Source organism: Bubalus kerabau, chromosome 10, assembly GCF_029407905.1.
Source record: "Bubalus kerabau isolate K-KA32 ecotype Philippines breed swamp buffalo chromosome 10, PCC_UOA_SB_1v2, whole genome shotgun sequence".
NCBI classification, from domain to species: domain Eukaryota; kingdom Metazoa; phylum Chordata; class Mammalia; order Artiodactyla; family Bovidae; genus Bubalus; species Bubalus kerabau.
Genome location: NC_073633.1, coordinates 57,625,975 through 57,914,332, shown reverse-complemented (window position 1 = coordinate 57,914,332; position 288,358 = coordinate 57,625,975). Strand labels below are relative to the sequence as shown.

Sequence of the window (288,358 nt, the reverse complement as noted above, 5' to 3'; positions counted from 1 at the left end):
TTATTTATTTTTGACTGTACTAGGTCTTCATTGCTGTGTGCAGGCTTTCTCCTATTGCGGTGATCAGGGGCTACTCTCTAGCTGAATTGTGTGGGCTTTTCACTGCAGTGGCTTCTATTGCGGTGGAGCACAAGCTTTAGGGCACATGGGCTCAGTGGTTGCGGCTCCCAGGCTCTAGAGCACAGCCTCAGTAGTTGTGGCGCATGGGGCTTCATTGCTCTGTGCCATGTGGGCTCTCCCCAGATCAGGGATTGAACCTGCATCTCCTGCTTGGCAGGCAGATTCTTTACTACTGAGCCACCAGGGAGGTCCTTTTTATCCGTTTAATCCTTCCAACTATACTATGTGGTAAGGGGATACCTCTGTTCTCACTTTCACAGAAAAGAAAGCCAAAGCCCAAGGAAGTGCCAGAGGAGGGATTGACCCGAGCTAGGTCTGATCCCAGAGCCCCAAAGTCTCTCTGGCACAGGCGCACACACCCAGGTCACACACACACACATGAACAGATGCATCTGTTCCACTGGCCCCTGCTCTGGGGACACCCAGTGACTGACCCGCACACTGACATTTACTTTCCCTCATCGGTAGGAATGTTCTGAGCACCTGCTCTGCATCCTGTGAGCTCCTCCCTGGGCCTGGGGGCCCAGTGCAAGCAGGAGAGCTCAGGTCCCTGCCCCCTGGGTGTGCCTCTGAGCACTGGAAGTGTGGCTAAATCTGAGTAGAGATGTGCCGTGAGTGTAAAATACACACAGAATTCCCAAGACTTCATAAGAAACAAGGAATGTAAAATACCCTATACTTTATGTGGATCACATGTTGAGATTGTGTATTTTGGGGATATAGTAGATTAAAGAAAAAATGTTTTTAAAAATAGCATTTCCCATTTTTTCTTTTTTTAATATAGCTGTTGAAACATGTAAAATCAATTACATGGCTCATATGTGTGGCTTGTATTATATTTCTGAGGAGCAGCTCTGCTCTGGATAGAAAGAGCAGACTCTCAGCAAGTAAACAAATATAGAAGAGGGGCGACTTGGGGGAGAGGAAAGTGCTGGAGGAGAAATAACGCAAGTGGTGTGCTGAGAGGGGCCAGCAGGTAGACACAGGCGACCAGGACCTTGGGTCATGAGCAGCAAATAAGGAGAGGCAGAAAGCCCTTATAACCATGAGAATAAGGCGTTTTCCACACTGCAGAGGTACCAGGGCCTGTGTCCTGAAGAAAGGACTCGTCGTGCAAAGATCCAGGGGGCTGGACAGACTCCCACTGAGCCATGAGGCCTGGAGCTGCAAGGACCCTCAAGGTCACCACCTCCGCCTCTGGGTTTTAGAGGGTTGGTGTTTACCAAGGTCCTCATGTAGGGCTGGGTGACTCCCCGGTGCCTGCCCTAGTGGCAGTCACTCCACAGAAGGTCCTCTGTGTGCCTTTGATCCAGCTAGCAATCAGCTCTGGAGAGGAAATGGTGACAAAACCAAGTTCCTGCTCCCACAAGCTCATAAACAAGGCAGAGAGAGGGGTGGCTGGAGATAAAAAAAAAAGACAAAGAAACATCTATGTCAGGAGCGGTAGGTGAACAAATCAAGAGGAAGAGAGGGCGGTGGGAGCTGGGCGCTGTTTCATCAGTGACCTGAATGAAATCAGGGAGGGAGCTCTGAGGACACCAGGGGAGGAGAGTCCCAGGGACTTGGAATAGCATGTGCAAATGTCCTGAGGTAGGAACCTGCCTCTCAATTTCAAGGACGACATCAGGCCAGTGCACTGGGGAAGGGTAGGCAAGGGGAGAGTGACCAAGGTAAGGTCAGGGTGAGGACCTGGATGGACTCGGAGTCATGTGGGTGATGGCTTTCTGTATTATTACCAGTGTTCTAGTACTGGTAGAGTACCAGAGGGGAGAACAGGTTTCCTAGAAAGATGAAAATTGCCACTATTCACAGGGTCTTCCAAGATGAGGAGGTGCCTCATATTGGAGGTGGCCCCAAGGCATGATGCACAAGAAATGGGATAGCCCATGGCTGGGTAGGCACACACTGTCTTATGCTCAGCAACTTGTCTGTAAGAGAAACCATGAGGCGAGGCACTGGGAATGGGGTGGTGGGGTCTTGGGGTGGAAGTCTGGAGCTGTCAAAGGGGCCAGAGGCCCACATGATGACAGGCTCGTGATTTCCTACAGTCAGGGAGCCAAGGCCCTAGTGGCTTACTGAGGTTCTGCTTTCCCAGGCTCTCCCATCCGCTCTCTTGCCCTGGTTTACCAGGCCCCTCCTTTACTCAAGAGCCCACAGCGACTCCGTACTGCCTGCTGTTTTGCTCTTCAGCTGACCCTTTGCCACAGCGATCACTCATGCCCCTCAGGTCTCCCTGTCCAGTGATGATTTGCCAAAAAATGTTGGCTAAGACTGCTGGAGGAAATTACTTGTTTATTTTTTGCTAAGAGGGAAAGACCTGCTTTAATGAATAATTTTTCCCCAAGAAAATGATCCTCTGACCTTCTCTGAGCCACAAAGTCAATGCTGCCTTAGCTGTCCCAGCACGTGGAGACGCTTCCCTGTCCCACGGGGAGCGGCAGGCCCGAGAGACTGCGGTTCTGTGAGCGTGGCTGTGCTCACCGACCTGGTCTGGACTTAGTGGCCCTCCACGGGAGGCCTAATGGCTGTTAACATAGCAGGGTGTGTTCAAAGACCACCAGCCTCCCTCCCCATCTGCACCCACTAAGCCAACATTCACTGAGGACCTACTGTGTGCCTGCCTCTGTGCTGTGGCCAGACTGTTCAAAATTGGTTTCTGTGGGGACAGGCTTATTCCAAATATGTTTCTAGTAAAGAAGGGCCATCACCCCTCTTTTAAATGACTCCTGTACAAACAAAAACCATTCTTTAAGTTTGGCTCCATTGGGTCTTTGTAGCTGTGTGGACTTTTCTCTAGTTGCAGCAGTGGGGGCTACTCTTTGTTGTGGTGCGCAGACTTCTCATCGCAGTGGCTTCTCTTGCTGTGGAGCACGGGCTCTAGGCGTGTGTGCTTCGGTAGTTGCAGCGCGCAGGCTCTAGAGCACAGGTTCAGTAGTTGTGGCACATGGGCTTAGTTGCCCTGCAGCATGTGGAATTTTCCTAGAGCAGGGATCGAACCCATATCCGCTCTTTGGCAGGCAAATTCTTAACCAGGGAAGTCCCAGAAAACCATTCTTTTGAATCTTATAACCGCAGTCCACCAAGCTTGTAAAAAATCTCTCCATATTCTATCATATCTCACAGCGCCTGTTTTTTGGTCTCCAGGGGAGCTCCAGCATCCTGAGCCATCTGTTTGTCCTTCCTCAGGAAGATGGGCGTCATTCTATAGCAATTTGCTCAGAGGACTCAGAACGGTAAGTTACTTTCTTAGGATCACAGCCACACAACCTGGAGCCAGGATGGAAGCCTATGCCTGGATCTAGAGGGGTCTCGACTCCAGATGCACAGGAAAACACTAGGGGCAATTTTACAACTACCAACCCCCCCGCAGCTGCCCCAGATGGTCCGATTTCATGGGCAGGGCCTTGGCAGAGGCAGGGGAAGGTTAGAGCACCCCCAGGTGATTCTAAGAGGTACAGGAGCTAAGAATCACTGTGCCGGAGCCTGTGGTCCGGGGGGCAGAGGAACCATCCCAGTTCTGCCGCTAACTTGCTGTGTGATTTGAAGCAAATCCCATAACCTCTCTGTTCTTCAGTTTCTTCATTTGTCAAAAGGGAGCTCTCTTTCAGAGTCTGTCTCACACGTAATCTGTGAGTCATGGGATAATGGGACGATGCTAGAAGCCCTCAGGGAGGGCCACTGTGGGGAAGGGCTTGGGATCCTGGCCCTCCTGGCATCAGACTGGAGGGAGAACAGGCCCAGCAAATGGCAGGGCTGTCCCTCTCCTCCCCACCCTGCAGTCTGCGGGGTGGGCTGGGGTTTGGGAGTCACCCAGGGGAGGCCTGCCAGGTCCATACCTTCCTTGTGGCGCTCAGCCCCCACAGGGACTGTAGGACCCCACGGGACTGAGGCCTGTGCATCTCCAGGGCCAGGCCTGGAGCAAGGAGAGAGGCCATGTCTAGTCCTGCAAGTTCAGCAGCCCCGGGAAGGGCTGGCCTGGCCATGGGAATTCAGACAAGAACCCAGCCTGCCCGAGATAAGTGGGGAGAGTGGGGATCCTCTCCTAACATGATTCTCACAACTATCCTTTGTTCTTAGTTCCTGGGGGTAAAAAATGTGTTGCAGAAAAAACAGAGCTATGCTTGTTTCAGTTCAGTTCAGTTCAGTCACTCAGTCGTGTTCGACTCTTTGCAACCCCATGAATCGCAGCACGCCAGGCCTCCCTGTCCATCACCAACTCCCGGAGTTCACTCAAACTCACATCCATCGAGTTGGTGATGCCATCCAGCCATCTCATCCTCTGTCGTCCCCTTTTCTTCCTGCCCCCAATCCCTCCCAGCATCAGAGTCTTTTCCAATGAGTCAACTCTTCGCATGAGGTGGCCAAAGTACTGGAGTTTCAGCTTTAGCATCATTCCTTCCAAAGTAATCCCAGGGCTGATCTCCCTCAGAAAGGACTGGTTGGATCTCCTTGCACTCCAAGGGACTCTCAAGAGTCTTCTCCAACACCACACTTCAAAAGCATCAACTCTTCGACGCTCAGCTTTCTTCACAGTCCAACTCTCACATCCATACATGACCACTGGAAAACCATAGCCTTGACTAGACGGACCTTTGTTGGCAAAGTAATGTCTCTGCTTTTGAATATGCTATCTAGGTTGGTCATAACTTTCCTTCCAAGGAGTAAGCGTCAAAAAGATGCTGCAATCACCATCTGCGGTGATTTTGAAGCCCCCCAAAAATAAAGTCTGACACTGTTTCCACTGTTTCCCCATCTATATTCCCCATCTATTCCCCATCAGATGCCATAATCTTCGTTTTCTGAATGTTGAGCTTTAAGCCAACTTTTTCACTCTCCTGTTTCACTTTCCTCAAGAGGCTTTTTACTTCCTCTTCACTTTCTGCCATAAAGGTGGTGTCATCTGCATATCTGAGGTTATTGATGCTTGTTTACCAAGTTACAAAGGTGAGTTCACATTCTTGAGTGCTTTTTCAGTGTTTCTGAGATAGAGTTCACTTTTCTTCTGGGACACTTTGGGGTGCCCTGGGGCCTTAGTGGGGGACATTAGGGGCTGGGGAGCTGGTGGAGGCCGTTGCCCCTCCCCCCACCACAGCACACTTCCTACTAGAGTGGAGGGGCTCAGAGAGCTCTGGGCTAGGATGGGGGTGTGCAGCTGAGGCTCTGAGAGTAAAAGGGCAGGAGGGCTGGCCCAAGCCCCCAGGAGATGCCTCAAGCCCCTCTACCGCGAGGAGGGAAGCCCCACCATCCAGGGCCCATCTCCACAGTTCTCTTGAGTCCTGGAGGGGCGGGTGGCACTGACCCTTCTGACTGACGTCAGGGGGAGGCGGCTTCCCCGTGGAGTGACAGACACCTCTGTTGTGAGCTGAGTCCCCAGACATGGCTCCAGCTCCTCTCTCTGACTAGGAGGGCATTTTTCTCCTTGGTAGGAGAAAATCCTGATCCAGAGCAGTCCAGAGGATGCATGTTGACTGGCCACATTCTCACCAAAAATGTGGGCCCTGGGGCCAGAATTTCTTGATTCTGAAAAAGTGCCTTCTGCTGGCAGTGCCTCAGTAAGTGGATTGTAAAAATTCTTCTCTGAGTGCGCGTCTTCTTGTATGTGGGGCCTCCATGTTCAGAGTCTGTAACATGAACCCGTCGTGGCCAGGAAAGGAGCCGCGGTCACCGAGCCGTGTTGCGGGCACCGGGCCCTCCTGGTGGCAGGGGCTGTGGATCCGCTCTGTGACCTTCAGGTGCGAAAGTGAGCAGTTTCCTTTTGTTTTCTAGCCCCCGGGCTTGAAAGGAAACCCCTTCTGTTGGGTGTGGGGAGCTTTTCTGCTCCTCGGGTCCAAGAAAGTGGAGCTCTGGGACTCCGGTCGCCATGGCACGGCCGAGAGTCTGGCTCTTCAGACATTTTCGTCCCTGGCTCAGCCCCGGGGTCCTCAGGCCCCGTCCCTGTGAACAACCATGGCCACCCCGGCCCCACTGGACTCCTCCCCATTTGCTGAGACCACAACCTCTGTTCCCCCCTCATCCTGGCATGCCAAACACCCCTCTTCAACTCGAGTCCAATCTCATCCCTCTTCCCTCTGGGACCACACAGATTCCTCTCTCTACCTTCTCCCCATGGACCTAAAATACAACAGTTCTTAACTTGCAGAGCTGGGATGAGTAGATGAGAGAGCTCAGCCTTTCGTAAACACAAAAATGGCCTCTTCTTCCCAGAATGGAGACAGGGCAAGGGAAAAAAGACACTTTACTCTTCCTTTGAGAATTCAGAACAAAAGCTTTAGCAAATGACACTCCCATCCTCTGCCCACACCCCTGAAACAAAACCAAATCCCAAAGACCAGTTTGTTTTGTTTTACTAAATAGCTCACCTTGTTACATTAACCTCATTTTACAGATGAGGAAACCAAGGCTTAGAGGGGTTAGTTACTTCAGCTGCCGTTTGGCCTCACATCAGAGTTTGCAGAGATACTGGCCCCACCATTTACTACTCAGTGGGACCAGTGTCAGATGGTGGGCACTGCTCTGACCTGTGGCCACAGAGCTCCAAGCAGCCACCCACCTGCTGAGACACACGTCTGTCACAACCTTAGCCACAGTCAGTGAGCAGGTAGGACATGACCAAGAGACGATTCAGCCACTGAAGACGGAGGCTAAGTCATCTTCAGGAACGCATCACCGCTGAGGACTCTATAGCCTAGGAGTGCTTGATTGATTCTGATCACCTCTCTTGGCCCACGCACCATGCTCACCGTTGTATGTGTACTGTCTCACATCACCCCCCACAAGAATCCAACTATTACTTTCCTGCTCCAGATAAGAAAAAGTTTGCTAAGAGTGCTAAGTCACTTTCCCAAGTCCTGTAGTTAAAAAGAAGGTTGACAGTGTAGAATATGAGAGTGAAGCTCGTAACAACAACAAAAAAAACCCCCAACTATTTAATATATTACTTACTTATTTATGGCTGCTGGGACTTCACTGCTGCGGGGGGGCTTTCTCCAGTTGCGGCGAGCAGGGGCTACTCTGTAGTTGCAGGGCGTGAGTTTCTCATGGCAGTGGCTTCTCTTGTTGCGGAGCAAGGACTCCAGGTGCACGGGCTTCAGGAGTTGCAGCACTCGGGTTCAGGAGTTGTGGCGCATGGGCTTAGTTGTCCCAAGGGATGTGAGATCTTCCTGAATCAGGGATTGAACCCATGTCCACTGCATTGACAGGACGGTTCTTAACCCCTAGACCACCAGGGAAGTCCGTGAATTTCCCAATTTTAGTCCCGTGTTCTTCCCATAATATATCAGTCAAGATAACTGGGCAATTTCATTTTTCAGAGCGACAAAAGCAAGGAGGGCAATGCCAGTGTCTGCTGCTTTCATTTGTGGTGACACACCAGCCAACAGTAGACCACAGGGAAGGCAACCAGACATTCCCATCTGTCAGGGGCTCCACGATGGGAAAGCAGCCACCACAGCGGTCATTCCACAAAGGACCACCTGGTGGCACCATTGTACAACAGCTGCATACCCAACTGCTCAGCACACCAAACCCGGAAGACGCCACCCAGGGTAGTGGCCTGCTTTTCATTGAAAGTCACTGGAATGACCTGGAAGTCTAATGAGGCCGTGTCCATGGCCCGTCATAGCTCATGCTCCCCTGATGTCCAGAGCTGCTCTGCGAATAAGGAGCTCAGTCAGCTCCTGTCCCTTTACTAACCCATCTACTTAGCAAACATGTGCTTTGTACCTTGTAGCTATTTAAAATATCTTGACTATGTTAGATCTTTACTATAACCTGATCTGTTTCTGAAAAGGTTATGCTTCTTTGTCTGGAGGTCCAGGGAGCAACTTTAATAAAGTTCCCTTTTAGCCTGAGAAGATGGTAGGGAGAAGTATTGGATCTGGGTTGAAGGTGAAGGGGTCAGAGGTCATGCAAGGGCAGAGGCAGGGTTTGACCAGATTGAGGGCCAGGCAGGAAGCTTTGCACAGTCTACCCATGGCCTCTGTAAAGGGTCAGGGACTTGGAAAGCTTTGGCACTGGAGAGAGGAGCGGGGTGAAGTGGGTAGTAAACAACTTCTCACACTGTTAATGGACAGTGTCATCTCTATTGCTAAGCTGGTTCTTGGATTTTGGACATTCCTAGGGAGAGTGTGGGGGGGCAGGAGCCCAGGGAAGTCTCCAGGTGGGCTCCACCCTGGCTTCAAGAGTGTCTGTCACACACGCTGCAAATACAGGCAGTGTTAGGACCCTGACACTTGGGAGAAATAGGAAGTCAAACCAAGGCTCCAGGCATTTAAAAAAATTTACTTATTTATTTATCTTTAGCTGCACTGCATCTTCATTGCTGTGCATGGGCTTTCTCTAGTTGTGGCAAGCAGGGGCCACTCTCTAGTTGGGGTGCGCGGGCTTCTCATTGTAGTGGTTTCTCTTGTGGAGCACAGGCTGTAGGGCACACGAGCGTCAGTAGCTGTGGTGCCCGGGCTTAGTTGCTTTGAGGCACGTGGGATCTTCCTGGATCAGGGATCGAACCTGTGTCCCCTGCACTGTCAGGCAAACTCTTAACCACTTGATCCCCAGGGAAGCCCAGCTCCAGGCACTAAATGTGAAGCGATGAGTCTTTTCTGATGGAGAGAAATAATGGAGCAATCAGAACCCTTAGTGGTGATGTCCACATAGGAACACACAATCCCAGGGTTACCTTCAAACAGCAGGTGAAATAGAAGGAGATTCTACTAAACAACCTCCAAAAAAGTCAGAACTAGGGTAAGGGGTCGGGAGAGGAGTCAGAGGGGCACCAAGTGTAGGGCAGTGCAGGCGCCTGTAGCCCAAGGAGCAGAGCCAGAGGCAGGATGGAGACCAGCTTCCCAGTGAGGGGCCAGGCAGGGCCTTGGGGTGAGTGCTCAGTGCACCTCGGAATGCTGAGTGCTGAACTCTGACCTGTTGGGGAGGAACTGTCTTAGTGAAGGAGGGCCCAAGGCTCTCAAACAGAATTTTTTAGTTTTTATTTTCTCTGAAACCTTAACCCTTGGTACAATGAATAGTCAGCATTGGAGAATTTGCTGGATGGAATGTGGGGTTCTGGGCAGAGATTCTAAGCTGTGTTGAATAAAGTTGTAAAGCGATGTGACAAACTGAATTGCAGCTTGAGATGCCCTTTCTTTCTTTCTTCTTCTTTAAGCTAACATATTGTCTTATGCTGACAGGTGTCTAATTTTTTAAATTAATTTTTATTGGAGTATAACTGCTTTACAGTGTTGTGTTAGTTTCTGCTGTACACCAACGTGAATCAGCTGTACGTATACACATATGCCCTCTTTTTTGGATTTCCTTCCCATTTAGGTCACCACAGAGCACTGAGTAGAATTCCTTGTGCTATATCATAGATTCTCATTAGTTATCTGTTTTATACATAGCATATACATTGTATATGTCAATCCCAAACTCCCAGTTCATCCAACCTTTTCCCATTCGTTTATTCTCTATGTCTGTATCTCTGTTTCTGCCTTGCAAATAAGTTTATCTTGGGTTCCCAGGTGGCTCAGCAGTAAAGAATCCACCTGAAATGCAGGAGACGGGGGTTTCATCCCTGGGTTGGGAAGATCGCTTGGAGGAGGAAATGGCAACTTACTCCAGTATTTCTTCTGGAAAATTCCATGGACAGAGGAGCCTGGTGGGCTACAGTCATGGAGTTGCAGAGAGTCGGCAGGACTGAGCAACTGAGCACGCACACATACCATTTTTTTAGATTTCACATATAAGCAGCATTATACGGTATTCGTTTTTCTCTTTCTGACTGCACTTTGAATGACAGTCTTTTGCAAATGGCACAATTGTGTTCCTTTTTAAGACTAATATTCCATTGTCTACATGTACCACATCTTTATCCATTCCTCTGTCAATGGACATTTAAGTTGCTTCCATGTCCTGGCTATTGTAAATAGTGCTGTGGTGAACACTGGGGTATGTGTATCTTTCTGAATGATGGTTTTCTCCAGGTATATGCCCAGGTGTGGGATTGTTGGGCCATATGGTAGTTCTATTTTGAATTATTTAAGAAATCTTCGTTTTGTTCTCCATAGTGGTTGTATCAATTTGCGTCTTTTAAAAGATTATGGGTTTTTTTGTTTTGTTTTTTTTAATTAAAAAGCTGGGTCTTAGCTGTGGCACTTGGAATCTCTGATCTTCATTGTAGCTTTTGGGATCTTACTTACAGTATATGGGACATAGTTCCCTGCCCAGGGATGGAACCCAGGGCCCTGCATTGGGAGTGTGGAGTCTTACACATAAGACCACCAGGGAAATCTCCTCAATTTACATTTCTGTCCAATTATTTTTAAAACTACCACACAAAATCTATGAAGAATGAAAATGAGTATTTTAAATTGTCATAGAAAAATAATTGCTGTCACTTATTTAAATATAGTTACAAAGGAAGTTTATAACAGAATTTGCATTCAAGTATTTTTATTGTGTAACTCAGATAATTTTTCCTTCTGTGTACCCTCGCTTATGTGGAAGCATAAAATATCATAAACAATTGTTCTGTAAGAAAACATAAAAGTAAATTATCAACAAATAAGATTAAGAAACACAGCATAACCTCTATACACTGTAGAAATACTTATTTTTACTTAATTGGGATTTAAAGGACTTTGAATATTTTTATGTATCTTGTATATCATTGCTAACTCAAAGTACATTCAGGCTGTTAAATCTAAAATTCTAGTCTGTGTAGAGGTGACGCCATCTTCCAAGTATTAAGGGTTGAAATGTTCCTCTCCCCACCCCACCCCTGCAAAATTCATATGTTGAAATCTCAGTCCCCGGCACCCTGGAATGTACCTGTATTTGGAGATATGTTCTTTTTTTTCCCAACCTTTTTTTTTTTTTTTAATTGGGGTATAGTTGTTTTACAGTGTATATATATATGTGTGTGTGTGTTTGTGTGTGTGTTAGTTGCTCAGTCGTGTCTGATTCTTTGCAACCCCATGGACTGTACAGCCAGCCTGCCAGGCTCTTCTGTCCATGGGATTTTCCAGGCAAGGTTACTGGAATGGGTTGCCATTTCCTTCTCCAGGGGATCTTTCTGACCCAGGGATTGAACCCGAGTCTCCTGCATTGCAGTCGGATGCTTTACCATCTGAGCTACTTATACACACACACACACACATCCCACATTTTCTTTATCCATTCTGGGTTCTTTACCAGAGGTAATTAGGATAAAATGAGGTCATTAGCTCAGACCCCAATCTCTTATGACTGGTGTCCTTATAAGACGAGGAAGTCTGGACAAATACACAGAGGGAAGAGTCTGTGAAGTCTCAGGGAGAAGACAGCCATCTGCAAACCCAGGAAAGAGGCCTCAGGAGAAACCAGCCCTGTTGACACCTTGATCTTGGGCGTCTAGTCTCCAGAACAGTGAGAAGAGAACTTTCCGTTGTTTAAGCCCCCCAGTCTGCCGTCCTTTGTTGTGACAGCCCTAGCAAACGGATACACTGAGTTACACAGACTAACAGGGAAGAGCAGTAAGGTAGAGGAAGCTAAGACTGCTTCTTTCAGTGATAAATTCCTTTTCACAGAATAGTCTGTACATGTCTTCTTAAAGTAGCTATTTTCACCAAAGAGAAAACCATGCATTTTCGAATTTCAAACATGTTCATTTGTATCTACGTCACTGTATATGGTTTGACAGTGGCGTCATCCTTGTGAGCAAGTCCCCTGTCTTCTAAGGAGTTAGGGCTGTGCTGGGTCGAGGCTGTGGCTCCTGTTTGGGAAGATAACTGAACAGACTCCTCAGGTCCTGTGCCCTGTGGAGCTCTGAGGTAGGTGTCAGGAACTGGCACAGGGAGCCCTGGGACTTGGGCAGGGCCAGCCAGACGGCGATGTGACTTCCAGGCCCCGAGACCAGCTGCAGTAAACTTGGCGAGGCCCCTGAGCGGGGCAGGCAGGAGACCAAAGCTGGTCAGGAAGCACTGGCCATGTAGGAGTGCCTGGTGCCAGCCAAGGTCTCCCACTCGGAACTGGGCTGGGGGCCACACCTGGCCAGTCAGTGCTCTGTTTCGAAGGCAGTGGCTAACTACTGGCTGAGTGTTTTTAAAATAATTAGTTGACGGATTGAATAGTGCTTTTCAAAATTCAGTTTTGTGTGGATGGGCTGGGTTTTCCTAACACGCAAAGGAAATTTTCTGGGAGAGAAATCTCCAGAATGGGTAGCTCTCGGTGTATGAGGTTGACAGGCCAAGGAGAAAAATTAATTATTATAGAGCTTTGTTGCTTGGGAGTCGGCATCCTGCTGGCATCGCTGCAGACAGGTGCCTTAACTTTTTCTACAATAACACCATATTAATTTGAAATCCAAAGAACAAAAAGAAAAATTCTCCATCCCCTACTGGATTTTGCATTTACCAGGTTCAGCTTATCTCAGCACTTTCATTAAACAGTAATAAAAGGCGTCTTGTTGGGGTTGGGGACTAGCAGTGGCTTTGAAATAGTCACTATTTTTAATTAACCAACACTGAAATCTGGTTTTACTGTAATTTGGTATGATTTAATTAACTTCATGTCAGGCCTTAAACCTCCTTAAAACCAAAAAGTCCTTGGTCAATGGCTCAGGTTAGGTGTTTCACATAGCAGTGGGGCCTCTCAGAAGGCTGGTCTTGTTCTGCCCATCAGCACAGCAGTGGGAACCCCACTTTTGCTCAGCAGCTTATGGAGTAACCTGTTTTTCTGTTTTTATTTGCCGTTGCTGCCAGCTCAACGTGTCTGAAGGCTTGTCACCTTCTTTTTGTCCTGGGTCCCCACCACACGTCGTCCATCCACAGGCTTCCAGGCTTGGAACCACCCTTAACAAGGCTTCTCCTTTTCCCTCAGACTGTACCAAATCCTGCACTAGCTTCCTTTTTTAAAAAAAAATTTATTTGTTATTTATTGGCTACACTGGGTCTTCATTGCTGCACATGGGCTTTCTCTAGTAGTGGTGAGCAGGGGCTACTCTTCCTTGTGGGGCTTGGGCCTCTCAATGTGGTGGCTTCTTTCATTGTTGAGCACAGTTTCCAGAGCACAGGCTTACTAGTTGTGGTCCATGGGCTTAGTTGCCCTGGGGCATGTGAGATCTTCCCAGACCAGGGATCGAACCTGTGTCTCCTGCATTACAGGGCAGATTCTTAACCACTGGACCACCAGGGAAGCCAGCCATCTTCCTTCTCAAAGCCTGTCTGCCTCTGGTCGCCCCCATCCATGGTCCTTGGCTCCCTGCCCTTCTTCTTAGCCTGCTCGATCCATTCCCTTTTCAAATGACCCTCTCATTCTTCTGTGACAACCCTCCCACAGCCCCCCAGCTCTCACTGAGAATTGTCCTTGCTCTGCTGAGCTCCAGAAATTGATGAGGGGGCCTTGAGGTAAGAATGAGGGGACAGAGGGGACCTGGACAAGTCACTTTGTTCTCCCCACCTCTGCTCTGACCAGAGTGGCCCGGCCTTCTCCTTGAATTCATGCATGAAGCTTCTGGGTAATATTTGATGTGGCAACAAAAGGTGTCTGTTGATAAAAGTAAGTTAGAAACCACTGATCTGTGCAATAGGACCACGCCCTCCAGCTTCGCAGTTATGACCCAGAGCCAGGGAACAAAGCTGCTTCTCTGTTTTCCTTCGTTCCTCACTCTCTTCAACCATTCACCCCTTGGGGCTTCAGAACATCTTATCATTTCACACCTTTTTGCCTGGCCCCTCTTTTCTGTCTTTCTAATTCCCAGTTATTATTATTTTTATTATTAGATTTTTAAAATGTAGACAATTTTTAAAGCCTTTATTGTACTTGTTACAATATTGTTTCTATTTTATGTTTTTTTTTTTAAATTTTGTGGAAGCATGTAATATGAGATCTTAGCCCTCCCACCAGGGATTGAATCCACACCCCGTGCATTGTAAGGTGAAGTTTTAACCACTGGAGTCCAATTCCCAGTTACTGAAGGCCTACCTGCCCTGATGTGGCTGTGTGTGCCCTGACCATTGGGGCTGGAAGGCTCTCTCTCACTCTGCAGGCCCCTGCTCCTCTCACTGGCCACAGCTGGATGGACCAGGGGACCCTTCATGGCCTTCTGTGTCCTGGCGCAGAAACCACGCCCACTGGAGAATCTGAGCTGGAGAATGGAGACTGAGCCATTAGGTGACTGTGGCTGATGCCACACGGAGGGACCACATGGCGTCAGGAGCAACTTGTCAATCAAAATTGGGAGTGGGGGTGCAGGCTGTGGGCAAACGGAGAAAGGTAGTCAGCAGAGGCAGGAGAGAGAGGAGGATGGATGGATGGGAGTGACTAGAGAGAGAGACACCAATTCTTGTCCTCATTTGTGAGACCCTCGGGGAGGTCTTGTAGCAACCTGCCCCTTGCTGGAGTCCACTTGCAGGGGCCTCTGCTCCTGCCCACAGAGAAGCTAGCTCACATCCCCTGGACTGGACCTTGAGCGCCTCAGGGCAGAACTTCATCTCATTCAGCTTTTATCCCCTGAAGCCCACACCACAGGAGCATGTCAGAGTGGGCGTGGAGGAACCTAACCCACTTGCCTGTCTCAGAAACACAGTATGTTTGCGCTTTAATGCTGAGTGTATGCAACCCAAACCTGGGTAGGGAGTGATTCCGAACCATGGGTACTGACCACCCACCAGGAGGGCCATAATCGAAAAGATGACAGTAAGGAGCATTCTCAAGGATGTGGAGAACCCTCATATGCTGCTGGCAGGAGTGTAAGATGGCGCAGCTGCTGTGGGAAACAGTTTGGCAGTTCCTCAAAAGGTTAGACATAGAGTCATTCTGCTGCTGCTGCTGCTGCCGCTGCTAAGTCGCTTCAGTCATGTCCGACTCTGTGCGACCCCACAGATGGAAGCCCACCAGGCTCCCCTGTCCCTGGGATTCTCCAGGCAAGAACACTGGAGTGGGTTGCCATTTCCTTCTCCAATGCATGAAAGTGAAAAGTGAAAGTGAAGTCGTTCAGTCGTGTCCGACTCTTCGCGATCCCATGGATTGCAGCCTACCAGGCTCCTCCATCCATGGGATTTTCCAGGCAAGAGTACTGGAGTGGGGTGCCATTGCCTTGATCCAGCAATTCCACTCCTAGGTCCGTACCCAAGAAAAATAAAAACACACATCCACCCAAAAACTTGCACATAGATGCCCAAAGCACCAATGTTCATAATAGCCAAAAAGCAGGAAACCACCCAAATATCCCCATCAGCTGATGAATGAATAAACAAAATGTGGTTTGTCCATACAATGGTTTATTACTTGAGAATAAAGAGATGAAGTACTGAGATATACTGTAACATGGGTGGACCTTGAAAACCCTGAGCTAAGTGAATGCGCTTAGCTTCCATGTGTTTCCATGTGGTCATGGAAGACCACACATGAATCCATTTATACGAAATGTCAAGAATAGGAAAATCCATAGAGATCTATAGAAAATATATGAGTGGTCAACAGGACCTGGGCAGAAGGGAAAACAGCAAGTGACTGCTAATGGGAATAGACTTTTTTGGGAAGGTGATGAAAATGTTCTGAAATTAGATAGTGATGATGTTTACGTAATCTTGAGACTATACTAGAAACCCACTGAATTGTACACTTTAAAATGGTGAATTTTATAGGGTGTGAATTATATCTCAATTTTAAAAAATGGGCTCCCCTAATGATTGAATATCTAAACACCAAGCAGCAATGATGTCTGATATGGTAAAAAGAGAGACAACCAGATATTATGAGCTTCCTTTGAAAGAAAGAGATTCCATCACCTATGAAGGAGCTTTGCCAAAGGAAAAAAACAGGTGAACCTGAGTCCAGGCAAGCCCATACCTCCAACACAAATTTACAGAAAACAGAGAGGCAGGGAAACATGTAAAATGACATCATGGGGAAGTAGTCCAGACTTCAGGAAACTAAATTGGAAAAATGACTCAGTTACTTCAACAAACAAATTCCAAAAGAAAAAAGAAAAAGAGAACATGGGGGATAAGGGAACAGCCAATTGCTATATGTGAAAGTTACCTGATTCTGAGTCAAATGACCTGTTTTCAAAAATTAGGACGTTTGACATTTTGTAAATGTGAAGACTGACTAGATATTTGATAATATTGATGCAACACTGTTAATTATTTTCAGATCCCCCCCCCAGCTTTATTGATATATAATTAGCATATAACATTGTATAAGTTGTTACATTGGCATGTAACATTGCGTAAGTTTAAGGTGTGCAGTCTTGGTTTGATACACTTACATATTGCACTATGATTCAATTCAGTTCAGTTCAGATGCTCAGTCCTGTCCAACTCTTTGCGACCCCATGAATCGCAGCAGGCCAGGCCTCCCTGTCCATCACCAACTCCAGGAGTTCACTCAAACTAACGTCCATTGAGTCAGTGATGCCATCCAGCCATCTCATCCTCTGTCGTCCCCTTCTCCTCCTGCCCCCAAAACCTCCCAGCATCAGAGTCTTTTCCAATGAGTCAACTCTTCGCATGAGGTGGCCAAAGTACTGGAGTTTCAGCTTTAGCATCATTCCTTCCAAAGAAATCCCAGGGCTGATCTCCTTCCGAATGGACTGGTTGGATCTCCTTGCAGTCCAAGGGACTCTCAAGAGTCTTCTCCAACACCACAGTTCAAAAGCATCAATTCTTCAGCGCTCAGCCTTCTTCACAGTCCAACTCTCACATCCATACATGACCACAGGAAAAACCATAGCTTTGACTAGACAAACCTTTGTTGGCAAAGTAATGTCTCTGCTTTTGAATATGCTATCTAGGTTGGTCATAACTTTCCTTCCAAGGAGTAAGCATCTTTTAATTTCATGGCTGCAGTCACCATCTGCAGTGATTTTTGGAGCCCAGAAAAATAAAGTCTGACACTGTTTCCACTGTTTCCCCATCTATTTCCCATTAAGTGGTGGGACCAGATGCCATGATCTTCATTTTCTGAATGTTGAGCTTTAACCCAACTTTTTCACTCTCCACTTTAACTTTCATCAAGAGGCTTTTGAGTTCCTCTTCCCTTTCTGCCATAAGGGTAGTGTCATCTGCATATCTGGGGTTATTGATATTTCTCCCGGCAATCTTGATTCCAGCTTGTGTTTCTTCCAGCCCAGCATTTCTCATGATGTACTCTGCATATAAGTTAAATAAGCAGGGTGACAATATACAGCCTTGACGAACTCCTTTTCCTATTTGGAACCAGTCTGTTGGTCCATGTCCAGTTCTAACTGTTGCTTCCTGACCTGCATACAGATTTCTCAAGAGGCAGATCAGGTGGTCTGGTATCCCCATCTCTTTCAGAATTTTCCACAGTTTATTGTGATCCATACAGTCAAAGGCTTTGGCATAGTCAATAAAGCAGAAATAGATGTTTTTCTGGAACTCTCTTGATTTTTCTATGATCCAGCGGATGTTGGCAATTTGATCTCTGGTTCCTCTGCCTTTTCTAAGACCAGCTTGAACATCAGGAAGTTCATGGTTCACATATTGCTGAAGCCTGGCTTGGAGAATTTTGAGCATTACTTTACTAGCGTGTGAGATGAGTGCAATTGTGCGGTAGTTTGAGCATTCTCTGGCATTACCTTTCTTTGGGATTAGAATGAAAACTGACCTTTTCCAGTCCTGTGGCCACTGCTGAGTTTTCCAAATTTGCTGGCATCTTGAGTGCAGCACTTTCACAGCATCATCTTTCAGGATTTGGAATAGCTCAACTGGAATTCCATCACCTCCACTAGCTTTGTTCATAGTGATGTTTTCTAAGGCCCACTTGACTTCACATTCCAGGATGTCTGGCTCTAGGTCAGTGATCACACCATCGTGATTATCTGGGTCATGAAGATCTTTTTTGTACAGTTCTTCTGTGTATTCTTGCCATCTCTTCTTAATATCTTCTGCTTCTGTTAGGTCCATACCATTTCTGTCCTTTATCAAGCTCATCTTTGCATGAAATGTTCCTTTGGTATCTCTGATTTTCTTGAAGAGATTCCTAGTCTTTCCCATTCTGTTGTTTTCCTCTATTTCTTTGCACTGATCGCTGAAGAAGGCTTTCTTATCTCTTCTTGCTATTCTTTGGAACTCTGCATTCAGATGTTTATATCTTTCCTTTTCTCCTTTGCTTTTCACTTCTCTTCTTTTCACAACTATTTGTAAGGCCTCCCCAGACAGCCATTTTGCTTTTTTTGCATTTCTTTTCTATGGGAATGGTCTTGATCCCTGTCTCCTGTACAATGTCACAAACCTCATTCCATAGATCATCAGGCACTCTATCTATCAGATCTAGGCCCTTAAATCTATTTCTCACTTCCACTGTATAATCATAAGGGATTTGATTTAGGTCATACCTGAATGGTCTAGTGGTTTTCCCTACTTTCTTCAATTTAAGTCTGAATTTGGCAATAAGGAGTTCATGGTCTGAGCCACAGTCAGATCCTGGTCTTGTTTTTGCTGACTGTATAGAGCTTCTTCATCTTTGGCTGCAAAGAATATAATCAATCTGATTTTGGTGTTGACCATCTGGTGATGTCCATGTGTAGAGTCTTCTCTTGTGTTGTTGGAAGAGGGTGTTTGTTATGACCAGTGCATTTTCTTGGCAAAACTCTATTAGTCTTTGCCGTGCTTCATTCCGTATTCCAAGGCCAAATTTGCCTGTTACTCCAGGTGTTTCTTGACTTCCTACTTTTGCATTCCAGTCCCCTATAATGAAAAGGACATCTTTTTTGGGTGTTAGTTCTAAAAGGTCTTGTAGGTCTTCATAGAACCGTTCAGCTTCAGCTTCTTCAGCGTTACTGGTTGGGGCATAGACTTAGATTACTGTGATATTGAATGGTTTGCCTTGGAAACGAACAGAGATCATTCTGTCGTTTTTGAGATTGCATCCAAGTACTGCATTTTGGACTCTTTTGTTGACCATGATGGCCACTCCATTTCTTCTGAGGGATTCCTGCCCGCAGTAGTAGATATAATGGTCATCTGAGTTAAATTCACCCATTCCAGTCCATTTGAGTTCTCTGATTCCTAGAATGTCTACATTCACTCTTGCCATCTCTTGTTTGACCACTTCCAATTTGCCTTGATTCATGGACCTGACATTCCAGGTTCCTATGCAATATTGCTCTTTACAGCATCGAACCTTGCTTCTATCACCAGTCACATCCACAGCTGGGTATTGTTTTTCCTTTGGCTCCATCTGGAGTTATTTCTCCATTGATCTCCAGTAGCATATTGGGCACCTACTGACCTGGGGAGTTTCTCTTTCAGTATCCTATCATTTTGCCTTTTCGTACTGTTCATGGGGTTCTCAAGGAAAGAATAATGAAGTGGTTTGCCATTCCCTTCTCCAGTGGACCACATTCTGTCAAATCTCTCCACCATGACCTGCCCGTCTTGGGTTGCCCCACAGGCATGGCTTAGTTTCATTGAGTTAGACAAGGCTGTGGTCCTAGTGTGATTAGATTGACTAGTTTTCTGTGAGTATGGTTTCAGTGTGTTTTCCCTTAGCTATTAGTAATACCAAACATGGAAGTGTAGATACTTCTGAGATTTTCATTCCCTTTGCACATTAAACCAGAAGTGGGACTGCTGCATCTTATGGTGGTTCTATTTTTAATCTTTTGAGCAACCTCCATACTGTCATCCATAGTGGCTACACCAATCTACATTCTCACCAACAGTGCACAAGGTCTTTTTCCACACCTTCTCTAACACTTAAGCTCTTGTCTTTTTGATAAAAGCCAATCTGACCAGCATGAGATGATATCTTTTTGTGGTTTTGATTTGCATTTCTCTAAAAATTAGAAGTGTTGAGCATCTTTTCATGTACCTGTTGGTATTTGCATATCTTCTTTAGAAAACTGTCTACTTAAATCCTCTGCAATTTTAAAAATCATATTGTTCTTTGGATATTGAGTTGTATGAGTTGTATGTTCTTTGTATATTTCAGATATTAACCCATTATCTGATATATGATTTATAAACACTTTCTCCCATTCCATAGGCTGTCTTTAATTTTGTTGATAGTTTCTTTTGCTGATTATAACTTTTTAGTTTGATGGAATCCCATGTATTGATGTTGGTTTTTGTTGTTTGTACTTTTCATGTTATATACAAAAAATTGTTGCTAAGAGACATGTCAAGAAGCTTTCTCCCTTCATTTTCTTCTAGAAGTTTCACAGTTTCAGGTCTTACATTTAAGCCTGTAACCTATTTTAATTGAAGAAATTCTCATTTCCCCATTGAGTATTCTTGGCTGCCTTGTCAAATATTAGTTTACTGTATGTGTGTGAGTTTATTTCCAGGCTCCTGATTCTGTTCCATTGGTCTATGTGTCTATTTTTATGCCAGTATCATACTGCTCTGATTAATATAGCTTTGTAATATAGTTTGAAATCAGGAGGTTTGGTATCTCTAGCTTTGTTCTTCTTGGTCAGAATTGTTTTGGATATTCTGTTTTTTATAATTCTATGCAATTTTAAGATTTTTAAACATTTTTGTGAAAAAATGCCATTTGAATTTTGATATAGATTCTAGTGAATCTTTTCAGATTTGATAATAGTATTTTAGGTTTTGTGTGTGTGGTCAGTTCTTGTTTCTTTAAAGAATCCTTATCTTTTAGAATTACTGAGATATTTATAAAAAATGATATGATACTTGGGATTTATTACCAAATAATTAAGAGGGAGGGAAATAAGTGGAGGTATTGATAAAATAGGATTGGCCATAAGTAGACAATTATTGAAACTGAGTGATGAGTATATGAGTGCTCATTATATATTCCTACTTTTTGAAATTTTTTTCAAAAATTTTGAAATTTTTTGAAAATTTCCATATTTCCGTGTTAATTTATTATTTAGAAGAAAAGAAGAAATGTTGAAAGAGACAAGTTGTGATGAAGTAGCTGTTGAGGTGGGGTGCTGGGGCAGACATTTGTCAACCGCTGACTGCCAGGCTTGCCTTGTCTGGTCTCTGACTGCACCCAAGTGTCTGTCTCCACCCTCCCTCCCTCACTGCCCCCAAGGCCCTTTCCCAGAAGGGAACTCTCTCAGTGGCCATGCCCTTCTGGACCTGTGGACTCCCATGGACCAAGGTAGGATGAGCACATGTGACCATGTGAGGCTACCACTGTTATGGAACGATGAATGAGTTTACAGTGTGGCCCTCCCATAATCAGAGCACTCTCGAAAGCAAAGAGTTGAGACATGTGAGGAGAAAAGGGAGGAAACTTCTTGACCAGGAACCTCCTGCAGTTTAGGGAAGGCAGAAGTGCTTTTTAGGTCAAAGGTTGGGTAAAATTCTGGTCTAAGGAGTGAATTGAACTAGAGTGACAGATAAATCATGCAAACCATCTTTGAGTTCATTTCTTTATGAAAATTAAAAAGCCCTACAGGCAGACATGCTTCTTCTTTGCTTGAAGATGCACTTTAGAAATGACTGGAGGCTCAGTGGAAGATCAGTGGCAAGCTGGCTGTTTCAGGATAAAGAACACATTTCCCACAGAAGCAATGCTACATGTGGTGTTGGGTTTCTAAGCTCTCCATCAATCTTTAAAATTGTATATAATCTTTGAAAATTGTGAATCACTAGGGACTTTCTTGGAGGTCCAGTGGTTGAGGCTCGGTGCTTCCATTGCAGGGGGCACAGGTTCAATCCCTGGTCAAGGAACTGGGATCCTGCATGCCTCAAGGTGTGGTCCCCCCAAAAAATTGTGAATCACTTTATTGTACACCTGAAATGTATATACTATTATAAATCAATTATACCTCAATAAGAAAAAGACAAGAAATCTGAAAGACTAGACACTTATCTAGCTGAAAGACACCACTGACTCTTAGGTATGACCCTAGTGCTATACTGCAGATTTGACATTCACTGTGGCACTTACCACAATGACTTCATGTGGACATGTGTCTGGGTGTGTTAAGTTGCTTCAATTGTGTCTGACTCTTTGCCACGCTATGGACTGTAGCCCTCCAGGCCCCTCTGTTCATGGGATTTCCCAGGTAAGAATACTGGAGTGGGTTGCCATTTTCTCCTCCAGGGGATCTTCCTGACCCAGGGATCAAACCTGTGTCTCTTATATCTCTTGCATTGGGAGGCAGGTTCTTTGGCACTGGCACTACCTGGGAAGCCCCAATAGATCAACTATACCTCAATTTTAAAAAAGATAAGAAATCTGAAAGACTAGACATTTATCCTTAAAAAAAAATGGATTTATGTTACCTCTTTACCATACATAGAATCAGAGTTTACAAGGAAAAGCTATTCAATTATTTAACAAAAAAAAAGTTACAATTATTTTGTTTCATCTGAGTGTTATTTGTGAATCTTCAATGAAATCATCTTATCAACTGAAGGAAAATTAATTTTTTCCTTATTGAAGAAAATTGACTTCAAATAAAAAAGAAAGTTTATGCAGCCAGTTTAAATGCTGAGCATTTGCACCTGAAGTAACAAAGACAATTTTCAAGCTTTGGGAAGTTAGAGAACGCCTGTATTACCTGTCAGGCTAGCAGAGATGTGTGCCCGGAAGCCCTCGGGGACTGTCAGTGAGATTCAGAGGAGGGAGAGAGTCCTTCCAGTTAGGAAGCCAGGGTAGCAGTGAGATTTGAGCTGGACTTAGAGTGGTGGATACGTTTCAGGGGCGGAGCAATCCCTCTGACCTCCTTCCTCATATTGTTTTAAATTATTTATTTTTTTATTTATTTTTGGCTGTGCTGGGTCTTTGTTGCTGCGCAAGGGGCTTTCTCTAGTTGCAGAGAACAGGCTGTAGGGCGTGTGGGCTCAGTAGTTGTAGCACATGGGTTTAGTTGCCCTGTAGCACACGGAATCTTCCCAGACCAGGGATCAAACCAATGTCCCCAGCATTGCAAGGTGAATTCTTAACTACTGGACTACCAGGAAAGCCACCTTCCTCATCTTTGTTAAGGATAATTCTCAAGTGTGCTTTGGGGCAATTCTCATATTAGCCTGAATCAGGCCCAGGGATGAAGCCTGATTACGAGGAAGTGCCAGGACTAAAGCCAGATCCATCAGAGGGAGACAAAAATGTGCTCAGAATGTGCTGAATGACAGCCCTGCCTCCAGGCCTTCAGGGTGCCTCCAGCTGATCATCGTGGCCCCATGCTCCTCCTCCGTCAGATTCCAGTCTGCAGTTCCTGACCTGGTTTCTCACTTCCACTTCTGTCAAAACTGCAGGGTCAGATTGGCTCTTATCTTTGTTTTTGTTATGATGTTCCAAATACAGGCTTCCTCAAGTGATCTTTTCCACCAGGCCCATAACTTCTTCCTGAAACTAGCATCCAGAATACAAATATCAGATCCATCAAGCAGGTTCAAAAAATAGGTCTCGGATGGCTTCCTTATTTCGGGAAGCATTGGATTAATTATTTCCACTCAGGAAAATATTATGCTGGAGTCCATTCCTGCTTCTAGTCCCCAAGTGAACTCCAGTAAGAAACAAATGAAAAGCAGTTTTAGTGCGTGTAAATCAAAAGAGGAAAGGGCCTTGTTTTCCCTCACATGAAACTTTAATGAGGAGGATAGACTCTCTTGACTCCCTCCTTTCCACTCCCATAGCATAGATGAGTTCCTATTCATTTGTTCATCTCTCATTTGTTTCTCAGCCATCTGAGCCAACTGTCCATATCAGTTATCTATTGCAACAGTAATGCTGTGTAAATCTCCCAGTTTTAGAAGCTTCAAACAACAACTGTTTCTTATTGCTCATGTGTCTGTAGGTTAGATGGGGAATTCTGATGACTTAGGCCAGTCTTGTTTGAACTCAGCTGGGCTTACTCTAGGGGCAGCTGGTGGCTGAGCTGGGGGCTGGTGGATCCAGTGTGGCCTCAGATGGGATGAATCGGTTTTCCTCTGCAGACTAGCCTGGGCTTATTCTCTCTTCCTGTAGCAGTCTTGCTCCCATGGCTGAGGCAAGGGATCCTAAGAGAAGAGCAGAAGCATTCAAGATCACCAGAGTCCTTGACTTGAAATGGCACATCACACTTCTGCTCCATTCTGTTGGCCAAAGCAAGTCACAAGGTCAGCTCCAATTCCGGCGGGGAGAGCACACACTCCGCCTCTTAATGGGTGGAGTCGTGAAGTCAGTAGGCAGGGGGATTGCTACAGGGGGGTCATTAACTGTGCCCATGAATGCCAGCAATCTGTCAGAACTGCCAACATAATTTTTCTTTTAGTTGTGGACTTAGTCGAACTTCATACATTAATGAAACATTCAGATTCTACTTCCAAATTCCTAATTCCTAGGGAACTGGGAAAGCAGAGCATGCAGCCTTCTGTAACCCTTCTTCAAGTGACAAACATTTCCAGAGCACCCACCGTGCCAGCCCCTCACTCAGTAGGTCCTGGGGGATGCAGGGAAATCACCGCACTCTGTAGCCCAGGTGCTCAGCCCAGAACAGGGAGGGGAGGGGTCACTGAGCGCCTATGGGAATTCCTGGGGGAAGTGATATTTGGTCTCAAGTTAAAGTTTACAGAAAGAGAAGGAAGCGGGGTGTATCCCAGAGATCTTGAAGTAAAGATGGTCGTGTTTTCAGGAAAGAGAGCTGCTTGTAGGGAAGGGCAGGCATGGGTTCTGAAGGATACATGAAGTCACTGCAGGGCTTGAGCTGAACTCCTGTGCCCGGGTTTGCTTTTGGAAATATCTCTGGGGCAGCAGGGGGCTTCCTAGATGGCAGTAGTGGTAAAGAACACGCCTGCCAATGCAGGAGACGCAAGAGACGCGGGTTCGACCCCTACGTCGGGAAGATCCCCTGGAGGAGGAAATGGCAACCCATCCTAGCACTCTTGCCTGGAAAATTCCATGGGCAGAGGAGCCTGGAGGACTGCAGTCTGTGGGATTGCAAAGGAGTTGGGCGCAACTGAGCTGCTGAGCCCTCGGACAGCAGAAAGGTGGAGTGACAGCGGAAGACAGGGAGACTGGCTGGGAGGCTATTTCCATTCCATGACTGTCCTTCCAAGTTGACGTTTCTCTGAGGTCCACCTGCTGGCTGATGTGCAGAGCCTCTCCGCCACAGCTCAGAAGTACATAAGTCTGTGTGCGGTGGGGGCAGGGCTGGGAAGCTTTGCCCTTCTCTGCTCTTGGCTGACTTCGTAATAGGTTAGCCTTTAAACTTCTGGCTCATTCCAGACACTGTGCCTTGGGCCCTGGGAGAGAACTTACCCTCCCTGACCCTGCATAACATTTCCACTTTCTGGGAAATGCAGCTTATGCATGATCAGGTGAGAGAGGTGCACGCAAATCCTCTATGTCTCAAACCTCCCTTCTCTGCATTGATTCTACTCAAGCTCCATTTTGGGAGAACTGCGGGGGCAGTTTTCCTCTGCTGACACCTATTTCAGTTCCTGAGCTTTCAGAGCCCCTGCCTGTCTCTCGCCACAAGCGGGTTTTCACAGAACTCCTGGGGAGAATGGCGGGCAGAAGAGTGGCCCCAAGACGTCCATGTCCTGCCCTGATCCCTGATGTGTCGGGGGCAAGGAGGCCTGATGGTTACAGGTCTCATCTGGACCTGAGAGGTCCTCGAGCAGCAGGCTCTTGGGAGCCAGGGCTTCTGGGTCACACCTGGATCGTGGGAACATGCTGACATCAGTCAGCCAACAAATGCGACTCATCTGAAGTGACTATTGATGGCTGAAAGGCTGCCGGAGAGACAGGCGGTGGGACTGCAGCCCAGGGTATAAGGGGGAAGGGTCAAGAGGCTGATCTTTGGTACTGGGACCTGGGCAGGAAGGGGACCCCAGCAGGCGCCACGGCACTGAGGTGGTTACTGCTACCCACAGCTCCCCCACACCCACTCCCGTGACAGTCATTCACGGCAGGCTCCACGTGGCTTCCCTGCCTCAGGCAGAGATGCAAGCTCAGACAGGGAAGGGCGAACTTGGCTTGTGTGTGCTCCTCAGCGAGCACGTGGGAGCCAGTTCCTGCTGGTGCCCCTCCCTCCTTCAGTGAGCAGGAATCCTGTCACACAACGGCTTGTCTCTCCTCAGTAAAATCCCCCACAGCTAGCTGTTCACAGTCTGAAGAGAGAAACGTTCCATTCTCAAAGTAAAGAGAAACATCCCTTCTTCCAAAGAGCCGCTAAGAGCCAGCTGCTAACTAGGTGTCACTTGAAATCCCTAGACACCAGTTCCCATAGCAACCCCAGGGCACTATCACAGCCTGCCCTTGATACATGTGGCTTTAGCAAGGGGTTTTGAAAGAATCAAATATTTTAGACATGAGTTTTAAACCCAGTTTTTAGGTAGACATCAAGGGGTTCCTTACCTCAAGTAATTTGATGAGAAAGTCGCTGGTTGGTTCACTCCATGAAAACAGGCACTCTGGTGTGATGATCAGTGGCTGGGAGCAGTAGGGCAGTCGGTGTAAAGGCACTAAGACTCTATCCTGTGATGAAGGGAACCTCTGAGACTTAGCATCATGTTTGAAATCCTTGGACAGCCTTCTGTGCACAGTGCTGTTTGGAAATGATGCCCGGAATCAGAGGAGCCACAGGTGCGTGATGATGGCAGCACTGGGGTGAGCCCTCCACCAGCCTGTATGATTCAGCGAACCCACGTCTGCACTTAGCTGCTCGATTTGGCCACATCAGCGCCTTCTGATGAGGACAGCCCTCTCCTCTGCCCTCTCTTGGGCACTGCAGTGGGTGAGTTAAGATTCTCCCCAGGCCTTCTTCTCTGAGAACAGGTTGTCTTGACCCCTGGCATGGATTCTCCAGGCACACAGGCTTCTTAGAGAAACAGGCTGGGATTTCAAGATTGAGAAAGGGAAAGAACAGATAAGCCAGGACTTGCTTGTGGTGCCAGAAGATAGAGAAGTGCTGGGAACATGATGACATATCCAAAGATCACAGGAGCCAACTTGCAAGGACTCTGAACAGCCAGAACTGGGGAATCTGAGCAACAAAGTAAATAAGGATAACAGTGGATCATGACCCCTAGAGTCAAATGAGTGTATTTTGCTAAGTGAAAGAAGCCAGATTCCCCAAAACTACATATTGCATGAATCTACTTATATGACATCATGGAAAAGGCAAAATCATAGGGATGGAAAACACATCAGTATTTGCCAGAAATAGGGGTTGATCATGAAAGGACAGCATGAGGGGATTTTGGAGGGTGATGACACTGTTTCGTGGCTGTGATGGTAGGCATATGAGGCTATACGTTTGTGAAAACCCACAGAGCTGCAGGCTTCAAAGAGTGAACTTTACTGTGTGTAAATTAAAAAAATAAATAACTGGGATGATGTGTGTTTTCCTGAATTGGAGGTTCACTTAATTTCAGTTGCTCAGTCGTGTCCGACTCTTTGCGACCCCATGAATTTGCAGCACGCCAGGCCTCCCTGTCCATCACCAACTCCCGGAGTTCACTCAAACTCATGTCCATCGAGTCAATGATGCCATCCAGCCATCTCATCCTCTGTCGTCCCCTTTTCCTGCCCCCAAAACCTCCCAGCATCAGAGTCTTTTCCAATGAGTCAACTCTTCACATGAGGTGGCCAAAGTATTGGAGTTTCAGCTTTAGCATCAGTCCTTCCAATGAACACCCAGGACTGATCTTCTTTAGAATGGACTGGTTGGATTTCCTTGCAGTCCAAGGGCCTCTCAAGAGTCTTCTCCAATACCACACTTCAAAAGCATCCATTCTTCGGCGCTCAGCTTTCTTCACAGTCCAACTCTCACATCCATACATGACTACTGGAAAAAGCATAGCCTTGACTAGACGGACCTTTGTTGGCAAAGTAATGTCTCTGCTTTTGAATATGCTATCTAGGTTGGTCATAACCTTCCTTCCAAGGAGTAAGCATCTTTTAATTTCATGGCTGCAATCACCATCTGCAGTGATTTTAGAGCCCAAAAGTACAAAGTCTGACACTGTTTCTACTGTTTCCTCATCTATTTCCCATGAAGTGATGGGACCAGATGCCATGATCTTCGTTTTCTGAATGTTGAGCTTTAAGCCAACTTTTTCACTCTCCTCTTTCACTTTCACCAACAGGCTTTTTAGTTCCTCTTCACTTTCTGCCATAAGGGTGGTGTCATCTGCATATCTGAGGTTATTGATATTTCTCCCGGCAATCTTGATTCCAGCTTGTGCTTCTTCCAGCCCAGCCTTTCTCATGATGTACTCTGCATAGAAATTAAATAAGCAGGGTGACAATATACAGTCTTGACGTACTCCTTTTCCTGTTTGGAACCAGTCTGTTGGAATAGGAGGTAGGTTGCTACAAATGAACCTAATCATGATACAATGTATAATGTGACCACACTGAAGGGAGTAGGGAAGAAAAGAACCAACCTAAGTGTCTTGGGAAAACAGGGGTTTTGACTTACTACCATCAGATAGGTATCTAAAGGTAAAAAGAATGCACGCAAACACTGTATTTCTAGTATTTGTACCTTGTGCGCATGTGCTAAGTTGCTTCAGTCGTGTCTGACTCTTTGCGACTCTATGGACTGTAGCCTGCTAGGCTCCTCTGTCCATGGGACTCTCCAGGAAAGACTACTGGAGTGGGTTGGCTGGCACTCCTCCAGGGTATCTTCCTACGTTGGTAAGTGGGTTCTTTACCACTAGCGCCACCTGGGATATATTTTTCACAGGAGTATGTGTTAGTAATTCTGAAACTACCTTAGGTGTAGACGGTGTGTGCTAATTCATTAAGTTGTGTCCAACTCTTTTGTGACCCCATGGACTGTAGCCCACCAGGCTCCTTTGTCCAAGGGATTCTCCTGGCAAGAATACTGGAATGGGTTGCCATCTCCTCCTCAAGAAGATCTTCCTGACCCAGGGATCTAATTTGCGTCTCCTGAATTGGCAAGCAGATTCTTTACTACAAGGCCACCTGGGGAGCCTTGAACAGCTAAGTAAATACATGATAGATAATGAGAGCCAGGTTTCTCACTGACAGAGAAGGAAATTACAGGTAAGAAAAGGGGGAGGCTAGAATGAACCCTGTGGTATTGGATTGAAATCTGAGTTATCAGTATGAATGTATTATACATATATGTGTGTCATATATATAGCATACATCATACGTATACAGACAGGTAGGTAGATACAGGAATATGGATGGTGTGACTGTATGGGCTAATATATAACATGTTCCGGTCACTCAGAGGGCCTAGAAGCATGACACCGGTGAGAATGAGTTCACCTGATGCTCAGGTCTTCATTTCTAAAAGGAGCCAGGTGTTTTGTGGTGTGGTTGGTTCCTGGTCTTGGGCAGGGAAAATATAAGAAGAGCCTAGAGCATCTTGCGTTCGTGCTCAGTCACTCGGTTGTGTCCGACTCTTTTACGACCCATGGAGTAGTCCCCCCAGGCTCCCCTGTTCATGGGATTTCCAGGCAAGAATACTGCAGTGGGTTGTCATTTCCTTCTCCAGTGCATCTTCCCAATCCAGGGATCAAACCCACATCTCTTGCGTCTCCTGCATTGGTAGCTGGAGGCTTTACCACTGCGCCACCTGTGGAAGAAAGTAAGTAAATGCTCAAAAAAGGTCAGGGACACGTTAAAAGGGAGCAGAAGACAGCCTGAAGGAGCTCCCAATGACCAAGGCGGAAGCAATTAGAGTGACAAAATAATGACAACACTGGAGTATAAGCCATAGAATAAAATCAATATACATGAGTTCATACTCATAAGCAAATAAGCAAATGGATGAGAAATGACAACTCTTCTGTTGAGAGAGTTTCAATTCTTACAATCATTAATGATAAGAGAATAGCATAATACCAATAATTATTATTATTTAATGAGGTGCATATAAAATCATTAGACAAACACATTAGTAAAAGTTTAATGTAGGCATGATTCATAGAAATTAAAATTGGTGGGCAAAATTTGAAGGGAAACAACAGGTTATCTGCATAGCCTCAAAGTAGCTCCTTTAAGTTATTTATTAACTACAAAAAGAAAAATAGTAACTTTAGAGTGAAAAAGCCCAGCAGGCACCACCTTAACCAAATGGTCAGGGTTAATATCACTAGCAATAAGACATGGAAATATCATAACCCCCTGACATGATGTACTGAGGGCCCATTTCCTTTGTATTGTTGTTGGCAAAAATGGAGAACTATAGTCTAACCACGAGAAAACATCAGATAAACACCAAAGGGGGACAATATATACAATAACTGACTAATATTATTCAAAAGTCTCAAGATTATAAGACAGGGAAAGATTGAGGATCCATCCAAGACTGGAAGAGACCAAGGAGACAAATGCAGCGTGACATCCTGAAGGATCCTTAAGAGGAAGAAGGACAGTGGATAACTAGAGACAACTCATGAAAATGTAATAATGTCTGTAGACTATAGTGGTATTGTATCCATGTTAATTATCTGATTTTCATAGATGTACCATAGGTGAAGTGAGATGTTAACATTTGAGAGATTTGGGTGAGGAATTTTGGAAATTCTTCCCCCCACCCTCAGCCTTATTGTTACAATTGACTTATTGTGTATGTTTAATGATTGCAGCCATGAAATTAAAAGATGCTTACTCCTTGGAAGGAAAGTTATGACCAACCTAGATAGCATATTCAAAAGCAGAGACATTACTTTGCCAACAAAGGTCCATCTAGTCAAGGCTATGGTTTTTCCAGTGGTCATGTATGGATGTGTAGGTTGGACTGTGAAGAAAGCTGAGCGCCAAAGAATTGATGCTTTTGAACTGTGGTGTTGGAGAAGACTCTTGAGAGTCCCTTGTATTGCAAGGAGATCCAACCAGTCCATTCTAAAGAAGATCAGCCCTGGGATTTCTTTGGAAGGAATGATGCTAAAGCTGAAACTCCAATACTTTGGCCACCTCATGCGAATAGTTGACTCATTGGAAAAGACTCTGATGATGGGAGGGATTGGGGGCAGGAGGAGAAGGGGACGACAGAGGATGAGATGGCTGGATAGCATCACCGACTTGATGGACATGAGTTTGAGTGAACTCCAGGAGTTGGTGATGCACAGGGAGGCCTGGCGTGCTGCAATTCATGGGGTTGCAAAGAGTCGGACACAACTGAGCGACTGAACTGAACTGAACTGAAGGTATACCCTGTGATGATTTGATGCACTTATGTATCACAAAATGATTAACACAATAGGGTGGGTAATCCATTACCTCGCATAATTACACCTTTTTGTTTGGCTGGGACTTATCTACTCTCTTGCAACTTTCAAGTATATAATACAGTATTGATAACTATGGTCTTCCCTGATAGCTCAGTTGGTGAAGAATCTGCTTGCAATGCAGGAGACCCCAGTTCGATTCCTGGGTCAGGAAGATCTTCTGGAGAAGGGATAGGCTATCCTCTCCAGTATTCTTGGGCTTCCCTTGAGGCTCAGCTGGTAAAGATTCTTCCCGCAGTGTGGGAGATCTGGGTTTGATCCCTGAGTTGGGAAGATCCCCTGGAGAACGGAAAGGCTACCCACTCCAGTATTTTGGCCTGGAGAATTCCATGGACTGTATAGTCCATGGGGTCACAAAGAGTTGGGCATGACTGAGTGACTTGCAAAAAAAAAATTGATAATGATAGTCATTATGTTGTACATCTTAGACCCCCAGAACTGATTTTCTAACTGGAAATTTATAGCCTTCCACTGACATCTCCCCCTTCCCCCAATGCCCAGCCCCTAGCAGCCACCATACCACCTTCTGTTGCTATGACTTTGGTTTGTTAAGATTATAGATATAAGCGAGATTGTATAGTATTTCTCTTTCTCTGTCTGACATTTCACTTCGCATATTCCCCTCAAGGTCCACTCATGTTATGGCAAAGGGCAAGATTTCCTTTGTTCTCATGACTGAATGATATTCCATCATGTGTGTATATATATAAAAATATGTATATATACCCACAAACACATATACCATATCTTCTGTATCCTTTCATCCATCAACAGACCCTTAAGTTGTTCTCCGATTGTGAATAATACTGCGATGAATGTGGGAGTTTATTTCTTTGAGATCCTGATTTCATTTCCTTTAGATATATACCTAGAAATGGAATTGCTGGATCATATGGTAGTTCTACTTATAATTTTTTGAGGCTTCACTAATTTCCATTCCCACCAACAGTGCACAAATATTTCCTTTTCCCTAAATCCTCTCATCTCACATGCTAGTAAAGTAATGCTCAAAATTCTCCAAGCCAGGCTTCAGCAATATGTGAGCCGTGAACTTCCAGATGTCCAAGCTGGTTTTAGAAAAGGCAGAGGAACCAGAGATCAAATTGCCAACATCCGCTGGATCTTCGAAAAAGCAAGAGAGTTCCAGAAAAACATGTATTTCTGCTTTATTGACTATGCCAAAGCCTTTGACTGTGTGGATCACAATAAACTGTGGAAAATTCTGGTAGAGATGGGAATACCAGACCACCTGCCTGCCTCTTGAGAAACCTGTATGCAGGTCAAGAAGCAACAATTAGAACTGGACATGTCACAACAGACTGGTTCCAAATTGGGAAAGGAGTACATCAAGGCTATATATTGTCACCCTACTTATTTAACTTCTATGCAGAGTACATCATGAGAAACGCTAGGCTGGAGGAAGCACAAGCTGGAATCAAGATTGCCGGGAGGAATATCAATAACCTCAGATATGCAGATGACACCATCCTTATGGCAGAAAGTGAAGAGGAACTCAAAAGCCTCTTGATGAAAGTGAAAGTGGAGAGTGAAAACATTGGCTTAAAGCTCAACATTCAGAAAACTAAGATCATGGCATCTGGTCCCATCACTTCATGGGAAATAGATGAGGAAACAGTAGAAACAGTGTCAGACTTTGTATTTTTGGGCTCCAAAATCACTGCAGATGGTGACTGCAGCCATGAAATTAAAAGCTGCTTACTCCTTGGAAGGAAAGTCATGACCAACCTAGATAGCATATTCAAAAGCAGGGATATTACTTTGCCAACAAAGGTCCATCTAGTCAAGGCTATGGTTTTTCCTGTGGTCATGTATGGATGTGAGAGTTGGACTGTGAAGAAAGCTGAGCCCCAAAGAATTGATGCTTTTGAACTGTGGTGTGGAGAAGACTCTTGAGAGTCCCTTGGACTGCAAGGAGATCCAACCAGTCCATTCTAAAGGAGATCAGTCCTGGGTGTTCATTGGAAGGACTGATGCTAAAGCTGAAACTCCAATACTTTGGCCACCTCATGTGAAGAGTTAACTCATTGGAAAAGACCCTGATGCTGGGAGGTTTTGGGGGCAGGAGGAGAAGGGGACGACAGAGGATGAGATGGCTGGATGGCATCACCGACTTGATGGACATGAGTTTGAGTAAACTTTGGGAGTTGGTGATGGACTGGGAGGCCTGGCATGCTGCGATTCATGGGGTTGCAAAGAGTCCGACACGACTGAGTGACTGAACTGAAGTGAACTGAACTGAACTGAAATCCTCTCCAAATCTTTTCTTTTTGAGTATAACCATTCTAATAGGCATGAGACGATATCTCATAGTTTTTTTTTTTTTTTAAATGCTTATTTATTTATCTGGCTGCATTGGACCTCAGGTGCAGCACATGGGATATACACTGTGTCATGAGGGATCATGTGGACTCTAGTTGTGGTGTGTGGCTTAGTTGCCCTGTGGCGTGTGGGATCTAGTTCCCTAACCAGGGATCAAACCCACATCTCCTGAATTGTAAGGTGGATTCTCAACCAGGGACGTTCCTCATACTTTAAAAAAAAAATTTGTTTTTTATTGAAGTATAGTAGATTTACAACATTGTACCAATCTCTGCTGTACAATATAGTGACTGATTATACACATATAGACATTGTTGTTTTTTTTTTAATTTTATTTTATTTTTAAACTTTACATAACTGTATTAGTTTTGCCAATATTCTTTTCCATTATGTTTTATTACAGAATACTGAATGTAGTTCCCTCTGCTATACAGTGAAGTGAAGTGAAGTCGCTCAGTCGTGCCCAACTCTTTGCGACCCCATGCATAGTAGCCTGCACCAAGCTCCTCTGTCCATGGGATTTTCAAGGCAAGAGTACTGCCATTTCCTTCTCCAGGGAATCTTCCCAACCCAGGGATCGAACCCAGATCTCTCACATTGTAGACAGATGCTTTACCGTCTGAGCCACCAGGGAAGTAGAACCTTGTTTATCCATCCAATATACAGTAGTTTGCATCTTGATCCCCAACCTCCCACTCCATCCCTTCCCTACCCCCTCCCACTTGGCAGCTGCAAGTCTGTTCTCTGTGTCTGTGAGTCTGTTTCTGTTTTGTAGATAGGTTCATTTCTGCCATATGTTAGATTTCACACATAAGTGACATCATATGGTATTTGTTTTTCTGACATACTTCACCTTAGTATGATAATCTTTAGTTGCATCCATGTTGCTGGAAATGGTATTATTTCATTCTTTTTTATGGCTGACTAGTATTGTATTGTATATATGTGAGGGCTTTCCTGGTGGCTCAGATGGTAAAAAATCTGCCTGCATTGTCTTACTTCATTTAGTGTGATAATCTCTAGTATTTTTGTATTTTTGGGCTCCAATTGCTGCAAATGGCATTATTTCATTCTTCTTTACGATTGAGCAGTATTACATTGTATATATGTACCTCATCTTTTTTATCCATTAATCTGTCAGTTGACATTGAGATTGCTTCTGTGTTTTGACTATTGTGAATAGTGCTGCTATGAACACATGTGCATGCATGCTAAGTCGCTTCAGTCTTGTCCAACTCTTTGCGACCCTATGGACTATAGCCCGCCAGGCTCCTCTGTCCATGGTTTTCTCCAGGCAAGAACACTGGAGTGGGTTGCCATGCCCTCCTCTGGAGATATTCTTGACCCAAGGATCGACCTGCATCTCTTACATCTCCTGCATTAGAGGGGGGGTTCTTTGCCACTAGCGCCTCCTGGGAAGCCTGCTGTGAACACAGAGGTATCGTTTTGAGTTACAGTTTCATTGAAGTCTGTGATCAAGAGTGGGACTGCTGGACCACATGCTAATTCTGTTTTTAGTTTTCTGAGGAATGGCCACACTGTTTTCTGTATCTCACTGTAGATTTGAATTGGATCTTTCTGAATATTAGTAATGTTGAGTAACTTTTTCTGCATCTGTTGGCCATTTTTATGTCTTCTTTGGGAAAATGCCTGTTCAGGTCCCCTGCCCATTTTTAACTGAATTGTTGTTTTTTGTTATTGAGTTGTATGAGTTTTCAATATATTTTGGACATTAACCCCTTATCTAATATATGGCTTACGAACATTTTCTCTCATTCTATAAGTTGCCTTTTCACTGTATTGATAGTTTCTTTTACTAGTTGGAAGTTTTTAGTTTGATACAGCTCACTTATTGATTTTTGCCTTTGTTACTTGTGATTTTGTTGTCATATCCCAAAAAAATCATTGCTAAGACCCATCTTAAGGATATTTTCACCTATGTTTTGTTCTGGGACTCTCAGGTTTCAGGTCTTAATTTTAAGTATTTAATCCATTTTGACTTAATTTTTGTGAGTCATGCACGGTAGGAATTCAGAGAAGGCAATGGCACCCCACTCCAGTACTCTTGCCTGGAAAATCCCATGGATGGAGGGGCCTGGTAGGCTGCAGTCCATGAGGTCGCTAAGAGTTGGACATGACTGAGTGACTTCCCTTTCACTTTTCACTTTCATGCACTGGAGAAGGAAATGGCAACCCATTCCAGTGTTCTTGCCTGGAGAATCCCAGGGACGGGGGAGCCTGGTGGGCTTCTGTCTATGGGGTCGCACAGGGTCGGACACGACTGAAGTGACTTAGCAGCAGCAGGATAGGAATTCAATTTCATTTTTCTGCCTGTGATTATCTAGTTTTCCTAACACTATTTATTGAAGATACTATCCTTTCCCTATTGAGTATTCTTGGTTTTCTTGTCAAGTATTAGATGTTGTATATTTGAAAGTTTACTTCTGGCTCACAATTCTGTTGCATTGGTCTATGAGTTTGTTTTCATACCACTGTTTTGGTTAATACAGTTTTCTAGAATAGAGTTTTCTAGAATAGTATGAAATCAGGGAGTGTGGTGCCTCCAGCTCCTTTCAGAATGGCTATTCAGAGTCTTTTGTGTTTCCACACTGACTGTAGGATTGATTTTTGTATTTCTGTAAAAAATGCCATTGAAATTTTGATACAGATTACATTGAATCCATGTATGCCTTTGGGAAGTATGGACATTTTAACTTTAATTCTTCTGACCCATGAACCAGAGATATTTTTCCATTTATGTGTGTCTTCATTAATTTCTTTCTTCAAACTCTTATAGTTTTTAGGGAAAAGATCTTTCACCTTCTTGGTTAAAGTTATTCCTAAGCACGTTATTCTTTTTTGATGCTATTCTAAATGTTTTTTCTGTATTTTCCAGGTATTTCATCATTGGTGTATAGAAACAGAACTGATTTTTGTGTGTTGATTTTGTACACTGAAACTTTGCTGAGTTCGATGATTAGTTCAACTCTTTTTTGGGTAGATTCTTTAGGATTTTCTATATATAAGTTCATGTCATCTATAAGCAGAGACAGTTCTATGTCTTTCTTTCCAATATGAATGCTTTTTGTTTCTTTTTCTTGCCTAATTGCTCTCACTAGGACTTTTAGTAGTATGTTGAATAGGAGTGGTAAGAGTGGCCACCCTTGTCTTGTTCCTAATATTAGAGGAAAAGCTTTCAATCTTCTACCATTGAGTATGATGTTAGCTGTGGGCTTTACACATAGTTTAGCACATACCTGACCTTGTGTGCTAAGTCACTTCATTTGTGTCCAACTCTTTGTGACCCCATGGACTGTAGCCTGCCAGACTTCTCTGTCCATGGGATTCTCCAGGCAAGAATACTGGAGTGGGTGCCATTCCCTTCTCTAGGGGATCTTCTGACCCAGGAATTGAACCTGCATCTCTTACATCTCCTGTATTGGCAGGTGGGTTCTTTACCATTAGCGCCACCCTTAGCTCCCTATGAGTTCTCAGTAGCAACTATTATAGCTACAAGTTTCCATTCCATTTGGGGGTTTTGTCTTTCATTTATTTCTGTGTTTGTAGTAAAAGGGAATGTTTCAGTCTGTGCTTATTCAGCCATCTTGACCTGGAAGCTCTGAGTTACTTTTATCATGGAAAAGAAAATACATTGTAATATAGACATTATGTATAAGACAGTCTAGTGATATAGACATATGGTGTATTATAGAGATTAAACTCACAGCCTCTGGAGTTGGTCTGACCTACTTTGGGATCCTATTCCAGCCACTTGCTAGCTGTGCAATCTTGAATAAATTACCCTAAACTGTGCATTCCACTTTCCTCCTTGCACAAGGAGTATAACAATATTGTCTGGGTTATTGTTAAGACTGAATGAAATAATGAAAGTAAAGCCCTGGACAGGGCCTGACACAGAGAAGCTCCGCCCCCCGCACCTCCCAGGTCTTTACCTATTGGAACAGAGAGCAGAATCAGGCAGAGAAGACGGAACTGGCATTTTTATTATTGGTGGAGTTGCTGGGGAATAGGAATATTAGGTAATAGATATCCTTCCAGAAAATGATGCCTCATGCCATCATCAATCCCATCTCAACAAACTGTGTTACAATATCCAGGTCTATGTACAGATTGTATTATGTGTCTTAACACTGCTTTGTTGAGTCCCTTCCAATAGTTCAACTGAATAGCAAACAATTTTAAAATATGTTGTTAACTTTTGGAGGGTTCATAAGATGAGTTTTGGGTGTGGGTGCTTTGAATGGCAGGGACCAGGTATAAGACTGGAGGAAAGCATGAGTAGGTGGGTCTTGAACAAGATGCTAAATGTTATAAATGATTCTGTGATTCCTTTTTCTTAGTATAATTAGCCTGTAATATTTTATAAAATAAGGTTCAGATTTCCTACATTTCTCAGGTGCTTTCACAAGCTCACAAGGTCTTGTGAATATGCACCGATGCTCATATTGTACATTTCCATCAGCCAGATACAAATAATCAGAAAACTATTTTTTAATGTAAATATAATCTCTCTTCCTTTTTTCATATGTATGTACATACACACTCACACACAACACATAAAACCACAAACACAATGCTTTTGTGTTTTTTTCCTCTTGCAACCTGGACCCACGTTCTCTTTATTCTTTTTTTTTTTTTAATTGTAATGAAATCCACAAAACAAAATTTTTTTTTTTTTCACAAAACAAAATTTATGTACACTATTTTTAAGTATATAGTTCAGTGGCATCATGTACATTTACACTGTTGTACTATTGCCACCATCCATCTGCAGAAAATTTTCACCAAAACACAATGTTTGAAAACTGTCAATTTTATTAAGAAACTTTCCTTCAAATTGTAACAGCTAAAGAAAGAAATGTAGACTTTGGCAACATTGGCACTCAATGCTACTGTATTTCAGAAGCAATAAAGTATCCTTTTTTGAAAAATCTCTTCCCATTTTATCATTCCTTGCAAAGTCCATAGTAATGTTGCCTTATGAAAACAAAATTTAAAACAGAAAATAAATGCCTTGTCCCCTGATGATATATAACATTAACAAGGTAACTAATTTATAGCCCTCCAGGCTGGCTAAAACAACAGCCTTCCTGTTGTGTTCTATCTTTTGGATAGGCATGTAATTAAGATAGATGGTGTGTGATCCTAAGAGCTCCCTTACTGGAGAATGTTCTGGCCAAATTCAGTTTGTTACATTACACAGTTCTTTTTTATGTCCCTTAATGTCATACTTAGCAGTCTACAAAATATCAAGTGTAGGTCACTTCCTTCCTAAAATGTTTTCAACCTTTGTTACAACCATTAAGGAAGTTATAATTCTAAGGTGTCTGAATTTTAGTGCTGACTGGAGAGATCTTTTTCTGATATTAAGTGTGAGTATGAAAGCGATGAAATGATTTGTGAGAGTCATCTTTCACTTCTATATTTTCTAAGAATTTTGTAATTCCAGGAAAATATCCAGGACGTCTTGTTAGAGTGGTGTCCTAAATTTCATCCTTCTTCTTGGGGCTTAACAATGTTCTAAATTATTTTTCGTAGACGGCAATGGCACCCCACTCCAGCACTCTTGAGAAAATCCCATGGATGGAGGAGCCTGGAAGGCTGCAGTCCATGGGGTCGCTAAGAGCGGACATGACTGAGCGACTTCACTTTCACTTTTCACTTCATGCATTGGAGAAGGAAATGGCAAACCACTCCAGTGTTCTTGCCTGGAGAATCCCAGGGATGGGAGAGCCTGATGGGCTGCTGTCTATGGGGTCGCACAGAGTTGGACACGACTGAAGTGACTTAGCAATAGCAAACTATTTTTATTTACTTGGCCGCATCAGTTCTTACTTGTGGCACGCGGGATCTAGTTCCCTGACCAGGAATCGATCCCAGGCCCCCTCCATTGGGCGCTCAGAGTTTTAGCCACTGGACCACTAGGGAAGTCCCTAGATTATTTTACAGTGGGAGTGGAGCACTCAGGATAAAGAGAAGGGGAATGCACAAAGTCTCTGGCAAGAGTGGGTATCCCCCTCCTGGGTGGTCACCAGGCAAAGGGCTGACTGTGGAGGAATGGCAGCTTCACGCCCACCCAGAGGGTAGGGCAGCTGGCAAGTCTGGGAGGCAGGCTGGTGTGGAGGCTGCCTGGCTCCGTGGTGTGCCCTGAAGTCCCCAGGAGTGACCCTTACATTCATTTTTTTTCTTATTTCTCTTTGAATGGTTTCTGCACCCTGCTCCTAGTAAGTCTCCCCTCCTCCCCATCCTCCCCCCGCAAGCTAATCTAGAATATGTTTTCTAGTGTCCCAGAATAAATCCCATACATAAGCTCCATATTTCTGCACCTTTTGGTATAGGCCCAGAGACTCCCGGTCCAAATGCCTTTCAACCCCCTTACTCTGAGATTCTTTTCTTTTCTGCCTTCCAGCCTGTCACATACTATCCTGAAGACAGCAGGCAAACAGGAGCTTAAAAAGGAGTTGTTGTTCAGTCGCTAAGTCGTGTCCAACTCTTTACAACCCCATGGACTGCAGCACGCCAGACTTCCCTGTCCTTTACTATCCCCCAGAGTTTGCTCAAACTCATGTCCACTGAGTTGGTGATGCCATTCAACCATCTCATCCTCTGTCACCCCCTTCTCCTCCTGCCCTCGATCTTTCCCAGCATCCGGTCTTTTCCAATGAGTTGGCTCTTCGCATCAGGTGGCCAAAGTATTGGAGAGGGAGAGCTACAAAGAATAGAAGAGGGAGTGGGTATGTGGGGCTAGTATTTCAAATACATTGTCCCACTGATAGAAATAAAATATAATTCAGTTCTCTGCTTGGAAAACTGATGTGTAAAACAATGGCCCATCTTCAGCCTCAAGGGATAAACTTAGTTAAAAAAAAAAAAAAAGCAATGGAGAATTTGCTATTGAGAAACTTAAGATCCTGTGAAGAAAATATTATTAGAACAAGGATTACAATCCTGTCTGCACATTGGAATCACCTGGGAGATTTTTTTTTTAATGCCACAAATAGAGAGTCTTGACCTGCCCCTGGAGACTTCGATTATATTGGCCTGGAGTATGCTGCTGCTGCTAAATCACTTCAGCCGTGTCCGACTCTGTGCGACCCCATAGACAGCAGCCCTAGCTCCATGCAAAGTTCTTTAAAGTTTTTCCCAGGTATTCAGAGTAGGGCAGAAACTCTCAGGATACAAACAGGGCCACCACAGTGTCTGAACACATGATACTTTCAGGGCTCCACAAAAATGTTTAATTTCTTTTAAAGTTAGGGAAAAAAAGTAAACTTTAAGGTGGAAGAAAATGTGTTACTATATAATATCAAAATAATTTTCTTGACACCAATGCCTTCATAAAATAAAATTTTATACACATACTATTTATATATAAAATCATAGCTTTCTAGGTGGTGCAGTAGTAAAGAATCTGCCTGCCAATGCAGGAGACAAGGGTTCGATCCCTGGGTTGGGAAGATGCCTTGGAGAAAGAAATGGCAACCCACTCCAGTATTGTTGCAAGGAAAATTCCATGGACAGAGGAGCCTGGTAGGCTCCTGTCCTTAGGATCACAAAGAGTTGGACATGACTGAGCGACTGAGCACAGCATATATATAAAATTATATATAAACAACATATAATATATATATATATATATATGTATATATATATAAGTGCCCAAGGCCCATGAAAGTCAAAATGTAGCCATGTATTAAAAGGACCAGCATAAGGGTACATCTTTGACTCTCCCTAAATATAGCTGTTCAGTTGACATTAAGATAGCACACTGAAATACATCAGTGATGTCTGCACTTTGTGTTGGTAATAATGATGCCTGTATTTCCCTTTGTCATGCCTGCTCCCTACAGATGATTCAGGGGGTCTCCATCCTATTTCCACCAGCTACTTGTAAATTTTCCTGTGTTGCCAGTGACAGTCTGAAAGGCATTCTTAAGTGTCTTCTCTTCCATCCAAACATCCAGTACTTTTCTGATGTTTGATTCAAAGCTACTGACTGGGTCCCCAAGGTCAGAACTGACTGGAGGCCTCAGGAAAAATAAAGAAACTTTGGCCCTGAGCCAGAGGCCTGGGCAGACTCTGGCCCCCACTCATGTAGGGCTCTCAACCTGGGCTATGTCTGGCCTCTCATGCCCCAGCTCAGCTCCTGCCTGGCCCCTCCTATGGGCAGCTTCCTAAGGTTGCCCCCTTGCCCTGTTTCCAAACCCATATCCATATTTTAGAAAGTGATCCTCATCATGTTGGTGCAAACTCTGGAATTCTCATGGCAAGGGAAAAACCTATGGACGTCATCCGTCTTCGTGCCCTTGAATTCGATGGAAGGGGTTGGGGCACAGATGAGTGCTGAGCTCCACCGGCGCAGGGCGGGACTCAGAGGAGGCTGATACCTATGAGAGCCGTGTGTGAAACTGAAGCATAGAGAGAGAGAGACTCAGGGGAAACCACCCATCTCAGAACTCTCTGTAGCCACCCTGGATGCTGAGGTCTACTCCCCACCCAGGCTTCCCACAGGGAGCTGGAGAGGAGGAAGCCAACTCCAGTCTGAAATGAGTAGAGGGTGGGATGAATCATCCCCTTGGGGCCTTCTATTCTGCAATCTGTGATTCTGCAGCAGAGCTCAAGTCCTGACAGATCCAGGAGCATGTAATGAAGAATTTGATCTTAGGCAAGTTCTGTGGCTTTTCTGAACTCCTTCATTGGTAAAATGGGGATAAGAACATCTATCAGGTTGTTCTGACATTTAAATGTTAAATGTGAGATTGCTCAAGAATTCCAGGTTCCTGGTATAATCACAGTCACCTTGATCATAGGTCTGTGGGTACCAATCTGTGGCCCTCAACCTGCTCCTTGAGTTGACCAACTCATGAGCCCTAAGGTAACTCCTTACACTTAAGTTTTAGAAAAAGAAATCATATCTACTTCTGCAAGATAAACTAAACTCTACTTTTCATTATTTCAAAGCCTAGCCACCAAATGGTCCCAGCTGGTTAGTTTAGCTAAACACATCCAAGAAAAATGTGTTCTGGAAGAAGAAATTCCTTGTTACAAGGCATTGGCCATCGTAAATGAGCAAAAATGTGGCATTTAAAAATGTTTGATCTGGTGTTTTAGGTCTTGTCTGTTGGCAAGTTGGTTTGAGAATGTGGTCTTCAAGATGGCTTAGGTCATCTATGACCAAATAAATCGCCCCCCCTCCCCAAATGGTTAATTTGCTACAGAGAAAATGTGGCCCACAGAGTGAAACAAGAAATTAAAAAAACATTTTTTAAAAGAGTTTTTTTTTAAACCTTGAAGTTTGAGCTATTCTGAAGTTGTTTTAATATAGCCAGACACACTTTCAGGGTTGTTGTTCAGTCACTAAGTCATGTCTGACTTTTTGTGCTCCCATGGACTATAGCATGCCAGGCTTCTTGTTACCCTGAAAGTAATATCTAACAAATGCATCTTCATTGAATTAGTATCAGTTCGTAGCTTGGGGATGACTGAGGAGACAGGGACTGTAAACTTGTCCTGTTTCTTGATTAGTCTTCCCCTGCAGATCGACTGAGCTTTGTCATTCCTGCTTTTTTTAAAATTTCTACTTTATATTGGAGTATAGTTGATTTGCAATGTTGTGATAGTTTCAGGTGTACAGCAGAGTGATTCAGTTATACAAGTATACATGTATCTATTCTTTTTCAAATCCTTTTCCCATTTAAGTTATTACAGAGTACTGAGCAGAACTCCCTGTGCTTGTTGGTTATCTGTTTTAAATATAGCAGTGTGTACATTGATATTCCTACTCTTCTTCTTCTTCTTCCAGGCAGATAGGGCTTCTAGAAAGCCCTGCCCTGCTTGGGTCCAGCTGATCCACAAAGAGTACATAAAACACTTTGGTTATGTTGAATCCCTCTGTAGTTGCTATTTATGGTCTCTTGATTTTTTGGTTTTTGTTTTGAACATGCTGTGCAGTTTGTGGGATTTTAGTTCCTTGACCAGGGATTGAACTACCCAGGGCCCTTGGCAGTGAGAGTGTGGAGTCCTAACTACTGGACTGCCAGGAAATTCCCTTCACTTTTAAAAAATTGATTCTACATGTTGGAACACCTCTGGGAAAAATCTGTGATCCTCTTAGAGCAAATGGGGAAGGGCAGCATGGAGTCAAACTCAAGTCTTGCTTGATTTTTTTTTTTTCCTATTAAGAAACTTCACTCCTGTATGATAGGGACGTCCTACCTTTAAAGTGAATAAATAAATAATAAAGGAATGATTTCTTTATTTCCCAGTCTCCCACTGAGTAAGAATATGTTAATGGCACCCTTATTACCTTACTCCATACTGTACACAAACACATTTGTTTTTCCAAAGTCTACTTAGGACCTTTAAAATAGTAATTAGGCTGCATCTCTTCCCTGTAGGGTACATGAATATCACCTCCCTTTATGAACTTTGGGATCTAGGCCATAGGGAGATTAGGTTACTAGCCCAAGGCCAAAAGCTAGTTTTTATTAGAATTCATTCAGATGGGCTGGATCATTCCCTTGTCTGTTCACAAGACATGAGTTCAGAACTTGTTCTCAGTAACATTTCCTTTTTTAAAAAAAATGTATTTATTTATTTGTCTGCTCCAGGTCTTAGTTGCAGCGTGCAGGATCTTTTAGTTGTGGCATGTGAACTCTTACCAATAGCTGCAGCATGTGAGATCTAGTTCCCTGAGCAGGAATTGAACCCAGGCCCCCTGGATTGGGAGTGCAGAGTCTTGGCCACTGGACCACCAGGGAAGTCCTTCAGTGGTATTACTTGGTAGCCATGCATGTGTGCACTCACCAGCATGTGTTCACTCGTTCATTCAACATTTACTGAACAGCTCTCTGTGCTGGTGGCTAGGTCCCCACAATCTCACCTGCTCCCTGCAGTTAAGGAGCTCCCTGTGTGGGTGGGCTGAACTACAAACAAGTAGGCGCTGTGATAGGGGCTTCCCAGGTAATGCAGTGGTAAGAATCCACCTGCCAATGCAGGAGATGCAAAAGAGTGATAAAACACTTCTCAAGGCAAAAAGGAAGAACAGAGGAGGAAAGACTTGAGTTAAACCTTTAAGGATTTGAGCAAGAGGGAAGGATATTCTCAATGAAGGAGACTTAAGAGCAGAGTCAGAGTGTAGGGGTTGAGTGAGCAGGGCGTGGCCTCCACGTTGAGTTTTCTGGGTCAGAGCATGTGGGGCTTTCCACATCTTGCCCAGGGGTTAGTGTTTTCTATAGACAGAAAGAAGACCTGCCCAAGGACTCAAGAACTTCAAACAGAAATTGAATGGGTCTGGTGTATGAAGTCCCTTCCCCTAGCATGTGTATGCGTGAATACTTTGAGAAGTGAATAAAGACAGGTTCTTAACTTTATGTGGGAAGCACAAATAATCTAAAAATGAGACTGGGGACCCTGTCTCTCCTCTGCCCTGGCTCAGAGCCAGGCCTTGTGGGAAAGGGTGGTTGGGTCTCACTGGGTGTCAGAGAGCTGTTGTGGCGCCAGCCCCAGAGGGACTTGCTGGAAGTCTGATCTCTGGGGTTCTGGGAAAACCTGTTCAAGGGCAGGAGGTTTCTTGCTGGAGTCACTCCACTTGAGATGGGCAGGATGGATGGAGTGGGGAGATAGCTCTGGGAGAAGCAACGGCTGCTGTGTGCTGTCGGAGGCCAGTGCTGGAGGAATGCTGTGCGAGCCAGGTGCTGGACAGGCTGAAGCTGCCGGGGCATTTCCACCCAAACTCAGTGTCACTTTGTGCTGATGACTTCTCACTTCAAGTGAGCTTTGTGGCCCAGGGAGCCCTCTCAGGATGGGAGCTCGGGTGACTGGCGAGTATAGTCCTCAGGGGCAGTCCTGGCTTGAGACTTGAAAAAATAACTTCACCCCTCCTGCCCTTCAGATAGTTCATTCTGGGGGGCATTGAGAACACTTCTCAAGGGGCCCATTGCAAGTAGCACCTGTCTCATCAGCACGCCCTAACAGTGGCTTCCTCCTTCTCCTCTATTTCACTCTTCCTGCTACCTCATTTCTGCTGCCAGGGATCCCCAGTCCTATCTCAGGCTCTACTCTCAGGCCAACCCAAACCAAGGCAGCCCCTTCTAAAGGCTCAAACCAAGAGGCCTCTTGCCAGGTGCCCTTCCCCACCCCATCCTTCTTCCCAGCATAGCTTCTCCACTTCAACCAAACACAACACTTTGCTTTGTCTGTTTCTTCCTGCTTCCTATCTTCTGTGAATGCCCATCCACTCTCTCTGTCACCCACATTCACTGCATCCTCCCAGTGTGACCCCCAGGAAAATCCGTGATACTGCTTCCCTTCTATGGCTGTTCCTGTGTTCTGCTTCCTTCCTTGTATGTCATTGACACCCCCACAGCACTTCTCTTCTGCATTACGGTTCCCATGCACACAAAATCTGGTGGAGATAAGAGGCGATTTTTCTCTGTTCTTCCTCCTGAATATTCTCCTTTGGCAAGTTGCTGCAGTGGTCCAAAAAGTCTCTTTCTACAGGCTCAATAACAACATCCAAGGGAGCAATAAAACTAAAGGGAGGATGCCTTTCAAAATTTTAGAAGCTTAGCCTGGGGTGGGTGGGAGTTCATTTTCTGCTGAAGTTGAAGTGGCTTGAACTGCAGCTTGACAGTAGCAGCCTCAAAAGCAATTTCTCTAATAAACTGAGTTCTGCTCTGCATCTCTTTTTGCCCCCAACAGCTCCCCTTATTTTTGTTATCAGGAAAAACCTGCCTGAAGTCAGGGTCAGCTGCTGATTAAATCTTTTTAGACTATTAACTAATACGTACTGTCTACTTTGTACAGCTCCTTACACAGGGGTGTCTATGGGAGAAGTGGGTTAATATTCTCTTTCATTAACTACTTATCTTTCATTTGTGTGTTAGTTGCTCAGTCGTGTCCGACTCTCTGCAACCCCAAGAACTGTAGCCCGCCAGGCTCCTCTGTCCATTGGATTCTCCAGACAAGAATACTGGAGTGGGTTGCCATTCCCTTCTCCAGGGGATCTTCCTGACCCAGATCCATCAAAAGCTTCCCTGGTTCTTCCTGACAGCTCTCAGGGATCCTTCACCTTCCCCCTTGGTTGGTGCCTCCTGCTTCCTCAGCTCCAAGTAAGGGCATTTCACTTTCTTCTTCTGGCACCTGATCTGGCCCGTATTCCCCTTTGCCCTGTACTTCCAGCCCCTCCTCCTGCTGCCTGCGGGGGCATTTCTACCGAAAAATGCCATCATTACTTCACAGTCCATGGAAACTTCAGCATCGCTCATTAAAAACGCATAACTATTTAGGGTGCTCTAAGCCACCAGCCTGGAAACCTCAGCTTTGTGTTTGCCCTTTCCCCTCTCCCACTGCACACACTTGCTCCCCAAGTCCTCAGGGTCTTCTCTGGAAATTTTTTCTTTCTTATCCCTCCTTGCTGCAACTTTCCCCATCACTTGTCTGGTTCCTGGGCTGCAGGTGTCTGCCACCCCAAGTTCCCAGGGTCATCTAAGTACCCTCTGCTGGATGCAAGTTCCATGCCAAACATTTTGAGATGTTCAAGTACTGTGTGGGTAACTTGAGCCCCCTCACTTTGGTATTGGATGCCTTTTCCGCCATGTGGCCCCATCACCCTACCTAGTATGCATCTAGTGACCCCCCCGCAGGCAGACTCCATTTGGGAAAAGCTGGACCACACTTTGAACAGTGTTCACATACCCCATCCACATGAGTGTCTTCCTGGACTCACCTGCACCTGGATCCATGATTTCTAGGATAGCTCAACTCCCCACTTTCTCCAAAAAGACTCTTTTGACCATGGCTGCTTCCTTTGGATAAGTAGACTTCAAATCTCCCCACCACCCCATCAATATTACTTTAAATATTTATTTATTTATTGAGAAATAATTGACCTATGACACTTCATTAGTTTCTGGTGTACAACATAATGATTCGATATTTGTATATATTGCAAAATGGTCACCAAAATAAGGCTAGTTAACATCTAGTTACAAAAGATTTTTCCCCTTGTGATGAAAACTTTTAGGGTCTAAGCTCTAAGCAGCTTTCAGCTATGCTGTTTTTGTTCAGTTGCTCAGTCATGTCTGACTCTTTGTGACCCCATGGACTGCAGCAGGCCAGGCTTTCCTGTCCTTCACCATCTCCCAGAGCTTGTTGAAATTCATGTCCATTGAGTTGGTGATGCCATCTGGTCCTCTGTCATCCCCTTCTCTTCCTGCCTTCAGTCTTTTGCAGCATCAGGGTCTTTTCCAGTGAGTTTGCTCTTTGCATCAGGTGGCCAAAGTATTGGAGCTTCAGCATCAGTCCTTCCAATGAAGACTCAGGGTTGATTTCCTTTAGGATGGACTGATTTGATCTCCTTGCAGTCCAAGAGACTCTCAAGAGTCTTCTCCAACACCACAGTTCAAAAACATCAGTTCTTTGGCACTCAAATATGTAATCCAGTATTGTTAACTATAGTCATCATGCTCTACATTACATCCCATGACTTATTTTATGACTGAAAGTTTGTACTTTTTATTCCTTTCACCCCCCCTTCATCCTTTTCAACCACCTCTCAGTTCTGCCACCCAGTAACCACCAATCTGTTCTCTGTATATATGAGCTTGCTTTTTAGTTAGTTTTTTAGGTTCACATACAAGAGAAATCATACAGTGCTTCTTTTTCTCTGACTTAATTTCACTTAGCATAATGCCCTCAAAGTCCATTCATGTTGTTGCAAATGTCAGGATTTCCTTCTCTTTTTACAGTTGAATGATACTCCATTGTATGTTTTAATCACATTTTCTTTAGCCATTCATCCATCAAGGACATTCAGGTTCCTTCCACAGCTTGGCTACTGTAAATAATTCTGCAGTGACACTGGGGGTACATAGGAAAAGGAGTACGTCAAGGCTGTATATTGTCACCCTGCTTATTTAACTTATATGCAGAGTACATCATGAGAAACGCTGGGCTGGAAGAAACACAAGCTGGAATCAAGATTGCTGGAAGAAATATCAATAACCTCAGATATGCAGATGACACCACCCTTATGGCAGAAAGTGAAGAGGAACTCAAAAGCCTCTTGATGAAAGTGAAAGAGCAGAGTGAAAAAGTTGGCTTAAAGCTCAACATTCAGAAAACGAAGATCATGGCATCTGGTCCCATCACTTCATGGGAAATAGATGGGGAGACAGTGGAAACAGTGTCAGACTTTATTTTTCTGGGCTCCAAAATCACTACAGATGGTGACTGCAGCCATGAAATTAAAAGACGTGTACTCCTTGGAAGGAAAGTTATGACCAACCTAGATAGCATATTCAGAAGCAGAGACATTACTTTGTTAACAAAGGTCCGTCTAGTCAAGGCTATGGTTTTTCCTGTGGTCATGTATGGATGTGAGACTTGGACTGTGAAGAAGGCTGAGCACCGAAGAGTTGATGCTTTTGAAGTGTGGTGTTGGAGAAGACTCTTGAGAGTCCCTTGGACTGCAAGGAGATCCAACCAGTCCATTCGGAAGGAGATCAGCCCTGGGATTTCTTTGGAGGGAATGATGCTGAAGCTGAAACTCCAGTACTTTGGCCACCTCATGCGAAGAGTTGACTCCTTGGAAAAGACTGATGCTGGGAGGGATTGGGGGCAAGAGGAGAAGGGGACGACAGAGGATGAGATGGCTGGATGGCATCACTGACTCGATGGACGTGAGTCTGAGTGAACTCCTGGAGTTGGTGATGGACAGGGAGGCCTGGCGTGCTGCGATTCATGGGGTCGCGAAGAGTTGGACACGACTGAGCGACTGAACTGAACTGAAATCTTTTCAAGTTAGTATTTTCATTCTTTGAATAAATACCTAGAAGTGGAATTGTTGGATTTTATGGTAGTTCAATTTTTAATTTAGGGGGAATCTTCATACTGTTTTCCATAGTGGTGGCACCAACTTACATCCCCATAGCCTTACCTATACTTGTTATCTCTTATCCTTTTCACACCTATTCGGAACAGATGTGAGGTGATAACTCATTGTGGTTTTGATTTGCATTTCCCTGATGGTTGGTGATGTTGAATACCTTTTCACCTCCCTGTGGACCATCTGTACATCTTCTATGGAAAAATGTCTATTCAGATTCTCTGCCCATTTAAAAATCAGATTGTTTGTATTTTTGCTATAAAGTGTCTATTCATTCCATATGTCAACATACATTACTTATTAAGCACAGGTTTGGTATGCTATTCCATATCTGTTTTCTTAGGTAATCTTCACAACATGGTGGAGTGGGTATCCTCCTATTTCACAGATGAGAAAACGTTTTTTGCTCAAACTCCCACAGCTGGTTAGCGTCATTCTGCAGTTTCCCATGGAACGGGCCTCAACAACGCACCAGAAATCTGACTGCTAATCCCAGTTCTACTGCCGTCAGCTGTGTGGCCTCTCTAACAGGGACGGGCATTTATTCTTGGCGACCTCTCCATCAGTATTTCTAGACTTAATAGGTGCTCAGCAAATACTTGTAGATCTGGCTGTGGTAGGAGAAAAGTTATACATTAAAGTTTCTGACTAGGTCGGGAGGAAAAGGCTGCCTGGAAGGGTAGGGAGAAAAGGGGCCGTGGGCAAGGGACAGAAGGGGAATCGGGGGTGCGAAACAGGCAAGGCTCCCAGGAATTTGGTACGGCCGAGGCTCAAGGCGAAAAGTACGGGGAAGGCGGAGGGGAGGTGGGGGGACATTCCGATCCGGGGAAGGGTGAGGAGAAAGAGTTGTTGGAGAGGAGTGTGAGGCCCGACGTGGTGGGGTGGGGAAGAGGTGCTGGCGGAGGGGCGGGCGCGTCCCGGGCCGAGCCGAGGAGGGGCGGTGTCGGGGTTCGGGGAGACGTGTCCCGAGGGCCGGGGCGGCTCAAGGGGAACCTGGAGGGCCGGGAGGGCGCGCCTGGCGGCTGCAGAGTCCTAAACGGACCAGCCGGGAATGAGGCAAGGGGGCGCCGGCCCCTCCTCCCCGGGGGCGGGCAGGCGTGTGGGGCGGGGCCCGGGTTCGCCCGGCCTCTAGGCGGCGCCGCGGACTCTGCACTCGAGCTGGGCTGTGCTGGAGGCGGCGGGAGCGGGACCTGGTAGGCAGCGGTAAGTGAGCCGAGAGCGGGTGCGGGGATCAGGGGCCGAGGGGTCGCCATGGGCGGCGGGACCCGGAGGGGCTCGGGTCCGCCGTCAGAGCCCCCCCGCCGCTCACTTTGTGCAGCGTCTCCCTTGGGGCTGGAAGGTGCGCTCCAGGCTCCCGCGCGCGCGCCTGGCTGGGAGGCGTGCAGCACAGATGGTCCGGTTCCTGGGGGGGCCCGCGTTGGGGCCCCGGGCGAGGGAGAGGCTCCGGAACCGCCAGGCAGCGAAGGGCGCCTGGCAGCCTTAGCACCCCCTGCCTCGACCCTCGGTCTTGAGTGACAGCTGCGAGTGAGCTAGGATTCCTCCCGGACCCAAACGAGCACCTCTGTCCCTGTCCGACCCTGTTTTTCCTTTATTTCGGGGCGTGCTGGTCCCAACCATCCCTCGAAAAGAAAGGGCGGGTGGGCGTCTCCCTCTCCCTGGCGTTCCCGGTCCAGGCAGGTCGTCCTGAAAGCCCCCGCTTCGCGTACAGCACATATCCTAGCTTTCCAAGGGACTTTTCCAAGTTGCATCACTGTTTGGCCTCTTCACAGGTGCTTGGCTGTCATGCTGGAGTTAGTTACACAGGATTTTTAAAACTTTGTATATTTACTCGGTGCATACCCCTTCACCCCAAGGCTGCCGTACCTTTCCAACGCTGCTCGCAACGCGCTGTTCAAAACACGTTGGGAATTCTTTGGGGTATTGGTTCTCAAAGTTGACTGCACATCTGGAGAGTTTTGAAAAAGGGCTGTGCCTCTCTCCCACCTCTAGAGATCCTGAGCTGGGGCGCAGCCTGAACAATGGCGTTTAAAACGCCAGGTGATTCTAATGTGCTTTGGGGGCGTGCTTTTTGCACTACTACTGCTGCTGCTACTGCTGCTGCTAAGTCGCTTCAGTCGTGTCCGACTCTGTGCGACCGCATAGACTGCAGCCCACTAGGCTCCCCCCTCCCCCCCCCTCCCCGGGATTCTCTAGGCAAGAACACTGGAGTGGGTTGCCATTTCCTTCTCCAATGCATGAAAGTGAAAAGTCAAAGTGAAGTCGCTCAGTCGTGTCCGACTCTTAGCGACCCCATGGACTGCAGCCTACCAGGCTCCTCCGTCCATGGGATTTTCCAGGCAGGAGTACTGGAGTGGGGGCCATTGCCTTCTCCTTGCACTACTAGAGGAGGTCTTCTCAGCTGCTCTTGATTCCGTCTTCTGTAAACCACCCCTCTACCTGAAGAGCCTGTGGGTTGGTGCTTTCCGACTTTAAACTGCAGATGGTGCCTTTTTCTGGAGTTCCCTTTGCTTCTGCCCCTCTGTTAACAGAAAATACTGCTAGTCCACTTTCTGCCAAGGAGATGGGAGTGTAGGGATTAAAGTCATGAAGTCCTTGCAAGAGTCAGCAGGGTTGTCTTATTCAGGGAAACTAAGTGACAGTTTGACTTGTCCTGTTTGGAAAGGATTTCAGATTAAAAGGAAGAAACATAATTTAAGAATCTGTCAGCTTTTGGAGATCCTCTGGCACAGATAATGATTCTGCATAAATGTGGGGAAATCTTTTAAGAACACAAGATCCGTATTTTGTAGTTGACATGGTGTTAATATGTGTGTTAGGCTTCATTGTGTAGATTGGGTTTATTCCCAGTATGTGATTAAGCTCAGCAGATATAAGTAATAACTGTATATTTCTTGTTGATGGAATAATAACTGAGTTAGGGAATTGGTGCCTACAGTAGCATGATACATCTGAGGTGAGACCTTCACCACTTGTCGAATGATTGTAAAAATGATAGGGAAATAGGACTAAGGAAATATTGAATATATGTATACATTGACTGCATTTGAGCATCTGTTTTCTTAAAGTGTGTTTGTTATTGTGACAGTCTCCTGGGATCTTGGTTAATTTACTGTGGTACCTAAGTATGATGTTTGTATGAGATTCCCACCTGTCTGCTACCTGGCCACAAACCAGTGGATTTTATTTTTTTCTTAGGCACTGTCCCTCTATATTACATTTGTATTTGTAGTGGTGTGACATCCTTTTAAGATAATGCCCTCCAGAGTTGGGGGAAAGTTTGTGTTCATTTCTGGTTTCCTAACGTGAGTCAAAAGAGCATTCATTTTGAAAAATACAAACTGTAGCATTGTTTTTTCTCTTTTTCCCACCTTCTTCCACCACCATGCTCTGCTCCTATCTCTGCTCCTATCACTGTTCATTTGCAGCAAGTGGGGACACTGTGGCAGCCGGCTTAATTGTCTTGTCTTGAGAATAGAGGTTATGTGGAGTGCATAGTCTCACAGGGTGGCCCCTGACCCGAAACCTCAACCTTTGGGGGAAAAGGACCATATGGAAAGTGTTTTCCTACTGTTGGATTTTTTTTTTTTTTTTTGGACCAGGCCAACAAAATGAAGCCATGTTATTGACTGGTTTAACTTACTAATCTTGTCTCCATTTGGGGGGGGGTGGGGATGTTCATTTGAGGATACTGTTGCAGTCTTAGTGTCTGCAAAATTGCACCCGAACAGCCATAAACTGACTATAATGGTACATTCTGGAAAAAAAGAAAAAGTATATGTAAATATGGACCTAAACAGATTTATGTAAACATTTCTCCCTTTGGAGTAGCAGCTCTGATATTCTAGAGATTAGAAGAAAGTAAGTGAAGAAAGAGGTAGTGAGGGTCTTCTTTATTTAGAGAAAGGATATGTGTCATTTCGGAAGAGTGATCTTTGATTTGTGTTAGGAATAGACTGCCCTATTAGCTTCTTTTTTCTTTTCCCTTCAAGTAGGGACAGTTAATTTGCTTGTGCCATGGGGTAGGAGGTCGTTAAAGAATTTAATGGCCTCCTTAACTTCCTCAATGGCCCCCCCACCCACCACAACCCATATATCTAAGAGATGCCATTGACACTTTTAAAAAACTCAACTGATTTTGTGCTTTTTCTTTCTTTTCCTCCTCTGATCCTGGCACTAAAGGGCAGTGAACTGGCTGAGAGGTTGGCATCAGAGAAGAAAAACAAAGTTCAAGGGGAATTTAAAATTGGGTAATTTCCCCTGAATGTCCAAGTACTTACTTTATTCTGTCACATGACATTGCTGCTATCAAGAAACAAATTATGCCATGAAAATCCTGAAAGTGGAAAAAAAATAAAAAGGGGATTTGTTGGGACCAGCACCAGGATTTCTGGTTTTCACATGGGGGGAGTTTATTGGAGTTTTCAGTCAATCATCCCAGTCCAACTCCCCTTTCCCTTTCTTAGTCACTGTCTTCTGTTCCTAAACCAATATCCCTTGGGAAGAGAGAGCTTCATCTTAAATTTCATATCAAATTTTTGTTTTTGTTTCATTGCTTTATTCACTCTTTTAACAAATTTAGTTCTTACAAAGTCCCCACTCTTGGCATAGCTCTGTAGTGCTTGCTGGGTGGTAGGTAAACAGGGTACAGTACATGACTTATGGAGCTTGAAATCTGGTGGAGATGTAAACCAGGGTTGATAGTGAGCTGGGCACTCTTACCCTCACGATGAGTGTGAAGGCAGCTGGGTACCACCTGGCTGACACCCCCTGGGTAAATAGATACCTTCTCAATTCATTAGCACAGCAGGCACAAGAAAAGTTTTTCTTAGGTTTCAGTTATGTTAAGTCCCTATGTCAAGTTTAACCAATTTCAGATACTTTTCAGATGGACGAGAGGGAAGGGTTTGTACACAGGTCATGCCAAGGGGAAGTGAGAAAAGAGGAGGCATGAGTCTGGCGGATGAGATTTGCTTAAGGGGTACTTAGTTAAGCAGTGTGGGGACGTGATCTGGGTGGTGAAGCTGGCGGAGAGTGTTACTGGATCCATTTTTGGCGTGTTGGTAATGGGCAGCCCAAGCTTAGTGAGTAGAGGCCTTCTGTGCACAGAGCTGGGAGGACTGTACAGCAGCCATTGTAAGGCATTACAGAAAAACTGGAAGGAACTTTTTGGCCAGCCTAGTCTTTTGCAAGCAGGTGGTTTGCTGCTTGTCTATGGCTCTGGCCAGCGTGTAGATGTTGGTTCTTTATCATGCTCTTGTTCCTTTAGCTCCTATTTCCTGAGACGGACAGGAAGTGACTTCACAGTGTTCCCTTTGGGAAAGTGATTTCCAAACTGCTGACCCACAGGGGTAATAACCCCAGGGTTGAAGAGGAGTCACATTTGTTGACTGTTTGCCTTTCACATGTCAGGTAGCCAGCTGGCCCCTTGGGCTCTGTCTCTAAAACCCGTATGTTCCCAAGAGGGAGGTGGCAGCAACCTCATTTTACAGATGAGGTAACTGAGGCCCAAAAAGATCCCGGGGAGCTAAGATGCTCGGAAGACATGGTAGAGGTGAGGTTCGGGAACACCCAGTCTGCCTGAATTCAAAGCTGAGCCTTTCCACTGCTCCTTGTGCCTCTAAAGCAGAACTGACTGAGAAATTATATTTCCTGTGCTTTGTTTTTCTAACACCACAGTCCACTTAGATCTGGATTGATTTACTGTTTTCCTCTATGAGACGATGTGTAATATTAGACTGAAGATCACTGCGGTCTCGTCATCTCAAGGGAAATTTTATGAAATCCTATTTTTTCTGGCTTTTTAAATGGAGAGGATAGATTAGGCTGTTTAGAAATGCTCTGAATGGATCCCAAATCCTGGGTTAGAGGGACATCGTCTCCACATTTCTTCAAGTTCTGCAAACCTTTGAATTTCTGGAGATAATTGGTTGTTACGTAAGAGATTAAAAACGAAATTCAGTGTTGAACATCCTGGAGCAAAATGAAGCTGTGGACATTCAATTCCTGTTTATGTGGTACTCGCAACAAAAACAAAACTTTGCTGCATTGTAATTACCTCAAGCTTTTAAAATTATAGGTGAGAAAGTTTTAGAGGTGCATGGAGCTGTAATCAGGAAAGGTGAGTTGAAAACAGGGTTACTGTGTGAGTGTCCATTACTACAGTGGGCTTTAGCTTTATATTTCACCCTAGGAAGGATTGGTTCGGTGGAGAGGGTCGTCTTGGAGTTAGTGTTTGGGATTAGAGCACAGAGCATTGGTTGTGAAGGTGGAATATTCCAGCCAGCCTGCCTGTAGCCTCTTGTTTATAGGGCAGATTCTATCCCTTGCTGCCCAATCACAGGACTTTCTGCTTGCCTTTGGAGTACATAAAGGTTCAGGCTGTTACTTTGTAGTTTTCTTGAATCTATAAAGCTCCTTTATTATTAATATTTTTTCACTCTTGCTTATCTCTTTTTCCAGAGGACTGAGGCAAAATGATTCAGATTTTCTAGTTTTGGCTTCAGTCATTCTTTTGAGTTTTACCTCTGATCTCCCCTGGCTTTCTTGCCCCGAATTTTGCTGCCTGTCAAACAGGCACTCTGTTTTCCCTTGCAGATTGGAGTCCATTCAGGGAGGAGGACCCCTGAGACTAATACTCCTTCCACAGATACAGCGATGTTTGTATTGTTGGTCTCGTTTTTTTCCAGGTGAGGGACCTGGTGAGGTCTGGCGTTTGCAGATTCCAGTTCAAGAGTTTGAGCCGCTATATAATGGGTGCCCTGTTTTGATTTTATTTCAGAGGGAAAAGAAATGGTCCGGTTTTCAAAGTTATAAAGAGGTTCTAGGGTATCCTATGAACTAATCCATATCCTTGAGCTTTGTTTTAGCTGTATTACAGATAGCTTTTTGTAAAAAAAAAAAAAAAAAATGCTTCTCCACTATTTTTGCCTATGAGATTTTTATCCTCCTTATTAAAACAGTGACTTACTCAGAATTCCACAGCAGCAACTGAAAAGTTGATTAGCCTCTCTCCTTGCCCTAGTCAAATATCAAAAACCTGGAAAGTTTACTGAGAGTGGTGATTACAGTAAAAGGTTTCGGAGTGGGGGAGGAACTGATAGAGAAAGAATGGAAGGAAGGAGATAAGAGAGTAGTTTGCAAAGGTTGGAGAAGGAAATGACAACCCACTCCAGTTTTCTTGCCCGGAGAATCCCAAGGACGGGGGAGCATGGTGGGCTGCCGTCTATGGGGTTGCACAGAGTTGGACACAACTGAAGTGACTTAGCAGCAGCAGCAGTTTGCAAAGGGCTGGCTGGAGTTTACCAAATTTAAGATTTTTTTCTGACTTGTGAACTTTAGGATTGGGACTTGAGCACCTTTGTCCCATTTGTAGTCAGACCAGCTCAGCCCTAACTTGTCTGCATTGCCCTAAGCCACCCGTAAGCATTTTTTTTTTTTGGTGGGGGGGTGGTGGTGGAAGGAAGTGTAAGGTTAGAGGGAGAGAGGAAGTAGGGAAGAGGGGAGGATTGGAGCCACTAGTTACCTAGATCTTCAGGTCTGGTCTGCTCAGGGTACTACCACCTCTTGCTAAGGATCTGGTTAACTGCAGTGAGCCCAGTGTCCTGGATGTGAGGCAGCTGCTTCACATGTGAGACACGCTTCAGTCGTGTCTGACTCTGTGCGACCCCATAGACAGCAGCCTACCAGGCTCCCCCGTCCCTGGGATTGTCCAGGCAAGAACACTGGAGTGGGTTGCCATTTCCTCCTCTTTCCTGCAGGAGATCTTCCCGGCACAGGGATCAAATCTGAGTTTCTTCCTTCTGCATTGCAGGTGGATTCTTTACCACTGTGCCACCTGGGAAGCCTGGACTTCTCAGGAGGACTGCCCAAATCAATGATTTGCATAGTAATAGCAAATGCTTCTAGAGCCTCTACCTCCAGCCCTGTCTGAGAGTGCTCAACCTAACAACTCTGTGGGATGGATGCTATCATAAACCCACTTTACAGGTGAGGGAAGAGAGGCCATGAGAAACTGGGTCACTTGTCAGATTTGTGCACCTGCCAAGTGGTTGGATCAAGGGTTCAAACTCTCCTGGCCCTGAGCTGTGCTTCTCTGGTTACTGCATGGCCTCTTCATTCATCCCCTCAATTCGCCGCTCATTCATTTCTTCATAGACTGTTGACTGCTTGCAAATACCTTTATCTCAGCAATTAGAACATGGTCAGTGCCCTTTGCCAACATGTTGGAGGAAGCACCCTCCTGCCCCCCAAAAAACCCTGTAAACAAGCCTGCAAAGAGGAGGGATCTCTTGACTGACCTTGCATCCCTGTGTCTAGCAGGAAATAGACGCTTGATAAAGTTTTGTAGGAGGAAGAATGGATGTCACTCAGCCCATTGAAACGTGGTATCTTGTATTTCATGTCTCTCTACCAGTATCAGTGGTTTCTAAGCAGAAATACAGATGAGTGCTAAGAAGAGTGAGAATGTGGCGGGGGCGGGGGGGGGGGGTTGTTTCACCAAAATAATCGGGGAATTCTTGATAAAAGCATATTTTTAAAGTATTTCAGGCTCTCATGATCAGAGATATGCTGTTTGTGTTCATGCTTAAAGCATTTATTATTCAAAGGGCATGCCTACCCCCGTGTGGATTACTTTGTGAGTCAAGGAGGCCCTTCAACTTTCCAGGCATTGCTGAGACTGTTCTTGCAAGCAGAGTGTATTTTCTTTAGAGCTGAGAATCAAACCCTGGGAGCGTTCAAGTCCATGTCCATCTTCCTAGGGCAAAGCATAGTTTTAGTATTTTCAATATACAAGCCGATAGAAGATAGATCTGCCTCTGGTCTTCTCATTCTGTCTCCCTACTGTAGGGTAAGAGTGTAGGGGGTGTCTCATCTGCTTGACTTGGAAGTCACATTGTCCCTCACAAGGAGTGTGGTGTTCTGGGCAGGTTCCTTATCCATTTCAGGGCTATTACCTCATCTGTAAGATGGGCATATAACTCTTACCTTGTAGAGCCGTGAGGGCCACATCTCTCTGACATAGTGCAGTGGCTCTCAAATGCATTTGGCCGTATCTAGAGACATCCTGGTTGTCATGACCTGGGGTAGTGGTGGCTACTGGCATCTAGGAGGTAGAGGCCAGGGATGCTGCTAAATCCCTTACAATGCACGGGACGGCCCCCCAGTAAATACTTGTGTGTTAGTTGTCAGTCATGCCTGACTCTTTGCAACCCCATGGACTGTAGCCCATCAGGCTCCTCTGTCCATGGAATTCTCCAAGCAAGAATACCGGAGTTCTATTTCTTTCTCCAGTGGATCTTCCCAACCCAGGTCTTGAACCCTGGTCTCCTGCATTGCAGGTGGATTCTTTACTATCTAAGCCACCAGGGAAGCCCCATAAAGACTTAACCAGCCCCAAAAGTCAGTGGTGGGAGGCTGAGAGCCCTGGCAGGGTGGCATCTCTAAACCCCGGTGGTAGCTTTTAACATCTCTTATCAAAGAGAGCTGTTGACCAGAGGCAGAGTCCTGCTTTCTTAAGAGGAGTGGAGGGAATGGAATTCAACCTTTTATGGGTGCTTCTGGGTTACCCCATAGGTGCCCCCAAAATGTAGGAAGAGCTGCTTTTCTCTCCATTAAACTGCTCCTTAACTTCATTTGTAATTGCGTGCATCTATTTACATATAAATATACATATAGATTTACATATACATAACTTATATGCTTAAAAAAAAAAAAAATCCCTGGAAGTCTCAGAGTAGTTAAACCTGGCTCCTCAGGAAGACAACAGCGTGGTGCACGGAGTGGAAGCTGGGCGCCTGCACCCACTGTGTGGCCTGAGGTCAACTACAGACCCTTGGCGGCCTGATTTTCTCCCCAGGAAAGGACAGGCAGTTGCATTGCCCTCCTGTTTTACCACGTTGTTCCAAGGACTAAGAGAATAAATCAGAATACATGAAGATAACTCTGTCCAAGTGAAGTAGTTCTACAGACATGTGATTTTGAATGTGGTTTTTCCAGAGAACTTGGTGCATAAGTGGTCACTTAGGAAATGCCACTGAAAAGGGATTAAGGCTCAACAGCCAAAGGATTGTCTGTGTTGTGGGCAAAGTGGGAAACCAGGCCCAGAAAGCATTCCGGTGGCAGAGTGTATGATTCTGACTCTGAGTTTGGGTGTAAACTCCCTGCTGTGCTCCCTCTGGGTTCATCCTTTGGCTTTTCCCCTGTTTGCCTGCTGACCCTGGGGCAAGCTCCTGGACCTCCTTATGCTTTGGTTTCCTCACCTGTAGCGTCAGGCTAATGTAACACCACCTACCTGAAGACAGGTGTGGGGGAAGTGATGTAGATTTCAGAAGTGCTTAGTGTACTTGGGAATTTCAGCTCAAAAAATGAGTTATTAGTAAAATAATATTATTTATTACTTTGCTTGTATATTTGCACTCAGGTGAGGAAGTGATTGCTCCTGGGTTAGGAGCTGAAAGAGGATTTTTCTGTAATTCCAGTTATTTTCTATTTTGTCATGGTAAAACTCATACAGTGTATAATTGACCATTTTAGCCAGTTTAAAGCGTTCAGGTCAGTGACGTTAAGTACATTCACAGCATTGTGCAACCGCCACCACTAATTCCAGGGCTTTTTCATCACCCGAGAGGGAAACCCTGTACCCATTAAGCTGTCATTTCACGTTCCTATCTCCCCGCAGGCCCAGGCACCGCCAGTCTAGCTGGCTATCTTAAATAGAATCATACAACATGTGGCCTTTTTGCCCTGGCTTCTTTCGCTCAGCATCATGTTTTCTGGGTCCATCTATGCACTGTAGTGAGCCTCAACTCTTCATTCCTTTTTTTGGTGTCTTTGTAGAGTAACCCAAGCCTCAGTTTCATCAGACCTGTTCTACCACATCATGTCCTTATTTCAAGTTCTAGAATATTTTTCTTCATTAATTTGGGTCCTCTTTGGCCAGCCTTAATTTTCCTACTTTTTCTGTCCAGTGATTCTAATAACCCTTGAAATGAATTTTGGAATTAACACTGCCATGCTGGGTTCTCCATGCTGCTGGGGACTAGGTCTTATTATTTTTTATTTCTGCTGAAGAATTAGCAGCCAGGGCACAGGCCTGCCCTGAGTGGTGCTTCATTTCCCCAGGACAGCATGGCAGATTTAAAAAAACAAGTGTCTGGAAAACACCCACCAGGCCTTTTTCTTCCTCCCAGTAAAAAGCTTTCCACATGAGAAGTGGCCCTCAATTAAGTCGTTTAATAAAAACCTCCCTCTGTTTTAAAGCTTTCTGGGGAAGTGTTTACATTTAATGCCACTGCAGGCTTCTAAATGAGGAGCTGTGGAGTGAGGGATCCTTAACCTGTGACTTTAATAATATCCTTCGCTTTAGATTTCCAGGTGGCGGCCCTGGGCCAGATTTGTAGCGTGTCATTGACCCAGACAATCTGGATTCTCTCCTCCCCCACCCGTTCAGCCACCCAAGATGGAAGGTTTCAGAGAAGCCCGAAGCCCCATAGAGATGTAAAACTAGCTCCTGGAGAGAGACTAGAGTGAAAGGAGATGGCGTGTCAACGCCTGCCCCCCACCAACCCCCCACCTCGCCTGCACTTCTGAGCTTAGTAGCGGGAGAGCAGCTCAGGGCTCTGAGATGCCGGGCCCTTCGGGCAAGGCCTCCAGCCAGGCTTCGGAGCATTCTTGGGTTATGGCTGTGGCTCTTCACTACTAGGGGGCTCTTCGTTTTGCTTTGTTTCTGGAGTGGTAAGCAGGCCCTGCCTAGAGGAAGCAGCATGTTGGCAGCTTTGGGGGTGGTTTACGAGCTCCTTTTGTGGGAAACACTAGAATTTATCCCAGAGGAGTGTCCAGGGAAAAGCTGTGTCCTGAAATAAAGGACATCTCTAGGATGGCCTTCTGTCTCTGCTTCTTTCCTGGGGATCCTCATCAAGCTGGCTGAGGACAAGCTGGTAGGGAAGCCCAGAGTCCCTGGCATATGTTGGGATTTGCAGAGGCTGCAGGGCCTGGACTCTGGCCCTGGACTGCCCAGGTCCACTCCTGCCTCTGGGGTTCTATGCTGTATGAGTGAATCTGTATAGAGTGCTTGGAACAGGTCTGCATAGACAGGGATATGCGTGTTTGGTCTTATTACTCTGATGCTTCCCTTTTGTGACTCCCGCTTAGAATCGGGGAATGCTCCTTATTTTCAGAGCTAATTCACCTCCATGCCCAGCAGGCTTCTGCAATCCATGGGAGAGGGTGAGATCACAGAACCCTTCAAAAAAGCATGACGTGCAGATGGGGAAATCATGCTTGATGAACCTATTACGTTCTTTGAGGGAGAAAGTAAATGTGGGAAGAAGGGCAAACCAGTGGATGTAATTTATTTAGATTTCCCAAAGACTTTTGAAGACTTCATGCCAAAGGTTATTAACGTGAGTCTCCCACACCTCTGTGTGTGGCAGTAATGTGAGGAGGAGTGTGGTCAAAACCCATTTTCTCTGTCCTCCTTGATAAAAGGAGAGGCAAGATGGTGAAATCGCCACATTTGCAGGTGAGGTGGAATTCTTCTGTCTATTATCTTTTAAAGTCTTTATTGAATTTGTTGCAGTATTGCTTCTCTTGTTTTTTATGTTTTTGGCTGCGAGGCATGTGGGATCTTATCTCCCTGACCAGAGATCATCCCTGCACCCCTGGAATGGAAGGTGAAGTCTTAACCACTGGATTGCCAGGAAAATCCCTAGAATTCTTTTAAAAGTAAAATTGAAGGAAGACATTGGAGTTAAACTATAGGAATTAAACCTATAGTTAAACTATAGGAATATATATTTTTTTTATTAAAAACATTTTTTTAGATACTACATGGAGCTGTCAACCATAATTTTAAATAATTCTTTTGTGGTCAGTGGGGCATCTGGGCAGCCAGGGGTTGGGGCTAGGAATTGTGTGCGTTGATTCCTAGCACAGGTACCATTCATCTGCCTGAAATATCATAGGTGCTCAGTAAACATATGTTGAATGAATAAATGAAGATTAATAGAACAAAGGAGTTCATTAAAAATAATTCAAGTTCTTGACAAACAAGTTTCTAGTTTCTGTCTTTAAGAATACATTTGTAGAAGGAAGTAGATTTCACCATTAATAAGTATGAGAATCAGATCCTTAAATACATAGATACTGAATTTCATCCCTTCTGTGATTTAACCCAGGGCAGTGAGTGAATGAATGAATGAATGATGAAATGAACAGAAGCTTTGTCAGCATGGACTGCTCTCCTCCAGTAGAATTTAGGAAGCTTGGGGATTTGCTAGACTGAAAAGGTACTTGTAGGAATGATTACTTTGATATTTTTCATTATGTTCAGCTTCCTGTGGGGCCGCTGTGGTGCCTTATGTGTAGGAGTTCTCTGTACATGTATGAATGGTGAATGAATTAAAATTTTCTTAAAATAAGCACAAATATTTTATTATTGCTTGATTACTTGGTGCCAGGCAAACTTACCATTATATTTGCTCTTAAGATGTTTGTATTAGGTTACTATATGATGTTGCTGCATAACAAACAATCCCTGATCTCAGTGCCTTACAACCACAGGGATTTATTTTTCTACTTAGTTGATCATTTGGCTTGGAGTCTATTCCACATGTGCTTATTCTGGGGCCTAGGGCATGCTCACCTTATGGCAAATGGCAGTAGCCTAAGAGGGCAGGTAGAAATGCATGATGCCTCTTGAGGCTTTGGCTCATAACCATTAGTCAACAGAAATCACATGGCCAAGCCCAACATCAGTGCAGAGGGGAAGTATACTCAGGCCATTCTCATGGGAAGTACTGCAAAGTCACATGGTGCAGAAGGGGGACACATGACGCCATTATATAGGGGAGTGAAGTGCAGAAAACAGTGATTGAATCCATCACAATGCTCAAGAGCGAATGAGAGGGATGAGAAAAGCATGGGCCAAACTAACCTTCCGGAAGTTTGCTCAGAATCATACATGTTTTGCCCAGGTGCCAGTCTGAGCCTTAGTAATCATTGTAAGTGACCCTGGCACACACTGACTCTTGGCTGAACGTCATCTCACATTCACTGACTGTGATGCTGCTCCTGGGAGTTCAGCTTATCTCCGGGAGGAGTGGAAGTGGTTGGTTGGGTTTCCTTCTGGTTATTAGTCCTGACCTCACAGGCTGCCCACGGTGATGGCAGGAGTGACAGGGAGAACAGAAAGGGCTGGAGACAGGCGATCTGCCTGCCCTTGGGCTGGCCGCCCCTCAGCATAGATCTGTGGGGATCAGCCTTACTCCTGCCTCTAATAGTCTGTGACAGTCGTCACCTTCACATGCCCTGTCCCCATCTTATCCTAATAAGGACCCTGGGCCTTAGTTTCAGGAGCCCGCCTTTTACATTCAAAGAATGTGGAATGGGAGGTTGGGTGACATCTCTTCAGCCAGCCAGCTCATAAGTAGCAGATCTGAACTAGGTCATCCAGGTTCCAGTCTCGGGCTGTCCTTCCACACCCTGGTGACTGCCCCAGCCTAGCAGAGTCATGTCTGACTCTAAGGCATTGGGGAACGTATGGCCCAGAGTGACAGCGTCTACTCTTCTGAAGGACCAGGTGAGCCTGTGTCTCAGTGCTGTGCTGCAGATGAAGCAGAATGAAGTACTGGCCGTCTTCGGGTCACCTTTTTGCAATGTGTCCTTATTTGGGGAGAGAGCTGCTTAGACTCTCCAAGGAAGAAAGCACTCTGGCCATTAAGAGAAAATACCCTGAGAACACATGGGGACTAAACCCTGATGAAGCCAAGGCTGTGAGGGGATAGATGCTTTCGTATGTGCCCTGGGTGGGATTGTAAGTCCAGTGGGCTGCTTTTTAGAGAACAGGTGGGCAGTGGGAATACTTTCACTTGCAAGTAAACAAAACTCAGTTAAAAGTGGTTTAAAAAGTAAGTATCTTTATTATGTCATGTAAACAGAAGTCCAAAGTTAGCACAGTTTTGGGGTTCATTAATGAAAGGCTCAGCTAAGTTTCCTCTTTGGCAGCCTCAGTGTTTGACATTTGACCTCCAGCTTGGCTCCTTGTGTTCCCAACCACCATATCCTCGTACACAGGTGATGTGTGGTATCCAGAGGCAGGAAAAGAGGAAACCAGAGAAAACCTTTGCTGGGAGCCCCACCCCCAGAACTTCTCCTGTGCCCCATTGGCAAAACTGGGCCAGATGCCCACATCTCATCTGATGACTGGCATGGAGAGAGGGGGCTCCCATTGCTTGCTTAGACCAGTCTTAGGGCCCAGCTTTCTCAAAGCATGTAGGCACTGGGAGGAAAGGGGGCAGAAATGGAGCTTTGCTGGCCAGAAGGAAAGCGGCAGTTGCTGTGAGTAGGTAGCCCCTGGTGTTGGCCACAGCGTTTATTTTCTTTCTCTCTCTTTCCCTTCCTTCCTCCTTCCAGCCCTCTCTCCTTCCTTGCTTCCCTCTCTATTTCCCTCCCTCCTTCCCTTTCCTCTCTTTTTTTTCTAACATTATCTTTCAAAACTAAAACTTGTCTATACACATTCCTGTAGATAAACTACAGTTAGTAGTTTATCTTACGAATATACCTGTGGAAGTGTGCCGGCAAACATGCAAAGATATTCACTGCAGCGTTGTAATAGAGTAACAGTAGAAGTAGCCTAAATGCCTTTCAAAGGGACTGGTTAAATGCCATGTAAGCACATTATGGAATTGGGCAAATCTGTGAGTACTGATACAGAAAAATTCATAAAACAGACTTTTTTTTCTTAAAAAAAAAAAAAAAGATGCACATTAGTTTAAGATCCCATTTAAAAAAAAAAAGTCTCAATTCTTGGTTTGCAAATGTAAATCTCTGGAAAAAATTCTAAGAAACGTGCTTATTTCTGGGCTGTAGGATTGATGGCATGGTTGGAAAGGAAATTTTCTTTTTCATTTCATGCCCTCCTTGACTGTTTGTATTTTATAAAAAAGCAGTATGAGTTAATCTTCATAATAATAAAACGATAGTTGTTCTCTAAGTATTCACGGGGGCTTAAGGAGAGTAAAACAAGGGCCCTAAATATGGTTGTGAGGGGATGGAAGTGCCGTTCGTCTCTGTTCGGTGTTTAGGGAGGCTGTAGAAAGTAAAGAGTCCGGGAGTGAAATAAGGTCATTTTTTAATCTCCCTTGGCACCTGGCATAGTGTCTTACACATAGTAGAGTCAAATACATATTTGAGGGACGACTGTTTCGATCAAGACCCAAAGCAACTTAATGAAATGCCAAAACCTAACCAGGCAGCTCACATCAGCAAGAAAGTAGACCCTGCTGGAATTTTTATTTTGCAATTAAAATATGGCTGCCATTACCTGCTTTTCCCTTGAGCTCCCAGAATCTAATTCATTGCTAGGAATCAACCTGAGTGTGCAACTTTCTCCTCCTCATCTGCTGACGTGCCAAGTTCTGGATAATAAAGCTGAACAAGGTTTTTCAGCTAAAGGTAGAGCAAAGATAGGCATCACTGTCACTGTCCTGTGTTAGCTGTGTTTGTAGGTGTTGTTCAGTGGAGAGCTATCTGGGTGTCCTAGAGTCTATGAAGTACAGAACGAACAGTTATTTCTTAAGCAAAATAAAGTTTTTTGATACTCTGGACTAGTGAATTAGAAAACTGCTGTCTTAGTGGGAGGGAGGCTCAAGAAGGAAGGGATATATATATGTATACTTAAGGCTGATTCATGTTGTTGTACAGCAGAAACTAACGCAACATGTAAAGCAATTATCCTCCAATTAAAAATGTATTAAAAAATAGAAAATTGCTGTCTTACTTACGTCACTCTGATAATAGAGAAAAACCACAGATAGTGAGATAGGGATTTCGGATCTGACTGGCTAGTGTTGGTAGAAAGGTGTAAATGTGCTTACTGGTGAAGTGAAAGAATTAAGTAATCTTTTCAAGCGGTTCTCTTCCACTTAGAAAAGCAGAATACCGTGGGTATTGAAAAGCTTTTTATTGGGAGAGGTGGGGGGAGGGTAAGGCCGGTGCTACCCTTATGTTTTGCTGGATACTCTTCATAATTCCCTCGCTTGAGGGTTCTCTGTCTCTGTGATTGATTCTTGCATATCAAAGAATGAATGTTGTAACTGACATTTCCACTGAGTAGCTTTTAACTTTTATACCCTTGGGTTTTAGCATTTAGTCCGGTCATGGCCACCGGATGCCCACTCGGTTCAGACAGTGATGATATCATTGAGCTGTGTTAAGATCATTTCCTTTGGAACAAAATGAAAAACTTTCTGTGCTCACAATTGGAGGAAAGTGTAAGGTTTTAGTAGGTCTCCTCTGCTACAGGTTGAAAAGAGCCCATGTTTGAATATCATCCACTCAGCTGTTCAAGTGTGCTACGGGAAGGTTCCAGTTTTTGAAATGTGAAAGGCAAACATGCCTTTTCAGTGTGTGTTCTTTTAATGGGCCGTTGGAAATATTTGGAAGAAGAGTAACATTTTACACCTTTGTTGGGATTACCTTGGGATCAGAAGAACTTGGGATCATTGGCACATTCTGCTCTAGAGGGACTGAAATTATCTGTGAGAAGAGGGAGGGGTTTGGAAGGGTTGGGTGTTTGCACGCGCATGTGTGCACCTGCAAACCACATGTTTTCATATTTACTTGACATGATCTTAGTGCACAGCTTCCTCTGGATATTAGACAGTCTATCCTATATCTGCACAGTCTGTGATTAAGTTTCACAATTTTAGATGAATTCTGTCTCTTTATCTGAAGATTAAGAAGTGATGGTAGGAACACTTTTATAGCACTCGGTAGTGCCTGGCACTTTTATGCACTTAATATCTATTAACTCATTTACTCCTTTTAATAACATGATTATCATCCCATTTTCCAGTTGAGGAAAATGAGGCACAGAGAGAGTAACTTGCTCGAGGTGGTAGAGCTAGAAAGTGGTGGGCTTCAGTAAAGATCCATGTGCTCTCACTTGCCTTAGTTGAAAGCGAAAAAGAAGTTAATGGAAGCAAAAATTCATGATATATTGCTGCTGCTGCTGCTAAGTCGCTTCAGTCGTGTCTGACTCTGTGCGACCCCTTAGACAGCAGCCCACCAGGCTCCCCCGTCCCTGGGATTCTCCAGGCAAGAGTACTGGAGTGGGTTGCCATTTCCTTCTCCAATGCATGGAAGTGAAAAGTGAAAGTGAAGTCGCTCAGTCGTGTCTGACTCTTAGCAACTCCATGGTCGCTACCAGCCTCCTCCGCCCATGGGATTTTCCAGGCAAGAGTACTGGAGTGGGGTGCCATTTCCTTTTCTGCATGATATGTTGAGTCATTCCTAGTCTTGGTTGATCTTCTAAATTGGAGACTATTCTCCATTTATAGTGTTTCATTTCACTAAAACTGTCTTGTATAATCTGAGTCTCTTGCTTCATGACCAACATTTTAAATTACTTTTATACAGCAGGCCTATACTTTAAAAATTATTTTAGTTGTAAATCTGAAATATATTAAAGGGCAGTAAATTTAGCCAGTCAACATAGAAAATCCTTTAACAGAGAGTGACTTGTCTCCTCTCTTTCCTTAGGAAAGAAAGATGAGCTCTTTCAGTTCCCAGATGACTCCTCAATTTAAAATGAGTTATTCCACTGGAATAAAAGTCTTTCTCCTCCTGCAGAAAGCAGCTACTACTTTCAGAAGCTAAAGCCATTTTTCTCTCCAATAGTCTGTGATTAATCCTGATGTGTACCTCCTGCCAGTTCCTTTCCTTGGAGACCTCAGCAGCAACATAACTAGTGATTCCTCCTCCTCCTCCTCAGGAGCAATGCTTGTGGTTGGTGTCCTGCACAAACCATTTCTGAAAGCCTAGCTCACAGCCTGCCCTTCTGGCCTTGAGCAGTAGATACGAACAGGAACTGGGAGAGGTGGTGCAATGTCCGCTAGTGCATAGTAAGACCTAGGGGATGTTTGTCCAGCTTCTGTGGTTATGTATTGTGCTTTTGCCTTATGCTGGCGACTGTGTTAAACACTAAATGCATCGCCTTGTTCAATTCTCATCCCATTTACAGTTTAGAAACTGAAACTTGGAGAAGTTAAGAAATTTGCTCAAGGCCACACAGCTAGTGAGCTTCCTTGGTGGTCAGTGGTAAGGAATCTGCCTGCCAATGCAGAAGACCCGAGTTTGGTCCCTGGGTTGGAAAGATCCCCTGGAGAAGGAAATGGTAACCTACTCCGGTATTCTTGCTTGGGAAATCCCATGGACAGCCGATGGGGTTGCAGAAGAGTCAGACATGACTGAACAACTGAACAACACCCAGCTAGTAAGCAGGTAGAGCTATGGTATAAATCCAATTTATTCTTCTTTTTTTAAAGTAGGAAGCACAGATATAAAAAATGTTTACTATCTTCCAGAAGTTTTCTCTTGCTTCCTCCCAGTCATTGTTTTCCCATAAAGGTAACAGTATCCAGTTTCTATCACCATAGGTAAATTTGACTGTTCTTGAACTTCATAAAAATGGGATCATAGTCATATAGTATGTACTTTTTTAGTGCCTGGCTTTTTTCTTTCACCACTATATCTGGAATTCATCGATGGATGTGCATATAGCAATAATCTGTTCTTTCTCATTGTTAAATACATTGCTAAATTTTCATTGTGTATTTCATTGTCTTACTATTCCTTGATAATTGATATATCTGCTGTTGATGGACTTTTGAGTTGTTTGTAGTTCTTGGCTGTTATTGATAGTGTCACTCTCTTGTATGTGTAAGTAGGTTCTTCAGGTGTATATCTAAGAGTGGAGTTGCTGGGTCTTCATGTATATGGAGCTGCCGTTGATCCGCAGGTGGTTGTGCCAGCTGACACTCCCACTGGCAGTGAGTGAGTTTCGGTGGCTCCAGTGTCAACACTTGGTGGTGTGTGTCATCTTCATTTTGGTCATTCTGGGGAGTGTGTAGTGGGACTGTGTTGTATCAAACAGTTTTGACTCAGCAGATGCTTATTGTAAAACATTTGGAAAATACAGAAATGTATAAGATAAAAATTAAAAACTGTTTTCAGTTCTCCCGTTAAGATACACAATCACTAATTTGAGGTGTATTTCCTTTTTATTTTCCACTACATATATGTATGTGTGCTAAACACACAATTGGAGTTGTTTTGGTGCAAGCAAGGTTCTGTTAAAGGGGGTATTTTGGGTGCCTCTGTAATGAAATAGGAAAGCAGTGAATGGAAGGCCCAGGAATAGTCTTAGTGGTATTGTAAGCATGCGTCATGTTGCCATTTTTCTATTATATTTGGAGTAAGGAGGAAAGGGGAAAGGAAGCCAGCATTTATTGCGCACCTGCCATGCCCAGCCCCTGTGGTGCTGGGGAGTGCTGCACACCTCCAGAGTGGACTTGAGTCTCATGAGAGACGTGTAACCCACCTGGCAGCCATATAATGTACATGCGGCATGTTTGAAATTGTCTTATTTCACACCTAGTAACTGAGCCTGTGAAATACTGGACTTGTGTTGTAGTGTAAATGGAGGTTAATTAAACTGGCAAATTGTTTGCACAGTTTTCAAAGCTCACAAACATCTATTGTTTCAGCTCACTTGAACACTAGCACACAGAAAACAACACTCTGAATGGAGAATATTTACTTGGTGCATAGGGTCCTTGTTTATAACAGTTGTCCTTTTTCCTTCAAATGCATTAAATCTAGCAGTTTGTTGCTGTTCAACATGGAATCTAATCGGAATCCTAACTATAGTTCTGTATTTGAATAATTTGCATTATTGGCTGAAATGTTGGTTCGTTAGTTTTTTGAAAAGTAGGACCTATTTCTTTGAACTGTGCTTAATCTCTTAATGACCCAGGGTTGATTTTTATTGCCAATAAAAATTGTTTGGGTGACAAATAGAAAAAAAAAAAAGAGGTACACAGTCAGTCAGTAGAGATCTGTCTTTCTTGTAAAAGCAGAGGGTATGGTATCTTTCTGTTGTGGATTGCTGGCCTAAAGTTCTGAAGTTCAATTATATTAATGGATATTTAATCCAATGGTTTTAAAAAATAAAAACCAGAATTCATAAATGTTGTTCATTAAATACAACCTAAACATATTGAATTGGCCAGAACGTTTGTTCGGGTCTTCTGTAAGACATGGAAAAAAACGAATGGACTTTTGGGCCAAGCCAATAGATTACTTGTAGAACGTTTTGGGCAATCAGATATTTTACATTAGTTCATTTTCCTGAATTTCAAAGTTTTTTTTTTTCAAGTGCTAAGACTAAATGTTTAACTTTTTGCTTAAAGTTTCAATAGGGACACATTTCCCTGAACTACTAAAACCTAGACATGAAATACAGCTTACCATTTCATTCTTATTAATCTCAGTTGTCGCATGGTGGTATGTTCAGAGGCTCTTAGTGCGTAAGACTTGTTCCCACGCTGGATAGTGGTGGACATTGCTGGGCTTCTCATTCTGGTGACTGGTCTTTGTGATTCTTCTGCCGTCTTCTGTAACTGATGTGCTTGTTTGCTTCTGTAGCAGCTCACCCTTTTGTGTTATTGGTTCTACTTGACTTTGGGCAGGGATTTTAACTTTCAACTGTGTGTGGTTGTGTGTAAAAAGAGGAGGAAGGAGGAAGTTCATGTTGACTTGTGTTCTGTGTTGGGTGCTGGATTGCCTGTTGCCTTAAACGGAAACCATGGGCTTCCCAGCACCACTGTTTTGCATGTTCAAAGGACATTTCAGCTTCCATTTCTTTTTATTTTTTTTCTTATTATTATAATTACTTGTTTGTAATCAAAACTGAAGCACTACAGAAATGTATGACTTAAATGGAAAGCACCCTATTTTATCACCTCTAATTATAACTGCTCTTAAGGATTTGGTAAAATTTTTTTTAGATGTTAATGTAACTTTATACATACAAGTTATTTTTTAGAAGTGAGGCTATTCTGGTAATATCTCTCTCTATACATTGTTCTGATACATTTTAAAACAATGCATCTTTATTTATACTTTCCACAGCTGTGTATATAAATCATTAAAAAAAATAGTTTTCTGATATTCCATGATATGGATAATTTAGCCAAGCTCCTAATTTTTTTTAAGCATAGTTTTTTTTAATTGAACTGTGGTTGACTTACAATATTGTATGAGTTTCAGGTGTACAGCAAAGTGATTCTTTGATATGTATGCATTCTGTTTTAGATTCTTTGTCATTGTAGGTTATTGGTAGCCAAGCTCCTATGAATGGACATTGACGTTATTAGAAATACTTGGTACATATGAAGTTATATACTTAGAAGTATGTTTGTGTAACTGCTCTGTTCAGGGTTAATTGCTAGGAGTGGAATTGCTGGATGAGGTGGTGTGTACACCTGAAGCTTGGTATCATCTGCCACAAGTGTACCAGTGTGTACTTTTGTTTCCCCACCCTGACAAGGCCGTTCCTGCGTATCTCCTTGTGATTTCAAAGCAGTCACGAGTGTCAGGTTTTTTTTGAGTTTTAGCTTCTAGACAAAAGAGATAACTTTATTTCTTGGATGTAACAGGCAAGAAAGAGGAGAAATGGATGCCTTTCTGTCAGGAAGGGAGGCAGACAAGACCAAGAGAGAGAGGAGGAAGAATGGATGGAAGAAAGAGAGGGCAGCAGAGGAGATGCTGGTCTCTACCCCATCAGATCCCCTCTGGGTCCTCTGGTCTCTGCCTTGCCATGCCTAGCCTAGCCTGAGCATCTTCCTTTAACCTTTGTCCCCCTTCCAGACTTTTGGTTATCCACTTATCCTGAGACAGATAACCTCTGGCAATCTGGAGCCCTCCCTACTTCCTTGAGGACATTAATCCTGGGTCTTTTATTTTTAGCAACAGAAACTAACCCTGATAGATCTAAGCAGAGACCATTTATGTAAGACCATTTATGTAAGACTCACATGACTGGGGTGGTGGGGACCAGGTTGTGGAAATGGGCTGGGACCCAGGGAAGCCCAGGTAGGTAGGACCATAGCCTGCTCCCGCCAGCAGCCACAGTCAGGACAGAGGCGCACCCCCACGATGGTTGGGTCAGGGCAGAGATGAGAGTTTGGCTGTTTCATTCCTACCAATTGATGGTGGAACCTGCCTCATTTGGATTCGCCTACATGTGGTCGGGAAATCCCCAACACAGGAAGCGACTGCATTCGCATGCTGACTGAAGTGTGGCTCATTGCCAGCCTCTGTTCTTTATCCCTGGCTTGTGCCTTTTGCCTCCTTCCCAGGGTCTTTGAGGTGTCAGAGAAGGGGGCTGTAGATGTGGATGTGTAGAGCAGATCCATGCACATGTTGTGCGTACGTACTCATTTTAGACCCCTCCTCGAGTTCCCCAGGGTAGGTGGTAGTGTAGCACCAGGAAGCATGCGTCTCCGAGAGTGCTGAGTCTGACCACAGGGGTGGGGATTCAGCCGACCGTTATACCATGTTTGCTGGTGGGTAGGTGACTATAATTTAGATGGATGGATCTAACCTGGAATCTAAAACCTCTGGGGGATGGTTGGATGGTCATTAGGGACCCTGGACGAGTCACATGATTGTTGTAAATTGTCTCCTCATATTTGAAATGAAGGTTTGGATGAAATCACTGTTTTTGAACCAGACTACCCATCGGAGGAATTACCTCGATTGCTTGTGTGTGTGTGTACAGAATTTTAGGCCTCAACTCTAAACCATCTATCACGATTTCAAAAAGTGGGGAATCTTAGGGATTTGGTTTTAAAAAGCTCTCTAGTGAGTCTGATGGTGTTCTAGAATGCCTAAGAAACTTCCCTTTGAGCTGTAATGTTTCATGAAGTATGCTCAATTCAAAGGTGGATAGTTTTGGAAAGTTGATTTTATTACTTGTTCATAACACCTCCAACTTAATAAAGTTTTTAGTTTCCCTGAAGTATAATATCACTTGAGCCTTCAACCCTCAATACCTTTTCTTTTTTTTCCCCCTACTACCAACTGTTAAACTTAGTAGACCTCCAGATTGGCTTATCTTCAAATTCTCTTTCTGTGCGTTATGTGGCAAAGGCTGCTAATTTTACACCCAGCATTCTATCCTGCTTTTTCAGTAATCAAAAGCCTGACTTTTTGAGTACAGTAATGTGCCAAGCTAAAAGACTTTTTTCCCCAGACTCTCTTTCACCTGGCTATGGGCCAGCGACTTAAGCTTTAGTGAGTGAAAGGTGAAGTGATGTGTGGCTTATAAGACGGTTCCAGGGACTGACTTGTATAGACAGTGCGCCCCTTTGGCTTTTTCTCTGTCCTCCAACCTACTGCTTGGAACGTAGACACAGTGGCTGAAATCCAGCAGCCATCTGGGATCATGAGGTAACTGTAATGTTGGAAGCCCTGTTCTAGGTTTTTGGAGCACAAAGAAAGGAGGAGCCTGGATCCTTGATGACCTTAGAGCCATGGTACCAGCCCTGAACTACTGCTCTCCATACTTATTTCTTACTGTTTATGCCAAAGTCGTTAGCTGAACCTAACCTGATTCCTCTGCTGTGTGGTGGCTTCACAGTATGCCCTCTCCAGCATCTTGAAGGTGACTTGCACACAGTAGGTGCTGTGTGTTTGACAAGTTAAATGCCCAGTGGCATTGAAGTGGGGAGTTTAAAGCCTCCAGCTCCTTCACTCTCTGCCCTTCCTATCTTAGGTTAAATTACTCATGGGAGCCTTTTGTTTTTTCCATCCCATCCCTCAGGAAAGTATTTCCCAGTCCTCAATGTTTAGGGCTACAGGCCCAAGTATTTTGACAAGGCAGTGGGTCTTTGAGATTCCAACTGCATGCCTGCATTAGTTTAAATGAAAATCTAAGGGTTGGGCACTTTCCTGGATCTACTCAAGAGATTGGAGGTGGTAATTCCAATGATGTCAGAAAAGGCCACCATGGAATCCTGTGCTATCATTTGGAGGCAGTTCTTTCCACTGTGCCTGCCAGGAACTTGATGTCAGAAGAGTCTTCTGAAAGTGACTCTTAAGGAGCCTTGACTGCCAGCTGTGGACAAGGAGATCTGCCTTCTCAGTGGCAGCCTCAGAGGTGGTCTTGGCCAGACCAACCTGCCCCTGACTCATGCTGAGCTCTGTCGGCCAGGCTGACACACCCCTCTTTGGGGCCCAGTACAACGTGCTGGTTTCCTGGAAGCCTTTAGGCCAAGACTCTGCTGCTAAGAAAACGATATTATTTTTGCAGTATGGCCTAAAGGGAGTATGTTTAAAACTCTCCTTTCAAAGTGAGGCTCCTTTCAAAGAAATACGGGGTTAACAAAAACAACCAAGAAACAAAAAGCCAAACCCAAGAGGTGAATTAATACTTCACTGATGCCAAGGGGTTTATTTCAAACCAGATTTCACTGATGGTGGGGCTTTGGGGGCCCACCCTGTGGTGCGCCCACAGAGAGCAGGGGCAGAGGCGGACGGACACCCCGCTGTGGGAAAGTGAATTCCATGGCAAACCCTAGTGGCTCGAAAGTGTTTGCTTCTCCTGGAAATAATTATAGAAATACGCAATCCTTGAAAGGCAGCATCTGGCTGGATGGAGGCAAGCTGGCAAATACTCAGTCTAAATAGATGGGGGTGACGTTGTGCAGAAGCAACAGCCTGAGAAGATGGCCAGAGAGTGGTGGGGCCCCCTGTCCAGAAAGCCACAGTGCCCGGTCCTGGCCCCCAGGTTGACTATTCCCAGAGCTACAGGGCGGAGGGCACCTGCCTTTCTTGGAGGCAGATGCCTACACAGCCCAGGGCCCTGGTACCCGCCCCCGCCCCTTCTGAGGCCTCCATGGAGGCAAGTGGTCTCCCACAGCACTGGTGGAGCCCAGAGGCCAGATGCGTTTGCTGCCCAAGGAGTGCGCTGGACCCATCTCTGCGGTCAGCCTGGACTTCTCATCGGTTTCCATTGTGATGAGAGGTGTTGACTTCGACTGTCAGAAACACCTCTTCCCCTTGTGCTTTCTCAAGGCAGCCTGGGTGCTTGTTCTGTGCCTGGGATCCATGCCTGAGACCTCTGAATTCTGCTGTGCTTCCAGGAAAGGGGCTTACATCTGCACTCCCTTCTCTCTGCTGAGTTTGGAGGGCCCAGCTTTGGACCTCTTGGAACTCCAGGAAAAATCCTTTGTTTTCTTTCTCTTAATTTTTGAATCTACCAGAGCAGCATCTTTTTGGATTTATGAATGTCAGAGATTTTTTTTTTAATTGCACATTAGATATTTTCAAGTAAGAATGCAGTTCTAATCAATTTAATGAACCTGCCATGCGTTTTCTGAACCCAAGTTTCCATGAGAGTGATGGTAATGGCATTTTGAAAGAACTTATTGAAAAATATGAGCCCTTATAACAAGTTTTTGCAGAGGGTGCATTTTCACATAAAAATACTTTCAGCAGCAGTTTTGTTTTATACTCTGCAGCCTCTTGCTGTGGTTTTGCAGAGCCCTGAGGCAACAGTTTTAAAGACCTGGGCTTGACTTCTCTGGGCTTTTCAGCTTTTGGCCACCTTAGGAAGGCTTAGAGAAAGCCAGATTTTTCCCAAGTCAAGAGAGTGTGGAATAAATCTCTAGAGGAATTTAGGGTGGGGTGGGTGAGGGGTATCCTGCTTTTGCATAGTTATTTGCATTCCATGGATAACGTCTTGTTAATCACTTATAGTGGGGCCTCAAGAATCAAGTTCATTTGGAATTGAGGGAGTCTTCAGTCCTTGTAGCTGGAAGACCGTTTAAGTTCCACCTCCTCTGCTTGCTTGCTGTGGAGTTTTGCAGAAAAATCACTTAGCTTTTCTGAGCCTGTTTCCATATCTGTAAAATTTTACTGCTTGCCTTACTGGCTTTTATGTGAATCAGTAAAGTCACATTGTGTTGATGCTTTAAAGTATAAAATGGAGTGCAAGTATTAGTTACCAAAAGATGGCTGTTTCACTTCATCCATCCTATCGTTTCCATTGTCAATGGTGCCATCAACATCATTGCTCCCATGATCTCTGGGCTGGGCTACTTTCTCTCCTTCCTGGGCTGTGTGTATTGCTCCTGACTGTGTTGCTCCAGATTTGGGAGCTGTGACCTTTGCTTTTCCTGCTTTCAGGTAAGGTTTTCCTCTTCCACAGATTCCTCTTCTGACTCTAGGTTTTCTGTAGCATTCTTGTTTTTTGTAGCATCCATGTTTTCTGTAGCATTCTTGGCTTTGTAACTTGCATTCTTCAGCTCTTTCCTGTCTTTCAAGGGTGTGCCGTGGGCAGGGAGGAGAGGGAGCTGACTCTGGTCTCCTGGGCATGGGCTGGGGACCCCTGAGAAGGTGGTCTACTAATCTGACTTCTTCTGTACTTCTTCTGTGTTCCCTTCCCCCAGCCCAGACTTAGTGTCTTTTCCCAGGGTGCTTCAAAGACAGGAAAGGTCTTGGAGACTGTGGAGCTTTATCACCCCTGTAGGGGTGCAACTTATATGTAATGCAAGTGTTGTTTATTCATTCATTCACTTAATACAAGTATTTACCAAGAGCCCACTGTATGCCAAGCCCTGTGTTAATCCTAATGATATGGCAATATCCTTAGCAAAGTGCCCATTCATGGCAACTTGAATTCTAGTGACAGAGACCTAGCAGGGGAGATGCCAAGAAACACAAATAAACAAACTATAGCATATCAGCAGATGAGCAGAGCCAGAAGAACAGTACACCAAGATGAGGTGGACTATAAGGATGGCGGTAGGGGATGGTGGAAAATCCTACTTAATGGGAGTAATCTTTTCTGAGAGAGAGATTTTTTCCTATGAATTGATTACCAAGAAGTTGAGACCTGAAAGTCTGGAGCTTGGCTATGTGGGGGAAAGGTATTGGGAAAGAGGACAGGGACACCAATGGCCCTGAGGCAGAAGGCACAGGGGCAGGAGGGTGTTTGGCGTGTTCTGGGACCAGCAAGGTCAGTGCTGGAGGAGAATGAATGAAGAAAGTGTGTTCTGTCAGTTGGTGGTGGGGATGGGGGGCAGTGCTGGACTTTGCATGTCATCTTAAGGTTTGTTGTGATGGGAGCAGGAAGCCAATTGAGGCTTTGGAGAAGGGAGTAGGTGGGAAGTCCAGTTAGGAGCCCAGAACTCTGGAATTTGTTCTGCAGTTACAGCAAGGTGACCATGGTATGGTGACGTGGAAGAGTGGGGTCAGTGATGGGGCAGAGCCCTGAGGGTGGGAACAAAAGGTCTGCAGTGAGTACTTCGGGAAACCAGATGCCTACCAGGTACAGAGGGTGCTCCTCTCAAGTGTGTTTAAAGATGCCGATTAAGCATAGGAGAGCATGTTAATCAGACTCACATGAAAGTGCCGTGTAAATCTAAAAGTTATTAGTATGCATATTGAACTTGCAAGATCTCCTGGAGAAGGGAATGGCAACCCACTCCAGTATTCTTGCCTGGAGAATTCCATGGACAGAGAAGCCTGGCAGGCTACAGTCCATGTGGTCACAAAGAGTTGAACATGACTGAGCGACTAACACAATGAATACTTTCTGAAACAAGTCATTTTTTCTTACATGCGTTTATTTATCAAACTATTAAGTATTTTCCAAATAGTAGTAACCTAGTGCTTACTGTACCAGTGGATAGTAGAATTTGTGATTCTTGTCATTGCTGATTGGTCCACAGTATACTTGGAAGGTGGGCTGTCTTGAGACAGGAGGGAAGGGCACAACCTTGGAAAGAGTAACATAGCTGTTAAAGGTATGACATTAAACTGATTAGAACCAGTCAGGCCCAAGATGGCAGAAGATTTGACTTCCGGTGGACCTTGAGCCTCATTACACGCTTATTGTCTAAATGACACCCACAAGTGCCATGACAGTTCTGAGGCCAAAAAGTGGACGATGGCCCAAATCGTGGAAATCTCTGCCCCTTCTCCAAAATACTTGGAATAATCCTAGCATTCATTAGCCTATGGAATCACCCAGCCCATGAAAGATAACCACTCCATATTTTGGGGCTCATGGATAGGTGAGAAGTTTCAAAACATTCTGTTACAGCAGTGAGAACTAAGATTTCGTGTTTATACAAGGTCTTGACTCACTTGCTATAATTTACCTGATGTCTGGATCTATTTTTTTTCTTTGTTTTTAGAAACTATTAAAAGATTCCTCATCTCTTGTTTTCTGTATCACTTCTAGTCTTACCACACAAAAAATCTTCAACAGAATAATTGTGAAAAATAAGACTAGTGTGCATGAGATTTCTTATCAGAAAGCTCATTAGAATAATGTGTGGCCTTTTTGCTACTGAAAATAAAAGGTCCCTTTTGATAAAATGTAAATTTTTAAGTCCAAAAAAGGGGGTTCTGACTGTTCATTCCATATCTGAAAGTATTATTATTCTACTTAGTATCTTCAAAAGACAAGGAGCTGAGAGGGTGGGGTGGAAGTTAAGTGACCTGATTACATGTCTGAGTCCTGCTGAAGTCTTAGGGCGTGTGGGATGCTTGGAAAGAAAACTGACCAATCCCTGAAGTCATTTCTGAAAGCAACTGAGGACGGAATACACCCTATTAAACATTTATTTTGGTAACGGGGAAACCGTCCCCTGGGGCCTCAAGTGTCAGGGCTGATGAAAACATACATGAAAGGCTGAAATCATTTCCTTTGACGGAGACCTTTGTCCCAAGTGCCTCATTCAGAGGTGAGTCTCCTTTCTCTAACATGGAAGCCCAGTTGTTCTCTTTGGACTCACTGAGTCAAGATTATTCAGAAATGTGACTCTCAAACTTCAGAGCAAAGCTTGGGCAGCCTTCCTTGAACTAAATTTCTGGAGCCTTTGCTCTTATCCATCAGTCAGCTTGCGGTGTGCTCTTAACATTGCCCTTTGACCCTTTGTCACATGTGCATTCATTGAGGGTCATTGAGTACTAAACACTATATAGATTAAGGGGCAGGCCCTCCCTCCGGGAGCGCCCGCACTGTAATGGGGAGGTAGAGAAGGAAGTGGACAGTCTCAGTCAGTGTTCGTGCTGAGAAGGGCACTGTGGTGTGTGTGTGTGTGGTGGGGGGAGCACAAGACAGGAAACCTGGGTGGGGGCTCAGGGAAGATGAGGGTTGAGGAGAGTGGGGGTGGCCAGGCAGGCTTACAGAAGCCACGGAGTCCGGAGCCTTTGCAGACCATTGATCCATGGTCTGTGCCTATCAGGTGCCTGGCCTTCTATGTTGGGTGAAGAAGCTTGTATTATTATCCTGAACTCAAGGGAAGTAACTGAATACTTAAGCTGAAGTGCAAATGAATGGACAAATCTGAAAAGACCACACTGGTGTGTGGACAGGGGGTTGAGGAAGATAAGAGTGAAGGCTGCAGGACAGTTGAGGCCACTGCTGATACGTGGATGGGACACGCATATGGTCCCAATTAGGGGGCTGGCATGGGGAAGGGAAAGAGTGGCTGAGATACTGCGGGGCGGGGTTGAACAGAAGCAACCGCTAACTGGGGCAGTGCAGGAGGCGCAGAGAATCTACGATGCTTCCAGGTTGCTGCAAGGGGGTGGGGCCGGCTGATGCCCCGTTCCATGGGAAGCCAGGCGTTCATAGAGAGGATCGAATGGTCCCTGGAACATTCTTGCTGTTAGACAATTGGAAGGTACTACAGTAAGAATAGGTGTGGTTCTGTGTTTAATCCACTTGGGAAGTTGTTTTTCTTCTGAGAAAAACGTAGAGAAACAAGTCCAATAAAATGTTGTTTAGTTTGAGAAACCAAACATCCAGAAGGGAGTTAGGAACAGAAAATTCCCCGAGGACCATCTTTACTGTGTGTTGCCTGGCTTGGGCCTTGCCCTTTCCTAGCTTGACAGGTGGTGATGGCTCCCTCTGCTTTGAAAGACTCAAGGCACGAGTCATCAGCCTAGAACATGTTTTAGCCAAGACAGGCCAGGGTTCTGAGCAGTGTGTGCTCACCTGTTCAGGTGAGTGAAATTGCATCCTGGTTGGGGGATTCCCTATTAGAGGCATGCAGATTGTGTGCTGGGGAGTTAGCAGGGTCGGTAAGGTGGGCAAACATGGACTTGAGTGGGACAAACCTGGTGCCCTCAGAATCTCAGCTGTGTCATCTGTTAGCTTGTTCAGTTCAGTTGCTCAGTCGTGTCTGACTTTGCAAACCCATGAACTGCAGCACACCAGGCATCACCAACTTGCGGAGCTTACTCAAACTCATGTCTATTCAATTGGTGATGCCATCCAACCATCTCATCCTTTGTCGTCCCCTTCTCCTTCTGCCTTCAATCTTTTCCAGCATCAGGGTCTTTTCTAATGAGTCAGTTCTTTGCATCAGGTGGCCAAAGTATTAGACCTTTAGCCTCAGCTGACATCCGTCCTTCAGTGAATATTCAGGACTGATTTCCTTTAGGATTGACTGGTTTGATCTCCTTGTAGTCCAAGGGACTCTCAAGAGTCTTCTCCAACACCACAGTTCAAAAGCATCAATTCTTTGGTGCTCAGCTTTCTTTATGGTCCAACTCTCATATGCATACATGACTCCTGGAAAAACCATAGCTTTGACTAGATGGATCTTTGTTGGCAAAGTAATGTCTCTGCTTTTTAATATGCTGTCTAGGTTTATCATAGCTTTTCTTCCAAGGAGTAAGTGTCTTTTAATTTCATGGCTGCAGTCACCATCTGCAGTGATTTTGGAGCCCAAGAAAATAAAGTCTGTCACTGTTTCCATTGTTTCCCCACCTATTTACCATGAAGTGATGGGACCGGAGTTAGCTTGTTGTATGTCTGAATTACTGAAACTCATCATCCTTCAGTTTTCCCATTTTACTAGGTTGATAGGGAGATTAAATGTGAGCCTAGGCAGGGTGCCCCCAAAGAGCTCCTGACCCATGGTAGCCACTCGGTAAGCTGTAGATTCTTTTCCTTAGTTAAGGTGGGAGCTGCTTATGTCACCATTGGATGGGAATCTTGGCTTTCTGCTTGTGACCTAAATGGTGCTTGGATCCCTGAAGAGAGAGCTGTCTTCTTTCTTCTCTTCTACTCCCTGCAGCTGGTTCGGCCAATAGTTGAAGGAGGACTTTGGGAGCCTTCCCATCACTTTTTTTTTTTTTCCTATTTTGGCTGTGCAGGCTCTTGGTTGTGGTGCGCGGACTTCTCTAGTTGCATAGCATGGGCTCAGTGGTTGTGACGCAAGGGCTTAGTTGCTCCATGGTATGTGAAGTCTTAATTCCCCGATCAGGAATCAGACCTATGTCTCCTGCAGTGTGAGGTGGATTCTTTAACCACACAACCAGGGAAGTCCCCATTTTTTCTTTCTAGGCAGACATTTCTGTGTGTACATGGTACCAACATGTGTGTGTGTGTGTATGTGAATGTTGGGCAGGTCGGGGAGTGAATGTGAGGCTCAGTAATAATAACTGAAAGAGAGAAAGAAATAAATCCGATCTAAATCTATCTGTTGCTCTATTATTTGTTAAAAACTTATAAATAGCCTTGTTAACTACTAGAGAAACTAAATAGAACCTAGCAAAACTGCTTTCCCAAGTATTAAACCTTTGCTCCCCAATTTTATCCTGGTGTATGTGGGTGCTCTTCAATTCTTGCATGTAACATGATGCACTTGTGTGGCTTGCTTTTTCTCTTTTGCTACAAAGACAAAATACAGCCCTTTTCTTAGCAAAGCTTATTGTGTTTAAGCCTTCTCAGATTCAGAGGAGAAAATGAGATTTAATTAAAAATGACAGGATAACATATTGGTGAAAGTGAAGTTGCTCAGTCGTGTCCGACTCTTTGTGACTATATGGACTGTAGCCTATCAGGCTCCTCCATCCATGGGATTTTCCAGGCAAGAGTGCTGGAGTGGATTGCCATTTCCTTCTCCAGGGGATCTTCCCGACCCAGGAATCGAACCCGGGTCTCCCGCATTGCAGGCAGACGCTTTACCATCTGAGCCACCAGGGAAGCAACATATTGGTGGACCTTATATTTTAAGAGTCTGAAAATAACCTGTGGCAGCTTAGGGAACACAAAGACACATTAAAAAACCCAATTTTTGAAGTTCACTGAAATTTGTTAAATGTATACCATACTGCATGGTGCTGTTGGCAATGTTCTTCTCAATATCAAAATATTACAGAAGAGTGTCGTGAGTAGGGACTCCGTCTATAGACACAGAGACTTGTCTGATCAGAGCCAGTTTCTGAGTCTTCATGAGAATTTGAGTCCATCTTCTACCAGAATTGAGAGTCATCCTGAGCCATCTGGAGGCTCTCTTCATCCTCTCGAGGACTTGCTCACGGCTGGCTCAGCATTCATTCATGCATTCCTTGATTTCACCCACTGAACTCCCAGTGGGCAGCCCAGACCAGATCTGCTCATACTTCGCTTAAGGAGCTTTCAGTTTGGCAGTTGTGACATTTCTGCTGTCTCTTCTGCTCCCGCTGGATTTCTTCACTTTCCACTTCAGTATAGATACTTGCATTGGGCTTTGGCTCAGCTTCTATACACAGTTTCTTAGTATCTTGTAATGACTCCCTGAGAGCCCCCCGGTGCTTTTCTGCCTCTTCCTGAGTATTGAAAGGATAGATATTGTCAACCATGAGTTTCCAGTGCTTCTTGGAAAATTCCACCAAGGTTCATGTTTTCTGTATTTTCTGTCCATTGTCCAAAAGCATTTACAGCTTTTAATGTGGCATCCTGGGTTTCCTTTGGGGCAGGCTAGAGTTAGTTGATTTCCTTCCTCTGCTGGGTGGGCAACCAGCAAATGATGATTTGGAGTTTGTGTTGGGATGAGTCTGGTGTCAGGGCTGTGTCTGGGGTGACTCATTCACTTCCGGCCCAGGCTGGAGTCCCTCAGGCAGTGGGTAGCAGCCAGTGGGCCAGAGCACCTCCCCACCACCATCCCAACTGCAGGCAGGAGTGGCTGCACCCAGTCAGCAGGCTTATTCTCAAGTCCGTTCTGTACCTATGAAAACCCAGGATATGATCTGGAGAAAACCTTGTTCTCTGGTTTTCTGTTATCTTTTTCCCTCTTAAAGAGTGTGCCTAGCTGTTCTCACCTCTGTGCTTCCTGTCCCTGGGATGACTGTCTGATGTTTTCTCTGATATGTAAATAGATGATTGTTAGTAAATAGGAGAGGGAGCGGAGAAGGCAATGGCACCCCACTCCAGTACTCTTGCCTGGAAAATCCCATGGACAGAGGAGCCTGGTGGGCTGCAGTCCATGGGGTCGCTAAGAGTCGGACATGACTGAGCGACTTCACTTTCACTTTTCGCTTTCATGCATTGGAGAAGGAAATGGCAACCCACTCCAGTGTTCTTGCCTGGAGAATCCCAGGGACGGGGGAGCCTGGTGGGCTGCCGTCTATGGGGTCGCACAGAGTTGGACACAACTGAAGTGACTTAGCAGGAGAGGGAGTCCTTGACTCTCAGATTTGGAAGAGCCCTCCCTTGTTGATGGATTGATCCTGGAATCTTTTAAACCCATCTGTGAACTGGCAGCCCTGCCCTGTTTACATTCCTCCACTGAAATAGTGCTGTTTACCTTCAAGCATTGCTGTTAGAAAACTATTCCTCCCTTCCTTTGAATTGGAATCTGTGTCCCTGGCACATCTACTCATTGTTCCTTGTTCTAACCTTTGGAGTCACACACAGCAAGTTTAATCCCCTTTTCATATGACAGCCCTTCTGGTATTTACATTTGGTGACAGTTTATCCTGTTTGTAGCACCCCTTCTCCTATACCTGGTGCCTTCTCATGGGTTCTTCTCCTGAAGTTACCCTGGCTAAACATTTCTGACACTAGGCTCCTGCTGATCATCCCAAGCAGAGGGAGCTTCCAAACTCACCAGGGAGGGAGATATGATGGCACCACTTAGCCGGGCTCGTTTGGCTATGGTCACTGCTGGGTAGGTGGCACATTTGTCCTCAGGACTCGCTGCATGTTGCCCTGAGACTGTGTGCTTGGATGAAAAGACACATTTCTGCAGTAGTTAGGGGAAGTTGTCCTTAATTTCAGGGGTGTCTGTGGTATGGTTAGCTGCCCTGCCCTCCTGGATTTAGATATGTAATTTTCAGAGGTCATAGCCATCTTTTGACAGTCATCTCACAGTGAACGCGTTTTCAACTATGATCCCCAAGTCTTTTTTTTTTTTAAACAAGGTTTGCTTCTGTGCTTCACCCATCCTGCAGTCAAACAGTTGGTTTCTTAAGGGCCTTCAGTTCTCCTTGTTAAACTTGATTTGTTAGGCTTGACCCTTCGGTCCAGTCTGCTGACCTGCTCAGCTCCTTAAGTTTCCCACAGATGGTCTCTGCTTCCTGGGTGCCTGTGGTTTGGGACACAGGCTTTAAAGTGAGAGAGACATGGGTGTAAATCTCATGTCCACCACCAGCTGGTTGTGTGATATGAGGTGAGAGCAAAGTGAATCTTCTGAGGCAACTGGCAGAGCAGATGAGTGTTGTCTCAAGAAATTCAAGGACAAGAGGCAGCAGGTCAGGAAAGCAGAACTGGGGAAGCCAGGGAAAAAAATATCCTCTCATCCCTGCTATTCTCTGAAGGGTACCCCCTCACCCCTCCCCTCACTGCGTGGTGTGTAGGATCTTACTCCTCAACCAGGGATCGAACCCACTCCCCCTGCATTGGAAGGCAGAGTCTTAACCATGGGACCTCCAAGGAAGTCCCATCCCTGTTTTTCTCTGAATATTAATTTTTTTTTTTCTTTTTTGGGGCCTGACTTTCCCTGCCCATTTAGGTGGTAGGCAGAATAATGCCTCCCCTGCCCCCAAGATGTCTGCACCCTGATTCGGGAACCTGTGCATATGTCACCTTACATGGAGAAGGGAGTATGACTAAATTAAGGAAGCTCAGGAGAGGGTCCTTATAGGGGAAAGAGGAAGGAGAGTAGGAATCAGAGGAGAGGCTGTGAGGATGGGAACAAAGTCAGAAGATGCTGCGTTGCTGGCTTTAAAGATGAAGGAAGGGGCCGAGAGCTAAGACCTGCAGGCCGCTTCCAGCTGGAAAAGCCAAGGAAAGGGATTTTTCCATTGAAGCCTCCAGAAGGAATGCAGCCCTGTTGAGACCTTGAATTTAGCCTTGTGAGATTTAACCTCCATTACAGTGAAAATAAATGTGTGCTGAAGCCAGTAAGTTCCACGTGCCTCCTCGACTTCACGTCTTCCCAAGGCCACCCACTGTCTTGTAGTAACGAGCTGCCCTTCGCCTCTGGAGCCCTTCCCACCTCCCTCATCTGTTGTCTGCCTCAGGGCCCAGCACAGAGCCTTGGTGGGTTGGGGTCTTGGATATATCTTTGACACCAAAGCTGCCAAGAGAAACTTGATGGTGCCTTTCAGAAATCTAGCCGCGTGACAGTCGTTCTGTGACCTCGTAGCTTTGGCAGCCCTGCCAGAAAAGGAACAAGGCCAGTGTCCAGTGAACTCTGAGCAGCTTAGAGGCGACTTTCTTCGTGGCCTAAGTGTTCTTTCGCCATGCTTGGAATCTGCTCTAGAGCCCCTGTGTGGCTGATCTACTTTGGTTCAGAGGTTGAACTATTGCTATGTTTTTATACTTGTCAAATACCAGAGGTTGGATTAAAAAAGAAATCCACAGATATATGTTTTTGATACCTTCTACTGCATTAATGTGTGTGTGTATGTTAGTAGCTCAGTTGCGACCCCGTGAACTGTAGCCCTCCAGACTCCTCTGTCCATGGAATTCTCCAAGCAAAAACACTGAAGTGGGTAGCCATTCCCTTTTCCAGGGGATTTTCCCGACCCAGGGATCAAACCCAGGTCTCCCAAGTTGTGGGCAGAATCTTTACCATCTGAGCCACCAGGGAAGCACCTATGGTTTTATACTGCAGTTGAATAAGTGCTTCCGTATTCATGGTCTCAGTGAAGCCCCAGGGTGGCCCCGTGGATTGACCAGTTTCTTTTCAGTTTAAGCTTTTTGTATGTGTGTGAGAGAGGGTGGGAGTGATGACATCCAGACTCTTTACATGGGCTGGGAATCCACCATCCCTTTTAATGGTCAGAGTCTGGGGTGGCGACATGCCCATTCTCTGCATATGTGGGCAGAAGATGTTTCTAGTTCCTTTTCCCAAGGCTATTGGAACCACAGCTTACCACTCCTTTATAGTTGTGAAAAAGTCTCGTTTTCCCCTTAGAATTAATTTTGCCCCTTCTCCTCACTGAAGCCAGTGTCCTCACCTGACTTCCTCTGTCCCTGCTTCTTTGCATGAGCTCCTTGCGTGATCAGCTGGGTCTCCACGGGTGGTCTCCAACCAGGGAATCAGATGGTTTACTAAAGTTTATTTTGCAGTTGACTGAAACTAGAAGGCATCTTCCTGGGGATTCAGTGTCATAAATGGTGGCTAGATTCTAGGCCCCACCTGACATCTGTTGCCCCTGTTACATAGCTAAACTCTGGAGTGGTAAAGAGAAGGGGCTTTGGAGTTAGACAGGCCTAGATGGCTTGTGACTCTGTCACAGCTACCTGGGTGACTTTGGGCAGGTGACTTAACCTCTCTGAGCCTCAGTTACCTCACCGGCAAAAGAGTGATAAGAAATAACTACCCTGCAGAGTTGCTGAATAATGTCTGAAAAGGGTTTAACATAGTAGTTGGCACTTCGTTAATGCTCAGTGATTGCTTGGTATTGTTTGCTGTGCGAAGTCACTTCAGTCGTGACCGACTCTTTGTGACCCCATGAACTATAGCCCGCAAGGCTCCTCTGTCCATGGGATTCTCTAGGCAAGAATACTGGAGTGAGTTGCCATTTCCTTCTCCTCCTTTCCAGTTCAGGGATTGAACCTGCATCTCTTAACATCTCCTGCATTGGCAGGTGAGTTCTTTACCACTAGTACCACCTGGGAAGCCCTGGTATTATTTATTACTGTATTACTAATTATGTATCTGGTTTGTTTAGTAGCACCAGACTCTTCATCATTATTTATATCACCATTTCTATGGGTAAACTGACTCCCAGGTCAAACTCTGTACTAGTCACTTGGGATTTTTTTCTTTTTTTTCTTTATTTTTTAAGATTAATTGTATTGGAGTATAGTTGCTTGGAGAAAGAAATGGCAACCCACTCCAGTTATTCTTGCCTAGAGAATCCCATGGACAGAGGAACCTGGTGGGCTACCCTCCACAGTGTTGCACAGAGTCGGACACGACTGAAGTGATTTAGCATGCAAGCGTGGATACATAGTTGCTTTACAATGTTAATTTCTACTGTATGGCAAAATGAATTAGCTATACATACCACGGTGTATTAGGTTGAATTCCATGTGCTCTTCAGTAAGTTCTCTTTAGTTATCTACTTTATTGTTTGTTTTTAGTCACAAAGTTGTTTCTGACCCTTTTGTGATCCCATGGACTGTAACCGGCCAGGCTCCTCTATCCAGGCAAGAATACTGGAGTGGGTTGCCATTTCCTTCTCCAGCCCAGGGCATTGGCAGTTGGATTCTTTACCACTGAGCCACTGGGGAATCCCCATCTGTTTTATACATAGTATCAATAGTATGTATGTGTCAATCCCAATCTCCCAGTCATTTGGAATTAAAATATCCTCTTTTCCTTCTGAAGGTCTCAGATTGCTTGGGGGAGGGGTGGAGAGGGATCCATCCATCCATCCATTCATTCATTTAATTCATAAACAGTTGCACTATGTTAGGCCTGCTGTGGAGCCCTGGGGCAAAATGATGAGAAAGCCAATAGAGTTCCTGTTCTCATGGATCTTACAGTCTGATAAGGGAGACAGACATTAATTAAATATTTTTTAAAAATTGTAGAAATGTGGAGGTGGAGCTGCTGTGAAAGAACAGTGCCTGGGAGGGTCTCAGGGGCGTTTCCCGGGTGTCTGGCAGGTCTGTGGGTTGGGTTGATGTCCTTGGGCGGCACACACTCACTGTATTAGCTGTTAGCTTGGGACCTTGGCAGCATTGAAGGAAAGAAAAGAAAGTGAAGTCCCTCAGTCATGTCTGACTCTTTGCGACCCCATGGACTGTAGCCTACCAGGCTCCAGTGTCCGTGGGATTCTCCAGGCAAGAATACTGGAGTGGGTTGCCATTTCCTTCTCCAGGGGATCTTCCTGACCCGGGGATTGAACCTAGGTCTCCTGCATTGCAGGCAGACACTTTACCATCTGAGCCACCAGGGAAGTTCCTGGTTGGCAGCATTGGGTTCAGATCAAAGCAGGGGTGGTGGTAGCCTGGGTCCAACAGGCTACAGTGTAGGGTGTCTGCAACATCCGAGACTCTGTCAGGGTCAAGAGCATCTGTAACAGAGGAGCAGCTGGGGAGCAAAGGAGCCTTCCAGCTCTCGGGTCAGGGAGTTCATTCTTACTGGTGCTTATTAAGGGATGTTTGAAGTGGAACTTTAATTTGGTCTCTTCTTATATTCAACCCAAATAACACCCCAGTCCATGCTTCCTGTCACTGTGGCTTCCTGTGGCCAGACAAATTGAATTAATCTTTCTCCCTATAATAGGTCTCATCTCATTGCGTTTTTCACTACTTCTTTCTTGCTCCCAATCCCTTTTTCTCTTTTTTTTTTTAATTCCTCTTTTTCCTCTTGTTTGGTTTCTCCCATTCTGCTCTGTGACTAAATCTGCTCTTCTGTTTTTTATCCAATTAACATCCAATGACATTCTCTGAGGTGGAAGAGGAAGGGAGTAGAGCTCTGTCTTTATAAGAAGCATTGGTGCACATGTTTTTTTAATGTTCCCACTTAAACGCTGCTCAGATGCTACCTTCCCTGGGGAATGTGTTTCTTCTGTGTTTGCCCAGTTTGCTAGTTGTTTCTTCTCCCTTCCACAGCATGCGGTTTGCAAGTTTGTTAGTCAGTTAGTTCTCCTCTTTGGCTTGTGGGAAACTGTCCACAGCTCATACATTTTCACCACGTAGATCACATTCTCACCCCAGCTTGCACAGGACTCTGAGGTCATGAACCGGCTGGATGCCTCTTCAGGTAACTGTGATGTGATGCTCTGCGTTCACTGGGTCTTGGAGGATTGTTGGTCCTGTTCTTCCTGTCAGGGGGATGATCCAGAAGCAGTATTTTGAGACCTAACCAGGATGCTGTGCCCGGTGACCGAAGGACACTGGCCACCCAGCAGGCCAGAGATGGAGGGTGAGTCAAGTATCTCAAGTGTAGACTCTGGAGTGACCACAGTGACCACAGCCATGAGTCAGACCAGTGTTTTTTTTTTCTTTTAATTTACTTAAAAAAACTTTTTAGAGTAGTTTCAGATTTATGAGAAAATTGTAAAGATAGTACAGAGAGTTTTCACATGCTCTCCAGTTTCTTCTGTTAATGTCATACATTTGGTCTGTCACAATTAAGAAACAGATACTGATAAACTATTAGAGTTCATATTACTACTAGTTATACAGTAGTCATGTATGGGTGTTAGAGTTGGACCATAAAGAAGACTGAGTACTGAAGAATTGATGCTTTTGAACTGTGCTGTTGGAGAAGACTCTTGAGAGTCCCTTGGACTGCAAAGAGATCAAACCAGTTAATCCTAAAGGAAATCAGTCCTGAATATTCATTGGATGGACTGATGCTGAGGCTGAAGCTCCAGTACTTTGGCCATCTGATGCAAAGAGCCAACTCATTAGAAAAGACCCTGATGCTGGAAAAGATTGAAGGCGGGAGGAGAAGGAAATGACAGAGGATGAGACGGTTGGATGGCATCACCGACTCAGTGGCCATGAGTTTGACCAAACTCCGGGAGATAGGGAAGGACAGGGAAGTCTGGGGTGCTGTAGTCCATGGGGTCACAGATAGTCGGACATGACCGAGTAACTGAACAACAACAAGAGTTCATACTTTATTCAGATTTGCTTAGTTTTATCTGTTTTTATCTGTGTTCCAGGACCCCATCCAAGATGCCATACTACATTCAGTTGTCATGTCTTATTAGGCTGTGATAGTTTCTGAGACTGCTTGTTCTTGATGATTTTGACAGTTTTGAGGAGTACTTGTTGGGTATTTTATAGGATGTCTCTGTATTAGAATTTGTCTTTTTTTCCCATGATTACACTGTGGTTAAGGGTTTTCAGAGGAAAACCACAGAGGTACAGTGCCATTTTCATCATTGTATGATGAATCTTTTTTAAAAATTTATTTATTTATTTTTTTGGCTATTCTGGGTCCTTATTGCTGCATGCAGGCTTTTTCTAGTTGTAGTGAGCAGGGCTTCTTTGCAATGCATGGGTTCTAGGCTCACAGGCTTCCGTTGTTGCATCTTGCAGCAGGATGGTTCAATAATTGTGGCGCACAGACTTAGTAGACTTAGTTTCTCTGCAGCACGTGGGATCTTCCCAGACAAGGGATGGAACCTGGGCTGTCTGCATTGGGAGTGCAGAGAGCTAGCCACTGGACCACCAAGCAAGTCCCCTCTGCCTATCACTATTGATCTCAGTAAAACAGGGACCTGGCTGACCGGTCATGGTTATTTATCTCTTTCTCCTTGTAAAGTTATTCCTTTTTCTCCTTTCCATACTGTTCTCTGTGTAAATTACTATGTGCAGTCTATACATAGGGAGTGAGGAGCTATGCTCCCCTTCCTTTAGGACAGAGTATCTAAATCAATCATTTTGAATTCTGCATGGGAGATTTGTCTGTTCTTTCCCATTTATGTCCTGGAGAAGGGAATGTCCTGAAGAACCCACTCCAGTATTCTTGCCTGGAAAATCCCATGGACAGAGGAGCCTGGTGTGCTACAGCCCATGGGGTTGCAAAGAGTCAGATATGACTGAGCATGCATGCACGTCCCATTTATGTATTTATTCAGTCACTTGCTTATATCAGTATATGCTCAAAGATATTCATTTTCATATTTTGAATTAAAAAAAAAAAATTTGGCCCATGCTGCACATCTTGGGGATCTCAGTTCCCCAGCCAAGAACTGAGCCCAGGCTACAACAGTGAGAGCAGCAAGTCTAACACTAGACCACCAGTGAAAGTGTTAGTCATTCAGTCGTGTCTGACTCTTTGCGACCCCATGGAGTGTAGCACACCAGGCTTTTCTCTCCATGGAATTCTTCAGGCAAGCATACTGGAGTGGGTAGCCATTCCCTTCTCCAGGGGATCTTCCTGACCCAGGGATCAAACCCAAGTCTCTTGCGTTGCAGGCAGATTCTTTACTGTCTTAGCCATCAGGGAAGCCCAGACCACCAGGGAACTCTTTAACTTTTATACTTTGGATTTTAATCCAATATTGTTATTGAGTTGCTAAGTCGTGTCCGATTCTTTGTGACCCCATGGGCTCATCTGTCGTCCACTATCTCCCATTGCTCAAACTCATGTCCACTGAGTCTGTGATGCTATCTAACCATCTCATCCTCTGCTGCCCCCTTCTCCTTTTGCCTTCAGTGTCTCCCAGCATCAAGCTCTTTTGCAGTGAGTTGGCTCTTCACATTAGGTGGCCAAAGTATTGTGGGAGTTTCAGCATCAGTCCTTCCAATGAATACTTAGGATTGAGTTCCTTTAGGATTGACTGATTTGATCTCCTTGCAGTCCAGGGGACTCTCAAGAGTCATTTCCAGCACCATAATTCAAAAGCATCAATTCTTTGGCACTCGGCCTTCTTTTATAGTCCAACTCTCATATCCGTACGTGGCTACTGAAAAATCATAGCTTTGAATCCAAGACCACTTTGTTTATTTTGTTGCTCAGGGTGTTCTAGCTTTGGTCCCTAGGCACTCCAAAGTCTCTTTGACATACCTTCATCATTGTGGCTTTTTTTTTTTTTTTAACTTTAAAAGCCTTTTCTACTTTTTAACACCGCAAGATGCTCCAGGCTTAGCTTATATATTTCCTACCCCAGTCCTAGAACCAGCCATTTCTTTAAGGAGCTCTTGTTCCTTTAGGGGGAAAATTTACTGATATTAGAAACCAAGATTTGGGCCTTAGGTATGCTCACTGTAACAGAAACATTACTGCTCCTAAGCAATCTTGGCTTACAGAGCAGGGAAAAACGTGTGTATATTGTGTATAAACATATTTATAAATATGTAACCATCCATCTTTATTAAGCTAAACATGAGTTTATACTGTTATCTATGGTTCTAATCTCTTATCACAGGGATCATCCTAGTCTTCTCACCTGGCATGTCTGTAACTCTCCACTCCAACAGTGAGAAACGGGGCTCCAACATCTGCCATCCATTTACTTGTTCAATTCCTGTGTATATATTTAGTGGTTTCAGAATTGCTAACCCATCCCTCTGTGGGAAGCAACTTTATTGGCAACAGTAAAATAGTATGGTATTGTTCCTTTTGCTTTTGGACTTGGAGACTCCACTCGTTTCCAGAGTTTCTTTTTCCTTACATGCTTTAGTGAGGTGGTTTCATATATTTGTAATCCAGTTAGATTCTTTTAATCTTACGACTTTTTGAAAGAGAGAAATTGGAAGATAAAGACTGGCCTTCAGGGTCCTGAGTTAGAGAAGGCTTGTGAACGATTCATTTTCTTATATCTATCCACTGTTTGGTGGCTCCACGCCTCTGGATGATAAGGTTCTTACAATCTTTTCTCCCCTCTGCTTGCTTTGGTTCCTACCTGGTTGGTATGGACTGAATGTTTATGACCCTGCCAAAATAAAATGTTAAAGTCTTAATGTTTAATGGTATTTGGAGGTGGGGCTTCTGGGAGGTAATTAGGATTCGATGAGGTCATGAGGGTGGGGTCCTCATTATGGGATTAGTGGCTTTAAGAGAAGAAAGAGTGAGAGATCTCTCTCTTCATACACACACATGTGCTGAGATGAGGACGAAAGAGACATTCTCCATCTGCAAGAAGCCTGGAAGAGATCTCTCATCAGGAGCTGAATTGGCCAGCACTGTGATCTTGGAATTCCCAGCCTCCAAAACTGTGAGAAATTTCTGCTAAGCCCACTTACTCCATGGTGCTTTGTTACCATAGCCTGAGCAGACCAACACACCATTATATGTAGAAATAGGAGAGGCACCCCTGGGCTGTTGAGGGGCTCTTTCTTTTAAAATTTATTTATTTTTAATTGGAAGATAATTGGTTTATAATTGTGTTGATTTCTGCCCTACAGCAACATGAATCAGCCAAAGGTATACATATGTCCCCTCCCTCCTGAACCTCCCTCCCATCTCCCACCCCATCCTGCCCCTCTAGGCTGTCACAGAGCATTGGGTTTGAGCTCCCTGCATCGTACAGAGAATTCCCACTGGCTGTCTATTTTACATATAGTAATGTGTATGTTTCAGTGCTACTCTCCCAATTCGTCCCATCCTCTCCTTCCCCTATTCCACCAAGTTTGTGCTCTATGTCTGCATCTCTCTTTATTAAACCGAGTTCCGCTGATTCCCTTTCTACCTTTAAACAACAAAGTGAAAGTGAAGTCGCTCAGTCGTATCCGACTCTCTGCGACCCTGTGGACTGTAGCCTACCAGGCTCCAGCGTCCATGGGATTCTCCAGGCAAGAATACTGGAGTGGGTTGCCATTTCCTTCCCCAGGGGATCTTCCTGATCCAGGGATCGAACCCTGGTCTCCCTCATTGCAGGGAGACGCTTTAACCTCTCAGCCACCAGGGAAGCCCTTTAAACAACAAAGGGATCCCTCTTTCTCCCAGTGCATCTGGGATAGGAGTTGGGTCCAGGTAAGGTTCTTAGTGGTACTGCAGGGTAAAGCCTCTCCCTTGGAGTTGCCTGAGGATATCTGATGGGATACCTTTGACAAAAACCAGCAATAGAATCAAAGGAATGCTTGTCAGGGGAAGGATTATAATTACGATCTTTGGAGGAAAGCATAACCTTTTTTCCCAAGCAGAGTGAGGCCAAGTGAGAGGAGGACCTGGTTTTAAAAGCAGGAAGCGGATTCATGTCAATGTATGGCAAAAACCACTACAATATTGTAAAGTAATTAGCCTCCAATTAAAATACATTAATTAATTAAAAAAAATCAGGAAGCATGCTGATAAGTGTTGTGGTGTGCGCTCATAGGTGGTTCAGAGCTGGAATCCAGTCCAGCTGTTGAGTGCAGTTGGCTGTACTGCAGTGTGGGCTGCTCTGTTGACTGGTGGGATCAGTGGCAGGTCCTGTCTGATGAACCTGGAGGCACTTTGTCAGTCTTAACCTTGCAGTGTGGATGTGAATGACGGTCCAAATCTCCAAGTTAAAAGCCTCACCTTTCTTGAGGCAGGTTTTTCCCTCAGGATGCTGAATGTGTGTTTTTAGCTGCTTTAGACAAGTCATTGTCTTTGCCCTAGAACACTCTAATCACTTTATACAAATAGAGAAGTCATAGGAACAGTCACTAGCATAGGAAATAGAAAGAAGCCTGAAGCTTGGGAGAATGTGTCACCCTCGATTTTTTTTTTTTAAACCCCTTAACTTCCAGGGAGGGACTTCCTTTCATTGTCTCCCAGCTGTGTTTCTTCCTTTTCCTCTTTATTTTTTCTCTTTTCTTTGTAGTGCTTTTTTTTTTTTTTTGGTAAATCATGTCTAGGAGTTAAAAAAAAATTACTTTTATTGCCTGTTTCATTCCACAGTTTGGCACCTGTTTTGATATGAGTGTCTGCTTCCTGCCGCCCTCAGGACAGTTGAAGGGTGCGGGGTAAATTTATATAGGGCTTGACACCATGAATTCCACTGCTATGACCCAGAGAGTCTCCCATCGGAGAGATCTACCCAGAAAACAAATTACACTTTGGTATTTAATGCAGAATCTTTCTAAATTGAGCCCCTAGGAAAAAATGAAAACACTCAAGTACTTTCTCTTTTTGCTCTTTTGTCCTATGTGGTCATCATTTTAAGCACCCAAATTAAAGTGTATGTGTTAATGTTCTACATTAGGCTAATGTCTGGAGGTTCATTGTGGACATTACCATTCAGAGTAGCTTAATGTTTAATATACAAGCATCTAGAAGAGTTCTTAGTACATAGTCCGAGTATTTAAGAGTTAATTAGATCATCATTATTATTTTTTAATACATGTTTTTAATTTGTTTATTTGGCTGCACTGGGCCCTGGCTGTAGTATGCGGGATCTTTTTTCGTTGCAGCTTGTGAACTCTCAGGGTTTCCCCGGTGACTCAGACAGTAAAGAATCTGCCAGCAATGCTGGAGACCTGGGTGAACTCTCAGTTTCAGCATGTGGGATCTAGTTTCCTGACCAGGGATCGAACCTGCCCCCTCACCCCCACCCCCGCTTAGGGAACCGGAAGTCTTAGCCACTGGACCACCAGGGAAGTCCCATTATTATTATTATTACTACAAACTAAAGAACTGCTCCCATGTTGCATGTTGTGGGGCAGTAAGACAAAGATGAGGCTTGAGACTTAATACCAGTATTTGGTGTAGGTGGAGGAAATAAACTGGAATTGCTGCTGTGTGTTACTGGCTTGGGAGATGTGATGGTGGGCATGGGAATGATCCCTGAGCAGAGATTTGGGTTCTAAAAACTTGGAACTAGGGAGCTTTGAAAGTTTCTCATGTAATGAAAGTCAGGGTATGTTAGATGGTCTCTGAAAGCCTCTCTACCTTTAGAATGTGATTCTATGTAACTTCCCCCCTACTTGGAGTAGAAGAAGGAGGGGCTGGAGGTGAGCATTGGGAGGTTAAGGCAGCAGCCCCCAAAGTTTTTGGCATCAGGGGCCAGTTTCATGGAAGACAGTTTTTCCACTGGGGGTGGGGTAGGGATGGTTTGGGGATGATTCAAGTGTGTGACATTTACTGTGTACTTTATTTCTGTTATTACATTGTGATATACAATGAAATAAGCATACAACCCACCATAATGCAGAATCAGTGGAAGCCTGAGCTTGTTTTCCTATAACTGAATGGGATGGGAGACAGTGATACCCCAAGTATGTTGTGCTCCTGTGAGAATCTAATGCTGCCCCTGATCTGACAGGAGGTGGAGCTTAGGCGGTAATACAGATGATGGGTAGTGGCTGTAAACACAGATGAAGCTTCACTCTGCTGCTCGCCTCCTGCTATGCAGCCTGGTTTGTAATAGGTCATGGACTTCTATTGGTCTGTATCCCAGAGGTTGGGGACTGCTGGGTTAAGGGATTTTGTAGAGGAGAAGGAAAAGGAGGGACTTTTTCTTCTAGGTTGGTTTCTTTTCTCAATGTGTTTTCTGGCATTCTCAGAGTAAAAGGAGTTTCCATATGCTTCTGCAATTGGTGTTAATTAAATGCAGACCATACCTCTTCAGCCCTTCTTGGCACACCCTTATAGGTTCAGCTGCAACTCAGGATAATGGGTGACTGCCAGAGGGAGGGAAAAAAGTAATATTCCATAAAATTAGGTAAGGTCTGGCTTAGAATTCTTTGAACATAAAGGCCAGGTTATCCATTTTTATTTGCACTCTAGCCCCCTGCCCCCGCTGCAAACACATCCTTGGGGAGAGGAAATCAGCACAGCAGAGATTTTGTACAGGGGTGAAAGGGAGAGAGTTGAAGGTGAGCAAGGGAGGCATCTCCGTTTTATCTTTGTGTTTTAATTTTTGTGGTAATTAAGACTCCTTGAAGGGCTTCCCAGGTGGCAATAGTGGTAAGAACTCAGTGGTAAGAACTCGCCTGCCAACGCAGGAGATGCGGGTTCCATCCCTGGTTTGGGAAGATCCCCCGGAGTAGGAAATGGCAACCCACTCCAGTATTCTTGTCTAGACAATCCCGTGGACAGAGGAGACTGGTGGGCTGTAGTCCATGGGGTCACAAAGAGTCAGACACTACTGAAGTGACTTAGCATGCACACACGCACAACACTCCTTGAAGGAGTTGACCTTCCTCCATTATCTAGTTATCCCTCTCTGGTTGGGCTCTCTGGCCTTCCGCTCCAGTGACAAAGTTCCCAGCAAGGCCACCTTTGATCTCCATCCTGGTCTTCCTCTGTTTATCAGCAGTGTTTGGCTTATCTGAGCACTCCTTCCTTCTGGAAACATCAGCCTCTCTCAGCCTCCGGGCCACCATCCTCTCCTAGTCTCCTCCTGTCCCACTGGCTTCTGCTCCTTCTCTTCTTGACTTCTTGGTGTTGGAGTGCCAAGGCCTGGACCTTCCTGTGATCTAAAGGCAGGTGATGATTCAGTGGATCTGGGGTGGGATGTAGGATTTTGCATTTCTTTTTTAAAAACTTAACTAATTTTTGGCTGCATTGGGTCTTCACTGCTGGGCACAAACTTTCTCCCGACCAGCGGGAGCCCCTCTCTAGTTGTGGTATGCGGGTTTCTCATTGTGGTGGCTTCTCTTGCTGTAGAGCAAAGGCAACAAGAGAAGCCTGACTTGGAATAACACCTTGACTCTTTCTGGTGAGTTTTCACCCCACTTGGGTTAAGACCCAGAGTCTTCCTGAGGCCCACAGACCCTCATGGTTTTTGTCCTGCCCTCTGCTCTGCCCTCCCACCCTCCTCTGCATATCTCCACTTGTGTTATGCCCAGGTCAGCTTTCGTGTTGATCCTCTGATGCGCCCAGCACATCCCTTCCTCTGTGGCTCCAGCTTGCCCTCTACTTGGCCCTAGCCTGCCTTACAGAGATCTCTTCCTCTTTCAAATCAGATGTTCCTGTCTCAGAGAGACCTTGCTTGCCCACTGTATCTGATGACGGACCTTCACCACCACCACCTTGCTCTCTCTCCTCACCCCGCTCTATTTCTTCATGGCACGGGCCACTGTGAGTTACTTGCTATCTCTTCCCTCCCCCTCAGCCCCCTGAATGTAAGTCTAAGAGGGGACTTTGTCTCTTCTCGGAACTGTTCTAGGAGAGGGTCTAGCATGGCTCTTAATAGGAACTCATTAGAGATTAAATAAAACGTTAGTACCAGCATATCCTGGATGAGCTGGATGACCACTGGTCTCTACCTCTCATTCCAATGCCTCATTTATAATGGTTTAGGTTGCAGGTTATATTATAATATTTTAATTGTTGTAAACTCTTGGGAAAGAACTGAGGTGGACTGAGCACACAAGTGAGGCCGTTATACCGCGAGAAGAATCAGTGTTTTCGTGGCAGCCTGCACAAGGGAAGGTTTCTGCCCTGTAATGGTGACTGTTTCCTGTTCACAGCATGTATGGTGATTTAATTTCAGCAAAATTTACATTATCATGCATTTAAAATTCATGTTGTGAAGTTGGATTGTATTGGTTTTAAAAATCATATTTGTATTTAACGTGCAGATTTGTCTTGATTTTCTTGTGTCATAAGAACTAAAATTGTCTTATATTTGCATGCTAAGTGAGCACAAAGGGCCTTTCAGAATGTTTTTTCTTTAAAGACATATGTACATTATGCAAGCACATGAAAGACTAAGTAGGAATTAATCAGTATTACAAATGCAGCTGAGGACAGGGACACCCTGGAACAGGTCTTAACTTCCCAAAGTGCTTGTGAAAAGCTATTTTTGACAAAACAGGGATAGTATAGTCTCTGAGTGGGCCTTTAAATTTTAGCATGCTTTCAAGAGAGAAATTTTAAAATACTTATATTCATATGAATTCAAAAGAATATACATACTGACAAACCCTGAAAGGCTTGAATATATAACACTTTAGTTTGTTTATATAACTGAAACTTCAAGTTCTGATTACTGGTTCAATTTCTGGCTATTGAAAAACAGTATGAATTGTGAAATTTCTTACTGGAGACATCTGTATCAAGTATAGATTATTTAAATATAAGATAGAGATGATGGAGTTGATAGCTTTTACCCACCAGTGCCAGGGCCTGACTTAGGAAGGCGTGCAGGAGAAGCTCCCAGTTCTGGTTTCTCCCCAGACCTTTCTGCCATCCCCTGGCTCCTGGAACAAGAGCAGAAGGGATTCTGTACTTAGGAATGGGGCCCATGAGGGAGACAGATTCTTGCTCTAAGGAGAAGTGATGGTTGCCCCACATGTGTTTCATTTGTGTATATGTGTTCATTTATATCCTGATCACTTATGTCATAGTCCCTTTGGGCTGCTCTAATGAAACCCCAAGGCTGGTGGCTTATGAACAACAGAAGCTTGTTTCTCATTCTGGAGGCTGAAGGTGGCAGCATGTGGTGTTCTGGTGACGCCCTCTTCTTGATTCATAGCTGGTGCTCTCTTGCTGCGTCCTCATGTGGTGGAAGGGACTAGGGATCTTGGAGTGGTGTCTCTTTTATAAGGCCACTGGTCCTATTCACAAGGGCTCCATCCTCATAATCTAAATATCTTCCCAAGGCCCCACCTCCTAATGCCATCATGCGAGTAGAGGGGATGTATGTGTTAGTATTTCAACGTTTAAGACTGGATTTTGGGAGGACAGACATGCAGACCATATGCACTTCCAGGTAGAATCTGAGGCTCTCATATTTACAAATGAGCCCAGTGATGTGGAGCTGTGAAGTCACGGAGACTAGGTAGGGCAGCAGACAGCAGAATATGAAGTCAGGGACAGGGTGGAAGTGCTTCGGGAAAGGAGAGAGGGAGCCAAGGATCGTGGAAATGTTCAGAGTATCTGAAACTTCAGCTTCGGGAAAGGAGAGAGGGAGCCAAGGATCGTGGAAATGTTCAGAGTATCTGAAACTTCAGTCAGCTCTTCAGTTATCTGAGTAACTGGTAAGAACATGATTCTAGTGGTTGGGGTGACTTTGAGGTCTGGGAGAGTTCCCCTCCCCCTGCTGCCCACCCAGGACGATTCTGGGGCCGAAGATTGCACTGGGAAACAAAATCCCTGGTGTCATCAAACTTTGGGACCATAACTGTCTTGAAGAACAGACCTGAATTGATACATGTGGGACTCTGCTGAGTTTCTATTTTGTGTGTTTATATTTTGGTTTTGGTCATACGTCAGGATTTTGGTTCCCTGACCAGGGATCAAACCCTGGCAGATGAAAGCTCCAAGTCCTAACCACTGGACTGCTAGGGAATTCTCATAGGTTTCTATTTTAGAAGGCTAATTTTAATTTTATTTTTTAATATTTTGGGTGACTCCACAGTATCATCATCTTTTTGTTTTTAATAGTCACACTGTATGATACTCAGGCTTCTGTGGATGGTTCCAGATGTCTGTTATTCCCAGTACAGTCTTTCTGGGTCCCATGCAAACGACTGTGATTGATACATTTTTGAGACTGGGTGGTTTGTGAATTCATGCCCACAGGGATGTCTCTGGACCCTTCTCTTCCAGGGGGCTCTGAATTTTGTAATCATTTGGACAAGTTTGTTCATGATGCCAACTCCCTCAGTCTTTTTCCCTGATGAGGACAAAGATGGACAGATTTTCCTGGTTTGATTTTTTTTCGAGGACCAAGAAGAACTACTTTGCAGAGGGTGTCACATACCTTCCAGGGGAGGATGTTTAGCTTTGGAATTCACTTTGCAGAAATCCTCTTTGAAGAGGCTCCAGGAATGAGGCTCGTTACAACTGGCATTGTTGAAATTCCAGAGGGTTCCTTTACTCCCTTTAGGAGATGCTTGATAACCCCAGGACCTAATTTCTACTTTTGGAACACACGCATCTTGTGTACGTGGCATCTGGAGGTGGGAAGAAAAGCCACAGTGATGCTGACAATTAGAGTTTAGTGTTTTAAACAGTGATACACATTCCAGTTGGAGGTAGTGGACTTGCGAGACGGGAAGGCATGGAGATTTGTTATGGAAACCCTTGGCTTTTTTGTTTTAATTGTTGAAGTTTTAAAAAGGGATTCAGAGCTGTTTGCATCATACATGATTTATTAATTCTTCCATTCATTTATGGGTGCTGGGATATGGCAAAGAGGAAGGCCACCCTGAGGAGTCACACATCCACTGAGTTTGGATAGACAAAAGACCCCTCTGCAGTGGGACATGGTGACGTGTTCTGGTTCACAGACATCCAATGACCATGTCAGGATAACTACCAGATGCTGTGAAAGTGTTAGTTGCTCAGTCGTGTCCGACTCTTTGTGACCCTAGAAACTATAGCCTGGCAGGCTCCTCTGTCCATGGAATTTTCTGGGCAAAAATATTGGAGTTGCCATTTCCTTCTCCAGGGTCTCTTCCTGACCAAGGGAATCAAACCCCGGGTTTCCTGCATTGCAGGCAGATTCTTTGCCATCTGAGCCATCAGGGAAGTCTACCAGATACTGTGGGAAGCTGAAAAATGAAAATGTGGTTCCTGCTCAAGAAAAGTGAAGATCTTAGGGACAGAAGGTCTGGGTCTTACTCCTGACACTGCCCCCAAGCCAGGTATGAGACCATGGGGGCAATTACTGTCTCTCAGAGCTTATGCATCTCCCATGGGAGAAATTATCAATAGACTCCCTCACAAATGGGGCTGCAAGGATCTGACCAGATAAGATGATGTAAGAGAGAGCCTGGCGTGGTTGCAGCCTGGCAGTCCATGGGGTCACACAGAGTCAGGCACGACTGAGTGACTGAGCACACAAACGGACTGATGGACAGTAACTGCATGTATGTGGTTTTGAGGGGGGCTTTTGAAGTTAGATTTGGACATAAAAATTCAATGACAATGCTGTATCGATATGTTTTGTGCTCAGGCTCCATATGGAAACTGTAGCACATATGTCATGGATCTGTTATGTCTGGTTAAGAACTTGTCTGTGGACCTGGCAACATAAAGACATGCGTTTATTCAGTCAATAACTATTTATTAAATTTCCACTCTGGACATAGCACTGTGCTTTAGATTTCTCAACCCTCTGGTTTCTTAATTAGTTAATAAATTATTTCAGGATGCTGGTGGTTAATGCTGTTTGGTTAACCAGTGGGGTTTTTAGCCTCTGCCTCAGAGATATTTAAAAATGTTTTATGATCAAAGTCAGCTTTCTTGTGGCCATAAATGCCACACGGCACTTCTTTTTCACTTATTATTTCCTACTTCATTTAGCATACGATCTGTGATTTAATTTTCCCAAGTATGTTGTGAAGTCACCATTAATAATCTGACTTTACAGATAGGAAAACTCTCAGAGAAGTTAAACAACTTGTCCAGAGCTGGAATTTAATCTGAGAGCAGTGTTAGACCCATTTCTGGCCCCTGCACCTGGCTGTTCTCTCCATTATTGGTCTTCAGAATTGCAAACTTGGTGTCTTAGCTTTGCCTTGGTGGAAGAACTTTAAAATTTTTATTTATTTATTTTTGCTGCTCTGGGTCTTTATTGTTGTGCAGGCTTTTCGCTAGTTTTGTCAAGCGGGGGCTACTCTCTGGTTTCGGTGTTCGGACTTCTCATTGCTGTGGCTTCTCTTGAAGCTCTGCAGGCACACAGGCTTCAGTAGCTGCAGCACGTGGGCTCAGTATTTGTGGCTTGCAGATGCCAGAGAGTAGGCTCAGTAGTTGTGGTGCACTGGCTTAGTTGCCTCGTAGCATGTGGGGTCTTCCTGGATCAGGGATCGAAACCCATGTCTCCTGCATTGACAGGCAGATTCTTTACCACTGAGCCACCAGGGAAGCCCCAGAAGAACTTTTAGAAATAACTTCAGGGGTCAAGAGGGGAAGAAGGACGAATAACGTTTCTGAAACATTTTTTGGATGTGAATTCTGATTTCTTTTAGACCATGTGAAGTATAAAAGACCACTGAATTTTAAAGGTAAAGTGGGGAATATGAAAGAGGAGTGGGATCAAAACCAGAAGTGGAGCAGAGACTGATGTGGTGGGGGACCATACATGGGGTGGGGCAGTAGAGGGCTGCACCTCAGAGGTGAGGTGAGGATCCCAGGGAGGCCAGCTTGGTGTCCATGCTCTGCCCTGACTGTGATCCGGGTAGTGAGTCCCTGTGACCGCTGATCTTCAGACCCCTGGTTGATTCTCCAAAGTCTACAACCATAGTATAAAAGGAGCCTTCCTACAGGCTTTTCTTTTCTCTTTGCCACCCTCCCTTTTTGTGCAAGGTGACTTTCAGGGGAAGCTACAGCACTCAGTATTGTAATCTTCCCCCCCACCACCCCAGGTAGAAAAGTTTTGGTCATCATGCTCATTTAAGGACATTCAAATCATACTTAAGTCTGTAAGGTAGACAGCCACTCTGCCATCATTTTCAAGCCTCAGTCTATTTCTGAAATTGTTTTCTCAGGGAATTCTGAAGACTTGTGTGTAAGACATTTCCTTTGAAATCTTATAAGTTTGTTTAGTTTCCTTTGTTGTTGTTTTTTTCCCCCTACAGAATGGATGGATGGAGGGATTGATAGATAGGAAGAAAGAAATAGAAAATAAAGCTTACTTTAGGCAAGGCTGCCTCTTTCTGTCCTGTTTGGGAGTACATTGAAAGATTGGTATGCACTTTGCTTTGTTGTTGACTGTTCCACACTCTGATTTTCACTTTTATGTTGTTGAGGGTCTAATGTGGCTACTCCTGCACAAAATTCATTCTTCCCACCAGTCCCACAGGCAAGTCCTTTTGGAGTGAACATTTTGTCCACTCATAAGAGGTGTTAACTTGTATTGTCAGACCGGCAGTGGCTTCCCTCTGAATGAGGCAGTCACCAAAGCCCATTCAGGGGAAATTAATTTTTGGTTGGTGGCTCATTTCTTATTTTCTGGAATGAAGTTTATGACTGTACACGGGCTCATCAGCTCCCTGTGCCTACTTTAAACACTCTCTCAAATGACTTGCACGATCAGATAGAATTATTCATTCCAAGCAAATGTCCAAAGACAGAGTCCCTGTCCTGTGCCAGGTGCCCTACTGGGTGCTGGGGCCTGGCTGATGGGGACTGCTGTGCTCTGGATGGACGGCAAAGCACATGGGGAGGTTTCTCATCATCTGGCTGAATATCTTCAGTAGCCATGAGGGCCTCTGGGATGGGCTGGAGGTGGAATGGGCTGGAGGTGGCACTGGGAACTTGAGTTGGGGGGTGGGGGTGGGAGTTGTGGCCCGGCATTGTGACTAATCTCCAGGCTCAGCTGGTAACATGTGATGGCCCAGAGAGGAAATGTTTCTATCTGGCATATGTTCATAGTTCTGCCAAGTGCTAAGCTCTTTGTTCTTACACACACACTCATTGATCTTGCTAACTAAAGCAATTATCATCATTTAGCGGTCTTTCCCAAAAGCATTATTTCCACTCCAGAACACCTCTTTTATTTGCCAAGTGCCACAATGTTACATCCTGGCAGTTGGTCAGCATTTACTGCCAAATTATGTAAGTCTTTGGTTGGGTTTAGTCCCTGACTGAACAAGTGTGCTGTGGTAGAATGCATTAGGAGGGTGATACAGCCTAGTGGCTGAAGACAGAGATTAGCTGTCCTTAAATCCATTCATTAATTCAGTGTTTACACTGTGATTGGGAAGGAAATCCACATTTGCTTATGACACCCGTGCCCAGGTGAGAAATGTCATTCTGTGAAAATCCCGGATTGAGGTCTGTTGTCAAGGAAATGTAAATTGTGGACATTTCATGAAATTCACATATGCGGATTAATTTGCTAACAGGGAGCTAAGAATGTAATAAACCAAGGTAGCCTTACTCAAAGATTGAAATGTAATTAGTGTTGACTGTAGTGTAGCAGCTAATGAAAAGGACTACAAACCTTAGAAAAGAATTTTATTAATAAATATTAGGAGAAATATTTTCATAGAAAACTCAGCCTCAGTGTAAGAGGAGATTATGGGTAAAATGACTTCATTTAGTAAATATTTTTAAAAAGCATCACACTGAATAAATTTTTACAGAAGCTCTTCTGTTAAAAATAATATTTGTTATAAATTTTAATGAGTACGGACTCTACTAGAGATGCAGAATAAAACATGCCAGCACTGCTTGGAAATGAGAGATCAAGACACACCCCTTGGTCATTGTGGTCTTGGCCTGCGTGCGTTGTTTCATCTAAGCTACGTTTGCTGTTCTTGTTCTAGGATTAAGTGTTTTACAAACATTATTAATTTTGTCCAGCTGGATATGCTAGAAATCCCCTTTACAAAAATCCCACTCAGGGACTTCCCTGGTGGTCCAGTGATTAAGACTGTGTGTTGCCAGTGCAGAAGGCTTGGGTTTGATCCCTGGTCGGGGAACTAAGATCCCACATGCTATTTGGCATGGCTAAAAGAGTAAAAAAAAAAATCCCACTCAGAAGATAGTAAAGGAATAAAAATTAAACCTCCAAAGACAAAGAATGGCAGTGGAGACTTAGTGGAGGAGAGCTCTGAAAGCAAGTGGGGTGGTAATTATTAACAGCAGGGTGAGAGATGCTTCATCCTGAGGTACCTGCAGTGTATAAATGAGGTGATTTGCCTGTGGAGCTGCTGAGTGGCTCAAAAATGGAAGGCATAGGTTACAGTGGAAGGCAGGGTTCAGGGCCAACCCGATACGTAGGTGCTTTGAGAACTGGGGCAGTTAGATTTCCAGGGTCTCCGCTTTGTACCAGATATCTGGGCATCCCCTGCCCTTTCCCTCACCCCCTAGCAGCAGATCAGAGCTCTCTTCTCTGGGGAAACTGAACTGGAATGATGTTGGAAGCAGGCATGGCTGACTGAAAACAGAAGGATGTTGGAAGCAGTCATAGGTGACTGAAAACGGCTGCTGAATTCATGCTGGGACCTCCATGTTGGCCCCCTGCCCTGTCCCAAAGGCCAGCAGCCAGCCCTGTTGCAGCCCCAGCAGTGGACTGGAGGATTCTTGGGAAATCAGTTGGCTCCAGAGAAAAATGACCCCAGATACTGAAATGTGTGAATCCTTTAGTGGAAAGCTCAGCACTTTCCCTTCCACATAACTTGGAAGTTTGCCAGTTAATAATTCCTCTCCATATATACAGATACTCCAACCTGCTTTTACTATTATATTAATATTTCCTTCTTAAATAGGATCAGGCAGCCAAAGATCCAAGTCATATTAGGAAGGCTTTCAACATGAAAGACGGGGGCCCAAACAAACCAGAAAGGAGAAAACTTGCAGAAGATGGAGATGTTGCAGACAGCAGAGAAACTGCATTTTTTGAAAAAAATTATAATATAATATACTATAATAAAGAGCTTCTCAGAGTGAGAAGCTGTTTTCATGTTCAAAATGCGAACAGCACTTAAGAAAGAAAAACAGTTAGAGAAGAATAAAGAAATAATGGAAATTAAACATGAAATACTTGAATTTAAAAGAATTTGAGGATGTATTTCTAAAAAAATTAGAAAAAAAGATAGAGCATAGGAGTAGATGAGAAAAGAAATATGAAAAATTGAAATTCAGTCTAGAAGACTCAACATTACTGATAATGCAAACACAAAGAACAGAAGAAAAGGATTCTCTGAACATTATCACAGAAATAATGTAAGAACATTTCATAGCACTAAAGTGAATTTCCAGATTGAAGGAATACGTTAAGTGCTCATGTTTTGTAAAAGCACCAGTTTAGTAAAATCCTCATGGGGTAATGTCATTTTGAAATTTTGGAACACCAAGGACAAAGAAAAGGTCATAAAAACTTTCAGAAAAAATAAACAGGGCACGCACAGAGGAAAGGATATCATAATAGCATCAGAATTCTTAATAGCATCCTTAGAACCTAGAAGATAATGAAGTAATATTTAAAAATCTGACGGGAAAGTTATAACCAGGATTCTAAATCCAGCTAGACTATCATTCAAAAGTAAGCATAGAATAAAGTCGTTTTTCACAATACAAAGTCTCAAACAATTTTTTCCTTTTCTTTAAAAGTTATTGGAATTCTCTGGTGGCACATCAGGCACAGGTTTGATCTCTTGACAAGGAACTAAGATCCCACAAGCTGTGGGGTGTGGCCAAAAAAAAAAAAGTTATTGGACTTGTGCTTCATCAGGACAATTCAGTAACTAAGAAAGAGGCAGACAAAGAACTTGGGAAACAATGTAGCACAAAGGGAAGAGAGCAGCTGAAACCTAATGTTGGGGTGGAGGGTAGGTCATCACGGGAGAAGATCACCAAATAATCTGATACTTTTATCATCTGCAAATTAATACTGGAAAGCATCTAATGGATGTGATATAGCTGATGAAGAGATTTAAGGGTAGGTATATAGAAAACAAGATAAGCAAAAACAGCAGTTACTACCTCTAGAAAAATTAAAGTTATAGGAGAAAGGAAAAGTAACCAGAGTCTACCATTTGGCTGTTCAGTATATATTATTATATTATCACAATAATGTAAACACAATTGGCTCTTGATTTTATTGTTGGGAAGCTAACAGAATGAGAAATTCATGTGTTGTACGTGTGTGTGTCATCTACAATATGTAAAAATGATAGATTAAGAAATCGCAGCTAGGTATTTTAGTCAGCAACATGGAGGAGAAAGAGCTACAATTTGCAATTGGTTTCCTCTGAGGAATGTGATCAGGATTGGGGATAGGAAGCTGAAAAGTACAGGTTTTCATTATATCTTATTTTATGTTGGTTAAAAATTAAATTATTTAAAATGTTAGTAATATCACTCTGAAAATGCAAGTAGACATTATAAACTCATTGGAATCGGTGAGATGATGAACACTGCAGGTACGTGTATCGAAGCTGTTCCTATCTGTTAAATGAGAGGTGATATCTAACGTGATTTACATTTAAAATAACCATCAAGCAAACTGATGGTGCTAAGCTAGTGGTAAGAGACAAAATACCCAGGAAGGCCCGAGACAAATCAGAGAGACAAATGTGGACGGCTTCCCTGATGGCTCAGCAGGTAAAGAATCCACCTGTGATGCAGGAGACCCAGATTTGATCCTTGGGTTGAGAAGATCCTCTGGAAGAGGAAATGGCAACCCACTCCAGTATTCTCACCTGAAAAATCCCATGGACAGAGGAGCCTGGCAGGCTACAGTCCAAAAGGATTGCAAAAATTTGGACACGACTGAGTGGCTAAGCGTGAACGCATGTGGTATAATTGAACTAAATCATTGCTAAGGGTATATTAAATGGATATATATTGCATTGGCAGGTAGGTTCTTTACCACTAGTGCCACCTGGGAAGCCTGTACTTTGTAAATGCCATTGCTTAAAATAGAAACCACATCCAGCACCAATTAAACATTGACAAAAATTATCTATGTATTTGCCTACAAAAGAAATCTCAATACACTTAAAAAGAAAGAAAGAATAGTGACTTCACTTTGTTTTTTTGGCTGCTCCATGCAGTTTGCAGATCTTAGTTCCCCAGCTGGGGACTGAACCTGTGCCCTCAGCACTGCAGTCCTAACCAGTGGAAGTCACAGGGAACTATGGTGACTTCATTTTCTGACCATAATGCAGTGCAAATATAAGTTAACAACATAGATAAAGATCCCCCAAGCCAAAACAACACAGCAAACACACCAGATATGCAAAAACTTCCTCAAAAACAACTTTTTTGTCAAATAAATCAAAACCACGAATTGAAACTATCTAGAAAATAATAATAGAAACATTTCCATGGTGGAAACTACTGGCTGCCTTCCCAATGTCCATTCTCCTCTCTTTTTACCAACAGAACATTGACTTTGAGAGTGTCAATGACCAGCTTAAAAAAACAAAAAAAACCACCCTATTTCCCAATCCTTTCTTGTAGGTGGGAATGACCTACAAGTCATCCTCATCCCCATCCATGATTAAGTTCTCACCAATAAGGTGCAAGGGATTACTGGTGGGTGAGCCCTCCAAGAAAGCTCTTTAAAAAGGTTGACGCGTATGGCCTAATAAACTTGTGTGTGTGATGCTGGATCAGCTATCTTGTAATTATAAGTTGTCTAATACATGCTAAAAGTAGATGAGTAGAAAGATAAAAGAGGTATTCCTCAGAAATATCCTGGCATCTATTCCAGCTCTGAACTTCCTATCTCTGGGGGGAAAAATATCCTAATTCTTAAGTTGCTATTTGGCATCTGTTCATTAGGAACCAACACTATTCCTGACATAGTCACATATCAAAATTTGTGGACTATGATGAAAGAGTGAAAAACAAATGAAGCATACAAGTCAAGAAACTGGAAATACAACAGAATAAAGGAAAGCAGAAGGAAAGAATAATTATCAAACTAGACCTCAGTAAATTAGAAAATTAAGAAAAAAAGAAATGATTGATAAGTCTAAGCTAGTTCTCTAGGGGAACAACAATTTAAAAAAAATATGTAGACGTGTATTTTACCTGCAAAAGTAATAGGTGAAGAAAGCACAAATGAAACCAGAAAGTAAGAAATATAGAGGAGACGAAGTGATTTATACATTGCAAAATTCTCTGCAAATAAATTTGAAAATGTGGATCAAATAGATGATTTTCTTGGAGAATATGCTACTAGAGTGACGCCAGAATAGAAAGAAAACTTAAAAATGCTGCTAACAGTGAAAAAAATAAGATAGCAGTTTTCTGTGACCAGTTGTTTTTGCTCTTCCTGCCTCTCCATGGCTGTCGGAGTTTTCAGAGTGAGAGTAGTGAATTTCTGGTGAGAGAACCTCTGAGTGTGGGGCGGCTGGGGCGACCTGCCTAGTGATCTGTATGCAGTCTCTTGACGAGGGTGGTCACACACAAGAGGGGTGAAGACAGTGATTCTTGGCATTAGGACCCATCAGAAAATAAAGAGACCTGAATTTTCAGGTTTTAATAGCATTTTTCAGGTCCTTATGTTCCTTAAACTTTTTTGTTTAAAAAAAAATTTATTTTTAATCATTACCGTTTGATTCCTTAAAGTAAAAAATGTTTTAAACAGTGTATCCAAATAAATAATTATAAAGCTTTCAAAGCAGCATTGTGCATAAAGAAGCTTGAAAGGGTTTTGACAGGAAAATTAAGTTTTGAAAAAAGAGAAATAAGCATCAGAATACCTTAGCTCTTATTAATTATTTTCATGGAAAAGTATCTTGTTCTCAAATGCTGGTAAGCTTGAACACCCTACTGGTTAAAAATAAATAGACAAAGTGTGAGGAAATGAACTAAGGAAAAAAACAGGGCAACCGGCACAGCTAGAGAGAATAATTAAGCTGTGCTAAAGGCATCAGTCATCTCGCCAGTCATCCCTCCTAAGGCCAGGGTTCATGCTCGGTGTTGACAAACACCACGGTCACATGGGCCCCTGGCATCCAGAAGGGCCTGTTTGAAAGAGCATTTGGTATTATATTAAAAGTGTTTTCTTTTCCCTGAACTTTGCAAGTTTTCTCTCATAATCTTTATTTAAAGAGATGTAATTTTAACTTAATGTCCTCTTTTTACCCCATCTTTTTCCCTGGTAGTGGGACCAGTGAACCATGGAGCTGTATTTTGGTGAATATCAACATGTGCAACAGGAATATGGTGTCCATCTGAGACTCGCAAGTGATGAAACCAGAAAGTCCAGGAATTCCCAGCATGCTAAGGCAGGCTCCTACGGTGTCAGTATTCGGGTCCAGGGCATTGATGGCCACCCCTACATAGTCCTCAATAACACAGAGCAGTGTCTGGCAGGCACGTCTTTTTCTGAAAACGGGCCATCGTTTCCAGCTCCAATGATAAACAACCTGCCCCTCCATCCCAGCAAGGGGTCTGTGGTGGAAGAGAGCAGTGCAGAAGAACTGCAGCTCCCAGAAAACCCATATGCCCCACCTGGCCCAGTAAGAAACCTGAAACAGCCCTCTGTCTTTGAGGGCAAGAATGGGGCTCTAGAGCGCAAAGAGGAGCCAAGGAAAGCATCCCCCATGCTGAACTTTGAGAGGCATCCAGAGCTTCTACAGCCCTATGATCCTGAAAAGAATGAGTTGAGCTTGAAAAATCACCAGCCTCCTGAAACCAGTTGGCTGAAAGCTTTAAGAGAAGAAGGGACCAACAATAAGAAGGCCTGGACTTGCATGCCCAAACCTAGCCATTCCCAGCCTACCAGCCCTTCCTCCGAAGACCCGGCCAGGTCCAATGTGACGGCCATCCGTCTGTGCAGCTCCGTGGTCATCGACGACCCCAAAAAGCAGACCTCGGTGTGTGTGAACGTTCAGAGCTGCAGCAAGGAATGTCTGGCAGAGGAGGCTCTTGCCCCTAGCGGGAGGCCCCTGCCCACCCCCAGCCTGCAAGCCCACCCCGAAGCCAAGAAAACCAGACCGGATGTGCTTCCCTTCCGGCGCCAGGACTCAGCCGGGCCGGTGCTGGACGGAGCCCGGTCCCGGAGATCCTCCTCATCATCCACGACTCCCACTTCAGCCAACTCTTTGTACAGATTTTTACTCGATGATCAAGAATGTGCCATCCACGCCGACAATGTGAATCGTCACGAAAACAGAAGGTACATCCCCTTCTTGCCTGGAACTGGGCGGGATATTGACACGGGATCGATTCCTGGCGTGGATCAGTTGATTGAAAAATTTGACCAAAAACCTGGGATGCAGAGAAGAGGCAGGTCTGGGAAGAGAAACAGGATCAACCCAGAAGACAGGAAAAGGTCCCGAAGTGTGGACAGTGCCTTTCCTTTCGGTCTCCAGGGGAACTCGGAGTACCTAACGGAATTCAGCAGGAACCTGGGCAAGTCCAGCGAACACCTGCTGCGGCCGTCACAGGTGTGCCCGCCGCGTGCGCAGGAGCACCGGGGCAGGCAAGGCGGGGGGCGCGCCTTCGCCAGGCTGCTGGGAGCCCAGCCCAGGCCGCCCCTGCAGAACAAAGACGGGAAAGTTCCAGAAAACAAAGGTGCTCAGGAAAGTCCGACTGGGCGCACATCCTCCCTCCCAGCACAGACTAAGAAGGAGGAGGAAATCAAAACAGCCACGGCTACGCTGATGTTACAGAATCGGGCGCTGGCGACTTCCCCTGATTCAGGGACCAAGAGGATTTCCGTGAAGACGTTTACTTCCACCTCAAATACTCAGGTAATTCTGGTGGGAGTCATTTTGTTTCCCTTCTAAACGATCTCCATCTATTCCTGGCTGAAGGAATAGGTATCTTCCATCTTGAATCAGTAATTGTATCATCTTGAATTAGTATTATTTTTTAGAGTTTTCCCCTACAGATTATGACCTGCCAATCATTCATTTTTCTAAACTAATTAAGTAACCCTAGATTCCTGTCGTGTTCTTGTTTGTGCAGTAACTTATCAAACATAATTGAGAGACTCGATTTTTCTTTTTGTGTTTGTGTAAAATCTGAAAGTATGCAGAATTTGTTTTCAAAAAACAAAGAGAGGCTCCATGCTTAGATTTGTTTTGTTTAGATGTGTTAATTTTCCTCATGACATTGAGTGACTGGATTAATTTCTGTCCTGAGAAATTAGGTTAATCCTAATTCAGGTTTATCCTGAAGTGATGGAATTTCTTTGAGTGGTACATTTAGTGTTTTGGTAGTAACAATAAAAAGATAATGATAGTGATAAGATCGATTATAAAGTTGGTAAGTGCCAGGCACTATTTGTTATGTATTACAGGATCTCACCAACCCCATGAAGGAAGGTGTTATTAACTTTTATTTACAGGTGAAAAATTGAGGTGAGGAAAAGTTAAGTACGTTGCCCAGGGTTACAGGGCTACTAAGTGGTGGAACCAGTTGTAATGAGCATCCTTACCTGAGGAATTCTTTCTGGAAAGTAGGAATGTGTTTGGAAGCTTCTGCTGTGGGGTGTTGCCTTCTTCCTGGAAGCTTCATCCTGTGATCTAATAACAGACATTGTGTTCCAGGCCACACCGGATCTGTTAAAAGGCCAGCAGGAGCTCACTCAGCAAACCAACGAGGAGACGGCCAAGCAGATACTTTACAATTACCTCAAAGAAGGGTTAGTGATTTTCCTTCAAGGAGCACAGTATTGTCCTTTATGGTGGGCTTCTTACTTTCCTCTTCTGAGACCTTGTGTTTCGTGCTTCCTTCCTGCCCTGTGTGAGCCATTTCAGGGTTCGGGCTCCGTGGCTGGAGTTTTCATAACAGCATTTGAGACTTGGGTGGAGGAGGGTGAAGAAGGGGAAGGAAATGTAGGGAACGACATCATACTTTAAAAGTTCAAAATGACTATGACTCTCCACTAAGATTTTAGGAAGACTGTCTATTCAGTTTTGAATTGAATCAGTCATTGACTTGAGTTTGCCTCTGTATACACAAATGTAATCAATCGTCCCTTATTATAAGTTACAAATAAAAACACCTCCTTTCCCCAGAATTGACGTTGGCGGGGAGCCCCTGCTTCCATTATTTTTAAAGCATGTATGAGTCATTTAAAAGCTGTGCTTTCCACTTACTTATCTGGGAAGGTTGAGTTTGAATGATCTGGTTTTCAGTCCTTACTTAGATACCAAATAAGCTGGGATTCTAGGCCAGGAATTTGAAGTTTCTGTTTCAGTTCTCTCATCAGATATGATTAAAAAGAAGAAAAGCTTTATACTCTGACATGACTGAAAGTCACTTGGCAAAAATACTCATTGGTATCAGAACACTTCATAGTTTTGTATTGTGGCTTAGAATTTTCTGTCAGTAATGTAGAGCTGACAGAGTCATTCAAAATATAAGATAGGGGCTCTTTTGAAGGAAAAAAAAGTAAAGAGATTCTGCTAACTAAGAACTAGTTATTAGTGTCTTTCTGTGAAGGGTTTTACCATGAGAAAATTAAAGTAGAAGAACTTTTAACGTTTAAAATGGTTTCTCTACATTCTTTTGGTTTTTTTTGGCCCTTGATTTACTGAGAGACTGAGACAGACTTTAGTGGGAGACACTTATTTAAGGAAACTTATTAACTTAAGTGTCAGGTATGTGTGATAAAAGGTGCAGGGTGCCTAGCTGTTAATAGAACTTTATCTGACCATTACCTGTGAAAGTCTAGACAGAGGGCAGCCGTGTTGACAACCTTGGCTTGGGGGATTTATTTTTTTAAACAAAGGCTAAAACAAATTTAATATCATTGTGGGGCATTCATAGTGTCACACACATATAGGAGAGATTCCGTGTTGGAATAAATATTTGTCATTTAATTTAGGCAAGAAATAGATGACTAAATGTTTATTGGATGTCATCTTCAAGCTTATTTAGTATGTACCTGTGTCTCTTTCACATGTCTGGAAATGAAAACCTGTCTCCCAAATCAAGTGTTAAAATAGAACCAATTCTTTGGGAAAAAATGCCCTATCCATCCTGTTCTCCTCACGTGGGTTCTGTCTGAACCTTAATTTGTTCCTCTTGCAGTTTATCTTTTTTTTGGTTAAATTTTATTTTTCGTTTTTGTCTGTGCTGTGCTGGGTCTTCATTGCTGCGTGAGGGCTTTCTCTAGTTGGGGTGAGCCGGGCCTACTCACTGGTTGTGGTGCCTGGGCTTCTCTCGTTGCAGAGCATGGGCTTTAGGCATGTGAGCCTCAGTATTTGTGGCACATGGGCTTTGTTACCCTGTGGCATGTGGAAACTTCCTGGACCAGGGATTGAACCAGCATCCCCTGCATTGGCAGGCAGATTCTTAACCACTGGATCACCAAGCAAGTCCCAGTTTATCTTCTTAAAGGGCTTATTGTTTGTGTGTTGTGGCACATAAAATAGTCTGAGACTAACGGTTATGCCTTCATTTTTTAAAATTTTTTTCTGCTGTGTCTTTTCCAGAAGCACCGATAATGATGATGCTACTAAGAGGAAGGTCAACCTGGTGTTTGAGAAAATCCAGACTTTGAAATCTCGAGCAGCAGGGAGCACGCAAGGAAATAATCAAGTAAGGAGAAGCTTGGTGCTTTGTAGAGGGCATTTCACATGGAGCATGGCAGGCAGATTGCTTTCTTCAGTCTGTACTTTTGGTTGCAGCAGGAAGTGGGGAGTTTGCCGTGTAGTAGGCAGTACCAAAGATGGAACAGCATGCTTTCACTGTTGGTAATTTGCATCTGCCTGTTTTCTAGAAAGGTTTTAAGAAATTTTACTTTTAAAAAAATCTGTAAAATAAAACAGGACAAAGTGATAGGTGGTAAAATTTAGAAAGGGAAAAGAAGACTAGGAAAAATGAAGCATTAGATGGAGAACCCTAGCATTATAGTAGGCAGGTTTGAAAGGTAAGTATGAATAGGCTTGGACACACATTCTCAAACTTCAGAGAATAAAAAATTAGAGAATCAAACTGGAGAATATGAAAGAGAGACTGATGGGCTGACCCGTGTGGGCTGAAGGGAGAGGAAGGAGTGGAGTGGGGCCAAATTTTTTTTTTTTTTTTTTAAGAAAATCTGCCTGTTTATAATTTATTATATTGGGGACTTGGGACTGTTGAGTTGGGACTTGGGAAATTTTTTTGGTTAAGGGAGTCATCTCTTATTTAGTGAGCATCTGCTAAATGCTGGACATACTTTGTGCCACGAAGGGAAGCAGGATTTATGAGGGAGGACTAAAATCTTGTCTCTCAATTCTGTGCCACCTTGACTTGGGCCCATTTCTTGCTTGGGCATCTTCCCTTTTCCCTTGTTGAGGGGGTATTCTGCACTGGAAGGAAAGAGGAGATACCCAGAGGCAGGCAATAGGGAATATGTCTATAGCTTCTTTTTTAACTTTGGCAACATATGAATGAAGAATATTTTAAGGCATCAACTATCCTTTTTCCTCTGTTGTTCTGTATTCCCATGACTGCTGCTCTGGCATCAAATAAAAACATTTAAAAATTTAATTGATTAATTTATTACATATAACTGTTTATAGTTACAGATTTATATATTATATACTTATTTTTCATATATTCTGTTATATATTATGTATTGAATTTGTAAATATATAAGTTATATAAATGCACACAGGCACACAGTTCCCACTGGGGAACCGTTAAATTGTATGATTTGCTTGTAGGCAGGCTTTAGGAACTGAACAGTTTTTACAATTAGGTTAGAATTTTTTTGCTGAAACTTTTACATACAAATCATCACCACGACTGTTGCTTTTCATTTACCTGCATGTTCTCTTGGAGAATGCATCCTTTGGTCTTGATGTTCAGATTGTCATTGTGGTCCCAGATGAAGGGTATCCAGCCTTAACTGGGGAAGTCGGGGTAGCCCTTCTGGAGTCAATAACTCTAATGCTGTCTCAAAATATCATAGAATTCTCCCAGACAAGGGGGAAGGGCAGGGCATTCTAGGTAGAGGGAACAGCACAAAAAACATAAAATATAAAGAAATGTGCACTTGTCATGTTTAGGGGACTGGAGGTAGTTTAGTGTAGCTGGAGGAGGGAGCTAGGATGTGGGGACCAGGCACCAGATAGGAAGGACCTTGTAAATCATGTCAATTTCAGGCAGAAGGTGATAGGTTAACACTGATGGACTTTTAAATGGCCATGAGTGGTGGTGTGTTTGTAAAAATTCATTCCTTTGTAGCTTTTGGAGAGAGGTAAGATTAGAGGAAGGGAGACCAGTTAAGAAGCTGCTCCTTCTTAATCAAGCCAGAGATAATGAGGTGAACTTAGGCCCTTAGACTTCTGGCTCCAGTCAGAGTACTGTGACTGCTTAATTGTCCACATTTTTCTACTCTCTGTGTCTCTCACTTATGAATCTGATTATTTGCTGGCAAAGGTTTTGGAATTTTATATTTTGGTGTCAGTTAAGTGACTTCCTGCAAGAGAACCCTCTCCCTTAATAGGCTGAAACCATACTGGAAAGCAGAGAAGCAGGCAGTTTTTATTTGGAAAAGAACAACCTACAATTTTTCTCCTTGGGTTAGGTTTGTATTTCTGAGATGGATTGTTCTCATTTTGCCTAAGAAAATAGGAGGGCCTCTGTTTTTGTTGATTGTTGGTTTCCGGTCTGCTTCCCAGGAGCAGATGAGGAAGTACATCATTCTAGGTTCACGCATGGCTCACACCTGGATTTGGGTGCATGAGAGCCAAGACACTGCCTTTTCTGGTTTTCATTTCTGCTTTCCCCTTCCTTTTATTTGTAATTTTCTAACCACTTTGCTATAGGGTTTTAGCCAACTCCTTTTGAGAGTGTCATCCTGTTAAATCTATACAAGAAAAAAAAAATAAAGCACCTTGAACATTTAATATCTTTGCAATTGATTGTAGGCTTCTAATTCTTCATCTGAAGTCAAAGATCTCTTGGAACAGAAGAACAAGTTGACCACAGAAGTGGCTGAACTTCAGACACAGCTTCAACTGGAAGTCAAGGTACCTGTGATTTTTCTTTGTACTATTTTATTCTTTTCTATCTTGATTGATAGAGTATTTTAAGTACCTTGGGTTGTCCAAGTGAAATGAAAACAAGTTTTTTCCCAAGAGAAACTTTCTTCCCATAAACTGAGCAAATTCCTGTAAATTTAATTCCTGTTTTCTGAAGACTTTTTTTTTTTTTTGGTAAGTAACCAAAATCATGGCTGCAAATGGTGACTGCAGCCATGAAATTAAACGATGCTTGCTCCTTGGAAGAAAAGCTGTGACCAACCTAGACAGCCTATTAAAAAGCAGAGACATTACTTTACCAACAAAGGTCTGTCTAGGCAAAGCTATGGTTTTTCCAGTAGTCATGTATGGATGTGAGAGTTGGATTGTAAAGAAAGCTGAGCACCAAAGAATTGATATTTTTGAACTGTGGTGCTGGAGAAGACTCTTGAGAGTCCTGTGGACTGCAAGGAGATCCAACCAGTCCATCCTAAAGGAAATCAGTCCTGAATATTCATTGGAAGGGCTGATGCTGAAGCTGAAACTCCAATACTTTGGCCACCTGATGCGAAGAACTCATTGGAAAAGACCCTGATGCTGGGAGGGATTGAAGGTGGGAGGAGAAGGGGACGACGGAGGATGAGATGGTTGGATGGCATCACCGACTTGATGGACATGAGTTTGAGTAGGCTCCTGGAGTTGATGATGGACAGGGAAGCTGCAGTCTATGGGTTTGCAAAGAGTTGGACACGACTGAGTGACTGAACTGAACCAAAGCATGTAGAGAATGTTGGCTTTGACAGAGTAACAGAAATGCTGTTGGATTCAGATGGGCAAATTGGAAACTAAATGTATATAAAATGTCTGGACTAAGTAGTAGAAATAGCAGAATGTGATTAAGATGTGTTTGTTTTTCTTTTAGAAGTATTACAATTCATTAAGTGTTCAGTATTCTTTCTAGTTGTGAACTCTTATGCCTTAATTTGGAGAAGGCAATGGCACCCCACTCCAGTATTCTTGCCTGGAAAATCTCATGGACGGAGGAGCCTGGTAGGCTGCAGTCCATGGAGTCGCTAAGAGTCGGACACGACTGAGCGACTTCCCTTTCACTTTTCACTTTCATGCATTGGAGAAGGAAATGGTAACCCACTCCAGTGTTCTTGCCTGGAGAATCCCAGGGGCGGCGGAGCCTGGTGGGCTGCCGTCTATGGGGTTGCACAGAGTCAGACACGACTGAAGCAACTTAGCAGATGCCTGAATTGCACAGTTCCATCAGGTTGTTTAATAATCTAAGTGCAGAGACATGGAGTCCATCTGAGATTCAGGATTCAGTGGGGTGACATTAGTGTACAGTGGAGGTGCTTTAACTCACACACATTTGTTTTAGAATCAGCAGAACATCAAAGAAGAGAGAGACAGAATGAAAGCAGACTTAGAAGTGTTGCAAAGCCAGCATGACAGCAAGGTGGAGGAGAGCACTGTGCTGCAGCGGCGGCTGGAGGAAAGTGAGGGGGCGCTCCGGAGACACCTGGAGGAGTAAGTGTGGGCCCAGAGTCTGAGCCCTCCCCACCCAGGCTCCTGAGCCCATGGAGCCAGATTCTTTCTGTCTGTTTAATTCTCCGCAACCTTCCAGATCTTCATAGGGGCTGCTGAATCTGCCTTTTCTCCCTCTTACCCTTGCAAAATTGTAAAACCAGTGACGTGTAGACTGGTAAGCAGAATTTAAAAATTATTTGTGTACCTCAAAGGATGTTTTATAAAATTCTAGCCCTTAAAGTGGATCTCATGGCAGGTAAGTGAGCAGCTGGGGATCCTGAGTGCTGTATCTAGAGATACTTTAAGAGCCTGAGTCCAGTCTCTACAAAGCAATGTCATGTGGCCTCCACAGTCTTCTGCATTCAGAGTTTTATCCTGGACGATGCTGGCTTTTGTGACCAGTGTTTATACTTCTTTTGTGTCTTTAGAGAGAGAAAATCATGCCCAAACGGCCCTGCCATTTTGTTGTATTAAAATCTGTGACAGTGGATATTTTATTCATTTCAAGAGATTTAAATGAGAAAGATTAGCAATAGACCCACCACCGTTTTTTTCCCACTTGCTCTTGTTGCACAACTTCCCCATCCTATCTAAAGAGTCTGTGTAGATGAAAACCTGTCCACATGTAGAAATCCATGAACAAGAAACCAGAGAGCCCACATTTATGTGATTGTTGGGATTCTAGCAATGATTTAAGAACATACAAGTAAAATACTTGACCCAGTTGTATGAGGAGAATGTCTAAATGAATGTGTATGTCATATGAACAAATGTGGCATATACAAAGGAATACTTTGAATACCTCATTGTGAGTGTTTTATATCTGATTAAATCTGTGTGAAATACAGAATGAGCATGTATAACATGTGGGATGTCTGAATGTGTGAGCTGCATCTCAATAAATTGTATTCTAATCTGAAAAAAAAAATCTGTGACAAAAGGACTTGAAATGAAGGTCTGAAATGAATGGTGCCGTGAAGTCCACTGGCCGTGACAGAAGCCTTATGTGAGAGGTTAAGCAGGAGTGAAATCTAGAGGGAAATTCAAGAACAATAGGACATTGTATCATAAAAGCATTTCATTACCTTTGCCATTTTGATGGTGTGGTGTGTGCTTTTAAAATATTCTTAGAGGCTAATTTCAGAAAAGAGGTTGAAAAGAAAAAAACCCTGAAATTTAGAGTGTAGTAAAGACTTCACTGTGTTTGAGTGTCTCTGGGGAGGTACGGGTCAGCAGTGGACTGCTGCAGGGGCTCTGGGTGCAGTAGACCTGGGTATGGCATAAGCCCTCTTGGAGGAGGTTGCCATTAACCCCACCATAGAGCCCCCGGAACTTACACAGGACTGGGGAAACACAGTCTTGGAGGGCACAAACAGAACCTTGAGTGCACCAGGACGCAGGAGAAAGGAGCAGGGACCCCACAAGAGACTGACCCAGACTTGCCCGTGAGTGTTCAGGAGTCTCTGGCAGAGGCGTGGGTCGGCAGTGGCCTGCTGCAGGGTCAGGGGCACTGAGTGTAGCAGTGTGTGCATGGGGCCTTTTGAAGGAGGTTGCCTTTATCTTCATTACCTCCACCATAGTTTGGCTTCAGGTCAAATAGCAGGGAGGGAACACAGCCCTACCCATCAACAGAAAATTGGATTAAAGATTTTCTGAGCATGGCCCTGCCCATCAGAACAGGGCCCAGTTTCCCCCTCAGTCAGTCTCTCCCATCAGAAAGCTTCCATAAGCCTCTTATCCTTCTCCAACAGAGGGCAGACAGACTGGTTTTCCGTCACAGAAAGCTAACCAATCTGATCACATGGACCACTGCCTTGTCTAACTCAATGACACTATGAGCCATGCTGTGTAGGCTTGAAATGACAGAAGGGTCATGGTGGAGAGTTCTGACAAAACGTGCTCCACTGGAGAAGGGAATGGCAAATCACTTCAGTATTCTTGCCTTGAGAACCCCATGAACAGTATGAAAAGGCAAAAACATAGGACACTGAAAGATGAACTCCCCAGGTTGGTAGGTGCCCAATATGCTACTGGAGATCAGTGGAGAAATAACTCCAGAAAGAATGAAGAGATGGAACCAAAGCAACAACACCCAGTTGTGGATGTGACTGGAGATGGAAGTAAAGACTGATGCTGTAAAGAGCAATGTTGCATAGGAACCTGGAATGTTAGGTTCATGAATCAAGACAAATTGGAAGTGGTCAAACAGGAGATGGCAAGAGTGAACGGCAACATTTTAGAAATCATGGAACTAAAATGGACTGGAATGGGTGAATTTAACTCAGATGACCATTATATCTACTGCTATGGGCAAGAATCCCTTAGAAGAGATGGAGTAGCCATCATAGTCAACAAGAGTCCAAAATGCAGTACTTGGATGCAGTCTCAAAAATGACAGAATGATCTCTGTTCATTTCCATGGCAAACCATTCAATATCACAGTAATCTAAGTATATGCCCCATAGAAGAAGATGAAGAAGTTGTTGAACGGTCCTGTGAAGACCTACAAGACCTTCTAGAACTAACACCCCAAAAAGATGCCCTTTTCATTATAGGGGACTGGAATGCAAAAGTAGGAAGTCCAGAAATACCTGGAGTAACAGGCAAATTTGGCCTTGGAGTACAGAACGAAGCAGAGCAAAGGCTAGTAGAGTTTTGCCAAGAGAATGCACTGGTCATAGCAAACAACCTCTTCCAACAACACAGGAGAAGACTCTACACATGGACATCACGAGATGGTCAACACCGAAATCAGATTGATTATATTCCTTGTGACCAAAGATGGAGAAGCTCTATGCAGTCAGCAAAAACAAGATTGGAAGCTGACTGTGGCTCAGATCATGAATTCCTTATTGCCAAATTCAGACTTAAATTGAAGAAAGTAGGGAAAAACCACTAGACTATTCAGGTATGACCTAAATCAAATCCCTTATGATTATACAGTGGGAGTGACAAATAAATTCAAGGGATTAGACCTGATAGAGTGCCTGAAGAACTACGGACGGAGGTTCGTGACATTGTACAGGAGGCAGGGATCAAGACCATCCCCAAGAAAAATAAATGCAAAAAGGCAAAATGGCTATCTGAGGAGGCCTTACAAATAGCTATGAAGAGAAGTGAAAGGCAAAGGAGAAAAGGAAAGATATACCCATTTGAATGCAGAGTTCCAAAGAATAGCAAGGAGAGATAAGAAAGCCTTTCTCTGCAATCAATGCAAAGAAATGGAGGAAAACAGTAGAATGGGAAAGACTAGAGATCTCTTCAAGAAAATCAGAGATACCAAGGGAGCATTTCATGCAAAGATGGGCTCAATAAAGGACAGAAATGGTATGGACCTAACAGAAACATATTAAGAAGAGGTGGCAAGAATACACAGAAGAACTGTACAAAAAAGATCTTCACAATCCAGATAATCACGATGGTGTGATCACTCACCTAGAGCTACACATCCTGGAATGTGAAGTCAAGTGGGCCTTAGGAAACATCACTACGAACAAAGCTAGTGGAGGTGATGGAATTCGAGTTGAGCTATTTCAGATCCTAAAAGATGATGCTGTGAAAGCGCTGTACTCAGTATGCCAGCAAATTTGAAAAACTCAGCAGTGGCTACAGGACTGGAAAAGTTCAGTTTTTGTTCCAATTCCAAAGAAAGGCAATGCCAAAGAATGCTCAAACTACCTCACGATTGCACTCATTTTACACACTAGCAAATTAATGCTCAAAATTCTCCAAACCAGGCTTCAACAGTATGTGAACTGTGAACTTCCAGATGCTCAAGCTGGATTTAGAAAAGGCAGAGGAACCAGAGATCAAATTGTCAACATCTGCTGGATCATCAAAAAAGCGAGAGAGTTCCAAAAAAACACCTCCTTTGGCTTTATTGACTATGCCAAAGCATTTATGTGAATCACAACAAACTGAAAAATTCTTAAAGAGATGGGAATACCAGACCACCTGATCTGCCTTCTGAGATATCTGTATGCAGGTCAGGAAGCAACAGTTAGAACTGGACATGAAACAACAGACTGGTTCCAACTCAGGAAAGGAGTATGACAAGGCTGTATATTGTCACCCTGCTTATTTCAATTATATGCAGAGCACATCATGAGAAATGCTGGATTGGATGAAGCACAAGCTGAAATCAAGATTGCCAGGAGAAATATCAATAACTTTAGATATGCAGATGACACCACACTTAGGCCAGAAAAAAAGAACTAAAGAGCCTCTTGATGAAAGTTAAAGAGGAGAGTGAAAAAGTAGGCTTAAAACAACATTCAGAAAACTAAGATCATGTCATTCAGTCCCATCACTTCTTTGCAAATATATGGGGAAACAGTGGAAACAGTGAAAGACTTTCCTTTCTTTTGGGCTCCAAAATCACTGCAGACAGTGACTGCCAGCATGAAATTAAAAGATGCTTGCTTCTTGGAAGAAAAGCTATGACCAACCTGCTGCTGCATCACTTCAGTCGTGTCCGACTCTGTGTGAGTCGGACCAGGCTCTGTGTGAGCCCACCAGGCTCCCCCATCCCTGGGATTCTCCAGGCAAGAACACTGGAGTGGGTTGCCATTTCCTTCTTCATGACCAACCTAGACAGCATATTAAAAAGCAGAGACATTACTTTGTCAAATAAGGTCAGTCTTGTCAAAGCTATGGTTTTTCCAGTAGTCATATATGGATGTGAGAATTGGACTATAAAGAAAGCTGAGCACCAAAGAATTGATGCTTTTGAACTGTGGTGTTGGAGAAGACTCTTGAGAGTCCTTTGGACAGCAAGGAGATCTAACCAGTCCATCCTAAAGGAAATCAGTCCCGAATATTCATTGGAAGGACTAATGCTGAAACTGAATCTCCAGTCATTTGGCTACTTGATGTGAAAAACTGACTCATTTGAAAAGACTCTGATGCTGGGAAAGATTGGAGGTGAAAGGAGAAGGATATGGCAGAGGATGAGATGGTTGGATGGCGTCACTGGCTCAATGGATATGAGTTGGAGTAGGCTCCTGTAGTTGGTGATGGACAGGGAAACCTGACGTGCTGCAGTCCATGGGGTCGCAAAGAGTAGGGTACAACTGAGCAACTGAACTGAAAGACTTTACAAAATAAAAAAGGTAGAACAGCTGTGAGTTTAATTTGGAACAGAGGTCGGCAAACTTTTCTCTGTTAGATAATAAATGTTTTAGAGTTTATGGACTATACCGTATGAAATTGTTCATTTCTGCCATTGTATTGTGCAAATGACCATAAGCAATACATGAATGAGCATGGTTTTGTTCCAATAAAACTTTATTTACAAAAGCAGGCAGTGGGCCTGATTGGCCCACGGGCCATAATTTGCTGACTCTACTGGTCTGGAGTACTGAGGGTGGGGTTGGTACAGAGTCAGGTGCCTTTAGTGAAAACATTTATCATAAAAGTTGTGCCTAATTCCTTATCTTCTGTATTCAAATTCTAGTACCCTGTGGTCTCCTTTTGGGGAAGAAATATCGCTGTATAACCTTTCCCATTACAATGGCTTGAGTTCTCACTTGTCTTCTCCTTGGGCAATTAGACTGCAGGTATAGTTCTTACCAGTGCCTTTCTGGTTTGTGATATCTTGTTCAGCGCAGAACAGAGAATGGGAGGCTACCTGGGGACTTAGATGACTCTATTTGACCATCTGAAGGTCTGAAAGCAGACTGGATGAAAATAAGCAGAGACCAAGAGAATCTCTCTCATGGGTTTCCTTTTCTGCCAGGCTGTTCCAGGTGAAAATGGAACGGGAGCAGCACCAGACTGAAATCAGAGATCTCCAGGATCAGCTCTCGGAAATGCATGATGAGTTGGACAGTGCGAAACAATCTGAGGACAGGGAGAAGGGGGCTCTGATCGAGGTAAGCTGGGGCTGGAGGTGTGGGGTGGGTGGGGGAACGGGGAGCCGTTGTCTGTTGTGTGCTTGTTCTGCTGGTGAGTATGGTTCCCTTTTGTGAGAGCATCATGTGTTAACTCACATGGAGTCCCAGTCCAAATCCAACAGTTGTCAGCATGTTTCCGTGTTTACTCCATTTTTTCTTCTGTCCGGCCGTTCAACTTTGTTTGTTTTTTAAAAATTCATCTATCTATTCATCTTGATGAACTTTTTCAAGGGAATTTACAGATAATACCACATTGCACCCCTAAGCTGTTCAGCATGAATTTAAATCATTAGATAATTTTCTTATAACTACAATACTATTATCATATCCCCTTCATGGATCACAGCCTTGTCATGGTGAAGCGGCTTGCATAACTCAGTGAAGCTATGAGCCATGCCATGCAGGGCCACCTAAGATGGATGGGTCAAAGTAAACAGTTCTGACAAATTGTCCACTGGAAGAAGGAATGGCAACCCACTCCAGTATTCTTGCCTGGGAAATTCCGTGGACAGAGGAGCCTGGCGGGCTGCAGTCCATGGGGTCACAAAGAGTCGTATACGACTGAGTGACTAGCACATGGTTACACATAGTACACAGCAACTGTGATATGAGCTGCAGTTTTGGTGATGTGTTTTCAGGTGGAGGCTAATAATGAGACTCTCAGGAAAGGGAAACAGAGCACATTTTTTCTTAAAAATGTTCCTGGTGTTGCTGGCTTTCTGGTTATTTGCCTCTTTCATGTAATGGGAGCTATATCTTCTACCGCTGCCTTTCTGCAGGATAAGTTTGGACACAGTGAGCTTCTCTGTGCCAAAATGGGTTTCTCTCCATCTGGAAAATTGTCCTCAGTATTTTTATCAATTTCCTTTGACATGTCAGTGACATTTAAAAAATGATCTATGGTTTTTATATCAAATTAAATAGACCCCATCTCCTCATCACTTTCAGTTTATTCTTCATATCTTAATAAAAAGTGGCTAGGGGGAATCTGATAACAGATTATAGTTGTAGCCAACTTTTCCACTGGACTTGGCTTAGAATAGACTCTTAAACTCAGCGAACATTAAACACTTCTGCTTTTGAGTGCTTGGAAAAACTTGAAGGCCCTGTATTTTGTGAGGCTTGCATAATGCACAAGATTTTTCAGGAAATATCTTTTAATACTGTGCAGTCTGTTAAATGACATTGGGCCTCTATATGGAGTCAGTATGAAAAGAGGATAGAATCATTATTTAAAAAAAAAAAAGATTAAAGGAAAGAAAGAAGAAAGGAAGACATAGTAGAAAATGCCTATTCTCTTAGGATAAGACAGATATTAATAATTGACCAAGAATAGAATGACTTTGTTATTCTTAAGTAACCAACTGATGGTTTTTAATTTCTTTTTAAATTTAAGATACAAAAATAATTATAGCTCAACTGGTCAGTCATTTCTTTGACCCTGAGTATGTTGCCCTTTGTTTTGGTAAGTAAGTAAGTGAAGTCCTCAGTTGTGTCCAACTCTTAGCGACCCCATAGACTGTAGCCTACTAGGCTCCTCTGTCCATGGGATTTTCCAGGCAAGAGTACTGGAGTGGATTGCCATTTCCTTCTCCAGGGGATCTTCCCAACCCAGGGCTCGAACCCAGGTCTCCCACATTGTAGACAGACGCTGTACCGTCTGAGCCACCAGGGAAGCCCAATGGTGTTTTATCCCTGACATTTACCAAGATGCAAGTACTTAGGTATCAGTAAAATATTCTGGTTATGAAATCTTGTTGGTTTAGGGGTAGACTGCTGCTCAGAAATAACATCTCTAACATAAGTATAAGCTTATTTTGAAGTGATGTTACTGAATATTATACACAGTAAAGAAAATGATGATTCTGACCAGCTGTGTTACAATTTCTAGGCCATCTTTCTGTGGAAAAAATGATGTAATTCTTTGTCAGCTGTACGTTTTTTTGAGGGGAGGGCACACCATGTAACATGTGAGAGCTTAGTTTCCTGACTGGGGATCAAACCCGTGCTCCCTGCAGTGGAAGCAAGGAGTCCTAACCACTGGACTGTCATGGAATTCCCATTTCTTTTCTTTCTTTTATGTTTGATTTTTGGATTGTCAGCTGTAGTTTTGATATATGACCTTTACTTGTCTTTTCAGTGAGCAAGGGCTTCTGTGGAAACTTTTGTGCAAAGGGTCTAGATCAGTGTTTTTTCTCCTGTTGACATTGAATACCTATGGGTAGGTGGTCTGTGAAGATGTTCTGTGGACCTGTGAGTGGCTCTGGATGTTCTGGTCTGTGTCTTTCTGTGGCCCTCCTGTCAGGACCGTCTCTGGCCTGTTGCTGTGAACAGCCAGCTCCCAGAGCATGCTTCCTTTTCTTCTCAACTTTCCTTGTTGTCTTTTCAGGTTCTGGGCAAGTTTCTTTGCTTCCATTTAAACAGGTTGACCTCCTTCTAGGCACTTCCAACTGAATCCCATCTTTTCACTTGCATCTGAGAGACAGAGCACAGCCACACCGCTTGCTCCTCAGCCTCTCTGGAGCGTGTAGTTTTGTTGTCAGGCCTGCAGAGGCTGTACAGTGAAGGGAACCAGCATTGTTATCCAGTCTGGGTCTCATCTTGGCTCTATCACTTATATGCTAGGTGATCTTAGGCATGTTATTAATAGCATCTCAGAACTCCAGTTCTTTTTTTAATTAATGAGAACAATAGTATTCATCTCCTATGATTTTTAGAAGTGCTTAGCATAATTCTTATTATGTAGTTAGTACCAAATAGTCAGTCTTTTTAGCCTAACCCCCCTACTCCTCCCCATCCACCCCCAAATATACATCCGTACTAGGTCTTTATCTCTTGTGGCTTCATATGAAGCTAGCCTGGATGTGTATAGGTTTTGAAGGGGCTGATTCTGCGTACCCAGAGTTTTCCTTTGTTTTCTTTCATGGGAGTCTGCAGACTGGCATGTGCATCTCTGGTGGACGTTTGCATATATTTTGAGGTTTATATGTTTTACTCTTGCATCATTGGTGGCTCAGTGGTAAAGAATTCGCCTGCCAATGCAGGAGACATGGGTTTGATCCCTGGGTCTGGAAGATTCCCTGGAGAAGGAAATGGCAACCCACTCCAGTATTCTTGGCCTGGGAAATCCCACAGACAGAGGAGGCTGGCGGGCTACAGTCCTTGGGGTCACAAAGAATCAGACATGACTGAGTGACCAGAAAGCAGCAATATGTTTTCTCCCACTTCTTTGGCTTGATATAATTGACAGTAAAGCCTCAGAGGTGATGAAGTTTTTGAAACCTCTCTGTGCCTTTTGGTCTCTACCCTGGAAAGCTTCAAGTGCTACTCAGTGATACGGTGAGGTGTAATCTGATTGGATTTGTACAGCAGAGTCCATTTAAGCAGCGGCCCCCAGTTACAGATAACAGCGTGTTGGTGTAGAGTGGACCATAAAAACTTAGTTTCTTGACATGCATTGGTGGCAGTACACAAAAGGCAACATGAAACACAGATATATCCTGGAAAAGATAAGTGTGGGAAGAGGAACTGCGTTATCGTCAGAACAATTGAGAAATGTGTGAGAGTAAGGGCAGGAAACAGGAGTAGGCTCACAAGGGCTGCTGTGAAGAAGCTGGCAGGAGGCTCCAGGAAGACCTAGAGGGGTTGCCAGTAGCAACAGTGATATGTGTGTGTGGAGGTGTTTCTAATAGCCCTGAACTGGACAGGGGAAGCCACAGGCATCTCCTTAGATAAATAGCAGAATGGGGTATATTTTCATAAAATTTGCTTATGTGTTTTGTGTTTGGTGCTTTGGGAGAGCCAGAGTTGCTCTCATTACCTGGATGATTCTCTGTGAGTTTCTTCTGAGCTTATTAGTGCCTGCTAGCTAGGTTCTTGAGGAGCTAAGTTTTAGTCTGTGCGGTGCAGCTCCACCCTGGAATTGCAGAGGCTCCCCTGCTTTAATGGGGCTTCCCTGGGTGTTCAGCTGGTAAAGAATCTGCCTGAGATGCAGGAGACCCTGGTTCAATTCCAAGGTTGGGAAGATCGGCTGGAGAAGGGATTGGATACCCACCCCAGTATTCTGGCCTGGAGAATTCCTTGGGGTTGCAAAGAGTTGGACACGACTGAGCAACTTTCACTTTCCCCTGATTTAATGTATGTACATGCCCTAGAGCAGTGGTCCCCCACCTTTTTCACGACTGGTTTTGTGGAAGACAGTTTTTCCACAGACCAGGGCAAGGTTGGGGGGTTGATTCAAGTGCATTACGTTTATCGTGCACTTTATTTCTATTGTTGTTACTTTGTGATCTAATTTATAATAATTATACAACTCACCATAATGCAGTATCAATGGGAGCCCTGAGCTCATTTTCCTGCAACTAGATGGCCCATCTGGGAGTTTTGATATGAGTTTGCAAGCAATAGATTTATTACAGTCTCTGTGCAGTCAAATTTCTCTGCTAATAATGTGTATTTGCAGCTGCTCCCCAGTGCTTAGCATCACCGCTTCAGCTCCAACTCAAATCACCAGGCATTAGATTCTCATAGGGAGTGCACAACCTAGATCCCTCACATGCACAGTTTACAGTAGAGTTCATGTTCCTATGAGAATCTAATGCCATTGCTGATCTGACAGGAGGTGGAGCTGAGGTCATAGTGCCAGTGATGGGGAGCAGCTGTAAATACAAATGAAGCTTTTCCCATTGCTCACCTCCTCCTGCTGTGCAGCCTGCTTCCTAACAGGCCACAGACCAGCATCAGTCCGTGACCTGGGGGTTGGAGACCCCTGCCCTAGAGCAAAGGAGGGAAATTCCATGGTCAGTTATTCTTAAATTGATACAAATAGTGTCACCCTCTCATCAGTGACCCACGTCTTGAATGCAAAATAGTTTTCTCTGTTGAGACCTCAGTTGTCAGGTGACAGCCCTTCCTCCAGTTCTACAGGAGCTCCAAGAGGACAGGATGTGTATTTACTCATGAACTACCAGTGAAGGAATGGTTGAGTTTAGAGTTCTGACATCTCCAGACTCTTGCTGTACTGCCTGTGCTAATATATGCCCAGAACAGGCCTGCTCCCAGCAATCACTGATCCACCCATCAAAATATAAATCAGATGTGTTTTCTTTTCAAGAAATGGATAATCTTGTGAATGAAAGTGAAAGTCGCTCAATCGTGTCTGACTCTCTGCAACCCCACGGACTATACAGTCCATGGAAATTCTCTAGGCCAGAATACTGGAGTGAGTAGCCTTTCCCTTCTCCAGGGGATCTTCCTGACCCAGGAATTGAACCAGGGTCTCCTGCATTGTGGGTGGATTCTTTACCAGCTGAGCCACAAGGGAAGCCCAAGAATACTGAAGTGGGTAGCCCATCCCTTCTCCAGTGGCTCTTCCTCACCCAGGAACCAAACTGGGGTCTCCTGCATTGCAGGCGGATTCTTTACCAGCTGAGAGAGACAAGCAAATAGAATCTAGATACAAGGATTGCAAGGTAAAAGTATTAAGTACTGTGAGAAGCACAGCTAAAATGAGATTGGGTATTCAGGAAGGGGGTTCAAGGAAGACTTCTAGGAGTAGGTCATACAGTGTCTGAGTCTTGAGAGGTTTTCTGAAAGACAGAGACAGATGGGACCAAGAGGGGTGAAGGATCCCCCTGACAGAAGATACCTTGTGGATGATGGCATAGACTGCAGGTGAGAAATTGGAGGTGGGGGAGCTGTTGGGTAGCTCGTGCAAACCACCTGGGCCAGAGGTGAGGAGAGCCTAACCCTGGAGAGGGGAAGGAAAGGGTCTAAGATGTTACAGAACTATTTAGTCATGAGGGGCAAGGATGAGAGGGATCAAGGTCGTTGCCAAGCTCCCGAGCCTGTGAGCTCCTGAGCAGGTGCTGTTGTCCCTGAGAGTAATGAACAAAGGGAGAGGAGAGGAAGGGACTTGATGAATCCACTGAGAGACATAAGCCTCCATAGGTGCCTGAGGGACATCCACATGGCTGAGTCTTGCAGGCCTGAACTCAGATAAGAGTTGGAGGTAAAGGTTTGGGAGTTATTTATGTAGAATTAATAGCTGGAAAACAAAACAAAACTAGGTCAACTTGTCAAAAAAGAACAAAGAATGTGAAGTCACATTCTTAGGGATCATCTTAGCTTTTTAGGAAGAGGGAGGGAAAAGCCAGAAAAGATTGTCACAGAAAAAGTGGCCCAAGGGAAGAAAACAGGAGCATGTAGTATCTTTGAACTGCAGGGGAAAGAGAATTCTAAGGGTACGAGTACAGAGGATCAAAGCTTGTGTGTGTGCTCAGCTGCTCAGTCATGTCTGATTCTTTGTGGCCCCATGGACTGTGGCCCTCCAGGTTCCTCTGTCCATGGGATTTTCCTGGAAGAATACAGGAGTGGGTTGCCATTTCCTCCTCCAGGGCATCTTCCCAATCCAGGGATTGAACCTGCGTCTTCTGGACTGGCAGGTGGGTTCTTTACCACTGAGCCAGCTGGGAAGCCCCAAAGAGGATCAAAGGAGAGTAAAGAAAAGTAAAGACTGAGCAAAGGCCTTTGGATGTTGAGATGAAGAGGCCAACCTTGGAGGGAACAGGGGTAGTAGAGTAGGAGCAAAAGCCATTTGCAAGAGATTAAGGATGATCAAGAAGTACACACAGTGAGTAGAAATTATACTTTCAAAAGTTTGGTGGAAAGCTTGGTTTTTTATGTGTGTGTTTTGTTTGTTTTTGCCCTTGACTGAGAGGATTCTTGTCCCCTGAGGAAAAGGACATAGATTCAAGGAAACAGAAAGGAACAAAATGACGAGGAAAAAAAAAAGACGACTGATCAATAAAGACTTGGAGCAGGCTGGTGAGGAGGAAGCTGGCAGTCTGTGAAGTGGCTTGGGGCGGGGAGGAGGCCTGGCATGCAGAGGAGCTAGGTGGTCAAGCCCAAGTCCTGGCTGAGTGCACAGTAGGGACGTCTGTGGAGCAGGGGGAGCCTGAGCTTGAGGGTTGCGGAGCAGGTCTGATAAGGAACGGTGACCTGAGAGGGGTGCCCAGCTTAGGCAGGACACAAGTGTGTTGAGGTGATGCCACTGGTGGTGGAACTTGCTGCCCCAGTTTGGTGACTTTGCTCATGAGCAGTGAGGTTATGAGGCAGGGAAGGTGGAGAATGTGTGACTGTTATACCTGCTCAGAATGGAGCAGAGGCATCCTGAGGACTTGGGCTGTGGGCTCAGAATGGAACCGAGGCATCCTGAGGACTTGGGCTGTGGGTTCAGGGTTCCAGGGGTGAAGTAAGAGGCCAGCAAGTCTGCAAGTGCCCCCCACCTGCCCCCCGCCAATGAAGCAATAACTCGTGAAGGCCACTAGCAGGGACTGCAGATCATTGCACTGAAGTGAAGTGAGATGGAAAACACAGGCCTTGCACCTCAGAGCATCGAGAATGGAACCAGTTTCCCTTTTCTCCCTCAAATTAAATCTCAGGAAAGCTAAGATAGTGGAATCAAGGGATACGGTGGCTTGTGAGAAGGGGAAGAGAAAGAGAGGACAGGGGCTAAGCCAGTATGTAGCGTGCGGGGGAGAGAATAGGGAGGTCTGGTGAGGGTGTGACCGTGAGTGCGGGGGCTGAGGTGGAGGCGCCTGGCTGCTCAACAGAACGCTTGTATCCTCACCTCCCCACTCGTGTGTTCTCTCTGCAGGAGCTCCTGCAGGCAAAGCAGGACCTTCAGCATCTGCTCATTGCCAAAGAGGAGCAGGAAGACCTCTTGAGGAAGCGGGAGCGTGAACTCACTGCGCTGAAGGGAGCCCTGAAGGAAGAGGTTTCCAGCCACGACCGGGAGATGGACAAGCTGAAGGAGCAGTATGACGCTGAGCTGCTGGCCCTGCGGGAGAGCGTGGAGGAGGCCACTAAGGTGGGTCCTGGCCAGAGGGGCAAGCAGGGCACAGAGGAGGCCCAGGACCACCTCGCCCAAACCTGTGTCCGTTGTTGGCCTTTCTTTTCAGGACAGAGTGAAACTCAGTTTCATCCCATCATTGATCCAGAAGATGAAAAGTGAAAGTGTTAGTCACTCAGTTGTGTCTGACTCTCTGCAGCTCCATGGACTATAGCCCACCAGGCTCCTCTGTCCATGGGATTCTCCAGGCAAGAATACTGGAGTGGGTAGCCATTCCCTTCTCCAGGGGATCTTCCTGATCCAGGGTTTGAACCTGGATTCTCCTGCACTGCAGGCAGATTCTTTACCATCTGAGCCACCAGGGAAGTCCTGTTGATCCGGACCTTGTTCCCAAACAGTAAACTCAGCAGTTACACTGTTGACCACCCTTAAGTCCATAAATAAAAAATTTAAGGACACTGCTTAAAATCTCTGGCACGTTGTGAGATATAGAGGCCCAGAAGAACCCTTCCAGGATTCCTAGGGCATTGCTGCCCTTGCTGATGGGGCAGGATTGCAGACAGGACCTGTGTTTCTGGCATCCTTCCCCCCACCCCACTCTGTTCTTCCTGACTTGTGAAGCCTTTTGTTAGATGATTCAAGTTCTTTTCTCAGCGGAGTTACAAGAGGGTTAATGAGCTGAATTGCCCAAACCTTTGCAAGATAATTTTTCTCTTAATTGAATTCTTGGCTCCTACAAATGGATTCTAAATTATTTTGAGGTCTTTGGTGTGGGCCTTGAATTGGCTGATTATGAAAAGGGGGAAATGAAGGGGAAAAGGTTTTGAAATGTCATGCCATCTTTAGGGAAAGAGGGGAATTACACAGTGTAAATGTTTTATGTTCTCTGCCATATATAGGTTCAGGATGATGAAGAAAGAACTCTTGATATTGTTTATTCTGTGGTGATTACAGTAAGAGCTTAGGGCTGGTCAGTCCTTTCTGCCCTGCACTCCACAGTGATTCACTGATCTTCAGTTAGAGCACAGTAATTGCAGATGACAAGAAGTGAAAAATGGATTTGTTTGTGTAACAGTAAAATGCTTGGGAAAAATAGTCGGTTTGGGTTTATTATAACTGAGGTAGTTTAAGAAAAAAGCCTCTTGTTCATTTGCCTATCTTAACTTTTTGAGATTTGATTTCGTTTGAGGGAGAAAAATGAAACTGATTTAATTTTCAGTGCTTTGCAGGGACATATCTGTTTTTTCCATCTCATTTTCTTTCTGTGCAGCAGCCTGGTGTCCTTGCTCTTGGCCTGTATGTGGTGCTGCTTTTTGGGGAACATGCCAACAGGCTGCTGAGTAAAATAATTTTCCTTTGGACCCAGCACGTCTTTATTATCGTCAGACCTTACATCAAAGCTTGAGTTAACATGGCTTATTCATTGAAGGGTAGTTGAGGATGATATTTGGCAGGTTTGTGGTGTTTTGACTCTAAGGAAAATTAAACCTACAGCACACATAGGATGCAGGAAACTTTATTGGAAGCTTTTAGGTCCTTTGCTGTCACATGTTATAAGCAGGGAAGGGAATGATGGTAGGTGAGGAAGTATCTTTGTTGCATGGGAATGAGATAATCTGTAAAGATTTAGGCTCCTGGCTTTTAAGCACTGCTTCACATTAACAAAAAAGGATCACATAGACCAAATACAGGCCATCTGCAAGTTGACAGCGTGTGACTTTTGTCCTCTCGTCCGTGTCCCTCACACAGTGTCTGATGCATGATCACATCTCTGCAGTGTCTGATGAGTGAAAGTGGAGGATCAGTTCCTCTCATAACTGGATTTTCAGTCCCTAGTGTGTGGTTCCGGTTAAATTTTCTTCAGTCATGATGTGGGAGATCTTTTAGGAAACTGCTGTTTCTCTGTGAATTTCTCTGCCTTGCTTTTGCATTTCCCTGCGGTTTCTTAAAGAGGATCATGATTGTGTTTTTACACCCCATTAGCTTTTGCTCCTGAAGGTGTTTGCTGAACAAATGTGGCAGGATCATATTTAATGGAAAAAAAAATTAGCACTGTAATGGACAGATGCTGCCTTTTTGTTACACTATGTATATGTGGGTACTATATAATAGGATTTTAGTAGTGTTATATTAACTACTCGGAAGAGAGAGAACTAAATATAATTTTTTAATTTTGTAAAGTGTTTCTTAAATTTATATACCAGCCTTTAGACTTTGCCTGTCTTGGGAGGGACTCATCCACTACTGTGATTAAAAGCTGACATTTTGTTAAGGAACTGCATTAGTTTAGAAAGCTTATTTCCTTGGTAAGCCTTAGGAGGCAGCCCAACCTCCTGGCATCAGTTTTTAAATTTTTGCCACTGCCCCAGGGCCAAAAATTCCTAAAGTGCTATTTTATCATTGTCAGATAGCAAATGCTTCATCCTCGCCGGAGCTTGAGCACTAAAAGTTTTAAATTTCTAGAACATTTGGTGAAAACCATCACATTATATTAAGAATGTTTTACAGGTATTCCAAACAGATACTCTGTAAAAGTGGTTTTCGTAGACCCAGAGAGCCACAGCTTTTTAAGAACAGATTGATTGCTCAGCAGAAGAGAATTCATGAGCTCCCTGGTGCTGGGGGCTTTGCAGGGGGTCCGGGGGGATGTCCTTGTACAGCAGAGTGAACGTGGTTGGGGGCATTAGGTAAGCTGCTTCAGTTTCCTCCCCACAGAAGGAGGGGTTCTTCACGTTGCTAGAGGATTCTATCATGCAGTCTTTAAAAGGACTGTTGAGGACTTTTAAATGTTGTTTCATAATATACTTCTTTTTTTAATGTTGTGTTCTTTTATACTCTTTTACACTCTTTCCAGTTTTGGAAGGGAAATGTCCTCTCTCTCCTTGAGTTTGTGGCAGTGGCTGGGATCCACATGCAGAAATGGACAGTCAGTGTGTGACTGTCATCTGGGAGTGAAATGAAGACTCTCCACAGCTGTTAGCATCTTATTTTAATCCTTACCCTCTTCTTGTCCCCAGTTCTTGAGCAAAAGAAGTGTAGTTGGTGGTCAGTGTTTTCAGATTTCTCAGAGACTAAAAATTTCTCAGAGACTCAGGTCAAATTCCAGCTCCTCTACCAACTTCCCTGCTTGGTTTTTGGACCTTAAGAGTTTCTGGGGGCCTGGTATTGCCGGTTACAGAATTGAAAGAGTAAATGCCCCAAATGAAGTAGAAATGAAGTGCTATAGGACATGGCTTGTGTTGGTGGCAACCAGGAAAGATTTCATGGAGGGAGCTGTGAGAGGTGAGGGGTATTTGGACGTGTGAGCCTGGAGGCTGAGGACACCGGAGAACCAAGTACAGCATAAGGAACACCTTGTTAGGTGGGAACGTGAGATGTGTGTCTGGGCTGGAGCCTTGTGGAGCAAGAGAAGTTAAGGTGAAGTGGAGTTAAAGTGTTTGCCGTTTGTCATGTCCAACTCTCCATGATCCCGTGGACTGTAGCCCACCAGGCTCCTCCGACCATGGGATTTTCCAGGCAAGAATACTGGAGTGGGTTGTCACTCCAGGGGGTCTTACCAACCCAGGAATTGAACCTGGGTCTCTTGCACTGCAGGCAGATTTCTAACCATCTGAGCTGCAAGGGAATCCTTGAAGTTAAGTGGTTAGACACAAAAAGAGAGTTTTAAGAGTTAGAGACACTGATCCAAAGCATGAAATTGTGTTTGGCTCTCATTTCAAACAAACCAATTATAAAAAACTTTTTGGTTTAAAAAAGAAATCATTGGGGGCATTTAAACACTATCTCTGTATTTACTGATAGTAAGAAATAATATAAACAATTTTTAGGGGTGAAACAGTGTTACTGTTTTTCAAAGTCTTTATCTTTTAAAGAAACTAAAGTATTGGGTTGGCCACCAAGTTTGTTCTGGTTTATCTGTGACAGCTTACAGAAATCTCCAAACGAATTTTTTGGCCAACCTAATATTATTTATGGCTGAAATAGAAGGCTATCTGGAATTTGCTTTGTTTTTGTTTTATTTTTTTAATTTTAGTTGATATATAGTATTAGTTTGAAGTGTACAAGATAGTTATTCAATATTTTTATAGATTTATGCCATTTAAAATGACTATAAATACAGGCAATGGCACCCCACTCCAGTACTCTTGCCTGGAAAATCCCATGGACAGAGGAGCCTGGTAGGCTGCAGTCCATGGGGTCACTAAGATTCAGACACGACTGAGCGACTTCACTTTGACCTTTCACTTTCAGGAAATGGCAACCCACTCCAGTGTTCTTGCCTAGAGGATCCCAGGGATGGGGGAGCCTGGTGGGCTGCCATCTATGGGGTCGCAGAGTCGGACACGACTGAAGTGACTTAGCAGCAACAGCAGCATAAATACAGGATGTATTCCCTGTGCTGTATAATGTATCCTTATAGCTTACTTATTTTATACATAGTAGTCTGTACCTCTTAATATCCTCTTGCCTCTCCCCCTTATAACCACTAGCTTGTTCTCTGTATTTATAAGTCTGTTTCTGTGTTGTTTTATGGAATCTGCCTTAAAATAATTCACTGGGGGGAGAAAATGAGTAGGGGTATGGTTGAAGCAGGATTAGCTATGTGATGATAAGTGTTAAAATTTGGTGATGACTCAGTTAATTATACTATTCTCTCTACTTGGGTTCAGTCCCTGGGTTGGGAAGATCCCCTGGAGAAGGGAAAGGCTACCCACTCCAGTATTCTGGCCTGGAGAATTCCATGGACTGTATAGTCCATGAGGTTGCGAAGAGTCACACGACTGAGCCACTTTCGCTTTCACTTTTCTCTGCTTTGCTAATGTTTGAAATTTTTTATAAAAAATGTTGGATTCTTTTGTAGTAATTTTTTTTAAAAGAACAGCACAAAAAATTTAAAATAGAAAAGATGAGGTGGATTGAAATTGTGAGGACTGCTTGAATACCCTAATGCCATGACAGATGAGTAGGTTTTCTTTCTTTTTCTCTGTTTTGGCTGTGCTGGATTCTTCATGGCTGCCTAGGCTTTCTTTCATTGCAGAGAGAGGGGGCTACTCTTGATTGCTGTGTGCAGTCTTCTCACTGCCATGCCTTCTCTTGCTGCAGAGCACAGACTCTAGGGTGCGTGGGCTTAGTGGCTCTGCAGCATAAGAAATCTTCCCGGACCAGGGATCGAACCCATGTCCCCTGCGTTGGCAGGCAGATTCTTTATGACTGAGCCACCAGGGAAGTCCCAGATGAGTAGATTTTAAGTGGTAAGGTAGCACTTTGTTTTTTATTAGGGATCTAATGGGGGCATGGTTCTGTAGAGGTGTGACCAAGAAGTCAGAGAGATTAGCAGTTGGAAGAATGAGAAGTAAGGCATGAGGAGGAATGAGCCTCAGGTCAGGGCTGACAGGAGAGACCCCACAGGGGGCATGATGACGGGTGAGGGAGGAAAGCGAGACCAAGCCAGGTCCTGGGTGCTTGGAAGGAGGCCTTTCCAGGAATAGGAAGTTTCCAGTGGGGCTTTTGGGGGAAGCTGGGTAGTGAGAGGCAGGGCAGCCCTGTTGCTGGGCGGGATGATGAGGAATCTACGAGGGAGGGGGACACTGCTTGGGGGCTGTGACTGGACAGAGAAGATGGGCTTAGGAGTGGAGGAGAAAAAGGATGTAGATGCAGGGACTTGAAGATAAGCAGCCAAGTCTGGAAATAGAAAAGCAAGGGGAAAAGCATTGTATTTGGCTTAATTAATGATACATTTGAGAAATTTCTAAAAGCAGCTTGTTTTTGTATTATATACATTTTTGTTGTTGTTGAGGAAAAATGGTAAACTAAAAGTTGATGTACTCCTGCAGGTTAAAACTAAATGCTTCTGAATATTTTGAAAGAATTGCATAGTATTATAATCCCCCAAATCTTCCAGTTAAAAAAAAAAAAAATTAAAAAAAGAAGGGTAATACAGTTGTACCTAAATTCCTTCTGTAGGACCATCAGAATGAAATCAGGGAGTATGTGTATTATCAATTAAAATTACTTGTTTTTTAAAATCAGAGTATAGTTGCTTTAAAGGGTTGTATATTACATACTTATGTGTTGAGTCTGTGTGCTTTTACAGTGTTTTGCTCTTTATATTATAATTTCTTTCTAATGTTATGCCCACATTTTATATTCTTAACCCTTAGAGAAATTTTATTCAAATTCAGTAATGTTAAAACTTTTTTTCCCCCTCTCCAAAACTGCCCTTCGATTATGGCCTTATGTTTATGTTTCACTCAATGATTTGGAAATGTCACTCAAACTTATAAAAACGAATATGTGCTTCTTCCCCATAGCACGTCTAGATTTTTCCTTCCCTCTTGCCTACCAGTCTGTGAACAATTTCTTTTCAAAGCGTGAGGTCAATAGAGGGTCAGATGGTAAAACCAGTGCTAATCTCAGGATCAATGGAATTGCCTCCCTTAAGAGAAGGCTAATTCAGTGTAAAATCTCATTTCTGTCTTCTCCAAGGGGGAGCCAGGTTAGCAAGGGAAACTGTAGAAATCCGTATTTCCTCAGCTCTTTAACATCACATAATCAACTTACTCTGAAGGGCAGCTGTTGAGAGTAGGGGATGCAAAGATGCAGAGATTTTGGGGGATGCAGCAGGTTTGTAATCAGTGCGCAGGGAAAGGAAAATGTCTCTTTCCTAATGGGCCTAGAGTGAATCAGAACTCTCCATCAACAAAAGTAAAACGGGAAAGATTCAAGGTTAAAAAGTTCTCCACCTTTTCCTTTTTTTTCCCCTTTCTCTAGTTTCCCCCTCCCCCGAACTGGCTCTTAATAATTATATCACTCTTCTGCATTCTGTCCTGATTAAAAGTAGCTAAACAGGAGGCTTGGTGTGGCGTCCTGGGATGTTTGCTTTGAACCGTCCATCAAAGCCCCAGACATATCACCTCCCTGTGGCTCTGCACATGGGTCCTGGTAAGCCTCTTATGAGTCTAGGTGAACAATAAGGACATCCTGGCACTTCACTCCTGGTGTTTGGCCTGAGCTGCTACAGTCACTTGCTGTGGGTGCAGAAGACAGAGTCAGAGTCCCTGACATGCCCACTCATTTCCCGTCAGATATTTGCGTGTGTTTTACCACTGCCCGTCTCTGAGAACACAAGTCAGGCCAACCATGGTTTCTCGCTTCAAAGATCTTATAGAGTCTTGTGGGGATAAAATGTGCAAATAAGAGGACGATGAAGTTACAGATGCTGTGGTTGAGGCCCACGCCCGTAGGAGATCATGAAAGGCTTATTGCCTTCAGTGGCAGCCGTCAGGAGAGAACCAGCACATCGTTCTGCAACTTGACACCCTCCTAGTCTTTTCTGTACAAAATACTTAAGGATTAGACGTGAGGACGACACTTCCTTTCCCAGGACCTCTCTGAGAGTTTCTGGCAGTAGCCCATCTTGAACCTGCTGGCTATGTGCCCAACTCCTTTTATTTATTGTTAATTTAAAAAATTAAAAGAATTTTTTTTTTTTGCCTACACCTTGTAGCGTGTGGTATTTTAGGTCCCCGACCAGGGATCGAACCCACCCCCCCTGCATCCCTGCTTTGGATGTATTCCTGCAGCTCCTGGGGAAGAGGAAGTGGAAGGACTTTCAGGTCATCCCGTGCACTCAAATGACCCAGAAAATCACAGTGAATTCACATGCCGTATGAAAAGCAAGTGTGGAAACGTAATCAGGAGGAAAGTAAAAGTGAAGTTACTCAATTGTGTCCAACTCTTTGTGAGCCCATGGACTGTAGCCCACCAGGCTCCTCCGTCCATGGGATTTTCCAGGCAAGGGTACTAGAGTGGGTTGCCATTTCCTTAATCAGGAGGAGGAGAAGTAAAAAGCCTCATCCTGGCTTTGCTTGCCTGTTTCCCATTTGGATGAAGAGTGACCAGAGGTCAAGACATAAATAACTCAGAAGATTTGACGACCAGCAGTCAGCATCATGTCCTCACCATTGGGAATGGATTGTTGATACAGTTGTGGACTCTCTATCAATAAGTAGTTCATCCATAGTCATCGAGCATTTCATTTGTGCCAAGCACTGTGCTGGGTTGTGGGGATAAAATGGAAAAGAGTGGGAGTGATAGACACATGTATAAATATGTGTATTGTGATAAGTGCTTTGAAATGGAGGGACAGAGGGGAAGCTTCCTTGAGCAAAATGAGGATGGAATCTGAAGGGTGAATAGAAACTAACTAGGTTTCCCTGGTGCCTCAGACAGTCAAGAATCTGCCAGAAGTGCAGGAGGCTCAGGTTCGATACTTGGGTTGGGAAGATTCCATGGAGAAAGGAATGGTTACCTACTCCAGTATTCTGCCTGGAGAATTCCATGGACAGAGAAGCCTGGCGGGCTATAGTTCATGGTGTCCCCTAGAGTTGGACATGACTGAGCTACTAAGACTTTTACTTTTTTTTTTTTTTTTCCAAAAAAGCTCACAGGGTGTTCCAGGCAGAGGAAACAGCATGTGCAAAGGACTTGGTGGTGGGTGGGAGTATGGTCTATTCAAGGTATTGAAAGAAGGCCAGTGAGGCTGAGCTGTGAAGGACAACCAGAAGTTTGGATTGAGAGGAAGTGGAGAGTAGCGTAGGGACCAGCTTATGCAGCCTGTGTGCATCTGAAGGATTTTCTTCTTTGCCCTAAGAGCAGTGGAAATCATGGAGGACTCTTATTTATTTATTTAAATTTATTTATTTTTATTGAAGGATAATTACAGAATTTTGTTGTTTTCTGTCAAACCTCAGCATGAATCACATAGGTATACATATATCCTCTCCCTTTTGAACCTCCCTCCCATCTCCCTCCCCATCCCACCTCTCTAGGTTGATACAGAGCCCCTGTTTGAGTTTCCTGAGCCATACAGGAAATTCCCATTGGCTATCTATTTTATATATGGTAATATAAGTTTCCATGTTACTCTTTGCACGCATCTCACCCTCTCCTCCCCTCTCCCATGTCCATAAGTCTATTCTCTATGTCTGTTTCTCCATTGCTGCCCTGTAAATAAATTCTTCAAAAACATTTTTCTAGATTCCGTATATGTGCATTAGAATAAGATACCTATCTTTCTCTTTCTGACTCACTTCACTCTGTATGATAGGTTCTAGGTCGTGGAGGACTTTTAAATAGGTGTATGTGTATGTGTGATGTGAGCAGATTCTTCCAGTGGCAAGGAGTCAGCTCTGGTCTTTACAAGTAAGGTGTGTATTCATGCTGCCACTTTATATTGGAGGTACCAGTTCTCCAGGGTCTCTTCAGCAATCCATTTCTTTTTTTAAAAATATTTATTTATGTATTACTGTACACCCATGGCTGATTCATGTCAATGTATGGCAAAAACCACTACAATATTGTAAAGTAATTAGCCTCCAGTTAAAATAAGTTAATTATAAAATAAATAAAATAAAATTGCAAAAAAAATTTATTTATATATTTATCTGTGCTGGGTCTTAGTTGCAGCATGTGGGATCTAGTTCCCTGACCAGGGATCAAACATGGACCCCCTGCATTTAGAGCTTGGAGTCTTAGCAAGTGGACCACCGGGGAGATCCCTCCATTTCCATTTTTAATGTGGTTATCGCCAGCATCTCTCTCTGCTGAAGGGCGGGCAGAAGGGGAAGGGAATTGGGAAATGGGAAATGGAGAGTCCCATTTTGTTTGTGATATTTTGTTCTTTGCCAGCTGTTCATTTCCTGAATTTATAAACTTTGTGAGCAAGTAGATGACGGTGAATAGGGACCATGGATGATGGGAGAAGTTTGGTGTGGTATATTAGTGGTGAGGTTTGTAGAAGGAAAGTTTTGCTTTCTAACAAGGCTGTTATAATGTCATGGTGCTAGAAATACCTTTAGACATTTATGGAAGTGTTAATAGAATAACTTAGTAAGGTACTTGTCTATCTCCCCAAATGGAACAAATGTTCTGAGATCTCAGAATCATTCATGGACCCCATCCAGAGTCCAAAAGTGTGAGCAAGGCAGAAACAGTGGCCACTGTCTGAGGGCCAGTAGCCAGGTGCATTTCCAGTTGCAGATGTGGTCAAACCACGGAAAGATGATGGCACTCACTATGATATTACAAATAGTTGCATCTTTAACGTCTCAAAGGAAAACTGCCCTAATTTTGTCATCAGAAATCCTATAGTCTGTGTTACATTTTTTCTGATCTTCTCTTTCTGACCTTCTAAATTCTGCCTGATGCTTATTTTCTAAAGACTTGCCAAGATCATTAAGTAGATTTCCACTTGGTGGAAAAACTTGGCACTATTATGTGATCACTCTAAGCAGAAAATGGAGCATGTCATAAGCTCTAAACCCATTAGATAAGAAGCAGTGTGGACCCAAATATCTACAACGTCAAAGTAAATCAGGGTAGATAGGGCATTTCTGGTAGCCAGCCTCTGAGATCCTGTGCACCCGCCACCGTGGTGTATGCTTCCTGTGACTCTTGCTCCTTGGTAGGCCCATCCAGTGTTGAATAGGACTGCTCTGTGTGACCAGTAGGGAATGGTGGAGTCTGACTTCCAAGGCTAGATCGTAAAAGACACTCTGGCTTCCTCTTGAATCCCTTGCTCTGGGGAAAGCCAGCTGCCATGTTGTGAGGGCCCTCAAGCAGCCTGCGCAAAGTCTCATGTGATGAAGAACAAAGCCTCCTGTCAGTAGCCGTTTGAGTACACTGTCTTAGAAGTGGATCCTTAAGACCTGCTCAAGCCTTCAGATGACTACAGCCTTGGCCGGTATCTTGGGCCAATCTCATTAGAGACCCTGAGCCAGAACTACCAAACAAAGCACTTCTAGATGCGTTACTTTCAGAAGGTCTGTGAGATAATAAATGTTTTCTATTATTTTAGGTCAGTGAGTTTTGGGGTAATTTGTTATGCAGCAATAGCTAACTGATACAACATTTTGACAAAGCCATCTCTTTCATGCTGCGTTTCCTTATAGCCACTGACTCCAGAAGAGCTGTAGCATCCTGTCACATCCTGGTCTTGTCCTGGTTTTGCTGGACTGTACCAGTTAGGTGATGTGTCATTCTCCCCATTTTGAAGGAGGGACCATCCTGTCCTTTGTATCATCAGTGCTTTGCAGAGTGCTCAGTAACTGTCCTCTGTATGCTTGAATTAGAATGTGCACTAAGCTGGGCACAATAGTCATAGTTTAAGGAGAAGTCAGGATTCTAAACCTGGCTTTGCTTTTATTGACTTTATAAAAGGTTCCTAGTTCTTCCTGATCTTTATTTCCTCTGTTGTAAACAGATACTATTTTTATTATCAAAAACAAACCCAAAATGAAGCCATATGCATATATACTTGTGTACCTATGGACTATCTCAGGAGGGACTCAGAGTGATAGTGAGTGCATTTGGGGACAAGGAGGGGGATGCGATGAGAGGAAAACTTTAAAAAAAAGAGCGTATGAAGCCTTTTACACTGTCTCAGTCTGTCCAATGAACAGTGAAATGGAGGTGCTGATCTGTGCCTCGCCTAGGCAGGCTTAGAGGAAGCCCCGAGTTTAGTGACGTATGTTTACTTTTTGTCCTTGGGAGCCTCCCTCTGCTTTGGTCCTTACTTTCCATCTGCTGCCCAGGCCTGTGGGTTCTGTGTCCATGGCATCACTTCCATCCTCGGATCTCCTTTTCCATGGCTGCTGTCTGGGTTCAGGCCTCATTATCTTCAGCCTGCATGGTTTCCACAGCCCTCTCCCTGCTTCTTCTCCTGGTTTGGCCTCTTCAGACCACACCCACCCTGGTGCAGGTGGGTCACTCTCTGATCCGCCTCTGCCCCCAGCAAGTTCTGATGGCCTCCCTCTAGTCACAGCGACAGCCATGCATGAGTGTCTGCCACCTGCCTGTCCAACCCTGACCCTCACTGTCATCCATGATAAGCCTAGTGCCAGTACGCTGAAGAAGTCCCAGGCCCTGGTAGACATGTATACTCTGTCCCCCCATGCTTGCCACATCTGGGCTTTGGCTCTGCAGTCCCCTTCCATCCGGAGCCCAGTGTGGTCCCGTAGACTGAGTAGAAGCTTGCTGTCCAAAGGTGTGGGTCTTGTCTCTGCTGCTTGCTGGCAGTACTGTATTTCATTGCATCTTAGGAGTAATATTGCAAATATTTTTTAAAATTGAATTTCTGTGCATGAGTTGCTAACATACCAATTCTTCCTCCTCCCAATTCCCACGACCACCTTGTAAGTTCTTGGGGAGACAGTCTGTGTGGTGGTTGCCATCTAGGCGTGATCCTACCCACTCTCTCTGGGGAACCTTTGGCAATGTCTGGAGGCATTTTTGGTTGTCATAACTGGGGGGGATGCTACTGGCACCTTGCGGGTGGAGGCCAAGAATGCTGCTGAATACTCTGCACAGGACACTTCCCTGCCTTCGGTGTGTTTTTGTTGAGAGACTGGAATGCATGTATGCAAGTGTATGTATATATATTTGTGTGTATGTGTTCTTTTTATACAATGTGTGACCTTAAGCATAGTTGGTGAGCAGTAGACTGAATGACTGAATCCTGTTGGCAAAACTCACCTGTGATCCCACATATCTTCTCTGTTGGGAAAATAATCCTAACAGTGCCTGTCTTCCAGGGTCGCACATACTCTAGCTTCAGGCTGTATGTTCTCATATAGACTCAGTAGTTGCTGCTCACAGGCTCTAGAGCTCAGGCTCCATGTTGTGACACACGGGCTTATTTGCCCCACAGTATGTGGGATCTTCTGGATCAGGAATCGAACCTGTGTCCCCTGCATTGGCAGGCAGATTTATAACCACGGGACCACCAGGGAAGTCCCTGGAGAGGCTTTTATACAGTATGTCGAACAGAAATACAAAAAGGAGTGATTTCGTTCCATATAGTCAGGCCAGGAAAAGTTGCTAGGAGGGACTGAGGCTTGGATTGAGTCTTGGGAGCAGTGAGAGTAGTGAGGTGGTTTAGGGCGGGGAAGCACGTTCTGCTGGAAAGAACATCATAAGCTGGAGTGTGAAACCTTTGGGGTTGTTCTCTTGAGGCTTCAAGGGTAGCCGGTTCCCTTACTCATTTTTGTATTGTCCATATTCTTACCCTGGGAGCGTTAGTGACTCAGTCATGTCCAACTCTCTGTGACGCCATGGACTATAGCCCAACTATATAGCAGCAACTACTGAGTCCAAGCTCTAGAGCTCATGTTCTGCAACAAGAGAAGCCAGCTCAATGAGAAACCCATAGACCACAACTAGAGAGTAGCCCCCTCTCACAGCAGCTAGATAAAGTCCATGCACAGCAACGAAGAGCCTGTATACTGCAATAAAGACCCAGTGCAGTCAATAAATAAATAAAAATTAAAAAAAAAAAAAAACAAACCTCTCCAAACACAGTCCCACTGAAAGCATTAATGTCTTGGAACAGTAGAGACCATCTTGTCCATCTCTGAACCCCAGGGCTTTGCACCATGTGCAGGAGCTGAGTGAATAAACAACTACAGGCGAGGCAAACTCCATTGAGATTCTCCAGGCAAGAATACTGGAGTGGATTGCCATGCCCTTCTCCAGGGGATTTTCCCGACCCAGGAATTGAACTTGAATCTCCTGCATTGTAGGCAGATTCTTTACCATCTGAGCCACCAGGGAAGCCCATAGACTCACCCTATGCAGTTAATAGATTTGTTTGTGTGTTCATTCAACAAATTCATTCAACAAATATTTTTGAGTGCTTTCCATATTGGAGGTATTGAGTGGATACAAATGGGTTTAGCATGTGAAGTTGCAGATGGACTGCAGTGGAAACCATTAGAGTAGTAGGTGGCCTCTGCAGATGTGGTTTAGTGAGCTTGGAGCTACAGATTAAGTCATGTGTTTGTGCCGAGCACATGTTAGGATTCTGGAAATATGTGTAAGAACACTCAGTGGCAGACGTAACAGAAGGTCCTCGTGCCCCAGTGATCTCTGGGGAACAGAACTTGTGTGCGCCAGCACTGTTAGGCTGGTTTCATGAAAGATAGAGTAAAGGGCAAGGTGTTTGTTCATCACAGTGATTGTGGCAGTTTTCAGGGTCATGAATAAAGCAGTGTTGTTTTGTCAGTGCTAAGTAGGAGTTGAGTGGGAGAGGGGACAAGGGAGAGGACTGTTTTTTCCTAGGATGTTCCAAAGTCATGGATGGATCGTATCCTTGGGGAATTAGAGACGAAGGGGAGAAGATGGCCAAGTGTGCATATTTCTCCTTTTAACACTTCCCCTCTTTTTCTTTGTTAAGTTTCTGCACATGTGTCTCAAGTGTGTGGTCCAGAGAGAAGAAATACTGGCTGTGTCTGGATTAAGGGAAACTCTGAGTCTACTTATAGTTAGAAAAAATGGGCTGGATGTGCTTCAGAGACTGCTGGCACAGGACTGGGGGGGGATAAGTCTTGCAAATGAATGTCAGTAAATCAAGCATATAAGTGACCGAGCCCAGAAGAGGTGGCAGTAGAGAGGACATGAATGTATTTGGGCAGATGTGGCACAGGAGGTTGTGAAAGCCTTGTCTTTTCCACCCCTGCGTCGTCCAAGAGCCTCAAGATGTCTGTTCTGCACCAGGGAAAACGCTGGCTAGAAGACAGCAGAGGGGAGACTCAGATGCCTGCACATTTATTTGAGAAACACTGAGTTCTTCATGGCTTCAGAGCAAGAGCCAAAGCATTAATAAGCTCTGAAAAGTGGGCAGCGGGATTGCCCTGTAGAGTCCACATGGACAGTCTTTTGAGCCAGTTGGATTTATAAATATGACCCTGGAACTTGAGTCCAGCCTTTGCCAAGCCCCCAGGAGCAGTATAGTGTTTGAATCCCTGTGCTTTCTAATCTACAGGGTCCTCTCTACGTGGTCAGGCTTTTTTCTTCCAAGACTCTAAGCCTATGACCTTGTCTGAGAAGATTCCCACTGCTCCTTCTGTACTTGGTTTCTGAGACCTCAGGATGCCAGGAACTGATCCTGCCTGCTGGGCTTCTTTCTCCCATTCCTGTTGAGGACAGTTCCTTGCAGCCTCCTCTCACTGCCAGTTCCCATGTCTGTCTTAGTGACCCTCAAGGCAGCAGCAGACGCCTGTGCTGTGTACCGTGAACTTCCTGCTGCATGAACTGGGGAGAAAACGTGGCTGGCAGGCGGTGAACTCTTAGCTGATTCAGGCTCCATGGAGAACCGGGGTTAATCATTTACTGTGGTTCTCTGCAGCCACCGATGTTGACCTTGACAAAACTCTGGCAGAAATTAGAGCCTGGCCTGGCATTTAACTAACAGGATAATATGACAGAGAAATAACTTCTTGTTGAGAGGTTAATCCTGTCTCTGAGTTTACAGTTCACATTCACACACATCCGGTGCTGTTTGCTGGAGTGGAGAACTGTTTGCTTACCATATTCATGTTGTTCACCAGACAAAGATGTCACACGAGGTCAGGGGCCTGGCTGTACATGGAGCTGCTCATCATGGCGGTAGGACAACAGCCACATTGATGGCAAAGCCCTGTAGGATGAGGCAGTGGAACAGATCTGGGCTTGGCGGGTTTGGCAGGTGAAACAGGCTCTCCACCCCACCTCCCCAGCTTTTCTTTTAAATTCATAGCCCCTTTTCTTGAGCAGTTCTGAATCTTTTACCTCTCGTGCTGGGAGAAGGTTAAACTGATTCAACCTCCTAGAGAAAAGTCTACAGCACTGCAGCTTCTAGAAGGCATTTCAGTTTGGGGAGGCGGGGACCTCTTACTCTAATCTGTTCTCTCCCTTCCCTGGAATGAAACCAGCCTCAGGGAAATGGAGATAGCTAGGTGAAAAGCTCTAGTTAACTATTGGATAAGCCTGGGCTATTAACAAATATGTGGTAATCCAAAGGAGGATTCTTCCTTGCTAAGGAGTTACCTAAAAGCTGGTTAGGTGTGCTGTGGGGTTGCGCTGTTGCTCTCTGCATGGACATGCAGTCATTTCCCTGTCCAAGGGCTGCAGAGTGTGTGGACAGTTAGTTGCCCTCTTCCACCCCTGGCCCTGTTGTTGTCGTCCAGTTGTAAAGTCTTGTCTGACTCTTTGTGATTCCTGGACTGCAGCACACCAGGCCTCCCTGCTGCTGCTGCTGCTAAGTCACTTCAGTCGTGTCCGACTCTGTGCGACCCCAGAGATGGCAGCCCACCAGGCTCCCACATCCCTGGGATTCTCCAGGCAACCCCTCCCTATCTCCTAGAGTTTGCCCAAGTTCTTGTCCATTGAATCGGTGATGCCATTCAACCCTCTCATTCTGTGCAATGATTTCTTTAGAAATGGTTCTAGCATATATTTTCTAGGTTTCTGCTTTTTCTAGTGCATTGGCTGGCATTTTTATCTAGCCATCAAATAACAAGCTCTCTGAACAAATGTGTACTTTGGGGGAAGGCAGCTGGCCTGAGATGGAGTATGTCAAGGATGGGACCCAAAAGCCGAGCACTCCAGCAGAAGGGGAGAGGTAGAGAAGGAAGGGCAGGAGCTAGAAGGGAGAGGGCGGGGGCTGGAGACTGGTACCCAGCTCCAGAAGAGATCAGCCTGAGAAGCAGGCAAGAAAGACAGTTGTAGTTGGAAGTGTGATGGGCGTGGTGGGGTGCAGTGGAGGCAGAGAGAGAAGAGACAGGCAGGGGGAGGATGAGAGGGTGGGAGGTGGTAGGAAGTGGGGAAGCTGGAAGCATCAGGAGAGTCTGGAGTTTGAGTCACATATCTAGAGGGTGAAGGGAGGAAGGATGTGTTCCGAGAGGCATGAGAGGGGGGACAGCAGAGGATGGGGGATGAGCCGTGAGCTGTGTGTGATGCCAGGTGGGATTTCTGCTCCAAGGATGTTGGCTCTCAGTTATCCTAGGTGAGAGCCTAGGAGAAGAGGAGCCAGTATCGGTTTTATTGCAATATTATTGCAATATATTGAAATACATGATTATTAAATAAATGAATTTTTAAATAAAATAAGAAGTGTGACCCAGAAGGATGGTATGGGGAGGGAGGAGGATTCAGGATGGGGAACACATGTATACCTGTGGCAGATTCATTTTGATATATGGCTAAACCAATACAATATTGTAAAGTTTAAAAAAAAAAAAAAGAAGTGTGAGAAACTAGAAGAGGATCAATTAACTTTTTGTCACCTGAGATCTGTAATCTTTATGCCTCCTATTTCTAGGGACTGTCTGTCAATAGCACTGAGCATGGCTGTGAATAAATGCATTGAATTTAATGTTCAAAAGAGCTACAAATGTCATTTATTTGCCTATGGAAAGTAGGACTGTAGTCCAGTAAGTGGTAGCTCTCTCATCTGGTCTTGGGCAGGAGTTTGAAGAGACTCTTGGAAAGATATCAAAAGGAGAATTTAAATGACTCAGGTCCCACCCATGAAATGAAACTAATACTTGTTTTAAAAAATTGTTTATGCTAGCTGAAAATTTATACAGCCTTTTAAAGAGGAGACAGACATAGTCTAGGTTCCCAGTGATCCATCTGTGAGCTTGTGGTATTGCTCCTTGGGTCCAGGACCTTGTTCCTACCAGCTGGCTTGGGGCCATCTTCCTTTCTCTTAAAACCAACTTTCTTTAATGAGTCATTGGAGATTTCCTATTACTCCCTCCAAATCATTCCTCGATGAACAGTACTTGAATAGACTTGTATTTATATTGAGACATTATCATATCAATCAGTAGTATGTTAGTAGTTCTAGAATATTTTTGGGGTAGTTTCCTTAGGATTTTCTATATAGACAGCCATCTCATTTGTAAATAGGAATCGTTTTATTTTTTCCTTTTGGTCTGTATGCATTTTACTTCTTTTTCCTGCCTTACTATGCTAAGTAGAACTTCCAGTACTATATTGAATAAGACTGGTGAGAGTGGACATCTTTACCTTGTTCCTCATCTTAGGAGAAAAGCATTCCATCTTTACCATAAATACAATGTTAGTTGTGTAATTGTAGATGATCTTTATCAAGTTGGAGATGTTTCCCTGTAGTTATATTTTTCAGGGAGTTTTTTGTTTTCCTTTTTTAAAATTTGAATCATGAATAGGTGTTGAATTTTAGTAAATGCCTCTTTTCTGCATCCATTGATATGATCATGTGATTTTTCTTCTGATTTTCAAGTGTTGAACCAGTCATGCATCCCTGAAATTAACTCTACCTGGTCCTAGAGTATAATTTTTTTTTATATATTGTTGAATTCTATCTCCTAATATTTTGTCGAGGATTTTTGTGTCTGTATTCCAGAGGGCTAATTGTTCTTTTTTCCTTTTGGTACTGTCTGTGTCTTGTTTTGGTAACAGGGTAGTGTTGACTTCATCAAATGAATTGAAGTGTTGGTTATTCTTCTGTTTTCTGGGGAGAAGTTGTATAGAATTCATATTTATTCTTCTTTAAACACTTAGTATAATTCTTCAGTGAAACCACCTAGACCTGGAGATTTCATTTTCAGAGTTTTAAAATTGGAGTTCCACTTCCTTAATGTTATGGGACTCTTGAAATGATCTATTTCTTATTCGGTAAGTTGTGGTAGTTTGCACTTTTTGAGGAATTGGTCCATTTCATCTAAGTTGTCACATTTATGTGTGTAGGGTTGTTTGTGTATTCCTTCATTATCCTGTACATGCTTGCAGGGGCTGTAGCGATAGTCCCCTATTTTATTTTGAAGGTGAAAGTTGCTCAGTCGTGTCCGACTCTGTGACCCCATGGGCTATGCAGTCCATGGAATTCTCCAGGCCAGAATACTGGAGTGGGTAGCTGTTCCCTTCTCCAGGGGATCTTTTCAACCCAGCGATCGAACCCAGGTCTCCTGCATTGCAGGTGAATTCTTTACCCGCTGAGTCACCAGGGAAGCCTATGAATACTGGAGTGGGTGCCTATCCCTTCTCCAGTGGATCTTCGTGACCCAGGAATCGAACCAGGGTCTCCTGCATTGCAGGCAGATTCTTTACCAGCTGAGCCACCAGGGAAGCCCATTTTATTTTATTTTTGATATGGGTAATTAGTATTCTTATCTTTTTTCTTTGTCAGTTTTGCCAGAGGTTTGTCAGTTTTACTGATCTTTTAAAAGAATCAGCTTTTTGTTTCATCTCTTTTTTCCCCTATTTTTCTTGTTTTCAATTTCATTGATTCCTGTTTTTATCTTTATTATTTCCCTCCTTTTGCTTGTTTTGAGTTTATAATACTCTTCATTTTCCAGGTTTGATTTTTTTGTTGGGTTTGGTTTTTTTGGGGAATGACGTGTTTGGATATTTTCCTGTTATCTTTCTCTTATTGATTTCTAATTGGATTCCGCTGTGGTCAGAGTACACACTATATAATTTTAGTTCTTTTAAATTTATTGAGATTTGTTCTATGGCCCAGAATACATTTTGTCATGGTATATGTTCCCTGAGTTCTTGAAAAAAAAATCTGTTTTACTAGAAAAGTTTTTTAAAATGGTAAATACAGATCAATCTCATGGATAAAAATAAAAATTTTTTTCATGGGCAATAGAAAGATTGTTCCTAGTTGGGCAAGATATTTAACCATCCCCAGTCTTAGTTACATCATTTACAAAATGGTAATGAGAATGCATTCTTTTTAGTGGTTTACAAATTCAACTTTATTTGCATGCTAAAAGTAAGTAGTTAAAAAAAAGTAAGTATCAGATTATTTGGCAGTGAAGGTTTTTTTCCCCATTCAAATAGTAATTGTGGATTTCTTTCCCCTGTTTTATAGTTGTTTTAGTAAACAGGAATGCTGGAAAAGACTTGCTTTAAATTAATATGGACATTGCATAAGAGCATAAGGTAGGAGAAGATAAATATATGTTTTGGATCATAGTTTGATAGCACATGTTTTTCCTCTCACAATATATTTGGAGCATCTTTTTAGGTGAGCATGTCTGGACCATCCCCATATTCTTTGAGGGCAGCAGCACAGCCCACTGGACAATGATTTAACAGGGATTCGGCCACCTGCTATCTCTTCTGGTGCCCCAGCCTCACTGAACTCTCCTGAGAGTCTAGCATTTTCCTTCTAGAAAAATCAAAGAGCCTGCCAAAGGAACTCAGCAAACCAGGTCAGAGTCAGGAGAGCCAGGAATTCAAATTCATGAGCAGCTGAGTCAGGGGACTGGAATCAGGTGAGGGTGAGTCAGGACTAGGGCCCAGGCTGAGGTGGTAACCTTATTGAATCAGCTGCCTTCCTGATTCTCTGGGATGGGGTTGGGCTCAACTGTGCTGAAGCCTGAAACTTTGTCTCCTACAAGGGTTGGCCACCAGGCATGGCCAGGGAAGTTGGCCTAGGACAAGTTTCTCCACCTTGCCTGTACTAAGTCACCTGTCAGAAACATGTAAAGCAAACTTTAGAGTCCCATGGCTCTGTTTCTGTCTGTGGAAATGGGAATGGTATTGTTGCAAAGGGTCAGGAAGAAGGTAGGGAAAGGAGAGGAGAGGAAGGTGATTAACAAATAGTGATGAAGAGGGAGGCACAGGCTTGAATAGCAAGACAGACTTTGGGCTCTTCCAGAAGAAGTAATCTGTTCTGATCACCAAATCTGGTGGATCCTACCTCTCAAGTAAATCTGTCTGCTCCTCCTCTGCCCCACTTCTGAGTCTCTCTTTAAACAGGAGTCTCTGCTCATAGCCATGGTTTGATTGAACTGATGAGAACAGATTGTTACGAGTGACCAAGTGATACATATACCAAGTGATGGAACTAATATTGGAGACATTGAGAGATCCAGAGGAGGTCTAGGTCTTGGCAGAGTGGTGAGTGGGTGAGAGCTTCCATTTTATTCACATGGAGTCTGACTGTGTTGTGTTTGAGGGGTGTTTGGGACATCCAAGGAGAGGTCTCTGGTGCAAGAGAGAGGCTGGGCTGGAGCTACCAATTTTGGTTGACCCCAGTGGGTACTTCAGTAGTTAAATTATCCTAAGGAAAAGGCTGTTTGCATTCTGCCCTAATTTTTTTAATTTAAAATCTTTTATTATTTATAGTAGATCCTGTTGGTTAGCTATTTTAAATATATCAGTGTATACATGTTAATCCCAAACTCCCAATCTATCCTTCCCTCCCTGCTAACTAGAATAGAAGGTCATTCTCTAAATTCATTCTGTGAGTCTGTTTCTGTTTTGGGAATAAGTTCATTTGTATAATTAAAAGAAAAAATTCTGCATATAAGCAATATTATGACATTTGTCTTTCTGTCTGACTTACTTCACTTAGTATGATAATCTCCAGGTCCATCCACATACCTACAAATGACATTATTTCATTCTTTCTAATGGCTGAGTAATAGTCCATTGTACATATGTACCACATCTTCTTTATCCATTCATCTATCAGGAGGCATTTAGGTTGCTTCCATGTCCTGGCTACTATAAAGTGCTGCAGTGAACTCTGGGGTGTGTGTATCCTTTACTATATTCCCATTGAAAGGATATGTTCCCGAACTTCCAGTTGATGTCACAATAGTTGCAGGCCTGGCCCTGCCAGTCATGCTTGAGATACTGTGAAGATAAAGTACTTTTTTGATGTTCTTTTTCCCAACCCAGTTCAGCTGTGTTCCTGATGCAATGTAGGCTTTTAGTGGAAGGAAACTCTTCAGGGAACAAACAGGCCTGAAAGTCTTTCTACCAATACTATCACACGCACTAAACTCTAATTGCACATCAGGTAGAAAAGACCAAGATCAAATACTATTTTATGTGTGTATTTTGGGGAAAGGGGGTTGACTTTGCAAATTCATATTTATTATAAAGATCAAGACCGCTTCTCCTTGGGGAATGAATTTTCCCAGGATGGTAAATGGGTTCTAAAATATCACCTTTTCCTTTCTCTTCTTGAGTTTATAATCTTCTTAATTTATTTAACCTCCAGCCAACGTTACTTATTTTTAGGTATGCAGAGCCAAGAAAAAGTTATTAATGAGGCGAGTTGGTTTATGTTTGTTTTTCTGGTAAAAGTGATACTGGGAACATTTGAAATACTGGGATAGAAAACTTTTTTTTTTCCCTCACAATATTTTTTAGGAAATCTGAGGGTTTGGTGTTCTCTGATGTTGGTAATAATGTAAATGTCACTGCTGCTGCTACTGCCGCTACTGCTAAGTCACTTCAGTTGTGTCCGATTCTGTGTGACCCCATAGACGTCAGCCCACCAGGCTCTCCCGCCCCTGGGATTCTCCAGGCAAGAACACTGGAGTGGGTTGCCATTTCCTTCTCCAGTAAATGTCACTGGATGCTATCAAATCTATGTACTTAAGTTTTGGTTTTGTTCATGTTTTCTTTTTTAAAAAGTCTCAAGTTGAGGCCGTTACCTATATGGGACTGGATGATTAGAACCGTGTATAGTTGCTCGCTTTGTAGATAGTGCTGATTTTGAGAATCTTGCCTTTCCTGGCTACTTATATAATGTGCAGGTCTAGAATGAAAAGTCATGTCTTCTGCCCAGATGCAGTAGAGTTGGGTACAATGTGTTCAGATACTGCTGGGTATGCTAGATGGAGGAAAAAGAACTTTAAGATAGCCTTTCTTGAAAAATGACTTCAGTATTCTGTAACCTTTAGATATGGTTTCAGAGTATATGAAATGTACAAGTTTATTGTCAGATGTTTTCCTTTATTTAAGATAGACTCTCTGGGTTACATGGTAACTCTATATTTAATTGTTTGAAGAACTGACAAACTCATTTTTAAGGTGGTTGCATCCCTTTACATTCCCACCAGCGATGTGTGAGGGTCTCAGTTTCTTCCTATCCTCCCCAAAACGTGTTGTTATTTATCTTTTTGAGTATAACCATCCTGCTGGGTGTGAAATGGTATTTCATTGTGGTTTTGATTGATATTTCCCTGATGGCTGATGATATTCAGCATTTTTGCTTGTGCTTATTGGCCCTTTGTATATCTTCTTCGGAAAACTGTCTATTCAGATCCTTTGCCCATTTCTTAAAAGTTGGATTATCTTTTTATTATTGTTTTAACAATTCTTCATATAATCTAGATACCAGTCTCTTATCACATATATAATTTGCAAAATGTTTCTCCCATTCTGTGGTTTGCCTTTTCGCTTTCTTGATATTGTCCTTTGAAGCACAAATATTTTAAATTCTCATGATGTCCAGTTTATATAGTTTTTCTTTTGTTACTTATATCATACCTGAGAAACCATTGACCAAACCAGCATCATGATGACTTACTCTTCTTCTACTGCATCAGAATATAATCAAGCCTCTAGAGCAACTCCCAGCTCACAGCAGATATAAAGGGTAGATTCACATTTCAACTGAAAATACAATCAGCCAAAACCAGGATGTGGGTAATTCTCCAGGAAAGAAAATGGTGCATTTTCATAACTATTAAATGGTATGGGGAATTCCCTGGTGGTCTAGTCATTAGGACTCCATTTTTCCCCTGAAGGGTGTGCGGGTTCTATCCCAAATGGGGGAACTAAGATCCCACAAGCTGCACAGTGCAACCAATGAAATAAGTGATGTGACCCAAATTGGAGATTCATTCATTAATCAAATATGATTACCCATACAGGTATACACTGGGAATATTGCTTGTTGGGTCCAGATGACCCAATAAAAAAAATTGGCAATAAAAGAAGTCATACACAAATTTTTTAGTTTCCCCATATAAAAGTCATGTTTAAAAAAAGTTATGTTATGCTATAGTCTACTCAGTGTGCAATAGCATTTTGTTAAAAAAAGTACATACCTTGATTTAAAAATATTTTTCCTAAAATATGGTAAACATCAACTGATAATACAGTGGTCACAAATCAATTTGTAAAACATGCAGTATTTGTAAAAAGTGAAGCATGTGTGTACATGTGAATAGATCTGCACATAGTAAGATATGTATAATTAAATGCATAAAATATGTATCTATATAAGATATATGTATTAAAATATATTTTTAAATGTTAAAAAAAAAGAATTCAGTAGTTTTAATATTAAAGTTTTTATAGTTTTAGCTGTTACATTTAAGTCTGCACTCCATTTTGAGTTAAATCTTAAGTATGGTGTGAGGTAGTGGGCCAGTTTTGTTCTTTTTGCATTTAGATATCGGTTGTCCCAGTACCATTTACTTTTTTAAAAAGTTTATTTTATTGAAGTTTAGTTGATATAAAATGTTGTGTTGATTTCTGCTGTACAGCAAAGGGATTCAGTTATACATATATACATTGTTTTTCATATTCTTTTACATTATGATTTATTACACAGTATTGAATGGAGTTCCCTGGACTACACAGTAGGACCTTCTTTATCCATTCAAATGTGATAGTTTGCATTTTAGAGACTTTTCTTGCCCCATTGAATGTCTTTGCACAGTTCTCTCTCTGTTCAGCTGTGCTTTCCAAGACCCTTAACTGTCCAAGTACCCCTAGACTTCAAGTTTGGCAGTGAGGCCTGGACATTAGGGAATTAAGATGCTGACCCTAAAGAGACTGTTCTAACCAGAAGGGAATGAGATACTGCTATGTGCTAAGTTCAGGTCAGGGTTACTGCTCTCCCAGGTGGGTGAGAGATTGAGAGGAAGATGAGATAGGTTGCAGAAAACAAAAAGAGTGTCATCATCCCTGAATGTCCAGAGGTAGCATTAAACACGTTTTGACCCTGCTCTGCATGCAACTTTACTGAGGTCACTCAACCACCTGGGGAGATTGAGAGACTTGGACTTTCATTCAGTGGGCAACAGCAGTTACTCGAAATAGTAAGAAAAAGGAAATGAACTTAAGCAGTAGAGAGCAAGGGTTCCTCATAATGGCTCTGTCACTAAAAAGCTGTGTGACCTCAGGCACCCTGCTTCCACCGCACCTTCAGTTCTCTCCTTGTCAAAGCAGGGCTGGATTAACAGCCTCTTGGGTCCTTTCCTACATTTAAGTTCTGTGGAGCTGGTATAGTAGAAGATACTGTCAACATGGTCAGGCTTCGCTATTTAGAAACTCTGTTATAAAAAATACACCTGTAAGTGCCAGAAAGCTGAGAAACACTCAGATGCGCACATGCACACACCGGTGCAGGTCTGGCTCAGGGAGACAGCTGAGTGCAAGAGCTCCCAGTGGCCAAAGCTGCGACGATTTGAGCACTACAGTAGAGGCGTATTGAATTAAAACCCCAGATATAAAGTGAGTACCCATGGGTGCATACTGATGTAAACGAAGGGTTGAATAAATAAATAAAAGCGGAAAGATAGATAAGTCTCTCTTAAATAATAATTCCAAATAATTTATAAAGGCACTTTGCTTTCAAGGAGGTAGAGTTTAGCTCCCCACTTTTTAAGTGTGGGTTGTACATGGAGACTTCCTTCCACAGAGTACAGTTTGGAAAGAGGGTGGAAGAAGAATAAAACTTTATCTGGGGTCAGTGATGAAACCTGACACCACTGCCTCAGCCCGAGTATGAAGGTCAATGTCATTAGTGATTAATCACATGGATAGCCCAGACCCTTGATAATGATTATTGGGTGGCATCACCAACTCAACAGACATGATTATGAACAAACTCTGGGAGATGGTGAAGGACAGGGAAGCTTGGCATGCTGCAGTCCACGGGGTCACAAAGAATTGGACATGACTTAGCCACTGAACAACAACAAATGATGTCATGGGGATGGCACTTTACCTCTGTGGTCTTCTTCCCCAAAATCCACAACCCCAGTCTAATCCCGAGGAAAAATATCAGAAACCTCCTAATTGAGGAATATTCAACAAATACTTGACAAGTACTCTTCAAACTGTCAAGGTCTTCAGAACCAAGGAAAGTCTGAGGAACTGTCATTGCCAAGAGGAAGCTGGGGAGACAGGATGACTAAATACAGGTGGCATCCAAGCTGGAACTGAACAGAAAAGGGGCATTAAAGCTAAGGAAGACTAAATGAAGTATGAATTTTTGTTCATAGTAATGTATCAGTATTGGCTCATTAATTATGACAAATGTGCCAGACTCATGTAAGATGCAATAAGAGAGGAAACTGGGTGTGAAGTGTATGGGAACTTTGTATTAGCAACTTTCTTCTGTAATCTAAAACTGTTCTAAAATTTTATTTAAAAGAACCTCCCTAGTGAAATCTGCTGACACCCAAGTCAGTACATCTTCTGTAAAGTCAACTCTGATCAACCTTCTCCAACACCACCACCTTCTCCACTGCCCATCATTTGCAGCTCTGTTACACCACACTTCCCTACTAGCCTGGGAGCTCCTTGTTCATCTTTATGCACAGCCTCTGGCATGCAGGAGGGACTGGGCATGTTTGCTGACTGATAAAATGAAGCAATGAGTATAAGAGCAAGTATTTCATGGTCTCTTAAGTGCATGACCTTTGTTACTGTGGTCACAATACTCAAAGATGTCTACTTTGTAGCTCAGAGGCTGAATTGTAATTGGATGATGATGCCATGATGCAGGATGAGAAAGAAATACCTTTTCTTTCTACTTTGGAGAACAGTAAGGTTCACAGTGAAATCCTGTCAGTCTCAGAGTGCTCTGAATATGTGTTCATCCCAAGTGGGATTCATATAGTACTACTGAGATCAACTCCCTTACTCCCTAACCCTCCAGCTCTCTCCCAGGTCTTTCTAGTTAGAGACTTTATTTCTTCACTGAAGACTTTTACTCTTTGAAATCCTCAGTTATGATGACTACTCTGGAGGAGCTCAGTGTATTTATCATCTGGAGTCTTCGCTTTCTCAGACTGATGAATGCAGAACCCGGGAGACTGGGTAGTAAGACAGGTACCTTTTTTTAAAATTTTTGAAAGTTTCTTTTCATTTACAATTACTGCAGAATAAAGGCTATACTCCCCATGCTGCTGCTCCTGCTGCTAAGTCGCTTCAGTCGTGTCCGACTCTGTGCGACCCCATAGACGGCCGCCCACCAGGCTCCACCGTCCCTGGGATTCTCCAGGCAAGAACACTGGAGTGGGTCACCATTTCCTTCTGCAATGCATAAAAGTGAAAAAATAAAGTGAAGTCACTTAGTCGTATCCGACTCCTAGCGACCCCATGGACTGCAGCCTACCAGGCTCCTCCATCCATGGAATTTTCCATGCAAGAGTACTGGAGTGGGGTGCCATTGCCTTCTCCCCATATTGGACAATACATCCTTGAACCTATCTTACAGCCAGTAGTTTGTACCTCCCACTCCCCTCCCCCCTACTCCCCTCCTCTTTCTAACCATAGTCATTAGTTTTTTCATCTGTATCTATGAATCTGCTTTTTTTTTTTTTTCCTATATTCACTAGTTTGTCTTTAGAGAACAACAGAGTTGGACAGAGTCTACTTATTTCACTTAATATCAGGCCCTCCAAGTCTATCCATGTTGCTGCAAATGGCTAAGTTTCATTCTTTTTTATGGCAGGATAGCATTCCATTGTACCTCTTAATGCATAAGCTAGAGGAACCGACCCTCTCAGTGGTCCCAGAAAAGATGAGGTGGGCCCAACTTGATTTACTTCTTCAGAGACATCATATACGTTCTAAATTATATTCCACTCCTACATGATAGCACAGGGCAAAGATGAGATGCTACGAAGTTCTCATTTGAGGGGCAGATTTCTGGGAGCAGTAGGTTTGCAGCTTTTTTTTTATACTTTGACATTTTTCCCAGGATGAATCTGAGGCAGCTTACAAGAGTATATATAATAAAATAAAAATACATATAATTATAAAAAAATTATGGGACATATAAATTCAAATACAGTTAATCTTGGGTGTAGTGGGGACAAAAGACAGCCCAATTATGTAGTCCAAAGATCATGAAAGAGAATTAAAAATGTGGCCCTGAGATTTTTAGTGGTTAGAGTAAAAAAGAAACATGATTGGTGTTATAATACTTGCTGTCCATAAGGGAAAAAGCAATTTCCTCAGAGAAAGTAAAGCTTTCTTTTGACATACAGTTTTGAAAATTACATCCAAGTTTCTTTCCTAGCCTGGGGATTATAGAGACTTCCTGAACAGAGAGAGGAGGTAGATGCTGAGATCCAGACAGGCCCGCATTTATGCTCTCCTCAGGCTCACAGCAAAGAGGAACTAAAGAGCCTCTTAATGAAAGTGAAAGAGGAGAGGGAAAAGCTGGAATGTTAAAACTCAACATTCAAAAAACTAATATCGTGGCATCCAGTCCCATCACTTCATGGCAAATAGGTGGGGAAACAATGGAAACAGTGAGAGATTTTATTCTCTTGGGCTCCAAAACACTGCAGATGGTGACTGCAACCATGAAATTAAAAGATACTTGCTCCTTGGGAGAAAAGCTATGACCAACCCAGACAGCATATTAAAAAGCAGAAACATTACTTTGCCAACAAAGGTCCGTCTAGTCAAAGCTATAGTTTTTCCAGTAGTCATGTATGGATGTGAGAGTTGGACCATAAAGAAGGCTGAGTGCTGAAGAATTGATGCTTTTGAACTGTGGTGTTGGAGAAGACTCTTGAGTGTCCCTTGGACTGCAAGGAGATGCAACCAGTCCATCCTAAAGGAGATCAGTCCTGAATATTCATTGGAAGGACTGATGCTAAAGCTGAAGCTCCAATACTTTGGCCACCTGATGTGAAGAACTGACTCATTGGAAAAGATCCTGATGCTGGGAAAGCTTGAGGGCAGGAGAAGAAGGGCCCAATGGGATGAGATGATTGGATGGCATCACTGACTCGATGGACATGAGTTTGAACAAGCTTCGTGAGTTGGTGATGGACAGGAAGTCTGGTGTGCTGTAGTCCATGGGGTCCCCTAGTCGACTGAGTAACTGAACTGAACAGGCTCATGGTAGAAAGCAAACAGATCATTGCCCTGGAGTCTTGAATAGCCCCAGGTTTGGGTATTTCGTTTCCTTATTGAGAATTATGGGAGCACATCTGTCCTCTTGTATTGGTGGGAAAAGGGGCCTTGTCAAGCCGCCCTATATAGACACATGAGTATTCACGATTCTGACATCTGGTTAGATCTCAGGAATAAACAAGGTGAGGACAGCAAGAATATTGGTTGGGAACTAATGCTTTTAATAATGAGTGCATGGTTTTAAGTTTGCAGTGAATAAAATTTGCAGGTGATAAAGTTCAGTCACATTGATTCTCTTGTCCTTCTTTAGAAAATATTAAAAGTTCACATAACAGCTGAAGAAAGATATGGTCCCTGGAAGTCAGAAAAAAACTCATTCAGTATTATTCAAATCATGCTTTCTTCCTTTTGACAGGGTTACTAAGCAAGGAGATTGGGGTTACCGACCAATTTGGGAAGAATTTTCCAGTGATGGACAGCAAGACTCTTGGCCCAGTCCCATTAACTTATTTTCCATGAGAAAGACACTGGAAAGCATACTCATCCAGTTCTGTAGGTGACCCCCAGCAGGAAGAGAGAGCCCACTGCTAAATGATAGACCTGAAGTTCAAAATGGCCTCAACAGGGAGGAATACCAGTTTAAAAATCAACTTGATTAAACTGAAAAGAGATAAATGACATCTCTTGTTTCTTTTTCTTTTATATGTTTGGAATGCAGGATCCAAGGCTGAGTAGGAATTAGGGATGACCCTAAAGTCCACAGATATACTCATGTGTATTAAGTCAACATACTGTCAGACTTCATTTGAAAAAAAATTTTTTTAATTGAAGTATAGTTGAGTTACAATGTTGTGTTTCTGGAGTACAGTAAAGCAATTCAGTTATATGTATTCTGTTTCATATTCTTTTTTTCCATTATGATTTATTAGAAGATACTGAATATAATTCTCCGTTATCCAACCAGTCCATTCTGAAGGAGATCAGCCCTGGGATTTCTTTGGAAGGAATGATGCTAAGGCTGAAACTCCAGTACTTTGGCCACCTCATGCGAAGAGTTGACTCATTGGAAAAGACTCTGATGCTGGGAGGGATTGGGGGCAGGAGGAGAGGGGACGACAGAGGATGAGATGGCTGGATGGCATCACTGACTCGATGGACGTGAGTCTGAGTGAACTCCGGGAGTTGGTGATGGACAGAGAGGCCTGGCGTGCTGCGATTCGTGGGGTCGCAAAGAGTCGGACACGACTGAGCGACTGATCTGATCTGATACAATAGGACCTTGTTGTTTATATATTTTATATATAGTAGTTTGTATTTGCTAATCCAGAATTCCTAATTTATCCCTCTCACACACCCTTTTGGTAACTGTAAGTTTGTTTTCTGTCTGTGTGTCTGTTTCTGTTTTGTAAACCAGTTTGTGTTATGTTTTAGATTCTTCATATAAGTTATATCTTACAATATTTGTCTTCCTCGTTCTTACTTAAGTATGGTCATCTCTGGGTCCATCCATGTTGCTGCAAATGGCATTTTTTTTTTTTTTAATGGCTGAATAGTTATTCCGTTGTGTATATGTACCACATTGTCTTTATCCATCCATCCATCTGTCAGTGGATATTTAGGTTGCTTCCATTTCTTAGCTATTGTGAATAGCACTGCTGTGAACATTGGAGTAACATACTGTCACACTTTAGAATCCTCCAAACTACCATTTCATGGATTCAGAGAGATTTCAAATTCTTAAATTCTGTTCAACTGCTGTGGTTATAATAGGCACTTGATAACTTTCCCCACTCAGTGGTTTTTGGCAAACAGCAAGCATTTATTGAGCTCCAGTTGTATATAGGTCAAGGAACTGGAGGTGAGAAGGTAAATGAGACATGATCTCCATCCCACGAAACCCAGGCCTCTCTCCTAATTGTGTGCAGGTGGTGGACGAAGTCATATGCCCCTGTTGTACCCCACAGTACTCACAAGAGTAGTACAAACAGTAATGACCCAGAGAGAAATGCCAGAATACTAATTGGGGGTATCAGCCTGAAAATCACTTAGAAAATCAGGTTCACAAGGCAAGAGAACATGGGGGCCAAAGACTATCATTTTTATATGCCTGTGGTCTTGCCCTTTGAAAATGTTTCATTAGTAGGCTCATCTGGTGACTTGTTTTAAAGGTGTGGTCATTCTATGTTTTTTGATAACTGGATAGTGTGCAAGTGAGCTGGAGGGAATGGGAAGGACCTGTGTTCTGAATTGGAGGCCAGAAAGCTTTTCTGATGATGGAAACATGGAGAATTCTCTGTCTTCTCGCCTCATCTGTAGCTCTCTGCTGCAGCTCTGTTGAAATCCAGGGTGTGAAAGAGCCCACCTCTGCTACCACCCTGTCTCTTGGTCCTTTTTTCCCCTCGGCACCTGGTTTCAGCACTTAACACCCTTCCCTTGTAAGTGGCTTATAATAAACTGCTCCTATACGATCAGGCCATTAAAAATAGAAAATTCAAAAGCATTAGGAAGGATGGCTTTTATTTTGGGAAAGGACCCAATCCCATGAACTTTCTGTTCTTTCCGTCTGGGACTAAGTGGGCCTGGTTCTTCCTTTTAGACAGATTGCAAACTGGTGCACGGTACATTTTCCACCCCAGAACAACTGGAGTGTGTCTTTCTCTGTTCATTCCCGAGCCCCTTCAGCTTGTGAGAGTGCACAGTATTCAGCTGGTATCCCACCCAGCAGACTGTGGCCAAGGGTGTTCCTGGAATTGTGAGTGTCTGGGCGTGAGCCCAGGCCCTGGCGAGTTTGCCATCCCTCTAAATGTCTCCATGTGCTCCTTGTGCAGAACTCGCTGTAGAGCTGGAAGGGAGCTCCTCTGCTCTGGACTCAGTAGCTTTCTCTTTGCTCTTCCCTTAGGGATTTATTGCCCTTTTGACAGAAATTGTGAAGAGAATTTTTATCACCTTGAAACTCCTCCAAGACAGGATCTTGTTTTATTTTTCCTCACATTTTTGGGGGCTTTGAAGTCTAGAGGATCTGTTCATGTAACTTGGTGATACCCTGTGGGTCAATGAACCCTGGACTTTTCCTGTAGTTTTTTCAGGAAGTTTCTCCTTAGAGGTCACTGAAATAGCTCGCCTGTGTGACCCCCTGAAATCAGCTGTCAGCAATTGATTTGCACTGTATCAGTATTCTTCTTGTTTCCTTTTTTTTGGCCTCTTTGTGCGGTATGTGGATCTTAGTACCCCAACCAGGAATCGAATATTTGCCCCCTGCTTTGGGAGCTCAGAGTCTTAACCACCAGACCATCAGGGAAGTCTGTCTTCTTGCTTTCTCAGTCAGCTCATTAACCTCCAAGTCTTCCCTGTGTTGGCCTCATTACCAGCTTCCTTGTGGATGGTAAGATGCATTGACTGAAACTTCTGCCACTTCTCAGACCTCAAGGATGTTTTGACCTATCTTAATAGAAGCCCTCCCTCCCTTCCATGACAAGAATTCCTCCTGCCTGTTACCTGGTGGTTTCTTTAAAATCAAGCATCATAAAACCTGAATTTCTAATTTGATATCTATGGTGACTCTGAAAAGCAGCCTTATTTCGCTCTTTTGACCTGGGACCACCACCTAGGAGAGAGGAAAGGATGATAGTAAACATCAGCCCGAGGGGCTATTGGCTTGTCTATGAGAACAGAGGTATAGCCACTCTCCCATTTGGAGGTTTTGTTTATGAAATTGTTTATAAACAACTTTGGGGAGTTACTTATAAACACCAAGTAGGAGCGTTAAACGAATCCACATTGTCTTGGAAAGTATAACTTGATTTGGCTGAGGACTAGCATTATTTTTCTTGGTGTAGATTGACTTTCATAAAGCATTAGTGTCCCAGTTCATTGTAGCTTTGGTTGACGCCAAGTGAAGGGTGAAGATATGAAGAAGGCAGTTATGTTCATTTGGAGGCATGACTTTGGAAGCGTATAAAGTGACTAGTTGACAAGAAAAATGAAAGCATATTTCTAAAAAGCCAAGAATGCCTTAGCAATCCAGATAAATGCTGCTTGTAAAAACAAAACTGATAACCAGGAGTGACTGTGGAATGGAGCCTCGTGAACTCTGGGGAGTGAAGATAAGATAAATGAGTGAAAGACGAGGAGGGAAGTGTGTGTTTCCAGGGAAAATATTCGCAAGTTTTTTTGAAGGGCAGCTGGATGTGCTCATGAAGATGACAAATATGTCAAATAAAAACAAACCCAAACCACCGTGTTAACCTTCTGTGTAGGCTTTTCAAACCAAAATGTGACTCTTTCCAGTAGAATTGTTCTAATTATCAGTAGACTTGTCTACTGGCCAGGTAGAGATTCATGCTTTACTTGATATTGGGTTGAGTACAGCCTTCCACTGCCTAACAGGTCTCTCTTGTGAAGGAATTACCAAGACCTGTAAGAGAGAGGTGGGCTCCCTGGGCTGTGGAGCTGGGTAGACCCTGTTTGGACCCAGCCATGTGATTTGAGGCGGGTCTAAGCCTCAGTTTTCATGTCAGTAAAACGGGGATAATGAGGGGCCTCAGAGCTGAGGTGGGTGAGACACGATGGCTGGCACAGCTGTCACAGTGGAGGCGGCTGGGTGATGGTCTCAGGCCAGGGAGGAGAGAAGGGTGAGGGGCTGGGCTCCCGTCAGAACAGAGCTGCAGAAGAGCCGCACCTCCTACCCCTGTCCTACTGGGTTGGATGTCGGGAGGGTGGCAGTGGAAATAGAAGGTCAGGGAGTGAGATTCCTAGCTGCTGCAGGTCCCTGAGGGTGCCTGGCACATCTGGTGGCTTCAAACAAAGGGCACTAGTGACCAGTCAGGCCAACAGGAAAGGAAGTCTTGGGCAAGAGGCCTCTTTGTTTGCTCCTGTGTGCGTGCGCCTGGTTGGCCCCGGCGGCAGGAACTAGCTGTTTGTTTTGTGGAACAAAGAACAGGCCTGGTTAGATTGGGGGGATGGGGGCGGGTGGTACCTGACAGGATTCCTCTGGCTAAAACAAACTCTGGGAGAAGCGTCTGGGTCTGGGTCTGGCGTGTGTTTGCCTGTTGCAGATGGGGAGGGGAATAAAGACACACATACCCCTGCTTCAGCTTTGATCCAGCAAAGTCAAAGCCCCAGAAAAGGGTCCTGGGTGACCCCACGCTCTTCCTCTCAGCTGCTTATTCAGCCTCCCTAGGAGTGTCATTGGGGACACTCTGTGGCTAACTGAAGAGTGGGGTTAACGAGAGGCCTGTGGTTTCCAGTGATGGGGCAGTTCCGCAGGAGCGGAGGGTTAGGGTATAGGCTGGGTAGGGGGGCAGACCCCACAGGATCTGTATGTAGTGGCTTTAATGTCAAGACCACGATGCACTGAATGTGTGGGCTGGGCAGCTGCCCTCGCACATGGGGAAGGTGGCTCTGAGGATGACCGCCATGCAGAGAGCACAAGTGATACGCAAGGGGGTGCTCACTTCCCACTTGGCAGACCCTTCTGGGCCCCCAGTGCATTGCCTCTCCTGCTGGAGGGGAGAGTTGAAAAGATCTTTTCCCCTCCCTGAGGATCACAGATGGGGCAGTTGGTCTAGTTGTACAGCAGAATCTACCCGGAAGCAACCGGCCCTTCCGAGCTTCTGCACCTTGGCAGGTGCTGTGTTTTCTCTCTGCTCTGCCCTTCCCTTCCCTTCTCTTCTTGGCACCCAGCACTTGGCAGCTTTGCCCATCTCACCAGTTAAGGCTCCCTTGCCTCCTCTCTCAGACCACTTGGTTTATATATCCTTTGTGGAATATATTGTATTATGCTTTCTTTTTTTCATTTTCGCATAGGTTGCTCATACTTTGGGTTGATTGTTTTAGTGGTGTTTGTGTGTGTGTATTTGATTATTTACTTGTTAGAGCTAGTGAGCAAAACTGGACATTTGTTCCCTTGCCTTCAGAAAGTTTTTAGTCTAGTGGAAGAAGGTTTAAAGGAAAAAGTCATATGAGTAAATACAAATTACTTGCAAAGTTCATGTACAAAATACAAAGGTTCATGCAAGAGGGGGACTGGGATTTGACCTAGTCTTGGAAGGTCAGGGACTGTTTCCTTGAGGAGGTGGTGATTGGCGTGAGCAGGAGCTCATGAAGTGGAGAGTTGGAGGCAGAGTCTTCCAGGCAGATGTGCAAAGGCCCTGGGGTGTGCAGGAAGAAGGCATAGGAGGAAACATGAAAAGGCCAGTGGAAGGATGGGTTGAGTGAGGAGAAGCGTGGGATGTGATAGCGTTGGGAAGGTAGGTAGACCATGTTAGCCCTGTGGACAGGGGTCAGAGGTTTGTTGTCTTTGCCTCAAGAGCACAGGAAAAGTCATCAACATATTTCAGCAAGAGTGGACATGACCTGATTTGGGATTTAGACTCTTCCCTCCTGCCTTCGTGTGTGGGGACTGAATTGAAGAGGGTGGAAGAGGGGAAGAGATAGATGAGCGAGGAGGCTTCTTCTGTTGTCCAGGAAGGAATGCTGGCAGCTTGGACTGGTGTGGTGGCGGCGGAGGTGGAGAATGGAGGCTAGGTCTGAGATAAATTGGGAACTCTTGGGGTAAAGTTAAATGGCTTTTCCTGTTATAGGACTTCTCAGAACCTCTACTGCTTAGGCTGATTGTGGATTATGACTCTCTAAGACAAGACTTGGCTTTAAGAATTTCTCAGAATTATATGACCACAAAATTATTTCTTTTTAAAAGATCTTCCACAATTCTTTTGTTTTATAGAATGCTTTCTGGGAAATGCTGTGTCATATAATTCTTTTTTGCAGGATACTTTCCACAGAGGGTTCTGGATACTCTACAAAGGCCTGTAATTGGGATTGAACTTGACGGTATAAGAAGAGAACCGTTGGCCACAAAGTTTGAAGATTTGGACAAAATCACATTGAATACATAGATTGAAGTCAGTATAGAAAGGTTTTGGAGGCCAGACTAGGAGTTGGAATTCATTTTGTTGTTACATGTTGGGTGTCATCCTGCACTCTGAGCTAAGATGGGTTGTGATGAGGTGTCACCTTGGCCACATTGTTCTGGAGGAGCTGATGTGAATGATCAGGTGGTGAGATATGTATTAGAACTAGGTATCCTCTCTTTCTAGAATGGAATAGATGAGGTCTGGACTCGGGTGTCAGAGTAGGAATGGGAAACACATCTTTCCGGTCGAGAAGGAAACGTAGGCTGTTTTCCTTCACACCCTTTCCCCGTGGCAGGCAGCCGCTGTCAGCAGCAGAAAGCTGAGAGTCTCTTCTGTGTTTTCCTGAGGCCAGATAAGCGCAAGGAGTCCCCTGGAGTCCTTGGGTTCCCAAGCAGAGCCGAAGGAGCAGGTGTGCGTTTGGAATTGTGTTGTTATTGTCAGGGAGCAGGAGAGGCATTACTTAAGGGTTAACAGATAATGTCTGATGAGGTGGTTAAATTTAAGTCCGTCAGATTCTTGCCAGAGCTGAGACTGCACTGTGTGACTTTGAACAAGTCATTTAACCTCTCCAGACCCTGGTTTGCTCATCTGGAAAATGAGTGGCTAGAGCATGTGTCACGTTTCCCCTAAGCTGAGTAATTCCAGCTGTCTCAGGGGAATGAAAATTCATTCGTTAGGACAATCATTTATCAGGTTAAGTAAGAACTTTTGCCTTCAGAGAACTAGAATTTTGTGAAAATTTGGATTGAAAATGAGGCCTTAGTTTAGGGGAAAAAAAGAAAAGTGAGGAGTGTCCAATTCACACATTGCTTTGCAATTCAGGCATCTTTTCTGAGGCCGAGATGCAGCAAAGCGAGGCCGACTTCAGGCAGGACAGCCCACTTAGCAATGCAAAGGTAAACAGCACCTAATGAAGGAACCTGTTAATTGCGGACTCAATTTAGGAAAGGAGGGTGCTAAGAATTTATTTTTAGATAGGGTGTTTGGAAGTTGATAGAACTTTCTCATGGAGACATTGTTCTAAATTGAGGTTAGGTTCTCAGGCCAGATAACAAAAGTTGATCTGGCTCATGATACTGGAAATGGTGTGTGTTGATGATAAAATAATGTCAAATAAATGTGCTGTGGGCAGTGTGTGCATTGGGTGGCTATCGTTGGATAACCATTCAAATAGACTTGGACACTTAAAACGCATAGAGCCAATTAATTCAATAAAGTTGAATTGTGAGTGTCCCGTGTGCCAGGCACTGGCTGGGTGGGGAGGGCCAATGGAGAGGCAAGTTCTGACTGTGAGGAACTTGGTGGCTGGTGGTTGGTCTGCTGAGCTCTCAAGTCAGGTCGTCTGGGATTGTGCCTGGCCCTGCCGCTTACTGGCCCTGAGAATGGAGCAAGTTACTTAACCTCTTAGTGTCTCTGTTTCCTCACCTGTAATCAAAGAATTTAACAGTACCTGGGGCTTCCCTGGTGGTCCAGTGGTTAAGACTCTGCACTTCCAATGCAAGGGGTGTGGGCTCAATCCCTGGTTGGGGAGCTAAGATCCCACATGCCATGCAGTGAGGTCAAAAAAGTATAAAAACAAACAAATACAGCATTTCTCTTGGGAAGGGTAGGAGGGAGGCGGGAAACTTAAGACTAGCTAAGATGCCCATGGGGTGGGCATAGTGCCCAGCATACAGCGAGTGCTCAGTAGATGTTGTTCTGCCTGCCTGGCCAAGAGCCTTGTCCTGTGGGATGCAACGGCAGCTTCCCTGGGGCCAGTGGGAAATAGGGTCTAGTCCCCCAAGTGCAGCCCTGGAATGGGATGGGCTATGATGGAAGAGAAATGTGGGAGGAAAAAGACTTGTCTTTTTTTTTCCTCAGAGAAGTTAAGCTCCAACTTAGCAGCAAAGAGAATGGGCTTGAGGCAACAGGGTGAGCTCCTAGAGCTATCTGAGAAATGCGTGCGAGTCAGAGGGATGTTGGGGATACTCTGGCGGCAGGGGGGGGGAGAAGTGGAAAGGAGCTGGCAGCTGAAGAAAGGATGGGAACAGGAGGATCCCCGCCATGATCCCTATACTGTCTCCTTTGGTCCCTGCAGTAGCGTTCACAGGGCAGGTCCTGGGAAGGGTCTAATGGATATCTAACTCGAGGTGGCCAAAGCTTTCTTTTTTTCTTTTTTTGAGTTCAGGAACCAGGTTTCCTCTGTGGTCTCCATACAGACACATCCCTTTGAGGCTCTATTTTATTTACTAGGAGACTTTGTCTCGGGAGCTGGGGCACATAATAAATCAAGACGACAGTTGGCAAGACTCTTCCAGGAGTATTGTTTTGGTTCTGGGCCCCACATTTACAAAGAGTACTTGGTACTGCACCCCAGTAGGTGAAGAATAACCTTTGAAAATTTAGCCTAAAGAAGAAAAAACAAGCTAAGATGATGTAAGGAGGTAGGAGGGCTTTAAGTGTTTGAGAAGCTGAGATTTGGAGGAAGGACCATGCCCTTCTGGGTTGGTCCCAGTGACATTGCAGGAATGCAGATAGCAGCTCAGCATGATGGAGATGTTTCCATGGCTGGGAGCTGGAGAAGATGGAAAGGCTTGTTTTGTGATGTAGTGGGTTTCCAGCCCCAGGAAGCAGAGGCTGGATGTCTGCTTATCTATCAGCGATATGGTGGGGGTGGAGAGAGATTGGCGGGGGCGTGGTATACTGGAAATTAAGATTAGGGTTTGAACCAGAGAAACTTGGTGTCCCAAATAGCACTGACATCCTACCACTCAATAAATAAAACATAAATGAGCAAATAAATATCCAAGTCTATTTGAACTTACCTGGAAAAATACAAACTTTGGTAGGCCAGAGAGAGAAGGAAACTTTATCTGCCATATGGATGCCATAAGTTGTGTCTGACTCTTTTTGAGCCCATGGCATGCAGCACATCAGGCTTCCCTGTCCTTCACTGTCTTTCGGAGTTTGCTCACACTCATGTCCAATGAGTCAGGGATAGGCTAGATCTCTGCACATTATATCCAAGGGCGCCTCTCAAACGGTGGATCATCCAGGCTGGTGCAGTTATCTCAGGGGTCTGCTTGGGGTGCCAGGTCCCCCAAAGTCCCTTGCAGAGCAGTGCTTGTGGCCCAGGAAGTTGAAGCCAGTGCCTTGGCTGGGGGTGGGAGAGAGGCGTCTGGTCAGATGGGGTGTGGAGGACAATCTTGAGCCCAGGGTGGAAGGCCAGTCGAGGACTGGGCCCTGCATGGGGTGCAGTGTCATCGGCCCTTGCTGCCCAAGACTCGCTGAGGACAGGCAGGATAAAGGGCTTAGAGTAGGGGGAGGCTGGTAGCCCACTTCCTGAGTGGCTGCCCCTTGTGCCTGCATCCCGGTGGCGGCTCCCATGGATGCTCACGGGTGCTTGCAGCCACCCTGAGGGTGGACACAGCGTTAATCCCTGTTTGCACAGTGGGAAGCAGAGGCTCTAGTTCCACAGCTGGTTAGTGACTGAAGCAGGGTGACGATAATGATGAGGATCACTACGGTCACTGCTGTTTCTTTAGAGCCCTCTGTCTGCCTGGCCACGTGCTTCACTTTTCACAGTCACTCCCGGTAACTCCCCCAGTCCCACCCCCCACCCATGCTGCTGCTTGGTGAGTGATGTGATTGCTGTTTCCAAGGGAGGTGAAGCTCAGTAAAGAGTAACTGACTGGCTCGGAGTGTGAGGCTTGTAGGTGGCTGAGTCAAGATTTGAACCCAAGACTACCTGATGCTAGAAGCCATGCTGTTTCCTTGTTACAGCCCCACCGTCTCTTTGGGGTGCAGCAGTGGGAGGAGTGGATGGTGAATCACTAAGCGGCCTGCATGTGAGACATGTTACTTGCCCTCACATTGCATTGGCCAAAGCTAGTTGTATGGCCACATCAGACTTCAGGAAGACAGGCAAGCACTATTGTACAGATGCCTGGAGGCTCAAAGCACAATGAGTACCCCACCATGGTGATTTATGGGGCCTCAATGGTAGGTGCCCCAAATGGCCTTTAAAAAAAAACCCCACAAACAATGGGACATGGCCCTCAAGCAGTTGTGGGGTAGGTCTTTGATTGGGCTTGACTTCATTCCTCCCCTCTGTCTCTCCTGGCTCTTCTGAGAGGATAGGTGATGTTTATTTCCTCTTTTATTCAGAAGCTGAGGGACTGAGTAAAAGTCCTATCAGCAGCCATGGCTGGGAAACAATTAGTTCAAGGGGATGGAGGCCAAAGAGTCGCCGTGCCTCCTCCAGGGCTTGTGCCTGGGAGGAAGCCAGCAGTGCATGCTCTGTAACTTCTGGGTGGCACATATTAATTCCTTCCTGGACACCGTTTGTTGTACATACAGTGGCTAGTGTTCTGACACTCGGCACTATCTTCTTTCATTTTTCTTTATCCATGCAGTGAATGGACCTGTTTTTAAAGAAGACTGAACTGTAGTTCTGAGAAACAAAGTGGCCAGGTGACCACCCCTGGATTAGGACATTGCTATTGGGATTTCTGGCTCTGTTCCCTTTGCCTGGCAGTTAGAGCTAGCTGCTAACCCCTGCAGACTGGCCTGTAGGGAAGGGGCTGGAGACCATGTATGGGCTTTGCGAGAGACCAGTCTGCTCAGCTGTCACAGGAAACAACTACATCTTTGAAGGAGGAAATAAAGGTCACCCTTATTGTATGTCTTAACCCTGGAGATGGTGGGAACCAGCCTCAAAAGCATGCTGATAGTATTGGTCCAGCCTCTTCCATTCCAAACATGAGGTCAGTCCTGATTTTCTTTCTCCAGCCACTTTTATCATTGTTCCTGCAGCCATGGCGGCAGAGGGAGGAAGGAAAAAGTTGACAATTCTCTGTGTGAAAGTTGGTCTCATATGGAGTGCAAAGAGGCACTAAGGAGAATGGTCATCAGATTGAGAGTTCTTGGTCTCAGAATTTCTCTTTAAATTTTTTAAATGGAATGATTTCTACCACTTAGGGTTGATTGTTTCAGCACTAATGGAAATATGGCAGCAGCCACTATGGGAAAATTGAAGGATCTGCTTTCCCAAATAAGATTTCTGAGAAGGAAACTGCGTAGACCTGTGGGCTTGATTAAGGCCTGTTGGCTTCCAGATCAAGCCTTGGTTTATCTTGGAGGGGTCCCCACAACTCCCCAGTGGGCAGTGCCCTGGAGAACTTGCTTGTTTATCTTCTGTCTTCAGAAATCCTGTTCAACCTGTTGGAGGTGTGTCCTGACAGCAACCTGATGTTAACCATTTGTGAAGCTGTTTGGTCCGTCGGTGATGAAGTCAATCTGTCCAGGTGTCTAACCCCTGCTTTTTCCCTGACCCCACCTCCTAGTATTTTCCTGGTGATGCAGAGCTCTGGACTTAACGACTTTGTCGGGGTGGAGTCCCTTCTGCTAGCCAGTGGCCCCATGAGGGGCTCACGGCACTGGGGGGGGGAATGTTGGGTTCTATAAACAGAACTTTCACGTGCTGGTCCCAAGATTAGCATTGACTGTGGCCCTCATGGTGAGGGGGAGATGGTGTCTTAATAGCTGTGATCTGAGGCTGTTTTAATCTCCTGGACACCAAGATGAACCAAGGACATTGGGGAAATTTTTGTAAGGGTTTTTAGGGAATGGTGTACCAAAAAAAAAAAAAAAAAAAAAAAATAGCTGAAGCATAATTAAAAATCTGTAACCTAAGTTTCAGAGAAGCTCTTCTTTTAAAAAAGGTTTTTTGTTTTACAAATTTTATTTATGGCCATGCTGGCCATAAATACACATTAAAGCCTGTCTGCAGATCATTGCTGCACACAGGCTTTCTCTTGCTGTGGCGAGCAGGGACTGTTCTCTAGTTGCAGTGTGTGGCCTTCTCACGACGATGGCTTCTCTTATTGTGGAGCATGGGCTGTGGTTGCTCGGGCTTCAGTAATTGCAGCGCATAAGCTTTGTTGCCCTGCGGCATATCAGATCTTCCCAGGGCAGGGATTGAACCCATGTCCCCTGCATTGGAAAGTGAATTCTTAACCACTGGACCACCAGGGAAGTCCCAGAGAAGCTCTTGCAATGTGGTTTTCCTGGTGCTGAAGCCCCTGGCGGGCAGGGGTACATCTGCCTTTTCCCTTCTCTGGCTGACTATGGGGATTCCCCCTAAAGATGCTGCCCCACTCAGAAGAAGCTGGTAGCAAGTAGCAGAGATCAGAGACAGGAGTCAGAGGGCTGGGTGCAATCCTGGTTTGTGGCTTTGGTCTACATGACCTTATATGTAGTTGTCATCAATTGTCGTCATTTTACTGTGTGTCTGAAACATTGCTACGCGCCTGGCATAACGTCTCCATTCATTATGAGCACAATGGGGAAAACCAGGACTGAGAGTGAAACAAGTAGGGCCAGATCAGGTCGCCAGCCCCCAGGCCTGAACTCTTGTTTTGTTTCTAGTGCTAACATTCACATACTGTAAAATTCACGGTTTTCAGCATTTTAAAGTGTACAGTTCACTGGTTCAGCAACCATCACCACTGTCTTAAGTCCAAAACAAGTCCATCTCCCCCAGACAAAGCCCCTTACATCCAAACTCCCTCCTTCCCTGTTTCTTGGCAACTACAAGTCTATTTCCTTTCTCTGTGGATCTGCCTGTCATAAGTGTTTCATGTTGGTGGAATCACATTTTATGTCAAGGCCTGAACTATTATTGAGCATGTTGTCTCTTGGAGAAATTACTTGGCCTATTTGTGTGCAGAGTATTTTTATCCTAGGTATTTTTACTCCACTAGGAATATAGGTTTGTTGTGTGGCTTAAATGATAACCTTTGTCAAATGGATTCTGTGAGCAGGCATGGGACATTTTATTAGCCCGGTTTTTGTCTTGAACCTCTGAATTGCAGGCCACCCTGAGAGTAAATCTTTCTGGTTTCTTAACCATTTAAAGGGAAATGTATTGATTTACTTCACAAGGACATTGTGAAGAAACCAATGATACTTTTAGCTTATATAATCACCAGGTTACTATAGAAAAAACTGGGTATTTGAGTATGATTAAAAGGGAGTTTATTTTAGGTGGCTTTGTAAGCAGGAGAATCACCATGGGGACAACAAAAAAAATAGGATGTAAACAAAATCTTCATTAAGCATGATAACTTTCCAGCTCAGTGAGCTCTGGCAATTTGGTGACTGTGGAGACAGCAATGCTTAGTTCCATGGCAGGAAGTTGGTGTTCAGATGTTGTCCTTAGCTCTAGACACCGTGACAAGGACATTGGTTTAAAAAAAAACAAAAAAAACCATCTGAGTTAAGCAAACAGCATCAGCATTTGAAATTTAAGTTGTAGGGGTAAAGCCTCTGAAATTCTTCATTTAATGGTTGTCTAATACTGCCCAGTTTCTTCTGGTTCATTCTAGAATCTCAGACTTTTGAGCTGGCAGAGACATTGAAATTAGCTAGACTGACCAGTTCGTGTCACAGAGGAGGAGCCAGAGGGCGGATGGAAATTAAATGACTTGCCTGAAGTCATCATATAGTAAATTATTAGCTGAGTCTAACCCAGAATCCACATCTTCTAATAAAAGGAAACTGAATACTTACTTTTGCTACTCCGGCTTTGGAATCAACTCTTCCTTGAAAATATTTAGGGTTTTGGTAATGAGTAGTCTCTCCTCCTTTACGGTTTCCTTTGCTGAGTTTATTCCCATCTTCCTCACATACTACTCCATTGCCTCTGTTGGGTCAGTTTTTCTCTCTCGGTTCTCATCTCATTGTAGCAAAGAATTGAAATGACAGACCAGGACAGCTCAAGCAGGCAGGGTTTATTAAGCAGGCAGTACATTCTCAAGCGATGAGAGCGGACGAGCCCCCATAGGAGTGGTCTCAACCCTTCTCAGTTTCCCTTTTTATATCTTTTGTTACTTCCTCTGGTGGTTTCTGGGGCTTGATTGGTTGTGTTCCAAGCACACGAGGTGTGAGCCTGAGACCAATCGAGGACGGGGGCATGTTTTCCCACTGGAGGTCTTCACTCTGGTCCGTGATTTCTCTTATACAAATGAAGCATAAACCCGCAACTAATCAGACTTAGTGAGAGGTGAGGGGGTGAGAGGCCATGTGAATGAAGTATGAACTCGGGTCCAGTCAGGGAAAGGAGTGTGCGTACATTCTCCCATCGCCATTTTGGACTGCCATTTTGGGCCCTGTTTCTCTATTCTAACTACTAGGACCACAAACAGAGCTTATCAATGAGGAAACTGTATGACCAGTTCTGTAGTTCTGAACTGTAGTTCAGAATCTGTAGTTCTGAAGTACAGATAGGCTGGGGAAAAATGGTATTGGCATTTGGGAAATATAGAGAGAGAATTTTTGGAAACTCTGAGGTAACCCTTGGAGAAGGAGTTTTAAAAATGGTGTTTTTCAATGGCTCAATGTCCTTTCACCAAAAATGGTAAGTAGGCAGTCAAAAAAGAGTAAGGAAATCCCCATCACTTTATCTTAATGCAGGGATCTCAGCTTTTTGAAGCTCTCATATCTCTTTTTTGGGGAGTGGTGGTTTCTGACCTGTTTAGAGCAAGTATTACCTAGTATGTTTTCTTTAAGGATGTGAACTGAGTTCAGGGTTTGCGTAGGTCACAGTGTAAGTTGACTGCACGCCTGCAGTGGCACCCAAGCTACCTGACACCCTATCCCAGGCCCTGGAGTCATTCCAGGAAGCATAAGGTATGTGGGGACCTGAGCTGTGAATGTCTGCTGGAGAGCCTTGAGGTTTCCTCAGCCTGGACCTCACTCCTCACAGTGGGACCCACAGATTAGCCTCGCTGGCACCGCCTGAGAGTTTTTAGAAATACAGAGCCCCAGCCTGCATTCCTCCTGATTCAGAAGGAGCATTTAAGAATTCCCCAAGTGAGTCCTGTACTATTGAAATGGGAGAAGCCCTGGCTTAGAAGCCTCATGCCGGTGAAATTCATAGATATCTAAGGAAAGAGATGAAATGAGCAGCTTATGATTAAAATAGATGCTATTTCTTTTCCTCAGTAGTTTACTGTTGCTCAGGCAGGGGGAAGCTGCCACCATAACAGAGGGGACTTGGTTCTCCACACATTCAGAATGACAAAAGGACTCATCATTTGTGACCCAGGTCCTCACTGTGGACATGAAACTGATGTCCACAGCCGTGATGTGGGAAGCTGGTGGCCTCCCAGCAGGTGACCCGGACTCAAGGACACCTCGAGGACCCATCAGCTGAGCTCCTACAGCCTCACTCACTAAGGTGTGGGGGTGGCCGGTGACGTGGAACCAACGAGCCAGCGTTCCAGTCTCTGGACTAGCAGCCTCCACGCTTCAGCTATTTTCCCTCGCTCAGCAAAAAAAGGAAAACAGAAAAGAAACAAAAACTGGCTGTGGAAGAGGCCTTGTTAATTAGTAAAATCTGATGTCATGTGTGTTGGATCTGTATTCGGACAAGTCAGGAGGGCCTTGCCTTACCCGATTACTTTTTATCCATCAGGAGCGGGCCTGTCCCAGGTGTCTGGTGTGTACTTCTGCAGTGCATCAGCACCTTTGGGTCAGGAAAAACACCCAGACCTGGCTATTTGTGGTGCTGTTGGGGGAGTTTTGTGCTCATCATGGATAAAAGCTTCCCCTGGCCCTAGGTGACAGTGTGAACATTTCTAAATGTGTGCGTTAACACGTGAAAATGTGCCAGCTTCTATGCAAGTCATTATTTGCAATGAATGGTGGTACCAGGCAAAGACCGGGGCTTTGCTGTTTGTGTGTGTGTGTGTGTATGTGTGTATGTATGATAACAATTATATATTCCTCCTTCAACCACCACCACCCCCCTTTTAAATCAGTAATTAGAGCGTATGGTTAAAAGTCAACTATTTTAGGAGTAGTGGAAATTCAGCTGAATTTGCTGAGTTGCACGTTGAAACATGCTGTTTGTCTGTTTGGAAGAATTTTCTTAGTTGCCATCAGTTTGCCAGAGCATCCTTGATTGGGAAATGGGGCTAAATTTTTAATGAATTAGCCAACCAAGAAACCTGACTTGCCCTTAAAATAAGGGGTCATGTAATTTGTGCAATACAGTTGCACTGGAAAGACTGTTAAAAGATCTCGTTTCTCTCTTTTGAGAAATCTGTAGGCATGATATTGAGCTAGTTAAAATGGGCAAGTTATAGTCTGAAGCCGGGTTTGATTTAGAACCACAGTAGGTCAGCTGGACAAAGTCCTGACCTTATGAGAAATAAACGTGGGTTTTGTTGGCTTGGTTTGCGTCTTGGCAGCCACAGGAGCCATTGCTTAGTTTTACTAGCTACTTAACAATAGTGTAGGTAGGTAACCTCTTCCCTCTTTTACAAATGAGGAAACTAAGCCTCTGGGAGGCCAGACCCAGTAAAAGGGCCCAGGAAGAGACACAGCCTGGATTTGAGTCTAATCTGGTCGATTCAATGCCGAAACCGCAGCTCCATCTTCTACACTCCTAGATGCACATTTTTAGAGTTAAAACTGAGCATTGCATTCTTGAGGTGATTTATGTCTGTGTTATTCAGACTGAGATATGTGTATGTGTGCTGGGTGGGGAGAGTGCTTGCCACGGCTACAGGCAACAAGTGGCCTGTCTTCCTGGAACACCGAGAACACAGTGTCTCAATATAAAGAGATATGGAGTAGAATGAAAGTCACAGTGTCGATTGCACACTGCCCATGCATTTTGGATGGAGAAGCCCACAACTTAGACACAGTTCTCTGCATCCCTCAGGTGTCTCTCATCACCCCAGGTTGGACTTCTCTGCCCTGGGGTTGCTGGGGTGGAAAATTTGGAGAAGCACTCATGTAAGTGCAAGTCCTGGGCCATGTGGGCCTTTTCCACTCTCCCAACTATATGTGGTGAAAAGGAATTTCTTAACTATGTAAACCAGCGTGGGAGAGTTGGCACTCTGCTCTGTTTGTACAGCTGCTCCCCGGCTCCTGCTCCGCAATCTTTCATGGCCTGGAGGTATCTGAGAATTTGCTGGGAGAGGGTTTTCTAGAGGCCGGAGGAGGTGAGAACTGGACTGTGGAGGTACTTGTCCTCCAAGTGCCTATGGCCATTGTTAGTCTTTTCAACAAAAATTATATTTATTTAAACCTTTAAAAATATTTCTTGAATTTCCATAGTTCACAATTTAAAAGTTATGAGAGGGTTTGCAATGGGTTACGTCTCTCTGCCTTTTTTCATAGCCCCAGTTCCCTTCTTTACAGCTAGCCAGAGTCACCAGTTTCTTGTGTAACCCAGTAAATACATATTTACCCCTTATTTATTTTTTTTTTGTTCAGTAGCTAAGTCATGACTGACTTCTTGTGACCCCATAAACTGCAGCTTGCCAGGCTTCCCTGTCTTTCACTGTCTCTCAGAGTTTGTCCATGTCCATGTGTCCATGTCCATTAACTCATGTCCATTAAGTTGGTGATGCCATCCAACCATCTCATCCTCCATTGCCCCCTTTCCTGCCCTCAATCTTCCTCAGCATCAGGGTCTTTTCCAGTGAGTTGGCTCTTCACATCAGGTGGCCAGAATATTGGAGCTTCATCTTTAACATCAGTCCTTATCCAATGAATATTCAGGATTGATTTCCTTAGGGTTGGCTGGTTTGATCTTCTTGCAGTCCAAGGGACTCTCAGGAGTCTTCTTTATACAGACAGAAGCACACCACATATACGAGTCTATGCATTGTATTTTCCTCGTGTAATCTTATTTCTTCCCCCCACCCCGCCACCTTTTTTTCCCCCCACCTGCACAGGATATCTTTGAACTGGTGTAACTTATATAACAAATGCCTGATTGATTGGCATTTAGTTATTTTCAATCTGTCAGTATTATAGTGCTGCTATTGATAATCCTGTTTATATGTCATTTTACACACCTGTAGGGTAAGTGCTAGAAGAGAAGTTGCTGGGTCAAAGCAAAGGTACGTTATATTCCTGATGGTTGCTGCTGAGTCACCCTCCAGGAGCTCATCCCAGTTTCTAGCCCCAGCAGCTGTGGATGAGGGAGCCTGCTCCTTACACCACCACACACTGTGTTCTCCAACCTTTTGACCTTGGCCGCCTGATAGGTGAAGAAATGCTCCCAGGCAGTTTTAAGGAATGATCCAACCTTGAAAAACAAGAGAACATCTGCTATTTTTGCCTTTGTGGTGATGACCTAGTGTCGTGTTTCCAACCTTTTGGAGTGGAATTAGAGTTGATATTTGTTAACTATTTCTTATGGCTTGTCTGAATGAATAATGGATAAGATATTAAAAGACAAATCCATGTGATCTTTTTTACAAATAGATATTACATAGAGCATATGATGTAGCTAAATGAATCGTTATGAACTGTGTGCAAGAGATGTGAGTTCAATCCCTGGTTTGGGAACATCCTTTGGAGGAGGAAATGGCAACCTACTCCAGTATTCTAGTCTGGAAAATTCTGTGGACAGAGGAGACTTGGTGGACTACAATCTATGGGATTGCAAAAGGGTCAGACACAACTGAGTGCACACACATGATGGAACATCCTCCCTGCTTTTGCTGTGACATCTGACACTTAAGTTCAAAGAATCACAGAAACAAAGTATTGGCAATTAGTTAATTCAGTGAGGTCAGCATTGTTTGTCCCCAGTGACCTGTCAAAGTAGATCTTTACTGACTCAGGTCCTGGGAGAGTTCTCCTCCTCTGACACAGTTGTGAGATCTAGACCAAAGTGTTTGGAAAAGCTCTGCATAGATGAGAGTTCCCAGAGTTGGAGGAGCTTTTGGAATCTCTTTGCTGGGAAGTCATGGAGAAGAACTTGCATGTAGGACTTGCCTTGAATAAAGGGATATGATTTTTATTCTTTCAGATTCCAGCACTGCTATAAGTGAATTAGGTTTGGTTTCAGGAAAAGCAGTCTTATCCTGTGGACTTTATATGAAATCGTGGACTGGTGGTGTGGTAGTAGGGTGGGGGCAGGAACAGGGGAGCAGCTGTGAAAAGTCTTGCCAAGGGAGACGTAAGTTAAATTTATTTGTATACATAATGTGGTTTGTCACACTATGGAGACGTAAAGCAAAACACATTATCATTTTACAAATAGTCAGAACAGGACAAAGCACCTCAACACATACATGCTCCTGTAGAGTCACACTCAGCCTGTGAATGTGAGAGTTGGGATTGGGGCAGACCCTGCCACCAGATGCCGAGTGATAACCTGCCTGGTCCATCCTCCCAAGATGGATGAATGGACTCAGGATGTGTCCCGCAGCTTTCAAACAGAGGAAAGGCCGAAATTGAAACATCAAAGTACAGCATAGGGTCCTTTATCTAGCATGTCAGGTTGCCAGATACGCCCAAATCCAGCTTAAACCAGGTCTGGTTTTCAGTATCCTTGCTCTTCCTGAGATTTCTGAGGGAATGGAAGATCACTGACTGCACATGTCTGTGTTCTTGCCTTTACCAGAAAATTGAGGCCAAGATCTTCAGTCTCTTGTTCTCACTGATACCTCAGCAGACCTCAGATCCTCCATCCCCTCTGTCTGACTCAGCCTCTAGGTTTCCTTCATCCTGTTTTTCCTCTTTTTGAAAATCAGCTGTATTGAGACACTTAGCATACAATTTGACTATTTAAACTGCAAAACCAGTGGCTTTTAGCATGTTTACAGAGTTCTACAATCATCGCTATAATTTTAGAACATTTTCATCACCCCAAAACAAAACCCTATACTTTAAAAAAACAAACTATATATATATATGAGATATATATATTATTTTTAAATAGTATATGGAATCATGTGCTATATAGTATTAACTTCCTATGCACCATGTCATGACTTTTAGAAATGTTTGTTGAATTAGTGTTTTTACAGCGTTGTGTTAGTTTCAGGTGTACAGCACAGTGATTCAGTTATATTCTATTTTATATTCTTTTCCATTATAGGTTGTTAAAAATATTTCGTATAGTTACCTGTGTTGTATAGTATGTCCCTATTGGTTATTTGTTTTATATAGTGTGTATATTTTAATTCCAAATCCTGTACCCTTTGGGTGTCATCTCCCGTCTTCTTATTTCTCTCAGGCCTCAGTTCAGTTCAGTCGCTCAGTCGTGTCCGACTCTTTGCGACCCCATGAATCGCAGCACGCCAGGCCTCCCTGTCCATCACCAACTCCCGGAGTTCACCCAGACTCACGTCCATCGAGTCAGTGATGCCATCCAGCCATCTCATCCTCTGTTGTCCCCTTCTCCTCCTGCCCCCAATCCCTCCCAGCATCAGAGTCTTTTCCAATGAGTCAACTCTTCTCATGAGGTGGCCAAAGTACTGGAGTTTCAGCTTTAGCATCATTCCTTCCAAAGAAATCCCAGGGCCGATCTCCTTCAGAATGGACTGGCTGGACCTCCTTTCAGGCCTAGGCAACCACTAATTTATTTTTCCATCTCTATGTAATTGCCTGTTATGGACATTTTATATAAATGTTAATATGTGGCCTTTTATGAATGACTTCTTTGACTTAGCATAATGTTTTCAAGTTTCATCCATGTTGTAGTATGTATAAGTACTTTATTCTTTTTTCAGGACCAAATATTATTCCATCATATGGACAGACCATGGCTCAGCTGGTAAAGAACTGCCTGCCAATGTAGGAGACTCAAGAGACAAGGGTTCGATCCTGGGTCAGGAAAATCCCGTGGAGAAGCAACCCTATCCAATATTCTTACCTGGAAAATTCCATGGACAGAGGAGCCTGATGGGCTATAGTCCATGGGGTTGCAAAAAGTTGGCCATGATTGAGTGAACACACATGGTCACGGTCACGGTCACCCGTTGAGGAATATTTAGGTTCTTTCCATAATTTTGGCTACCACGAACAATACTATTCTGGAGTTTTTGCACAAGTTTTTATGTGGCAATATGTTTTCATTTCTCTTAGGTGTGTGTATATATATATATATATATATAGGAGTGGAATTGTTGGATTCCCTGGTGGCTCAGACGGTAAAGTGTCTGCCCGCAGTGCAGAAGACCAGGGTTCAATCCCCGGGTCAAGAAGATCTCCTGGAGAAGGAAATGGCAACCCACTTCAGTACTCTTGCCTAGAAAATTCCATGGATGGAGGAGCCTGGTGGGCTACAGTCCATGGGGTCGCAAAGAGACACAACTGAGCGAATTCACTTTATGATAACCCTTTAAAATTTTGAGCATTTTTTGAAACTGTTTTCCAAAGTGGCCACACCATTTTGCATTCTCACCACCATCATATGAGGGTTCTGATTTCTCTTTATCCTCCCTACCATTAGCTATTATCTTTAAAAAAAAAAACAAAAAAACATAATTTTATTTATTTTTAGCCTCAGAGCATGACATGTAGGATCTTAGTTCCCCAACTAGGCATTGAATTCCAACCCTCTGCATTGGAAGCAGAGAGTCTTAACCAGTAGACCACCAGGGAAGTCCCTATTATCTGACTCTTTGATTATTGCCATCCTAGTGGGTGTGAAGTGACTCATTATGGTTTTGATTTGCATTTTCCTAAAAACTAATGATATTGAGGATCTTCTCATGTACTTGTTGGACTTCAGGAACTGTTTAGAAGCTTGAGAGTGGAGTGAAAATTTATGCTAGCAAATTGAAGTTCTTTTCAGAGTTATATCAGTAAACCAGAACTTAGTCTATGCGTTCCCACTAAGCATTTAAAAATACATTTCTTTTCTTAAACGGGGAAAAGGTTCTATCCTCGAGTCGGGAAGACCCCATGAAGAATGAAATGGCAACCCATTCCAGTATTATTGCCTGGAGAATTCCATGGACAGAGGAGACAGGCAGACTACAGTCTATAGGATTGCAGAGTTGGACATGACCATGTGACTAACTTTCATTTTTTCTTTCATATATATATATGGAATAGATATATATATAGTCTTTGAAAGATGTCTGTTCAGATCCTTTGGTCATTAAAAAAATTGAGTTGTCTTTTTATTGAATTGAAGATTCCTTTATGTATTTTAAATATGAATTGTTCATCAGATATATGATTTGTAAATGTTTTCTCTCTTGTTGTGGATTATCTTTTCACCTTCTTGTTATTACCATGAAAGGTTTTGATTTTGATAAGATCTAGTTTATCTATTTTCTTTGTTTTTTTTATTACTTGTGTTTTGGTATTGTATCTTAGAAGCCTTACATAATTCAAGCTCATGATATTTACTCCAGTGTTTTCTTTTAGAAGAGATTTATAGTTTTAGATCTTACATTTAGGTATATGATCCATTTTGAGTTAATTTTTATGTGTGGTGTAAGGAAGGGATCTAACTTCATTCTTTTGCATTTGGCTTGGCTTGTTGAGAATCAGTGGACGGGTTGATTTTTAGACTCTTAGTTTTATGCCATTGAACTACATGTTTATCCTTACGCAAGCACCACTTGCTAACTGTATCTTTGTAGTCTCTTATCTCTTGATGGGAAAGTTAGGGCTGTTGCTGTTCAGTGGCTAAGTCTTGTCCAGCTCTTTGCGACCTCATGAACTGCAGCACTTCCTGTCCTTCACTATCTCCCAGAGTTTGCTCAAACTCATGTCCATTGAGTCAGTGATACCATCCGTCACTCCCTTCTCCTCTTGCCCTCAGTCTTTCCCAGCATTAGGGTCTCTTCCAATGTGTCAGCTCTTTGCATCAAGTGGCCAAAGTATTGGAACATAGCTTCAGCATCAGTTCTTCCAGTGAGTATTCAGGGTTGATTTTCTTTAAGATTGACTGGTTTGATCTCCTTGCAGTCCAAGGGACTCTTAAGAGTCTTCTCCAGCACCACAATTTGAAAGCATCGATTCTTCATTGCCCAGTCTTCTTTGTGGTTCACCTCTCACATCCATACATGACTACTGGAAGACCATAGCTTTGACTATATGGACCTTTGTGGCAAAGTGATGTCTCAGCTTTTTATTAAGCTATCTAGGTTTGTCATAGCTTTCTTTCCTAGGAGCAAGCATTTTTTAATTTCATGGCTTCAGTTACCATCTGCAGTGATTTTGGAGACCAAGAAAATGAAATCTGTCACTGCTTCTACTTTTTCCCTTTTGTTTGCCATGAAGTGATGGGAGTGGGTGTCATGACCTCAGTTGTTTTTTTTTAATGTTGAGTTTCAAGCCAGCCCTTTCACTCTCCTCTTTCACCCTTATCAAGAGGCTCTTTAGTTCCTCTTCACTTTCTGCCATTAGAGTAATATTGTCTGCATATCTGAGGTTGTTGCTATTTCTCCTGGCAGTCTTGATTCCAGCTTGTGAGTCATCCAGCTTGGCATTTCACATACTATACTCTGCATAGAAGTTAAATAACGGGGCGACAGTGTATAGCCTTCTCATTCTCCTTTCCCAATTTTGAATCAGTCTGTTGTTCCATGTCTGAATCTAACTGTTGCTTCCTGATCTGCATACAGGTTTTTCAAGAGGCAGGTAAGGTGATCTGGTATTCCCATCTCTTGAAGAAGTCTCCACAGTTTGTTATGATCCACACAGTTAAAGGCTTTAGCGCAGTCAATGAAATGGAAGTAGATACTTTTCTGGAATTCCCTTGCCTTTTCTATGATTCAGTGAATGTTGGCAATTTGATCTCTGGTTCCTCTGCCTTTTCTAAACCCAGCTTGTACATCAACAGGGTCTCGATTCATGTCCTGTTGAAGCCTAACTTGGAGGATTTTGAGCATAACCTTACTAGCATGCTAAATGAGCACAATTATCCAGTAGTTTGAACATTCTTTGGCACTGCCCTTCTTTGGGATAGGAATGAAAATTGGCCTTTTCCAGTCTTGTGACCAATGTTGAGTGTCCCAAATTTGCTGACATGTGGAGTGTAGCACTTTAACAGCATTATCTTTTAGGATTTGAAATAGCTCAGCTGGAATTCCATCACCTCCACTAGCTTTGTTCATAGTAATACTTTCTAAGGCCCACTTGACTTCACACTCCAGGATGTATGACTTTTAAGATGCTGAGCCAAAAAATAGAAGCCCATGTGATATCTGAAATTAACAGTAATCATTCTGTAGTTGTTGCCATTCCTTTCAGTTATGGATTGTGTGCTGCACATTCTCATTTTCAGATGAGACTACCTAGAGTTTGCACAAGGAACTATATCGTAATTTAAGCATATTTTAATTTCCATTTTATGTTAGACATTTAAAAAAACTTACAAGTAGAAATTGCCCTTCATCAAGAGCTGTACATGATTAGGAATCAGGAAAGCGAACTCATTGGTGGTTATAAGACTAGGTTCTGGATTTGTTCTGCTTGAATACATTTCCTCCTACATGAACTTCGACAAGTTCCTCAGTCTACCCAAGTGCCAGTTTCTTTGTCTTTAAGAAGAGTAATAACCACTTGGGCTTTCCTGGTGGTCCATTGGTTAAGAATCTGCCTGCTAACACAGGAGACATGGGTTTGACCCCTGATCTGGGAAGATTCCACATGCTGTGGGGCAGCTAAGCCCATAAGCCAAAACTTCTGAAGCCCACATGCTCTAGAGTCTGTGCTCTGCACAACAGGAGAAGCCACTGCAATGAGAAGCCTGCTCGGCACAACTAGGAAGTAGCCCCCACTTGCCACAACTACAGAAAGCCCACACACAACGAAGACCAGTGAAGCCAAGGAAGAGACTAGAAACCACCTCCTAGAGTTGTTAAAAGGTTGAAATTTCATGTCAAGGACACTGGTATGGTTCGGCAAAACTTTTCTGTAAACAGCTAGATAATAAATATTTTAAACTGTGGCCCCAAGTCCTGACACAGCTGTTATACCACGGAAGTGGCCATAGATAGTATGTCCCCAAATGGATGTTGCAGAGTTCCAGTAATGCTTGATTTATTTTAAAATTTTATTTGTGTATTTGGCTGCATTGGTTCTTAGTTGTAGCATGCAGGATCTTGGTTGCAGTGCACGAGCTTTCTCAGGTTGCAGTGCTCTGGCTCCAGGGGGCAATGCTCAGTAGTTGCAGCATGGGCTTAGTTAGTTGCTTAGTTGCTCTGTCACATGTAGAATCTTAGTTCCCCAACCAGGCATCAAACCCATGTCCCCTGCATTAGAACCATAGGGTCTTAACCACTGGACCGCCAGGGAAGTCCTGACACTTTAGTTTTAATAACAGGTGGTAGCCTGGACCTGTAGGCTGTAGGGTGCCAATCCCTGGCTTAGCATGCTGTCTGGAACGTAGTGGGTTTTAAGAAATGTCAGCCATCCTTGAAGCTGGGGGCTGGGCCTTGACTGTGGCTCCCATGCTCACCTGTTCCATGTCTTTACCAGAACGTCGAGGTCCTGGCCAGTCGGAGCAGTACCGCAGAGCAAACCCAGGTGGGGGCAGAGATGCGCGTAAAGGCTCTGCAGGAGGAGAATGAGAAGCTGCGGGGGAGTGTGGAAGAGCTGGAGCGCACTGTGGCTAGGCTGCAGAGGCAGCTTGCTGACCTTCAAGATGATGAGGCCAAAGCAAAGGAGACTCTTAAGAAGTGCGAGGTGAGGCTTTCTGGGCCCCCAACTTGGGCTTTGCAGCCACGGATCCTCCTTTCCTGTGTGAGTGACTTAAGAAGCTGAAAGGGATTTATTACCATAATCAAGTAGGAAAGGTCAAGGTGGCTGTGACTGCCTCTCTGTAAACCATTGCTTTTGTTCCTCTATGCGTGGTACAAATGGGAGACGGCTTTTGAAGATGCCTGGAACAAGTCTGATGGAGTTGGCGTGGGGACCTCAGGTGCAGGCACAGAGGTCCCCGTTCGCCCAGACATCAGGTGTGCTCAGCCTTTTCACACTGAGCCGAGGCCTCCAGACACCCGAAAAGGGCATCTTAACCCTACCATCAGGCCCACTCTCACTCGTGACTGTTTTTTCTTTTTTTAGCAGTTGGTTGATGGTTTTTGAGGTCATGCAAGTTTTACCAAACCAGTTATCTGGTTTTCCAGATCTCTAGCAGTAGGAGACTGTTAGCAAGAGACACGCAGTAATAGCTGTGAAAAATGGCAGCTGACAATAAACAGAGACAAAAGAAATGTGATGGGAGGTGTATTCTAACAGGTTTCCCAAATGGTCACCGTGAAAATCCCCTGAAAAGCTTTTTCTCAGACTGTGTGCCTGAGTTCTTTCAGTGCTTGAGTACTGAGTTGATTCATACTTGAGTTCGTTCATTTTTGTTGCTGACGCTCCTGTGCTGAGGGTGGATATCTGTATTTTCCCCCAGATCATCTCAGATGACTGGTTTGGATGTTCATTTCTGGCTAAGCATGGCACTGCAGACAGCACACACATCTGTTTTGTGCTACTGTGGGCCCATGACAGGTGTATGGTGCCCGTAGCCCCTGCCGGCTGTGTCTGTGGATGTCCCCTGCCTGCCTTTCATGCTGCTGAGTCAGCTTAGTAGGCACGGCACCCATCTGAGTGTGCATTAACCCCATGTTTCTTTGTAGGGAGAAACTCGGCAATTAGAAGAGGCCCTTCTGCATGCAAGAAAGGAAGAGAAAGAAGCCACATCAGCCAAAAGAGCCCTGCAGACTGAGTTGGAAGAGGCTCAGGTAAACACTGAGGGTCCTTATCCCCCCACAGAGGAAGCACGAGAAGGAGGGACATGTCCAGATCGCCACTGGTCCTGTCCTTCCTGGCTGCTCCTTCCATAATAACCATCACGGACTTGCGACTGTCTATATAAGCCAGCAGTTCTTTTTATTCATTCATTTATTTATTTTTGGCTGCTGGGTCTGTGTTGCTGAGCAAGCTGTTCTCTAGTTGTGGTGAGCAGGGGCTGCTCTAGAGTTGTGTCTTCTCATTGCAGTGGCTTCTCTTGTTGCGGAGCCTGGGCTCTAGGACTCATGGGCTTCAGTAGTTGTGGCTCCTGGGCTCTAGAGAGCAGGCTCAATAGTTGTGGATCACAGGGCTTAGTTGCTCTGTGACATGTGGGATCTTCCAGGATCAGGGACCGAACTTGTGTCTCCTGCATTGGCAGGCGGATTCTTTACCATCGAGCCACCAGGGAAAACCAGGTGTTTTTTTTACCTGGGGGACATTGGAGCAATGTCTGGAGATGTTGGTTGCCACAGATGAGGGGATGCTACTGGCATCTCGTGGGTGGAGGCCAGGGCTCCTGCTCCCATCCTACACAGCCCAGGACATCCCCACAGCTGTGAAGCACCCAGATGTCAGTAGTTCTGGGCTGAGCAGTCCTCCAGACATGGAAGAGCCTGACAGCTTTCCAAAGATAAAATACGAACTGTGTGAGAAGGCCAACAGAATCAGTCCCCAGGGCACTGTGGAGTTGCTCTGTGGCAGAAGCCGATTTCCTCTCTCCTCTGGGCAAATAGATGCCTCAGAGCACAGTCCTTCAAGAGGGCTATTAAACAAAGCCCAAGGAAGTCCTTTCCTTGAAACTGGATAGCTATCTCTATTCAAAATCAGCAGATTCTTAGAAAATTAGTTTTTCCCATTTGAAGGTTAGAAAAATTGAAGTAAGTCCTTTTTTAAAAAACAACAACAACAAAGTCTGCACTGAGGTTCTGAATAGACTTTGCACAGTGACCTCAGTGTGATCCAGGTATGTCCTTCCTTCTACCTGCTCTGGAATTTTAAAGAACCAGCAGCATCAGGCATCCCTCAGGTGAGTTTCTGAGGAGGTAAAAGCCAGTTATTTTGAGCAGCTGTTTTAGAGGAGTCTGTTACAGTGTTTCCTTAGGACTTGGGTGTCTGTAAGGGAGGGTGAGGCAGGGGCATGTGAGAAGTGTCAGGGGCCAAGTCAGGATTCAAATTTGTAAATGCCTAATTGCAGCATTCCTTTCATATACAGCATCATCTCCTCAGGGCTAGAGGAATGTGTACCGGGGTTCACTCAGGTCAGCCACAGCTCAGGAGCCCCCACCCCCAAATCTGCACCTTCTCTTTGGCTTTGGACAGAGACTTTGTTCTTGCATGCAGTAAATTCCTGTATTTTCTTCATTTTGGTGTCTTAGCTTTGGATTTCTTTTTCTTTCTTTATTAATCTAGATCTTTGTTATTAACTCTTGTTTGGTAGGTTTTGTGTGAACGGCGGTTGCCCTATGCTGCTGTTTAAGGCTTATGGTGGCTACAACCCAGCAGTCAAAGTGCAGGGTTTACATCTCTGAGCTTCTTGGGGACAGAAAGAGAGGAAAAACATTTGTATTCTGTGGGGGCAAAAATCTGCACTTTTGTGTCACATCCACACCAGACACTGGGTACAGCTGTTACAGGCTCCGTCTTTATCATCCTTTGATCAAACCAGAAACTTTCACACAGAAGGAGGTGGTTCACCAGCTGTGAATCTGCAGCTCACAGCTAATTCAGTGGAGAGAACAGATGATGGCCTCAAGGTCTAAAGATCTTAATGTGATCCCTGCTGGCCTCTACCTCCGGATCTCCATTCCTGCCTTCAGAATTATCCCTGACATGTTACTTTTGTTCAGGCCTGTTTTCCCAGTGGTGTTGAGATGATGAGACTGCTTCAGGCAGCATGTGGCTGTGCTAACCACTGGCAACATAATCCGGCAGGAATTTTAAGAGGGTCCGGCAGTCTCACCATCATTATCTGAATTATCTTGTTTCAAAAGTAGTGCTATGGAAAACACACCATCACTCAAAACTACTTTGCTTTTTCTCAATTTGGGGACCAAACAGTCATTCCTTTAGTTCATTCTGCATGCCTCTCCCAAAACTGACAATCAAAAGGGAACTTAACTCTTAGAGGAAGAGGAGAGAGTAACTTTTTTTTTTTCTTTTTCCCACATAAGCATTTTATATTTCAAAATTTTTGTGTCTTTAACAATCTGCTGCATCTTCATGTATGATAAATATATTTCTTGCCATTGTAGGTGAAGACCTTGTGAGCTTAGGTCTGGTTTATTCTGGATCAGTCAGACAGAGCAGGAGTTCAAAGTGGGTACCGTTCTTGGTTTACTTCAGCCCAACCACTTGGTTGAGGATTGGGCTGCTGTGTAGACATGTTTAAACTGCGTTCATGGCAAAGATGTCTCTGATTACCTTGAGAAATGGCTTCTGCAGATGAGGGGGCCATAGTTCTTTTCTTCAGGGAAGGGTGATGATATATGTTCTGTTGATAATATATGCTTTGTTTGCCTGTACCTCCCACCGTAGCAGACTTCTATGTACTGAGACCACAGAAGAAGAAAGCCGCCACGCTTGTCACAGTCCACAGTTAACGTGTGTCAAGGGCTCTGAGATCCAATTCTTTCTGATCAAGCCTCCCATTCCCTCAAGCCCCTCTGCTCACCTGCCACATAGTTATTGTTAATACGGACTGATGGAGGCCTTGCTCAGCCATACAGTAAAAGGCTTTGCATCTACTGAGATAACGGTCCCCAAGCTCAAGGGCACTCACTGTACGTCTACCAGCCTTGTGTTCTGGATTCTCCACTTTGACAGATTTTCCTCAAATTTTGTCCCAATGTTGGTCAAGAGACTTGCATGGCTGGTCTTGGAAATGCGGTCACTGTAGCTATAGAGCATTTCACACCTAACTCCTAAATGCAAAGTTGCCAAGTTTGCTGTTTTTCATGTGAATCTGGGACATATTTTCTCAGCAGTGACTTATTAGAAACTATTTCTTGAATCTCCCAAGAGGCAGAGCATTGTTTGAACAGCATTTCTAAACTTTTGAGTGTATCAGAATTATCTGGGTAAAACTTTCAAATGCAAATGTATGGGCTCCACTCTAAGAAAAATTGTGATTCCATCAGAAAGGGCTAGATTCTGTATTTTACATAAGGAGTCCACCACCCTTGCTTGGTGATTCTGATATAAGAAATCTTTAGATCACTTTTGGGGATGGGTGTTAATTTGCAACCACAGAGATTTTTTTATCCTGTGCCTAATAGTGAATCTGGACTATGAGACATACTCAGATAAAAAATCTGTTCCTTGCCTTTATAGGTCTTACTGCTATGCAATAGAGGCAAGCATGCAAGAAATATTTAAAAAATGATTTAGCAAAATTATTTTTCTAGGCAAATGTGTATGTGTTAAGGTTGGGATGGGGTGTGTTGGTCAAGCCCAGCTCGGATTGTTTGAGTCTCAGGAGTCTTTAGTAGCACAGGAGAGCAGAGCCTGGGCCAGGGAAGGGGGTGTTGGTAGCGGAACCCATCCTGAGCCAAAGGTAAAGCAGAAGAGCTTTCACCTTGTGGGAGTTGAATGGAGTCGAGGCTGGCTTGTCTCTTGGCCTGGAGCCCCTGAGATTTGGAATCCAAAAGGAAGAAAGAGAGGCTGGGGGATCTGTAGGGGTAGGGGTTGAGTTGTATCCTGGCAGTTCTACGGGAAGGCGATGATGTCCCTCTGTGAGTGGTGGTTTAGTCACTAAGTCGTATTTGACTCTTTTGCAGCTTCATGGACTGTAGCCCTCCAGGCTTCTCTGTCCATGGGATTCTCCAGGCAAGAACACTGGAGTGGGTTGCCATTCCCTTCGCCAGGGGATGTTCCTCACCCAGGGATCGAACCCGAGTCTCCTGCATTGGCAGGCGGACTCTTTACCACAGAGCCACCAGGGAAGCTGGTATCCCTCTATATTTGTTGCTTTCCAAAAATTGCCATTCTGAGATACCTGTTCCTGAGAGTTTGCTCCCACACAGTGGAACCATGCCTCACTTAGCTTGCCCTGTGTGCTGCCCCTTGCTCTCGATGCACTAAATCAACCACAAACACGAGTCCCAGGGTTGACCCTCTGTCTGGTGTGTGCCACACTGACCGTGGTGGCTCTCAGTCCTGCTCATTGCCCCACACTGAACTTCCGACTCCCTTTCTCCTTCCATCCGCTCTCCCCAACTGCTTTTTTTGACGTTGGTTCCTTGCAGCAATTAACTGCAGTGGCCTGGCTGTGCTGGCTTGTTTCTCTGAGCACAGTCCTCCACAGGTGGCTTTTTGGCCCCAGGCCGTGTGGCTGGCCAGTGGATCTGTTCCAAAGCTTTGCAAACCAGAAGTGCCTGAAGTGCTTTGTGATTTCAAAATGCCTGAGTTACTGCATGTGACTGCAGCTTGTAACCTGTTAAGCACTGTACAAATATAACCATTGTCCTTATACAGCCTCTGCAGGGACACAAGACTTGAGTAGGTCCCAAACAGTACCTGTACTAAATCACATTCAGCCCTCAATGCCTGATGCCATTTTTCTGATCTAGCTGTGTTTGGGTTATGCTCCACTATTCTGAGCTGTGCCCCTTCATGATATCCTTATGCCACAGCCCTTCATTCTTAGCCATTTAAAGAAGCTACTATAGCGTTCCTAAGATACCTTAGGATTTTTTCTTTCTTTTAGAATTGCATGTTCTTTTTTTTTTTTTTTTTTACATAAAGGACATCAGTCTGTATAATGTTGTGAGATGAGAGCCTCAGAGGAACCCAGGGGAAATATTGCACCCAAGATGTTACATTTTGTAAGAGGTACTAGTATTTGGTGTGATTCACTAAGTAACCATTCATCTGTCTTTTTCCTAATGAGTGTCTTCTATTCCGTACCTCTTGTCCAGCAGGCTCCTCAGCCCGTAGATTGCCAGATTCCTTCTCTTCTGTGTGTGAGTCCATCTCAGGGATTGTTGATTATAACTCCCCCTGCCCAAGTGGAATCTTGGCCCATGGGACAATTTCTCTTTCCTTATAGTTTGATTTTTAGCTATTTTAATTGTAAGAACCATCTACATAGCAGAGACAATGCTAGAACATTAGGTGCAATGCTGTATATCACAGGATGTGAATTGCCGCATGGGTCGAAGTTAGTCTACTGTATAACTTACCCGCAGTTTTTTAGCATGAGCTCTGCCAGGTTTTTGGATACTATCCTGAATCACCATCCCCAGCAGCCTTGGCCGTTTTCTGTATTTCTGTAATGTATCTTTCATCTGCCCCTTCATTCCTGCCTGTGTTTTTGGTGAAGTCAGCTTTCATTTTGGTCCCTAAATTTCAGAGCTGACAATATCCTCGTGTCTCTGTAATGGCTTTATTTGGATCCTTATCAGTGATGTAGCAGGTCTGATTACTTTGTGGTGTGGCTGTGAAACTCCCTTTGCCACCCGTCCCTGCAGCTGCCCTGGCAGGTAGGTGACAGGACTGTCCTCTCCTTGCCATCTGCAGAGAAATCTGAGCCGGGCCACCCAGGAACAGAAGCAGTTGTCTGAGAGGCTCAAAGATGAGGCCGAGCAGAAGGAGCAGTTAAGGAGACTGAAGAATGAAATGGAGAATGAGCGATGGCACCTTGACAAGACCATTGAGAAACTGCAGAAGGAGGTAAGGGGCAGGAGTTGGGGAGGGCATGGGGCCCAGCCCCTTCACCCCCCACCATGCTGGAGGGCCTGACAGAGCTGAGCAGATCTGCAGTATGTCTCAGCACAAATGTGTCTGGGATTTGCAGATCCTCTGAAGCAGCTCTTCAGGCCTGTTGATAATTCCAGTTATGAGAAACTGGTTTAGAGAACGCCCCCTGGAGCCTGGGCCCAGTTCCTCTCATCCCTTACCCAAAGAAGCCTGCCGTTGTCAGTGCAGATGTCGCGGATGGTACCTCACTCAGAACCTCTGCCTTCGTGCCTAATCGATGTACTTGCTCCACCTTTCTTGTCCAGGAGCGTGAAAGGCAGTTTTAAAGCCCAGTAGTCGTGGCTTCTCTGCTCCCCTCTACCCTAAAACATCCAGAAGGGGAAAGGCATAGAGCCAAAATGGACTCCCCATGTTCTAGAAGCTTCCCTGAACGCTGGCCAGTTTCTGACATCTGCTCTGCGTCAGTCAGTTTACCAGCGCATTCATATCTAAGTAGAATTCTGTCTGCATCATTTTAACTTTGACCACAGTCCTGCCAAGGTATAGATTATGGCTTCAGTGTTTTTAATGAGCACCCTGCAGAGGCCCAGAGAGGGCGAGTAACGCCCCAGTTGTATAGCTGGTAAGTGGCAGAGCAAGAATAGGACCCAGGACCCAGAATCTAGCTCCAGAGATAGGCCTATTCAGGTCGCCACACAACTTCCACGTTAGAGGTGACTAATCTGGGCAGACCATGATCTGTAGACTTTGGGGGGCTACACAGGAGAGAAGAGGAGATGTGATGGGGTGCAAGCCTAACTCCCAGGCTCCAGATGAAGCCTCATGGCGGCAGGGTGGGTGGTGGGGTGGGGTTCACACCTGCGTCACTTCTCCAGATGGCCGACATTGTCGAGGTGTCCCGCACATCAACGCTGGAGCTCCAGAACCAACTGGATGAATACAAGGAGAAAAATCGCAGGGAACTTGCGGAGATGCAAAGACAGTTGAAGGAGAAAACTCTAGAGGCAGAAAAGTCCCGTCTGACTGCCATGAAGTTGCAGGATGAGGTAATAATGGCTGACCAGCTCAGTCCTGGTTTACCCGTGTTCAGAATCTGCTTTGAAACTCTTCCAGGAGAGGCTGGGGTAGATTCTTGTTTTCTTTTTTCCTGCTGCCTTGCCACACAGCATGTTTGATCTTCGTTCTCTGACAGGGGATTGAACTTGTGCCCCCTACACTGGAAGCACAGAGCTCTAACCACTGGACTGCCAGGGAATTCCCACTGGGGTAGATTCTTAAGACAGCATTTGAGCTTGATTCTCAGGATGGTTGCATCAGGGCAGATGGCATTCTAAGACACAGAGAACTCAGGGCCTCTGACGTGAAATTGGCACAACTTTAGTTTGTGTGATTAAGCCAAGATATTCTGCCTAAAAAAGCTTAGCGGCTGTTTATGGAGCAGCAGTGGTGTGCCCAGCTGTGTCTAAATGATTCATATGTGGTAATGTTTTAATTTAATCCTAGAACAAAGATTAATCAGGTTTTTTTGTTTGTTTGTTTGTTTTGCCATTGGCTTAAAATTACATGGACTTTCATTGCAGTAGAAGTGGTGGATAAGAGTTTCAGAACAACAATAATGGAGACAGAAATCTTCAGGAATTTATGAGTACTGAAAGTAGTAAAGTGTATTCTTGGTTTTATATTTAAGAATAATAGAGCAAAGTAACCCAAATGTTAGCTCCTTTAAGTCTTGACTTCTGAAGAAATGTGAATAATAAAGGGAATGTTTTTGATTATTTAATGGAAAGCTGAAGGCTCTAAAATGCCAGTACCATGTAAGCTGATTTCTACTCTGCCTCCTGCCAGCTAGATGACCTTGAGCAAGTTACTCCAGTTTTCTGAGCATCTGTTTCTACATCTTAAAAATATACAAAATAGTAATGATTTAATAATTAAATGAGGTAACATGTGAGACTATATGGCAAAGGATCTGTGTATCCTGAACACTAATACTAGTTTTTGTTATAATTCTAAAGCTTGCCTTTTCTTTTTTTTTTTTCATAAGCAGTACCAAGAGCACTAAGATTCCATAGGAAAACAAATTTTTCTTTAAAAAACAAACTTTTATTATCTTTGATGATCAAAGAAAGGTCATTCATGAGTCAGTGCTGAAACTGTGTGAAAGAACAATGGATATTTATTGCAGACTTCTACACTACTTCTGAAAGGAGCCTGATAACAGATCTCCTCTGGTTTAGGGTCTCAGGACACAGGACTTCTAGTAAGAACTGAAATTAGCGTATTGATAGCACAGTTCTCTTTGGCATTGAAAAACAATCATTTTCATAGCAACTGGGTGAGAGGATTCAGATATTTGCCAGAACACCAACAAATATTTGTAAGCTGCTTTGATTTCAGAAAATCAGTGTCACAGTGACCCTTGTCCAGTGCTGCCCTTTGATTTTTGTATAATGGTTATGGTGCTAAAATCTTCAGATTGGAAGGAACCTTAGAGACCCTCTAGTTAGATAAGGAAACAGATTCAGAGAGATTAGTTAGGGCCAGATGGAGACCAGTGTTGTTTGTAAAAGGGCAGTAATTCAAAAAAGAATTCCTTAAGATGAAAACAAAGACTGTACTTCCTTGATATTCTCACTGGTCTATCCTTGTGAGACAGTGTTTCCGTTTGAATGGCAGAAACAGACACCTCCTCCTTCTAGAAGGAAACTACAGTCAGAAACCACCCTAAGGGTGCTGGAGTCCTGGAGTTGTTTGAAACAAAAGTGAATCAATAAGCCAGGATCACATGGGATTCTTAAAAAACTCAAACTCAACTCTGTTCACCACCCTCCATCCCGTTTTGGTTGTACTTAGTTAAAGCTCTCAATAACAGAAAAAACTGCAAGGGTCTTTGCACCTTGAGTGCGGTAATACTGCTTTGTTTGCTGAGAGAAACAGGCCTTTTACCTTTTTTACCTTTGACCTAGAGCTAGAAAAGTTCTGATGAGGATCATCTTTAGAGAATTAAGACTGGAGTTCACTGTTGTTGCATTTATTTTCTAAATCCCACTTCGCCAAGGGCAGTTTTTAATTACGTTTAAAGTGAGCACTGGTAGGTTCAGAAGTTATTTGTCTACTTCATGATTGCAGACATTGTACTGCTAATTGTCTTGTGCATGTCCTTCTCGGATACTCTCGGTTATGGTAGAGCTCTTGGTGGATGTTAGGGACTGAGGGCATCAGAAGGCAGGAACGGGCTGGATGTTGGAAAGGATACCAAGAAGGAAATGTGAGCTGTACCATTACCTATCAGTCTGACTGTAAAACCCCCGTACTTTGGGTGGGGTATGACCTCATTTGAGTCTCAGGACAGCTCGTTAAGGTAGGTTTATTGATACATTTATCACAATACTGCAAATCAGGACACTGAAGCACAGAAGATTTTTAAAGACTTTTTTATTTGGAGAGTTTTTTTCGTGTCCTGGAGCATCTCTGTATCCAAAGAATGTCTCATCATCCTTTTTCCATGGAAGGGTTTTCACTTTGTGCTGTCACTCAGTCCCCACTGACGCCAGCCTAGGCTTTATCAGGAGATGTCTTCGTCAAGACTGTGCTGTTCTCGCAGAAATGTCGGGTGTTCCTGTTAGCCTCCAGCAGGCAAACACAGTTCCTAGTCTTCCCTCTGGGCTTCCTAAACTAGCCTAACCTGTTGGGTCCCCAAAAAGGTTGTCTCTGAGGCTTCCCCACTTTTCTGTGAAAACCACTCCCAAAGTCTGGTATTTCTTTTCCTTTTTAATATTTAATTACATACCAGCCTCTCAGCAAAGTGTGGTTTTAAAAATAATTTTATTTATGTGTTTTGGGCAGTGCTGTGTCTTCATTGCTCTGCTTGGGCTTCCGCAGCTGCGATGTGAGGGCTTCAGGAATTGTGGCTTGCAGACTGTAGAGCGCAGGCTTAGTAGTTGTGGCTCATGGACTTAGTTGCTCCATGCCATGTGGAATACTCCCAGACCAGAGATCGAACCGGTGTCCTCTACATTGCAAGGTGGACTCTTAACCACTGGACCACCAGGGAAGCCCCAAAGCTGTTACTCTTTACTGGAGTTTGCCATTTGCTATCATAAAGGAAATTAACCCATATAGTCTGTTCCTGAGACTGTTTTCCACCTGTTATCCTGAACCACCTCCAGGAGGGACGCTGAGAAATAAACAGACAGCCTTCACCGAATCAGTCCACAGAGATATTTAAGGAATACCTATTGTGTGCTGAGGTGCCTAGTCCCTTTGGGGAGAGTTCAGAGGAGTGGAAAACACCGCAACTCTTGGGAATCAAGCTCATTGTCTCTTACACTTTCTTCAAAGCTTTCAGTTCAGTGCCACCTTGTGGAGGAACAAAACACTGTAAATTATGACAACTGACCATATTCTTTTAGAAACCAGTGGTTTTCTCTTAATTTGTTTGTAGTAATAGATTTTGTGCCTGCAGGTTGCTTTGGAGTCATGATTTTAGCTTTTCTTTTCCCCTCACTTTAAACCTCTGTTGAGAGGAACCTATTACAGGTGAGCAAGATTATGCTCTGGGAGGTGCTAACTTAGTTCAGGGGCTTTCAAATATCTTTGACCATGACCTGCCTTAAGAAAGATGTCTTGCCTTGTAACACAGTAATGCATGCATCCATACAAACATATTAGTATCTAGTAGAAATGTTTCAGAAAACAATGTTTGCTTGTACTACTCTGATATTTTTTTCCATTTTATATAATGCTGGCCAACATCTACTGGATTGAATTTATAACCCAATGGGGTTTTTCTCTGTAGCTGGAAAATGGCTTCCTTTTTAAACAATTTTTGTTGAGGGAGGATGTGGACCATTTTTAAATTTATACTAAATTGGTTACAGTATTGCTTCTGTTTTATGTTTTGTTTTTGATTTTTTTTTTTTTTTTTGGCCCAGAGGCATGTGGGATCTTAGCTTCCTGATCAGGGATCAAACCCACAACCCCTGCAAACCAGGGAAGTCCTCAAGGCTTCTTTTTACAAAAGAGGAAACTGAGGCTGAGAGGGAGGTGGTGCTTGCTCAGGGTTTTCTGACCTCCAGCATAGCGGGAGCCGCTGTATCCTCTCCGGGGTCAGCCTGCGCACTCATGAGAGCTCTGTGCTCCTATGTGCCCAGATGAACACCCCTATATCTCCTCATTCTAGATGCGCCTGATGGAGGAAGAGTTACGGGACTACCAGAGAGCTCAGGAAGAAGCGCTCACAAAAAGGCAGCTTCTAGAGCAGACACTCAAGGACCTGGAGTACGAGCTGGAGGCGAAGAGTCACCTCAAGGATGACCGAGGCCGACTCGTCAAGCAGATGGAGGTTTGTGGGCAGCCAGGGTCTGGGGAGATGCGTGTGGGACAGAAGGGAAGCAGCAGCCTTTTTGCGCACACCTCAGCCTTTGGGAAAGTCTTTGGTTTTTTATTCTCTTGCACAGTCAGATGTTTGTAAAGTCATTTCTTTCTTTTGCTGTGCGGGGTCTTCATTGTGGCGCGTGGGCTTTTCGGCAGCACATGGGCATGTGGTATTTTAGTTCCCTGACCAGGGATCAAGCCCAAGCAGATTCTTAACCACTGGACCACCAGAAAAGTCCCTAAAGTCACTTCTTGATTTGAAGAAGAAGCCGGGTAGTTCATAGATTCATAAGATGTCAGTGCTGGAAGGAATGATGGAAATCATTTATTGTAGTCTCATCATTGTCTTGAAGAGGAAGCAAAATCATCCAGAGGAGATTAGATGATTTTTCAGAAGGGCACATAGATAGGGCACAACAGATAGTTTGTTGCTTTGGGTAGTACTTCCAACTGCAAAGGAGACAAGGCTGCTGTGAATACGGAGGGGCTCAGCCATGCCTTGGGTCCAAACCGCCCAACACCTAAGGACACCCACATGTTCCGCTTTTGTTCCCCAGATTCTGGCGTATTTTCTTACAGAGGGTCCAGCTGTGCCAAAACAAGCAGCAGACTGGCTCAGGTCACTTTTGGATAACCATGTATACATAGTCCAGGACAGTCTATCAGAAAGTGCTCAGCTGGGGTGATCTGTTTACAAGATGAAAACACAACACACTAGAAAAATGTGAGTAATAGAATCCAAATTTGAACATTCTACCAAGAAAGACAGGAAGAAACTTAACATCAGTCCCGCTGAACTTACAAAATGAATTTACAAGAACAAAACCTACCCCAAACCAGAAACCCCACCCCAAACCCAAACCAGAAACATCCACCCCCTACTCCCACACACAGCCCACATCCCAGTGGAATTTAGAGAGGAAAAGAAACACTTAAAAATCAGCCTCAGACCTATGGAAAAAGTTAACATTGTCAAGGTTTTGATAAAAGTCAGACAGTGCTCAAGGCCAGGAAGAGATAGCTGGAATTTAAAAGCTATGGAATTCCTGATTGTACTTTGCAAATAAATAGAAATAAATTTTAAACCTCCAGGGGACTTAGTAGCAGTTTATATCTAGGAAGTGATGTTTCAACCATTAAAGATGTTATTAGATCAGCCCTTTTGGAGGCTTAGAATTACTTGGTTATGGTTTTATCTTTTTTGTTTTTTTTTTCAAGATTGCAATATATTTTCCCAGTGTCCTGGTTCTAATCTCATTAGGGGAGGTCATTTTAGGCAAACTAAGCTCAACCCAGGTAACTAGGAAGTGATTATTCTGCGGCTCAAACAGTCTGGTTGAAAACAAGCTAAAGCTTCGTCAGGCAGTGATGTGAAAACCTTTGGTGTAATGACCCGTGGCCTGATCCCCTGAAGTCTCCTGCTGGGTTCTGTATAGTATGAATTGTAGGCAGGGAGAGAACCCTGTGAAGAGGTGCTTTTAGTCAACCTTTGAGTCATCAGGTCGTCTCCTTCTAGAATATTCTGACTATAAAAAACATATTCCGTTTACTAACTCAAGGTCTAGAAGCAGTGGCATAGCTAAGCTTCATTTGCCCCTGTGCAGTATTTTAGCTGTTTTTCCATTAAGCATGAATGAACAGCTCTCAAGACCCCACCAATGAGGCACACCAGCGGGTGCTTCCTCCCCTAAGAGGCCACTGGCAAGATTGTCTTGCTGTGACTAATATCTTGCTTATTCCTTCACTAGCACTTGATAGATTAATTCTTAGACTCAAGAGCTCTCTCATTAATGAGCCTGTAAACTCAGAAACTCAGGTGCCTGTTTTCTCCTGGGAGACAGGTCTTTGGGTTCTCTGTAGGTTTTGCTCACAACAGAGAAGGCATTCACAGACATTGAGTCATTCACAAGAGTTCAGTGAGTTTTATTTTTGGTGCACACGCAGGCTCGTCAGCCAACTTTGACAATCGCAGAGACGATATTTATGTACAGATGCTGCAGGCTCCCATAAAAACTTAAGATGCTGATTGCTTTTAGTGTGCCTGCCGCATGGCTCTGACTTAGTCTGGATGTATGACACATTGGTTGGTGACAGGAGAAATGCATGGACCAACCCCATAGCCTCCCATTCTAGGTGGGGCGGTTTGTGTTTGAAGCCTCTTTTTTTTTTTTTTTTGTATACAAAGCTAATTTGAAGTGCTTTTCTCTTAATGTTCAGTGATGTTAAATTAGGAGCCTGCAAGGAAGACAGAAATAACTATTTTTTGTATGATGGGTGGCTTAGCAGAATGGGCCAACACTGTCTTTATGTTACTCTGCTGGGACTTGGGACTACACCAGCCTTTATGAGGTTCCTAGAAGGAAAAGGCAGATGCGAAAGCCTGCTTCAGACTCTATTCCTGTGAAGGTCTTGGAAACCCTGAGCAGGAGAGAGGAAGAACATTGTCCTGATACACTCAGGGTTTCTGGCATTGTCTCAAAGATGTCCCGGAGAAAGTTATTGGGTATTTTGGTAATAAGCTAGAGAACTGGACATTAGCTTGGAAATAAACTCACAATTAAGGGAAAAAAGAGAACATTGTCCTGAGTTAGTTTACAGTAGTTAGAGAAGAGTGCCTTGGATGCTATCCTGGTTTCCACGTTGTCTTTTAACAGGTAACATATGCTTGTTAGGCTTAGGTAGATCTTTGTAAAATTACCGATTCATAGAGAAAAAAAAGGCTTGAAGGAAATATAAAATATCCTCAGTGGGGCAATTTTTTAATCCTTTTATGTGTTTTCTAGTTGCACAATTACGTTATAAAAGCAATAAAACAGGTTTTAAAAGATGTACTTTGCACAGTATGAGAAAAAGACACATGATTTTGCCAAACTCTAATTCATGGTGCTCAGCTCTGATGTCCCTGTGGTATTGTGCAAGGCAGGGCAGTCCTTGCTCCTAAAAACTTGGTCAGTGCAAGTTAAGTAGGCTGTGTTTGTAACTTCTTTCTCAGGACAAGGTGTCTCAACTGGAGATGGAGCTGGAAGAAGAAAGAAACAACTCGGATTTGCTGTCTGAGCGGATCACCCGGAGCAGGGAACAGGTACTGTTCTGTCGCTGAGTGATGTGTGGATCATCCTGCATGGAAAAGGAAATGTGAGAGGTTAACCCTGAGGATTTGGCTGGTGGAGGGGGAGCAAGTCCATGGCTTATGGAAATGACGGAAGATGGGGCGAGCCACTACAAGGGAGGTGAAATATATACCATAAAGTGTGTAGAATGAAAGTTTCCAGAGTGGCTATGGAAAACAGTCTCTTAGTCACAACAGGCAAAGTGCTTTTAGAGCTGAGGCTCGAAGAATCATGAGTTCAGCAAGCAATTGTATGAAATTTGGTGGCCACCACTGCATTAGTGCCATTGGAAGTAACTGATACGATGCAGTCTGTTCCTTCAAGAACTTTGCCAGTGAGTTAGCAGTGCATACATCTGTGAGGCGTTCATAGCATGGTAACAGTGCCATGCAAGCGAGTGATGTTTGCAGTTTTCAATCAGCAGGAGTTGCAAGGATACCTGATCCTTCCAGGAACACTGGGAGGCAGCCAGGGACAGTTCGCACTTTCCTCACACTGTAGATAATGGAACTGATTTTCCCAACTACACTTGGTATGATCCCAAGGTTTTTGGGATTTGTTTCCATTTTTTTAATTAAGGTTCAGAGTGCCTCAGTCATATCCTGGGGATGGGGTGTCACATCACTAGGAATGGTAGGTCTAGGAGTATGTCATCGCATCATTATTTGTTGGTGGTGGTCAGTCTCTCAGTTGTGTCCAACTCTTTGCGACCCCCTGGACTGTAACATGCCAGGCTCCTCTGTCCTCCACTGTCTTCTGAAGTTTGCTCAGATTCATGTCACCAGGCACTTAAAACAGCCTTGCAGCCCCCAAATATCAGACAAACTGAACCAGAGGTGGTTGCCTCCCTTGGCTCAGCTGGTGGCCCAACCCTAAGGCAGCTCCTCACTCAAATCCAGTTATTTTAGCCTCTTCTCTTTCCTCCCAGTATGGTTCACGGAGAATGGAACTGCTCTCTGTGATCTGGTCAAAGTTGAAAGTATTTTCCCTGAGCTGAGAACCTAAAGCAAGCCTGGGGAGGATGTAGAGGGAACCTACTTGTTTTATGGAAAAGAGTCCCTGTCCAGCCTCCTGCACTGACCTCATGTAGCTGTAAGGAAGCCCCAGCCTCTTTGAGTGAAGCTTCTAAGATCTAGACAAATGAGACTGTTTGTCCAGGAGATTTCTGAAGTCTTTTCTGAATTCTGACATTGAAATGCTGTGAGAGGATTTTATAAAATTAAGTGTCTAAGTCACCTTTTAACTCTTTTCTTCTCTCCCCGGGTCTGTGTTTATGTCCCTGTAAAGTTGGCTTTCACAGATGTCTCTAGTCTTTTTGCAATATTTGTTCTGTTTTCCTCATCATTTTTCTTTGTTCTCACTGCCGTCTCTGGGGTAGGGAGGGTAAAGCCTGGTGTCTGTTAAAGTGGAGAGACTGAGCATTGTGTTCAAACTGATGTAGGAATTACTGAAACAATAAAACAAACCCCTGAGACAAGTGAGGTCTCCTGATGGGAGTTCTCTCCTGGCCTATGTTGCCTTTGGATTTGTGAGGAAGGGTAGAGAATGGGTTGATCAAAGATACCTGCCTTACAGGAGAGCATTTACTTCTCTCTCAAAGTCAAGGTGAGAATCTGAGGCTTGCTTCTTGCCTCTTAAAGGTCCAAGGAAGGGCTCTGGGTATAGATGAGGGGGCCTTGATTCTGAAACCATTTCAGTCCACTTAGGTTAAATTCTAGGGATGTGCTGGTGCCTTCCTGCCAGAATTAGAGAAATGGGAAAGTTCTAAACCTAAGACCCCTTCTCCTCCGCCCCCTCAAATGCAGCTCTGTGACAGTTCCTTCACAGGAAGTGTCCCCTAAAGAACAGGAAATGGCGCCTGTCTGTTGTCTCCAGCCTGACTTATAGCATTGCTCTGGATGCTCCGCAACAGCCCTGAAACAGGAAGGTCTGGGGAACTTTGTTTTGGATCTTGGTCTCCTTAAAAGTAAAAAGTCAAAGACTGAACTTCTTCCCTCTACTTAATCTCTGCCTGCTCACAAGTACCTCTTCTAAATCTTTGCTTCCTCTGAACATCTCCCGTTATTTTTCCTCATCTTAGTTATAGGGCTTAAGTGGAAAAGCTAGAAAGAGATTTTCCCAGCAATTATAGTGAGTGGCCTACCCCATTTATGTTGTGGCTGTCTAAGCGCAGGTTGGAAAAGAGTTTCCAGACACAGAGCATTTCAGAAGGAAGTGAGTTTATTAAGAACAAAGAGCAGAGATAAGAAGGGTGCTGCAAGCACAGTGGGCCAACCCCTAACAGGCCAGGGAGAGTCGACGATGCTGTTAGAGCAACGTAGCCAGTGTATATAGCCTCAAGACCAAGAATTCCTGCTGGGAGGGTGGTATTATGTGTTGGTTGGGGTGCCATAGGGCGAGTACTAGGGTGAGCATTTTTGCCTAATTTAGGGTCAGGAAGCCTGCTGGTGATGATCTGGGGGCTTTTGGCAATGGTTACAGATGGGCACAGTCAGGTTCACAGGTGACCTTGGTTCGGGGCTCTGCTTCTGTGGCCTTGGGGCAGGACTCCAGATTTTGCAGAACCTTTGATCTGACAGTGACCTCCCAGGTTCATTTCCCCAGACTTTCTGTGTAATAGACAGAGAGGCAAGGCCCAGAGTTACCTGTGATCTAGCTAGGGCACATGGCTGACTCCCAAGGCAGAGTTCTGTCTAGCAGTGTGGGCAGAATGGGATGGACACCCACTACGTGCATAGCCCTGAGGCCAGGCTCCAGGGTTGTTGAGAGTAGCCTCTATCCTTGAGGTGCCGGGGTTTGAGGAGAGGCATGCCCAAACAATGGGAAATCATCAGAAAAAGCAGCAGATAACTATATGCCAAGGGAAGGGGTCAGGCAGCTAAGGAGGGAAAGACCATCACAGCACAGGTGACTGTGGACGTTCTTAGAGGAAGGCTGCCCAAGACCTGGCTTTGAAGATAGGGTAGGTTTTGGACAAACTACCAAAGGAATGGGAAATGAATCCTAGATAGAATGGAGTGGATGAATAAAGATTCAGTGGTAGGATCTGTTTTGAGGGGCACCAAATGGACTGCTGTGTTTGGTTAGGTTTCCAGTTTCCGTAAGGCAGGTTAAAGAAGCAGGTTGAAGGATTTGAAAGGAATGCATATCCTGAAGGCAGAGGGGACCTTGGAAGGTTGTTGAGCAGAACTGTGAAGCACACAGTGTGTGCTCTAAGCGGATAGATGGGAGGATGGGCAGGAGCCCAGGAACCTGAATGCAGAAGCCTCAACTGGGCTGTTCCCAGGGACAGAGGACAGGAAAGGGGGTTGTGAGACCAAACATTCTGTCCTTCTCATCTTTTTGTTTCCAGTTTCTCATGCTTACATCTGATGGTCAGTAAATGCTGCCAACATTATTTGTAAGTTCCCAGGCCTTCTGAAGCCTTCCTTTTCAATACGTGCTCAGGATATTCTTAAAATTGAAGGAAATTTGAATACAATAGTGGGCGCTTTATTGGTTTTTGGTCTGTTTAAATCCAGAAAAATCTCTTTTCCTCTCCTTCCTCCAAAACCTTGTTTCTGTTTATGACATTTTCCATCCTTATAGAGGGTTCCTTGGGTGCTGGGCACTGAGCCTGGGACTTGCATGCTTTCTCTTGTTTTCAGGGCTTACAAGGTTAAGTGGCTGCATAGGGACTCGAGACCTTTAAAAAGGTGTGGAGCCACGACTTGATTTCAGAGCCCACTACCTCCCACCTGTTGCCATCATCCCGGCAGTGGGTGGGTGAGGGTAGTATAGAAACACCCCAAATGTTTGGGTCTCTATTCCCAAGTGAAAAACAACGCCACACTGTCTCTTAATATGAGTGAGGATTTTTGTTCACCTGCTCCTCTCCTGACTCTCCTGTGTCCAGCAATGAGATGGCCCAGCTTGGTGTTTTAAAGATGACCCAGAGGCTGATGTTCTGGCTCCTCAGGCACTGCCGTGTGGTTCTGGTGGCTGAGTGCAACAGTTAACAGTAGAGTGGGGCCTAGATAGAAAGGTGTTCTCTAGGCCTTGGAGGCCAAGATAACCCAGCCTAGTGGAAAGAGCATTTGTTCAACCCAGGTGGCCAGGAGGCAAGAGGAAGAGTATCAGCTCGAGGGCTGCCCTGTTGCCTTGGCAACTGCAGGATAAGTCCTGGTAGATAAAGGCGTGGGCTTCTGCAGTCATGTTCGGGAACTGCTCCTGAGTGGCTAGCTCGCACTTGCTTCTCCGTCCACACCAGAGTGCAGTCACTGGAATATGGGCCTGGGAAATACGGCTCCTTTGCAGTCAGCGAGTGAAAGATCAGAATGGGATTTCTTTCTTTCTTTTTTCCTTTAGTTAAAATGATCCTGGTCTCAGAACTGCCTCCTATTGTAGAGGCTGCTCAAAAGCCCACTGTGTACAGTTGCTTACTAATAATTTTCCTTTCTCGTGATTGAGTATCATTTTTAGTAATAGGTAAGAGTGTGTGTGCACCAAGCCCTTTACAGCCCAAAGGTAAACACAGGTGATGGGGTTAAATATTATTATTAGCCATCATAAATGTCTCTGGCTTTTCATTAACCCAGAAGGCAGCTGCTTCTAATCCTGAGAGCTGGCTCAGGTCGCGAGTGCCTCTGACACAAACCCATTGGAATCTGACACTGTTACTTCCGACCAACGTGCTCAGGGTTTAGCTTTCTTCCAGTCCAGCTGTGATAAACTGTTGCCTTCAGCTCCTGTTCTGTTTTTGATTTCACTGGAAAGTTTTTGTTCAGTGTATTTAATGTGATTGAAGCGTAGACAGCACATGAAGCGCTAAGCTTATATAGAGAAATGTTTTCCCAGCCTCTGATTCACTTCCCTGTTCCAAAGGAGGAAGCAGGCTAAGTCAGAGGCCATTTCTCTCTCTTTTTCTTTCTCTCTCTTTAATTGTTGCCATTGTGGGCCTGGGGCTTACCCAGTGACTTAGTAGTAAAGCATCTGCCTGCAATGCAGGAGGGGTGAATTCGATCCCTGGATTGGGAAGATCCCCTAGAGAAGGGAATAGCAACCCACTCCAGTATTGTTGCCTGAAAAATTCCATGGACAGAGGAGCCTGGCGGGCTACAGTCCATGGGGCTGCAAAGAGTTGGACATGACTGAGCAAAGAGCAATGTGGGTTCAGTGTAGAAAGGACCTGATTTAGAATATTCAGGAGTCATAGGTCCTGTCCTGGTGATCGCTGTAGTGAGGAGCATGGCCGAAACACTTGTGGTTTATGGTGAAACCTGTCCTTGGGAGTGTTGTCTGTACCATCACGAGGTGTTCCTTGTGTAGGGATCCGTGTGGTATGTTTATTTTAGAGTTTAGCGTCTGGTGCTTCTTTTTGAAGAACTGAAGGAAGCCTATCATGTTTGCCAAAAGCCTTGATTTCCAAAAGATGGAAGGAAAATTGACTGTCTGGTGACAGTAACTGTTTTACAGCCTCAAATCTATTCCTTCCTACTCTTCACTCTGATTTATTTTGCATTTTATTTGAATAGCCATCTTTTGAGGGCATGTCATGGAGTCTGAATAATAGCTATTTTGCTTTTCCTTCGGAGAGTCACATTTCCCTGGGGTGCTCCAGGGAGGTCTTGACCTGTGGGGAACCTCCAGGAAGCTGGTTCCTGAGTGCCCGTCTGTACCAGGAGGCCTTGTTTCCTGCAGAATCCAGAATTTCTGGTTAGTAGCACTGAGGCAGCAAGACTTTGGCCAGTGGCTGCTGCTTGAAGTTGTAGCGTTTGTCCTGAAGCCCAGCCTGGGCCCGTGCTGTGGACCCCTCGGCAATCTTTCAATGCTCCTCGGTGCTTTTCTACCTCACACCACACGAGGTGTTTCTTCCTTTGAGGCTCCAAAGGACCCCACCCTACCCCCTGAACTCTTCCTCCTCCTAGATTTTGTCCTTCACTGAGGGACCTGGTCCTACAGGCTTTTAACCCAAAACTGCTCCCACCAGTCCTGAACCTCCCACCTGGGAAATGGGGGTTGTAACATCCTCCTGTGAAGTCAGGGACTGTCTTTTTGTCATGATATCCAGCCTGAATGAGCAGATGGACCCTCCCCATCATTCCAAGACCACCCCTCCACCAGCTCCCAACCGTATGTGTTCACAGACACACCTTCCCTCTCACCTTGATAGAGTGAGTCTTTTCTGGGGACACTCCCAAAGGTCTGGAGAGATGGGCTGGCTTCTGGAGCCAGAGGTTGGAGGTGCGGCCTGAGCCACCCAGCACCCCACAGTGGGGTGGGGGCCCCAAACATGCTTTCAATAGCAAAGGCCAGCTCCAAGGGCCTTACAGGCCATCTTGTTCAGTTTCCGTGGTTAGAAATGTGGAGTCCACATCCCAGAGGTGAGACGACCAAGGTCACATGTAGGTGGATGCAGAGCCAGGAGAGAAGCTGGGCCACTGCAGCCTGTCTGTGTAACCACTTCCCATTGCAGTCAAAGTTTAACCGTGTCCTCACTGAGGTCCTGGCCTCTGCCCAGCGGGCGTGAACAGAACAGGTTCCCCTAGGAGGCACATCGCGGTCTCGTGGCCCAGCCGTGCTGACGACCTCCGCGGCGGTGTTGGCTGGTTCACAGCCTTGCTGGGGGGCGGGGGTGCTATGAGGCTGCATCTGTTACCTGCGGACGTGGTGCTCAGAGAGCAATGACAGGAGTCTCCAGTGTTCTCCACAGCATGTGATTCCCCAGTGCCCTGGGGCCAGGCAGGGGTCGTGGGTCTGACGGAGGTGTCTACGTGCACTGACTGCTGACCTGTGCGTGGCTGGCATTTTTTCCCCCACTGCATTTGAGGATGCCCTAAGGAGAACAAGTGCCGGGGCCTTGGTTTTGTATGAAAGCAGTATCTAAACCCTAAGTCCGCTTGAAGCCTTTTCACTGCATTAGTCCAGAGAGCCTGAGCAGGTGGGGTAGTAGGCTGTGAGTAGGCGCCGCCTGGGTTCTTGCCCTGCTACTTCTGTTACGTGGATGATGGCAGTGGAGTGCTCTGTGTTCTCTGCTGTAAAGTTCTAAACCCCTGTGACTTAGAAGCCTGCCAGTCAAAAAATGCAAACTCTGAAGAGTCTTCTCCAGCACCACACTTCAAAAGCATCAATTCTTCAGTGCTCAGCTTTCTTTATAGTCAGCCCAACTCTCACATCCATACATGACCACTGGAAAAACCATAGCTTTAACTAGACGGATCTTTGTTGGCAAAGTAATGTCTCTACTTTTTAATATGCTGTCTAGGTTGGTCATAGCTTTTCTTGCAAGGAGCAAGTGTCTTTTAATTTCATGGCTGCAATCACCATCTGCAGTGATTTTGGAGCCTGAAAAAATAAAGTCTGTCACTGTTTCCATTGTTTCCCCATCTATTTGCCATGAAATGATGGGACCAGATGTCATGATCTTAGTTTTCTAAATGTTGAGTTTTAAGCCATCTTTTTCACTCTCCTCTTTCACCCTCATCAAGAGGCTCTTTAGTTCTTCACTTTCTGCCATAAGGCTGGTGTCATCTGCATATCTGATATTTCTCCTGGCAATCTTGATTCCACCTTGTGCTTCATCCAGCCTGGCATTTTGCATGATGTACTCTGAATATAAGTTAAATAAGCAGAGTGATAGTACAGCCTTCATGTACTCCTTTCCTGATATGGAACCAGTCTGTTGTTTCATGTCTATTTTTAACTGTTGCTTCTTGACTTGCATACAGATTTCTCAGGAGGCAGGTCAGGTGGTCTGATACTCCCAGATTTGAAGAATTTTCCACAGTTTGTTGTGATCTACACAGTCAAAGGTTTTGGTGTAGTCAATAAAGCAGAGTAGATGTTTTTCTGGAACCCTCTTGCTTTTTTGATGATCCAGTAGATATTACCAATTTGATCTTTGGTTCCTCTGCCTTTTCTAAATCCAGCTTGAACATCTGGAAGTTCACGGTTCATGTACTGTTGAAGCCTGGCTTGGAGGATTTTGAGCATTACTTTGCTAGCATGTGAGATGAGTACAATTGTGCAGTAATTTGAACATTCTTTGGCATTGCCCTTCTTTGGGATTGGAATGAAAACTGACATTTTCTGGTCCTGTGGCCACTGCTGAGTTTTCCAAATTTGCTGGCATATTGAGTGCTGCACTTTAACAGCATCATCTTTAAGATTTGAAATAACTCAACTGGAATTCCATCACCTCCACTAGCTTTGTTTGTAGTGATGCTTCCTAAGGACCACTTAACTTCCCATTCCAGGATGTCTGGCTCTAGGCGAGTGATCACACCATGGTGATTATCTGGGTCATGAAGATCTTTTTTGTATAGTTCTTCTGTGTATTCTTGCCACCTCTTTTTAATGTCTTCTGCTTCTAGATAGGTCCATACCATTTCTTTCCTTTATTGTGCCCATCTTTGCATGAAGTGTTCCCTTTGTATTTCTGATTTTCTTGAAGAGATCTCTAGTCTTTCCCATTCTATTGTTTTCCTTTATTTCTTTGCATTGATCACTGAGGAAGGCTTTCTTATCTCTCCTTGCTGTTCTTTGGAACTCTTCATTCAATTGGGTTTATCTTTCCTTTTCTTCTTTGCCTTGAACCTAAAGGCAAAGAAGGAACAGACAGTTTTATTTTCCTGGCTCACTTTCTTAGCTCTCTGGGCTTTTCCATTCCGCCCTCTGCTGGATGGTCCTGGGAAAAGGATGTGGGGCCTCTGCTTCTGAAGAGCATTTTTCACCGTTGCTGAAGGCATTCTGCGGGTGAGGCATGGAGATACCCACAGGCAGGCAATGGGATTTCTTTCCAGATGCTGCTCAGCGAGGTTCATTTCCTATTAATATAGGAGAAATCCTAGGGAAGGCCTAGCCTTTGCCAGGGCACCTGGAGTGTTCTTGCTGACCTCTGATCCTGGCATAAGAAGGGAGGAATCTTGCAGTGTCTGAGACATGCTGGCTATGGAAGCCTCTGCCGAAGCTTGAACTTGTAATGCAGCAGTCAGGAGCTCAGGGCAATCCTGGCTCCCCATTACTGGTTGTGTTGATCCCTGGCAAGCTGGGTGACTGACTTGCCCCAGTTTGCCTGGGATTCCCCCAGTTTTAGTATTCAAAGTCACATGTCCTGAGCATATCCTCAGTCCTGGGCAAGCTGGGGCCATGGGTCACCATCCAAGTTGGTTAGCTTCTCCAAGCCCTGGAGTCCTGAGCAGAGATGCTAGTATGTACATCGTAGGGTTGTGGCGGGCATATCATAGGATAAGTGTGCTTGGAGTGCCGAGCAGGGGTAGCAGCTCTGAAGGGCTGCCGTAACCAAGTACCATAAAGTAGGTGGCCTGGAGCAACCAAAATGTGTTTTCTCAAGTTCTAGAAGCCAGAAGTCTGAGGCCATATTCCCTCTGGACCTGTAGGTGAGCGCTTCCTTTCTTCTGGTAGTTTGCTGATGATCTTTGGTGCTCCTTGACTTGTAGACGCCTCACTCCAATCCTCCAACTTCACATGGCATTCTCCCTGTGTCTCTGTCTTACCTCTGTGCATGTCTGTCTCTGCATTCAAATTTCCCCTTTTAACAAGGACGTGGGTTATACTTGATTAGACGTCACCCTAATGACCTCAGTTTTTAACTTGATTATTTCTGTGAAGATCGTACTTTTAAGGTCGCATCTGAGATTCTTGGGGTTAGGACTTTAATATATCTTTTTTGGCGGGGACACAATTCAACCCATAATGGCAGAGTTAACTGTAACTATTATTGTTATTTGTATCATTGTCATTGCAATCATTGAGAACTCAAGAATATCTAAGAAACAGCTCCAGTATTCAAGAGGAGAAGACAGGGTGCCCCTGTCATGAAAAAGAGCTGACCTAGTTTTTGGAATTCATACCTGGGAACCATTTCAGCACAAAGGCTATAGGAACCACCCTGCTGACCTCTGGGTTTTTGGTCTCTGTGGTGTAGATGGAGCAGATGCGGAACGAGCTCCTTCAGGAGCGAGCCATGAAGCAAGACTTGGAGTGTGACAAGATTTCTCTGGAGAGACAGGTGAGGGCAGCTGGCCCCATGAGCCCCCTGATGCTCCTCGTGGCTTTGAACTAGAGCCCCGTGGTTGAGCCTTCTTTGCACAGCACGCCCAAGAACTCTGGAGCATAACTCATCTGAGAGGTAGAGGTTTTTCTAAGGCCTCTTTCCAGAGGGGTTATTCCCAATAATTTTAAATGTGCTTGTAAGTTTAGAAGCTGCAGAGAAGTAGAATTACAAGTGTTGTTTTCTAGATGCTAAAGAAGGCTAAATCAAATGAAAAGAGAAAAATAAAGTGTTGAGACTTCCCTGGCAGTCCAGTGACTAAGATGCCTCACTCCCAATGCAAGGGCCCCTGGTTCGATCCCTGGTTAGGGAACTGGATCGTGTATGCTGGAACTAAGAGTTTGCATGCCACAACTAAAGATCAAAGATCCTGCGTGTTGCAACTAAACTAAGACCTGTCGCAGCCAAATAAATTTTAAAAGCCAAAAAACAAAAACCAGTGTCCTTTTGTTTTTTGTCCAGAAAACAAAAACCACGTCCAATGCACGTGTTGGTAACAAATCTTACATGACTCATTGTATCTTTAACATGCCATTCATGTAAGTTCTTTACTGAATATGACATATGATATTTCTGAAGGAGCCTATTTCTCTTGTCCCACACCAATAGGTTTATAAAAGGCCAAGGTCAGGATCATTTGTCTGTTATCCAGGAGTCTTAGGATATGTCAGAGATTTCACTCAGGCATATAAGGAATTTGATAGAACCCCTTCTTTCAGCTTGTCAGGACACGAGTGCAAATGTTTTTCCTGGAAACATGCCCAGGTCTCCCAGTGCCACCCATCTGAAGATGGAAAGCAGGCTTACCCCAGTCACTGACCACACACTGGCCCGCCCTGTGCTCCGCACAGAGGGTGTGGTAGACACAGCCCCTCATGGTCTCCCTGTCTGATTCCAGAACAAGGACTTAAAGAGCCGGATTATCCACCTGGAAGGTTCCTACAGGTCCAGCAAAGAGGGCCTGGTGGTGCAGATGGAGGCCAGGATTGCAGAGCTGGAGGACCGTCTGGAGAGTGAGGAGAGGTAAGCCGGCTCCAGCCCTGGAGCAAAGGCCCTGCTGGGCACTGGGCATCACGTTACGGGGTGCTTTTACCCCTGTATCTCTGCCCATCTTCCTAAGCCTATGAGGAAGGCCGGGCAAATACAACCGTGCTGGAAAATAGTTTCCGTTTTGTAGATGAGAAAATTGAGCCCCACCAAGTAAGTAATTTGAGGAAGGTAGCCTGGAAGGATATTGTTGCAGGAAGACTAAGACTTGGGAGCCCCACTGCTCAACTCTTAGTTGTTCCTTTCTCCACGCCTTAGATAGGGCAGGCTGCCTCATAAGTTAATGAGTTTGAGCTGAATTAGATGAGAGGGGCCTGACTGTGCTCTAGGGGCTGGGTGTATTCAAGCAGAGGCCAAGTGGTCATCTGTCAGAGATGGACACATGGGTGGGAGGGCCACGGGAATGACCATATCCTTTCCTGCCCCATGATTATCTGCAGCTTGTCCTTGGACCACGGCCCAAGGGCCAGCTCCTCAATTCTTACTAATGGCCCCTCACCTTCCTAGAAGTTGTGTGTGTCTCTGTGTGTATGTGTGTGGAGAGCACTTTACAGTATCCATTTTCAGTAAGACTTTAGGGACTGGGTCAGGGCAGAAAACCCCAAACATTGACAGCCTGGCAGTCTGTGAATCTCTGCCTTACCAAGTGAAGTCTGGTACTGGGAGAACTCAGGGCAGGTCTGACCCCAGCTAAGCCTCTCTCAGGCTCTGCAGCCTCAGGCAAAGTCACTCCCCTTCTCAGAGCCCGTTTCCTCATCTGTCCATTGAGCAGCACTTTCCTCCTGTACAGCTGTGTGTTTCCCTGACCCCAAGCCCACGTCTACCAGGCAGCCCGGGGCTGGCTGCCTGTGGGACTGGGACGAGACTGTCTTCTGTTCTGCCCTTCCAGGGACCGGGCCAGCCTCCAACTGAGCAACCGCCGGCTGGAGCGGAAGGTGAAGGAGCTGGTGATGCAGGTGGACGATGAACACCTGTCGCTGACTGATCAGAAGGACCAGGTAGGGGACCCTCTGCAAGTTCTTTTGAGATTTAGTGTGGGCTGGGGAAGCCAGATGGAGGGGAGGGCTCGGAGGATGGACAAGCTGCGAAGTTGAGTGGACTGAGTCTTCTCTTTCCACTCCGCCCCTTATGGCATGGAATGGGGCCTTTGGAGCCCACTTCAGCAAACTTCAGACCTTGAACTTGGCTTTGAAAAAGTGGGATTTTCTGTCTTAGAGTCTTACCTCCACTTTCGCATGAGGCCTGTTTCCCACTTTGCCATATCTTGTTGCTTGAAGAGAAGGAGTCTGGACCACTGGCCTTTTCTTGCTGCACTGGGCGACCCACCAGCTCACAGCCTGCCCTTCCCCCCACTCTGCCCCGCAACCCCACTCCCACAGTTGAGCTTGCGCTTGAAGGCAATGAAGCGACAAGTAGAGGAGGCCGAGGAGGAAATCGACAGGCTGGAAAGTTCTAAGAAGAAGCTGCAGAGGGAGCTGGAGGAGCAGATGGACGTGAATGAGCAGCTGCAGGGCCAGCTCAACTCCATGAAGAAGGACTTAAGGTGGGCAAGTGTGTAGATGCCCCCAGGGGCTGTGGCAGCCCCGATGCTTGAGGGGAGCACGATGCTTTCAGAGCCGCTCCTGTGGCCTCTAGCCACCGTGGCCACTTTGGGGTCGTCCCGTCCTAGACATGACAGTGGCTGTATCTACTCCATTCACCCCATGTGCTCAGCAGGTATCACATGTGTCAGCCTCGTGTGGTGTCATCTGGGCAGTGATGTGATGTCATCTGGGCAGTGTCATCCCTATGACACACTGCCCAGTGTCAGCAGGGCAGGTATTATCCTTGTCGTCCGAAAGGGGAAACTGAGGCTCAGAGCAGGTCAGACCGGCTCACACCACCCTGTAGAGAGGAGAAGTTCCTGGGCCAGCCCTTAGGTTGCCTGGGTTAGGGAGAAAGGAGATGAAGTTGTGGGTTCCTGTTCTCAGGAGAACTAGGATATCCCACGCCTGGTTTCTGGAAAGAGCTGCTCTCTCAAGCTCCCTGGGCACAGCAGAAAGATATGGGATTAATGGGGGTGGGGGAACATTGCTTTCCTTGCCTCAGGGTCACAGCTTAGGGCATTGGAGTGAGGGGTGAGTTTATCTTCATCCTTGTTCATAAAGCTGGGCTTTTCCTGGAGGCTGATGGTGACCGGAGGCTTCTTGCCAGCTGCCCAGGCACTTCTCTCATAAATGCACAGAAGAGCCTGTTGAGAATCCTGTAAACACGGCATGTCTATCGAGAATCCAGCCCCAGGTTGGCATTAGGAGGCAATATATAAGGAGGCACCAAATATCTTAATCAAAATGCAGTATTAAAAAAATTAATGCAAACCAACCGTGGTGCACAGGATGATAAAATTTCACATTAAGATGGGATTTACAGCAGGACCCTGCCAAGCCACGTGGGAGCTTGAGGCAGGAGGGAAAATCAGGACTACTGACCTTGACCCAGCCCTGCCCAGCTCTCCGTCAGCAACAGCCTCCCGTGCTACCAGGCAGGCAGTTTGCTCCCTGTTGCTGTACATGCTCATGTGCCACCCACTGGGGTGGAGATACAGGCACCTTGAACCCCTTCACCTCTAGATCTGAAGTGAGCCTCAGTCCAGGGCCAGAAACATGCCCCCTGTTGTTTTACAGACTTAAGAAGCTGCCAAGCAAAGTGCTGGATGATGTGGACGACGACGACGACCTCAGCACGGATGGGGGGAGCCTCTATGAGGCGCCACTGAGCTACACCTTCCCCAAGGACAGCACCGTCGTCAGCCAGATCTGAGCCCACTTCCAGGGGCTGCAGTGGGAGGCGTGAGAGGGAGCGCCATCGCCTCCTCTTTGCAGACCAGGCATCTCCTCTTGACGTCACGTCCTCCTAGGATCTCTATGGTAGCACAGCTCTGGTGGCTTGGGCAGCAGCTCTTGCGGGGTATGTGTTGCGATGCCTGCGGCCACTTGGCAGGATGGAGCCCCTCTCTGCACAGCTGTCTGCTGCGCCATCTGCATTGCTGCTCCTCCCCCACATCCCCCTGTCAAGAGAAAGGGTCCAAAGGCTGGTTCCTATGCATTAGCCCTGGTGCGGGGGAGGGGATGATGTGTAGACTGTACATATTTTAAATCAGACCTTCTCCTAGACTGCTGCTGTTCCATTTTGGAATGTTGCAGAGGCCTTATGGGGTGGCTTGTTTGTAAAGTTCACATGTGTCTATTGAGTATTATTTTTAAAAATACAAAGCTACTAGATTTTTAAATATTATGGAGCCAGAGGCAAGAAGGAGAAGGTAGAATAAAGACCACTCTGGACCTCAGAGTTGGAGAAAGGAATTGTTGAGGGGATGAGGGACAGTTAATCCTGAGAAAAGAAGTTCAGGTGGTCTTAGTGAAGAACTCCCTGAAGGAAGGAGGGGAGGGTAAGTCTGAGGTCACTTGTATCTATGGTCCTTGGTTGCTTATTTTATCTAGAATTTTGTTATGATTTCTGAACCACACTGAGTCAATTCTGGTCACTAATTGCAATTTCTTTTGTGCAGGTAGAGTGGGGAGACTTGTATGTAAGGTTTTTCCACAAATGATGTGGTATCTGGAGGCTGGAGCCTTCCTCTCATTTCTTGTTGGTTCCTTCCTTCCCCTTCCCAGAGCAGGTCTGTAATCTATACTCTTGGGGCCCCTGGACCAGTTGTGGTGGGTGGGCACTAGGGGGGTTTGGGGAGCAGGATCACAGACTTAGACTTGAGGAAGAGGCAGGTGATGTGCAGGCAGGTGATGGGGAAGGAGGAAAGGAGGGGAGATGAGCAGGTATGTGGGGGTGTAGGTAGGAAGGAGGAGGAGAAGTTCTTGAAAGCTGGGGGATGTGTAGAGAAGAGGAGGGTTGAGCAGGATCCCAGGTTTATGTCAGGAGAGGGAGAGAAGAAGCAGAAGTCAGAGAAATGTCTGTACAAACCGGAAGAATCCTTCTCACTTCTGGGACGAGGGATAGGAGCCAACCTAAGCAGGAGTAACTGGGACCAGGTGAGGTCTGGGCTAGGCCAGGTCCCTGGGATGGAATTTTAGGAAGGCACTGGGAGCCTGCAGGGATCTGGCACTTCCTCCCGGGCTTCCAGTGGCGGTCCCCAGGCGCACCCAGCGGCCAGGGCCAGTCACAGCTGGTCAGGCCCATGGCCGGGAGGGAACCCTGCAAGTTGTATGCGTGTGAGTGTTCGGCTGCCTCACAGTGTCTCGACGCATCCTGGAACGTGAGAAGCCTGTGGCCCCGGCACACCCTGACAGGTGCCTGGAGGGCAGGAGGGAGCAAGGGGATCTCAGTGCCCTACCTACCCCAGGTCACAGAGCCAACCCATTGGGATTCAGAGTGGTCACCCCCATTCACGGGTAGGTGTCGTCAGCCCCCGTGGGTGAGGCCCCCAGAGCAGAAGCGCGAAGCCTGTCTCTGCCTCTGTCTCTGCCTCTGCTTACTTATTTAGAGTATGGAGACATACGTCCCTTTAACCATTCATTCATTTAGCAAATACTTATTGGACATCCATGATACCCCAGCCTCCGGCACTGGGAACACAGCAGGGAATACAGAGGCTCACAGTCCCTAACCTTCCTGGAGCGCTGTCAGGGGAGAGGGTGACAAACAGCAGCCGCACTGATGAACACAGGCAGAGCCTCTCCGGACGCATCCCAGAGCCCCTCCATTTTCTGGGGGACGCAGCGAGCCTGTGGTTGGTGGACTGGCTCACGAACCCGGAGCAGTCCTTTGACTCTCGCTCATTGTGAGTTCCCCGCTGCTTCCACCACCGTTAGGCATTTGCCAAGAAGCCTGCCCAGCAGTTTCCACCCCTCATTCCTACGGATTGGAGATGGAAAAGGTTGGGGTCCAAGAACCTTGGGAGCGCGTCAGCTTATGTCTTGGTTTGTGAGGAAGTTACTGCCTCTCATTCTGGCCAGGTCCTTCCGGTAGCCACGAGGCAGTCTGCAAGAAGCACACTGTCTGTGAAAAGAGAACAGAGTTCACCATTTGAAAGTCCTGCATCTTTACCCTAGAGGTGAGACATTACCCGTGTCGACTCACTCGCTCTTCTGCACTGTAACAGGGCTGGCAGTGAGCCGGATGCATGCAGTGTGCTGAGCTGGAAGGAACACCAGCCTCAGAGCTGAGATAGATGTCTTCAAGTCCTGGCTCATCTTAGCCCAGTGACCTTGATGGGATGACCTTGAGAGACATGTGTTCAGAGCAACAAACTATGCGGGATGAATTGAGGACCAGGGCTCCAGGTCCTTGCCAACTCTGACGTGCTATCGTTCTTTGATTTTATGTACACATATATTTTTTTTTCTGTTTGTTAAGAACTAACTCAAGAATATTTCCTTTAGTTAGTTTAAAAAGAAAAAATATTTTATTTAATAAACAAGTTTGTGGCCAAATGCTGTGCTGAGGAGACAATCATCATATACCTTTCTAATTTTTCTTCCTGCTTCTGAGTGTCATCCGACGATGCCGATAGGCTTATTGTGTTGGGTTTCTGCTTGCGGGTCTGGTTTGATTGCCTCGGTTTGTCACATGGAGGGAATTATCTTGGCAGCTGCCTCCTGTAAGTGAACTCCTGGAGAAAGCGAGTTTGCCTTTTAATAAACGATATCACCCAACAGGAGTCTTGACTCTCCCGTTATTTCAACTCCCTTGTTTTCTCCAGATCTTGGCTCCCTGTCTGCCAAGAAACAGCCCAGCTGAATGGCTGGAAAGTACTCAAGGTAGAGGAACTTGGGGCATTCCAGGCTGGGAGTTGGGTGGGAGGGGGTGAGGGGGGAACACAGAGGATTAAATGTACCCGGATTGTTGTGATGGTCTGAGCAATCCAGACGGCCCATTTCCAGAAAACGGCAAAAGGGGAAAGTGTGTTGATGACTGAGAATGAACAGGCACCCGCTGTTTACTCCTCGTTCCTGAACTGTGGTGGGTTCTCCTGCGATCGCTGTGTGTACATCACCTCATTTGATCTACAGCAGGCTTACAGCCCTTTTATATGAAACAGAAGTCACTTCTGTGTGGAGGGACCTACACTGCTGCTCCTCGGCTCTCAGAGCTGTGCTCTGCCCTGCCCGCTGGAGGCGGAGCCCTGCAGGCCCGGGGCTCCCCCCTCCCCCACCCCCCGGGGGTCAGCTGGGGGAAGCGAGTGAAGGTCAGTGTTGCTCTGCTTGTCACGCCCTCCTCCGTGCAGCGTTTCTGGCTGTGGTGCCTGTCGGGTGGCTGTACCTCCCCCAGTTCCCAAAGTGATCAGGGCTGCCCGCTGCTGTTCCTCTGGGCCCTTCAGCAGGCCTGGCGGGTTCTCCTGGCACTGCTTCCCCCGGGGGAGTTTCTTCAATAAACCCTTTGTGCCGCCACAGGCAACTGCTGCTTCCTGCCCAGAGCTGTGCCCACTGCCCCCTCAGCACCCCCAGTGATGCCTGCCCAGCCACCTGAAGCCCTTGACTCTGTTCTGACTAAACAGAGCATCTCAGATATTAATGGGGATTTCTAATTTTAAAAAGTCCTTGAAGTTTTTGCATAAATTGATTTTTTTTAAGCATCAGAATTATTGGGATATAATTTTGTCATTTACAGATAGGTAAAAGACTCCCTTTTGACACTAGTTGCTTTTGAAACTGTAATCTTTTTGGCCTCCCTGCTAGGGTCCTCCTGGTGGGAATAAGAGACCCTGAGAGGTTACCTGTTAGGTTTGACCTGTGGGAGGGCCGTGTGTGACTCAGGACCTCAGAGCCAAAGAGAGTAAGTCCTTTCGGGCTTGCAGCTCCTTCCCCCACATTCTCAACATTCCTTCTTTGAACTTGTGGATGGCTACAGCGGTTCTGTCTTTAGGAAGGTCATCAACCAGAAAGCTTTCTGCTCTAAACTTTCAAAGGACAGGAGAAAATGCCTCGACAGCAAGTTCCTATCAGCAGCCAAACAGCCCCAAGTCCAGAAATTCCAGGGTTGGTGGAGGGATCAGCAGACGTGGTCTGCTCTCAGACCTGCACTGAAAATCATGGTGGGCATGCATGTGTATGACCTGAGGCCAGCCTGTCTCATCAGCAGAGCACGAGCTGAGTGTGTGCCCCATGCTGGGTTCGTTAAAGCTGGACAGACTGGCAGTGCCCTTCCAAGAGACATTCAACAAGAATACCTATTCTATTTCTTCTTGAAGAAAGTAGGGAAAACCATTAGACCATTCAGGTATGACCTAAATCAAATCCCTTATGATTATACAGTGGAAGTGAGAAATAGATTTAAGGGACTAGATCTGATAGAGTGCCTGATGAACTATGGAATGAGGTCCGTGACATTGTACAGGAGACAGGGATAAAGACCATCCCCAAGAAAAAGACATGCAAAAAAGCAAAATGGCTGTCTGGGGAGGCCTTACAAATAGCTGTGAAAAGAAGAGAAGTGAAAGGCAAAGGAGAAAAGGAGAGATATAACCATCTGAATGCAGAGTTCCAAAGAATAGCAAGGAGAGATAAGAAAGCCTTCCTAAGCGATCAATGCAAAGAAATAGAGGAAAACAACAGAATGGGAAAGACTAGAGATCTCTTCAAGAAAATTAGAGATACCAAGGGAATATTTCATGCAAAGATGGGCACAATAAAGGACAGAAATGGTATGGACCTAACAGAAGCAGAAGATATTAAGAAGAGGTGGCAGGAATACACAGAAGAACTGTACAAAAAAGATCTTCATGACTCAGATAATCATGATGGTGTGATCACTCACCTAGAGCCAGACATCCTGGAATGCGAAGTCAAGTGGGCCTTAGAAAGCATCACTATGAACAAAGCTAGTGGAGGTGATGGAATTCCAGTTGAGCTATTTCAACTCCTAAAAGATGATGTTGTGAAAGTGCTGCACTCAATATGTCAGCAAATTTGGAAAACTCAGCAGTGGCCACAGGACTGGAAAAGGTCAGTTTTCATTCCAATCCCAAAGAAAGGTAATGCCAAAGAATGCTCAAACTACCGCACAATTGCACTCATCTTACACGCTAGTAGAGTAATGCTCAAAATCCTCCAGGCCAGGCTTCAGCAATATGTGAACCGTGAACTTCCAGATGTCCAAGCTGGTTTTAGAAAAGGCAGAGGAACCAGAGATCAAATTGCCAACATCCGCTGGATCATGGAAAAAGCAAGAGGGTTCCAGAAAAACATCTATTTCTGCTTTATTGACTATGCCAAAGCCTTTGACTGTGTGGATCACAATAAACTGTGGAAAATTCTGAAAGAGATGGGAATACCAGACCACCTGACCTGCCTCTTGAGAAATCTGTATGCAGGTTATGAAGCAACAGTTAGAACTGGACATGGAACAACAGACTGGTTGCAAATAGGAAAAGGAGTTCGTCAAGGCTGTATATTGTCACCCTGCTTATTTAACTTATATGCAGAGTACATCATGAGAAACGCTGGGCTGGAAGAAGCACAAGCTGGAATCAAGACTTCAGGGAGAAATATCAATAACCTCAGATATGCAGATGACACCACCCTTATGGCAGAAAGTGAAGAACTAAAGAGCCTCTTGATGAAAGTGAAAGAGGAGAGTGAAAAAGTTGGCTTAAAGCTCAACATTCAGAAAACGAAGATCATGGCATCTGGTCCCATCATTTCATGGGAAATAGATGGGGAAACAGTGGAAACAGTGTCAGACTTTATTTTTTGGGGCTCCAAAATCACTGCAGATGGTGATTGCAGCCATGAAATTAAAAGATGCTTGCTCCTTGGAAGGAAAGTTATGACCAACCTAGACAGCATATTCGAAAGCAGAGACATTACTTTGCCAGCAAAGGTCCATCTAGTCAAGGCTGTGGTTTCTCCACTGGTCATGTATGGATGTGAGTGTTGGACTGTGAAGAAAGCTGAGCGCCGAAGAATTGATGCTTTTGAACTGTGGTGTTGGAGAAGACTCTTGAGAGTCCCTTGGACTGCAAGGAGATCCAGCCAATCCATTCTAAAGGAGATCAGTCCTGGGTGTTCATTGGAAGGACTGATGTTGAAGCTGAAACTCCAGTACTTTGGCCACCTCATGTGAAGAGTTGACTCATTGGAAAAGACCCTGATGCTGGGAGGGATTGGGGGCAGGAGGAGAAGGGGACGACAGAGGATGAGATGGCTGGATGGGATCACTGACTCGATGGACATGAGTTTGAGTGAACTCCGGGAGTTGGTGATGGACAGGGAGGCCTAGCGTGCTGCGATTCATGGGGTCGCAAAGAGTCGGACACGACTGAGCAACTGAACTGAACTGAACCTATTCTGTGAGGGAAGTTTGCAAGTTTCCTACCCTGAGCAATCTCACTGAATCTCACAACGGATTGTCAGCAACTCCTCCCGGATGGGGAATGTGATTCCAGAGGTTTTCTGGGTAAACAAAAATAAACGCTTTTATGAGAAAGGCAAAAGTGTTGGCAGGGAAGGGATCTGAGGCTTGGCGGGGCTGGGCATTTTCCCATAGGTCGCATCTGAAGTAAGTACAACCTGCCAGTGTGGGCTAGGTGCTGCTGCAGATACAAAGTCTTAGGTACAGTCTAGGACCTTTATGTGCTTACAGTTTGATTACAAAATGATTGATTAATCTAAGTGGAAATTAGATACAAATACTAAGTCCTTCGTATATGTTTGGAACACCAAATTTGTCTTCTCTTGGGCTTTGCCAGCCCTTCTCTCTAGTTAGTTCTGCATTTCCCCCTGGTTTTCCATATAAAATTCTATAGCTAAGTGTGTTGAGCACTTACCTGCCATGTATTGGGTAAACCCTGTATGTTTACTGACTCCTTGATCCTTCTGACCACCCCCTGAGCAGGTGCTTCTGACAAGTGAGGCAGCCCTGACAGAGGGAGTTACTGACCTTACCCAGGGCGCAGGGGGCTGGTGGAAGAGCCGGGAGTGGAGTCTGAGTGTGTGTTGAAGTTCACATTCGCTGCTAGCAAGCTCTGGTGCCTTCCGTCCACACCCGCCTCCCTGGAGGACAAAGACCTTCCATGTGTTCCTGGGTTAGGGCCTCCTGAGGCCTCTTGATCTTCCTCTTTCAGATCTCCCCTTCGTTTGTGAGTCTGTGCAGCTCCACAGCCTGCTGTCTGCCTCTACTCTGAGTGCTGCCATCAAAGGGCAACTTCTTTGAGAAATCAAACTTTGAGAAATCAAAGTCAACCTCTGAAGCCACAGACTTGATGGATGAGGCTAGTCACAGATCTCAGCTGCTCTTCTAGCAGCCTTAGGGGTACTGCTTCCTACTTTGATCATTGGATCTCTCGTTTTTGCCACTGATGGTTTTTTGGTGCTGTACTAATGTAACTTGTCTGGGCCTGACCTGGTGGGGTGCTGGGGTGGTCATTGGGCCTCCCCACCATCAAGCTGTGTGCAAGGTGGTCTTGGGTAATACCAGAAAATCCCTGGGTTTGGGTGCGTCTTGGAGAATGTTGACCTTCCCAATCCCCAGACGACTTTGGAATGAGAGCCTTCTTCTGGAATGGTACGTAACAATACTAGTCTTCTTGCGTTATGTACCTTTCATATTAGTCTTACATTCAAGACTTGCCACCTGAAATCAGCAGGTTGTCCTAGATGGGACACTATCAACTGTGTCACTAATGAAACCCCTCACCCCAGAGCAGCTCCTTAAAGAATACGGGGTGGTTGGGCTGAAGTCTGGGAACCTTTGACAGCAGTGGGCTGCTGTGGTTTCTACTGGGCTGGTTGGGACTGGGTCCCTGCCAGTGTGCAGGGTCTGACCAGTGTTCAGGGAGGGAGGCAGTCTGCTGGGCATAGCAAGCTTCAGGATCGGGCACAGGGCCTTCACAAAGGTCATCGTGAAGGAAGGGGACCCCTCTGCCCAGCCAGTTCCAGGAGTGGTCGGACTCCAGCTGCAGAAGCTGACTCTCCGCCTTGTCAGCTAGGGTGGGGGTGATGTGTGCCGGATGGGAGGTGGCGGTGGGCACCTGCCTTGCCATCCACTCAAGACAGAGGGCCTCCCTCCTGAGCCCCACCCAGGATAGTCAGGTTTGCCCTATGGATGGACCTTATTTGGGGGCAGTGGGAAGGATTCTTAACATCTGAAATCCCTCAACAGGGTAGAAGCTGCACTTGGGCAGACTGCCGTGGGCAGGAATCCTTATCTGATTTAATCTGCAGCCTGCGAGGTAGGTGGTGTTACCTCCTTTTGCACATGTGTGCAGGGAACATGTGTGCAGAACAAGAAGTCACTTGTCCTAAGTCACCAACTAGTCAGTGGTGGGGAGTGGGATGATGTACCCTGTCTACTGCTCTTGCCAGTCAGGCTTTCCTCACACCAGGCCCTTCTCCCTTGCTGCCCCTCTGAACAGCCACTGCTGACTCCTGACTGCGGACAGTTAGGCGCAAGGGCTAGGAGTTCATTGGTGGTCACAGTGCCTGCCTCTGAGTTGCAAACTTGCACTTGGACTATGAGGCCTGGGTGAAAGGAAAGCAGCCCGCCTGTCCACTCCTGTCTGCAAGCCCCCTCCTGCCATCTGCTGGCTGCCAGCCTGGCTAACCTCGTTCCAACCACCTGGCCTCCTTGCCCTTCCAGGACAGTCTTGTTTTCCAGGAAAGAACTTAGAAAATAAGATAAACCAGGTGTATCCGGTTAAATACCCCCCGCCTCTGAAAGGAGCTGGTGCGCCTGCCAGTCCAGCCCCTTGGTGTGCTTGGTCTGTCTCTGGCCTCCTTGCCTTCCATCGGGCGCCAGTGGTTCCCAGCCTGTCACTGGTCATGAATATGGGGCTCCCTGCAGAGCTAGGCAAGGAAACGGGATCTGAAGAAGATGAGGGACAGGGTCCTGTGGGGCTCCTGGCATTGGAGGCGGTCCTGTCCTTGTGCGCTCTCCCTGGGTAGACATCTCCTGGCATTTAGATAATGAAGAACTAGAAAACAGAACCGGTCTCCCCTTACCCTGTCTGCAGCCCCCTTATACAACCCACGTATTGGTCCCAATTTGCACTTGGCTTCCTAAACCAGCTTCATTTTCTGAAACAAGTAGCTCACCATCTACCATCTCCTCTTCATAGCAGTTAAAATTTTTTTTGCCTGTCTGTTTCATTGCTGCTGGATTCTAAAATCAAGCTACAAAATGCTCATGGGCTTAATAAATTCATGTGGCCTTCTAGTCTAGGCCCCATGGAAAGGTTAGGTGTGCCCAAGATAACCAGCTTAGTCCACCCCAGTGATGGGCAGAGACATGTAGGCCGGAGGCATCGAGCTCCCCCTGCTGGTCACCACCTGGTCATTACATTGGAGGACTGCCAGAATGTATCCAGAGCTGCTTTCTAGATGTTGAGAGGCCATGTTTGGAGTTAGTCCCTGTGACTTGGCTACCGACATCAGCAGCGAAGATACTTAGGGGGTATCGAATATGGTGAAGACAGAAATAGGCAAGATAAAGCAGCATGGCACCGGGTCTCAGAATTTCCATTTGAGGACTTCTGGTTTATATTGCTGAAAAAGTTGTGTTCCCACAACCAAGAATTAATAGTGGTTAATATTTGGTCATATCTTATTCACATTTTAAATAAGAGAAAAGATTCTCCTTTGACCCTCAATCCCTGCATAATTAGGGGGGAAGTCAGGACCTTAATAGTTGCATGATGAGGGATGAAATCCCCAAAGGGAACATAATTGGGTAATGGTCTGAAGACTAAACTATTCCTAAAGGTGAACCCAGGTAAGGGTAGAGCCTTGGCTTGGCCAAACTGGGATATCCAGGCTCTGGTGTCCTGATCTTACTTCCCTCCATGGTGGAGAGGAGATCTTATGCTGCCCTGGAGATACTCTTTCCCCTTCCTTATCCACCATATGCTGAACAAATATTGAAGAGTATTGATCTGAGGGATCACCTAGTTATTTGCCTGTTTGGGAAGTGTCATTTTGAGTCACCTGTGTGGTTCTGGTTTGTCTAGTTCCAGGCTCACAAAGACTGAGTGAGCCTCACAGGCTCCCTCTGCTGGCAACAAAGAGCACAGCGTCCTCCGTCATCCCTGAGAACACCCAGTTTGAGCCTGGAATGGGCATTTGTTCCTTGGCTGCTGCTTCTGTGGATTCTTGTGCTTGCAACTTCATAGATGGCTACAGGGGTGAGGAAGAAGGCTGTGAACCTCACGCAGGGCCACCTGGGCGCTGGTGGCCGTGTTTGTTTTGCCATGTTCTGTTTGAACCCTTGATGATCAGAATGTGAGCATCATTTGGTAAAATTTTCTCTTTTGGGATTTTAAGAGTTTAGTGACATGGGTCTTAGTTCATGAAATGGAGTAAAGCACAAGTCATGGAAATTTTAAAGTTTGGGTAAACTTTGCTTTTAACTTCAACTTTCCAGGAGCTGGAATCCTTACTTACCAGGAGCAGCTTTTTGAACATTTTGTCAACAGAGGCTTGTCTTATGGTGTTGGTTCTTCCTTAGGTGTACATTTCCTAGCCAGAAGTTTCTAAAAATAAGATCACACCTCAACTTGCCTAGAGGCCTCATGTATTCTCCTGCTTGGCAAGTACAGAGAGTGAAAGATATCCTTTCTTTACATATTTATTTTTCCATATAAAACAGAGCAACTGTATTAACAAAAAGTTGGAAAATAACCCTACCAGCCTAATGTAGTCACCATGAGAATTTTATTTTTACTGAAGTATGGTTACTTTATAATGTTATGTTAGTTTCTGCTGTATAGCAAAGTGAGTCAGCCACCCATATACATATATTCCTCTTTTCTAGATTTCCTGAGTAGAGTTCCCTGTACTATCCTGTTGGTTCTCATTAGTCATCTATTTTATACATAAGTTCAGTTCAGTTGCTCAGTCGTGTCCGACTCTTTGCGATCCCTTGGACTGCAGCATGCCTGGCTTCCCTGTACATCACCAACTCCCGGAGCTTGCTCAAATTCATGTCCATTGAGTTGGTGATGCCATCCAACTATCTCATCCTCTATTGTCCCCTTCTCCTCCTGCCTTCAATCTTTCCCAGCATCAGGGTCTTTTCAAATGAGTCAGTTCTTTGCATCAGGTGGCCAAAGTATTGGAGTTTCAACTTCAGCATCAGTCCTTCCAGTGAATATTCAGGACCAATTTCCTTTAGGATTGACTGATTGGATCTCCTTACAGTCCAAGGGACTCTCAAGAGTCTTCTCCAACACCACAGTTCAAAAGCATCAATTCTTCAGTGCTCAGCTTTCTTTATAGTCCAACTCTCATATTTATACATGACTACTGGAAAAAACCATAGCTTTGACTAGATGGACCTTTGTTGGCAAAGTAATGTCTCTGCTTTTTAATATGCTGTCTAGGTTGGTCATAGCATTTCTTCCAAGTGTCTTTTAATTTAATTTGCAATCACCATCTGCCCTGATTTTGGAGCCCCCCAAAATAAAGTCTGTCACTGTTTCCATTGTTTCCCCATCTATTTGCTGTGAATGATGGGACCAGATGCCATCATCTTAGTTTTTGGAATGTTAAGTTTTAATCCACCTTTTCACTCTCCTCTTTCACCCTCATCAAGAGGCTCTTTAGTTCCTCTTCACTTTCTGCCATAAGTGTGGTGTCATCTGCCTGTCTGAAGTTATTGATATTTCTCCTTGAAGTCTTGATTCCAGCTTGTGCTTCTTCCAGCCCAGGGTTTCTCATGATGTACTCTGCATATAAGTTCAATTAAGCAGGGTGACAATATACAGCCTTGACGTACTCCTTTCCCTATTTGGAACCAGTCTGTTGTTCCATGTTCAGTTCTAACTGTTGCTTCCTGACCTGCATACCGATTTCTTAGGAGGCAGGTAAGGTGATCTGGTATTCCCATCTTTTTCAGAATTTTCCAGTTTGTTGTGATCCTCATAGTCAAAGGCTTTGGCATAGTCAATAAAGCAGAAGTAGATGTTTTTCTGGAACTCTCTCACTTTTTCGATGATTCAGCGGATGTTGGCAATTTGATCTCTGATTCCTCTGCCTTTTCTAAATCCAGTTTGAGCATCTGGAAGTTCACTGTTCACGTACTGTTGAAGCCTGGCTTGGAGGATTTTGAGCATTACTTTGCTAGTGTGTGAGAAGAGTGCAATTGTGAGGTAGTTTGAACATTCTTTGGCATTGCCCTTCTTTGGGGTTGGAATGAAAACTGACCTTTTCCAGTCCTGTGGCCACTGCTGAGTTTTCCAAATTTGCTGGCATATTGAGTGCAGCACTTTCATAGTATTATCTTTTAGGATTTGAAATAGCTCCACTGGAATTCCATCACCTCCACTACCTTTGTTCATAGTGATGCTTCTTAAGGCCCACTTGACTTCACATTCTAGGATGTCTGGCTCTAGGTGAGTGATCACACCACTGTGATTATCTGGGTCATGAAGATCTTTTTTGTACAGTTCTTCTATGTATTCTTGCCACCTCTTCTTAATATCTTCCACTTCTGTTAGGTCCATACCATTTCTGTCCTTTATTGTGCCCATCTTTGCATGAAATGTTCCCTTGGTATCTCTAATTTTCTTGAAGAGATCTCTAGTCTTTCCCATTCTTTTGTTTTCCTCTGTTTCTTTGCACTGATCGCTGAGGAAGGCTTTCCTATCTCTCCTTGCTTTTCTTTAGAATTCTGCATTCAAATGGGTATATCTTTCCTTTTCTCCTTTGTCTTTCGCTTCTCTTCTTTTCTCAGCTGTGTAAGGCCTCCTTAGACAGCCATTTTGCCTTTTTGCATTTTTGGGGGGGAGAATGGTCTTGATCCCTGTCTCCTGTACAATGTCACGAACCTCCGTCCATAGTTCTTCAGGCACTCTATCTATCAGATCTAAACCCTTGAATCTATTTGTCACTTCTGCTGTATAATAGTAAGGGATTTGATTTAGGTCATACCTGAATGGTCTAGTGGTTTCCCCTACTTTCATCAGTTTGAGCCTGAATTTGGCAATAATTTGTCAATCCTGTCTCCCAGTCCACCCCACCCTCCCTTCCCTCCTTGGTGTCCATACATTTGTTCTGTACATCTTGAGTCTCTATTTCTTCTTTGCAAGTAAGTTCACCTATACCATTTTTCTAGATTTGACATATATGCATTAATACAGTGGTCCCCAACATTTTTGGCACCAGGGACTGGTTTGGTAGAAGACAGTGTTTCCACGGGGATGGGGAGGTTATGGTTCTAGGATGATTCTCATAAGGAGGGTACATCCTATATCCCTCACATGTATAGTTCACAGTAGGGTTCCCGCTCCTGTGAGAATCTAACACCGCTGCTGATCTGATAGGAGAGGGAGCTCAGGTGATAATGCAAGCAATGGGGAGTGGCTGTAAATACAGATGAAGCTTCACTTGCTCGCCCACCACCCACCTCCTGCTGAGTGGCCCAGTTCCTAACAGGCCACAGACCAGTCTATGGCCTGGGGGTTGGGGACTCCTGTGTTAATATATATTTGTTTTTCCCTTTCTGACTTACTTCAGTCTGTATGACAGTCTCTAGGTCCTTCCACATCTCTGCAAATGGCAGTTTTGTGTCTTTTTGTGGCTGAATAATATTCCATTGTACATCATGAGCATTTTCCCATACTTCAGACCAATCTTTTTTTCCCATGTGCTTTTTAAAATTTATTTATTTTTAATTGAAGGATAATTTCTTTACCGAATTTTGTGTTTTTTTTTTTTTTTTCTGTTAAACTACAACATGAATCAGCCATAGGTATAGAGATGTCCTATGCAGTTTTTAAAGCATAGCTATACCCACAGTATTGATATGTGTTTATACCCACTTTGGTATCACAGCACTCCATTCCAGTACTCTTGCCTAGAAAATCCCATGGACAGAGGAGCCTGGAAGGCTGCAGTCCATGGGGTCGCTGAGGGTCGGGCACGACTGAGCGACTTCACTTTCACTTTTCACTTTCCTGCATTGGAGAGGGAAATGGCAACCCACTCCAGTATTCTTGCCTGGAGAATCCCAGGGATGGGGGAGCCTGGTGGGCTACCGCCTATGGGGTTGCACAGAGTTGGACATGACTGAAGTGACTTAGCAGCAGCAGCAGCAACATTAGAATAAGAATATTTTCTGATAATAGATAATGTTTATCACTTTGGAAAATGCTGAACAGCAGGCATTGCATGAATCCCATCACTTACTTACCATCCCTATATTATCAGATGTCTAAGATTCTAAATTTTGCCTTCCTACAATGAATATTTTGTATCTGTATTTTTTTTCATACTAAAATTATTTGCTTTGGTTCAGTTCAGTCTCTCAGTCATGTCTGACTCTTTGTGACCCCATGATCTGCAGCACGCCAGGCCTCCCTGTCCATCACCAACTCCCGGAGTCCACCCAAACCCATGTCCATTGGGTTGGTGATGCCATCCACCCATCTTATCCTTTGTTGTCCCCTTCTCCTCCTGCCCTCAATCTTTCCCAGCATCAGGGTCTTTTCAAATGAGTCAACTCTTCGCATGAGGTGGCCAAAGTATTGGCGCCTCAGCTTCAACATCAGTCTTTCCAATGAACACCCAGGACTGATCTCCTTTAGAATGGACTGGTTGGATCTCCTTGCAGTCCAAGGGACTCTCAAGAGTCTTCGCCAACACCACAGTTCAAAAGCATCAATTCTTCAGTGTTCAGCCTTCTTTATAGTCCAACTCTCACATCCATACATGACCACTGGAAAAACCATAGCCTTGACTAGACAGACCTTTGTTGGCAAAGTAATGTCTCTGCTTTTTAATTTGCTTTGGTTAGATAACCAGAAATGGAATTACTGAGATAGCAAGTGAAAAAGAAATCTTAATGTCAGGCTCCTCTGTCCATGGAATTTCCAGGGAAGAATACTGGAGTCGGTTGCCATTTCCTACTCCAGGAGATCTTCCCTACCCAGGGTTTGAACCCATGTTTCCTGCATTGGCAGGCAGATTCTTTACCACTTTGCCACCTGGGTAGCCCATTATGTCTCTATGAAAGTGCTAGTCACTCGGTCATGTCCGACTCTTTGTGACCCCACAGACTGTAGCCCGCTGGGCTCCTCTGTCTATGGAATTCTGTAGGCAAGAATACCTTAGTGGGTTGCCATTTCCTTCTCCCTGACCCAGCAATAGAACCCAGGTCTCCTGCATTACAGGCAGATTCTTGGCATCTGAGCTAACAGGGAATCTTTGTGTCTCTATAAGTGTTGCCAAATTGCTCTTCAGAAGGGTTTACTAATTTGTATAGACACCAACAATATACAGATGTGGCCATTCCCCTTTGTTCCCCACCCCTTGGCTAATTAACCTCTCTTCCTGAATAATAGGAGAACCTCTTTCATCAAGTTAATTTCATTCTGTATTGTTTTGTAAGTTTATCTTATAAGATATCCTTCTGTGACTTGTCTATTCTTATCCTTTCAATTGTTACCTATTAAGGCTAGTGTGGGCTTTCCAGGTGGTGCTAGTGATAAAGAACCCACCTGCCAATGCAGGAGGCATAAGAGATGTGACTTCGATCCCTGGATCAGAAAGATCCCCTAGAGGAGGGCAGGGCAACCCAGTCTAGTATTCTTGCCTGGAGAATCCCCATGGACAGAGGAGCCTGGCGGACTACAGTCCATGGGATTGCAAAGAGTCGGACATGACTGAAGTGACTGAGCTTGCACCCAAGGCTAGTGCGTTTTTTTAAGTGGCAGATGATAAAAATGAAATTGGTATAATAGATTGAAACAGTGAAAATTAAGTCCTCCATCCTTAACGCCAATCTCTCTTCTCTCTCCGCAGAGACAACCACTCTTCCTAATTTATTTCTTCCAAGCCACCTTCTCAGTGTTTAATCCAGGCCCCGGAATTTATGTGTGTCCCACTGGACACATTCACAGAAAAGGAGAGCAACTCGAGAGGATTTATGAAGAGAGTGGGGGCCCTGGGAACACCCCTCCCCCAGGCTGACTCCTCCCCTACCTTCCCCATATGAAAGAGACTTTCCTCTGGACTGCTCCCCGAAAGGGTTACATTCGGGATGTGGGACTCATGGGTCAGCGAAGTGATCCCAAAGGAAGGTTGTCCACAAGGTTGGGGCTTTTTTCCAGTTCTGTAGCATCAAATACGTGAGGGAGCTTCAACATAAGAGGTTGGGTCTGTCTGAAACGTCCAGGCCTTCCTGAGGGAGCCAGCACCTGAACTCCTGTGCCCGGATGCAACCAGCACTTTATACACTCAAGCCCCAGGCAGCGACCTCGTCAGCCCCAGACTGAGGCACGGACCACCCTTTCCCGTTTGCCCACCCTGGCCTCACTGTCTCTTGTTCTGTATTCTGGGGATCATTTTCTGCTTCTCACCCACTGTCCCCTGAGGATCCTTGCTTCCTTATTCTCTGACCACCTTCTGTCTCTCAGGGCCTCTTTCAAGGGCACTCTTCCCCAGCTCCAGTGTCAGGCCTGATGGTATCTCGCCCTTAGCAAGTCCACATGGTCAAAACTATAAATGTAGGGACATTTATTGGGGGAGGGCAGAGAGGATGGGGGCCACTGGGGCAAGTTGCCTGAGAGGAGAGAGATTACAGATCGACCCCGTCTTCCTGAGATGGCAACAAGAGATTTGGATGAAAGGCCCAGGGTCTGCTGGAGGCAGCATTCCCAGCCAGGTTTCAGTGGTGGCTCCGGCGTTCTCAGGCGGGCTCCTTAAGGGGCTGAGGCTGATGGGATGGAAGGCTTTATGGGGCTGCCTGCAGTAAGCCCCAGCATGACCACTGTGGTGGCCAGCAGGGCGCGTTGGTGGCTACTTCTGGCTCTGACGTGGTCGATTAGTGGGTGCTGGGTATCTAGGGCCCCACCCACCAGTGGTAGAGTCCCAAAGAGGACTTTGGACAACAACAAGGTTTATCTTCCCAGCTTTGCCCAGGTCACCTGGGGCTCCTCAGTTACCTTTATGTTGCACTGTGTGCATCATACTGATTTTAATTCCAACATTTGTTGTGAGCTGCTTTTTTGTGAGAGACCAAAGTCATTTAGTTTCACCTTTCAACGAGTATTTACTGTACACCTGCTGTGCACTGGCCAACGCTGAGATAAGTAGGGCTCAGTCCCTGACTTGAATAATGCCTACTAAGAGCTAAACAGCAGGGGGCGGGTCTAAAGCACTGAAAGAGAGGTATAGATGAAGTGTGATAGAGGTTCATGATGGGAAAGACCCTTATTGACTGGGGTAATTAGGGAAAGCTTCATGGAGGAAATGGTATATGAGACAACCTTAAAATGGGTGCAATATTTTAGGAGTTTTATTATAAAATTTTAATCTTACAAATGGATGTGTCTTTGGCTGGCAGAAAGAACAGAGTGAACTGAAGGATGTGGGAGAGATTCTTAGAATCATCCGGTTCATTAGAGTTTAGGATAAATGAAGTGGAGGAGTGATTGGAGGTGAGGCTGGAAAAGAAATTTGGGACCATATTTTTGGAGAACTCTGAGAGGCACTCCCAGAAATAGGAAAGCAGTGGATGTTTTTAAGGAGGAGATTCTGGATAAAATGCAGAGGAGTTGGGTTTTATGCCTCATTATCCTTTATGAGAAGGAGATGAATAATTTTTTTAAAAGTGGCTGGTGAGCTTCAGTTCTTGTAAAAGGTATGATGCTTGATCATAAAAATGGAGAATTAGCTACTCTCAATTGGAAAGTCTCTGATTATCCGTTTCATGCATCTCAGGATGCAAATCACTTAGTCTAAACCGGTGCTTCTCAAACCTGAGTGTGCATCAGAATCAGCTAGGGGAGCTTGTTAAAACAGAGACTGCTCCCTATATTCTGAGAATTTCCGGGACAGGCAAGAATTTGCTGCTAATGCCGCTGGTTTGGGTACCACACTGAGAACCTCTGGATAAACTTCTTACCCGACCTTTCTCAGTAGATCCACTGGGTGGCAGCAGAGAGCACCACCGTCAGCACACTGGCCCAAGCTGGAGTTCTCAGGCAGGGGCTGCGTGGGGCTGCTTCTGTGAGCGGTGAATGCAAGGCTTAGCTACTGAACCACCACATGAAACAGCCATGACATGCAGCTCTCCAACATGCAAGAACACCTTAGAGAAGGGAATGCTTGGTGACTTGGATCTCGTTCCTTCTCCAGGGTTTCCCTACCCTAAACACTCTGTCGGACCTCAGAACTCTTCTCAACTAGTCCCTCCCTGAGCAGAATATATGTGATAATGTTCAAGGTCACTTCCATAAAGTTTCTGTCTGAGGATAAGGTGAACTGAAGCTTGGAAAGGGAACCATGGGGTCCAGAATGGATAGATTAGACTGTGGCCACAGGCTCACCTGATGTCCTCAAATCAGGGGGCTCTCTGCCCACTGTGTCAGCAGAGAGCACTCCAGCCCAGACCCAAGGCTGGAGGTAGCCAGGTGCCGTCCCACCACGCCCTCCAGATGTCTAATGAACCTAGAACCTTGCTAGGTTACTCTGTGAATCACTGAGAAAGAATCCACCCTGTTCTGGTCAAAGGTGGCAAGTGGAGTGAACTGTAATCAACAAAGGACAGGAAGTCAAACATACGTTCTGTAATGGCTCTTTATTTTCCCTGTTAATATTTTTCTCTAGTTCTTTATAGTCTAGTTTTATTTTCTTCTGTTATATGTTTGAGATCACATACCAGCTATTTTTATCCTAGTCAATTTACTTAGTATCAATAACATTCTATAATATCTTAAAGCATCATTCTAGTATTTTTGAACATTTTTGAACATCTAATGTTTTTAACATCATGAATCTTTAAAATCACTATTTTTCTATCATGTATAGAAAATATACTTAATTCTTATAGGCATTATTTTCTTTGGTATTTAGCATCTTTTTCTTGAAGTAATATCCCCAAATAGGAATTATTGTGTGTGAAAAATGCCATTTTTCTATTCAAGTGGAATTTTAATTAACTTATGCAAATACTTTATGCTATTTATTTACAAATACAGATAGGTAAATGATAATATAAATATGAAGGAGGGGGAGGAAGGGGAGAAAGGAAGTCACCCTTGGTTTCATTGTCTACAAAATTTTTTTTTGTATATTTGTCTAGGCTTTTTCTCTATGCATATTTATTTTATAAAGTTTGGAATCATACTTCTTGTATTGTCATATAACCTGCTTTTCCAATTATCACAAATTTTCCCCTGTGTAGAAATGTCTTTCCTCAATACAGTTTTAATGGCTGAATAGTATTCCATGAAATCATAATAACAGTTACTACTCACCATATGCCAGGAAGTTACATACCTAAGCTTGTTTGAATTCTCACTCTATGAGACAGGTGTAATGACACACTCCATTTTAGCAAAAAGAAAGATTCAGACATAGTGAGGTCAGATATATTGTCTAATTATGGAGATCTCGTATATGTATACAAATCAGCAGTCTGCTGTAGGACAGTTAAGTCGTGTCATTCTGGTTGCTGTCATAGGTGATGATGCTATTAATTCATTAAACAAACACTCACTGAGTTCCCATCTATGCTGGGTGTTTTGCTAGAAGCTGTGTCCACAGGGGTAAAATGTCAGCAGAAGGTAGGATTGGAGGGGAAGAGCTGAATGGCTCTTGTCATCAGACTGGGTTTTCTCCCTCCTGTTTGCTCACGTAGCTGAGGGGAGCTCAGCTCTGTGACAGCAGCCTCTGGCTGGGTATGGTTCTGTCTCTTCCATCAGCGCCAGTGTTTCCTGGTTTCTCTTCCTGCTCACCTGCCAGGGTGGGGCCTCATGGAGTTGGCCGCCTTCCTTCCTGAAACAGTCAACCAAAGTCAGAGTGGGTAGCCTGGGGATTGGTCCCGTGCCTCTGATTCTGTTGTTCCTTCCATGCAGTATGTTCAATGACCATGAAAATGCCTAGACATATTCCTTGTCAGCTATTAAAGAAGAATGGCCCTGGCTGCTTCAGTTCGGAAAAGCCTCCCGTGGAGGCTGCGGCACCCGCCTGGATCTCCACCATTTCTTGAACACTGTTTGCTGAGACACATATGGTGTCTTGGGAGGGAGGCTCAGACCTTTCTAATTTTATACTTTTATTACCCCTAAAAGAAACCCCATATCTTGTAGTTACTCCTCATGTCTCCCTGTTTCCTGGTCATGGCCATCACTAATGAGCTTTCTGTCTCTATGGACTTGCCATTTGGGGACATTTTATATCATTAAAAGCATAGAGTATGTAGTCTTTTGTGTCTGACTTCAGTTTAACAGGATGTGGTCAAGGTTTGTCCATGTTGTAGCGTGTATCAGTACTTCATTTGTTTTCTTATGGATGATACTATTCCACTGTGTGAATATACCACATTTTGCTTGTATACTCATCAGTTCATGGGGCATTTGAGCTGTCTCTGTTTGGCTATGATGAATAATGCTGCTATGGACATTGTGTTTGAACATATGTTTTCAGTTCTCTTGGGTGGAATTCTCTCTAGGAGTAGAATTCCTGAGTCATAAGTTATCTCTGTGTTTACCTTTTTGAGGAACTGCCCAGCTGTTGGCCCAAGTGGCTATATCATCTACAATCACACCAGGCCTGGAGGAGAGTATCATGCATTTTTCATTGCAGTTACCATGACAATCTCTAAAATCCAGGCAAGTCACAAGCCAACTGGCCCCGTGGCTCCCCAGCTCACCATTCCACATGCAGAAAATGCTCACCTCGACTGTGAGCCTCTTATCTTTCTGCAGGACAGGTTGACAGGTGTACCAGGTCTCCGAGTCTCATGGTTGCGTATGTTCTTTAGACAATTGTCCCTGGTGACTCATAGTTTCCCTCCCAGGACCTGACTTTGATTGGCATTGGTGACCTTTGAGGCCAGTGACTTCAGCACAGAGGCTCTGTCACACTTTAACCTAGATTTCCTTTGCTTTGGACCAATAATAACACTTGCGTCATACAGTTCTTTATAGTTGACAAACTACTGACTACTTTCCCTTGTTTCAGGGCCTTGTGCTCTGCTTTCAAAGGTATTGGCCTTATTTAAAGCACAGAAATCCCTCTGGGGTGTGTTAATGGCCAGTAAGAGGTTAACCTTTCATCAGGACTCACCGAGTCCTCATAATTTTCTAGTATGAAAGAGGGTCTAATGGTGAGAATGGAGTAGCTTTGGAGGCCCTCTAAGACCTGGCCCTGGAAGACTCCCCTTCTATGTGAGGGTCATAAGCTTGGCATTGCTGTAGGAAGGTAGTGCCATGTTCAAGTTGAATTTTTCTAAGTTTTTCCTCTTACACAAAGATCATTGATGAAAAAGCTAAGATGGGTGGCAGGATTTCAAGGAAGTTTTCTTTATGTTTATGTTATTTTAATTTTCTGAAACATTGCATATGTAATAAGTGAAAAATTTTAAAGGAAGCTAAAGAGTGATGCGAGGCCCAGGATGTGGGGTTGACAGTTCTTCCTCAAGCATGATTCCTATTTATGCACACTCCTTCCTTCTTGTCTATAAGCTGGTTATCCATGCCTGAGAGAACATTCCTCACAGCCATGGTTTCTTTAAAAGGAGAGCTTTTGCAAAAGACTCTTGTCAAATGTTTTTTTATTAACTATAAATTACATACAGGGTGGACTTAGGGACTATTGTACAGAGTGAAGTCAGAAAGAGAAAAGCAGATGATCTTATTTGCAAAGCAGAAACAGAGAAATAGACATAGAGAACAAATGTATAGACACCAGCGAGGGGGAAAGGGGAGTGGGTATGATGTGTTGGGAGGTTGAGATTGACATATATACACTATTGGTACTATGCATAAAATAGATATCTAATGAGAACCTACTATATAACTCAGGGAACTCTACTACTCACTGCTCTGTGGTGACCTAAATGGGAAGGAAATCCAGAAAAGAGGATTTATACATATAGCTATATTGGATGTATACATATAGCTAATTTACTTTGTTGTGCTGTGGAAGCTAACACAACATTGTAAAGCAACTCTATTCCAATAAAAACTAATTAAGGAATAAATTACATACAACTCTGTTCTCCTAACATCAGCATCAATGTACACATTAATCCCCTCTGAAAATGGTCAGTCACTATTATCCTCAGAAAGGCCATCTTCCTGTCTGTCTCTCTCACTCCTCAAAATATGTATATTCGTACATATTCTCTGTGTGAACTGTCTATTTTGCCAACTCGGCCTGGATAAAAAGATACCAGACTCTATGGATGAAACTCCCTTCAAACCCAGCTCCTAGGACAGTTTTGTGTTTCCAAAGGCAGAGTTGTCCATAATCCTAGTTTGTGAAGGTCCTGAGGTCAGTCTAAAGGCTGCATGTTTCTTATTTAAATTCAAATTTATTTTCTAGCTTGAATGCAAATACACATTTGCAATAACCCCCTACACCACTTATCATGCAGTCCATCTGTATTTTCCTGTCCTAGCATTATATCACTGAGAGTTCTAATATTCCAACAGACTACCAGCCTGGAAATAAAGCAGTTTGAATTCCCAGAAACAGTGGGCTGCCATATTACCATTGCCTTATGTCCCTGTGAATAATCATCAGAAATGATTAATGTCTTATAATATCTGAGATCATCTCATTTAGTTCTCTGCTTTAAAAAAGAGATTATATCTAAAATAACCCAGGATTTGACTGTCTACCATATTCTTATAATATCATGGATGTGAAAAGATGACTGTTTGATAAATAATTACTTCTAGGATCTAATTTTTATGAATTTAGGAAGTTCTACTTGATCATATCATGATTTTTATATATATATATATATATATATATATATATATATAGGAGAAGGCAATGGCACCCCACTCCAGTACTCCTGCCTGGAAAATCCCATGGACGGAGGAACCTGGTAGGCTGCAGTCCATGGGGTCGCTAAAAGTCGGACACGACTGAGCAACTTCACTTTCATGCATTGGAGAAGGAAATGGCAACCCACTCCAGTGTTCTTGCCTGGAGAATCCCAAGGATGGGGGAGCCTGGTGGGCTGCTGTCTAGGGGGTCACACAGAGTTGGACACAACTGAAATGACTTAGCATAGCATAGCGTAGCATATATATATATATATATATTTTTTTTTTTTTCTGTGTAGCAAGCCATTCTCTCACCAGGGGCTTCCCTGCTGGTTCAGATGGTAAGGAGTCTGTCTGCAATGGAGGAGACTCGGGTTCAGTCCCTAGGTTGGGAAGATCCTTGGAAAAGGGAATGTCTACCCACTCCAGTATTCTTGCCTAGAGAATCCCATGGCCAGAGGAACCTGGCGGGCTGCAGTCCATGAGATCTCAAAGAGTCATACACGACTGAGTTTCACTACTGAGTTACTGACATAACTTTCACTACTTTCAGGCCATTTTCTCAGGGTGGACCTGGTAACTGAAAGCAGTAAGCTCTATGCATCAAGTACATATTATACATAAGAAACTGTACATTGTTCTTTATACACATCACCTTATTTTATTTTTAGAACAGCTCCATGACATATGTATTACTAGCATCCTTTTCCAGATGAGGAAGAAGAGGCCTATAAACATGAAGTATCTCACCCAGATGACACCATGAGACTGCCGGTTAAATGTGGCAGGTTGAACACAGTGAACCACTACTCCTTCCTGAAATTCGCTAAAATATCACATTTAAGTGATACTTTTTTATGGCTGGAAAGCAGGAATAATAGAGGACAGTAAATAATAAAATCTGGAAAGCTGGAAAGAGATGGACATGTGTCAATTTAACAGACCAGAGAAGGGTATATTGTGGCAGATGGTGAAGGAAGCTTGAAGTATGAAGGATCCTCTGAAAATGGTACAAATGGGGCTAAATATAGGATTTGCTGAAAACTTGCATAGATCCTCTTTCGTCCTAGCAGAAGACTGTAGACTAGGTCCCCTGGAGCTGTTGGCTTTGGGCAGCGGTATGGCTGAGGACAGCGCACTACGCCACACTGGGGATTGAGACACAGTCTGTGCACTGAATGGTGAGACTACGGTCCCTCCACTAACCTGCTCCAAGGGTACTGGCAGCCAGATAGATACCTTCCAGACAGGATCCTGGAGGCTTCCTTTCTGGGGAAGATGACTGGCTCGGGGCACAGGACTTAAAGATGCTGAGGGTTAAGAGTGGCAATGAGAATGGCAGTGAACTTCTCAAGAAAAACAAAATAAACTAGAAACTTATAGTCATGCCTTCAAAATTCGGAGTGAGAATCACTTCTCCATACCTGGGATTCTGTAACATATCCAAAACACCAAGACAGTTTCAGAAATCCAAAGTCTTGAAAGCATTTTAATTCCTGTTTACCCTTGAGTGTGCTTCCAAAATTAGAAGATTATCTAAGAAAGGGGACGACATAAGATAAAGGAAATTGGTGACCCATCCCTGGAAACACACCTGGAGAATCCTCAGGATGAAAGGAAGAGAAGCCCCAGGGTAGCACTGTAGGGCTGGCATGGAGAACCACCAGTCCAGGCAGGTGCAGGAGTGTGGAGAGCTCTGCCGGGAAGTGGGGGTGGGGGACGTCTCCAGAAAACGCCACTACTGATACCAGACCACATGAATTGTATCGTATTGAGAGGCTGCTGCTACTTTTGAAGGAAAGCTACTGTAGAGTTAGTAATAAGTACATCAGATCAGATCAGATGAGTTGCTCAGTCGTGTCCGACTCTTTGCGACCCCATGAATCGCAGCACGCCAGGCCTCCCTGTCCATCACCAACTCCCGGAGTTCACCCAGACTCACATCTCATCAAGTCAGTGATGCCATCCAGCCATCTCATTCTCTGTTGTCCCCTTCTCCTCTTGCCCCCAATCCCTCCCAGCATCAGAGTCTTTTCCAATAAGTCAACTCTTTGCATGAGGTGGCCAAAGTACTGGAGTTTCAGCTTCAGCATCATTCCTTCCAAAGAAATCCCAGGGCTGATCTCCTTCAGAATGGACTGGTTGGATCTCCTTGCAGTCCAAGGGACTCTCAATAAGTGCATAGAAAGTTAAACGGAAAAAAGTGACAGTTGTTAACTCCAGGAAAAGCAAAGTTATCTAAGAAAGAAGATATTACTATATACAGTGTACTTCGTGGCCAAGAGTTGGACCCAACTGAGCGACTTTCACTCTCACTTTGCCCTTTCACTTTTTGTAGCCTAATAATCACTTTCACTTTTCACTTTCATCCACTGGAGAAGGAAGTGGTAACCCACTCCAGTGTTCTTGCCTGGAGAATCCCAGAGACGGGGGAGCCTGGTGGGCTACCGTCTATGGGGTCGCACAGAGTCGGACACAACTGAAGCGACTTAGCAGCAGCAGCAGCAGCAATCACATGATCATAGTGTGTAAGCACTGAATATTAATTTAACCAAACATGGCTCTATTCAGAGAATGGAGGAGGGGAAGTGGGCAGGGAGATTTAAGAGACCAAAATCTCAGCTTCCATTTGAAAGTTGATGAATAAGATCTAAAATCTAAATAAAATCTAGGTATAGCTGCAAAAGTATATTGTTTGAATGTATAGATATAAATATCAGAATAAGTAGCTAAAAGTGATTGTGTCTAGATGGTGGGAACCACGGTGTAGGAGATAGAGCAGGAGAATGCCCATTTTCATTGTAAAGCCTATAGAACCATTGGACTTCCAAAATCATGAATATGTATAACTTTGGTTTATTTTTAAATAAAATTAGTAGCAGGTAGTTGCAGAATCACTATTTGAACTGATTCAATCTGAAGCTAATCCCACTTTTCCCTCTCAAGATAAATTCTTTGTATTTATTTGCCTCTAGACTTTGATGTTCTTTAGTTTGTTTGTGCAATTGATCCAATAATCTGCAAGCTCCAGGAGCGTATGGCCTGTGGTAATCCTGTGGGAATTATCGTGAGTGATAAAGAGGACTTGTTCTGGGGTTGGAGGGATGTCTCACAGAGCCCAAGGCAGGGAACTTGAACAAGGGACTGGGGCACCATGAGGAACCCCGAAAGTTCTTTCTCTCTGTTGTTTCTATATGTTCCCCCTGCCTGTATCTGCTTTATTTGATTCCTGGCTTCCCTGATGGCTCAGAGGTTAAAGCATGTGCCTCTAATATGGGAGACCTGGGTTTGATCCCTGGGTCAGGAAGATCCCCTGGAGAAGGAAATGGCAAACCACTCCAGTATTCTTGCCTGGAGAATCCCATGGACGGAGGAGCCAGGTGGGCTACAGTCCACAGGGTCGCAAAGAGTTGGACACAACTGAGCGACTTAACTTTAACTTAACTTCACAAGGTAGGAAATAGCCACGAGTTTGCACCTGAGTGGAGTCCTTGGGAGGGGATGTGTGTCTCCACGCATGCTTAGTTGCTCAGTCATGTCTGACTGTGTGGCCCCATGGACTGTAGCCTGCTAGGCTCTTCTGTCCATGGGATTTTCCAGGCAAGAATACCAGATTGGGCAGCCGTACCTTCCTCCAGGGAATCTTCCCAACTCAGGGATCAAACCTGGGTCTCGTGCACTGCAGGCAGATTCTTTACCAGTGAGCCACCTGGGGAGCTCCTGGAGGAGCTGAGGTAAACCCAGTTTGAGTGCCAAGTCCTGGAAAGTCAGAAGGGAGCTCCCAATGGGAAACGTGTACTTTTTGGAGTTTGAAAGGGGATCATCTAATGAATGGGCTTGAGGAGCCTGGACCCTGTCTTCTCCAAGCAGCCTGCTGCTGCTGGGGTGTCCCTGTGGACCCCCGGCTGCATGAGCAGTCACGCCCCACATGAATGGCTGGATTAGGGGAGCTGTAGAGACATCTGCAGAGAAGTCATTTACTTGTGTTGGGACAAAAAAGGCTTAAGTACCAGGAACAGCACTGACTTGGGGTCTTAGGAAGGCTCCCAAAGTCATGTTCCTCTTCTTATTAGCTGTGTAGCCACTAGTCCTGTGGGGCTGTTGAGAGTTTGAAGTATAGCTAGTCTGAGAGCTTGAAATGTGTTCTGAGTGTAAAATACACACTGTATTTTGAAGACTTAGTATCCTCAAATACAAAATATCTCAGTGCTATTATTAATAGTAACACTAATATGAATGCTGAAATGGTAATATTTTGGATATACTGGCTTCAATAAAATATATTATTAAAATGAATTTCACCTGCTTCCTTTTACTTTTTGAAAATGCGACTCGGAAAAATTAAAAGTACGTTTCTATTGGACATCACCAGTCTAGACTCTAGACCTAAGGCATTGCCTTTATTGAAAAGAACAAAGTCACTCAGGCTTGGCATCACTCTAGAAAGTTGGGGAGAGGTATTTGTACAACCCCAATGCCTTAGCTTTCATTTAGTATTAAACAGCACCTTGTCTTTCAGGGACCTAAGCCCCTGTAAAATCCACAGCTGCCCCTCCTCTGCCCTGCCTGTAACGAGCCAGCCCTCTGACGGAGGACCTGTGTACCCTTAGGGGCCCGGAGAAGATCTCAGGGGATCTGGAGGCTGTTTCACTCCTCTGGAAAGCTTGGCAGAAAGAAATTCTACAGCTTCCCAAGTACTGCTGCCCTGGCCAGTGAGATCAGTGCTTCTTGGCTTGAGGCTTCTAGCAACCCAGTGAGACAAGGTTGGTGGTCTCAACTACCAGAAGCTCTAACTGGTGGTTGTAAATCTCTCTTACTAATGAAAATGTTGAAAAATTAATATTCGTTAAGATATAGCTGGATAGACAAAATCGTTCCAAATGTGCATTCTTAGAGAACATTATTAAAAGATGCTTCTGGCGATGGAAAGTTGGACAGAAGTCATTGTCTCCTCCAGGGTCCTGGTCCCTACATGTTTTGTTTCCACATTTGATCCGGAAGTGATGGAGTTTCCCTTAACTTTCCCCCAGGGATGTGTAATTGACACGTACATCCCTTGGAAGTTAATAGAATTTTGAGGTTTGGATGACTTCAGTCATTTCTCCATCTGGGATGATGAGCAACCTGTCATCACTGTCAGAGCCCCACGACCAACCCCATGATCAGCCCTGCTTACGCTGCACCATGGAATGTGCCAAGCTTTCAATTATCTTGTCGCTAAGAACTGAGAGTTGTAACTACAAATTCCTTAGTTTGTGCTGCAGCTCTGCATGTCACTGTCATACTCAAAGAACCAGTTCTCCATGCTCCCTAAGACAACAGGCACGTGGGCCCTCCCAGTGCAGTAACATCCCGCTCTCCATGATCTTCACCCTTGGGGAAAGTGTTGTTGATTGGGAATTAAGTGCCCGTGCTCAGGGGCAGCCTGCCCGGGCTGTGTCCACACACCTTCCTTACAGCCTGTGAGACCGTGGGTAAGTGATTTTATCTTTCTGGAACACATTTCCTTATCTGTAAGCTGGGGTTTCTGAGAGCACCTACCATTGGGAAAGATGTGATATATAATTATGTATGGGCATATATATGCATATACATATGATGAGATAATATAGGTCAAGCTTTCTATGGTGCTTGGTTTATGGACGCTCTCAGCAACTATTAACTGACCTTAGCTTTTTTTTTTTTTTTGAAGCATGATCTGTGTTTATTTCACATGATCTTTCAATAGATAATTGACAGAAATACAAAAGTATAGCTTGAATCTATATAACCTGAAATGTATAATGCAAAACTTGCAAATTTACCAGAGAAAGAAAACAAGTTCCCAGTCATGAACTTGTGGTGAAGTTTTTTTTTTTTAACTTTTTTTTTATGTTGGGGTATATAGCCAATTAGCAATATTATGATAGTTTCAGGTGGACAGCAAAGAGACTCAGCCATGCATATACATGTATCCATTCTCCGCCCTCCCCCCCCCCCCCCCCCCCCCCGGACTCCTTTTCCATCTAGACTGCCACATTAGCTCTCCTTAGTTTTTTCCCTTTTGTTTTCTTTTTAGCTCTCTTTAGTTTTTATTGGTTCTGTCTTTTCACTTGCTTTCTCCAATGGCCACTGGGGCTGCTCAGAGAAAGCTTGAGAATCAGACTGCTCGTCTCTGCTACAGAATTACAATACCCGCCCCCCCCACCACCAACTGTCCCTCCCCATGGCTTGGTCATCAGTAAGTGTGTGTGTGTATAAAAGTTTTATCCATAAATATGTGTGTCAGTGTGTATTTTTTGGTAAAAGTTTTTTAAAGACATAATTCACATACCATACACTTTACTGCCTTTAAAATGTGCAATTCAGTGGCATATTCAGAGTGGCATAGCCAATTTAGAACATTTTCATGACTTCCTCAAAAAATCCCCATATCGTTTGTAGTCAATCTCCATTTTCTTCCAAGCCCCTCCAGCCCCAGGCAACCACCAAGTCTACTTTTCTCCTTCTCTATATCTTGCCTTCTTTTTAAAAACAAGTCTAATTGACACACAGCATTATATCAGTTTCAGGTGTACTTGATTTGCTGCTTGATATGTTACAAAATGATTAATTACTACAGTAAGCTGAGTTAACTGCTGTAACCATATATAGTTATAGAATTTTTTTCTTGTGATGATTTATTTTCTTAGCAACTCTCAAACAAGCAATACAGTATTATTGCCTATAGTTGCCACGCTGTACATCACATCCCCATGACTTTTATAACTGGAAGTTTGTGCTTTCTGACCCCCCTCCACCCATTTTGCCCATCCCCCAACCCCTTCCTCTGGCAGCCATCCATCTGTTCTCTGTGTCTGTGAGCTTGGTTTTGTTCTGTGTCTTGGATTTTTCATGTGAGTAAGATAATTTGTCTTTCTGTGTCTGACTTATATCCCCTAAGCTAATGCCCTCAAGGTCCATGCACATTTTGCAAATGGCGAGATGTTGTTCTTGTGGCTGAATTCTATTCCACTGTGTGTCTGTGTGTATGTATCTTCTTCATTCGTCTGATGACAGCCACGGGTTGTTTCTGCTTTGGCTATTGCAGATAACGTTGCTGTGAACGTAGTGGTGCGTTTCTCTCTTCATGTTAGTGTTTTCACTTTTTTGGATAAACACCCAGAAGTGGTATTGCTGGGTCATATGGTAGTTCTCTCTTGAATTTCTTGAGGAAACCTCCATACGGCTTTCCATAGTGGATGCGCCCTTTTTTCTCTTCAGATCTGCCTATTCTAGATATTTCCCATAAACAGAACCATGTAATATGTGGTCTTTTGAGAGGATTTAAATCAGCATAATATTTTCAAAAGTTATACACGTTTTTAGCATCTATTAGCACTTCATTTCTTTCTTTGGCCAAATAGTATTCCATTGCATGAATGTATTACATTTTGTTTATTGATTTATCAGTTGGTGGACTTTTGAGTTGTTCTACTTTTTGGCTACTGTGAATGATGCTGCTATGAATATTTGTGAACCCGTCTGTGAATGGCCACAGTTTTCATTTCCCTTGCCTACATACCCAGGAGTGGAACTGCTTGGTCTTATGTTAGGTCTATGTGTAACCTACTGAGGAACTGCAACATTGTTTTCTGAAGTGGTTGCACCATTTTACATTCCCATCAACAATGGAGGAGTGTTTCAGTTTCTTCATATCCCTGCCAACACTTGTTATTATCTGTTTGATTATAGCCACTCTAGTGTATGTGAAGTGGTATCTTATTATGGTTTTTATTTGCATTTTCCTGATGGCTAATGATGTTGAGTAGCCAGGCAATCATTTTTATCTAATATTTGCTCATTATCTCTTAGATTCTCATTGTGGTGTTCCAACCATTTCCCAAACTTCACAAGGTCCTAATTCCTTTATTTCCAGAGATCGCATTGCTTTTGCTATTCTTAACCATTTCCATGTACCGATTCATTCTTCAACAAAATAGTTATTGGGCTTCTTTTACATGGCACATGCTAATGGCGGGGGATATACAACTGAGGGGCCACTTATAGTCCGATGGCAACATGTCACCATGGGACTCCTCTGCTTAAAATGCTTCAGTGACATCTTAAAATTTAGGATAAAATTTATTAGCAAAACCCATGGCAACTGGGGTTCAGTTTATATATAAGTGTTAGGCCAGCCCAGTCACCTTCCTTGCTAGTCTCCCTGCCTCATACCTTCTGCTGACATCTTAGGCTCCAAATGAATAATACTTTCATGCAGCTTGGCCCTGTCCTCCACTGCCCCTTCTAGACAGTAAACTTCTCCAAGGCAGACATGGATTCTAATTCATCCTTGCATTTCCCACAACACTAGGGCAGTACTTGGCAACTTGAAAGTACTGAATACAATACTATATGATGTACTTGATACATTTACCACTTTAATTAGTAAATGAATAGATGGCTAAATAAGAGAATGAATGAAAATATCTGGTTCTGCTGGGTGGTGCAAGATATTTTAGTTTTTAGTTGGCTGAAGCTGGGCTCTATTCATTCATTTTAAACTAGCCTGAATGATATCCAGGCCTGCCGAACTGAGGGTGGCTTTATTTTAGTTGAGTATTTATAACTGTTAGTGATGGTCTAAGAAGTTTTAAGTCATGGCATGTTCAGATTTGCTTGTGCCCTCTAGGGTTATAATAAAAATGAAATACAATGCCCTAACATAACATAAAATACCCACAGTGTGAATGTCTACATGCTGAACAGAGTCATGTTTGGGGGCCTGTGTTGAAATTTCCGTGGACATCTGGAGAGTAAAAAGGGTCCAGTTGTGGTGCCCCTCTCCTTTCACTCTCATCCGGGCAGGACAAAGGTCTCTCTCCACCCAGGGCAGGAACATGTTTCTTTCCTGAAAGTTTTGTTGAGGAAGGGATGGAGGGGGCAGGAGTGGGCTTCTCCTGGGGGTATCCAGCCAGGCCTGGCCCCATGGGAGACAGGATGTGGGCCAGTCAGGCCCTCCAGCTCCCCCCAACCAGGCTGTTTCCTTTTCAGAGGTCTGTAGCTTGGCTCACATGAGGCAGCAGTGATAAGCACATTGTCCTGAAATGTAAACTGAGGAGGGAGGAAGCGCCTGGCATGGGTGATACGTCTGTCTGCTTATTCGCTGAGCATGTTGTTTGGGGGACATAACGTACCCTGTGGGGATGGTATTTTCTGAGGTGTTTGGGAAGATGATGTCCAGATGAAGGGCTAAGACACTGATGACATCTGAAGTAGGACGAAGGTCTCATAGCCAGTCTAAGCTTGCCCTGGGTCTTCCCTCAATTCCTTCCTCTATTTCAAGGTCCCCAGTGGTCCATGCTCTGACCACCACATCCCCAGCCTCTGGTGTCATTTTTTCCCCCCCATGCCTTCTCCAGGATCCCTTTTCATGCTCACAGCTGCCCACAGCTCCTCCTCCTCTGAGCCCTTCTCTCCAATTCCCTCCTAAAATTAAATAATTAGATGTTCGCTAATAGGGCAGGCTACAGTTCATGGGGTCGCAAAGAGTCAGACGTGACTGAGTGGCTAACAGACAGAATAGGGCAGTGGAAAAGGCTACGGCACGCAGCCGTCTCTGCTCCTCGCATGCGTTGAGCACTTTCCATGTGCCAGGTGTTTTACTTATGTTATTCACTCAATCCTTACAACTTAAAAGACAATGCTGCTAAGTCGCTTCAGTCACGTCTGACTCTGTGAACTCAGCCCACCAGGCTCTACCGTCCCTGGGATTCTCCAGGCAAGAACACTGGAATGGGTTGCCATTTCCTTCTCCAACACATGAAAGTGAAAAGTGAAAATGAAGTCGCTCAGTCATGTCCGACTCCTAGCGACCCCATGGACTGCAGCCTACCAGGCTCCTCCATCCATGGGATTTGCCAGGCAAGAGTAATGGAGTGGGGTGCCATCGCCTTCTCCGATAATTACTGTTTTCCCCAGTTTACAGTTGAGAAACTGAGGCTCAGGGAAGAAAACTGGTAGCCCTGGTATCTGAATAATGGAGAGCTCTGTAATTTACACTTATAGTCTGATGCAGAGATCTTACTCTCATCCAATATATTATATTTCCTTCCTGCTACCTGCCAGGCACACCGTGACTATCTGGTGCAACAGAGATGCATAAGGCAGCCTTCAGTTCAGTTCAGTTCAGTTGCTCAGTCGTGTCCAACTATTTGCGACCCCATGAATTGCAGCACGTCGGGCCTCCCTGTCCATCACCAACTCCGGGAGTTCACTCAGACTCATGTCCATCGAGTCAGTGATGCCATCCAGCCATCTCATCCTCTGTCGTCCCCTTCTCCTCTTGCCCCCAATCCCTCCCAGCATCAGAGTCTTTTCCAATGAGTCAACTCTTCACATGAGGTGGCCAAAGTACTGGAGTTTCAGCTTTAGCATCATTCCTTCCAAAGAAATCCCAGGCCTGATCTCCTTCAGAATGGACTGGTTGGATCTCCTTGCAGTCCAAGGGACTCTCAAGAGTCTTCTCCAACACCACAGTTCAAAAGCATCAATTCTTCAGTGCTCAGCCTTCTTCACAGTCCAACTCTCACATCCATACATAACCACTGGAAAAACCATAGCCTTGACTAGACGGGCCTTTGTTGGCAAAGTAATGTCTCTGCTTTTGAATATGCTATCTAGGTTGGTCATAACTTTCCTTCCAAGGAATAAGCGTCTTTTAATTTCATGGCTGCAGTCACCATCTGCAGTGATTTTGGAGCCCCCAAAAATAAAGTCTGACACTGTTTCCACTGTTTCCCCATCTATTTCCCATGAAGTGATAGGACTGGATGCCATGATCTTCATTTTCTGAATGTTGAGCTTTAAGCCAACTTTTTCACTCTCCACTTTCACTTTCATCAAGAGACTTTTTAGTTCCTCTTCACTTTCTGCCATAAGGATGGTGTCATCTGCATATCTGAGGTTATTGATATTTCTCCCAGCAATCTTGATTCCAGCTTGTGTTTCTTCCAGTCCAGCGTTTCTCATGATGTACTCTACATATAAGTTAAATAAGCAGGGTGACAATATACAGCCTTGATGTACTCCTTTTCCTGTTTGGAACCAGTCTGTTGTTCCATGTCCACTTCTAACTGTTGCTTCCTGACCTGCATACAGATTTCTCAAGAGGCAGGTCAGGTGGTCTGGTATTCCCATCTCTTTCAGAATTTTCCACACCCTTGAGCAATAGGGTTGTAAAGAATGATGAATGGAGAAGCACTGCAAAGGCAGTGATGAAGAGGAGAAGCTGGGGAGATTGGGAAAGCATGGGGGGAAGCATGAGCAAAGGCACTGTGCTCAGGCTGCAGGCTACTGACCCCTGTTCTCCCACTCCCCTGGCTGCAGGGAGCAGTGGATGCTGATGGCTGAACGGAACTGCCCTGGGCTAGAAGGAGCCGCTTTGCCCAATGTGAGGCCGCCTCCTCAGGGGAAGCCTGAATCCAGGGATTGGTCAATAGGTGAGTACAAAGATTCGGTCCCCTTGCCTCAGTTGAGCACAACTCTGAAAGGCCATCCCAGCTGCAGAGGATCCAGCCCCAGGGCTCAGCCAAGGCCTTTCAGATCAGACCCTTACCAGTCTTGCTCCCATCACCCCAGGACATGTGTGTGTCGACTAAAACGATGCACAACATGCAGGTTAACTTTTATTTGGGAAAAATGAGGACTTCAGCCCAGGAGATAGCGTATCAGATAGCTCTGAGAGACAGTTCCAAAGAGGCAGTGGGGGAAGATCAACATATGAGATTTTGGTGAAGAGGGAGTTCAGTGCAGTCAAGTGCTTACTTTATAGGAGGTTTTCTGCTAGTCATGAGGAGCTGATATCACCGTGAAGGAATTGGGTGCTTTTCTAGATATGAAGAGATGCAAGGACTGGGATCATGAAATCAGTTCCTGAGAATATCTGTCTAAAGACCTGTTCCACCAATTTCCCTGGAGCACAGAGTGCCTCGGTCTCCGCTCTGAACTTCCCTCAGGCTGTTGAACGTTGGTAGCTGCAGCAGCGCGGGGTTCAGTCTCCGCAGAGGCGGATGGCAGATACCCCTGTTGTTGCTGTTCAGTCAGTGGCAAGTGCTCTCGGAAAGTGCCAATCTGTAGTTGACATGTGTACCCCTAAAGACCTTCTGCACACAAGCCTACCTCAGAGTGTGTGTCCCAGGGAACCAGGACGTGTGCAGGCACAGAGGTATAAAATTGCCTAGCATGTTCCAGAAAGGAAAAATAGCCCAAGGCAGCTGCAGTATAGAATGTGGAGGTTGTAGGATTACTCTGTAGATGGTTCCTCCTGCACTGTTTTAATATTATTTTTTATTTATTTGGCTGCATCGGGTCTTAGTTGTGATACTTGGAATCTTCGTTGCGTCATCCTGAATCTTTTGTTGTGGTGAATGGGCTCTCTAGATGTGGTATGTGGGCTCATAATTGTGGTGCATGGGCTTAATTGTCCCACCGAATGTAGGATCTTAGTTCCCCGACCAGGGATCAAACTCACATCCCCTGCATTGCAAGGTGAACTCTTAACCACTGGACAACAGGGAAGCCCCTCCTCCTGCACTGTGCTCTGAACATTCAGAGATGGACACGTAGCTCCTTTTCTCAGGAATCTAGGCTGTGCCTCTGCCCCACAGAGGCCTGACCTATTATAAGGTTAACTGCTTACAACTTAGGACAAATGGCAGTTTCTAAGCCAAAGGAATAACAACAAAGAAATGTTTGGCAATCATTTTATGGATGCTTTTGGAATGTCAAAGCTTACAAGCGACCTTAGAACACATCCAGTCCAGAAACCCTCAGTTACCACATAGACGTGAAGCCCCAGGGAGGTGCCATGACTTCAGGTGAACGCAGATCGAGTCAGGGCCACCACTGGAACTCAGGTCTCCTGTCTTCCTGTCCATTGGCCTCTCTACCTCTCCTTGGAGATCAAACCAGTTAATCCTAAAGGAAATCAGTCCTGAATATTCATTGGAAGGACTGATGCTGAAGCTGAAACTCCAATATTTTGGCCACCTGATGCAAAGAACTGACTCATTTGAAAAGACCCTGATGCTGGAAAAGATTGAAGGCAGGAGGAGAAGGGGACAACAGAGGATGAGATCGTTGGATGGTATCACCGACTCAATGGACATAAGTTTGAGCATGCTCCGGGAGTTGGTGATGGACAGGGAAGCCTGGTGTGCTGCAGTCCATGGGGTCGCAAAAGAGTCGGACATGACCGAGCAACTGAACTGACTGACCTCTCCTCAGGGGGGTTTATACCTAATAACAAATAAGAACTTAAACACTAGCCCATGATCTTTGCTCAAGGGCTGTACTGACAGTGACTTGTCCATGTGAGGGCAAATTGCCCTGGAAGAAGATGGTCACCCAGCTTCCCCCAGGGGCTCCCACAGTCCTCCACAAGGCTCCCCACAGTGAGCCTGCTCCTGGTGCCAGGCACAACAAGGCTCAGTGTTGTTCCAGAACCTGCTGTACTTCCTTACTCCCTATCAGATCACATCCAGCCGCTTTTCTCCAGCCATGGTCAAGGTGAGTGTGGAAGCCGTAGAGCACCGTCAGGGGGCACTCTGCCTGTCAGGCACCTGCTTGGGATTTAGTCCTGGCTTCTCTTCACCTCACTTCTAGGCTTAGATGGGCCCCCTCCCTTCTCTGAGGAAAGGGTTATCGGATAAGCTGACTTTCAGCTAGGGCACTGGTTAGGACCATTAGCCTCAGCACATTAGCCTCTGATAAATGGATGATTCCAACCCAGCACCGTATAGGATACCACAGTGCTCAACTTCCGCTGTCCTGTCCTTTCCCGGTGACTTTGCCCTTTGACCTGCCTCTCAGAGCCTGGCAAATATTAACCCGCACAATCAGGCTCTGTGTGAACTTCTCTTTCCAGATAAGGCACCTTTCTTAAAAAGTTGCCCCCGAGCAGGGTCTCCCCAGCTAGGGGTTGTGGTTTGCTGGCTTCCTATGAGTTCCTTGTAGTAGTGATTCCAGTGCGCAGGGAGGGTCCTGTGGTCAGGTAAGCTGGAGAAGCGCTGCGCAGTTTGTTATTTTTGGAAGATGTTCCATTTACTTGAGGGCGAGAAGTCCTACCCTTAATCTGCCTACTTTCTTTGAACCTAGATCTTCCCAATTTCACTGAACTGCAGAAAATTTTTTTAAAACAGAATACACCTTAACCTCCTTGAGGGAACTTACCCTCACCTCTTTCTGAGCTCAATTTCTCTCATCCATCCTGCGGTTTACAACCAGGCTTTCCTGTCTGGGTCACTCTCCTGGCGTCACTGTTCTGTGTCTCTGCCATGTCCCTTCTGCACACTGGGGTGTGGCCTTGCTCCCTGCTTCTTGTTCCGGTGTGCCTGGAAATAAGGGGGTTTCCTGAGACACGGAACTTACAGTGCTAAAGCCAAAGAAAATCCCAGGCGCCCTGGGACATGTTGGTCTTCTGTACTGAGCCCTGTTTCTTGCCTGCAGCCCCAGGCCTCTCCTGAGATTCCCTGTCCCTGGCCTCAGCCTACCTGGGGCTGTGACCACAAGGTGCTTACATGCCCAGCCTCTCCCTCTCTCTCAGCTAAACCCCATCTCCTCATCAGCACCCACAGGGGGAGTAAGTTCCCCTCTTAGCAGACCCTTAGTGATGCCCCTCTGAGCAGACCCTGTCTGACCCCATCTTATCCACCCCAGATAGACTTGGAAAACCCTAGCACCCCACACATTCCTCCCCAGGCTCATGCCTCTGACAGGCACAAGGTAGCTAAGTGGCTCTCAGGAGGGGTCATGGCGATTTTGCCGCAGCTGTGAGAGCGGATGGGGCAGGGGCCACCCTGACATTGTGTGTGGAAGGCCAAGAGCCAGCCTGTCCAGGAAAGAGAAGCTGCAGCCTCCCAGGCCCCCCTCTGTTCCTCTCTGCTCTGCTGCCAGTTGCAAGGTTGGGGGGATTGTTACTGTGTTCATCTCTGGACCACAGATGCCCACTCTGATGAGTGAATAGTCTCTGCCATCAGGGTTCACTCGTAGAGGAGGAGGATGTTGGAGACACAGGGCTGAGTGAGTGCAAGCAATTGTTAAGTTGTGGTGCATTAAAACCAACAGAGCGATTAATTTGTCCCTTGTTTTTACTGCTGCAAATATTTTTCCATTTCTACCAGTCTTTTCCCAAGCCTTTCTATTTCCAGGGCCTTTTGTGTAGTTCCAGATCAGGAGTTCTTTTGTTCATTAAAGCCCTGACTTATTGGGAGACTGGTGATGTTTGCTTTTGAAGGGGAGGGGAGGAGGTGACCTGCAGAAGGCAGGCAGAAATAGCCATATGACATGGAGGTTTGGACCAGAAGTAGATGTTTTCCCAGGTCTGGTGAGCAGTGGATCTCAACAGTATCCCTGTCCGAGGTGCTGGGATGTGGGATGGACTGATCTGGACACGCTGCCTTCCCTGGGACCCTGGAAAAAACCTTTCAACCTGTAGAATAATCCTACTTTGTGTCTATTCTGTGCCAGGCATTGTTGTAGATGCTGGGATTAAAGGAGTGAACAAAGCAGATGGAAATCCTGGCCCTTGTAGACCCTGAATCTTAGGGGAGCTAGACAAAAGCCAAATGCTCAAGACTTGGGCTTTTATCACAAACAGCCATGAAGCCATTGGAAGGGTCTGTACAGAGAGGAGTGTAGAGTTAAAAGGATCACGGTAGCCTCTGTGTTACGGATGGAATCACTGTAGTGGGACAGAGGTAGAAAGACCAGTTCAGAGGCTATTTCAAGGATCCAGGGTAGAGGTGATGGTGGCTTAAATGTTGCCAATGAAAAGCCTTTAGGTTTTGGAGATGCTTTGGAGGTAAAGCCAGATAGATAAAATGTGAGCTATGAGATTAAAAGGAGAAATCATGGATGACTCCAGGGATTTTGGCCTGAGTAGCTAGAAATATAGTCTTCATTAACTGAACTGGGAAAGGCTGTGGCAGGAATAATGTTTTTTGCAGGGGGGAGGGATATCACACAGAGAGAGCAGAGCCCTCGCGTCCTCAACCCCTCCCCTCCCCCCCGCCCCGGGTTTTCAGGCAAGACCACACTGGCCCGCGTGGCTGTGTGTGGGTCAGAAATGACACCTCTTTTAGTTAGGGAGTTTGAAATAGACATGTACACACTGCCATTTTAAAATGGATAACCAACAGGGCCCTACTGTATGGCGCATGGAACTCTGCTCAATGTTATGTGGCAGCCTGGATGGGAGGGGAGTGGGGGGCGGGGAATGGACACATGTACGTGTATGGCTGAGTCCCTTCGCTGTTCATCTGAAACTATCTCAATGTTGTTAATCAGTTATTCTCCAAGACTAAATACAAAAAAGTTTAAAAACCTTAAAAAGTTTTATTGGAGATTAAAAAAAAAAAGAAAGAAGTGGCAACTCTTCCTCTATCCGACAGCCCTGTGTTGAGGACATGGCTTGTCAAGGGGAACAGCTCCTCTTGCAGCCTGAACCCCTTGCTGTAAACAGCCTTCACAATCACACCCAGAAGCCCTGCCTGGAGTGACTAGCAGTGTGTCAGAAAGACCGTTACAGCAGGATGGGACCAGATGGCTACCTGGAGCAGCGTCAACTGAGCTTAAAGAAATAACTGTGTCCTGTGTCATGTTTTAAAGTACATTGTGTACTTGCCTCAGCAGCTCCAGTGAGTGGAGCCTACTTACATGGGTTCATCAGAGGTATAAAGGCAGGAAACAAAATTAAGGAGTATTGTTGGTCTTCTTAGGATTAAAAATAATGAATGCTGTTCTGTTTTGAAGTTACATGATCCTCTTTTATTACATGCTAAGACTAGATAAGTTCTCTATATTAATCTCTGTTTGTTTGTTTTTTTTTTTTCCAGAGAAGGGTATTCCCAGCAATGTTGAAGAAAGCATTAACCCTGACTGTTCGTTTTAAATATTTATTTATTTTATTTGCTTATTTTGGCTGTGCCAAGTTTTAGTTGGGGCTTTCAAACTCTTAGCTGCAGTGTGTGGGATCTAGGTCCTTGATCAGGGGTTGAACCTGGGCCCCCTGCATTAGGAGCGGGGAGTCTTAGCCACTGGGCCTCCAGGGAGTTCCCTATATTAATCTCTCAGAATATAGCAAATCAAATATAGGGAAGGAATGGCTTTTCCAAAGGTCTTATATTAGTACCAGTATGGAACACTCAACATACTAGCTTTGAAGAAGTTGTTCCAAGTCTAAAGGAGTGTTTCATCTTTTACACTCAGCATTGCCATCAAAATGACCAAGCAAATCGTGGTTTTCTTTAGTTTAAGGGACTTCATGATACACTATAGTCATATCATTTATATTTTACACTCTCATTCAAACCTCCCAATGACTCTAAGAGGTGGTACTGTTATTTTACAGGACAGAAGATTAAGACTTGGAGAGTGGAGATGACATGCCTGGGACACGTCAGCTAATGTGTGGCAGAGCCTAAACAGACACTCAGGTTAGTTTGGGTCCAGAGTTCTGTCTATTAAACAATGTTCCCCTGACTCCCCTGATGTGAAGTTCAGAATTCCATAACCCCAGGGTCACAAATTTCTGGAATTTGAAGGGAATAAGGGCATCTACTCTATGCCCCCTTCCCCACCTGCTGCCTGAATTCTCTCTAGTAATCCTTGATGAGATGTCTTCCCCCTGGTCCTTGTAGAAATGCTGGGTGATGGCGTAAGAAAAAGTTTGAGAAGCTTATTAGGATGTGAATTTCTGGGTGTCATCTCAGATCCATGAAATCAAGAGTGTCCTTGGGTCAGGACCCAGAAATATATTGTTATCAAGACCCCAGCTGGCTCTAGTCAGCAGCCAGGTTTGGAGACCACACTATAGTGATGGGGAATGCCCTGACTGCCTCACAAATTGGTCCTGCCTGTCATTTCCACCCTGAGCCATTTCTTTCCTTTATCCCCTCTTCTTGGGTAGCTCTGGCTTATTCCTTAAATTGCATTGAACTGCATCTCCTTGTAGCTTTTACCTACTGGGCCCCATTCTACATTTTGGGTTATACAGAACAAGTTTAACCACTCTGCCACTTGGCAGTGTTTCAAGAACTGAAGTCATCAAACCCCACCCTCTCCTAGAGGGTCAATTTTCCCAAGTCTGCCACCTACATCTCTCATTATATAGTGTCAAGTTCTTATATCATCTGCATCATGTTCTTCTGAAATCATTTGGGTGCTCCTTGTTCCTTTAAACTGAGGCACCAGAACCAAAGGCCACTTCCCGGGAGCCAGCATAGTAAGAACTTTCGCTTTTCTGATTCCAGACCCTGCCTTCCTCTAAAGGGATCTTGAAATTAGATGACATGTACTGGGTCTCCAAGGGGTGGGCCTCTGTGGAGCTACCGAGTTCTGCAGATGACCTTAGTACAATGATGCTGCTGAGCCTGGTCTCGTGCCCTGAGTTGGTGCAGCTGTTGATTCTGGACACAAGGTGAGGACCGTAGATGTATTCTTGCTGCGTCTTGTCAGATTCTGCTCCTTGTTCCAGCCTCTTGAATTTTGAGATCCTGCCTCTTCCATCAGTAGATTGAATGTTTCTTCACCTGATTCTTTCAGACTGTCTGTATTATTTACCCTGTTTTCTACCAGACTCTGGTTTAAGATTATTATTGTTCCAGAGATCTTTACTCTGAGTAGTGACGTATTGTATACCCCTCGGTATCTGTGTGTGTGTGTGTATGTATATATATATCTCTCCATATTTTATATAGTTAGAGTGGACACAGCTGCTGCTCACCTGATCGTCTAAGTCATCCTTTGCCAGCTCGTGTGTCAGTTTCCCGGCTTTTGTGTGGCTTTGGTGCCAATGTTCTGTGCCTATTAGGGACACAGACGTTTCTTGCCCCTATGGAGTGCCATAAGTGTCTGTGAGTTATATTCTACCTCTGTCCTCCACCCCGTGTACCAGAAAATTACCAGCTAACATAGGAGTAAGAAAGTCCAGCTCTTTGGTCTGGCGGCAGGACTAACTGAGGTTCAGTTTACATTCCAGAGCTGTCCATGGGATCAAGATCTGGACTTTACCTAAGAGGGTGCCCTTGCTGACTCCTTCCCCTTTCTGAGACCCTACTCCCTTCCTGGTTGCTCCTGAAGGCACTCCTCAATAATCCCCTCCACAGGGATCCTTGGTTCAGAGTCTGCTTCTGGGAGAAGCTGACCTAAGATGGTGGTCATAGTGTAAACAGATGTTATCAGCTGTTCCACATGAGTATACATATAAACATTTCAAGACTTTAAAATTTTGTTTATTTATTTTTTAAAACATTTATTTATTTGGCTGTACCAGGTCTTAATTGAGTCATTCAGGATCTTTCATTGCAGCGCAAGGACTCTCTAGTTTTGGCGCTTGGCCTCAGTAGTTGCTCCACGACATGTGGGATCTTAGTTCCCCGACCAGGGATTGAACCTGTGTCCCCTGCATTGCAAGGTGGATTCTTAACCACTGGGCCACCAGGGAAGTTCCAGGGCTTTTTTTATTAAAAAAAAAAAATCCTTTTTGTAGATTAGCTATTTTAATTTTAGTAGAGTCAAATACAGGTATAACTCACATATTAACTGGTCCAAATAGGATCTACTGACCAGTCACCACAAAGTCAGTGTCTTTTGCAGCAAAACTCCTAAATTGCTCAGGGAAGCATGAGAGTGGCAGAAGGAGACATTCTTTGTGCCACGTGCTGGGAAAGGCCCCTAATTCCTTTAACATCTCTCACTGCACTTATGCCTTCCCTTCTGTGATTTTTTTTTTTTTTTTTTTTGACATTGGGTGGAGCCTGTTTCCTCTTAAAGACAGTCACCAGACTGTCTTCCTGAAAAAATAAATACATAAGATTTCTGCCTTTGCACCCGCAAGTTTCCTACCACCAGCCCACGGGGCTCCTTGGACAAGCCAGGAGGGTGTCTTCCTCTAGGTGTCCAGGTGTGTCCCTTGGAGTTTAACACTTGGCAAAGTCCCAGGGCTAAAAAAGGAATCACTTATCCTTTACACATCCATTTTATTTACTGATTCCCCTCCCCTGGGTATCTATGGCACGATTGACTACTCACTGGGATAATGTAGGATTCACATAAGTCTTCCAACTTTTGATTGGTCGGTAAGTTTTGTTTGATTTTCTGCTTTTTGAATCCATCCTTTCCTTTCCTTTCCATCACTGCTGGGTCCTCCATTTCAGAGTCCCTTTTTCTCTTATCAATACTGTTTCCTATCGCTTGTTGGCCTTTTGGCTAAGATCAAGTGTAATACTTACTATTCCCAGGGAGTTCCCTGGCGGTCCAGTGGTAGGAATTAGGGTTTCACTGCCATGGGCTTGGGTTTGATTCCTGATCAGGGAACTAAGATCCCAAAAGCCATATGGTGCAGGCAAAAATTTACAAAAAGAAAATTGAAAAATAATATTATTCCCATAGACCCAAAAGTACTTGTCCTGTGGTCTCTGCCTTCCAGGCATAATAGTCTCTCTGCTGCCCCTTGTGTCATGGCCCTGCTTGTACACCTTCACTTGCCCCCTCGTCACCTGCAGATCGAGTCTCAATTTTATTCGAGGTTTTTACAGTCTAATCCTAGTCTACTTTGCTTGGGCCATTCCTTCCTGTTCTGAGGGTCAAGCTAGAGAGGCAAGCACACATTTCCCAGACGCTCTGATCTCACTGTGTCCTCTGGCCCCCAGTCCAGAATGTCCTGACATTTTCTTCCTCATTCTGTGGGGCCAGCTCCCATGCTGCCTTCTCAGAGGAGCCTTCCTGCTCTCTCCAGCTCAGTGCCTTGAATTCCTTTGTCCTCTGCCCACTACAGTGTTTTGGACATGCCTCAAGTCTGGCTCCTCTCCCAGTTTAAGAGGTGAACTGTCAAGGACATGGGCTTCCCTGGTGGCTTAGTGGTAAAGAATCTGATACCAATGCAAGAGATGCAGGAGATGTGGGTTCGGTCCCTGGATTGGGAAGATCTCCTGGAGGAGGAAATGGCAACCTACTCCAGTATTCTTGCCTGGGAAATTTCATGGATGGGGGAGCCTGGTGGGCCGCAGTCCATGGGTCACATACAGTCAGACATGACTTAATGACTGAGCAGGATCACACCTCAAGGACATAGAGTCTGAAGCTGTCTTGCCTGGGACTGAAGCTCAGCTCCACCACTTACTAGCATTGTTACCAGTGCTAGTCACTTCCCCTCCCTGTGATGTGATTTCCTCATCTGCAAAATAGGGGACATAATAACACCTTCCTCACTGAGGTGCTGGGAAGGTTCAATGAGACAATGCATTTTAAGCTTCTGAACACAGTCAGTGCTGCATAAGTGTTGGCTAAATTCACGTCTCTCTTCACAGATTAATTGTGAGTTCCCAGAAAGCAGTGGCTGTCTTACGTCTCTCTGTGTCCACTGTGCCTGGTACATAGTAGGTGCTTGGTACATATTTGTTCAGTGGATTGGCTTCTTACTAGCCAATGAATTGGGCATTTGTCCGTGAATTAACAGGTGAGCACAGGATTGTTTTCTATGAGTTTTATTCCCCAGAGTGGGTGTGCAGCAGGTTCCATCCCCTGTGTCTAGACAGGTTTATAAATTCTGTGTATCTGGGTGACGTGGCTGAGGTATTGGGTTCCTCTCAGTCTGCTTTCCTTATCTCTAGACCCTGTTCTCTGCTTCTCAGATATTCAGTGAATGTGGGGTATTTCTTGTTCTACTTTAGCCAAAGGAGCTTTGTAATTCAATACCCTTATCCTTGGGTTGGAAATGTGTCCTTTTTGTGTTGTGAAAAGTTGGTCTCTGTTTGGCATTCAGAATAGGAATATGCCAGGACTTTGAGGTGTTGTGATACCTGAATAGAAGAGGGTAAAAAAAGGGAACCCTCAAAGACAGAAGAGTGAAGAGAGCAAAAATACCAGGAAGCCGGGCATCACCTGGGCTCACCTCCTGTGTGTCCTGTTGAGCGATGCCGTACCTGATGGGTTCTGCCAAGAAATATAGGTTGTCTTTGCCACTCAGGACTTTGCTGGATAAGTGGGTCCCATCAGAGCTCCTCAGCTAAAAATGCCGATAGAGAGTTTGGAGAGAGCTCAGAAGAGAGCACCACAGATAATTCAGAAAGCAGTTGTTGTTCAGTCGCTAAGTCATGTCTGACTCTTTGTGACCCCATGGACACACCAGACTTCCCTGTCCATCACTATCTCCCAGAACTTGCTCAAATTGATGTCCATTGAGTCAGTGATGCCATCCAACCACCTCATTCTCTGTCGCCTCCTTCTCATCCTGCCTTCAATCTTTCCCAGCATCAGGGCCTTTTTTCAATGTGTCAGCTCTTTGCATCAGGTGGCCAAAGTACTGGAGCCTCAGGCCTTCCAATGAATATTCATTCATTGGAATCAAATCCAGTGTTGATTTACTTTAGGACTGACTGGTTTGACCTCCTTGCAGTCCAAGGAACTGTCAATAGTCTTATCCAGCACCACAATTCAAAAGCATCAATTTTTTGGCACTCAGCCTTCTTTATGGTACAACTCTCACATCCATACATGACTACTGGAAAAACCATGTGCTTATTCGCTCAGTCATGTCTGACTTTGTGACCCCATGAACAGTAGCCCTCCAGGCTCCTCTGTCCATGGGGATTTTCCAGGCAAGACTACTGGAGTGGTTTGCCATGCCTTTCTTCAGGGAATCTTTCCAACCCAGGGATCGAACCCAGGTCTCCCACATTGCAGGAGGATTCTTTACTGCCTGAGCCACCAGGGAAGCCCTGGAAAAACCATAGCTTTGACTATATGGACCTTTGTTGACAAAGTGACGTCTCTGCTTTTTACTACTTTGTCTGGGTTTGCCACCACTTTCCTTCCTTTAATTTCATGGCTGCAGTCACCGTCCACAGTGATTTTGGAGCCCGAGAAAAGAAAATCTGCCACTCTTTCCATTTTTTCCCCATCTATTTGCCATGAAATGATGGGACCAGATACTATGATCTTAGTTTTTTGAACTCCTTCACTCTCATCAAGAGGCTCTTCAGTTCCTCTTTGCTTTCTGCCATTAGGTTGGTACCATCTGCATTTCTGAGGTTGTTGATACTTCTGGCAATCTTGATTCCAGTTTGTGATTCATCCAGCCTGGCATTTCTCATGATGTAGTCTGCATATAAGTTAAATAAGCAGGGTGACAGTATGCAGCCTTGACGTACTCAGAAAGCAGAAGCTGAAGGAAATGCGAGAGTAGTCCAGGAGCTGGCTTGGGAGAAGGAGGTGCAATCCAGTGACTGATTTCAAGAAAATGAAAGGTGTGTTTATGCAGACATCTAAAATTTTCTACAGACCTGTGCGTCAGCAGAGAAATTTAGGACAGGTTTTAGTCATGTGGCTATTCCTGTGGATGGGAAGGTGTGGCAGCTGAAAGAGTTGTGTTATAGTGTCTGTTGCTTCCAGTGCAGTGGCATTCCTCCGTCACCAGTGCTCAGGGAGGGCCCGGAGGAGGCCGGACCAGTGCTGAAAGGGAGCGAGGTGACTGTCTGCACCAGAGCCTCTGTCCCTGTCCTCACCCCTCACTCCCAACGTCTTCTGGCTGGGCAGAAGTCCTATTTCCTGGACTATCATTTCATTGTGGACTTTTTCCCTTCTCTGCCAGCTCCAGCTTTTCATTGGTTGCTCAGTCCCTACCTGTCTTCCTATTAATATTTTCTTCCTCCTCCTCCTTCTTTCCCACTTTGGGCTCTCCAGTCCCCTCTCTTGCAGTTCCTTAGGTGTTGGCCTGGCATGGAGTGGCCGTAGCATAAGCCAGAGCCTGGCATCTGCCCACTCACAGGCCCTGCAGCCCTTAGTGCCAGCCGGTGTGGGGAACTTACCTGGCTGGGACAGTCCTGGGGACAACCCTGGGGCTCTGGCTGCTTGAGCTGACAAACTGCTTGGAGACTCTCACCTCCATTAGAAGCTGGATTAGAAAGGAGCTTAGTCTTAGTTTTGCTTGACTATGAGTGAGCTGAAGGATTGGTATGTAATATCCTTCCCCCCCTCCCCCCATTTCTTTATGTGGCTGCACTGTGTGACTTGTGAGATATTATTTCCCAGGTCAGGGGTTGAACCCAGATCTCAGCTATGAAAATACCAAGTCCTAACCACTAGACTACTAGGGAACCCCCTGTAATATCATTTCTTCATTCATCCAACATTTGCTGTGCACTTGCAACATACCAATTACTCTGTAATGTTTCTTCACTCACTCAGTGTTTATTGCACATTTACTACGTGCCAGTTACTCTGTAATATCATTTCTTCACCCATTCATTATTTATTGTGCATTTACTACATGCCAATTACTGTTCTAGGCACCAGACAGGCTTGGATGTAAGCAAGATCAAGTTTCCACCAAGAGGTCACGAGTGAATACGAAGTCTGCTACTTTTGTAATGAACTTTAATGCAGTACAAAAAGTATTAACAATATGAAAATGATTTGGATAGATAGGAGAAATGAATCCATAGCCCACCCTTCCTCTCAAATGCTGACTCCATCTTGAGCAATCACTTGGGTGGCTGCCATAATATAAATAAACACTGATGCCAGGTTATCTTGGGTCCGTCTGAACAGCAGCCCATTTCCTTTCTCCTCAAGGCAACATAACAACAACATTCACTAGTCTTTTTCTCCTGAGGTAATCATTCAGCTATCTCTAATCCATATTGACTTTCAACAGCCATATTTTGACCACTTCTTTTGGTTTATTTTTAATTTTTTTTTTTATCAAAGTGCTATACCTCTGAAGCTAATGCAACGTTGACCACTTTTTATTGGGACGCAGACCCATCATTTAGACTCTTTTTTAGAAGTGTGAGTGGATAGAAGGATGCAGGAAGGGTGTAGTAAAAAAAAAGGGGGGGGGGCCTGGAGTTAGAAGACTACAGGTCTAATCCCAGCTATTCACCATTTAACCTAATACCCCTAGGTCTCAGTTCCCTCGTTGGTAAAATGGAGGTGATAATAATATCCATGCTTTTGGTTATGGTGAGGTTTTGATGAGAAAAGGCATATGCAGCAGGGAAAATGCAGACAGAGCTGGGGTGATGATGATGATGATTGAGATGGTAAAGCACAGGGTGTGTGACATTGGGAAAGCCTGGGTGACATCAGTTAGATTCTCTGGTCTCAGTTTCCTCATCTGCAGAAGGAGCAAATCTTACAGGAGCATCTGGAATTTTGTTCAGCAACATTCCTTATATTCCTTGAGTGTCTTCTGTGTTGGTGCCGTACTGGGAATTCAGACTAGGGTGAGTCTGGACCCTCCCCCTCTGGAAGCTCACCACTGGGAAGGGGACAGACACACATATTGATGACTCTAAAGAAGACATGGTCTCAAAAAGCATTGAGATTCACGAGGGTAAGTGTTCAGGGCAGGAGGGTCCTGGAGAGCTTGGTAGGAAGGGAGGGTTTGGGCTTGAAAGCAGCAGCAGCAGCAGCAGCAACAACAGAGAGGGAAAGTCTTCCCCTATTGAAATACATTTGTCCTCAGGATAAATGCCAAACTCTTCAACTAAGCACACCAGGTTCTTCATGATCTGGCCCAGTGCCCTTCTGCGCTTTTCTACCATTTGCCCCTTGCACCGTGGTATTTTCAGTTTCTAAAAATTCTACCAAACCTTCTCTTGCCTTTTGCCATCTTTCCACGTAGTTTGTTTTGGCCTGTAATTCCCTCCTCTCTATGCTAGGGGGCAGCAGAGAGGACAAGCGAGGCACTAGGCTTAGACTGTGGAGACCATCACAGATTTGCCACTTTCCAGGCAGTGGAGCATCTGCTCTGTTACTCAATCTCTCGGTAAGTCAGTGTCCTCATCTGCAAAATGGGAATAGTGCCTATTCAAAGGGTGGTTGTGAGGATTAAATGAGTTAATACATGCAAAGTACTTCCCAGTCAGGGTCGCAGTAACTATTAAACAAACATGAGCAGGTGTAATGAACACTCTATGCCTGGCTTGCTTCTGTGTGTATTTCAGGTCTTAGGTTAGTCATCACATCCTCTGGGAAGACTTTTCCTACACAGGCTAATTCCTAAGGCCACATTGTGAGCTCCTGTGTGTATCATCTTTTCTACCAAAGCACCGACACCTGTCATTTCTCAGTATCCCCACCAGATTGCAAACTCCACAGGATAGGGGATTGGTGGATTGGTAGATTGTGTTGACTGCTGGGAGGCACTCATGGTAGGCACTCAGTCCTGTCCTAGGACTGACCCTGGGAGGACGCAGAACCGTGGGGGAAGGTTGGTGACCAACTTCTGCTGGGTCTGCGCTCTCCTGAGAAAATGCAGCCTGACAGGTCAGGCGAGTGCGCGGGCCCCGCCCCGGCTCCGCCCCTTGGCCCGGCCTCTGCCCCGCCCCCCCCCACCCCGCCTCCCTGCCCCGCCGGCGCTTGTGGCCTGCGCGGTTCCCGCCCTCCCCGCCTCCCGCTGGCTTATTACACCCGGGAACAGCGCCGCGCCGAACCCGCCACCGACGCCGCTGCTGCGGGATGCTGCGCTCCACGTCCACGGTCACCCTGCTCTCGGGCAGCGGCTCCGGGGCGCCCAGCAGGAGGGTGAGTAGCTAGGATTGGGAGCTGCTGCTGTCCCACTTCCCAGTCCAGCCAGCCCCGCTTGGGGGTCTGGAGATGGAGACGCGCGAAACCGGTCCATTGGCCCGGACACTCCACCTGGACTCAGTTTTAGGTTCTGTCCCAGCTCCGTGAGCAAGCCCCTTCTTTTCTATGCCCCAGAGGAGCCCCATGGGCTCGAAAGGGGACTTAGGGGACTTTCTGGAATTCCCAGAGATTTCCTCTCCTTTCCTGCCTCCTCTAGCAAGCCAAGTGTATTGATGGCACTGTGTTTAAAAAAAGCACAGGGAACTTTCTGCTGTCCCTATCTGGAGACTCAAAGGTGATGAATGTCTTTAACCAAACTTTCCTCTTTCCAGAGATGAAAAAAAAGGGCCACTTGTCACCGTTGGTGATAGAATAACACTGATTTGGAGTGGTCTTAACTAAGGTAGGCTTTATTTTACAAAGTAGAGATTGGTAGCTGGCCGCCTAGCAGCCAGGTTGTGGGACCTGGGTTTATACAAGGTGCTTTCTTCTTTCTCATTTAAATATTAGCACAGTTGGCACCATCTCCACCTAGGTTGCCCTTTGGAAGTGCTATTTCTTTGCCATCTTTGTTGCATCTTTTCTCATCGCTCCAGGTGCTCTGTGAAAGAATTGCTAGCCACATCTTTCCCATTTTGTATCTCTTCCAGGACTGGTACCTCAGAGCACACTGCCAGGGCCTTGGTTTGTGCCTTTTTCGTTGTTGTTCAGTCGCTCAGTCATATCCGACTCTTTTCGACCCCATGGACTACAGCACGCCAGGCTTCCCTGTCCTTCATTATCTCCCAGAGCTTGCCCTAACTCATGTCAGTTGAGTTGGTGATGCCATCCAACCATCTCATCCTCTGTTGTTCCATTCTCCTCCTGCTTTTTATCTTTCCCCGCATCAAGGACTTTTCCAGTGAGTCAGCTCTTTGCATCAGGTGGCCAAAACATTGGAGCTTCAGCTTCAGCATCAGTCCTTCCAATGAATACTCAGGGCTGATTTCCTTTAGGATGGACTGGTTTGATCTCCTTGTGCCTTGTGGGTTCATCTGTTCACTATAACATTCAGTACTCATCATCTCAGTGCGTCTTTTCTGTGCTTGAAACTTCTCTAATCTAGTTCCCTGTGTCTGTCTGTCTGCTTAGTTGTGTCCGACTCTTTGCAGCTCCATGGACTGTAGCCCACCAGGTTCCTTTGCCCATGGAATTTTCCAGGCAAGAATACTGGAATAGGTTGCCATTTCCTCCTCCAGGGGATCTTCCTGACCCACGGATTGAACCCGCATCTCTTGTGTCTCCTGCACTGGCAGGCAGATTCTTTACCATAAGTGCTGCCTAGCTCAAACAGTAAAGAATCCACCCTGCAATGCAGGAGACCGCTTGCATGCAGGAGACCACTTCCATGCAGGAGACCCCTTGCATGCAGGAGACGTGGGTTCGATTCTTGGGAAGACGTGGGAAGATCCCCTGGAAAAGGAAATGGCTCCTCACTCCAGTATTTTTGCCCAGGAAATCCCCTGGACAGAGGAGCCTGGCGGGTTATAGTCCATGGTGTCACAAGGGCTGGACACGACTAAGCGACTAAACCACCACCAACTTATTTTCCCTATGTTTAGCTAAACAAGTGGCTAAGACCAAGCCAGGGGCCCCTTTGATACTCCTGTGTGTTTTTTAGTCTTGTAGATGTGCTCATTTTATTTTACATACCTCACCCAAATGACTAGCAGTCGTCTTCAGTGCTGTTTTTCTTTAGCTCCAGAAGGACTCTGTGTTACTACTCCTGGGTCTGGGCCAAGTGATAGGTTCAGATGTGTGTGAACACCAGATATTTAGGGTTGACGGAAGCCAATCGTTGGATTCATAAAGCAAGATTCCCGTTAGGTCCAAGTGGATTTCCAGCCACAGTCCTAGCCTTACACCAGGATGGGTATTTGTCTTTTTTTTCTGTGGAAATCCTTCTCAGTTGGAACATAATTATGATTGAGAAAGAATGAAGTTACTGCAAAGCCAGCCCTGAGCTTGGACGGGATCCTGTGTGGGACCAGATTGTATGAAATTGTCTAGGTCCCCTTCCAGAGTGGATACTCGTTGAGTGGCTAGAGTGATGTGGGTGGATGCAAATGTGATTAGTATAGTAGATAACCTTTCTGAAGATTTTTTTCTCAAATATTTACTTTCAAGTATTTCTTTAGCTATACGTACTGTGGTGTCTGATGGAATGAACACACTGTTGAGAAGGCTTTGCCCTTTGAGTAAGACATCTGAAATACTTTGGTCTGAAATGGTCAGTGCCCTGAATCAGACCATGTAAGGCTACTACTTTGAGCACATGGGTATTTGCTCTGCAAAGAAGATAACTAAAGATTTCCTTGTGATTTCCAACTCTGTTCAGTATTTGCAAATGGCACTGGTACTGTGTGTGTTTGTGGAAACTGTGATCTTTGATTGATTAATTGATTTTTAAGCAATGTTTATAGACCTTCTGTGTGATGAAGGGTTAGATATTGGGGTCCACTCTACCTGTGGGTATAGACATTTGTCCCAGGCTACCATCATACAGAGTGATGGTTGTAATAGTAGGGTAGAGTGTTGACAGGTTGCCTGGAAGCTAAAAGGAAAGGTTCTTCTTGAGGCTTCTGAGGAAGGCCTCCCTCTGCAGCGGACATTTGTGTTTAGTCTTTCAGGATGGAGCGAGACTTTGTAAGGCAAGCGACATCATTGACATACTGAAAAAAGGAAGTATCATTTCTTCTAAATGGAACTTTTGGCATATACTGTTTAACAGTGATGTATTGGACCTGCTTTAGGGCAAAACACTTATTTTTTTTGGATAAACAAGGATAGGATGTCTTAAAAATAAAGTTGTAGACAAAACAAGTGAAAAGTGTTCCCTAAGTTGAAGGTATTTCAGTAAACTCTATATTGTTCTATCTTTCCTCTGTGATATGCCACGAGCGATGGCCTTGTGCAGTAAAACGTTATCCATTAAAATAACATTTGTATTTCATCCCAAGAGCTTACCAAATTAGGGACTGCTGGGGAACCGGCATGTGTCCGGCCAGGCCTTCAGGCCAACCAGAAGTGGCGGTGACAGCTGACACTGAGCAGGGAGTTCTCTGAGTCAGCTGCCCAGGGTGGTGCAGCCAGACCAGACTGTCACTAGTTATCCTTCGTTTCATAGCTGCCACCTACAATTTGTACCTCCTTCTTATCTGAAATCTCTCAAGGGGGGGAAAAAAAAACACCAAACAGATGGGAGAGTAATGTCTGTCAGCTGATAAACCTCTGAGAGGCATTTATGGATGCCAACCAACAGGGGTTGTAAAGTTAAAAAAAAAAAATCTGCCTTCATACCTGTTGTGCACTAAAAATAGTTTTATCTATGGCAACAGCAGGAAGATAAATTGGCTGGAGAATAACCATAGATAGATTGAGATGACCTTGGAGAATGGGAGAAAATGTTTTAAAAAATATTGACATTGCTTTGTGATTTTGAAAGGAATTTTGTAAATGCAGTTAATCACACTGAATGAAGCTTTGCAGTGGAAGGGCAGTTGTGTGGCCAGGGTATGTGCTTTGGGGGGGAAGGCATTTTTGCTTGGCACAGCCAAATATTACTGGTTTAGCAGTTTGGTGAGGGTGGTGTGAGATGATAGACTTGTCAAGGGTTCCCCCAGCATCGCACTGTGTTGTAATAGGAGACTGTTGACTGGTGTTATTGGTGTCATGGCCCCTCCATGGCACATTAAAAAATGAAACCAAATCCAGGAAGGCCAGAGGGCAAGGACTGTCTCCTGGCCTGCTTTTGCCAGTAATTTTTGTATTTGGCAGAGTCTTCCTCTGTTAAAAACTGGAATGGGCTGGCCAGTCATCACTTCCTCACTCAGGCAGTACTCTCCGGGGTCCCATTTCTGTCTGATTTACTCAAAGAATTCTCCTTAGCTGGCCAGGGAATGGATCAGACAGGTGTTTACCTCACTTCCTTTTCCTTTCACAGAAACATCTGTGAGCATAACTTCCATATTGTCCTACTGGGCTCTGAGGAAGGGACGCAGAGCATTGTGGGAACTCAGCGTCTGGTGGAAGGAAGCTGGCTGCAGCCTTCCCCAGGGAGGGGGTTGGCAGGGGGCCTGCAGTACCCAGAAGACTGGCTGGCTGCTCCCCTGGGCCCTCCTGAGCCCAGTTGAGGAGTTTTAGAACCTGGTGTCCCCAGGATTCAGCCAAAGACCCTCTGCCACTCAGAACTAATAGTTATATGCTCAGAAAAAAAAAGTGTCCTGACTTCTCTGCTTTGGTTCACCCATCTCACTGTGTCAGGTGTAGGATGAAGAGACCTGAGTTCTGAGGAGTCTTAAGAAAATCTGAGATCCGGAGGCTGGTGTTACCACTGAGCTTCTGGTCACTTATGAAACCTTTTCACATCAGCCTCAAAAATTGTAGAGCTGAACACAGGGAGTTGTGGGTCCTGGGCCGATTAACTAGAGACCAAGTTGAAATGTTTTGATTTAAAGGACTTTCAGCAATTATGTGCCTTACTTCTTGTTCCTGCGGTCATGTCTCTCAACCAAAAACGGTCCCCATCTCACCTGGCACACAGGATAGTAACACAGAGGTGTTTGCCTCTTTTCCCTCCTTAGATAAGTGATATTTCCTGAATATCAGTCACACTGTTGACTGTTCTTTGTATTTTAAGGCCAGTGTGTCTCTCTAAAATGCAGAATCCAGCTACCTAACTCTTCTGCTTTAAGAGCTCCTTCGGTATTGCCAGGAACAAGTACAACCCCCTAATTTAGCACCCAGGGCCTTCTGATCTGGCCTTTGCCCTCCCCACCCCCTCCTCACAAATACTCTTTGCAGGTGTACCAAATTACTTGCTGTTCCCCAAGATTTTGATGTTGTTCCTCACCTCTGCCAATTTTCATGCCTCTTTTCTGATGAAGGGTCAGCTCCTCTGGGAAACCTGCCTGAACCCCCTCTTCTGTATTCCCCTAGAGGCTTGTGACCCTCATCATTGCTTCTACCTACGATTAACTACTAGAGGAGAAGGTTTAAGGACCCTCCCTTCCCAGGCCTGGTGTAATAGGTGCTTCGAAAGAAGAGTGTCCCCAGGGTCCTCAAACAGCCATACTTGACACTGAGTTGGCAAATGGGAAAACAGGAAGAGACGCTTGGGATGAAGCCAGCCCATGACCTCTGGTCCACCTGGGCAGGAAGCAGGTGCCCTGTGGATGGGAGTGTCAGCCTGGGTGAGGAGCTTCACAGCTCTGGGAAGGCCTCCAAGTAGTCCAGGTGCCTGATCCTGTTGTACTGTCGGAGTTTCATTCCTTTGGTTAGGTCAGTGGTTTAACTCTGGTTACACATGGAATACTGAGAAGCTTAAAATCCTCCACCTAGGCCCCACCCCAGGCCGTCTAGATTAGAACCTTGAAAAGTAGAGAATGACATCAGCATTGCTTAGGAAGCTTCCCCGGGTGATTCTAATATGTGGCCAAGGATCAGAACTCCTCTTTCCGGGGTTGCTCTCTCAGACAGCTTTCTTGGACATGCAGGCAGTCCTGGGTCCATGTTCTGGAAGGTCCCTTTGGCTTTTTGGAAAGGCATGATGGAGGTGGGGGCAGGACGGGTGAGTCCTAACATGCCAGGACTCTGGTGTCTTTGTGTGCATTCATTTACCTGCGATTTCTCTCTGGGTCTTGGCATTTGGGGCAAATGGTGAGCCTGGTACAGAAAAGCCAGCAAGAACAAGAGGGAGAAGTCACTGTCCTCGTACTTAGGAATTTTTTCCGGAATCAGCCGTGACAGGAAAGTGGGTGCCAGGACACTTTACACCACCTGGAAGAAAGTATGGAGATCAGGGTGGGCAAGTGATGACCCCATAGTCAGACCCAGCCCTTGGCCTATTTTGTATACTCTGAGCCAAGAATGGTTTTACAGGGCCTGCAGACCCTCAGTATTTGCTATCTGGCCCTTTACAGAAAAAGTGTACCTCACCCTGATGTAGATGGTCAGGCCTGCAAGCTCAGGGTCAAAGCAAAGCTTAAGAGTCCTCCTCCAGACAGGGCGGGCCCAGTTCCACCTGCATGTCCCAGAGATTTTAATGCTTGTGCTGAGCAGAGACTGACCTCCCAGCCACAGCCATAGTGGCCACACCATCTGTTGTTAGGTGGAGCTGAGCAGGGAGCCACGGTCACAGAGTGGACTGTGCCCGAGGGAAATGTAAGTGCACTTGGTTCATTTCCGTAGGGAAATCCATGTTTGTAAACTGATGAGCAAACCCAGCACCTCCTTGTGTCATCTTCTCCACCCCTTTTTATTTGAGATGGGCAGCTCTCCCTCAGGTGAGCCTGGATACTGAGGCTGAGAGCGTGAGGGTACGTGGATGGCAGAGTCCCCGCTAGACAGGGACCAGCCCTCTGCCTCCACAGAGTGGGTCAGAAACAAGTCCCCAGAGGCCTGCTTACCTCCCAGGTGCCCTGATTGCAGACAAGGGCTCGGTTGTGGATCTTCTTGTGGAGGAGGCTTGAATGCTTGCTGCCCTGTCCCTGCTGTCCTCCGGTGGGGATTGGCTTGAAGAAAGTGGAAGGCTCTCTGGGGAGTGTCAGGCACATTCTCCTTACTGTGTTTTAGTTCAACCTAGAAAGAAGCCCATACTGACATTTACTGAGCAAGGGCCTATGACGTGTTGATCCTTTGCTGAGCGCTGTAAGGGCTACACAAGCAGTTAGGTACAAAGCCTGCTTGGGAACCCTATTTTTCCCCTTCCGGTCCATGCTGTTGGGTGTGGAACATAATAGGAGGTACTCAATAATTGCTGTTGAATCACTGAACTCAGATTTGAGCAATAGTCCTTTCCCCTAGAAATGTAAATGGCTCCCCGATGTCTTCCCTTAGAGGCCTTGCTTCGCTGTCAGGCATCTGTAGGATGTTATGAGTTTGGCCCCTACTTGAGTGGCCATTTTCTTCTCCCGATATTGCTCAGGCTGCGGGCCCATCTACCATTCTCAGAACATGCCCTGTTTGTGTCTTCGGCCCGTCTGGAATGAATGCCTCGTGGCTCAGAGGGTAAAGCGTCTGCCTGCAATGCAGGAGACCTGGGTTCGATCCCTGGGTCGGGAAGATTCCCTGGAGAAGGAAATGGCAACCCACTCCAGTATTGTTGCCTGGAGAATCTGTTGGACGGAGGAGCCTGATGGGCTACAGTCCATGGGATCGCAAATAGTCGGACACGATTGAGTGACTTCACTTCTTCACTTCCTTCTGATGATGGATTCTCCCAACATCATTGACCAGGGAAGTCCTTTCTGTCCTTCTGTACTCAGTTCACATGTCATCTGTAGAACCCTTCTGATATACTTCACCTCCAGTTAGTTGACTGTTCTCCTTAAATTCCCAGGGTAAAAAATGATTTACTGAATGCTTCATATGTGCCAGAAACTATTCTAAGCACTTTTCATGTATTAGTTTATTAAAGCCTAGCCACAGGGACTGGTCCAGTGGTTAAGACTCCATGCTTCTACTGCAGAGAGCATGAGTTAGATCTTTGGTTGGGGAACTAAGATCCTTCATGCTACTCAGTGTGGCCAAAAAAAAAAGAATCCTTGCGAAAATCCCAAGAGAGTCGTTTCTGCACTATTGTTAACTGAGTTTTACAATGGAAGTAACTGAAACAATAAAGATGGAGTAGCCTGGAAAATCCCAGGACTAGGACGAAGGAACCTAGTATGCTGCAGTCCATGGGGTCGCTCAGAGTCAGACATGACTGAGCGACTTCCCTTTCACTTTTCACTTTCATGCATTGGAGAAGGAAATGGCAACCCACTCCGGTGGTCTTGCCTGGAGAATCCCAGGGACAGGGGAGCCTGGTGGGGTACCGTCTATGGGGTCGCACAGAGTCAGACACGACTGAAGCGACTTAGCAGCAGCAGCAGCAGGTTTCCAAAGGTTTCACAGCTAGTAGGTGTCAGAGTCAGAATCAGAATTAGAACCCAGAAGTGCAGTTCCATATGCCTTAACCACACTACCCTGTCTGCCCAGTATTGTATTGGTTGTGATATTGCCTTGTGTGGATATGTTTCTGGATTATGAGCCTTTTTGGGCAGGGCTCTTTTTTTTCCATATTGGTACCCTCATAGCCCTTAAGTGTTTTACAAGTAGTGGGTGCTCAATACTTGAAGTACACTGAGTCCATCTTCTTGCTTTTGATCCACTGGAAGGGATCTTTGATTTCAAGGATGGCAAGTCCAGGACTAGTGTTCAGGGTAAATAAGATTCAGCTCCCCACGATGTTCAGAACACAAGGTGGAGCCAGCTGCTATGGGAACCCCTGGGACCAACTACCTTACCTGCCTCTCAGATACTGTCCAACATGGGCTACTCTGGGTATTATGTACCCGAGTGTCAGGAAACCATGAAAGTGAGCATCATCAAATGCTCAGAGAGATAAGCCTTGATCTGCCTTGATCTTACCCAGGGGGAGATTTTCCCATGGGGAGATTCCTGGAAGTGAATGACTAATGGAGGTCAACTCTACAGGGTCAGCCTGTCAAGTACATTCAGGGGTTACTTAGTACTTCTGTTAAGAAATTCAGAGCACCTTTTAGAAAGGTGGGATGTTCTCTTTGCTGCTCTTGAAACAGTCCTGTGGGTCTAGGAAGGATTGAGGACCTCCCCCGCCTCCGCCCCATCTGATATGTGCTGTGCTGTGCAAAGTTGCTTCAATTATGTCCAACACTTTGCGACACTATGGACTATAGCCCAACAGGCTACTCTGTCCATGGGATTTTCCAGACAAGAGTACTGGAGTGGGTTGCCATTTCCTCCTCCAGGGGATCTTCCCGACTCAGGGATGGAACCCATGTCTCCTGCGTTGGCAGACCTTTCTCTGTCTCTGATATAGTCCCTCTCAATCTTTATTATTGCTGTAACTGACTGTTAGTTGCTCGTGTCTGACTCTTTGTGACCCCATGAGCTGTAGCCTGCCAGGCTCCTCTGTCCATGGGAAATCCCAGGAAAGAATACTGGAGTGAGTTGCCCTCTCTGACTACTAAGATATTTTAAAAATATTTATCTGTATTTATTTATTTGACTGCACTCACTGGGTCTTTGTTGCAGCATGTGGGATCTTAGATCCTCATTGTGGCCTGTAGGCTCTCTTAGTTGTAGCCTGTGGGACCTAGTTCTGTGACCAGGGATTGAACCTGGGCCCCTTGCATTGGGAGCATGGGGTCTTAGCTACTGGACCACCAGGGAAGTCCCTACTATGTTTTTTATTTTAAAAACTTACACATACTTGGAACAGGTGCAGACATTGCAGAAATCCCACTTTCCAAAAGATCACCATCACCACCACCAGCAGGTAGTCATGTTTCCTTAAAGACATTTTTTCCCCCACAAATATGTACTAATTATCAGAGTGTATTTTAAAAACAGAACAGGTTATTTTTTCCCAGCACTTGTCTTTTTTCACATGACAGTACATTTGAGCATCTTACTAAGAAGGGTCTGATCCTGTTCCAAGCTGGATTTAAATTGCATCTGCGCCGTCAGTCCATTGTGAATCAGCACTGATTACAGAGTGTAAGCACCACGTGCAGTCCATGCCCTCATGTTTCCATAACTCCTAATGACCAGAGTAAACACGCCGCATAGGGGTGTGGGTGGAGCCTCGAGTGCCTGGCGTACCTGCCAGTTAGCTTTGAAGTCAGATGTTTATTTTACATTCTTGTTTTATTTGAATTCATTATCTATCACCAGGTTAAACTGATAGTTTAGAGAATTGCCTTCTCTTTAGCCTGTGAATTTGTGTTCTGTAGTGTAAATATGGCCTGAGGAGAGATGCAGAAAGTGTGTTGAGGAAAATCAGCATTTTGGGTGGACAGATAAAGAACTGTCTCCATCAGGGGGAGGGGCTTCTCAGTTTTGAGTGGCTGGAGTCATGGAGTCCCTTCTGGACCTTGTCTTTTCTTCCAGTTTTCAGTTTATTCCAAAAATGATTGACATTAGGGATTACCCTTCTAGGGCAATCAGCCTATAAAGCTCTTAGTTGCTATACTAATACCCTCTAGATCCATTGGCCAAATTGTTTTTATTATGGAAAGCAGAGCCAGAAAGCCAAGTCAGCCTATTTCATTTTGGAGCTTGTAGGCTGATGACATTATTTAGATAAAAATAAAAATATCTAACAGTGATAGAAGCTTACTATATGCCAGACTCTTCCTTTACCTGTATTTTACCCTTGAGATTCAGAGAGATCAAATAGCTTGCTCATAGTCAGCACAGCCTAGTAGGTGTTGGAAACTGTGAATATGTGTGTACACCTGTGCAGGTATGTATCTCTGTGTGCACATGTGTGTGTGTGGTATAGGGTATGGTACAAGAGAAAAGTACTTCCTTTTCTCTGCAAAACTATGCTGTGGATCGGATCTGGCCTACCAGAGATGATTATTGAGCATCACAGACTTGGATTACCTGCCTGGTGTGAGTTACATTTTGATGTTCATGCAAATGCCTGCAGGTTTCAACCAGCCCAAGTGGCCTGAAGTCAAAGGGTTACCTCTTTCTGGAGACCCTTGGATTCCCATCAGTGTTGTTTGTCAGCTGAGAGAGCTGTGTGCTGGAATGGCTTGGTTTCTCTATGACCAGCATGACTGGCGATGAGCTTTGAAGGTTTCGTGCAAAGTTGGCCATGTAAGAGGGAGTGATATTGCTGCGGGTCAGGTCACGTCTCTCCCTGGGGTCACTGGAGCCAGAGCTTGCCCAGCGAAGAGTTAGATGGAGAAGGATCTCGAAACCAAATCTTGTGGCTGAAAGGACTGGATTGTTTAGTGCAGAAGAAAGGACATTCAGGCTGATGAAGAGCAAAGGGAATTCTGCTACAGTCCCTGAGGGTACCCTGGGTCTGTCAGGTAGGGGGTCTGAGGAAGCACTGTTTAAGTCCATTATCAGGAAGTTAGAGGTGTCAGGTAACAAAATGGGGTACCTCAGAGGAAGGCAGTGGTGAGAGTGGAAGTGCTAATGTGTGTTCCAAATGGGCTGTCACCTTTACGGGGGAAATGTTAGCCTCAGGCTGGCTGTCCACCTGCCAGGTATATTGTTGAGTGAGGAGGTTCCTTCAGAGACTGGCAGGTTGGATGTCAAAGGTCTTTTACAATCGTATCCAACCGTATCCAACCGTGGGCTTCTTCGATGCAGGGTGCTTTTCTCAGAGGCTGCCCTGTGGACCAGTGTATAACTATGACTGCAGACCAGGTTGGGGGGTATGTATTAGTTTACTGCGGTTGCTGTAAAAAAAAAAAAAAAGTGCAAGTCAAGTGACTTAAACAACAGCAATATATCGTCTCCTGATTCTGGAGATTGGAAATCCAAAGTCAAGGTGTCGACAGGATTGGTTCCTTCTGAGAGCAGTGAGGGCAGAATCTGTTTCAGGCCCATCTCCTTTGTTTGCTTACATGGTGCGCTCCCTGTATACATGTGTGTCTCCCAATTTTCCCTTTTTATAAGGACACCAGTCATTTGGGATTAGGACCTACCCTAATGACCTCATTTTACAAACTGTGGAAAATTCTTAAAGAGATGAGAGTACCAGACCACCATGCCTTTCTCCTGAGAAACTTGTATGCAGATCAAGAAGCAACAGTTAGAACTGTGCATGGAACAACGGGCTGGTTTCTAATTGGGAAAGGAGTAAGTCAAGGCTGTAAATTGTCACCCTGCTTATTTGACTTACATCATGTGAAAGTACATGTATCAGAGTACATCATGAGAAAAGCCGGGCTGGATGAATCACAAGCTGGAATCAAGATTGCAGGGTGAAATATCAGCAACATACCACCCTAATGGCAAAGAGTGAAGAGGATCTAGAGGGTCTTTTGATGAATATGAAAGAGGAAAGTGAAAGAGCTGGCTTAAAACTCGGCATTCAAAACACTAAGATCATGGCATCTGATCCCATCACTTTATGGCAATTAGAAGGGGAAAAAGTGGAAACAGTGACAGATTTTCTTTTCTTGGGCTTCAAAATCACTGTGGATGGTGATTGTAGCCAGGAAATTAAGATGATTGCTCCTGGGAAGAAAAGCTATGAAAAACCTAGACAGAGTATTAAAAAGTAGAGACATTGTTTTGCCAACAAAGGTCCAAAGGTCCATATAGTCAAAGCTCCATTTTTTCATTACTGTGTACAGATGTGAGAGTTGGTCATAAAGAAGGCTGAGCACTGAAGAATTGATGCTTTTGAACTGCGGTGTTGGAGAAGACTCTTGAGAGTCCCTTGGACTGCAAGGAGATCTGACCAGTCAATCCTAAAGGAAATCAATCCTGAGTATTCATTGGAAGTTCTGATGCTGAAGCTCCAATACTTTGGCCACCTGATGCAAAGAGCTAACTCATTGGAAAAGACCCTGATGCTGGGAAAGATTCAAGGCAAAAGGAGAAGAAGGTGGCAGAGGATGAGATAGTTTGATGGCATCACTGACTTAATGGGCATGAATTAGAGCAAATTCCAAGAGATGATGGAGGAGAGTGGGGCCTGGTATGGTGGAGTCCATGGGGTTGCAAAGAGTCAGACATGATTTAGTGGCTGAATGACAAGCACCGCTATAAAGACCCTATTTTCAAATAAAGTCACATTTTGAGGTACTAGGAGTTAGGACTCTTATGTATACATTTTAGGGGGACAGAATTCCACCCATAACAGGGACAGGCTGTGCTCTCATGAGTGTGTGGGGCTGTGGTCTGGGCGCTCTGGGTGCTGCTTTGACTCTCTGTTTTTTTCCTTTGGTGTTGTTTTTTAATGGCAGGATAAAAAACAACACATTTTCCACTTCTCTCCAGAATATATCACAGTAGGATCAGGCTGTGATAATAGGGTGAAATAAACATCATGTGGCATTAAGTACATTGTCATTGTTGTGTGACCATCACCACCATCCGTCTTTCATCTTTTCAAACTGAAGCTCCATATTATTAAAGAATAACTCAGTCCTTGGCAACCAGCATTCTTTTCTCTGTCTCTATGAATTTGACCACCCTGGGGACCCTGTGTAAGTGGAACCATACAGGTTTGTCTTTTCATGACTGCCTTATTTCACTTAGCATCATGTCCTCAAGGTTGCTCCATGTCATAGTATGTGTCAGAAGTTTTGTTCCTTTATACGGCTGTGTAAATATTCTGTTCTATGTATATACACATTTTATTTACCTACTCATCCATTGATGGACATTTGGGATGTTTCCACCTTTCGCCTATTGTGAATAATGCTGCTGTGGACATGGATATATAGATTTTTAAAAAAATTTTTGTAATTAAACATGTAAATGTCTGTTATAGGAAAATCCAACATAAAGTCAAGTAGCAAGCACCTTCCCACCCCTCCACCACTGTGTATAGCTTGGCCTCTACCCCTCTAGCTGTATTTTGAAATCAGATCATCCTGTACTGTAATGGAACATGAGCCATTTAAAAAATGTTTGAATTCTATGAAACTATTCAGTAGTTTGCTGAAGAAGGGAAGCATAAAACATAAACAGGAAGGTGGTGAGCGCCTGTGATGGGCCCGGCGGAAGCTGGTCTTTCCCCAGCGTCCCCTGTGTGATTTGTGCCATCATTCCCATTGCTAAGGAGGCGACGGAGGCTCTGAGAAACCCCAGGTGATCTGGCTCCTTCTGCCCCAAATGCAGGTTTATAACTGGACTCTCCTCTCTTATCTCCCAGGCAAATGTCTGCAGACTACGGCTGACTGTACCTCCCGAGAACCCAGTGCCTGAGCCGAGTGAAAAGAAGGTTGAAAGAAAAGAGCAGGTAAGCCATCTCTGAGGCGAAGTCTTGACCAGTTTCTACCTTTTTGTTGTTGTTTTATGCTGTGTGGCATGTGGGATCTCAGTTGCTCGACCAGAGTTTGAACCCTTGCCCCCTGCAGGGAAGCACAGAGTCTTACCCACTGGGCTACCAGGGAAGTCCTTCGCCTCTTTGTGCCCTTTTATTTGAACCCCCCTTCCCCTGCCGTCCTCCATCCAGGCTGTTCACAGAGCCTGCGTGTCAGCAGCTGTGTGATGAAGGCCCCCCACCTGCCACCTTCCCAGAAGTCAGGCTGCTCTGCTTGGCCGGCTGGGTGGCCTCGGGACCCTGCTGTGGCTTCTAGGTGAACGCTGGCTGTGTGTTGCCTTGCAACTCTAGGGGCGCTGGCTTTGGTGACAGGTGTGGTGGCAGGGGACGGGTTTTTCCTGAAAGAGCCCCGACCAGCTGAGTCAAAGGGCCCATTGTGAGCTGCGGCGGGGACTGAGCCTTTCTCTGTGGCCGGAGCCAGAGGCCCAGCTCTTGGGGTGGGGGTGCTGCCTGGAGAAGAATGGCTCCAAAGCAGCTCTGGCAAGGGCACCTGGCTGCGGGGAGGAGGAGCCGAGCAGGCCTTTTTGTGCCAGCTTCTGTGCTAAGTGCTGGGCTGCAGAGATAAGTCTGACCTTGGCTTTGCCTTGAGGAGCTGACAGATTTTCAGGTGAGACAGGCTTATAAATAAACCAAGCTGACGTGATAGTTCGAGTGTTAGGATCCTGAAGTGTAAGCAGGGCTCTGGGAACATGGAGAATCGGGCTGTATCAAAGGACCCAGAAGCCTGTTTGAAAGGGCTCTCGCTGCTAAAAATGGAAACATTTCAAAATCAAAAGAATTAATGACAATGATGAATTATGACACATTGAATAATAAAAAAAAAACCCTCATGGGTATATAGTAATAGATTATAAAAGGGAAAGCTCTTTTTTTTTTTTTTAAATATAACATCTGCTGATAAATTTAGCTAATTTCTTGTTTGGTAACCCCCATGCCAGGTCATCAATGAATGTAAAAACTAGTTGGTGAAAGATTACCTGGAGCAGTATATTGATGTGGGCTCAGAGTATGACCTCTCTGATCACTTACGGGCTCTAGAGGCACAGTGCCGCAGTATGGCAGCCAGTGGTTCTACCAGGCGATGCCATTTGGCTTTACCAGGACTGGGCAGCCTGGTATTCTGTGACTTCTGGTATGATGCAGTTAAGAAGTAAATAATGTTACCTGTAATATTCATGCCAAACTTGTGTAACTGAATCTAGTAATAAGGAGACAGAAAAATCCAAACTGTGGGATTGTCTATAAAAAAATTAGACTCCCTTAATAAATTTAATGTTATTAAAAAAAAAAGAATCTATTGGAGATAAAAGAGATGAGAGAGACTTAACATTATTATAATGCATTAAATGTTGATTAAATCCTGGGTCCAATATATATATATATATATATGTAAGATATATATACATATATGTATCTTTTGATACAATATCAAGTTGTACAATTTTGAATATAAACCCATATATTACATATTATTAAAAAATGGTACTTTTCTTACTCATGATAATGGTATGTTGGTGATATATCTTAACTGTTCTTTTGGCTTCTCTGTATCTTTGAAGATTTTCCAAAGAAAAAGTTTAGAGGTAAAAGCTTATAGGCAGAGAGAGTAGAAGTGGTCAGGCTTTGGCTGCCGAACCCTGGCTGATGACCAGGGGCCTGTGTTGCTGAAGGTGTGGGTCCCCTCTGCCCTCATTGATCCCCTCTCTGCCCATCCTTTCAGAGCTGATAGATTGATCAGAGGAGTGGCCCTAGGCTGTGTCCAGAGGCTCATGGGCAGCTTAGCACATGGGGAGTCAGAATGACTACTTGCTGGAGAAGAGGCCCAGGCTGGGGCAAGTGACAGGACAAGGGCCCCGAATGCATAGTAGAGGCAGTGGGGAATTGGGTCTGTTGGAGTTAGCTCTGAGCTGCACGCCTGGGGAGATGTTTGTGAGAGGCTTCTGTGTGCTAACACTGGGGCGGTGGGTGCTGTGAGGCACCGGAGGGCATGCCACTGCTCAAGAAGAGTCAAGTATTACTTAAGAAAATGCCAATCTGTTCTATGTCACAGGCATGTTGGTCTTCACGTTGTACCCCGATTTGTCTGTTGACCTTGAACAGTGCTTTTCAAGCTTTTAAAAACAGTTAGACCCTCTTATTAAAAAAAAAAAGTCAAAATGTCATCCTGAAGCCTCATGTAATCCAGGTGAAAGTGGTGCTGATGGGGGCCAGATTCCTCCCAGGCACCCCAGGACCCTCCTGCCCAAGAACTCCTGGAGCACAGGGCAGAAGCTGCAGGCGAGACTGTGCCAGGATGCTAGACTCGGCAGACCAGGTGTGCAGCCTGCGTGCCGATCTCTGATGCATTGGTGACTCACCGCAGAAAAACCGGGGCAGAGAGGAGGCGGGTGGGGCCGGCTCTTACCCCAGAACCAGAGTCCTTGGGTGGTGGCAGCACTTGAAGGTCCTGGTGGTAACTGTGAGGCTGCTCTGGGTGATTCTGTCACCGCGTTCTGGCCAGGTGCCTGGTCTTGAGTCACTGGGAGCCAGAGGTGAGCACCAGCGAGGAGGCCCTGGGGCTGCTAGCCCCCCTGATGTCCTTCGGTGTGGCTGCTCCTCTCTGTGATATCGTACATAGTCCACAAAATTGCAGGAAACCAAGAACACTGGCGAGGTGACTTCTTCCTTTGGTTCCTTTGTCTGTGGTGTGACAGCTGGGGGACTGAAGCTTGCTCAGATAAAGAAGCTGTAAACGGCCTGATGGGATGCTGATAAAGCGAAACTCCTCAGAGGATTTCCGGGCCCTGTTAGACTGGCAGCCCACTGAAGGCAGAGCTGGATCTTGTTCTTTTTCACAGTCAGGGAAGATGCATAGCGGTTTTTTTTGTTTTGTTTTGTTTTGTTTTGGCTCTGCTGGGTCTTCGTTGCTGTGCGGGCTTTTCTCTGTGGCAAGTAGGGGCTACTCTCTCGTTGCAGTGTGCAGGCTTCTCATCACAGTGGCTTCTCTTGTTGGGGAGCGTGGGTTCTAGAGCCTTTGGGCTTCAGTAGCTGCAGCATGTGGGCTCTAGAGCACAGGCTCAGTAGTTGTGGCACATGGGCTTAGTTGTCTTGCGGCTTGTGGAATCTTCCTGGATCAGGTATCGAATCCACATCTTCTGCATTGACAGGTGGATTCTTTACCACTGAACCACCAGGTAAGCCCTGCATAATGTCTTTTGGGGACCTGAGGAAGCTATGGGACAGCTGGCTGCACATAAGCACCACTGCTAGCTGGGCCATTCTGTCTACTGGCCCCAAATCATTAGGGAGAGGAATTACTCATAGGGCAGTGGTGGAAGGGTGTGGCTGGTGGTTCAGGTTGCCCAGCTTCATGATGGGGTGTTTAGAGGCTTCTGGAGGCAATGACAACAGAGGTGGCGTCTTTCTCTGGAGTCATGGGTTCCTCACATGGGTGTGGAAGGCTTCCTGCTCCCAAGGCAGATACTGGGGTGCCTATTCCTCTTAATCTTTCTCGAATGGAACACCCCACCTGCCCCAAACCTGCTTTCCCCAGTCCACCAGGTGACTCGCAGACACTTTGTTCCTCTGCTACTAGTTTCCTCATCTTTCAAGTAGGTACATGAAAGCCTAGTTGCGAAGAGTAACTGAGTTGGAGTATGCAAAGGTCCCCCAACTGCGTCTGGCCTGTAATACTGATTAGAGAAAAGTGAAAAGTGAAAGTCACTCAGTCATGTCCAACTCTTTGTGACCCCATGGACTGTAGCCCAGTAGGCTCCTCTGTCCATGGGATTCTCCAGGCAAGAGTACTGGAGTGGGTTGCAGTTCCTTTCTCCAGGGAATCTTCCCGACCCAGGGATCAAACCCATGTCTCCCTCATAGCAGGTGGATTCTTTACTGTCTGAGCCACAAGGGAAGCCCACCGCCTAGAGAGGCGATGGTTAAATGTCAAATGCTTCCCCTTGACTGTCAAACCCAGTGGCCCTGGTTCTTCACTTTTCTCCCCTGTCCCCGGGAGAAGTCATTCTCCTTTCTGAAATTGCCCATCCTGCTTCTCCTCCCTCTTGGGCGTGCCTGCTGCATCTTTTCCGATAGTATATCCTCCTCTGAGCATCTCTCTGCCAATACACCTGGGCCTGGCCTCCTCTCTCTGCACAGACCTTACGTCAGAGAACTCCTCTTTGGTGATGATACCACCTCCTATGTCATCCTTGCTCTCCCAAGCCCCATCCTACTGGTGGCCATGCTGGCGTTCAGTGTTCTTTACATGGTGTTTATTTTATGTACAGATATTTTATTGCTGTTTTACCATTACTTTTGTATTTAAATGTATGAAATCCAGTCTATGGCCATACCACCCGAACGTGCCTGATCTTGTCTAAAAGTATGAAATCTGGATCATTTTTGTGCACAGATATGGGTGGCTCAGTGGTAAAGAATCTGCCTGAGTGTAGGAGATATGGATTCGGTCCCTGAGTCAGGAAGATCCCCTGTAGTAGGAAGTGGCAACTCCAGTATTCTTGCCTGGGAAATCCCACTGACAGAAGAGCCTGGTGGGCTACAGTCTATAGGGTCCAAAGAATCGGATGTGACTGAGCACCCATACACATCCCATTTTATAGTTGAGGAAACTGAAGCACAAAGAGATTAAGTAACTTGCCTGAAGTGATGCAGCCCTAATCTGTGGGGTCTCAAGGAGTTAGGCACAACTAAACGCGCACACAGATAACCAGGAAGTGCTCGGCTTGGTTGGAACACAGGTAACGCACTTAGACAATGTTCTGACCCTGTGAGAACAAAGCGCCCCACGCATCTCAATGCCCGTTTCCTGATGGCCAGTGAGAACGAGCGTCTTCTCTATTATTTGTTCCTCATGTGTGTCCCCTTCAGAGCCATGTACTTCGAGGGGACTGATGGTGTCATCTTGGAAATGAGGCAGAAATATTAAGGGTGCCACGAGGAGGGTGTGTGGGTTTGAGGGGAGGGAAGGGAGAGGCAGTTCTCTGCACCCAACTCCCTGTACCTCTGGGAGTCTGACACCCCCTTCCCTTCTCTCCTCCTTCTCTTTTGAGTCCAACCTTTCCTTTTCCAGGATAATTCACTTTTACTAGAACCTTCTTCCTCAAATAACCTACCTGATTTAAGTCCTGGTTTTGGCCTTCTGACATAAAATGGCAAATGATGACAAAGGGTAGAAGATGATGAGTTGATGCCTCTCCTTTTATATCAATATTTATGTGTTTACCTGGGTGCACCAGGTCAATAGTTGCAGGATCTTCGGTCTTCACTCTTTAGTTGCAACATGTGGGCTCTTAGTTACAGCATGTGGGATCAAACCCAGGCTCCCTGCATTGGGATCGCAGAGTCTTAGCCACTGGTCCACCAGGGAAGTCCCTTCTCCTTTGAAGTAAAATAGCTATATTTGATTATTGTAAGAAAATAAATGTCAAAATATCAGTAGTGTGCATTGGTTTGCTTGTTGGTTCCATTGTTGCACTGCTGCTTGGACTGCAGGACTCAGACCCTGCAGCCAGTTCCTCTTGCATGACCACTCAGCCCATCTAAAATCCACTTAGTACTAACTCTTCCTTTTTTCTGGTTGGTCTGCCCTCACCAGACAGGTTTACTTATCATCTCACAAACCCATGACATCTGCTTCCTCCTCAGAATCCTTGCTAAGTCTCTAGCCTGTGCCTGGAGGCTCTCCGCAGCCGTCTCTCAGTTTATCCAAGTCTCCTCATCCTCAAAGGCCCCACCAAAGGCCTGCCTCCCTGAGATCCTCCTGCCTGCCTGTGCTTGGGTGATTATTCCCTCTCTTGAGCATCAGGACACCCAGGCAGCCCTCTCCCTTAGCACCTAGCCATCTGGTGCTAAGTACTTCACATATGTACACATACATATTCTTGCCAAGTCTGGATACAACATGTACATATGTGTGTGTGTGTGTATGTTGGTTGCTCAGTCGTGTCCAACTCTTTGTGATTCCCATGGACTATAGCACTCCAGGCTCCTCTATACATGGGATTTCCCAGGCAAGGATACTGGAGTGGGTAGCCATTCCCTTCTCCAGGGGATCTTCCCAACCCAGGGATTGAACCCAGGTCTCCTGCATTGCAGGCAGATCCTTTCCCATCTGAGCCACCAGGGAAGCCCTGTGTACATATATACGCACGCATAAAATGTGCAGTCTTTTAATTTTGTCTCCCAAACCCTAGATCTCTGCGTTGCATGTAGTTGGTGCTTAGTGAGTGACTGGACTGTGGTGATTCAGTTTTGTATTAGTTTCCTTGGCCTGCTGTAAAATGTACCACAAACTGGGGGGGCTTAAACAACAGAAATCTAGTGTCACAGTTTTGGAGACTGGATGTCCAGGATCAAGGTGTCAGCAGGGCCGTGCTGTCTCTGAGAGCTCCAGGGAGGCAGCCATCCTTGGCTTTTCCAGCTTTTGGAGGCTCTTGGCAATCCTTGGCTATGGCAGCATCACTCCAGCTTTACCTGGTGTTCTCCTGTGTGTATGTGTCTCTGGATCGAAATTGTCCTCTTTTTACAAGGACACTAGTCATATTGGGTTAGCTCTTACTCTAATGACCTCTTATTAACTTGTCTCTGTCCCCAAATAGGGTCCAATTCTGAGGTTCTGGGGAGAAAGACTCCGACATGCTCTCTGTTTGCAGAACACAGTTCAACCGACAATAAGTTTCTTTGTGAACTATTATCACCTTAAATTGTATTAACAACTCGGGTGAATGAGCAATGAATTTTTATTTACATATTAAAAGTTGTTAACTATAGGGAAGAGGAAATGCTGATTCATTTGTAGACATATATTTCATTTTGAGGAATTGATGACATGTTTACCAAATTGTTGAACATTAAAGTTGGTAGAAAATAATTTTGAAATTAAACCCCTGTCATTTTCAAAGAACTTTGTGAATGTATACATTTATATTCCTATCCAAATCTGTATGCAGTATACTTTTATAGAGACATAGACATACACCTACACAAATAAGAAACCAAATCAACACCCCCTTTATCATGTTGTATCAGGGTCTCACTATATAGTTGAATTTTGGAGAATACTGTCTGAGCTCTGCCGATTCTGAGTCTGTGCAGTGGTGAAGTTTTTCCCAATTGACTAAGTAGCTTGAAGTGGATAATATTTTAAACAGCTGACATCCCACTGTCATAGATGTCCTTGGAGTGATGTATGTTTCTAAAGAAGCTGTTTTTCTGTAGATCTTGGAGAACCCTGACTGAGAGAGAGAGCAGATATATGTGTATGTATAAAAAGTCGGGGGCTTTCATAGTCCAGTAAAATGGTTAAAAGGAAACCTTTGCCGTTTGGTTTTATAGTCTTCTAAGTCTTTAAAGCCTTAAAAGCCCTGGATGAATAAGCCTGCTGAGTTCTTGTCCTTGGTGTGACTGTTTATACAATATCCCGGGCTGTTGCCAGGTGAGGGCGTGCCCTGCCATGATTCAGATGCGGCTGGGGCCTCCCTGGTGATACTGTGTAGGACTCTCTGTGCCTCTCAGAGATAGCAGCCCCTGGAAGGGCAGAGAGTCCTGGGTTCTGGTCCTGGCTGCCTGACCACTCAAGGTCATGGCAGGCCACTTAAGTCATCTCCAGGGGCCTCAATTTCCTCTTCTGGCAAGTGGAAATGTTAGCCTGGAGCCAGCATTTTTCTAAATTTCTTTAGTTCTGGGACTCTCTATTCAAATAAATATGTATGACAGTGCATCTGTAGAACAGTGAAGGCGCGGTGACTGGTTTAATATAAGGTCGGGGTCAATGGCTGCCCCAGCAGCGTGCCCCGCCCCCGCCTCACCAGACGCTGAGGAGAGATGGGGGACTGTACAGAACTGCTGACCCAACTCTTCCATTTTCCTAACTTCCCAAGACTTTGTGTTTCTTTCCTCACGCGGAGAAAGCAAGGCCAGTTCAGGCGTGAGCATGTCACTGTCAGAGTGAATCTGATGACTGCGATGGAACAGCAAAAAGACGCCAGAGGAGAGAGGTGGACAGACAGGCAGAAGCATCCAGACGGACATGGAGAATCTAGTAGGAAATCAGATACTCAGAACTCTAAAGCCACCGCCACAAACTATAGACTCTGTCAGTATCTGTTAGTATGCCCGGCAGTGCACCAGATGACTTATTATGTTATTCCGTGTCTTCCTTGAAA

At 44.8% G+C, this 288,358-nt stretch overlaps 2 protein-coding genes across 10 annotated transcripts in view; both read left to right on the top strand.

The window, feature by feature from the left end:
- The first annotated feature begins 50,067 nt into the window (after positions 1-50,067).
- CGNL1 (cingulin like 1) lies at positions 50,068-219,679 on the top strand. Of its 7 annotated transcripts, none has more exons than XM_055537837.1 (20): positions 50,616-50,694; positions 93,157-93,264; positions 110,477-112,069; positions 112,871-112,965; positions 114,764-114,869; positions 117,188-117,289; positions 118,668-118,816; positions 124,554-124,689; positions 132,368-132,580; positions 187,441-187,647; positions 188,592-188,696; positions 194,263-194,415; positions 195,318-195,488; positions 199,625-199,786; positions 202,811-202,900; positions 212,854-212,937; positions 213,878-214,002; positions 214,916-215,024; positions 215,406-215,569; positions 216,690-219,679. In XM_055537837.1, the coding sequence occupies exons 3-20, from the start codon at positions 110,492-110,494 to the stop codon at positions 216,823-216,825; spliced, it is 3,885 nt and encodes a 1,294-aa protein (XP_055393812.1). In that variant the 5' UTR covers positions 50,616-50,694; positions 93,157-93,264; positions 110,477-110,491; the 3' UTR covers positions 216,826-219,679. The 7 variants fall into 7 exon arrangements, with proteins under 7 accessions (XP_055393815.1, XP_055393810.1, XP_055393812.1 ...); XM_055537836.1 differs by lacking the exon at positions 50,616-50,694 and adding an exon at positions 89,420-89,513; XM_055537840.1 differs by lacking the exons at positions 50,616-50,694; positions 93,157-93,264 and adding an exon at positions 50,068-50,170.
- Positions 219,680-257,120: 37,441 nt separating this feature from the next.
- Positions 257,121-288,358, top strand: part of MYZAP (myocardial zonula adherens protein) — a 124,100-nt gene continuing 92,862 nt past the window's right edge. For 2 of the 3 annotated variants that reach the window (XM_055537830.1, XM_055537831.1), the window contains exons 1-2: positions 266,156-266,287; positions 280,026-280,112. In XM_055537830.1, coding sequence (XP_055393805.1) covers positions 266,222-266,287; positions 280,026-280,112 — 153 coding nt within the window. In that variant the 5' untranslated portion in view covers positions 266,156-266,221. Of the gene's footprint in view, positions 257,194-266,155; positions 266,288-280,025; positions 280,113-288,358 lie in introns of those variants that run through there. The other variant, XM_055537832.1, reaches the window with a different exon arrangement.

What these genes read in the sequence shown, in the direction of transcription:
- CGNL1 (XM_055537840.1), top strand. Translation starts at nt 110,492, where the DNA reads ATGGAGCTGTATTTTGGTGAATATCAACATGTGCAACAGGAATATGGT. An exon ending in AGAAGGGGGCTCTGATCGAG is followed by an intron (nt 124,690 to 132,367) that starts GTAAGCTGGGGC and finishes TTCTCTCTGCAG; the next exon opens with GAGCTCCTGCAGGCAAAGCA. An exon ending in CCATGAAGTTGCAGGATGAG is followed by an intron (nt 195,489 to 199,624) that starts GTAATAATGGCT and finishes TCCTCATTCTAG; the next exon opens with ATGCGCCTGATGGAGGAAGA.